A 284,653-nucleotide genomic window follows, 5' to 3' on the forward strand; every position below is an offset into this window, starting at 1 on the left:
GGTAAATTTAGCCTGACTAAACCAGCACAATGCTGATTGACGGCTCACGTAAATTTTGTGAAAGTCGTGCTTTCTTACCAGTGTTGTGTGTAGTATATGCTTCATACCAAAACCAAGGAATAAACCAAACAAAAAGTTGGTGCTTAGCTCAAAAATTAAAGGTGCTCGCCTTCGGAGCGTGAGGAACTATATAGGTACGAATTCCATTTTTTTTTGTCGGGAAGACGCATACACATAGCTTGTATGCATTCGAAAAAACAAGCATTTGGCTTAGCTAAATGAAAACTGATTGCGCGTGCGTATCTGATATAAAATGTAAGCCTAAATGCCTTTAAATTGTATTTTCGGCTTCTGAAAGAGTTGTTCTTATTGTGACACAAAAACTTATCGTGAGTGTGTTTCTGATGTAAAATGGTAAGCCTGTAGCCTTTGGAAATCTTGCATTTGCCACTTTCTCGAAGATTTCTCCAACTTTGTGAAAAAGTGATCGGTGCTGCATTTTCTTTATCAAAAAGGTAAGCCTATAGTACGTAGGATGTCTTCGGTAGGACGAATTCACATGGTTCGTATACATTATGGTAAACGAAGAATTGGTGCTATTTGAATGGTCAAGGGGCTCACTTTCAGAGAATAAGGGCATACGTTCGAATCCCAGAGCTGTGCCGAGGCTTTTTTTTTCGTTGGTTGGATTCATTAACATTGATCGTGTGAATTCAAGCCAACAACTGGTTAGCTGTTAGCTCAGTGGATAAGGCACAAGCTTCGGGAGCGTTAGGACCTACGTTCGAATCCCTACTGCGGTGCGATGAAAGCCTTTTTTTTTTGTAGGACGCATTCACACGATTCCAATGCATTCAGACCAACAAAGCGTTTGTGCTCAATTTAGTGGTTATGACCGTCGCTTTCGGAGCGTGAGGGACCAGCATCGAGTCCAAGGGCTGCATTTATTTTTTTTCTTCGATTAATTATTCTTACCTGGAGTAATTAAGGCCTCAATATTTTTTACTAATCTTGACCATTCATTATGGTGAAGCCGACGCACAAGGAGACCCTTCAGCTCGGACAAGACGCATAGTACACCCTCCACGGCAAGGTGGGACGTCAGACAAAAGTTGAGCCATCAGGCGTGATAAAGGCCGCTTTTTCCGAACTAAAGTGTCCCCTAAGAACTTGGCTTCCCCGCCGTGCATGGTCGAAACCAGCGAAACACTTTGAGGCTCTTATGACCCCTCATAAGGCTCAATTCTGTCTGACGTCACGCCTTGTCACGTATACGGGCTGTACGTTTGTACCGAGCTAAAGGTTCCGCTGAGCAGTTGACTTCCCCACGATGCATGGTCGAAACCAGTGAAAAAAGTTGAGGCCCTTATTACACCTGATAACGCTCAACTTTTGTCTGACGTCACAACTTCTCGCGTGGGTGTACTGTACCTTTGTTCCGAGCTAAAGGTTCTGCTCAGAGGTTGGCCTCCCCGCATTGCATGGTAAAAACCAGCGAAAAACGTTTAGGCCCTCATTACCACTGATAAAGCTATACTTTTCTCGGACGTCAAAACTTCTCACGTGGGCATACTGTGCGTCTGTTCCCAGCTTAATTGTCTTCTTGAGAAGTTGGCTTTTCCGCAACGCATGGTCAAAACCAGCAAAACAGTTGAGTCAACCCTTATAAGGCTAAACTTTCTCGGACGTTAAACCTTCTCACGTGCCCCGCCGCGGTGGTCTAGTGGCTAAAGTACTCGGCTGCTGACCCGCAGGGCGCGGGTTTGAATCCCGGCTGCGGCGGCTGCATTTTCGATAGAGGCGGAAATGTTGTAGGCCCGTGTGCTCAGATTTGGGTGCACGTTAAAGAACCCCAGGTGGTCGAAATTTCCGGAGCCCTCCACTACGGCGTCTCTCATAATCATTAAGTGGTTTTGGGACGTTAAACCCCACATATCAATCAAATGTGAGCTACAGGTTTCCCTGAAAAGTTGGCTTTTTCAAAGTGCATTGTCAAAACTAGCGGAAAATTTTGAGCCGCTTATCACCACTGATAAGGCTCAACGTTTGTCTGACGTCACATCTTGACACGTAGGTGCTCTTCAAGGCAAGGTGTGATGCCAGAGAAAAGTTGGGCTTTATCAAGGGTGATAAGAGCCTAAACTTTTTTCGCTAGTTTAATTATGCGTTGCGGGGACGCCAACTTCTCGGGGAATCATTAGCTCGGAACAGACGTACGGTACGCTCACGTGAGAAGTTGTGACGTCAGACAAAAGTTAAGCGTTATCATGAGTGGTAAGGGCCTCACAGTTTATCGCTAATTTTTCGGCTATGCATTGCAAGGAAGCCAACTTCTCAGGGGATCCTATAGCTCGAAACAAACGTGCAGTACGCCACCGTGACAAGGCGTGACGTCAGACAAAAGTTGACTCTTAAGAAAGGTGATAAGGGCCTTGAAATTTAACTCGAAAAAAACTTTCAGTACGCCCACGTGGCAAGGCTCGACGTCAGGCAAAAGTTGACCTTTATCAGGCGTGATAAAAGCCTCAAAATGTTTCGCTGGTTTTGATCACGCATTGCAGGGAAGCCAATTTCTCAGGGGAACCTTTAGTTCGGAGCAAACGTGCAGTACGCCCCCCTTCCCCCTTTGAGAAGTTGTGACTTCAGACAAAAGTTGAGCCTTATCAGGGGTGCTAAGAGCCTCAACTTTTTTCGCTCGTTTCAACCATGCATAGTGGTTTAGCCACCTTTTTAGGGGAACTTTTAGCTCAGAACAAACCTATAGTACGCCCACGTGAGAAGTTGTGACGTCAGTCAAAAGTTGAGTCTTATCGGGGGTGATAAGGGCCTCAAAATTTTTCTGGTTATGACCACGCATTGCGGGGAAGCCAAATTTTTTGGGAAACATTTAGCTCGAAACAAATGTACAATGCGTCCACGTGACAAGGCGTGACGTCAGAGAAAAGTTGAGTCTTATCAAGGCTGATAAAGGCCCAAATTTTTTTGCTGGTTTTGTCCAATTACTGCGGAGAAGCCAACTTCTCAGGGAATCATTAGCTCGGAACAGACGTATGGTACGCTCACGTGAGAATTTGTGACATCAGACAAAAGTTAAGCGTTATCATGAGTGGTAAGGGCCTCACAGTTCGTCGCTAATTTTTTGGCCATGCATTGCAAGGAAGCCAACTTCTCAGGGGATCCTATAGCTCGAAACAAACGTGTAGTACGCCAACGTGACAAGGCGTGACGTCAGACAAAAGTTGACTCTTAAGAAAGGTGATAAAGGCCTTGAAATTTTTCGCTGGTTTCAACCATGCATTGTGGAGAAGCCAACTTTTCAGGGAGCATTTAGCTCGAAACAAACGTTCAGTGCGCCAACGTAACAAAGAGTGGCGTCCGACAAAAGTTGAGCCTTATGAAAGGTGATAGAGCCCCAACTTTTTTAAAGGATTTGGACCATCTATTGCGGGGAAGCCAGCACACTAGGGAGCCCTTGCCTTATGTTTCTCCAATTGTAAACATCATTGCCCCGATGACCCTAAACATAGGGTGTGGTTGGACATTTGCTTGATCAAACGAACTGAGCGAATTGTCACGTTCTTTCGCTACGCTGAAAACCTTGTGGATTGTCTTTCGTTCCACAGAATTGATATGTATAGCGTCAGCACCCAACGCAATGAACGATGAAAATTGTTTCTGTACGTGTTTGTGTCTCTTAGGATGGATACATACAATAAAAATTATGAAACTTACTGTTTAACATCTAATGTTTAACCTACCCCAGGTGGTCATAATATCCAGAGCCCCCCCCCCCACGGCGTATCTCATAACCAAATAGTGGTTTTTGGAGGTTAAACCCTACATATCAATCAATAAAAAATGAACTCTCATACAGTGTTCGTAGTCGAACCGAGTCCATACACTCAAAAGACAAGCGTCTTAAGCGTTAAGCTATGCACCGGCGTCTGCAGAGCGCGAATGCCAGTAAGCCAGGTAACTGCACCACACCGGTGATAATAATATAATACATCCTGCGGTGTCTTTGTGCGTCTTGTGTTACAGTACGGGCGATGTCAGTGGGCCAGCCGGGATGCATCGTGGTTTCTGCATATGTTTTTAGTTGCAGTAGACATTTTATAGCTTAACCGTGCTGCACCTTTGCTCATGACTTGAGAGAGATGCAGAGGGACAAAGTCTATGTGTGGCCCATTCACAGAGTGGAAGTGGCCGTACGCCGAAGCTGTCTATGCGTGATGATCCCCTTGTGGCATTTCTCGCAGCGACCCTTGGTGCCCTCAGTAGTACAATGAACCCTTTCTTACCATGTTGCCTCGGCTTCGTGAACTTGCACTTCGCAGCCTCCGCTGGCACTCGGTCTCCGCTTCACGCAACACTGCGTCTTTGCCACGGTGACGTCTATACGGTGTCTAGCCAGCTCGTGTGATGTCCTGAATGCGCCTCTATAGATTTAAATGAAGAGAATGGAATGGAATGAAAAAAACTTTATTTCAGTCCTGCAGGATGTGCTTAGCGCGTAGCGGGCGTCCCCCACGAAGATAGTGACAGGGAGTACTTGGTGGCCGTTTCGTGGGCTTGCATGCTGGACGGACCATTGCTGGTCGGCGAGAAGTGAGCTTGAAAAACTTTATTAATGAGCTCTCCGGCGAATGCGCCGGAAGGAAGTGGTCTCCTCATCACGAGAATCGAAATGCGTTTCTCGCCGCCTGGCCTCTCGTAACCAGCAGCAGCTGGTCTTTTAGGGCGGAGCTGCAAAGCAAGATCTCCCACTGCTCTGTAAGGGACGAAACAGGGTGGGGCAGCATGTTACTGGTGGGGTAAGAGAGGAGTGTTGGGTGATTGTGGTTGAAGTTACATACTCCTATTGTGTTTTCTAGTGTTCCTCGTTCTCAGCATACGGGCCAGTCCTGGCTGTTCTGGTTCGGCTGCATTCTTTATAGTATTCGGGAGTGCAAGATGTATTTGTTTCTATCTCGCTATTGCTTCCATGTTTCAATTTCTCTATTGCTGTCTTTATTGGTCACGCTTAAGCCCGTGCAGGGCGCGCTGCCCACTTTCCATGTGCACCCTGTTCCTTCACATAAGAACGCGACGCCGAATGTACACGCCACAAACGCTGACGGGTTGTACCGCGTACGTGTGGTTAGGGATTAAGACCACTAGGCTATTAAAAAGATTCGCCTGTTCCTCCCGTACAATGGAAGAGTGATTAGCTGCAATTGTGCTAGACTGTACCTTACTGACAGCGATACTTGAATGTAGCATAAATGAAGTTTATTGCAAATATTTACTATTAACAAGTTAGTGAGGTGACAGAGTACCACACACATGTACGACAATGTAAACCACCATTTCATTTTTTTATGTTTACACTCAACTACATGCAGACGGATCTTCGACTTCCAGTTTCCTCGAGGGCGGTCTAACCGACTTTATTCAAGGTAGTGTGGGGCTACAGCTCCACTAAGTATCATTTGCTCAGGACTCCAATAAAATTGACATGTTACGCGAAGAAACAATTACGGTAATTACTACAAGGGCGACACGAGGATATATTTTTATTGGGCGGGTGGTGAATCCACTTCACGGGAGTTCATTCGGGGTGGTGAGGGGGGAAGGGGCAGGTAGTTGGGGAACTTATTCTGCGTTTTGACCTTGTTCTTTTCTTGGGGTGGGGGAAGGCAAGTGGAGGCATGCAGTAATACCAGGGGGGCAGCTACCCCTCCGAAGCAGTGCCCCCGATTGGTAACATCCAGTAAGTATGAGAAGCGACACTCACCTTTTCTGGTGCCTCCGACAATGATTTTGAAGGATTCGGGGGCATTTCAGCCCATGAAACATTACTTACAGCACCTTAAATGCTTCTCAACTACTGTAAACACCATTAACGTTGTATCCTTACAAACATTAGAGCATTACGAATATATGCACAACATCAACTTTGCTCTGAAACGCAAGGTGCTCAGTTCGATAATTTCAGCAGGTATAAAAGAGCTGCGTGACATCAAACATAGCCCGCCAAATCTGAATAGTCAGGTACGCCCAGTCAAAAAAAACATGTTTTACTGCTTTGCAAGTGACTATTGTTGCATACCAAACCTCATCAAGGTAGAGAGGCCAATTAAAATGGCGATATTACCTTTGCATGTTAAGTCGCAAACTTGTCCACCAAACATGTAAAATTAGTACAGTGAACAATAGGGGGAGAAAGGGACATTTCCACACAATGGGTAAATGACTAAAAATATTGTGCTTACCTTGATAGCTCATTTAGGGAGTAGATCGATAATATTGAACCCTTGGCATTTTGGCAAGCAGTGTTGTCTAAAGTCTCCCCCCCCTGCCATCTCAATGAAGGTAAGATTATTTGTCAAAACTCCGGCAACATGCAGTGTTTAATATTCATCTCTGTAAGAACTTATCTTCTGCTTTGTTTGGAATGACAAATGCAACATGCTCACAAGATAAAAATCCAATGCCTAGCAAACTAACTATTTCATGAATAAATCGGAGAGCAACGCTGTGCGCGCCATTAGGCTTAACGTATCAGTCAAGGGAGCAGAAAAACACTCGATTGACCAAGCACCAGTGAGCGCTAAGTAAGAAAACGTAACACACAATGCACGTTTTATTTTTATGTATTGCAGCAACCGCAAAATTTAGAACAAGTAATGTAAACGAACACAGCAACACAAGCCCTTTGACAAAGAATCTGTTCAGAAACCTATACGTGAAGCCAGGTCAGATATGGAAGCTAGATGGGAACTCGCTTTGCTAGGCAAAGAAGGCATGTGGTAGTACTATGGATTAGAATGAACGTATTGCACACTGTTACATGCTCTCAATTGAACAAGCCGTATGTAAGCAACCACATGTCTTAGCCAAAGAAAAGAAAAGGTACTGAAATGGTAGATGCCTAGGAGTTCTTTGTAAATGTGGAGCAATAGAAGAAAGACATTGTACAACTGCAAATGTGCAGAGCAGCTTATAATAATAAATTAAACACTGTCCTCAATGCTTCTGAAAATCGGGATGTCTCACCAATAAGGGCATTGAATAAAACTTCGCCCTCTACTAGACTGACTGAAGTCAGTGGCATTTTTTCCTCAAAGGCGATCGCACACAAGTCAGTACCTATGCCATGGTTATGCCCCGCCCCCACATACCCTTCAGTTGCATTGTGCTCTCTTTGGCATATTGATGCTCTTGGATGTTTACCGGCATGGCGAAGCAAGATCAAAACATGCAAAGTGCACTGCCAAGCTGGAAAATCAACACCATTAGAAACAGACTGAAAAACGTAACAGGTAGTTGGGTGAAGCTCGTGGATAATAACCAGGTGGCCAAGAAGTGTTAGCAGCGGAACATGTACGAATTTTGCGAACGATCTCCAGCCAGGATACCAGAAGAAACCAGAGTCCAAAGAAATGAAGCCTTATCCACACGTAACGTTGCTTCGGCTGAATCGGTTCATTGGACAAACGAGAATCGTCTGAGCTCGTCCGCCCAACGACCCCAAGAGCGAAGCAAAGGAGCATCGAGTTCAGTATTGAAAGGGCAAAATAGAAAAAAACGTAAGATGCGCAACGAACACGCGCAAATACATGCACGCACGATAAGAACCTCCCGGTAACACCGATTGATTAGATGGATTTAGCAAAGTTTTCATGCATGTTAAAGCAAAATAGCATCAATGAACCACTACATGGCACAATGTGAATTGATGCCACTATTACAACCAAAAAAAGCATGCACATAGGTTGACCAATTTAACAGCAGTCGTATATGGTGGTGAAATACAAGCACGGCAAAACAATGCACCAAACGTTACGCTTGTGCAACTTTAAAAATATGTGTCCAACATAATAGCAGCTAAAAACGCTGTTCAGCCGCCATGCAGAGAATGTAGTGTAACATTTAGAGGTGCGACATGATTTGCAGGGCCCGAGATTATCCTTGGAACAGCACTGTACGATAACGCTGACTACACTGACGTGAAGATGTTTCACAGCATTACACGGACACCAGGGTGGATCGGGAGATTGCTGGCATGACTCGTGGGAGCAAGGTGAGATACAGTCCGTCGCCCCCTCTTCATTCGCCATCGCTGACAGAGCAGTGACAAGCAGCTACACAGAACAAAGTCTCTTAAAGAAGTGAAGGCAGAAAGGCCTGCCACATTGGTGGGCTTTGCTGCATGACACATTCCCCAGAAGGCAAGCAAGAGGCAGGAACCCGAACACGACTCGTTGTGAACGAATTGATGACATAGCCAGAGGTTTCCACAGGTTTCCACAGATCATCCTTCGGGAATACGGAAGGTCGAGAAGCTGTAAGGACACCAAGAATTCTTGTTTGTGTGTTTTGCATGCACACAAGATGCGCATACTAACGCAAGGACATGAGTAACAATATTTGAGACAAAGCCAAATTTCTTCTTGCCTAGATGCCCAGAAATGAATGATGAAAGGTGGGCCTTTTATGTTTTTATACCTGCTAAAGCATCGGACGTGATATGCGGAACTTGGGGGTTCGAATACCACATACAGAAAGGGAGACTTTGCGTACTCCGATCCACATCAACTAATGTCAATTACTACGCAATAGTTAAAGACAACAATGTCTTCTGTGCTTTCCCTGTACTCATTGTTTAATTTGTTTGGTTGCCTCTAACAGAGAAATGAGCTTATGAAAACAATTCCCCTTTTGTTTATTCGAAGCGGAAAGCTCGCCATATAGTAGAGTTGACAGCCTAGGATATAACACACAAGGTTTTATTAGCCATCAGCTGTCTCAAGCAAAAGGCACGTGCCATCCTCTGGCGAAAATGTTCCACACTCGTCGCCTTGCCCACAAGTGGCGCTGGCTAACACTTCTAGGCATTACATGAACAGACACTCAAGTCCACGGGGACACTCATCCACGTTCAATTGGTACAACGTTAGACGTGTATATTGAAGGTTCTGGGATCAGATCCAAAAGATGGAATGGGTGCTTTTTCGTCTGCTTTTTTTTCATTAATTATAAATTATTACCATGTGATAGAGGAAATCACTTCTATGCTATCCCAGGCTTAGTTGTCTGTTCATTCATTTGGCAAGGTACACATAAGACAAGTTCACAGCGGATACTACAGAAAGGGAAATGCCTCTAGCCTAGCAAAAGTAACTATTTTCTTGCAGCAAGTGAACAGTATGAGTTCATTTCCGCGTCGGAGTCCATGTCCCATAAGCATGTCTCAAGGTGTGCCAGTGCACTCAAGTTCGACGACAGAGCTCAGCGGTTAAATTGCCAATTAAACTTATTTCGCATAAAAAATTGCACCCATGAAACACGAAGCACTATGATAGTGGCGAGCAAATGCATTCTTTGGAATCTAATCTACAAGCAAAAATCATGCATTTGCTCACAGCAGTAGAATAGCTGGAGCAGCGCTCGGTACTAAAACAGAATGTTCAGGTGTAGAAAAAAATGTTCGTAAAATGAGGAGACTATGTCATGTAATGAACTGATTTGAACTAATTTGATGAACTGATGATTAAAATTCTTCAAATTAGTCTCCTGGCCATAGATCAGCCACTGTCAATGCGATTACCGCGTTACAAGGGCTCCCCGATAGTGAGGTGCCGTGAATGTCATGAGGTGTCACACACCGACATCTTAAAAAGCGTTAGCGTCGTTGAATCTGGCCTATCCGTCAGAGATTCATAAGTTATTATGCGATCCCGGCAGGCTTCGTCCTGAAGCTCGAGTATGAAAGGTCAGTTTCAAAGTTTTTCCCAACATTTCGTGGACCGTCACTCTGCAATAAGTTACAGCACCTGAACTCCAGGACTCTTTTCTGCTAAGGCATCATATTGGCACCAGTGTACCCTTGACCAATGAAACCATCTGAAAGTTTTCGAACGTGCTGATGTGATGAAGGAATTTTTCACCAGACTCACTCGCATTATCTCAAGGACATACCGGGTAGCTATAGATGGGACAGCGGGCACAGGTATGCAAGCACATAAACATTTTTCGGCTAACACACACACATGCTTCATAAATTTATTATCAGCGTGAGAGAACAACTGGGCTTCTCCACCCTTCCCCTCTGAAGCGGAACCCTGCGCACGCCATGGTAGGTTGTTCAGACTTCACGGTGCGAAAGCGGCACCGAGAATGGTTCAAAATATATAGTAGGTGCAATTAAGACTACAGACTAAAATAGAAACACGAATAGGGAGGCGCCCTGTGTGCGTCTTTTCATCCGTCGTTCTTTATGATCCTATCATTGACAATTACCATTCTAGAACTTCTCCGGGAAGAAGTTTATTCAGAAAAATTCCTAAATGATCTCGTTGGGCAAAGGCACACTGGAGCCAATGCAATTTTCTTGCAAAAAATTGCACCGAGAATGGTTTTACACAGTAGGCGCAAGGACGACGGACAAAAAGAGAGACGCACACAAGGCGCCTCCCTCTCTGCGTGCGTCTCCCATTTAGGTTGTCTCTTTAGCGCCTACTATTTCGAAACATTCTCGACGCTGCTTTAACACCGTAAAACCTATAGGCGTGCGCAGCGTTCCCCTTTCAGGGGGGGGGGGGTGTCGAAGGTTTGTTGTGGCACCCCCCTCACCCACTAGGTCAATCTATCGAGTTAGACTGCGCCCCCACCCTCTTTTAGTTGACAAGGGAAGAAGCCACCCATTTGCCACCCTTACCCACCCACCTCTGTGCACCCGCCTATGAACCCACCCATACCACAATGATGCGAGTGTCTGGCTTGCGCAGACTACAAAATTCCCCCTACTCTCCTTGAACATGATGCGCAAAGGCGGGACTCCAAGAGATGACCAGCCCAAACTCTGCAGAGTATTTCATTGCATACCGCCGAGCATTGGTGATCCTTCATGTAAGCAAAGCCTACGAAAGCAGTCACCAGAAAAAGTAAAAGTACTTGCCCATGTCACTGCATACTACATAGCAGAGAGATCCAATACTCTTATGAAGAATGTCCGAGGAGGTTCGGGAAGCAAATGCTCGATGAAGTACGCCGAGGACCGGTGAGGTTGTCCGTTGGATGCACCAGACGCAAATATTGGCCAGCTAGAAGGGAAAGGAGACACCCGTTAATGGTGGGGCACCTGTTTTACAGATGGGCACTGGTATCTAATTTTGACACGAAGTTTTACTACACCACCACGTGAAAGTGAGATCAATAGCAGATGCTGTTACACATTCCATGGGAGGATGTTTGCAGTTATATTGAGTATATAACAGACTGGAGATACGATTCAAAGGCACATGCAATTGCAACATTAGTAATAGATTTATTATAAAAAAACGCCAGGCCTGCGCGGAACGCGCAGCACAGTCGCCGCGAAAGCATGAAGAGCAGCCTTTATGAGCCTTTTCTAAACACTTTTTGGGTAAATGCTAGAAGCGCAATTGCTGGGTACCCACTACGCCATAAATAATTTATGTGTAGTAGGCCACCATGCACTATGATAAACTTCGTCATTCTTCGGAGAAGCGTGGTATCCGCTTAACACTTGCAATAGATTTCGTGCGAATTTCGCGTTGCAATTAGTGGCTAACGACAATGAAGAATTACGCCTGGAGTGGGTATGTGCCACAGGTAATAGGTAATGAAGAACAAGCTTTTATGATAGGTTGGAGCTTTTGACGACGCACTCGTTAAGCGATTCGCATTGTGCGACGCCTGGTCCATTTGCTGTTCTAAAACGCCTATAACTCATTATCGCGACTACTTTCCCGACATCAAGCCTGCCTACATCCAGTTTGCAAAGGAGTACAAAGCACCAGCGTATATCAGTGGTAGTGGACCCGGGTTCGAATCCCACTATGTCACCACATGTCTTTGGCGTTTTTATTTGAGATTTTATTTCGTGCGATAGTACTTGCGGACACCGGCGGCAGTTGCGGCGGATAAATACGGGGCCGCACGTGACCCATGTTGTGATCTTTTAAAAGCTTTTGCTGTAAAATTGTAAGCAATGTGTTTGGTAGTAAAGTAGGATAGTAAAACTCAGCCAAAAGGATGAAGTAATCGTTTACTATAATATAGGTGCTTTGACAACTTCAATCTATCGTTCGCTTAATTGAAAAGAACAGGGTCAATAGTAATGTTTTGAGCGTAGCAGTTAACCGTCTGTCAACGACAAATGCAGTGTATTGTAATTAACAGCGTTTCCAAACGTTTCCTTCGTTTCAATGGAAACAAAGCGTGCAGTTGCGGCATTTGCAATTGCTAGAGATAATCTCGTCATATGTCGCTTCAAATACAGCTGCTAAATGTCGTGGTGACTAACGCAAGTGGTCACGCCAAAATTACGCGAACTGAATACTGCGAAAACACAAGTGTGCATTATCTAGCCCCGAATTTCGGCTTAGATTTCGGGAGAACTTTACCCTTATTACTCGTGGATTCAAACGTCATATGAAGCTTTTTTTAGCATAGCGACTGGTATGCCAGATTGCTCGAAATAACCACGTCATGTCAAGATGAATCTGATCCCTAAAGACAAAATTGACTCCGACCTACGTGTTCGAGTCGAAATGACACGACCCGAACTACTGACTGGAAACAAATGTGTGCGGTACTTCGCCTTAAAATGTCCCGTTTGAAACAGCGAGTAGTCCACATAGGCTTGCGCAGTCATCGCAGATCTTCGAGCAAATAATCACGATAACGCAGAGGGCACTTTCATGTAGATTGCATGTAGAGGGCGCTTGCATGCGTCCTGGTGACTGTCTTCAATGACTAGCAAGGGCTGCGTGGCGTACAAGTCCCTGTGGGATCGTCCCTGGCATTTTAGAAGTGTGGCAGCTTGGGCTAGTTGGTATGGCATGACGATAGTTATTGCGCGAGAACAAAACGACGACACAGAGACAAGACGGACACGAAAGACACGAGCGCAAACTTCCAACTGAGTTTATTGCGCAGAGCACGAAAATATATAGAGGAGACAGTGACCATGGCACAAGAGCAGAACATGAGTAAGAAAACCAAAAACAAACAACACAAATACAAAGGCACTGAAAAACAGCAAAGAAAAATCTAGAAGAAACCGAACCAGAAAGGTAAAGCTACCTGCCCGCACCGTCCTTCTTATCTCTGTGTCGTCGCTTTGTTCTCGCGCAATAACTATCGTCCCTGGCGTGCGCCAGGTGCGAAGACTGGCCAACTGGAAGAAACTAGATATCGGTTACAACGAAGTAAAGGAATAGTCTAGCAATAGTGTTATAAGTATACACCTTTATAACAACTCTTTAGTTAAAACAAACTTATTTTGGTGCAAGGTGCTACTTTGTTTAATGAAGTTCGAGCGTACAATCCTCCTGGGTTTAAGGCACACCGATATTTCTTGTTGCATTACGACTGCCTTGTTCAACTGCTAGATAACTGCACAATTCCATTAGCAATCTTGACACTACAAGAAAGGCTCAGCGATGAAAGTGCTCACATCAAAAGCTCACCATTGTGGCACACACTGAGCACTGAAAACGAATGCGTGCATTGCTTGGCCCTACATCGCCGCATTTAAATTCTTGGGCACTACTTTTGTAAAAGTATAAATAACAGAGTTGGTTAAGAATTGTGGAAAGTCAGAACGCACACGGAGAACAAAGGTTTAGGGGAAGAAGACAAACGCTGACTGAACTCTGGTTATTGGTTGGTGGTCTTCGACAAACGCATATACAATGTTTGTGACAGAAACAAGCACTAGAAATAACCGAAGCTTATTTCATGAAGAGATGTGGAAACAACTAAGTGAGCCACTGAAAAAAATTATCAAAAAATTCATTTTTGGGTGCTAGTTGATTGTCTTGCACTTTCTGCAACATAAAGTAGGTATTGTTTCGCGCTCGTTTTTAGTCATACTGTTTGAGAATTTTAGTAATATCTCGCATGTACGCTCTGTTAACCTGGGTGTGTATGTTCACCAATAAAGAAACTTTAGCGTCTGCTTTGTTTGTCTTCCCTTGCATATATATTTACTCGATGTGGATTTACTTACGCAAGCTGCCGTAGAGGGCAGAGGCAGTGGTTGACTGATGTTAATGCCCCGCCAGGCACAAACGCCGTCTGCCGGGGGATGGTCTACTGGGAACGTCATCTTCAATGGAGCAATGCCTGGATGAAATAGACGGAGTACTAGGATCGTCCATTGAATGCACTATAGATGCATAGCTGCAAGGTCAAGCGAGTCACCTGCCAATCACGGCAAGACGTCACGGACCTGTTTTACCAGTATACACAACGTACTCAAGGCGGTTATAGTCTGCCCATAACCCTTTTCGGCTCATTATTCTCATTTGTAGACTACTTTTCCACGCACAATTAGCAAGGAAAGGAACAAAAACTTTTAGCTAGACGTGAAATAAGCAATTCTGGTGCCTAAAGTTCCTTTACATCAGTTATGTTTAGAAGATTTCACTGCATATGAACGATTAATAAGGCAAGACATTCTTTAATAAAACGTTTGATACGAGTGTTTTGGTAGGAATTTTTTTACCTTTTTGGAAAGGCTCACTGCCACCAAACTATCCTATGTAACTTGGCCCGTTGTTTATTTCAATCCACAAAATATAGTTACTGAATGTACAATAATTATATTATTTAAATTGTAATGAGAATTATATTGCTGTAAACTACTGTAATTTCAACTCCTTTCATTTGCTTAAATTTGGTCTCCAAACACTTATTATACAATAAATTTCATGCATTCATAGATAGCCAATCATGTGTATTGCAGAAGGGTTATAGAATAGTGCGCTTCGTATACGAGTAACCCGAACATAAATAAAGAGACTTTACCGAAGGAAGACTACAAGCCCGGAATAACAAGTTAAATTACTATGCAAAGTCAAGTTTGGCAGTACTAGAAAACTATGGCGAATGGCAATAAAACGAAAGTGCACCGCTCTTTACACCTAACCCTGGGCTCATCTGAAAAGTCTGCGCCGCTAACGAAGCTCGCAGCAGTGGCGGCTGCTTCAGTGAACCGTCATGGATCACTGGCGGTGCGCCTCTTTGTCAGTGGTTCCCAGCTTTACAGTCTTCGTGTCGTCACCCCTTTGCAAAGCTGCATCGGCATGTCTCGTCATTACTAAGTAGACAAAATTAACGCTAATAAGGTTCTATTTTCCAAAAGCAAGGCAAGATGACGCGCATGTTGGACTGAGCTTTTCATTCGATGAAGTCGAGTTAATTGTGCACCTTAGTTTACGTCTGTACCTAGAAGTGCGCACTTAGCTTCCAGCAAAATACAGCTGCTGTGGTTTTAGTCCTATAGCTCTGATCGGCACAACACCATAGTTGCCAAGTCATCGCCTGCAAATGCAGTGAAAGCCACCACGTTTCCGCACAGCTAATGTAAGACTGTACTAAGCTTTAAAACCCATTTTCTGTTGTCTGAAGGAGCTTTGGTGACAGCGCCATATATGACACTGTCACCAAATTCGTTGTTTTCAGTAAAATATAGAAGTAGAGGATCTAGTGTACCTGTACGTATATAAATATCGGATTGTAAAAGGATGTATCTGGGCAAAAGGAACCCTGGAGTCACCACCACTAACCTCTACGAGCACCAGCAACCACCACTTTACCATGGCGTGGGTGAAGACATGGGCTGCTTGAAGCGATGCTGTCGTCTTTTAGAAAAATTGCAGCAGCTGTGAATTGTTTACTTTTCACTGCTGAGAGTTTAAAATGCTCGCTAGGATGTGCAGCTGCTTGCAAAACAAAAACCGCCAGACTTGCGTGGAACGCGCACTGCACAGTCTCAGCGAAATCGGGAGGAGCGGCATTTCAGAAGCTTTTCAAAACACTCTAACTGCTACAAACACACTTCCTAGGTACCCACTACTCCATAAATAGTCACAAATTTTGTGTGGTAGGCCGGCATTTATCATGCTACCAGTCATTCATCAGAAAAGCGCGGTGCCCGCTAGAGACTTGCAAGTATTTTTGTGCAGTTTTTATGCATGCAGTGACTGACGCCGATGAAGAATTATGCCTGAATTGGTACTCGTCACAGTTAATAGGTGATCAGGAACTAGCCTTTGTAACGGGTTAGAGCATTGGACGAGCCACTTGTTACGCGATTCGCATTGCATGACGCCTGGTTGTTCCTTTGCTGTTCTAAACCTCTTTATTACTCGCAACAACGCAATTCCTTTTCCACACATCAAGCCTGCCTGAGGCAAATTCGCAACTCAGTTTCAAGCACTGGTGTGGCTCTGCGGTAAAATACTAGGCTGGCACGCATCGTACCAGGGTTCGAAGCTCCTTTGTGTCAATAGTGTTTTTATATGTTTTGCTTATTTCATGCGATAATGGTTACGGACACCGGCTGCGAACAACTACGGCGCTGCACGTGACTCTTGTGATCTCGTAACCGCTTTCGCTGTAAAACAGTTTGCCGTAACTGACTAGAATGCAGACGCTCACACAGTCGTCACAGCTCATAAGTACATCGGTGTTACCCAATTATCGGAACACTTGCGTTTAAAAAACAGCAGTTATCAAGTAAGCGCTCGACAAAATACAAATTTTGCCGGCTTGTTTACAAACCTACAAAAATGAGCCCGCATAACATGGATTGTGAAGAAAAATTAGGTGCCATGGCCAGTGGAAAGTTCATAGGCTTGTGCAAATAGTAAATTTGAGGGTTGAAGCTAATTCGAATAGTATGCATCGCATCTTATAAAAAAGAATAAACCTATTCATCATGACTGAACTAACCTGTAAAATATTTTAAATTGAAACAAGGCTTACCCAAATGTCATTATTTTTTGTTTGAAAAAAGAAGCAACCTTAAATGGCAACAAAATTTGATTTTCGGGAGAATGCAAGTGATAACCTACACAGTATGCCACATTTTTATATTTACTAAACCTTGAACACATAAGCTAGCATATCAAGGTTAAAAACTTAAAGGAAGGTGGATGTGAGGGTAATATGTTCAGTGTCATTTTTTATGAATGGAAACACAGGAACACGTGGCCTGCTCGCTCCGGCGGCTGCTGGCAGCGCATTCAAGTGGGAGCGAGAGCAACCACAGTCTCTTTTCGCGTCATCTCGTGGCGAGCAAAACAACCCGTTGTTGCTGATATAGAACGGCAAGACTGCGACCCCCTCCCCCTTCGAGGCGATTATTGGCCCTCGCGTAATCGCCCTCAAGGGGGAGGGGGTCGCAGTCTTGCCGCTGGTTCCATATCAGCAACGAATGGTTGTTTTCCTCGCCGCGAGATGACGCGAAAAGAGACTGTGGTTGCTCTCGCTCCCACTTGAATGCGCTGCCAGCAGCCGCCGGAGCGAGCAGGCCACGTGTTACCGTGTTTCCTTTCATAAAAAATGACACTGTTCATTTAACCGCAAAGTCAGGCTTGACGGCATGCGGACTTTTTTTTGTAAATGTGTAATCACGGTATAACCCCCCCCCCCTTTCCTCCACTGCAGTGCGACAATCTTTACAGAGAGATTACATGCGGACTGATATACACAGGATACTTAGTTCATCTCGAACGCATCGAAATTTTCAACAAGCTAAATTCAAATATAAGTGAATTTGAATACGCCGACATTCGTACAAATATTCCAAGCTCTCGCATATTTGAGCAAGCCTAAAGGTTTGTGGAGCAAACTGAGGAGGAACGAGAAAGAATTTGATAGGATTGCTATCATACTGTTCTCTATTCTTATTCCTCGTTCTCAACTTGTGCCACAAATTCTGGCACCTGTGCATTCTACATGATACTCGGCTACAGCATGCTCCAATTGTCATTCACCGCATTGTCCGAGCTACGTCAGATCCTCACACGAAGCAGTGTTGGGAGGACGTCAACCAGGAAGACCCGTTCAGTGCCAGAAGGAATGCACAAGGGGGTGGTCAGGTGTCTGCTCTCCTGGTGCGAGCGAAAATGATATAAGTGCGCACGTTGAGGACCCTGTAATGACAAAAGCCAGTTGGCAGTTTCAAGCATTCGCAAGGTATTATTGCGAACACTACGACATGGAAAACAATAGCATGTGGTGGACACACTCGAAACCGACATATGGTACAGCACAGTCAAAAATAGTGCAAATGGCGATGCTTTCTCGCGAATCGTCACTCCAACCACACGTCTATTTTGTAGCGTTAGCTACTCTGGCCTCGCTGAGCCAATTTCGCGTGGCACTGGTCTGCGCATGCGCAATGATATTCCGCCGCCGCCGCGCGCGGCTCGCCGCCGGTGTGCACGCAATTCGATGCGCTGCGCAGACGATCAGTGGTGTCACGCACCGGAGCCGGCACCTCCCTCGCACTCGGCCGCGGCCGCGCGCGACTCGCCGCCGCCGGTGTGCGCTTTCCAGAGGAGTGCCGTCATAGCCTTGGTAGACATATGGACGCCGACGCGCGCACCTTCCCTGTGCAGTCGCCATCTGACACTGCGCTGGAGCCGCTTGATAGCGCCTCTGACTGGCGTTTGCCACTGTGGTATAGCCATGGAGCAGGAGAGTGCAAATGCTGCTCAAAATTGCAGTAGAGCGGAGAAGCTTAACCCATCGGATCCCGAAGTAGTTGCCCGGCAAAATAAATATACATGTGCCACATAATACGTATACCGTGTATGTGTCATTGGAACCGCTGTAAGCATGATATCTTGAAAGCTAAGAATAATCAGCTGAACCTTTGCTAACGCTACGTACATCCTGGCATAGCTGAGCTAAGCCACTGCCATTTTTTAGGGTGTGTGAAGTAAGACGAGAACTTGATAGTGCAATGCCTACTGATGCACAGCAAAGTGCCAGTTTGTCAAGTTTACTTAGCTGTAACCCGACTTTTATTTTTGTCTCGTATGCGCATGCACGCCCATGCACGCGCGCGACACAACCTGATTGATATGTGGGGTTTAACGTCCCAAAGCCACCATATGATTATGAGAGACGCCATAGTGGAGGGTTCCGGAGATTTTGACCAACTGGGGTTCCTTAAACGCGCACCCAAATCTGAGCTCGCTTTGGTGTTGTAGTCCACCCCTCTTCTCACGAATTAGGTCAAATGAGAGAAACCACTGTGAGTGCACATTACAGATATTTACGCTACGAAGGGTATGAAGATATTTACGCTATGAAGGGTCCAAAGTTACTTCCGGCTAAAAGTTGACTTGGCTTAACGCCGAATCAACTTTCGCCAGGAGTGAAAGTTGACAAACTGAAACGACACAGGAATATCTCGTTACTTCCGACAGTTCGGGTGGCAATAGATTTGCTTTGCAACTTACGCGAGCTGGTGTAGAGTGGCATCGGGGAAGGAGTCGCGTACAATGGCACGGATGTCCTGTGACATTGTGCATGGCCGCTGTGCAAGACGCAGTGTTCTTCATACGCCTCAGTCACCCAAGGAAATTAAATGATTAACACCTAATTGTGCGACCTGAAACAGATGGAGTGCTCATTAAAAGACCAAAGCGCAGACAGAAGGATTGATATGAATGATGCCTTAGTGCTTGAAGAACAAAACGTTATAGAAGGCAGGACCAGTATGTCCCGTCTTTCCAGTTTCATAGCATCCTTTAGATCAAAGGTTCAGGTAGCCCGAAAATTCCCGTAATAGAGACTTACATTTAACAGTGCTGCAGAGATCTTGATCAGGTCTGACAATCTGACCAAGGTACACAGAGACCACGTGCGCCTACCCGAGAAAAGCAAGTTGACACTGCGTTGGCACACAGACTGCAAAGACACAGACTGTAATAAAACCTTCTGTAAGCAACTGAGACATTGACCATAGTTATTCGCCATTATACAAGGGTCAGTTGAAGGCACCAAACAGAGCGAGGAATGCTCGATGAAGGCATCACGCCTTTTGCGACTTAGCAGCACCAGGAATGCTACTTTTCTTATCGTAGTGGTAAGAGAAAGAGGGGAAGACAACTATACCACTACTCACACTTAGATCGAGCCATGTGCCTGAGTGAGTCCGGGTGTGTAATATTTTGTTGAGCGAGTTCGAGCGAGTCCGGCTGTAGAAAGTTTTCGCGAGTGCGAGTCCGAGTGAGTCCGAAGAGCAAGATTTATTTCTTAAATCTGAGCGAGTTCCACCTTCATTCACCCCCACCCCCCCTGCCCATCCTATGTATGGCAGTAAACTATTCACACGAATAATAAGCGATAGAGAACGAATTTCAAGCTATATAGTGAGCTTGTAGCTAACAAAGCTTGCCACAACCGCAAGTTGCAGTTGGCACTTCATTCTATAATGTTGCTAACCATACTGCTTTGTTAGTACAGGTTTACCATTAGCAAACTAATTACCCAAAAATACTTGAATGACAATTGGTTCGTACACGCCGTTTCCACTGCCGCGTCAAGTCTGCAATGTTCTAGCAAAACTGCCAATTGGACATGTTCGTAGGGATTCATGTTCATGTTGTTGTAGGATTCAAACACGCAAGAATAGACGAGGCCAAAAGGAGAGAAATGAACAGCGCCATGCTGAAAGCGCAGTGTTGATTTATTTCTTTTTGTCCTCGCCTAGTGTTGCGCTGTAAGCAATTTAAAAGTCGAGTATGTTCTATGACAAAAACATCGAGCAAAATTTATTAGTGAAAGAGTAGTTTATATAAGTCAGACTAAGTGTGAACTGAATATGGGACATTCGCTGCAATCTTTGCTACCTCGTTGTGGCACATAATGAGTGAACTGCAATTTGCTGAAGACCTGCCAGCCCCTATTGGCAATATTCAGAGTTGCAGCAAGATGGATAAAAGGATTGAAAACAGCCCTGGAAAAATTTTACCAACTGCAGGGTATATGCTGTTGCACATGCATGATGTTTTCAATACTTAATATTCGAAAGGTAAATTCACAACCTGTTGCTTTAATCTGTAACATCCTGAAGTTGTAGGTTAATTTGGATTAACTTCCAATTCATGCCCTCATTTCAGGCCCAACTCCCCCCCCCCCTCAACTTTTTTTTTTTGTGTGTGTGTGAAGAGGAAAAATACACGGAAATATGCGAAACCTTAAACAGACATGCGCTTGGGCACTATATACACGAGCACTTCCTCGCGAAAGCCAGCAGAGTGTTCATCGCCATGCTATACATTCTTTCGCTGTATACGATGCTTGCAGAATAAAAACTGCTGCTTTCTCAGTGATAAGCGTGCTGCAGCCAGTTGAGAGCCGAAAGAAGTGTTGAGCTTTGTAAGGTGGAGTCCGTTGCAAGGCAGAATTACACATTTTTATTTATGCATACCTAGATTTGTTAGCAGGAACATGTCTATCTAATGTTAAAGCCATGCTAAGTGCCGGGTGACACAGTCAGCAGTTGCTGACTTATCCTCTGCGCTGGCCATGTTATGAAGACCATCCAACCATCCAGAATCGTAAAACTGTATAACGCGGCGATAAACGTATGTCATCATGGATCCGTAATTTGCCCTGAAGCGCTTGAGTCGGGACATGCAAGCATGCGCATAGAATAATTCATGGCCTTTGTTTGTTTTTTGGGGAGGGGGACAAAAAGTTGTGAACATATGCAGAAATTAAATGCTACTTCCAAGGTCATGGGCTGGCTTACTATTGGCGTGTTAATGATTCAAGCAAGTATAAAAAGGATGAATCGGAACCGTACGAAGTGAAAAAGTACTGGTTGCCAGCACACAACTACCACTATTTTGCCAATATATAGCGATCTTTCCAAAATACTGCCAAAGCAAGGAGGAAACACCGGTACGGTAATGCCGAATGTATCTCTACCAAAGTGAGAAAATCAAAAAAGCGTTACGACATTGTTATGTGGAGATAAATATGCTGACTATATTAGTTGGCATACATTGCACAGCTCAATCATGTGTTTGGGTACCAAGGTACACTCGAGCCCAATAAGATTTGCAAGCCAATGTTCATGACTAAGTGACACCAGTGGAGCATTGCAAGCTCAACACTTTGGATTATTGGTGTTTTATAAACCAATGTAAGTTGTCTGCCAGTTTCAATAAAGCTGTGGGAGCTTTGAAGGAAGACCACTGTGTAGCAAGTCGTTGCGCGCGGCTACACAGAATCATAAATGAACCACGCATTAATAGAACACCGATAATTAAAATTCCAAGGCTCCCACGCTTCCAACATGCCTTCATTTTTAAAGACTTGGACGGCCTATTGCATAACTACCCAGCTACTCCAGAAAAGCAACCAAATCGCAAACGAGAAAAGGGACCGACGAGAAGAGTCAGTCGCCTGTTCAATGCAATTCTCTTATACTAAAGGTATTTTGGAAAAAAATTGAAAGATGGTAATCGCAAATATCGAAGCAATTTACAATGTGCAGGTAATGCTGTATACTTCAGCATTGATGGCAGCTAAGTGCAAGAGATGACTGAAGACAAAGCAAGAAGGCGCCAAAGTAGAGACGAAGATCATCATGCATAAGGCAAAAATGCTAGGCGGTATCGAGGAAAAAAATTGAAGAGCCGCACCCCAGAAATAGTTGATTATGTGCCTACTCGTGCAGAAGGTCACAGAGGATGGGCTGCTGAGAACGTGGAATGCTTTGTCAAGTCATCCCCGGCATATTACCACTGCCACTAAATCCGGAAGTGCAAAACCTTTGCAATCTGTTAGTTCTAACATAAGGGTCAAAAAGAAAGAGAATAACGAGGAACTCATTCTGTTGTATGCCACTGAGAATGCGGTACAACAGAAAGACATATACATCTAAGCAAGAATGCGTGTGAATTGCAACAGTGGTAATAGAAATCGTAGCAAACACTAATGGTCGTATTTAAAAATCATCATTTTACTTATCGAATGTTTTTTCTACGTTTCTGCATAAGGCACTAAAATGATAGAAGGGTAAAAGATCACTACAAGATTGATTAGTAAATACCGGACTACTTTGTTCATCAAATGCACTAATACCAAAATCGATAAGGAAATCCCGTGATAATGATAAGGTTGACTTGTGAATACCAGCCTAAATAAAAGAGAGAGACCTGCACCTGTGATACCATCAGGAGGACGTAACCAGTGCAGCGGACACCAAGAGGTGGAAGGCATGGCCAAGAGCAGCCATCTGATGTGGAGCGATAACTAAATTTTTAAAGCAAGACACTATTTGCTAGCACAGGAAACGGTGAACATAAAATCGCTCATCGAGTCCTCAGTCCTGCATTGGTCATATCATAAGCTGAATCAACATTCAACATGAAGCTTGCCGCGGTAATTCACGAAGTTCGAAAACCTTCTACTGTTGTCTGTAGGAAGAAAAAAATGACTGCAAGCTGCTGTAATTAAAAACAATCTACACAGCACCTAACAACATGTAAGTAGTTTAGGAGTCGTCTGGATGTAAAAATTATCAACAATACTGCCGAATGTGATATTTTGACGAAGCTTTACACCCGTTTTGATTTCACGAGTCTCTTCAACAAGGGGCAATGAACATTTGCTTTTACAGAATGAACGACTTTGATGGCCAAAGTGAAAATTCTATCGCTCATTGTAGTCTTGCGCAGCACTTGCTATTCTCACCGTTTAATCATACTACGCCCGTCCTATTTTGCATTCCCCGTGTTCATTTTGTTGATCCCGACAGACTAACAACAGCGACACTCGACGCAGGAACTTTGAGTGTTTGCCATGCAATCATGCCATACCGTACCAGTTTTGCAACATGCCATGTGAACGAAACCACCACAAGAGTTGGTGGACCATGAAATGTAAATCATGACATTCATTACATACATGTCATAATTTTCATGTTATGACTAGTCAAATTAGTTCCTCATGCAGTCATGTTACGCCATACCAAGTTTGGCATCGATACCATTATCGAAACGGCCAGGAAAGCTAAAAGTCGTAAGCGGCTAGATAGATAGCTTTCATAGAACGTGGAACGGAGACAAACAACGAGGAGACACAGAGAACGCCAAGGTTACAACCGGCTTTTATTCCCATGTCACAGCAATATTTATGCGCACTTCACACGAGAAAAAAAAACAGCAGACGAAATAGTCAAAATTTCAATCAAGGAAACAACATGATTATCCATCATGGATATCACGTGTTTTGCGATAAAATTTTGCTTTCCTCACTGGAAAGAGCAAGCAAAGCTACACCGATGTGTTTTTTATCACTTTTTAAGATTTCTTGTGCAATGCTTTCCCACGCTGTCCTTTTTTCTTTCTTGCAAACACACGTGTGTGGTTGAAAAGAGGCTGGCACCCACAACCTGGATAATTCCCTAAATACCCACCAATAGCCTTACGCACATTGTAAACGTATTCCTTAAGACGTTGTTTAAGGAACCGAGTCCTAATAATATTCCCAATAGATTTCTTGGTATATTGTGAGTTCTCGATAGTATTGTCTAAGAAAAAAAAACGGGCCCCTAAATATAACCTTCTTTCCTTTATTCATAGCAGGAGTCTCGTTCTGGCAGACTTATTGCTTTCAGTTGATATGCGAGGGATTTGTCAGCTGCCAGCCCGTAATAGCATCACGTGCTACGTGACGCCAACAGGGCAATGAGTGTCACATTCACCTCAATAATTACAGGCGGCACTGACAAGCTCCCACGTTCAATTGCACATACATACCCCCTAAAATGGGCGGGGCAGGGGGGGGGGGGGTCATAGCCACTGTGGTAGCTCAGTTGTTAGAGCATCGGACGAGTTATTCAAAGGTCGAAGGTTCGGTCTCTGCCCACGGTAAGTTATCTTTTCGTCGACTTTTCTTTTTTCACAACTAGAATACAATTACTTTTAAGAAAATCACCCCGTACACTTTCCTTAGCCTAATTGTATGTCAGTTCTCAATATTACTGTGTCTAACTAAGAATTGTTAACGAATAATTAAGGAAGAGGATTTTTACCGCCAAACATGCGATATCGATGACGGGTTGCTGTTTGTTCTCTTGACTGCAATTTTGTGTTGCTCGTCTGATCTTTTTCCTGTAATACACGCATATATATTGCTATGGCACGAAAATAAGAACCATTTGCAATTTCAGAGGTCTGTATGTCTACTCTATGTTTGTTCTCGTTCTTTGTGCAGTGAAACGTTGAAAACATGCTACACCAACTAGCTCAACGCTCAGCCTTAGTTTACTTTAATACTGTGGAAGCCTTCCTGGTTAGTAACTGCATTGTTTGTGTACTTGCCTCTAACCAGAAAAGAGCACTAACACGAAACTTGGGCGTGATGAAGTCAATCAAATGCATTTACTAAGAACAGGAGCAAGTAGCGCTAGACACAAGACTGCCAAGAGTATACAGTCGGGTCCTGTCTGACGACCTATCAATGTCACATGAACACTGTCTGTACCTGTATGAATGATTTATCAACAGTCCAGTTAAATGCACTCACGTATTTACTGAGTACCTAATGTTTTCAAAGAGCTAAGTTTTCCTAGAGTGCCCACTATATCGGAACACACGAGTTCACATATAACAAGATATGTGCGTCTGCCAATGCTGGCGATTATAGCACCCACGACTTAGCTCGTATCAGCGCAAAGCTATAGCCGCCAAGTCACAATGGTGAGTGTTGGATATACGGTCACATTCCGGCACGCCATGGTGACCTTTCCAGAAAACGATGACAGAGGTTAAACCGTCTAGAATCAGGGTTTTTTGTTGTTCAATCTACTCGTGGTGATATAAGAAAGTGGTTACTCAAGGAATCTCCACTGGAATCCTCACCAGGCAATATTCTGCTGAAGTGGCACATGGTGTGTTGTGAAGACAGCGCTCCCTGCAGTGGATAAGTGAATGAACTTAATAAATTGAGTCTCAACGTACACACTCGGACCCAAGTGGTGTTTTGCCAGTTCACGGGTCTAGTGGCCAAAAAAGAGCAAGATAGCGTAACACCGAGTGGAGCTCTAGTTGGCATGTATTAATGAGAAAAAGACTGCGCACACAAACACTGACACAACAGGAGTCCGAACACCAATGCTGATTGCAATACTGCCCAACGAAAAACTTTGCTACATGTCCGTCTCTACTTATTCCTTATTTGCTGCTTAACACTGCAGCCAATCACGTCAGTGAAGGCACGACTTTATTTTTTAATACTCCGGAAGCGAGCCACATTCTTACAACAATGTCCAAAGTATGGCCAATTACTTGCTCTAAATGCATACAATCGAAAACAAATCGCACCTGAATCTTTCATTTTGTTTATAGAAAAAGGAAGGATGACTGCCTGCCCAGTAATTGATTATTCAGTATTAATCACTATACTTCTGCAAACAAAGCCAACGTATTTCCTGGAATGTAATATTGAATGCCTTAGAAATTGTTGGACAACTTTGTTATTTCAAGGTAGTTGGTCGCAACTCATGCGGCAATAGTGTTGAAAAACTTATCAAGAATAAAAACCCAGAGAGGCTCCTTAAAGGCTTCTTTTCGTCAGGTACTAACTGACAATACAAATGGGAAGCATATGGAGATGTTATTTAGATTAACTATGATGTGAATCTCGTGAAAGTGGACGAAAAGAACTTGACGCCGGCAGGGATCAAACGTGCGGCCTTATAATGTGTCCTGTATTCTACCAAATGAGCTACGGAAGAAACCATCCTCGTGTCCGCTTCATTGAATAGATATACGCATGTAAACCTGAGAGCGCTAATCAGCGTCGCATGCTAGCTATACTACACAACTGTGGAAAACTTTCTGCCTGCCTGCATCACGAAGCACGCGTGATGTTTACAAAATGAAAGTCGTCCAATAGGCACCCGGCAATGCAGTTTTCTATAGGGAGCCTACATACGCCGCGTCACGCCTTATGTAGGCTCCCTAGTTTGCTTAGCTAGTACACGTCGCGCCGCCTAGCAGCGGTGATTAAAACCCATGGGGCGGCCTTTCGAGGCATTTCACTGTTGTGCGCATAGCTAACAGGCGGAACAACATAGCAGTGCGTCGTTTTCTAATGGATTTATCGCAGCCTGTTGACAACTCTCTTGTCAGAGGTGAAAAAAAAAGGAAAAATAAATGGCAGATCCCACGTACAGTGGGAATCGATGATATGCGAAGCACGAATAAGAAAGGTTGATATGACACTTTCAAATTAGCACAACATTACGAGGGGGAGGTAAGTGATGCCATAAATGACTTGCGTGTCATGTTTAGATGTGTCGTTTACCTTCGTCATCTACTGACGTCACGTTATACCAAATTTAGTGCATGTGGAGCTAGCGAAACGGCCGCGAGCACGCAGTAAGCGTGGTATGTTGCTATGTTCTTACAAGATACGCGTGACAGAATTATCATGTTTGCACCAGTCATATATTTTGTCATCCATTGACGTCACGTACCACCAAACTCGGTATATGTGAAAATAGCGAAACGGCGGCGAGCGCATCATGACAAGCTCAATATACCTCAATATACTCCAACGTAACGTTGACGGGCGCGCACACTGGGCGCAGCGACGCTACGCTAGCAAAACGCGAGCACTATAATATACGTCAGGCCTGACCGACGTGACCAGCGTCTGTAGGCGCGGCCCGGCGGCAACCGGCGATAAATGCGACATGCTGTTTCGCGCCGATGCGTTACCCAGACAACACTGCGTCTCCCTCTTTCGTGACAAAGGGACGCCATAGAGAAATAAAAAAAGGTTCTTCTTTCTCTATGGGGACGCCGGTTGCGCTGAAACGCGCATGCGTCAAAGCGATGCAGCGCAGTGCGCGCCTGCGAATATGTGGCAGGACCGGCACCTGGCGTGGCAACGCCGGCGTGACGGGACGAAATAAACGCTCGCGAGCACGCGCACCGCATCACGTCTAAATGTGTTGACGCCTTGACATGTTCTCACATGACATGTTCTCACATGAACATGACATGTAGTCATGTTCTCACATGATACGCATCTCATGATTATCATGTTTTACCCTATAGTCACCCATTGACATCACGTAATACAAAATTTGGCATATGTGAAGCTAGCGAAACGACCGCGAGCGCATCATGAGCGTGGCATGTAGTCATGTTATTACATGACACGCTTTTTATGTTTATCATGTTTGCACCAGTATCATACCTTCGTCATCCATTCACGTACAGTTATACCAAATTTGGTATACGTGACGCAAGCGAAACGGCCGTGAACTCATCATGAGCGTGGCATGCTGTCACGTTGTTACATGACACGCATGTCATGATTTTCATGTTGGGGTTTGTCGCTTGTGTTTGCCATGCAATCATGCCATACCGTACCAGTTTTGCAACATGCCATGTGAACGAAACCACCACAAGAGTTGGTGGACCATGAAATGTAAATCATGACATTCATTACATACATGTCATAATTTTCATGTTATGACTAGTCAAATTAGTTCCTCATGCAGTCATGTTACGCCATACCAAGTTTGGCATCGATACCATTATCGAAACGGCCAGGAAAGCTAAAAGTCGTAAGCGGCTAGATAGATAGATAGATAGATAGATAGATAGATAGATAGATAGATAGATAGATAGATAGATAGATAGATAGATAGATACGCTCAAAATCGCCGAAGTTCACTAAGAAATGTTTCGCATTTAAAACAATGCCATAACACTTTTCTGATTTTGTTACTTTGGTAGAGATACATTTGGCATTGCCGTACCGGTGTTTACACCTTGCTTTGGCAGTATTTTTTTAGAGATCGCTATAGTATTGGCATATTAGCGGTAGTTGTGTGCTTGCAACCAGTACTTTTTCACTTCGTACGGTTCCGATTCGTATACGGTTCCGATTCAGATCAGGCGACGGGATCGTCGTGCACAGCTCCATAAGTCCAGGTAAAGTCCGTAGGTAAAGTCCGCACACAAATAAAAAAAAAGGTTGAAACGCGACTCGTACGTACTACGGCTATTGCACACCCCGTGCCCGAAGCAAGCCATTCTACATGGCGCCGACGAACTATACCATCTACAGAATGCGCAGCGCGACTGGCAGTGAATGAAAAATGAAGGCGGGCAGCCCACGTGTGTAATTTTTTTTTAACGGCAATTCTCCGATATTCATGCATGCGCTGTTGCAACCACATCTTGTGGCGCCATTCCGTCATGAGATCGTTTGCCGTCCTATCAGCGAGATCTGTGCGCGGCACACTGCGGAATAAAGAAATGGAAGCAAAGATGCGCAAAACTAAATCGCAGGATATGGCCCACACGGCGCCTAATCTACGGACTCAGAAAGTGGCGAAAGCGCTTAAACGGTAGATCTGAAGCAGTTGGATAGCTTCCATGCGACGGCCTTTTCGCGATCACCCTGCGCTTTTGAAATTCAACCCAATAACTGGCATGGCTTACAAGTATGTCAAGAACATCAGCAAATAACGAAGCTAGATGTATTTGTAGTCATTGCTTTAACTTTTGTCGTGCCGCCATTTGTTTTTTTTTCTTTATTTGTCGCAATAAGAAACCAACTATACGTTTCGTTTCTTTAACGCGTACCTCGAGTGCGCCGTTGTGGTGCATGGCTACCGACTCTGGTGATGTCCCGAAAGTCGCAGGTTCAATACCAGCCATGACGGCTGCATTTAGATACGAGAGCGTGGTAAAAACCGAATTTCCGGAGCCAAAAAGTACGGCGCGCTTCACGATCATATCTGGGTTTCGACTCATGAAACGATAATACACACACACACACACACGTATATATATATATATATATATATATATATATATATATATATATATATATATATATATATATATATATATATATATATATATATATATATATATATATATATATATATATAATGTCCTAAGGGGACACTTTTCAACCCCCAATTATTACTCGTGGACTGCATAGACTGACGCCGCGCGGACTAATTAGTGCAGCAAGAACGGTAGCGATAATGCAAGCAGTACGAAGTTATTCAATTTAAAAAAATGAAAAATACAAGAAAAAAATGCCTACCCTCAACTCGAATTAAGCGGGGTTATGGTGGCTAGAATTGGGAGGTGACGCCAACGGGAGCTCGGAGCCGCTCCTTCGTTTCGAGCAGCGCGGCGGTGGCGCTGTCGGCGGAATGGTGATGCTAGTTACGCGCGCGCGCCTTGAGCGCGCGGACCTTTCAAAGATGCTGTTGCTGAAGCATGATTCAGATAAATTGGCGATTCAGATAACTCACTGTGACGATGGCTGATAGAACGCCATTTCAAGCATTAAAAGAAATTGGCTGCCGCTGCAAGACTTCTGTGACGTTGAATCTGCGCAAATTAAAGCTTTCGTTCGCATATCCCTGCAGTGTTTTGGAGTGCAAGGCGACGGCGTTTTTTTTAAAAAAAATATTACCAAAGTTCTGGGCGAGGAAAATAAAACAAATATTTATTGCACATCATATTATTAGGAAGATCTATTGCACATCATGGAATACAGGGTAAAATAAAATAAAATGAAAAAATACGCACATTTACATACGCTCGGGAGTAGTTAAAAACATTGAAACATTGCACACAGACAGCGCATCGCTTGGCACTAAGTAATAAGAGGCATACAATCACTTTCCACTCGGCAAAAAAAAAATCAATAGAGCTTAAAGTTACAATATCAAACTCAGAGCACGCGTCTAAGCTTCAGCAATTTCATTCTTTCCTGCTTAGCGTTTCGTTTGCTGTTCTGGGCTTTGACATGAAAGTGGAGCCTAGTAAGAACATAAAACTTGATAATTTTGTTTGTGAGGGACATACTGTGGTCAGGGCAGCCAACAAGTGTAAGCTTTCTTAACTGCAAGAAGGAAACCAAGTCCATGATGCTGTCAGGTTTGATTTCTGTAACACTGAAGCAGTGGGTAAAAGTGTTCTTGAGAGTGGTCACGAGTTCATTGAGCTTGACTGATGGGTACAGCAGGCCTCCTCGGTCAACAGCAGCCGTGAGGGATGCTGCAGCTGGAGATGGATCGTTCTCGCCTTGTAGGAGCTGCTGGCTGCACTCTGCACATTTGGTGCTTGCAACGCTTTTTCTTGCCACATATCCAGCCATGTAGAATATGAGTCTGGCATCGCTGCTTTGCACGACCATGTCTGCATGCTCGGTGCCGTGGCCGTATTCATTGAGCACTTCATGTGCTTCGGCAAGGTTTCCTACGTCAAGAAGCTCGTCTAATTTCCTCCGAGGAGTGAGGTCCTTTCCGTTGTCAGCTCCCAGCAGACTTCTCAGCAGTCCTGAGGACACATTGCTTCCTTTCGGTGGTTTTGCCAAATTCTGGAAGCTCAAAGTGTTGACCGAGATTAGGAACTGGGAGGCAGTCGGATGATCATTGCATCCAGACATTTGTCGGACGATTCCAAACAGCCTCTCCAGGGGGTCCTGACTCAAGCGGCATGTCATCATATAGCTGAAGTTCAACTTCATCGTCAGGTAGCGGAGAAGGTGTAGCGTGCTTGATAAGGTAACACGAAGCCCCTCGGCTGTACTGCGGCTTAGGAAACCTCCGGAGCCAGCAGCTGTTTCCCAATCGTCCAGGTAAGTCAAGAAGTTTTGAATGCACTTCTCGTGCATCCCTCCAGGCTTAAGTGCACCCGAACTGCACCTTGAAGTCATGGCCTCAATGAGCCTTCTCATTCTTTCCACAAAGCTGACTGTCGCCGCTGTGCTCCCATGCTTTTCTTCGATGGTTGCATTGTACAAGAAAAGGCCTCTGAGGACTTCATCACTGTAAAGCCGCACTGCATAATTTACCCTCATTTTCTCAAAGCCATTGGGATGCACAACCGATTTGCTAATATGAGGCATGGCTTTGAGAGTCGTGTCATGCTGTTCATCAAGCTTCCGGGCACAGTCAATAGGGTCAACACTGGCATGGCCTTCTGGCAGTTTCACGCCCGTACGAACAAAGGTGTTGCTCACACATTTAAGAAGGTGTGGGAAGTCCGAGATGAAGTGCAGAAAACGTTCTGGGTCTGTAGGGTGCTGCCTTCTACATACTGTGTTTTCTTTCCTGCCGTGTATGCCGAATGAGTGCCACATGCTTCTGTTCCACGCAGCTCCATCAGTGGTGATAAAGTCTACGTGCAGACCGGCGTTTTCGCTCATGACTACTGCTTCGAGGATTATTTTGCCTAACGTCTCGGACTTCACATTGCTGCGTGATGCGAACACACCAATAATCTGGTGCCACGTGCCTGTAAAAGGCACGAACAATACTACAAGGCCATGGTCACATGCTACGGAGCGCTCACTCTCTGGTGTGAACTTCCCAAGGTCCACAAAACCTTCGATGGTGCCATCGGTTCCCAAGCTCAAGTGTTCAGATAGCTTAATCTCATCAATTAACAGCCCACCATGGCGCTAGAACAAGTCCATAGATTTTGTTTTTTCCGCCACAGCAGCAAACACTTTTTCGCTCAGGCCGAATCCACTCCTGTAACCCTTGAGATATCGACGTAGTGATGTTCGAGAAGGCAACGCCATGATGTTGTTTTTGCGTATATGCTCATAGAGGCGTGGGCTTTTCATGGACATAATAAGGCACTCTAGAGCCCATTCACTTTCATACTTCATCCCTTTCGTGGATTTTCTTTTAGCCGCAGCAAAGCACGCCTTGACTTGTTGCTGCTGCTTAATGGATAGGGCCTTCACCGCTTCTTCAAATGCTGTAGAATCATTCCGTGCATTCTTTTCTTTCATTTGTTTGATGAGTGATTTAGCCTGCAGGACACTCAGGCGACTCCTTTTCGCTTGCGCTGTTCGCAGCTTAAGCCTGTATGAAAGCTTTTGGGACTGGGCCACATTTTTGCCTTTTCTTCGCCTGTAGGACTCACGATTCATGAGTAGTCTTCTGAGGTGCTTGCATTGTGGGCAGGCTTTTTCTGGCGTTGGAGCAACCCCACGGCAAGATGGGCTGAAGGTTCTGCCATCAAAAGTCTTCTCCTTGTACTTTAAATTCACTCCAAATTCACCAGTTTTACCAAACCCTCTGCATGGTATCATGGAGTCGACGTCGCGAAGCAACTCTTCTGCCATTTCGATGTCGGTAATGTCAAGGGTCTTTATTTTTGTGGCTTGCACAAAAGCTGTCGCTTGAAGTTTGTTTTCATCTGATGTCATTAGCACATACTTGTCAATAGTCAACTTGTCACCATCTAGTGCGCAAACTGTAAACACCGTGGCGTTGTCGGCTCCAGCAATTAGATGTCGAGCCCAGTAAGCGCTGGGAAGACCACACTTGCGGACGTAGGGAATTGCGGGCACATTCGGAACAGGTATTTGGTTACTGTCGCTTTCTGTGCTGTACGAGCCAGCTGTCTCCTCGCAAGCAGACGTGCTTGGTTCCTGACGCCGAATTTTCGATGGTAGGCCGCAAGTGGATGTTCTTGACGTCCTTTTCTTCGGCACTTTCTTTGAAAGATACGCAGGAACATTTGGGAATATGGTTGGCACCGCGTCAGATTTCAGCACCGGTTTCCCTCGGGGAATCTGAACAGTTTCGCCGTTTATCACATGCGTGTAAAAACGCTCAATAAACTGCTTGTCGAAATGAAGCTCACATAGCGCCGACTTCACGTCCAACGACTTGTCGGCACGGGGTACGGCTCGTTGCCAGGCTTCGAAGAGGGCAGGGTCTTTGGGAACAGAGAAAAGAGAAGCACGCTGACCTTGCTCCCTCGATGACACATAGCCGCTCGTGCAGCCAGTAGCAAAGCAGTGGCGTTGCCTCGCTTTCGTAGTGCTGGAGTTCATCCTAAGGTCGGCACTCACACTGTCATGTCAGCAACTAAATACATTTTGCCATAAGCGAGACGTCAACGCGGAAAACTGCACACACCCAGACACGCTTCCAGAGGCGAACCAGCGAACCCAGCGGCGAGTCGACGAGAGAGCGCGGAGTGCGCGCTTCGCCCGCATCACTATGCCGACAGGAGCGCCGTGGTGGCCGTCGCGGCGGCGCTTGAAAACGAGGATCGCGCGCGCTCGGCGAATATGCGGGCGCTGGCGTCACCTCCCAATTCTAGCCACCATAGCGGGGTAACATGACCACTTCCACTCTCTGCTGTGACGTTGCAGGGGGCCTCCAATGACATGGGCTGAAAGCTCTTACGTAGAGGAAGCTTGTACACCATTGTTGCCTGTTCAGTCAAATGTGTTTCCGATGCTGTTATAGCAACAGGCAACGTGGTGCCTGACCATGCCGTTTTGTTAACGCGGTCAAGGTGGCTAGGTGGGTGAGGCTGGTAGAAATGAGCCTCCCCAACTTGTCAGAACTCGAGCAGGCCCCTTTGCTTCGGAGCGACGCTTTACGCGTCCTGTGATAGGCTGCGCTCATCCTCGTCATTTCCGCCCGCGTAGCTCTCGCGAGCGCCACTGTGCGCCGACGCAGTCAGCAGCTATGAGGTGACTTTATTGCACAATTAAAATACTAATTGATTTGATATCGGTGCTTGGATCTATGCTAAAATTATCCCCTGCCATCGGTCTACGCAAAACACAAACAAAAATATGTGCTTTAAAAGTGTTGGAGGGCTCCTTTAAATCTTGCCTCGAGAATCCAAAAAAGATACTACACGCGGCGTAGACAAAAAGCAAAAGTTCCCAGCATATCCACGCAGTGAATGATGACTGGGGCGAAGCGTTCGTCCATCCGTCCGTCCGTACACACATGCAGTCATCCTTGCGTCCGTCCCTGCGTTCCTCCGGGCGTCCATCCGTCCATGCGTCTGTCCGTGCGTCAAACAGACAGACAGACGACCGACGGATGCTCCCTGTCTTCCTTTTTTCTCGTTTCTCTTTTGGTGTTTCCCTGTAGTTGCCCCGCACTATCGATGCTAAAAAAAGGTGACATTCATACATAAAATTGTGATGTAAGGCTGCATAAATAAGTGTCCCACCGCGGTGCTTTCAAGGTACTCAGCGGCTGACCCGCAGGTCGTGGGATTGAACCCCGGCTGCGGCAGCTGCATTTTCGATGGAGGCGAAAATGCCGTAGGCCCCTGTGCTCAGATTTTCCAGGTGGTTGAAATATCCGGATCCCTCCATTGCGGCGTCTCTCATAATCATAAGGTGGTTTTGTTACGTTAATCACCACTTATCAATCATGAAATCAGGGCTAAGTGTACAGTAAAAACGTGTACAGAACAATGTCATGCTAAGCTTGTTATGATGAGCTTGGTTGCTCATCTTGAAGTCCCCAGAAACTTTCCGGCTGCTGATTAACCGGCTTCTGTGAACTCTGGGTGCTTCAGCGATTAGGAAGGACAGCTGGTTTTATATGCCACTGTTCTGTAACTTGCTTTCTTACATATCGTTTGTTTGTTTTTTTTTGCAGTAGGTTTTCTTTTTTCTAAGAGCTTCATGATGTCTGGATTTCTGTCGACTTGTAAGTTTACCTTTCCCTGCTAAGTTACATGTGATGAGCCTTTATTAACGTTTTCGCAATATCTGCTTGTAAATAAGCTTTCAGTTTACTTCGTTTACCGTGGAAATTTTTTTTTTGAAACGGCAATAAACTTCTTTCATATTCTACATAAGCAAATTATCACTGTGAATGGCAAAAACAAAAATATATTACGCGATACAACTATTTCACTCATGCCGCAAAAAAAAGAAAAAAAAAAGCAAGGACACCATTTAAGCTTTCAGGCTGCCAAATACTAAGCATCCTACTTTGCTTATTTAAAAACGAGGTTTTAAAAAAGTACTCTTATAAGCGCAAAAACTTTTTCACAGAAACAACTGATTTGGGCTATTTTAGGGCCACTTAAAATTTATTCATTTGACTACGTTTGAGCTGCCGCGAGGTCCGATTTGACCGTTCGAGGTTTGCACCGTCTGGGAACCCTGGTCGGCATTCGCTTAGCATCCGAACGCACGCTAGACAAGCAAAAACGTTGATACAAGCGGCGTGCGTCCGTGCGTGTTGATAGGGAGCACGCGGAAAGATCATGAGAGCAACGATCCGTAAGATGCGCAGCTTATACTAAGTATTCACTTCTATCAATGACATGGACTCCAGGCTGAAAACGATAGCGCTATGGGCCGGCTTAGGGGCTACCGTGACGATGTCGTCGGTCGTGCTTTACCTGCTGCTGAAACCGGAGGATGAGTACGAGGTGAAGCGGCGACAAGTGGAAACGACGAAACATGCCGTGGTAAAGGTTACCGTCCCCAAGAAAATTGTCGGCGGTGTGATCGGACGACAGGGCGCCAACATCAAGCGAATCCAGGAGAAGACGAACACCAAGATCAGCTTCGACAACCAAGGTGAGAGGAAACAACGCGCTCGACGTGTCAGCGACGCTGGCTAGTTGAAGCGTTGGTTAAAGATAGCACTGCATGACAGCTGCCTCGTTTCTTTGCATCCATCATGCTGTGTATCGTCCAGCGTTTGGTTCAGTAGCAGAGGGTGACGATTGGACACGTGTAGCAGTCGTAAACGCTAGAGAAGTCCGCGTCGCAATTTCTTGCTCAGAGCGGCTACTCCAAACTGTATCGTCCGTTTCCTGGTTGGAGGTGGCGTTAACCCATGGGAAATGACACTTACGTCAATGGCGAAGCAGTGAATTATTGCGTAACAACTGAATTATTGTACGAATGGTGCACACTGCAAATCTGCACTCGAGGTAAGTGATTGGATGACACGTGTAATACATCACAGGTCGTTTTGAGTCGTGAAGGAGTCGAAGTTTTCTACGCTGATGAAGCGTTTCGTTTTTGTTGCTCCCTCTTCGCTAAAGTTACAGGAGGTCCACCTCAGTGGAAGTGTGGCTGCAGAGCTCGGTTGCTGTCCCGAAGGTCGCGGGTTCGATGCCGGCGGTCGCATTTCGATGGAATCGAAATAGTAGAGGCCCGTGTACTGTGCGATATCCGTGCGCGTTAAAGAACCCCTGACGGTCAATATTTTTGGAGCCCTCCACAACGGCGTCTCTCATAATCATATTGTAATTTTGGGGCTTAATACCCCGGGTGCACGTTAAAGAACCCCAGGTGGTCTAAATTTCCGGAGCCCTCCACTACGGCGTCTCTCATAATCATATAGTGGTTTTGGGACGTTAAACCCCACATATCAATGGGGCTTAATACCCCAGATATTATTATCATTGAAGTTGCAGAAGCTTGTATACTCTCGCGAACTATTTATGATGCACTCCCACAGAGTTTCTCGGAGGGCTCAGAAACTGTTGCACGTTCCATAAAGGTATATATATTCCGTGAACTTGCTTTCGAAAGGAATGTTATGTTGGCAAATTATTTTTTCAGCTGCAATTTTTTCCTTGTATGATGAGCTGAAATACCCTTTTTAAGGCGTCTCCTTAATGCTTTAGTGTGCAATCAGTATTAAGTTAGCGTGATTTCCTTTTTCTTTCTAGGCCCTGGTGAGGAGTGCGACAGAGTGGCTCTGATTCGTGGTGCCCCAAGTGATGTCGAGCAGGCCGAACAGCAACTCAAGGCATGCATAGAAGAGCAGTCGAGTGTAGTCACCGAGACTGTGTTCGTTCCTGCAAAGTCGTGTGGCCGCATTATTGGAAAAAACGGGGAAACTGTTCGGTGAGTTAAGGCACCTGCACGCTAGTGTCCGCTCATAGCGCTCATGTCATGCCTTCTGTAGGCGTGTTTCATTGCATTGCAAACCATATCATATGTTACAGGAAAATCTCACATTTCTTGGCCTTAGGACATTTTTTTTTACATAATCTGACTCCCAGTGCCGTTGGACTGGGAGCCAGAATATCGCTTTAGCAGACCTCTGACCTTGCTGCAACTAAAGCTTTCTTTTAGTTATTGGCAGTGTTCCTTTTTTTTTTTTGTGAACCATGCATAAACAGTGAACATAAACTGCAGTCAAAATATCTTCGAGTCAGATTGCCCGTAGCTAGACTACATGCCACCTCTTCAAGATTGAAGGTTGGTGTCAATAAAACTACACCTAGTCAGAAGTTGGACTGGAAGGTGTCCGGTCTGGATAAGTATAGGCATGCACAATGTCAGCCCTGTACATTGACAAATAATAGAAAAAGAGAGTTTTGTGGAAAACCATCATCACTCCCCCACCCCCACCCATATGTAGTGGAATCCTGCACATGCCTATGTGGATAAGGCGTGAAAAAAACAATTGAATATGGCCACCGAGCGTGCAAGTTCCCAAAATGAAAGACGTTTTGGATTCTGCACGAAAGCCTTGTTCACAATGAAGATGCGAGTAATGGTAGCTGTTTAATAGGATCCTGAACGAAATTTTTGGCACCAATATCTTCAGCCAAATTGATAGATTGAATCCTGAAATCGATGGACACAACCTTCACTCCATGCGGAAACTACAGGAGAATAATGAATTTAATGTATTTCTCACAAAATGTCGCTTCAACTAGAGAAGGTGGTGTTTGGCGACGTCGAAATCACTTGAAACTGGCAAACCAACAATGCCAGCCATTGCCCGGATCCCTCAACTCGCTCATCTTGCCCTTCAGTTCCTAGAACCGGTATGAACAGCAACAGCAAAGAACGATGCTTCTGGCTGGGCCAAGCACCGGCGCTTTTGTGGAAGGGAAAGAGCGGAGTGAAAGAAGTGGAGAAAAAAAAGAGGAGAACCAAAAGACGCGCATTCTGCATGCGCCTCGGTGAGTTTGACGTCACGACTTCCGCTAGCGAGCAGCCATCACACGTAGAGAATTCATCGAAAATGCAACCAACTGTTCGAAAATATGGGAAATAAACTCCTTTTGTTAAAACAGTGGCATCTTCCGAGTCGAATTTCGAAGTATCATCAGGTTTTCCTATTTTCACTCGGTATTTCTTTTAAAACTTTGTCGAAGAAAATTTGTTTGTCGAAACAATTGTGTCTACCGAAAGGGATTCCGATGCTTTCCTCCTTTTTTCCTGTGTTTGTTCCGCATTTTTTTTAACGAGTTTGTGCTTGTCTACTCGCAGTCATATGTGCCGTGTCAGCTCAGCCAAGATTCTCGTGGACAGAGGAGGTGGTGACGAGCGTGAACGAAACGGCAACCTCAAGACTGTCAGTATCACGGGCACTCGCGAGCAGATCCACATGGCCATCACCATGATTGACGAGAAGTTGGCTGAAGATGAGGCCTACCAGCAGAGTGTGGTGTTCGCATCTGTGGGCCAGAAGGCACTCTACCGCAGCCGTCCCATGGCCATCAAGGCTAGCGCATCACCATTGTCTAAGGTAAGGACTAGGATGGTGGATACCTGGGCATCGGGTATGTGTTAGCGGCCTAAAGTAAGCACCAATGTATTACATTTGGACGAAACAACACCTATAACAGGTCGAAACTACTGTTTCCAAATTGCGGCAGCCAATGTTTGTGGTTGCAGTGGGCCATAGCACTCGAAAAGGACAGTTTGATGGGTTAGTTGATCTACCAGCGTCCCAACTAAATTTATCACAGAAAAATGGTACACTAGCACAAAACACTAAGTACAGGGACCTCATCTGTTCGTGTTTTCTTCTTGCAGGTGTGTTAATTTTTCTGCTAAGTTATAGCAATTAATGTAGTGTCAACTAGAGGCACTGACTGGCAGAAGATGCTTATTTTCTGCATGGTACTTTGCTGGTTTCTTAGGGGTACACTGTTCAGTAAGATCCGCGAAGGGCAGTCCGCACAAAAGTAGCCCTCACTCCTGGAATTGTAGCAGGTTTGGTACTGTTGTAGAGTATAAATGCGTAGTAGTGTGTGGCCTGAAGTGGCACAATGCGTAGCCAAACTCTCCTTGCTTGAAAGAGATTGCACCCTGGACCCCTAAAAATCTTGTATACCAGAAGGCCATTATTGCAATGCCATGGGGTGTCTCAGGCTGAGCCCTTTGTTAAAAAAAAATTGAAAAAATACAGTGCACATTCTGCATATTGTCTATACAATTGTAGTAGCTACTTTCAACGGTACTGGTGTCAACAGTACACAGTTTTAGCTCACTGCTTCTCACCTCCCCCTCCATTGTTACGGCGTGCGCAAGTACAGCTGCACATAGTCAGCCACTCCACTCTGAGCAAGTGATCGAACCACTCCGAAGTTAGCCGATCGGAGTGCTGAGCAAATTTGTAGATAGAAAACAGCACCGACGGATTCAGCCTCCACAAACCTGGAGTAATTTCTGGCTCAAAGCAACCTACTGGCATGGCCTCTGAATGATGAATTCATTCAATGCAACCATTGTTCTGCATCTCCGCGATCTGTCCAGCTGTGACGAGCATGGGGGGACTAATAGTCGAACATATGACCGAAACAAAACCAGTAGACATTGCAGTGCTGCCTATATTCCGTTTCATGTACATAGCGATCAACGCTGTGGAAGGAGGCTAGTGAGACTTCGTGCAGCAGATGTGTTCATGCCAGGAAATACTCAACCCATCCTTAGCACCTGCCGTACGAACTTCTTTAGTTTTACGCTTAGTAAGAAATTGGAACACTGTTCTACAGCTGTGAATTTGTTGTTCTACATCTTTTGGTGCTTTGTTGCATTCAGTTCATCGTTTTTCGTTGAGAGCGTCGCAATGAATGACACGATTGCTCTTGCTCTGCTTGCTCGAGCACTTACAGTGACAAAACACAACTATGAGACACGTGGAGTTATACATTTTGCTGACCGACTGTCTTGCGTAGCCTCTGCAGTATTGACCACTATGTATAGTGCAGCGTAAGCGAGTGTTGGCGGGCTTGAATCCATACAGTGACATGCTGTGCAACTTTTAAGTTTGTCTCCAACACTTACATCTGCTTCAGTTTACTTGCCTAGACACTTCCACAGTCAGCACTTTGGATGACATTGCACTATTTGTGAACGCCACTCTTAATTAATTTTTCTGTTCTTTAGGCGTATCTTGAGCTCCTGATGCATGCTGCAGCTGTGGAGCGTGCAGCTAAATACAGCAATTTCTTCGCTTACTGCTCACGACTGAGTGGGAAACCGTAAGCATAGCATAAAGCAGGGAACAATACACCAAGGCAGTCTTAATACAGTAGACGCTCATTAAAGGGAACCTGAAGGTCCTGGGAAAATAAGGTTCCATTTAACAAAAGTTCCACTTACTGAGAGATGGAACAGGGGTGAAGTATACAGGTATGAAACCAGTAATCTCGGAGGCAGTTGTTTCACTCAAGCAGCAGTTCTATTTCACAGATTTCCATTTAGTGAGAGGCTACTGTATATCAAATGTATGTATAGTAATGAACAGCTACAGTGAACGTTCCTGGGTCATTTGAGATGAAATTAACTACTTACTACAATGTTCCAATGCCAGACTACCAGTAGCAACTGTTGGATCAGGCTGCTGGGTGTCTGTGCAGTAGCGCGAAATACTTGAATAACGAAGACAATTTGAGTCCACATGAGACTCGGCATGCTGTTAAAAAAATGGAGCCAGTTTTGTGGCCTTCTTCATATCGCATGCCTCAAGCAGTTGTCTTCTACATCTTTTCCACTCTTTCAAAGATAAGAATGCGCCAGCAAGCGAACACTTGCGAGTGAGATGCCTTCCGCACGCACAGCAACGCTGCTGGAGAGAGGAGAGGAAGGGTCGGTTGTGCATCTCCTGATTTACCCAATACAGCAGAGTACAAGGTGGCCCCCCTAGTTCTTTCTTGCAGATAATCCTTCATGGGCGACAAAGATTGGTGGCTTCCAGCTTTCAAAAAGCCAGCTCCCACCAATTGTTACACGCAATCGCATCATGAAGAATGGCGACTACTGTAAATAATGCATTGGGAGAAAACTGTGCACCTGTCTCGCGTTAAACAAGGGCCACTTATTGAGTGAAGAGAGCCGACGCAATCAGCAGCTGAAAAGAGATTAAGAGGGCCGTACCCTTTGCCTTTCCTTTATTTTTATACGACTGGGCTTATGACAATTATCAATTTATTGCGACATTGCAAATAGAGTGGCTCCCAATGGTTGCCTAAAATGCGTATGTTAAGGATTGTGCGAATAGTAGTATATTTTAGGTTTGAAGCGAATAGTGATTTGACTGAATTATTTAGAATTGTATAGGTATACTGCATATTAAGAAGAAAAGTGAGCATATTTGTCATCACCCAACTATGGTGTACGATCAAAACCGAAAACTGAAACAAGGCTTGTTTATGTCATCCTCTTCAGTAGAATCGGAACATTGAATAGTGGCAGGATTTGATTTTCGGTAGAATGAAGTGTCAGCCTGTCAAATATGTCACGCTTTAAAATTTACTATGCTTAGAGCATAGCAGCCAGTATAACTAGCCTCTAAACTTTAAAAACGATGTTTTAATGTGAGAATAAGATGTTCAATTAACCTTCAAGTGGGGAACAAACTACACCTATAAACAAGACAAAAGAAAAAAAGAAATGGACTTGTTTCTTCATATGTCTTATTCCTAGCCATAGTATGTTTTACCAACTGGCCCCCAACACACGCTGTTTAAGTAGGGTTTCACAGCAGTGCGGGTCTTCAATTGATAGGTCTATTCTTGGTATAGCACTTCTGTACTGCGGTAAAACCACCTTTACAGTAGGGTACCTGCAGATTGGGGTACACTTGTTCATTCACTTCGAATATTTCAAAACTTCCAATAAATTGAATTCAAATCAAAGCTAATTGAAATGCTCTAATGCTTGTTCAAATATTTAAAAATTCAAAGTGCTTGAATAGCGCTTTGAATTTGATGGTGGTTGTCCCAAAAGTAGTCTCGACTATGTTTGCATGGCTGTTGTAGCTATCACATGACTGTCATTAGGGCAAAATAATTTGTAGAACTGCTTATATTTTATTTTTCTTACATTTTCTTTCTAACATATGTAAGGACGAAAAGGAGCCAGACTACGTACAAGAGGAGTTGGTCGCCACATCCGCCGATGGCTACATTGAGGTCTACATTTCATCACTGGAGAACCCCGGCTGCTTTTGGGTGCAGCTGGTTGGCACGCAGTCCATCGACCTGGACAAGCTCGTCGAAGACATGACCAATTACTACTCCCACGAGCCGAACCAGGAGAGCCTTGCCCTCACCTCGGTTGCCATTGGCGAAATCGTGGCGTCCCCCTTCATGCAGGACAAGTGCTGGTACCGGGCGCGCGTCGTCGCTGTGGAGGAGAGCGACTACTCACCGGACGAAACCATGATCAAGGTCCACTATGTCGACTTCGGCGAGAAGGGCCAGTACAAGACCAAAGAACTCTGCACGCTGCGGGACGAGTATCGATACCTTCCCCTGCAAGCCATAGAATGCTCTCTGGCTGGAGTCCAGCCGCGCGATGGAACCCAGTGGACGGAAGAGGCGTCCGACCTGTTCGAGACTCTGTCGCACGCTGCACAGTGGAAAGTGATAATGGCAAAGGTTGTGAGCAAGACCAAGAAAGAGGACGGCCTTCCTGGATTTAAATACTCAGTTGAGCTGGTTGACACCAACACCAAGGAAGACTTGAATGTAGCTGCAGAACTGATTTCTCAGGGACACGCTGTGGAGGCGATCTGAAGGCACAAGCCCGACACCTGTCTCTTCCCGTTTTGGTGCGCTCAATTTGGTGTTTCGGGTGACTGCATCATTCCCTCTGTGGTTAAAGTCCTGTTTGTAGATAGCGACATGAAATAACATGGCATGATTCGAATAGTAATTTGTGATCTAGCTATGCTGTACGAGTATGCTGATCATCAAGCTTACGCCAGATTGTTAGGAACATGCTTTTCCGCCTGTTCCCAAGTGCACACAGCTGTTTGCGTAATTGAAATGCCATCCTATTCCATGCTAGCCAAGGCAGTGGTGCTAAAATTGCTATTTTTTTAATGTGCACATGATTGTCAATGTGAGCCGGTTCTAGTACGTTCTAAATGGAGAGAAAATATTGTGGGTTCTGAACAGCTCTGTGCTTTGTTTGTTTTTCTCATCTTTGATGATCTCCATATTGTATTAACTTACGTGACTTTTCTCGCGGTCTGTTGTTGGGCTTGATTTGTTCTTTGCTGTTATGAAACGGGACTGCAGCAAGTGAGACGATCACAGCGTTGTTTCTTGTTGGTTGCTTTAGGGTGTAAGAAATGTACGAACACTGTTGTAGAGCCAGTTGCAACCTGCAAGTTCGTTAACGTTATATACGAACCTTCGTAGCAAGATTAGCTTGATGTTCAATAAACACGCACAATGAATAAGCAATATGTAGTTCAGCCGCTAATACGAAAACATGTCGCTGTTGGCTAGTGTGCACACAACATAAGGAGTTTATTTTTTTTTAACTGGTGTCCACATGTCATACAAATTCAGCTCGCTCTTTTCCAGTTATTGGTCCATACGCTATGCAGAAGTGTTGCACGCATCATCGATTTTCCTACTGCCATTTCTTTTTCTTTAATTCGAACATGTGCTATGGAACTTTTGAAACTGGCTGTCTCACCATATTTTGGAGTTCGTTACTCATCAGTTTAAACTCTGAATGCATAGTGAGGTAGTGATGCTCAATGGAGAATACTGGTAACATGTTTCGCGCTACATATTTTTCAAAGCATAATTGTGATGCAAAGTGGGATGCGGTTTCAGGTTATTTGAGTGACGTGTCATTCAAGACACAGAAAACACACATATTTCATCTGTTTCGAAACTAGGTTTTGCAAACCAGCCGTATATTCTTGTGCTCCGATGCTCATTTTCAGCAATTTATTACCACCTCAATGACACCTTATAAAAAACAGTTTCTTTTAAACCATTTGAAATTTAGTAGCGGTTTTTGCGAAGATTCTGTAAGCACATAACTAGCATAAATATCTGCAATAAATTAAGATTCAACCGCTTTATTGTTGTGTAGTTTTATTCTGCAGTTGCTTGTGTACGATTTGCAGTACAGCTGCTCAATTTTTATATGTCACTTTTGTGTAACATTCTTTTATTCTGCAGTGGTGTTACTAAAGGGCACTTGCTTTTCCGTGCCATGTTTCATGCGCTGCACACACTTGCACGTTGAATTTCGGGAGCTAGTATTACAGCGAGATCTGTTATGGGATCACAACTAAGGTCTCGCGTAGCGCCGTAGTTGTCTGCCGGTGTGCGTAACCACATCACACAAAATTAGAAAAAAACTTAGTACCAATGACACAGCGGGGCTCGAAACCCGGGGATGCTGGGTGCCAGCCCAGTAGTATCCTACCACTGAGCCACGCTGGTGCTTGGGACTTCTTGGCAAACTTGCCTTAGGCAGGCTTGATGTGGGGAAAGCTATCGCGATAATGCGACTTAATAGTGTTTTAAAACAGCACTAGAACAACCAGTCATTGCAAAATGCGCATAGCGTAACGAGTAGGTCGTCCAATGCTCCAACCAATTACAAAAGCTTGTTCTTGTTCCCCTATCAACTGTGGTGCATACCCACTTCAGCCATAATTCCTCATCGTCGTCAGCCACTGCATGGACAGCAACTAAGGCACTAAATTCCTTGCAAGTGTTTAGCGGACAGAAGAATGACGAAAAATAGTATAGCGAATGCAGGCCTACTGCCCAAAAGTTTATTATCGATGCCCTAGTGGGTATCAAGCAAGTGTGCTTGCAGTGGTTACCCAAAGAGTATTCATGAAAGGCTCTGAAAGGCTTCATTTGCTTTGCTTCATTTGTTTACTTGCAAAGCCTTTTTTCTTGAAGGCCTCATGTGCTTATTTTTCATTTTTAGACTGGTAGGATTATATAAGCACACAAATTTTTAAAAGGTAGTGGGAAGGCAACTGAATTTCTGGTATGGATCTGCAAAAATTATGAATAAGTCATGAAGTTTAAATTAAGAGGCTTTTGAATACATTAAAAGAATGGAGGGCCAACCAAAAAATTGAATTTTGTTTGAATCAACCAAAAGTTCGAATTATCAGAGTTCGATTTATCACTAGTCTATTGTACTTGTTATTTTTTAAACCAATCTTGACTTATTACCTAAAGTAGGTCAATTATATGCATGAAATAGTGCATCGAAGCAGTATTGTACCAAGTAAACTAAACAAGCTATTGCAGATTCATATTACTCTATTTGAAAGGCATATTTTATTTGTGCCTTAAGCAACTAAGGTTACATTTTGGCATTTCAAAGAGCATCGTGAAACACCTTTAATCCATCCTCGGCGTAGTCATTTGTGTTTGCACCTTTTCAAAAGGAGAAATCTTTTTTCGATTCTCTGTGGAAGACTAAAACATCCATGTCATTTTTTTTTCTGGTGCGCCGTTTTGTTTCATCTCATATTTTCATGCTTTAGCTGCAAAAGACGTGCAGATTAAGGGCTTTCACGCTAACTCTCCGCACTTCCAACAAAATGGTGAACTCTACTTGTTATCCGTGTGGTGATTTCTATTTAAATGGCATTAAAGGTATCTCACTCAACGCTGCATGACTGTTGCTTCGTCTTGCTGCAGTGCTTACAGCCTACTGCAGTCTAACATGAAGTCCTGTATTTGACTGTCGGCTGCTGTGGCCACACTTCTGCGAGGGCGAGATGAAATTGCCCAGTGTAAAGAGCCCCTCATCGGGTAGGGCTTTTCCAACAAGCAGGGCACGCAGATTGCACGAAAGCAATCTTGTCTGCCAATTCACATGCATGGTGTGAAAATGGTCGAAATTTAATTGTGAAGGCTGTGTGCCCTTTTCTTCACATGCCACTCTACCAAAAGAAAAGAGAAAAAGTTAGGGGACCCTAAAGCTTTGCCTTTAGGGTCCCTAATACCACAGAGCCATTATAATAAATGCACGTTCTGACGCCCGTTGGCAAGGACGCCTGACCACGCATCATTAAGACAATACTTCATGTTGGATTGTGAAGCATGTATACAAGAAGCATAAAAGCTACTTTTACTGCATTTCTTAGCAAAGGGAGCATTTTTTGTTTTTTTTTTTTTCACTGTTTTCACAAGAAGAGGCATGGTAGTGTGGTAGGACATCTGCTTGCTACACAAATGACCCGGGTTCGATGCCCACTCGGACCCCTAACAACCCTCGTTTGGTCCCCTTTCTGCTCTAGGATTTTTTTTTAACATTTTATTTCGTTTGAATCATTCTCGATTTTTCAGTCATGCATAAGATAACTTTTCGCTCACAACCAAAGACGTTGACATGAGAATTTCTGCTAAACGAGCTCTTTAACGCTATCTCGTTGAAATGGTATAAACATACACCTATGTAACAGGCGTATGTTTGAGAGAAAAGACAAAAATGATTGCTTGATATGTGGGCGTTTAGCGTCCCAAAACCACTATATGGTTAAGAGAGACTCTGTAGTGGAGGGCTCCGGAAATTTTGATCACGAGGGGCTCTTTAGCACCCATCCAAATCTGAGCACATGGGCCTACAACATTTTAGCGTCAATCAGAAAAGGACGAAAATTGTGGAGAAAAATAAGGACTTTTTGCCATAGGGGCAGGGAACTGGGCTGCGAGTTTGTACTTATTTCTTTTTTATAATAGATAAACTTGAAGTAGACAAGGCATCAGGCCAACAAAAATTAAAAAGGAAGAAAAGGCTTTTTATTTTTTGGCTTGCCTCTTCGCACAAGTCGCTGCCTTGTCGTACATCCCCCCTCCATATGTTGTCCGTGACCCAGCTTGTAGTTGTGAAACATTCCACAATTTTATTTGAACTGTCAGTACCTTCATTGCTGGAGTTTAGCATAGAAACACAATTGAAGAATAGGACACCATGGTCAAATGCATTAAAACACACAGGCTGGTAATAATGTGCCCTCAAACACCATTAGTATGACAAAGTTGCATCTTGCAGCAAAATAAGTTTGTCATATGCGAAAATTTGTTATATTCGGGTAGGTTATATGAAGGTATTAGTGTTGTATACATTCTAGCATTCTTCATCAATACTTTCCTATAGAGCAAACGTCTTCGTACAGTTTATCCCACTATTTTTGCCAGACAAAATTAGCTGCACAGTGCAGAAATTAGGACATGCAATAACACAAATTTACACTGTAAAGCGCATGCTACCATCATGGTGGCTAGTATTTAATCTTCGCACAAGAACCGATTCTTTACAAGCTCTCGACTCTCCTGAACTCCGCCTTGCGAGAGCCTCCCGGGCAGGTGTCATTCATACTTGTAAAATTATTCGTATGTCATTCATTTTTATAAAAATAATGGATCGTCTTCCGAAGGGAAATGTGATGAGATGCGAAGCAGCAGCAGTGAGCACGGCGTTGACCCGGCTGAAACGGATGTTGACGCCGGTGCTCGAAAAGAGGTTTGAAGCAAAACTCTGTGTAGCTTTTACTCGAGTAAACATTTCTTTTAAACACAAAGACACGGGAGGTGGGTTGGGTTTTGTGCAAGTTTCATCGCAGATAAACGAGCCGAAAGATTGTTGCTACTTTACGAGCTGTCGAGGAGTGCGGGCCGTGAAGAGGGTGAAGCGAGAGAGAAGTGTGTTGCGAGCGGGCGGAGGAGTGACACCACCTAAATGCGTTGGGCTTCTGCGAGTGAGGGAGAGAGTGACGTCAACACGCAGCTGCGACTTGACCTACTTGGCATTGCTCAAACAAGAGCGGCGGCGAGAACGCGGTGCGACATGTTGGCACGGAGACTCCGATCGACAGCATTACACAGGCATTACAGCCGACAGCGTTACAAAGAGCTGCTTCGCATCTGAAAATCTACGTCTGCACGCGAGTTTCCATGCTCAAGCTACAGTTTCAGATGCAAAAAACTTCCACATTTGCCGCAAGTGCCAAGGCTCGCTCGGCAGGTGCGCCCTATCCAAGCTCAACTCTGTTGCACTGTTGCTGATGTCATCCCCAGATACCATTTATGCAACTTTGGCAGCGTCTCTGCGACAGAGACTACTAAAGTATTCAAATGCTAGCAGAGATTGTGCCCGGGAAACTGGTACAATGCCGCGCGCATCCTTTCAAAACATTGAGGACATCAAAGTCATCTTGGCTTTGATGACACACAAATGCAATGCACGAGGGTGTATTACCTGTACGCATGCACGTTCCCCGCATTCACAGAGTGAAAGCTATCCAATTTTTTCAACAACACATGACAGCCGAATGAAAGCCCACAACACCTTGCCAGTAGCAAGAGGCAGTTCTGCTTGACACGAGAGCGAAGCCACTTTCAACATGGGACAGCACATTCTGGCACCCGCTATATGAATGTGGTCCCAGTGATCCTCGATAAATCTGACAAGTTTTCCAACATGCAAATATTTTTTTTTTGTCTTGGCAGCATTTGTATAGCTTCACATCTCCAGTTGCGGCACAAGTTGCAAAACTTGATTTGAAACTTGTGTTTGAAGCAGTTGAACGACATCTATTCTCGGAAAGCTCGTGCGCGAAAGAAGATGTTTGTAAACGCGCGGCAGAGCGAGTTTGTGCAGTGGTTTTTGCAAATCAATGCACTCCAAGGCTTGAAGAATGCATAGTTGTAGCTCCAGAGAAAAATGATTTCGCATAGATGCCAAGTAAGGCTGTGCAAATGTCCAGAGTTTTCAACGAGGCGAATGAAATATCACCTTACGAAAGTCTATTTTGAAATGAACAGACACACTTTATTAATACATTTTTAATGTGATAGCCATGAAAGAGCTCATTTTCTACAAATTCAGTCGACAATCTCTGCGTCCTTTTCTGTGGGCAAAAAATCGTCTTAAGCGTGACCTAAAAAATCTAGAAAGACTCAAATGAAATAATTGATAAAAGATTGCAGGTTTGAATGAAGATCGAACTTGGGTCGTTTGTGTGACAAGCAGCTGTCCTACCACACAGCCAAGAGTCCGCTTGGAAACGCAGTGAAAATAACTTCCTCTGCTTAGAAATGCAGTGAAAGTAACTTGTGCTTTATACATGTGTCCTGTATATGTGATTCACAATAGAACATGTGATATCACCACTATAATGAATGGTATAAGCGTACATTGCCAGCAGGTGCCAGAACATAGGACTATCATAATGACTTCAAGGTTTAAGGCAGGCCACTTATTACAGAAGGCACACACACTGCTGCGCTTATTTCATTTAGGACCACGTAGTGGGTGCATAGCAAGTTTGAGAACATTTTATGTGAATAATTACTTCTGGTTAAAAGCATGTTACCCATTACACAGAATATTCTGTGGCTTATTCTCATATGGCTGCATATGCAGCCATATGTGGAAAATATACTTTCAACTTAATCTATTGAATTATAGTAATCCACAATGTAAACATTTTGATTAACATCCTACTATAAAAAGTATGCACTAAGTGGTTGAAGTATGCATTAGGTACAGGATAACTATCGCATTGAACTGTTGAGGGGGAAGCTTTCTTATTGCCCAAGAAAGCAGTTTATAGCATGTAGGAAAGTTATTTTTGTCTTTGTGTAAAAGGGTGCCTTAGCATGCAACAATAAGATTTCCTAGAGGTTCAACAGATGTTGAGAGAGTTGTGTGGAACGATGGTAAACAAAATTAACCAGCCACTTGATAAAATGCTGTGCTTGTTGTATCCCAGTAGCGTTAGTCTATAAATTTTGTTGCATTGTATTAATCAAATCTTCAATGTGCACAACAAAGAGGACGGCAAGTGCACTTTGATAGCGATGTAGGTTTTTGTTTTGCTTGCTTGTAGGAGTGAATGCAGCGCTACTCTAGAAGCAGATGGGGCAACGAAAGGCATCACGCTGGTACTTCACTCCAGCGATGACATTCTGATGAAGGCTAGTTCAGAATCTTAAAAGCGCTGAATAGTACGAATGGATAAACCAAGACTTCAGATGTTCCGATTCATGGAGTTGGTTACAGTAACCGATACCGACCACTCTCTGCTGAAGCGTATGCCCGCAGTCCTTCAAAGAAAGCCACAAAAAGCTCTCAAGCACTTGTTGCCACGACTAATGAAGCATGTGATGTGGATGTTTCTAAAGCAGCGAGGCATCAAAAAAAAGTAAAACAAGAGTGTTGGAGAAGAAAGCTATCGCAAATATACAAGCTTCTGAAAAAAATGCATGCGGCTCTGCAAGGGGCGCTTTCCCCACACACTTACACCCCCGTTCATAATTCACACACACACCCCCGTTCATAATTCGATGATGAGCATAGTCACGCGAGCTGCACAAGAGCATGCTTAAAAAGAGAAAAGCCCTGTTTTGAGCAGTTTTCACCAAAATTGGCCCCGGATCAACAGTGTCAGGTGACCAAATTCCTGCTCCCTATCTTGACAGACTTAAAATAGTGTTGATGCCTCACATTTTGCTTATTCGTCACTGTTTGAGAAACCTGGCTTGATGCGCATTTGGATGAGTAAAAAGTGGCTGAGAATTTAAAAAAAACGAGTCATTGATTATAATCTTCCCAGTTGAAGGGTGAACGTGCACTGAGAGTGCACAGTACGTGGGCGCCTAACGTTTTGTTTCCATGGAAATGCGAGCACCGTGGCCAGAATTCAATCCTGCAAACTTCGAGTCAGCGCAGGCACACGAACACCACGGCCAGTCGTTGCAGTTGTAAATATGCAAGGATGACAGGTTAATTTTATATAAGCAGTGAAAACTGCTACTCGCTGTTCAGAAACTACTACATGAAAGGTATCGATTTCAATCGCTATTTTTTCTTTTGGCACCATTTAGGTGGGTCTCTAGACTTGCTATTTCCACAGTGCCATGCTTAAAAAAGAAGGCCAGTGGGGGTTCACTTTTTTTTTTCTTTAACAATAATGCGAAAGTCAGTAAAGCAAAAAATTAAACAGGCTTTATTATCATGCGAATCATTTTGTTCATTCGAAACAACGCAATAAATATGCAGCAGCAATTAGAAACCCTTGCCTGTCATATTCTGGAAGTGTATAAAAGGTATCAGAAACGGGCAGAGGGGAAATGCCTGTCGATGGCACCCACGTAAAACGAAAAAGCTAAAACACTTCCGCCTGAAATTCTGCGGTTGACAACATAAAAAACCTTTAAAACGATGTCGCTCGGGACGTCACAGAACAAGATTAGGCGTCACTCGACGGAAGGAAGGAATGTGCACGTCAACATCCTTATTGAACATGCAGAAACTGCAAAGAGGCACACCTTTACATAACGGTTCTCGGAAATGTGGCACGCACTACACAAAAAAACAACCAAAAACAGATCTTCAACAAGCAGGAATAACATGGCGGTTACGTATAAAAATCTTGTTCCGCTGCACTTCGTTAAAGTAGCTAGGAGCCCGGGGCACAACGAACACGAAATATAATCTGCATGGTGCGGTGTGTAATTCTTGCATATTTATAAAATAAAGACAGAAACAAACAAAATGTCTCGAAAAACAATACTGGCACTAGCACTTCGATCACGGACGCACGCACCTCACATTGCATTGAGGGCAGCATGGAACAAAAAAATCACATCGCGAACCTCCCATGTCCTTCATTCCGACAGTCTGATGCCAGACGCCAGCTCCACCTGTCAAACCCTGAATGGGTGACGCTTGAACGCGAGCAGCGTTCCTTTACCAGTTTGATGCACTAATGCGAAGATAATACACTGCATTAAAAAATGAAAAACAAACAGGAGGATGTACACAATATGTCTATCTGGCTTTAAAAAGTTTCCACATAAAATACTAAATAATATGCTACAACCCAGAAACGGGAGGTGCATGCGAACTCGATGAAACGCGGAGCAAGGACAGTTTTTTTCACTAACACGTGGCACAGGGGCACACACCACAGGACCACTAACACGTGGCACAGGGGCACACACCACAGGTCTCGACGCACGGAGCAGGAGCAGTGGGACGATAACTGCCGCTCTGTGTGAGACAGGTGAAGTCGAATCATACGAAAGGAAGCGAACGCGTGGGACATTGCAGAAACGATGGATCGGCAGGCGCGGAGAATTCGAACGTACAACAATTGTAATAAAACTCCATGCGCTTGTCTAAGAATCACTAAAAATGAAAACGTGCATGACTCGAATGTGCGCACTGCATCACCTGAACGCTGCACAGGAGTTTTTTCCTCTCGCAGATTGACATGGCTCACAGAAACAACGAAACAAATGATAGAATGTTGCATGGATGGAGACTGTAGCGTGGATTGTGAAAAAACAGTCCTATGTGTGTGTTTGCATATGGGCCACAAGAGTCTCGTACACAGCACTCGTATGTGACACTGAAGAAGGCAAGGGGAAAAAAAGGAAGCACGAGTCACGCTTGCAACACCGTTGGTGCGCGTCCATGTTTTGCGCACAAAAACTCAACGTGTAGCGCTCTCACTGGCACCGCTTAGCGCACGTGCTCCTGCATTTTTGGGCGCTGGTCGGGAAACTGGCAATGGAGTTTCACGTGGGCGGCGCACGAGATCTGCGACTGCGGTGGACTCACAAGGCGCACGACTTGAAAAGCAGTGGCGATCTCCACGTAGGAAACGTGGAAGGATGTGTGTGGGTACACTTTGCTGAAACAAAAGGACTGAGCACTGGAGAGGTCATTTGCCTTTCAAGTCTGCTAGAATCCATGTGTAGAGTTTCTTGAACACAATGTCCACACGCTCGTAATTTACACTGTTGATGCCGTCCTTCCTGTAGCGTAGCTTCCCTTTGTATAGAAGCTTGTACCTGAAAGACAGACGAGGCGATTGATATCAAAGCACACTCACACGTGATTAGCCACAAGGCAATTTTTTTTCCTGAACACATAGTATCGCTACAAGGATCCACTGGTATGAAGATACGAGGGCGATTTGGTGAAATGAAGTTACAATAGCCATCACGACGGCACAACTAAACACATATGAAAAGATCTATAACCTCGAGCTCATGTGAAGGAAGCATGATAACAGCTCACGTATATGCAGACTGAACATTCTGTATACTACTACAGTGTAATCTAGATAATCAAGAGTATTTTGATTCAAACTGACATAATTCCAACTGTGCAGATGGTCCTAGCAAAACTGTATCTACAACACTTGCAAATTGAAGCACGAGAATTTAGGGCGATGTAATGCATCTATTTTAGTTTCCAGAGTCATATTAAAGTGATTTGAGATAAAAAATTACATTACAGGCAACATTACCATTAAAGACCAAATCTGCAGAGACATGACACGGTTAACATGAGCGATCACTCATGGCAACTATCACCAAAAATAAATGATACAGTGTTTTATTCACGAGTACTGTACTTGTGGAAGAAAAAAAAAACGACAGCTGCCATGCTGCTTCAAGTGCACGAAAAGATCTCCGAGTATGACCACGTGCATTTCGAAACAACGCATGGATGAAAACTTAAGTAAAGCAATACACATTTGTCACAGTCTTGAACAAAGTAGTTGGTAAACTGCAATTCCCTTAAATTTCGTATTGCTGGGTTTGACTGTGCAACCAGATGGGCACCAAATGCAACCCTACAAGGATACTCGTACGTAACCACACTTGATTCTGGATGTATCTAAGTCTAAAGAGATCGCGAAATAGTTCGATGCATCGAGAATTCAAAATACAAAATATGCGCACCTATGTCCTAAATTGAAGCATTTCACGCCTCTGAAACTGTTATGAGAGATAACATAACGATTTGCTCACAGTATAATGAAAAACAAGGTGCGAACTGCAAGTTACCACACTTTGTTTTGCATGAAAATAGTCAGTAAACTTGTCTTGCTTCTTGCACGCCGTCAAGTTCCAGTCGTCCTCATTATCACTTAAGCTTTTCAAATAAGCGAATTTAGCTCCTTCGGCTACAACGTTGATTGACACAGAATGCCGATGCAAGCTTTCAAGCGCAGCAAAAGGTTGGTTAGCTGCGGCAGCGAAGGCGTTGGCACATTCATAACCACACGGCTACACTTCCACGACACTGGCAAGGGCAGCCAAAATTTCAGCATTGATGCAGTCAGAAACTGCTATGTCGTCATCTGTACCAATGAAGTTGCTCACTATCCGAGATGGTGTCCGGAAAGGCTGACAAGTCGCAGAATTCTCCGAGGCACCGTACGCCGTTGTCAACGGTCATGACGTGCCCGATATCACGTGGCCCGCAAGGAACATTCATGACTGTTTTACTTGACATCGCTCCAAGCGCGAGTAAATTTTTATCGCTACGTGCGGATCAACATTCAGTTCAACTCCCGACTGAGAATTTATCAAGTACAAGTTAAGAAGCACACAAGACCATAAGGCTCAAAAGGCAACGTCAAGTTCGTTTGAGTTCCCACTTTTGAGATGTTGTGGCGATATCGATGTCATTTGTGGCTTTGTAGCTGGGCAGCTGGAAAGCGCTGCTTTCAGCGGCTTTGATGCAAAAAGATGAAAAAGGGTATATATACTCTGAGACATGCGTTTCAAAGTCGTCACTTGGTTGCACATCTCGAAGGCCATGCTTTTTGGGCTCGAAGGCCATTGTGCGCCAACAAAGAAGGAAGGGAATGCGAAAACTGCAATGAGATCGCCAAGCCACTTCACATTCTCATTTCGGTGCCCTCGGCAATTAGTCTTTTGGAAAACACTATGCCCGCGCACTACGACCTGCAGATCGCTCATCTAACGTACAGGTGTACTCGAAAGTGCGGCGTAATGAACCAGATCAACACGATAGAATAACACCGTATTTTCGTTGCATGCGCGCGAAAACGGACTGGAACTTCTTAAAGGCGGCCGAAAATTGATCAATATTAGCGAGAAAAATGTGCACTTTCTGGGCTTCAACGTGACGTACCGTTAGATATAGCGGATGTCCCACTGTGCGGGAGTTCTATATACGGGTGCACCGGTCCCGTATTTTTGCATGGGGAATTCAAGGCGATTTTTCAACTGTTCAATATAGTCAGTAATACGATATATCTGAGTTTGATATATCCAGGATCAACTGTGGGGCTCTTTGATTTTCCACTTCTGGCTACCCGCAGGCTGCCAGAGCGCGCTCATTTTTCTCGGGTTGCTGCGTCCCCCCCCTCGGTGCACTTACAGTTGGCTTTCATTTTTCTCGGGTTGGACAGTTCTGGCGACCCGCAGGGAGCCCGAGGGTAGTCAGACGCTCCCAGGAAAATTTAGTCGTGGAAGCTTTCTGGAAGGTTTTGGGCAGGTTTCGGGCTAGCAGACGCCGAAAAGGTACGATGCGCGCTCGGCGCCATCTTTGTGAGGACTTGAATTGCAGTGTGTGTACTTGAGGACTGCGTTTTCGCTTGTCCTTAGCCGTGGCGTTATCTTCTAAAGCCTGTCCCCCCTTGCGAGGTGAGGCGATTACGAGTGGCGGCGAGTGTTTGAAGCTACTGTTAATCGCTTTTGCTATGTTCCCTGTGAATTTTACTCCTGTGGACAACCCGGTGAACTGTTGCCTGCTGACTACGTCGTGCACATACCTCAATTGTTATGTAGACACGTGCGTACGCACACATGGAGACAACATTGGAGTTAATTTTTTTTTTTCGCAGTAGTCGTTCGTGGAGCCGTGCCTGCTTTCTGTGCATTTAGTGAAGACGATTGTGATCGAACTAGCTCGCTCCGTCGTATGTTTGTGTACGTGAAGCTCCTAGAACCTCTGTCCTGACTACTCGATCTTCGATGGTGATAGAAGGCACTAGATCGCGACTGTCGGTGATGCTCACTGGTCGCGAATGGCGTGCGAACCCACTTCGATCTATAGGCCAGCATATGTGGTATGATATATGATACGACCCGAGAAAAAAAAAAAAAAAAAGAAAGGAAGAATGGTTTCATAAATGTATACATCCTTTCGTTGCCCATTTCATTGTTGGCTTTGTCTTTTTCACCTCTTAGTAATAATGCCGCACTATCTGTACTAAAACTTAGTAGGTCCAATCAAAGCTGATATACATGACATTTGTTAAGTGCCACTTAATGATTGATATGTGGCGTTTAATGTCCCAAAACCACCATATGATTATGAGAGAAGTCGTAGTGGAGGACTCCGGAAATTTCGACCACCTGGAGTTCCTTAACGTGCACCCAAATCTGAGCACATGGGCCTACAACATTTCCGCCTCCATCGGAAATGCAACCGCTGCAGCCGGGATTCCATCCCGCGACCTGCGGGTGAGCAGCCGAGTACCTTAGCCACTAGACCACCGCGGTGGGGCATTAAGTGCCACTTAGGACTAGAAAACAGGCCAAGGCAAGTTCTAAAATGGGTTGAAAAAGGGTCATGCAACTGTTTATTTTATATGCGACGCACACTCGTGGTACCGATACCTGCGCATTTCCAAACTTTAGACAAAAACTTAAGTTGGTCAACGTGTGTTTGCGACGTATAATACACGATAGCTGAGCAGGTATATACGTATCCTCAAGCTCTTTTGGTGACACGATCACATGTGTCGTATTGTGCAGTGACTGTTACATGTACCAAAGAGATGTGTGCTTGTTAAGCCGTCACGTGACCACGATGCTGTTTCCTGTCCAGACTGGAACTGGCTGGCTGACCCTGTGGCTAGCTCTGGCTGCCAGAGGCCTGAAAATCGAAGAGCCCTTGTATTTAGCTGCATTTTTCATCCACGCCTATTTTATGCCACTCATTTTCTGATGTACGATTCGCCAGCCATCTGAAGCCAGAATACTTCTCTTCCCTTGAAATGCACTGGGATAAATTCAACCACACCAAGACATGCCGACGCCAGGGGAATACTGTTAGGCTTTCCTTGATTATGCCAATCTACGTGTGCTGTGGGTACAGTAAATGAGCAAAAAAAAAGATGAATAAGACCTCTTTGGGCATGGCTTTAGCGTTTGTGTTGATACAGATAGAGAGCTTTCTAAGGTCACCTTGGCATCCACAAAAACAAGGGTGCTTTCAATAGTTTTTGTAGACCTCCATTCAGTGAAGATAAAAATGTTTACTTACCGTAGAAACCGAAATATAGGTCGGATATTCAAAAAAAAAAAAAAACTTTGTAAGAAGACGACTTTCCTCTTATATACCTGTCACTGGCAAAAAAAAATCCGGAAGTCAAAAGACTCCATTGCCATCGTAAGCATCACCAGTAGTGCCATTGGGAAAGGCTAGGCAAGACCTACAGTGTTCTATTAACGCCATTTGGCAAGGTTTGACAGCACTTTCTTGTCTTCTGGCATTTAACTACATATTAGAATCCAAATAAAAGAAATATCGCCACAGTGCAGCTGGTTGTGTCCCGTATTTACCAAGGTAAGAGTGCGCTGCAATACTCTGCTATATTTCTAATTTTAATTTTTTTTTCGCGGATTCAATGTTTGGTGAGTCGACCTATGCGGTATGACCTATATTCCGGTTTTAACGGTAAACATCCCACCAAGTTATTACCGCGACAACAGCTTCTTGGTCAACAAAATGCAATGTACTGGTAAAAACATTTCATGGCATCGAAGGGGCTTTTCATGCATGAAACACCAATTTTCGAACACAGCTATGTAAAAAAAATTATCACCTTTCTGGACTTGGCGTGTCCTTAGCATGCTTCAGCATTGTGTACCTCGCAATGTTGGCAGGATACCTAGAAATCTTTAAGTGATAGTGCTGCAGCCTGCGAGAATGATTACCACATAAAAATGTCCATGAATAAAGGCTACCAACACAATACATGCAGAGATACTAGACAACAAATTTTTACGCAGAAATACACCGGACACCAGAAAGCTAACAGTGTGCAAATAGGTGAAATTTTATGTTGAATCAAGTTTGAACCGAATAGCGCCAAACGGTGGCCAAAAATATCTCGCATCCAATTGAATACGAAGTATTGTATTGCGAATTGAACAGAAGAACAAGGAATTACATAAAGGATTCTCGTGTCATTAGGCACATAATGGTGCGACTGCTACAAAAGGACTACGAACTGTCGTCAAGAAACTTGAGCAGTTCTACCTAGCCTGGCTTCAGATTCTGTCACTACAATATTGGAGTTTCCTGCAGTTAAAATTATGCACACACTGGGATACTCAGTATCAGTGATTGGAGAGCATCGCAAAAAAATTTCGCCGATATCTGGATAAAGTTCAGCTCCACGTATTTTCCAGTATTTAAAAGGATTGTCTTTTCTGGGCATCAGTGGATCACTGAAGTATGTTTGAACCTCTTGATTACAAAGTACGTGCTCAATGTCCTGGTTATTTTTCGACGCTAGCAGTTTGGCAATCTAACAGTCTCTTCCTTTGTCTTCTTTGGTGAAGCAAACACAAGCTGAAATGACACAATCGCCTTTGAAAACCACGGTGTCTGGTGAAAGTTATTATGAAAGGCCTTCTGTAACAAAGCTAGTGTTTCACTACAAACCTACTAGAATACAGCAGGGAAGAGCCCGGCAACACTTTTTGAGCATGGTCACAAAACGCTGCGAACAGGTAGTGGAGGCTTCGGAGAATACGCAATCCAAATATTTGAGCGCAGGACAAGGCCAGGAATTCCCAATAAATTCTCAGTTAGCTAAAAATTGTGTGTTTTCTCAACAAATGACACTACAAGCTCGAAAATTGCTCTTCACAGCCTTTTTTAACAGCCGTTGGGCGATTTGAGAATGACTCGCTCGGTTGTTACTGGAGCTGTTCCAGCTTGTCCACACTTGCAAGCTCGATAGCACTGAGAATACACATACAGTCGAAACCCGCAATAACGAAATCGCCGAGGAAACCAAAAAATTTCGCTTTCGCAAGAATTTCGTTGCCGCGAGTAAGACATAAAAACAGTGGTACGGCCAGCAGAACGAAAGTTTATTGCCAGAAGTCGTTCAACTTACTTTGCCGACCCTTGCCACGCAACGACTTCAAAGCTCTCCCTTCGCACAGGAAAAAAGTGGTCCATTGCTACGGTCGTCGTCATGTGCGCCGAAGAAGGAGTGGAGGGTGTCCAGCGCATCCAAAAGAACCCGCGGGTTGGGTTTCTCTCCATGCGTCTCTTCTTGGTCCTCGGCGTCGTCAGCTTCGCGCACGCTTTTGATAATGGCCTCGTCGGTCACATCCTCGCACATGACTACGTCGTCATCGGCGCGAACGAACGCATCAATGGCGAGTTCATCTGGGATGTCGATGTCGATGGCTCGAAGTCCCCCCCAGGCGTTGGTCAGGGATAGAGGCACTGCGTTGCCACCACTCTCGCCGTCAAGTGCGCCTTCGTCCAAATCTTCGTCTGGTGAGGCCGAAGCGCAATCTGTGCGTGATGCTTGCACGGTGGTGATGAAGCCCGCATGCTTGAAGCAGTTCTCAATCAGGGACAAGGATGTTGCAACCCATGCGGGGGCCACCATCTCGAAAGCCATGCACAATGTGATGTCTGCGAGACGCTTGTGGCGGAGGTTGGGTAGCAGACGCTGGATTAACCTCTCCCTGTAGGCGCACTTGACGCTCCGAATTACGCCTTGGTCGAGCGGCTGCAGAACGAAAGTGCAGTTCGGTGAAAAAAAAACCAAGCGCACGTTCGTGAGCTCCGTCTCGTCGATGTGGTGGGTGCTTCAGTTGTCTAAAAAAAGGGCCACCGACCTGCCTGCCTTGCGAGTGTCGGCATCGAACGACTTGACCCAGCTGAAAGAAAGAGCTCGAGATATCCCACGCCTTCTTGTTTGCGGTGTACTGAACGGGCTGCGAGCGGCGGTTTTCTTTGAAGCAGCGGGGCTTCTCGCTCTGGCTGATGACTAGGAGTGGCCGTTTGTCTGTGCCGTCCATAATGCAGCACAACAAAATGGTAACGCCTTGCTTGCTGTGCTTGCCCTCGTGGCACTTCTGGCCTTCCGAGTCGCAGGGTCTTCAACGGGAGCATCTGAAAGAACAGCCCCGTCTTGTCTGCGTTGTATATGTCGCAGGGCTCGTACTGGTCCAGTACTTCTTTGTTGGTCAGCAGCCACGACGAAGTTGTTACCGGGTCAATGCTTGTGGCTTCTTTGGAAATCCCCTTGGCCACGATGTCATGCCGGGCTTTAAAGCGGCCCAACCAGCCAACGCTCGCTCAGAACTGGTCGTGTCCGAGGATGCTGGCAAAGTCCAGTGCCTTATGCTGTAGAACTTTTCCCGACAGTGGCACTCTGTTCGCACGCTGTTCACAAAACCACGCGAAGACCGCTTGATCGACGTCCGGAAAGGCCCCAATGGCCATTGTCTTATTCTGCGCACATGCACCATTATCAAGCGCAGCGAGAATGGCATCTTTGCCCTTCAATATGGACAAAAGCGAGCTGCACGCAATTCCATACTCTTCGGCAATATGCCCTTTTCAACTTCGGCAATGATGGCAGCCTTATCGTGAAGCGACAGAAACTTCCGCTTTTTGACTGGCGGGGCATCTTAGCAAGAGCCAATGTGCCAGTAGCCACCCACACCACTTTCACGCAAACAGGCACACACAACACAACTCGCGGCGCTCACGTGTGTGAGGCTACGGAAGTGACGAAATGACAGAAGCAATGCAGGATGGGATTGTATCGCGCCCTAATGGTGTCGCTGCCAGGCTGCTTAACATGATGATGATGATATTGTTGTCTTTCTTTTCTTTTTCCGCGATCAACGAAGAATCCGCGCTTCTGGCGTCAAGCTTTTTTCAGGCACCATTGTAACTTCATCACGATTTCGCCACCAGTTCCAGCCTTCTTTTGGTGGTTTTGATTGATTCCAACTGTTGGTGTTGCTTTGGCCTGTTGAGCTCATCCAACGGCGTCATCTGCACTCTAGCATGATCATTTGCCATCGCCTGCTGCAGTGTGGCCAGGCATGTTGCCGGACACAGACCCCATCGCCGATTTAATTAAACAAAAATGACGGTACCCACGATAGCGCGGCAAAAGCAGACGTTTACAAATTTTTAGTGGGCATAACACGATAACACGCATATGAGCATATTTGTGACAGTTAACCTTTGGCGGGAGAGTAAAATAAGGCCCGCATCGTGGTAGAAAATTCGTTAATGTGGGATCGCTGTCCAAAAACATTTCATTGACATGAGATACGTAATACATGGGCTTCGCCGGGGATCCGGAAATTTTTCGTTGCCCTAAGGATTTCGTACTCGCGGGGTTTCGACTGTATTCGAAAAAAGAAAAAGAGAGAAGTGCTCATGGTCACGAGGCACGCGTAACATATTTTCTTCCCTGTTCCATCCCTCCCTGCTTTTGCATTGAGCGCTTTCGTCGGGATGAAAGAAAAGAGAATGCAATTGCGACGTGCGACAAATCTAATTCCACTCATACTGCACGGATTTTAAAAACTTTTTGCAGGGTTGCACTTGTGAGGCAATAAGCTCCTTTGGTGAATTCATTTCATGGCTACTTGTACAGGTGTTGCAGGGCTCTGTTTTTAGCAGAGTCACATGGTCACATGGTTGAATTGGCTTTCGACGCCCCTCTCATTATGAAAGCGTTCAGTTGAGTGGGAGAACTTTCACACTGTTCATTCCTCAGTTTTTAGCTCACTAATAAGGGTTAACGACCCACTCACCTATACGACATGTCGTCATCTTCACCTCCCCAGCCCCAGTACTCGTTCGAGAAGCCATTGACGAGCTGCATGTGCTCCTTCTTGAGGGCACTGACGCCACCGAATATCAGGGCATAAGGAAGCCTGCAAGAGCGACAACGAAGAAGGAAAAATTTGCTGTTACACGACAAGAAAAACAGCTGTGCAGAAAATTCTCCAGCAAAAATAAATAAATAAATATATAAATAAAAATAAAATAAAAATAAATAAAAAACACAGGAGTTTATACCATATGACTTCAATCTGCTTGTTCAGCACGCCTTTGATGTTGTTAAAGAAGTAAATTGGAGAAATACTGCGATTCGGAGAAATGAAAATTATTATATTAATTGGTGTTTTAAGTTCCAAAGCCATCATATGGTTATTAGAGACACTGTTAGGAAGGGCTCCGAAAATTCTGTTAGCCCGGGGTTCTTTAACGTGCATCTTAATCGAAGTACATGAGCCTAAAGCATTTTAGCCTCCACTGAAAATGGTGTTTTACTGCCGACCCACAGGCCGCGGAATCGAATCATGGCTGCGACGGCTGCATTTTCAGTGGACGCAACCATGATTCGATACCGCGGCCTGTGGGCGAGCAGTAAAAAAACCATAAGTCGACTTTCCATGGGCCACCATGGCAAGTCGACTTGGAACAACAATGATATATACACACTGCCACAATCGTTGTTTCTTGACTTTCGCTGCGATTTCTGTATGAGTCTTTCTCAATCATGAATTCTGGCACAAGGAAGAATTTCATATCATATACAAGTTGCTAGCGGAGTTTTGATGCTGGTTTGTTTCTCACCTACGATGTTTTTTTGTATAAAAGACTTAGGCTTGTGCGAATATTCAAATGTTTTGAATGTTCGAACGAATAGTTGAGTATTCAAATTTACTTCGATTTGAATTTAAATTATCTAATAATTTCAAAGTATTCATAATGAACAAATAAATGTTAATTATTCTGCATGTCACTGCCTGTAAAGGTGGTTTCACTGCCATGTAGGAGGGCTAAACCGTGAAAGCACTTATGGAAGACATAATTTGCTTTGCCGCAAAGACCACCTTCAAATTTAAAGGGGCCCTGCAACACTTACTGAACATATAAAACGCTGCCGATCGGTAGTCAAGGCTACCGGGAACACGCGAGACAAATATAAAGCAGCACATGGCCTGTTATTCACAATAAATTTTCAAGGCTAAAAATTGCTTTCTTTCCTCGGCAAATGACACTACAAGCTCGGAGATCACTTGTCACAGCCAAGAAGGAATATACGGCTCTGGTCACAGCCATTAGCAGATTTGAGCATGGCGCGCTCGTCGTTACCAGAACCGCTGCGGGAGGTCGCCGCTAGTCTGCAAAGTACGTGCGAGATTGCACTGAAAAGCCGCGTATTCAAATAAAAAAATTAAGAGGTGCCCAAGGTCACAAGGTGCGTGTGACATTTTTTCTTTTCGCCGTGCCATTCCTCCCCGCTTACTTCCAGCTATTTCCTTCGGATGAGAAGAGAAAATGCAATTGCAGCGTGCGACAAATTTTTGGAACCCCGCTCGTACTGGGCCGATTCTAGAAACTTTGCGGCGGTAAACTTGTGAGGCAACAAGCACATTTACTGGCTCCATGGCTACTTGAAAAAGTGTTGCAGTGCCCCTTTAAAAGAACATGTTACCCTCAAATCAATTTATTTTATTAAGCTTGTTATCACGGCATATACGATCCAACTATAACAAATTTTAAAACGTTAAGCATGTTATCACTCGCACCCTATTGAAACTACCACTCAAGGTTGTTTCGACTTCTTTCGAATAAAAAAAAAAAAGGCATTTGCATAGAGCCCCTATTTCAATTCAAAAGGAATATTGTGCAGTTTAGTTAGGTCACAATAAATATTTCTTTTTTTTTATGAAGCATACATATCATTCCAATTTCTCGAAATCACTATCACTTCAAATTTGCTTCGAACCTAAAATTCACTATTCGCACAAGCCTAATAAAAGTATTATGGCATATGGCAGTGTACACCAGGTTAAACAACAAACACGCACAAAAAGGGACTTCACAATCGCTGTGGCATGCCTTCGCACGAGTGTTCATTGTTTAACTCTGTTATGCCAACAAACATGCTATGCCTTCAGAAAATTTGCGGGGAAAACGCTGACTGTTTTTGCTCTTCTCGTACAGTTCCATTTAACAAAAATATGTATGAAATTGTTTGAGGCATAACTTAATAATAATTGCAAATAATTACTATTCTATACATAAGTCCTGATACATTCTTTATAACATGTAAATCCGCATTAACTGCTTATGACAACTGTAGTAGCTTTACTGAGGTATTAAATTCAATGTACCAAATATGATACAGTGGGCATTACAGGTAAAAAGATGAGCTGCGCTTGACCTTGTGCTTTTATCTCATAGCAGGTTGCCCTTTCCCTTCACATGTTTGACAAAGGAGAGGGTTGCCCTTCCTTTTGACACAAGGACTGATGTAACGTGATCTTGCTCTGGGCTATGCAGCCTTAATTAAGGGCCTCTTAATTGCCCAGTCCCATCGTCTAGGCAATTAAGAGGCCCTGGAACACTTTTCCGAGTGAACAATGAATGGCTGCACTAGAAACATTTACTGCCTCGTGAATCAAGGGGGCAGACTGGTCTTAGACATTTTTTTGGTTATTTCTTCAGTGATCTTGATCAAACTGCACAGAATTATGCAGTTTTTTCTGCTGATGATAGCTGTAGCGGGAGAACAGAACAAACACACAGAGACAAGAAGGACACGAGCGCTCGTGTCCTTGTCTCGGCGTGTTTGTTCTGTTCTCGCGCTATAACTATCATGTCATACCAACTAGCCCAAGCTGCCAGACTTCTAAGTAACATTTTTCTCCTGATGTCGAATATTCAATTAGTTTTCCTATAACTCATCTTCTTGAAATAACTTAAGTTCACCCCGTATTACTTAGGGCCACAATAGAAAAAAGTATTTAATTAAAAGCAACATTTAAGATATGCAACATAGACTATAGATTGAAAGTATGCAAGAGTTTTTTTTTGTTTTTAGGCATTTCTTGGTTATTTTACAGCAAAATTAACTATCCATTTTCAAATCAGTTAAATTGTGTTACAATTCTGACCAGCAATTCATTAAAAAGGCTCATGTTCTAAATTCTGCTCCTATACTTGCATTCTACACACATACAGGTTTGTATCGCAAAAAGTTGTGCCTGCCCTAGCTGCAGAGATATTGAGGCTTCAAAATTGAACAGTCGTGAATTTACTTTTTCTGAGAAAAAATGCAAAAACTGAAAACACAGCTTTTTCAAAAAGCAAAAATCGTGGTGCGCATGTTTTTCAATCCTCATAAAGGTGCTCATAAATTCGTAGCAGAGCTAACACAGGTGCCGGCAAATTATAAAGAAGCCTCAAAGCCGGTTTCCCGTTTTTTTTTTGCATGTTCTGTATGTTAACAGCACCAAGAATCTGGACAGTTATAATGACATTACAAAAAAGTTACTACTTCCTGGTGTGTGAAAGTTTGCAGAAATAGAAAAGTATTCGCAGAAACCAAATATGTCAATTTTTAAAAATGAACTTTTTTATCCCGTTTTGGTCCCAAAAACCAGTCTGCCCCCTTGACTGACGCTAAATTTTAGAATTCATAAAGTACAAGCAGAGTTACTTCTCTGCTTTTCGTGGGTATAAGTTTAAAAAAAATTAAACGCTTGTTTGTTTGAAGTGCTAAGCATGGTCAGGGGCTCTATAAGTTGGTCCTTCGTATCCACAGTGAACAAAACGCTTAATTGCACAAGTTATGCAGAGTTATGCAGGCAAAAAAAGAAACACTTGATTTCGGTATTCAGATGCGAGTGGCAATACAACTTTTCACCTGACCTGTACTTCATGGTGTCTATGGCCACTGACATGTGGCGAGGCTGCTCGGGGCAGGTGTACAGATTCCTGTCATCCTCGGGTATGAGGTCCACGTCGTGGAAGATGAAGCACTGGTAGTCGTACAAAGCCAGTGCCTCCAGATAGCCCACGTTGAATAGCTTGGCGCGGTTGAACTTCCCCTGGCCAGCCTGAAACGAGAGACAAACACATCGATATTTTTTTACAAATTATTAATAATTGGAGGGTTTTCAGGATTGGAAGTTTTCTGTCTCACAAGCTAGGTTTCTGTCTTAAGGGTACATTTTTGACTACTAATGAAATTTTGCACCGTGATGGCTATGTATGCTCACTGGAAGGTGCCGCCATCTCCTAGGTCTTAGAGGCATTTGCAACGATTACGCAGCCTTTTTGAGGAAATAAATGTAACTTATTTCTAGCTTGAGCGCATGGCACGGTATGTGGCAAAGCCAATAGGCAATGCCTTTCGTAGTTTTGGTTTCGCCACGCAATCGCTATGGAGGCCGAAACTTCATTTTTACCTTTATCATCACTCCCTCACAGCAGCGGTGGAAATTAATTTTCTTATTTATCGGCACTACTATTTGCATATTGATCACAGACATCTGCAATGCTTTCTCATTCTTCTTGATTACCGAGCTTACTCTGCTCAATCTAGCCACAAGCAGAGAAGATGCCGTGTGTGTGCCAATTACGGTGTACAAATAAGTTGGGTGCTGACACTGGTTGGTTTGCTTAAAGAGGGAGTGCGGGCAGATCATGCCCACGATGACCTTGAGCCATGAGTAGTTTTCGACACATGAGTTGAGATTGCACTACGGTATGTGGGGGGTCAAGGTCCGCAGTGCTCATTCTGAAATTAGTGAGCAAAGGAAGATCTTCGGGAAAGCTTTATCATTCTGTGATTTAAAAACATGTAACCCCCTGCCCCTGGGCCCCGACACTGCATTCGTTTCGCTGATTCGTACTTTGTGATTCAGTGCACTTGTGTTACACGTGCACAGGGCGGGCCCGTGAGATGGCGCCAGCGTCAAAAGGCAGCACATCCATTTTGGTGGTCTCCACAAAGGCACTCAACCACATTTTATCTGTACCCTCTGCAGCGTCATACACACTACCACGCACACAGCTTCTCTTCGCCGCTCACCGATTCGACAGAAACAGCAAAGTGCCACACAAGAGAACATCTGCGCTGCCACTGAACATCTGTGCCATCACGAACCACCGAGATGGGGGCAGAGGCCACTGGCGCACCAAGCGGATGACGTCACTTTGAACCCTCCTGTACCTGGATGCTGCATATGATGCTGAGTATGCATCAGCAGCCTTGTTGCTGGCCACGCTTCGAAAAGAGCAAAAGATGTTTTGTCCTAAAATAGGTCTTTTACACATGCTGTGTCGCTTTCCAAGGCTCCGCGTGAACCAGAGCGACGGGAGATTCCAAGAGCAGACAAACTTTTGGAGCCTACTGACCATGTGTGTGTGAAGCATTTCCTAGAAGAAGCGATCTCTGCAATATATCCTGCAGAATACAAGAAAAACGTCCTGTTGCATACCCGAAAAAAGCCTACGCCCTCTATGGATGCTGTGCCTAGGATTTTCCGGGCTGCCTAACATACCAGACTGGGCTGCCTAAAAACCAGGAAACCTGTTCAAGAAACGGCAAGCTGCTTTTTATCGTGCATTATAGTGTATACTAGTACCACATGATATAGTTTGCATCGTGTCACATAGCTTTGTACCAGAAAGAAGCAGACGTTCAGCCCTTGTTTCAGCAAATAGCATGCCCTACTAGACCTGCCTATCGTGGAGGATTCTTTTCTCTATAATTCCTTTTGTTACCTAGAAATGACGGAAGCGGATAAAAAATATATGTATTCGTGGACAAGAGCTGTACAAAATATACTTCTTTGGGTAGTGCACTTGCTTCTGATAAGCACTTAATCAAGTAGAAGTCCACGTGGCTCATTAAAAAGGCAAAGTATGGCCAATGGGATCGGCTGCACGGTCTCGACATGGGGGCGATCTGTGTCAACCCAAGGTTGTTACAGGACCTAATGAAGTTCTTCACACAAATACCATGTAGCTGCCAATGCAAGAGACCGAAATGAAGCCATTTGTGAGATGCTACCAGCAAGACATAAGGATCAAGACTAATAAGGGTCACGTGTCGATTGAATTTTTATTAACAGATAGCGTGCGAGTTTTGCTATACATTGGTTAAAAGTTTTGCGACAAACTTTTTTTTTATCATTGAATTTGCTAAGCAACCAAAACGCGACAGCAATATGCTGTGCACACACAAACACACTGTCACGTTCTTAATCGCTAGCGTGCCTTAAAGGGACCAACGACTGGCCTGAATGGGTGATTAGATTCCGGTGGAAAAGAAAAGTGCATGAATTATGGTTACAGGTGACAGCATACTTTTTGCGATCCGAGTAGGACTTATATTTTTAAATCGCGTTCAAAAGTAACCAAAACTGGCATGTCGCGCACCTAGTGCTAAAGCCATGAAACACAATTATGAAGTCCTAATAACTTTGCTGTGATTATTTAAAGTGCACCAGAATAAAAGCTTAAATTTTGAATATGTATGTTATTGATCATTTTTGTTTGTTTCTATGTGGATTGATTGATTGATTGATTGATTTGTGGGGTTTAACGTCCCAAAACCACTATATGATTATGAGAGACGCCGTAGTGGAGGGCTCCGGAAATTTCGACCACCTGGGGTTCTTTAACGTGCACCCAAATCTGAGTACACGGGCATACAACATTTCCGCCTCCATCGGAAATGCAGCCGCCACAGCCGGGATTTGATCCCGCGACCTGCGGGTCAGCAGCCGAGTACCTTAGCCACTAGACCACCGTGGCGGGGCTGTTTCTAGGTGGCTTACAAGGTAAAAAATGTACATCATGAAAAGTGGCACTGCTTTCATGACCTCTGCAGGGAAACGGGTGTAGTTGCGCATGCACGTGGCCTTGCGGCCGTTTACACAGTAGCTCGATTTCCATAGCGTCTGGCGCGTTCAAGAATTTGAATGAGATCGCTGCAGCGTGCAAAATGCCATCGGCCTACTGCTCTGTGGAGAACTGCTTCATGCACGCTGCTGGTGGTAGTGATGATGGCGATCCGTCGTATTCATCACTACCGTTGTCGTCTGTTGAAACATGTCGCTCTGGCGCTACTTGATAGGGGTGCAAGTTTTACGCTCGCATGCGAGCCAGAACTCGTTCCTCTAAATCGCTCAAGTTGTCCAGCGATGACATATCGAAGCCGTCCAGCTACGGCCACATGCGAAATACTATGCATGAATTGCCGATCACTTGTAAAGCCGTGGGTTTTGTTTTCAAAGACATGGCTTAGCTCGACTTGGCTAAAGTCGAAAGAACGACCCGTGCACAACCAAAAGTACTTGCATAAGAAGCCCCTGGAAAATGCTGTAGCTCTTGTAAAATAACTTAGCACGCTATAAAACAGTGGTGGCAACACTGCAGGCTTGACAAACGCAACATTACGCGTTTGTACTTAGGTCTTCACTTTTCATCACTGGTGGCGTTACGCTCGGGTATAATCGCTATCGCGATCACATGCACTGTTTGCAGCATGTCTCCTTAAAGGAACACTAAAGTCAAATGACAATTTACGTCAGAGTGAAAGCTCAATGTATGACAACACCTAAAACGACAATATTATCAACAACAGTGCCCTACTTACCGAGAAATTAAGGTAAATGCACAAGAACACAAGCGCCGCAGTAGGACAATTTCAAAATGATCCCGAAGACATCAGACGGACCGCCTACAATTAATCACTAGCAATCGATCTGCCTGCACTAAATAAAAAAACTTTCCGTGCATCAAGAGACTAAATAAAATGCTACTTGTTCTGTTCTGTTTGATTCATGGAAGAAAGAACCGCGAGATGTTGCTATGGAGAGTTGCATGAGCGGTTCAAAAATTCAACTTTCGCGTGGTTACACGGGACAAGTGGTGCCATCTAGCAGGGTGCAGTTAAAACAAAAGTGTCTGCAATCTCGGAGCTAATGAAGGGAAATTGATTAATGGCCATTTTTGCTGCTGTCTCCCCCCTGCTTTCGGTCTGCTGCTACTAGGGCAATAAAGCCGGGTAACGTTGTGCACGGCAACAGTGACGCGAGACGTACCGGTCGGTCCGCTTTTTGAGCCGGGTAATTTGAAGAGCGCTAACCTGGTGCGGACTACTAAAATGTGATTTTATTTCAAAATAAGCCCTTCCTTGGCACAAAAGTAACACTACAAGGTTTATGGACCACCAATTCTGCAATCAACGTCGACTTAATAGTTGACTTTAGTGTCCCTTTAAGACTGCATAATCGCCACAAGTCAGAATATCCGATTATAAATATTCCACGGTATTTTCCGCTTTACCATTCCGTGATTACAAGGTCTGACCGGTAAGCTTTACGCTGCACTCAAGAAAACGTGTCCCTTAAATATCGGCTCTGGGTCCCTTTAATTCTCTTTTTGGTGGAGACTAGATCACAAGATAAGCTAAGCAGCAAACAGCCTTGAACTGCTATCTTTATTGCAACTACCTCAATTTTCACTCACGACTAACGCTGCTTTCTCACTCGGAACCAAACACGCCGACACTGCCAACAACTCTAACGTTGTTGCGTCAAAATGAGACCACTCTCCAGACCAATGTTTGCTGCTGTCTCAGCATTTATACCACCAAAATAGTGTTGAGAAATAAGCTGCATATACAATTAGAAAATCAAATTTCATCAGTGCAAAATTACTGTGTATTAATTAGGTACTAAGTACTATTACTGTGTACTAAGTGTATTATTGTGTACTATGTATACTGAGAATAATAAACAGGCGAGGCTCTGCAGCAATAACCTACTACGCGCAAATCCGCACCTTTGCACAGTGAGAAGCCCACAATCTGCTAGCGCCATCTGCCGCAGTCAAAAGGAAACAGCCTTGGTGGCAAACAATCTGAACGTAGCACCGGCGGCACAGTCATCACCTGAAATATTTTTACACCATGCTGCAAACGCAACTAGCGCCTTCAAGAGGATAAAGGACCCATGTTTGATGTGTGCAGACAGCGATAAGGCACTGTGTGTAGACCCGCATTTCAAGGAATGTCACGCTTTGCATTGCTGTTGAACATTTGACAGAGCTGAGCGATGCTGACAGCAAAATACTACACCCCACCTTTTTAAAACTTTTGTTTTCCTGACTTTATAGAGATTTTGTACATTCCAAATCAGCTATAAAGTAGTCCACCAGTTAAAATTTTAAAAATTTAAAATTTAAAAAATTTTAAAAAGTGAAAAATTAAAAATTCTGGGCACTTATATGCAGAAACTGCAATATTATCACAAGTTAAGCAGTTGTGAAAGACAAGTAGCTTTGTAGTGATCTCAGGTTTTTTAAATGTCAAACATATCTTCTGCAAGCACTTTTGGCATCTATCTGCACGTATGTCGTCAAACACTTTCCGCCAAACAGTGGCACACCGCAGGCGGGTATGTGGTACTGGTATGCGGGCACGTGCCAAGGTGATTGACACTTCATATGTGCCCAGTAGTGGCGAGAACATGCATCAGTAATTTTAACACGAGCATTAAGAAAAAACTGGCATCAGCTGCGTTCACCCGACGGATGTAAATGAAAAATGTCAGGGTCCCAGCATGAACTGAACCCCAGCATTCTGCGTGGCAACCAAGTGTACTATTACAGAGCCACATCAACCAGGTCTTGCAACTGCTTTTCAAATACACCGCAATGTTCGTGAAGCATAAACTGGTCATGCAGTGATGGCTAACCAACTTTATAAACATTACATGTAAATCCAATCCTACGATACAGCCATGAAGTCAAGTTAAGATAAAGTGTTAAGTGCAATCAACTCAAAGCAATTGATGGTTATATCAACTAAGGAACAGCATGAACAGATGTTGGCTTTTTAATTCAAGACCGTTAAAAAAAAACCTGTGCTTCTCCATTAAGTGAATGATGAGTGGGTGAAGCTATAGGTCCTCAGGTCTATAACGTCCACGTTGAAGTCGCCGACTAGTATTAAGGACGAACAAATAAACAAATAAATGAACAGACAGGTGCACATATGTGCAAATGGTACGCATGGATGCACGGACGCGCGTTTAGACGAATGCATTGACAGACGGACAGTGCGAGTGATCACGTATTGCGTTGTCCTAAACCGTATTTACTCGCATAATTCTCGCAGTTTTCTTGGCGGAAAATCAATGAAAAGTTGGGGGGTGCGAGAATTACATGGGGAAAACTTTCCACGAAAACGTACAGAGGAAAAAAGAAAACGAAGTGGCCGCAAATCGGGATTCTCACTCCAGCAACTAATAGCAAGCTTTGATAAGAACTAATTAACTCTTTCTTTACCACGCCACTAGGCATCGTTCACCGGCGAACGATGATTTCACGCCCCTATTTTTTAAAAAACACCGTGCCTATGGACTTGTAGCGTCATCTAGGCGATGGTACACACACTAGAATTGCTTTTTCTGTACAGTTCGCATTTTTACCGCGTGGCGGTGATTTTTAACGGTCACGCCCGTTCAAAGGTTGAAGCGCATGTGATTCACGCGATGGCGTCAACATCAGAAACCACGTGCGCTCGGAAAAAAGCGATTTCGCTCGATGCCGACGCCTCGACGAGCGATCTTTTGAATTCCTCGAGTAGTGAGAAATCAGACATTGATGTGGCGACATCTGATTTCAGCTTCGATGAAGAAATTTCATCAGATCAGCAGGGAACGTCGGCTGTTAGTCGCGGGTATGTTTGGTTTTCACCTTCTGTTTTGTTTGTCGTGTTCTGGAGCTGGCTGACTTGCTCTGTATGTGTCCCGCATATTGTTATTATTATTTCTAGCATGTCTACTTCATATGGGGGCGATGTGCTGCCTCCAGTACAAATACGCGTGGACTTCCGACCCCAGAGGGACCCGGGCATCGACCTCGGCATGGCGCTCCGCAGACGCGCTCATCGGCTGACGAGAGCACTGGATTTTTTTCGCCTCTTCTTCACGGCGGAGGGGACCCGCGCAATCTGTCTCAACACCAACAAGTATGCGTGGATCCACATACTTGAAAAGCCGACATACAGTGAGAAAGACGGATCGTGGAAGGAAGTGACGCCGGAGGAGATGATGATGTTCATTGGACTCCTGATGTATATGGGGATATTAGAACTTCCGCGTCTAAATTTGTACTGGAGTACGACTAAAATGCTTTCTGGACTTCTTCCGCCAAAAGTCATGTCAAGGTGGTGTTTCACCGCACATTTAGCCATGCTGCATGTTTCGGATCCCGAAACGAACGGCGCTACCGCACAAAAACTAGACAAGGTGTCTTGGCTTCTTCAACACATCAATGACTGCTCTGCAACGTTTTTCCAGCCGTATCGCGAAATTTCAGTTGATGAAAGAATGGTTAAATACGCTGTTTTAAATATTTTGCATCTCATAATTTTCCATAATTTTATACTCGGAAGATATAAGTAAATCATTACGACATTTGTTGTGAACGTACCTAATTATTTGTGTTTGTCAATTTTCGTTACCTATTTAGATCTGCCAGTTCTTCCGTAAAATGTACCTTTCAAACCCTACATTTAGTACTTGCATTTTGGTATGTAATATTTTGCTGTAAAGTTTTTTTTCTTAAAAAAAAAAATCTAGCGTATGACCAACTCAAAACTTCGCTATTTCGCTATGCATCAGGCAATTTTTTTGTAACTCAAAAACAGCTTTGTCAATTTTAACGATTCTTCTAAATAATGTTGCCCTGTGATTACTAAACATTTTGTATATCTCGAAATTTCTCAGAAAAATTTTTTGTCCGAGATATCGCTTCGTTTTCAAATAAAATTTTTTAAAATTATTTTTTTGTATGCAAATTTTTTTTTCCAAATAAATTTTCTTTATTGTTTTAAAATAAGAAGCATTCAAAAGCACATTCATTCTTCTTTATTTTGATGTATTGCATGGCACTGTAAATCTAGTAGCGAAGGCACAGAAAAGTCCTAGCTGCAACATACAAAAATAGGCCAATTTTCCCGTGGTAAGGAAAGAGTTAAGACTTATCTCAACAACAATTTAAAACTTATCTCGACAATAAAAGCACAGGTTCAACACAAGTCAAGATTTCTTTGAGACACAAGAAGTGCAAGCAAATAGTCTAGAATTAGAATACCATACGCAAAGCTTGCGGGCGTTGCAGGCATAGCGGTAACGTTTGATGCTCAACAGGAGTCCATGAAAGGTAAAACGTCAGTATTGCGCTGATGTATATTTAACAGAATTGTCTTCAGTTTCCTTCTGAAAGAATAAAGTTTACCATCAATCCCAGTTCTAGGCACACGGCAGGCCCGACGCGTCCTGGTGGCTTTCAGCTGCCGTCAACAGAAGCGAACACAAAACTTGTAGACTCCAACGGGCTTACGGGTGGCTCCGTTGCCATTTTTCAATGCATGATCTATCACTTCCAACTTGAAAGCAGCCGTGTAGCTTCAGTATCGCCCCATAACGTGACCAGATTACCGACCCAACATACAAAACACGCCGCAACGCACACTTGCTACTTTGGCTTGGCTTGGATTGAATCTTTGTGCAATATACCCTTGATGCTTAAGAGATGGCGCCAGATGGTGTGTGCTATCACCATCAGTGGCTGGAACGAGCAAACGACATTATTGGGGCAGTTTTCGAGGGTGCGATAATTACTCGAGAAAAAAAAGAAATCGTATTTTTGCTGGTCGATGTGGGGGGTGCATAATTATGCGAGTGCGAAGATTACACGAGTAAGTACGGTAATTGATTACACAAAGTCGATTGTTTACACATTTGTTTTTTGTTGTACAGGTGTTTAGTTTCGGTTCGAGTTTTGCGGCGCTAGCTCCGCCCAAAAGAGCTTTGTCTCTAAAAGCTGGCATTGGCAGTGTTGACCCAATGAACGCATAGAATACCTAAAAATCATGGTCCCAGCAGGAATAAAACCCCAGCATTCTACGTGGCAATCATGTATTCGAAGACAGTCATGCCAGGTCTTGGAACTGCTTTTCACAGAGATCGTAATGTTCATAAAATATCAATTGTAGTTGCAGTGCTGGCTATCCATCTTATAAACAGTACATATGTACCTATTAGAGCCATCAGGTTGGATTAATGACAATTGTAATGAAGTGCCATCCACTCAAGCTCATTTATCTAGCAGTGTCCAGGGTCCCCGCCATCCTCACTATCAGCTCACCGCTTCTGGTGTTGATAATACGCATGTTGCTGTTGGCATCATTACACAAAAGTAAACATGCCAATGTTTAACATAGGTCTGTGTGTATATTTGTACATATGTTTAGCGTCATTTCGTAACATTTCGCTAAAAAAATTGCAACACAGTCACCTTCCCCCCACATTCTTTGCATAACGTCGATTCCCAGGGTAGGTGGGAAATGCCAAATTTTCTTCAGTGAGCACCCAACTATGCGCACAGAACATATTATTAGTATTTTCACCTGGCATTGACATGTATTTACCGAGTTATTTTGTGTCCAAATTCATTATGAAGCGTTAAAAGTTCTTTGATGGACAAGAAAAAGTCATCCTTTCTGGTTTCAGAATGGAAACTACATGCAAGACAACAGTGACAATTTTGCAGTCATATAGTACTGGAGGGACACTAAAGAGCAAAACTATTTTTTGCGTATTAGTAAAGTACAATTTCATGATTCTGATAACACCACTTTTACCGTGACATGACGGTTGGTAATCGAGAAAACACACAAAAAAAGTTTGGCAGGTCCCATGTAGCTGGAAATCAACGTTATGCGAAGCATGCGGAGGGAAGGTGACCGTTTTGCAATTTTTTACAGTGCAACACGTCATGAAATGACGCTAAATATATGTACAGACGTTGCACGCACAGACATGTGAACAGTTGCAGATGTTTATATAGCCAGCTATTTGCACTTGCACAACGATACCAACTGGAACATACGTATTAATAATGCAACACCAGCAGCCTATATGAAGCGCTGATGCTCGGCACATAAACACTGAACACTGCCACATAAATCAACTTCAGCGCATGGCAAATAACCACAATTGGCGTTAACCCAACGTGACGGATGTACAAAATGAGAACATGTGTAATGTTTATAGAATTGGGTAGGCAGAATCGCAACCACTATTGACGTTTCACAAAGCTTAACGTCTACTTGAAAAGTAGTTCCGAGACCTGGCGTAGCTCTGTGGTAAAACCCTTAATTGCCACACAGAGTGCTTGGGTTCGATTCCAGCTGGGACCCTGACACTTATTCTTTGCATTCGTCGGGTTGACGCTACCAATTTCGGTTATTTTTCTTACCGCTTGCATGTTAAAATTGCCCATGTGTTCTCGTCGTTCCTGGGTAGATACTAAGTGTCAATCACCTGTGGCACATACCCACCCGTGGGTATGTGCCACTGTCTGGCGAGACGTGTTTGACGACATACGTGATGGAATCGTGACATTATTGAAGTCTTGAGCAGCACGTCATATTCGTCAAACCATCTTACCCTCCCATGCTAATTTTGGTTCACGCCAAGTTAACGGGGTGACCATGACAGCACCCAAGCGTAAGCGGCTGGCTAGATAGATAGATAGATACGCTCTAAGTCACTGAAGTTCGCTAAGAAATGCTTCATATTTAAAGATGCAAGTCGAGATGCCACCTTGAGAGTCCCCCACCAAACACCGTGCCGTCATAATATTTAAGGCATCTACTGGGTCCTACATAGCTTCTAATCAATGAAGTTGAAGTAAATTGTCACCCGTGGGTGCCTTAGACCTAGCACACGAAGGTTAGGAAAATTTGATCGAGCCGATGTCGCGAAAATAAAAACATTTTGAATTTTATGTCACACATGAAGATTTCGGTGTGAAATTTGAAAATGGAATTTCAAGGTTGTTTTTTTCCGCTAATAATGAACTTATTACAGTAAAACTTATGACAGAGTTCTCAGAGTGCAATATATCAATCTAAACCAAGTCACTGTTTCTCTTCAGTGTCCCTTCCTTTATGACATTCTATAAACCATACAAATAAGATGGAAAAAGGAAATGAAATATCAGCAAAGGCTGAGGCTTCTTTCGTACTTACATCATCTGTCTGAAAAGGAAAGAGCAGTAGAGCGAATTTATAGAAGAACCACTTGATTAAAAACCTGCTGGATAATATACATTCTCAGAAATAAAGTTCTGGTGTAACTGAATAAACCTCTAGAATCTCTTAGATTTAAAGTTCTGGTGTAACTGAATAAACCTCTAGAATCTCTTAGATATATTGTGGGAGGTAATTTTCAGTTTTTATGTACCAAAACAAAGATACGATTGTAAGGCACACTGAAGTGACTACGTGATACAAATCAATTTCCGGTACAGTCAGCATCAAAACTTTAAAGAGTTTAAATATTCTCACTGCTTTGTCAGGCAGCCTTGTATTTGAATTTTCAACTCGTTCAAAAACACCTAAGCAGCACATACTGTGGAGTTCGACTGCAGAATAGTCACAAAGTTATGAGAAATTTCAAGTTTTCTTTATCATGGTGGCCTCAATTTTCTATGCTGTCTTTAAATGGGCATGCTCAACTTTATCTTCAACCTCATATGGCCACTGTGGCTGGGCGTCAAACCCATAACTACCAGTACGGAAGCGAAATACCTCACCTGCTAGGCTGCCTATCTGCAAGCATTGTAATTAATGAAATGGGTGCACAGAAGAACCAGCGTAGATCAGTGTACAGTATGCATAAGTTACAGTATCGAAGCTTTCACAAGCGTGCTTGCACGAGGGTTTACCTGCTCAATTACGAAGATGGTATAATCTATTTGCTGCCGGGGCAGCATTTGGTGCATGTTGTAGAGGAAGACCCTGAGGTGATCCTCACGGTCACGGTAAGGAACCAAGATGGCCACTCTATGCCTAGCCGTGCAGTCTGTGGGCTTGTAACGTCCGCCAGGCAGTATGTGCGGGAACTCCTTCTCCATCGTCTCAAACGAGGGAGCATCCTTGAGCACTTTTAATCGACCAACTGCATACATGGAAAGAAAACAAAAAGGATCCTTGTGAGTTAGTGTGTTTAGTATTGAAACAGCATATATGCACATAACAAAAGCAGCCCAGAAACAACTATTTTCTTAAAGCTAAAGTAGATGCCTTTGAGCAAGCACCACAGTCGCACAAATACCTATGAGAAGGATATCGGAATACACATTTCTATTGTTCAGCTTGTTGAAGAGTCATGACTGCCAAAACAACGTGACCGTGCAGTGCCCTTGTCGTGGGTGCGATGTCATGGTTACATGCTGGGCGTTTTCACCATCAAATTTCAATGTTTTATTCCAGCTTTTTAAAATCACTTAAATAATTTTCCCCCTCACCTTTGTGGTGCAGACAGCCGCATTTTGCAAATTACATTTTTCTTGTTTGACTTTCGCATTTTTTCGCTCCCATTTCACTTTCAGCATAATTTTATTTGCCAAATAAGCAACGGGATAACTTAAGGTTTGCAGTAAATTTAGCGCGACTGCCTGAGCCCTGTTCAACATTAGGCATGGTGGATGGAATTGCCTACTGCCTTAAGTAGTAGGATTCAGTGATATTGTGACTAAATGATCTTTACGAATAGTGATGGGCGTCAGTTCGGTTATGACAAACACGGCAAGCAACTTCTCATGCCAGATCATTACTTCGTTGGCATTGACCAAAGTCTGATCTACTAGACCAATATGTGCAGGAGACCATCAAATTTGCTCACATTATTAAACAGCTATTTCTGAAAAAAGTCATACTTTTTCTGCCTCTTGTTCGTTGTCCTATGATGTGAGACTAGCAATACTGAACACTGCTCTCAACTTAGGCTGAAGAATGTGACTGTCGCAAACAGCTCACAATATTAAAAAGTGTGCATCTATGTATATACCAGTATGCTGCATCATTGCAGTCGTGGCAACACTAGCCGATTACCTAACCCACCCTGAACATTGCTAAGGTGCTCCCCTCCAGCTGCGACAGCAGTTGAGACAAGGAGCTCTGAATTGGCATACTCTCACCAGGCTCTTCAACATGTGCCTGAATTGCAATGACACAAGGTTCTTCATATTTGCCCCTACTTAAATAGTGCTGCCACGGTCTTGCAAGGAGCGAGCAGTTTTCTCCTAGGATGGCAGACTGTCGCAGGTGGTTGGCAAATTACAGTAGGTAGTGTTGTACATGTAAAAGATTTAGTGCTCCAAGTAGCTACCTGAAGCAGCTATGGAGATTAATTGTAAAAGGAGAAGGACAGGCATTGTATCTGTGTGGTTCCTAAACACCTTACGAAAACCTTATAAGCTGCATGAACACTCACCTAAGTGAGGTGGCACAAGTGGACAGAGCTCCAAGGCAGGCATAGTGCTGGTGTTATCAAGACGTGGGGAAGTGGGAAAGATCTTATCAAAGTGGGATTTGTTCACGGAATATGGACTGGCAGACTCTGGGAGCTGTGCACCACCAGGAACTGGTCGGAAAATCCAAGAAAGTCCCGGTGAGACTACCTGCACGAGTTGTGTTGGAGAAAGGTCGTAAGGAGGGGCAAGAGGGCCATAAAGCACCGGTATCAGAAATGGATGCTGGTTAAAATTGCAGAGAAACACTCCAATTGTGAGAATACATCAGACCGCAGGATGTATGTGGCAGGATTCCAAGTTAGGGCTTCATAAAGGCACACGTAAATGGAAGCAGCAGCCTTTCGCACATTTCCTTAGTTCTTATTTATATGCCAGCAGCTGAGCCACTACGCTTGGCTAGCACTGATTTTTTTATTCATTTCCTATGCTGCTGCTGTCATCTGACAGCATTGCAGGAAGGCAATATAAAAATTACAAGTTATAAAAAATTCAAGAACAATAAAATATTTAACAAATGTAGGGAAAGAGGTTAGAGTAAATAGAACACAGCAAATAGTGGTTACAGAAATACAATGAACTTTCATACATTTATCGAACTATTCAAGTGAAACTGCATAATGATGAACATCCTTTATAGAATAAAACATTATTGTCATATTCGATGGAAAATATTTATACTAAAGAAATCAACAATAACAACAAATTAGCCTGTAGGTGTTTTCTTTCCATGTTGAATGGAGTCAACCAACAAGCATATGTGGGAGATGAGAGTAGCCTTGTGGCATTTAATTGGCTGAATATATGGCTGAATGTATGCTGAATGCACGGGACGATGTTACCTATTTGAAATTTATACGGCACATCCTGGCAACAGTGAAATTCACCCAGTTCTACCTGCCACCTATACCTGTTCATTACGTCACATTTTAGCATAAAAAAGGGACATAATGCTCTTGCCTGCTTAGTATAAATAAGGAACGTGTATGGGTCCCGAACATAGGTCGGCGAACTCGCTCATCAGTTGACTCACTCGGACCCACTTAAACTCTGATCAAGTCATGCCTCCAAGTCTGAATGAGTCCAGGTGAGTATTATAGTGGAGAGTTTGAGCTCGAGTGAGCCAGGTTGAAGAAAATTTTTGCGAGTGGGAGTCTGAGCAAGTTCAATTCGTGAAAAATTTGGCGAGCCTGAATTTGAGCAAGTGTAAAGCACAAGATATATTTCTTAAGCGAGTCTGAGCGAGTTTCACTTCTTTTTGCCAACTTATGGTCCTATCTGCTCACCTTCACCATTACTATCAACCTTAACTAGATTCACAATTATACTCACGTCTACTCGCGTGTAATCTAAAGCAGTGTTGCTCATACACCATTTCAATATTTATTGAACAGAGGCGTGAATTACGTAGGGAATCTACCTTGGCCTCCATCCCTGCAAACACCTACAGGAAAGTTCTAAATAAGTATATCTTATGTTCTCATCTTAAAATTACCTTGCTGGTTTGGGAGCGCTCATAACTCGAATTCGAAGGCACTGTGTCAAAATGTGCCAAAAAAAGCACAAATTAGGTGAGATATTGGTGTTAAAGGGCATTGACACCACACTTGAAAAAGCTATTTCTAAGCTAACATACTCATGAGTCGACTCACTCGAGCTCAGATTTGGTTGGAGCTGTAACTCAGAGAGTCCGGCTACGAAAAACTTTAGTGGATAGTCCGAGTTCGAGCGAGTCCTATGTGCAAAAGAATTTTTATGAGTGAGTTCGAGTGAGCTCTACCAAGTGTTGCCAACCTATGCCAACTGGTCATAGCAATTCCCAGCAATTAGACCCAAATGAACTGGAAAGCAACTGCTATTTTGGACTTCTATAAAAAAGACCAACTGGACCTCACAGTCCCAATCAGTCATTCCAATTGTCCTCCATCTTCTATTGGGTCTCCCAATCGGAATGCTTGTTAGTCGAACTGGTTGCACACATTCCAATTGAAAAAACATTCAAACTACCGTGTATTCCATCCAATAGGCCTCCCAATCGGAATGCTTGTTGGTCCGATTGAATGAGCACATTTGGGATAGAGCAATTATTTGAAGCTTACATTGACACTAACATGGCAGCCCTCAAATTGGATTCAAGATGGTTCACCAAGTGGATGTCATTGGTACATTGGTATTATTGACATCAGTACAGTGGATGTTATTGGCTTCTTTTTCTAATGTGCCCGCCCACCCATGTAATACTTTTGTAAGATGGCCCTTGATGGTACTGTGAACAAATAAAAAAACTGGTGACAAAATTTTAGTCAGTTGAAAACCAGTTGGCGTCAATTGGTGCTTTTCTTATTTACTTTATTACTTAACTTAAGTACTTGCTCCCCAAATGTCATCACCTACATTTATAATGAATATTGGATGTTACAAAGCTATTTTCGAGCTAGGAGAGACTTTATAACAAGGTTCGACCGATATGCCACTTTTTACAACGCACGGTTTGCGGCACGGTACAAAAAGCACTTTTGGCACGAAGTGGTGCTAGACCATCAATATAATTCACTCTAAACATCACTTTGATTTAAATTTAATATGCATTCCAAGAAGAATTGTGTGGATAAAATGCCCTCCATCATGGCACTTCACTCAATACAGTATACACGCGTGTAAGGGCCGCACCCGTGTAAGAGCCGCATCCCGTTTTTAAGAAGCACATATTCAAAAAAAAAAAAAATTGTGTGTAAGGGCCGCATCCGCACTTTCCTTGACCCATGCGTATTCAAAATGCGCGCACGTGTGTGAGCTACTAGGCGTTGTCAGTAGATGGCGTTAGAGAACGCAATTTTCATCATCACCATATAGTACATCATTAGAATAATTTGTTGGTTTTTTTCATGCTAATATGTTCATGAAGTTGGCTAAAATTTTTAGTTTTTTTAGTAGTGTTCATACACCCGCCAACTAAAGGTTAAAGCAGGATTTTATCTTTAATTTCTGAAACTTCTATACAAACGCGCTATCCATATCAGCATTAGCATCACCAACTTTGGTGTTTGTGCGTTGTTCGGTCATTGTGCTGTTCAGCCTGGCATGTGCTCGAGTTTTGCGCACCGTTGAATGACTCTGGGACTCCACCTAGTTTTCTACGGGACGTTTACGTTTTCGAACGATGGGCAAGCAGCTGAATAGCTATACAGCTGGCTATAAGTTGAAGGTGATCGAGTTTGCCCTCGAGCATGGGAAACGGGCCGCCGGCAGAAAATTCGATGTTGACGAGAAGTGTGTTCGACGTTGGTGCGCCCAGAAAAAAGCCTTGCAGAACACCAATATCAGAAAGCGCGCTTTCCGAGGAAAACAGTGCAAGTATCCCGATTTGGAAGAGGAGTTGCTCCGCTATGTGACTGAGGTGCGGAACGATGGTTTTGCGCTCACTACAGACATGCTGCGCATGAAGGCACTAGCCTTGGCACGTGCAGAAAATATACCGGCCGGGAATTTCAAGGCTAGTGCTGGCTGGGTGAGAAGGTTTATGAAAAGAAAGGGACTCTCTTTTCGGCGAAGGACGACGCTGTGCCAGCGGCTGCCAGAAGACTATACCGACAAGGTGCTTAGTTTTCACAAGCATGTCATCGGCCTGCGGCATCAGCACAGTTATTTGTTGTCGCAAATAGCGAACGCTGATCAAACCCCTGTGTGGTTTGACTCTCCCGAGAACTACACAGTCGAAGTAAAAGGCAAGAAGAGTGTCGCCGTGCGGACCACCGGCGCTGAGCGCCAACGCTGCACTGTGATGCTTTGTGTGACCGCGGACGGGCAGAAGCTTCCCCCGTACGTTGTTTTGAAAAGGAAAAGAATTCCGAACGAAGTTTTCCCCAAGGGCATCATAGTTAGAGCCCAAGAGAAGGGATGGATGAACGATGATTTGGTGCTAGACTGGGTGAAAAGTGTTTGGCAGAACAGACCGGGAGCTTTGTTGGCCAAACATTCACTTTTAGTATTGGATAGTTTCCGTGGCCACCTTACCGATAAGGTGAAGGAGCAGCTGCGCCGTGTCGGCACAGACATGGCCGTGATTCCAGGCGGCCTCACAGGAATGTTGCAACCATTGGATGTGAGCGTGAATAGACCATTTAAAGTTGAATTCCGAAGACATTACACGGAATGGATGGCAACCGGCAACCATGAGCACACGCCGACCGGACGGCTGAAGAGGGCACCGCTTGCTACTGTTCTCGGTTGGATATTGTCGGCGTGGAGCTCGGTGTCGACGGACATTGTGTCCCGAAGTTTTAAGGTCACTGGGATATCCAACAGCCTGGATGGCACCGAAGATGACTGTTTGTGGAATGATGGTGCTCCGCAACACACTATCTCGGACTTCGAGTTACAGGACTCGTCGAGTGACGACGATTAAGCGCACGCGCGGCATACTGCAATAAACGCTCTTCGTTCACTAACTGGTACGTTGTTTTTAGTTCACCAAAAAAAAGTTCCGTGTATGGGCCGCAACCTGAAAATTAGCCCTCACTTCCTGAAAAAAAATGCGGCCCTTACACGCGTTTATACGGTAAGTTAAGCGATTATGGGTTTCGCAACTATGAACTCCCCATTTTTCGTAGTTATCCTGATAATAGAAAACAAATCGTACATATGAATGGCATACCTTCATCCCCTCAGCATCTTAGTACAGGAGTACCGCAGGGTTCAGTACTCGGTCTCTTGTTTTTCACAGTATATATAAAAGTCTTGCCTCAAACATTAAAATTCGCTGATATATCAATGTGTGCTGATGACACCGCTATGATAATTACAGGTGACAACAACGAGGAAAAAAAGTCCGAATTGAGCTTGTTCAACTTTCAGAATCATTCGTTGCCAATAAACTAAGCATCAGTACTACAAAAACTAAATATATCATTTGCCACTCATGTTCAAAAATGGTCTCCGATGGTTCTCTTTTTCACTGTATTTTTAAATCAATGCCCACTCCAATGCATCCACGCATACACCTATCTTGGCGTTATTATCGATCAGCATCTACATTGGCAGCATCACATCGAAGCTCTGCTTTACGCTAGCATCAGGTTATTTTGCATTGTTTCAGGCACAGGAACATTTTCCAACAAACATTCTACACATCCTGTATTTTTCATTTTTTCAGCCTCACCTGCCGTACTGTATTGGTTCTTGGACCTGGACATTCAATACTTACCTAGATGCTGTTCGATGTCTACAGAAACGGGCTGTCCGAACTATTAATTTCTCACGGCGAAATGAAGGAAGCAAACCAATATTTTCTAAACTGCACATCATACCAGTTGATTTCTTACGTGAAATAAGTATGCCAAAGTGCATTATCAGTGTAATAAAAGACAACTATCTAATTAACATATCAATATTGCGAATGCCAAATCGTCCAACAAGAAGCAAAGCAATTGGGAACTTTTAATATACAGTTGGCAAGAAACCTCAGAGATTAGTATATTGGTGCAAAAATGTGCAATGACATACCAATTGAGGGAAAGCAGAGCAATAACATTTCACACTGGTTAAAAAAGAATTAACAGCAAATGTCATCTGTACAGACACCTATGTCACATATGCAACCTGTAGATACACTCATATGGATTCTATTGTTTTCTTTCTCTTCTCCCTCAATTTTGATATGCTTACCACATCTGAGTTATACAGGACATGTTTCCTTGTTCTATACCATATATTCTTGTCTGTTAAATACGTGTGTATATATGTATCTATGTGTATATATGTATGTATGTGTACATATGTATGTGTAAATAGATGTGTTTCTATATATAGATGTGTGTGTATATGCATTCTATCTATTTGTCATTTTATTAATGTGTATTTCTGTATATATATGTCTGTAAATGACCCCAATACTAGCCTTTGGCTGAGGGGTCATACAGTGTTTGCAAAAAAAAATGTACTCATTTCATGTGAATAAAACTTCAGACTTCAAAAATTCCGCACGTGGTGCCATCTCTCAGAGGTAGCAAAGGCATCCTGCTAAAACTAAATAGGAAATAGCCAAAATAAATCATACGTCTTGAATAAAGCTAGTTATCAAAAATGATTCTCGTATCTATACAACAGAGACCTACTATATCCCAGAACATTTCGGTAAAAGTGCAGTGTTTCACTACAAAGCAGGTGGCTTCCCAGAACAATTGAGCACTGCCATTCACAAACGCATGGGGCTCTACTGTAAAATACGTTCGTTCAATTCACCTGCACTAATTGAAACTGGTTCATGGCTGTGCCCGCGAAGTTCAGACATTGTGCAGTGTGCGTTCAGTGGTGCAGGTACAGCGCGACCCCCGAAACAAATGACGATGTGCCAACAAGGTGCAGACCTTATTTCTGTTGGCTTAATTTACACCGTTCAGCTAAGACTGAACGATGGCAAACCGCACATACAGACAATTTGTGAGGCGCAAACATCTCGGCAGAAGACACAGCGTTAGTAGAGGCAGATACGGTGCATACGCCTAAGTGCTGCGTCGTCTGCTCAGTTGCATGCAAGGCTGCACCAAGCCGGCACCATCAGCGTAGGAGGTGCATGAAAATCGTGAACCAGTGCTGCACCTCTTCCGCACCTTTCGAAACGAATGACAGGATTCAGAGGTCGTCAATGCTGCACCACTGAAACGAATGGCAAAGTGCAGCACCCCGTGAACTGGTTCACGTGGTGCAGGCAAATCGGATGGACCTAATGTTGAACACTCCGAGAAGCCACGCATTTTGTGTGGTGAAACACGAATTTTAACAGAATATTCAGTTATGTCTCTGCTGTACAAAATTGGGAGTCATTTTTGATAACTAGCTTTTCTGTGAGATATGATTTTTTGTAACTTTTTCCCAATCATTTATGGCAGGCCACCGTCACCGACAAGAAATGATGCTATGTCCAAACGTTTCGAAACCGTGGTAACTAATGAAAAGTGTTTGCTATACAGAGTTTCGTTGTAACAGCGCCAAAGTGTTGTCAGGCGCGTAGGAGGAGGAGGAGGAATAAACGTTTATTTTTCAGGGGCTTAGGAAGAAACTTTTTTTAGAATGCGGGAGGGGGGGAGGGGCTCGCTTCTGATTTGAGGACGGGGGAGAGAGGCACTTTTGAAATTCTCATTTTGGGCTCTTTATACCATGGGGGGGGGGGCACAGTCCCAGTTTGTTACTCCCTGGCTACGCCGCTGGAGAGTGTGTATATATATATATACATATATATATACCTTAAACGGCTTCTGATTGGTCGAGAGCATGTTGAAGCTGTACTCGAGCAGCAGGAAGCCAGCCACGGTGGCCGCGACAAGCTTGTAGAAGTGACCGCGACAGAGACCCCGCCGAGGCGCGCACGCCGCGCTGCCAGCTGACGCCGTCGGCCGCGGCCGCCGCGGGCGACGCCATTGCGGCGGACGTGCTGGTGGCGAGACCAGGGACGATGCGTCGAGCCTTGCTGCTGCTGCTGCACTGGAGCCGCTAGTGGCGCTCATCACTCGGCGCGCGCGTCATCAGCATGAGCCCGCCACCTTCGACCTCGTCGCCTGCGCCACATCGGCACCTGCAAGAGAGCAGCGCGGGGAGTGGTGGGTCAGTGTCTCACGGGTCCTGGACGTTGATTGATATGTGCGGTTTAACATCCCAAAACCAGTATACGATTATGAAAGACGCCGTAGTGGAGGACTGCAGAAATTTCGACCACCTGGGGTTCTTTAACGTGCACCCAAATCTGAGTACACGGGCCTACAACATATCCGCCTCCATCGGAAATGCAGCCGCCGCAGCCGGGATTCGATCCCACGACATGCGGGTCAGCAGCAGAGTACCTTAGCCACTAGACCACCGTGGCGGGGCACCTCCAAGAGAGCAGCGCGGGGAGTGGTGGGTCAGTGTCTCGCGGCTCCTGGACGTGGTCTCACTCATTCAGCTCGGCACGCTAAAATCGAAGCAGCCACTTGGGGGAAATGTAAACGGGAATGCGCGTCGTAGAATTTACCTTATTTCCTAATTGTAGGCAGTCTGGGGCAGTAACTAGTTACTAGTAACGCGTTACCAGTAACTAGTTGCTTTTAGTAACTGTAACTAGTTACTTTTATTTGAGTAACTTGTAACTAACGCTGTTACTTTTTTCATAGAGTAACTAACAAAAAATACAGTTACTACTGTTTTTGTAAAAAAAATGATCCAACAGCCAGACTCGTTAAAGGCCGACTTAACTGCTTTCCATTTTTTTAAACTTTCTTCTTTATGATATCCTCTCCACCTTTCGACTTTCTACTGCTCCCATCGCAGCACAGGACGCTAAGAGGAATATCTTCCCTGCAGAAGACGGAGTTCGGAGTTTACTTGTATATTACATGTCTAAAGGTAAACATATTTGACAAAGACCTGTCTGGCTGGTTTGTAGCGAAGTGTGTCTGAAGGGTATGTTTATTTGTAAAACTACACGTCGTAACTCAATAATGTTGCCACTGAACACCTTGCCAAGTTCACGTGCCCGCCCCTTCCCCCCTCGGCTTTTCCTTTGGGGGATGGGGCGTGGAAGGGCAATATATATATCTTTTGTCACTTGAGCTTCTATCCCTTTTCTCGGTATGGCGGTGGAGCATTCGTCCGTTTGAGGCTTCCAGCAAGTCACGTTTGACAGGTGGCTAGAAAATAACAGCATGAAACTCCTGAAAGCCTGAAGCATTTAAAACGGGTTTGACACTGATTGTGAAAGCTCTACTTTGAGTTAACACAACAATTATTAACAAAGTGATTGACGTTTCGCCTCATATGCAGGTGGTATCCTCAGTAGACACTGGCAAAAAATAAAAATAAGCGGAGGTCGATCAGTTCATCAGTCACACATGTCCTTGCAAACATTCGGTAGGGGGCCGCTGGTTGCTGTTGCAAGTCGGCGCGTCGTAGCGAATCAACCACGTTTTCAGTAAAATACAATCTCACAATCACGAATACACCCCTTTTGCCGCTACACGACGCCTATAGTCAGCGAGAAAACGCGCGAAAAGAAAATTTGAGTGGGAGACGCCACCTTGAGATTCCCGCGCCAAAAACACCGTGACGTCATTAGCCGGGACTCAAAACGGGGCTCCTACAGGCGTTCTTGACACCCTTTGCGGTCACAGAACTTTTCAATGAATGATCAACTAAATAAAACAAAAACAAGCGCCTTCAAAGAAAGGCCAATAACATGACATCTACAGTGGGTGTGGGGAGATTTCGATTAACTGAAGCCTACGGCGCCACATCGGCCATGATTACACACTACATTTAGAGCCACTCCTATACATCACATCCACAAGATATGCAGGAAGGGCAAGATGTGGGAACTTGCGATCGAAAATTCGACGAAAAATACCTCCTCTGTTTACGAATCCTTCACCGCATCTATAAGTGTTTCACAGGCTATCGCCACAAAGCGAGATATGTCACAATCAAAAACAGTTGCTATATGTCAACGGAGCCTCCGAGCAGTGTAGCTATGTCGCCACTGTACCGATCGCTCTTCCACATCCAAGTAGGTCCCTACAAAAGAAGATGCTCGTAATCTTCCACTTCCAGAAAAGATGGAGTAAAAATGGACTCTTTTTTATCACCAACAATATTAATCGTTTGACTTGCTTGCATTTCCTTAATATTTTTTTTTATTTCGGCGCTCGGTAGCCACCTTTTTATCAAGAATGTCATGGCACGCTGATTACGCGCACGTCGTTCATGGCGGGTAGTTCCGGGATTGCGGTGATAAGACATGCAAGGTACGCGAGGCAAATGACTGTTGCGTGGCACAAATGCTCCCAACACACGGTGTCTTCAGAGTTTATTGTGGAGAAAAAAAGAAAAGACACTCTTGCTACTCGTAACAGAAAACTGAGCAGCACATCCGGGACCCACCACGCTTGTGCGACTAACTGCATGCTGCCTGCTAGATTGCACGATCACGAAACTGTCAGGCAGATTGTTAAAAAAAATTACGCCGGTTACGACGACAATTTGTCGTGATAGGGCCCCCGTGAGAGAGTTATTGCCCAAATAACACCACAACAGATGCGGACCTTTCAGGAGTTCCCGGTCATATAACAACCCAACTACAACGGCGCGTCGACACAAATCAGGCTACGGGACAACATATACCCACGTCTAAACATGTGAAGCACAAAGAAAACGCAACGCATGATGCGGAGAGGTCACTGGCTGCAGCTAATCGAGACCACAAAAAGAATTCACCCGATGCAGATAGCTATATACAGAAGCCAGACCACAAACTATCTGAGGAATACGAAGGTTGAGTCACCGCCACGTCGCTTTTGCATCAGGTCAGACGCACCATGCTGCAAGCGCGACATCGAGCAACGTGTACGTAAGTATATGATCAAGCAACCCGCGGCGGTCGACTGCGAAACACCCGAACCGGAACAACGGCTTCCGTGAGATAAGCCTAACGGCGGGGCCTCGCACCAGAAGGCTTTTTTTTCTTTCCTCCTCATACTTGAACGGCGCCACTAATCCTCCCACTTCGGCGGGCAGCAGGATGCGAGGCGGCTCCGAAATAATTGGTCTTATCACTGCAGAGGCGTAGCCAGATTTTTTTTGGGGGGAGGGGGGAGGGTTAACCATAGCTTTCGTATGTTCGTGCGTTTATTTGCATGTGTGCGTTATTATGCAAGCAAAACAGACATATTTAGGCGGGTTGAACCTCCCACCTTTGGCTACGCCCCTGTATCACAGGTCATCGAAGACAGCAGGCTGTTTTTAGAAAACGCTGTGCTCGACCGCAAAAGCCGTCGGTGGCATAGAACGCGAACACTAAAAGGCGCGACTCTCCACTTAGTGGTATTTGAAGATGCGAGCAGGGCTGTTTCGTGTGAATTGACAACACGCATAATTGATTAGCACAAAAGTACAACGGACAAGACAACAGGCCGGATGCGGCACTAAACTTCGAGTGAGTTCGCATAAAAACATAATTAACAACACAGACGGACAGACAGACAGATTGCCCTGAAAACTGCTATAATACCTCCATTCTTCTAAACTCTTCGGCCTACACATGCCACATCATTCTGAACATTTAAAATGAGCATATTTTCCGTGTTACGCGGTTCCCTGCGAATCTTCTCAATTACGTTCTTCTGCGAATAAATCCCCAGTTGAAGTTTATAGAGTCAGTTCTGCCTGTTCTAACATCGTACATTTTAACGCCTGAAGTCACTTCCCACGGGAACGACGATATGGATACCTGTTCAATGGAACCCGTGGCGCCTCAATTCCTTCTCTACATAGCACGGCCTCGTACACGTTCTTGTTGCCACTGTTGTGATCCCGGGGTTCTGTGGTAGCGTGGTGTAGCTTCGGGTTGAGGAAACGAACGCTTACGAGATAGGGATACGAAAAACAAACAGGTTTATGGCACTATTTACAAATATTTACAGCATGAGGTTAAGAGTTCGCAAACCACGAACGTGGTGGTTGAACCGCTACACAGTTCAGAGCCACGTCCTGCACTCTGCGGCGCCGTTATAAGCCCTGTCGGGCTCCTCCTTCTTCAGTGGAACACCAATCACACACACACACACACACAAGAGGTGAGGGGTACGGCGCACGTGAACATCCAATTTTGAGTCAAGATCACTGCACTGAAAGGTGGCGCCAGAGAGGCTCTTGCTCGTCGTGTATGTCGCTGGTCGAGGGGTCCCAAGCTTCGGACAGCAGACATCAAACGGTCCACCAATCTGTCCGCTCAATTAGCAGGGCACTTTGTGGCGGCGGTCGCCGTTTCTTCAAAGGCAGACGCTGTCTTTGTTGTCCCCTCTGGAACAGCTTACAGCTTCGTGGCGACACGACGTCTCATCCGCTGGCTAGCAGGGACAATACCTGGCGGGCATAGGCATCCGGCGAGTCGTCTACTTGTTTGAGGATTAAAAGAGCGCCGCTCCCCCGTCAGCTCTCGACGCTGGTTCCAAGAAAACCTGGGTTCCAGGCGTGGGAACGCGGCCCGGCTACGCTTCTCAGCGACAGCATGGCGCCTGCTGACGACGGTCATAACAGCTTCCCCCTCGCCAGATGAGTCACGGAGGGCAGCAGTCAACACTGCTGCTCGCAGGGACGACGAAAGGGTCAGTAGTTGAATGGCAGAAACTGGCCTTCGCTTGTGGCATGGTCCAGGTGATTGCCGAATCTTCGACAGGATCTCTGATACTCGACCACATGTACAAGCAAGCACTCGGCCCCCCTCGAACAAACCAAGCCAAAAGAGGGATAGCAAACCAATTTTAATTACTAGCTTTAACAAAAGCTCACACTCAGAACTCTCAGGACTCACTTGCGCTGAGAAACCAGACGTGCTACCTTACAAATTTACATACGATGCACGAAAAAACTAAAATATCAATTTTGATACACCAAGAGCACTCCAGAATGGTTTAGAAAGACCGGCTGAGCGCGTCCGCGTTTCCATTCATTTTGCCTTTTTTATACTTAATATCAAAATGATATTGCTGAAGAATCAAGCTCCACCTCAAAAGGCGACTGTTCTTCGATGTCGCAGTTTTCAGCCAGGTAAGGGGACAATGGTCTGTTTCTACTGTAAATTTAGCACCTCCGAGGTAACACTGCAACTTATGAATGGCCCACACAATGCAAGCACACTCCTTTTCTGAAGCGCAGTACGCCATCTCACGAGAACTCAATTTCCGGCTCAAATAGAGCACGGGATGTTCTTTACCATCGTCATCCTTCTGACATAGAACGGCTCCTAGACCTCGATCGCTAGCATCACATTGGACCGTGAATTCGCGGTCGTAATCAGGATCTTTCAAGACCGGACGGCTGATCAATGCTGCCTTCAGTTTTAAGAAGGCAGTTTCTTCCTTTTCATCCCAGGCCACCTTCGTAGGCTCTGTCCCGCGGAGAGCATCGGTCAAAGGGCTTGCCAACGTGGAATAATCTCGGATGTAATGATTGTAGTAGCCTGTGAGTCCTAGAAACGCCCTGACGTCGGTCTTTGTTATTGGCCGGGGATAGTCAGCTACTGCTGAGATCTTTAGCTCGCAGGGTTTCCTGAAACCTTGTCCTTCGTTGTGACCTAAGTAGTCGACGGTTGCTCTCGCAAGACAACACTTCTCAGCCTTTACGGTAAGCCCTGCTTGACGCAACCGGCCGAGCACCTCCCTCAAATGCATCAAATGATCCACCCAGGCATCGGAGAATACAGCGATGTCATCCAAGTAAGGTACAGCAAAAGCCTCGCAGCCCTTTAAAACCTTGTCCATAAGGCGGGAAAAACAAAACGGAGCATTTTTGAGACCGAAGCTCATCATAGTGGGTTGATAGCTGCCCGCGGGAGTAACGAAAGCCGCGTATCGGCTGGCTCGCTCAGTGAGCGGCACTTGCCATTAACCTCGAGTAAGGTCCAACGTAGTCACGTAAGCTGCTCGACTAACCTGTTCCACTCTCTCTTCAATGTTCGGAATCGGATACACCTGATCCTTTGTGAGAGCATTTAACTTTCGATAGTCAACTACAGGTCTCGGGTCTTTGCCCGGAGCTTCTACCAAGATCATTGGAGAAGCATATTCGCTCTCTGAGGGTTTAATTACCCCTAATTCCAGCATGCGCTTTACTTCTTTATCGAGAATATCTTTCTGTCGTGGAGATAAACGATAACAATTGGACTTCACGGGTTCCTCGGAAGTCAACTCAATGTCGTGCTCAGTCAAATCAGTCCGACCCGGCTTGTCAACAAAGCAGTCGTCAAACTCTCCTATCAGCTCGCAAAGATCCGAAAGCTGGGATTCTTTTAGTTCATTTCTTTGCTTAGTTTTACTAAGGAGTTCTTTAGCGCTGCCTTTCCCTCCATTTAGACAAACAAAGTTGTCCTCCATCTCTTCAGGAAGATTCAGGGTCATATTCACCACAGCCTCTCTTTGCACATAAGGCTTCATTAGGTTGCAATGATAAATGCGTACCTCTTTACGTCTACCTGGAATTTTCACTGCGTAGTTGGTCATAGATAGCTTTGCAACTACTTCCGCAGGCCCTTCCCACTGTACTTCGAGCCTGTTCTGCCTTGACGCTTTTAACAACATGACCCGGTCCCCTATGTTGAAAGTTCGTTGACGAGCTGTTCTATCATAGTAAACTTTTGATCGGGCCTGAGCTGACTTCATGCTGACCTCCACAAGTTCTTTGGCCTTATATAGCCGCTCCAGTAGATTGAGAATGAACTCTACCACGGTCGGATCTTCTCCGTGTCCTTCCCACGCTTCGCGCACCATTCTCAAAGGTGAGCGCGATGACCTATACCGTACACCAACTCGGCGGGGCTAAAACCAGTGGATTCGTGGGGTACCGTCCGCAAAGCAAAAAGTGCCGCTGGGAGGCATGCATCCCAGTCTCGTTTGTGCTCGTAACACAATCCTCGAAGGACGCGCTTCAGGACGGAATGCCATCTTTCTACGCTATTGCTCTGAGGGTGATGAATAGAGCTGTGCACTATTTTTATGCCACATCGTTCGAAAAAAGAGGTCGTGAGGACACTAGTGAATACGCTGCTCTGGTCACTCTGTATCTCTGTAGGAAACCCTACTCGCGAAAAGACGGACAACAGGGAATCCACAACACTCTGTGACGTAACCTCACGCAGTGCCACTGCCTCAGGAAATTTAGTGGCTGGGCATAACATAGTTAGAATGTAACGACATCCTGTCTTTGTCACAGGGAGTGGTCCCACTATATCGATCACTAACCGTTGAAACGGCTCGGTAATGATCGGCACTAACACCATAGGTGCTTTACACTTATCCTGTGCCTTTCCAACTCGCTGGCATGTGTCGCACGACCGCACAAAATTTTCCACGTCTTTGAAACAGCCAGGCCAGTAATACTCTTGTAATAGCCTCAGCTTAGTTTTTCTGTGTCCAAGGTGACACGACCACGAACTGCCATGTGAAAGTTTCAGCAGATCTGCGCGATATTTCTGGGGAACGACTAGTTGGTCTCGTTCAACTCCGCGCTTATCCCTGTATGAGCGATACAACACGCCATTCTTCAGATGGAAAGAAATATTTTTCCTGGCCTGTTTACTCGTTCTTTGGCGCTCTCTAATTTCCTGAATGGTGGCATCTTCTAACTGCTCAGTGGCCAAGTTATCCCTGTTCGCACTCGAAAGTAAAGTAAAGCTATTTGATGCTGGTGGCAGTAACGCACACTCAAGTTCATTATCACGAGATTCCTTCTCCGGCTGACCGATCTCTGGTGCCTCGCTGCCACGGTTGCCTGAAATGTCTTCCTCTGCTTGCACCACTGTTACGTCATGCGCTTCCTCAGTGTTATTTGGCTCCGAGGATAGCTGAGTTGCTAATTTTTGCACCTTCGAACGGGTTAACGCTTGAACTACCCTGTCACCGAAGAGAATGCCCTTTTCTCGCAATAACATATCCGACTTGTTTGATAACAAGTACGGATAAAATTTAGGGAGTTTTTCTGAAACTGCTGCCTCAGTTGTTAGTTTACCAAAGGGGCCCTCAATTACAACGGTTGCGACAGGCAAGCATACGCTCTGCTCTTCCACCACCTGGCGGATCCACGAGCACTGTCCTGTGTAGTCGGATGGTGACACATACGACGGGTGGACAACATCCATTGTTGCTGCCGAGTCACGCAGCACTTTGCATGGCTTTCCATTCACCACCAGGTCATGCATGTAAGGCTCCAGTAACCTCATGTTTTCTTCGCAGTCACTGACAAATGAAAATGCTATCTTTTCCTTTCGGCAGTTCGCGGCTATGTGACCAGTCTCATTACACTTGAAGCAAGCGAACGGTTTCTTAATCTCAAAAGCATTTTTCGCTTTTCCCGCATTTTGCCCTTTTTCACCAGCTTCACCATCGTCCTTCTTTTGAAGTTTGTTAGAAGAAACACTTCTTTCCCCTTTTTCATGTCGAGAGCTCGAAAAATGTTTTACGTAACCTTTACTTGAATTTGGCTTGGAATTGTGGGCTCCATCTGCACGCAGGTTATTGCTAAAATATCGTCGCGACGCATACTCCTCCACGAGTTCAGCAGCTTTCGTCGCAGAACTTATGTCACCCCGGTCCAGTAACCAGTTTTTTTCCTGCTCTGGGAGACAATTCAAAAACTGTTCTAATAGAATTCTCTCTACTACAGCGTTCTTGTCACTGTATGACTCTGTGCTCTTAAGCCATTCTGTCAAATTCGCTCTCATTTTGTACAAAAAGTCCGGATAGCTCTCACTTTTAGACTTTCTAGCGTCCCTAAATCTTTGTCTAAAGGCCTCTGCGCAAAGTCTATACTTTCTTAGAAGGCAAGCCTTGACCTTCTCATAGTTGTCTGCGTCCTCCTTGCTGAGTCGCGCAACAACCTCTGCTGCCTCGCAGGGCAGAACAGTGAGTAGCCTTTGGGACCAGGTGTCCTGCTCAAACGACATTTTCTCGCACATCCGTTCGAAATTTGCCAGGTACAGACCAATATCCCCTGACACCACGTATGGCTGGATGTACTTAGACATCTTGAACTCTGCCTCCCTGTTGGGAAGAGCTATCATTTCCTGGGGACTGCTACCCGACCTCTTTCCCAACTCGAGTTCTAGTTTACGCATCTCGATTTCATGCGCACGCTCTCGTTCTATGCGACGTTCCTCTCTCTCAGATTCCCGTCTTGTTGTTTCACGCTCTCTTTCGCGCTCACGCCTCTCTTCCTCCTCCTTCTGCTGTCTCTTTCTCTGACTGATGAGGTCCCATGCTTCACTGAGCTCCTCATCCTCAGCCCCCAAATCATTAATGACTTGTATGATTATGGGTTTTCGGGCCAACCCCTTTGTGTTGATCCCCAATTCCTCACACAACAGCAACAAGTCCGGCTTCTGCAGCTCCCGTAAGTCCATGATCGTACCGAGTGCTCGCTACTTCCAAAATAACTTTCCGAAACGGCGAAACTGAGTCTTTCGGCAAAGTTAACTACCAGTTCTAAAATTTACCCTCTTTTAGAACCTGGTTCACTCAAAGGAAAAGCCAAGCACTCACCCATACGTGATCCATGTCTCGAGCCAGCTGCTTCTCTTGGGCCGACTGTTGTTGTCTCTTGTGGCTTCGAATCCCACCGCTGATCACCAGTTGTTGTGATCCCGGGGTGCTGTGGTAGCGTGGTGTAGCTTCGGGTTGAGGAAACGAACGCTTACGAGATGGGGATACGAAAAACAAACAGGTTTATGGCACTATTTACAAATATTTACAGCATAAGGTTAAGAGTTCGCAAACCACGAACGTGGTGGTTGAACCGCTACACAGTTCAGAGCCACGTCCTGCACTCTGCGGCGCCGTTATAAGCCCTGTCGGGCTCCTCCTTCTTCAGTGGAACACCAATCACACACACACACAACAGGTGAGGGGTACGGGGCACGTGAACATCCATTTTTGAGTCAAGATCACTGCACTGAAAGGTGGCGCCAGAGAGGCTCTTGCTCGTCGTGTATGTCGCTGGTCGAGGGGTCCCAAGCTTCGGACAGCAGGCATCAAACGGTCCGCCAATCTGTCCGCTCAATTAGCAGGGCACTTTGTGGCGGCGGTCGCCGTTTCTTCAAAGGCAGACGCTGTCTTTGTTGTCCCCTCTGGAACGGCTTACAGCTTCGTGGCGACACGACGTCTCATCCGCCGGCTAGCAGGGACAATACCTGGCGGGCATAGGCATCCGGCGAGTCGGCTACTTGTTTGAGGATTAAAAGAGCGCCGCTCCCCCGTCAGCTCTCGACGCTGGTTCCAAGAAAACCTGGGTTCCAGGCGTGAGAACGCGGCCCGGCTACGCTTCTCAGCGACAGCATGGCGCCTGCTGACGACGGTCATAACACCACATATTACGATGCCGATGAAATCCCTAACGCCATTATTACTTCGAGGAAGCAACAGAGGCCCGGCGAGGGGGAGAGGCGGCTAAACGGGATTAAGTCATTCACTTGCGCTATGGGTTAGCTCATTCAAACTCAATTTTATTTGGCAGTAATTACAGCAACCAACATGAACACGGGGTCAATTACAACAATCTTCTATTATTATTATTATTATTATTATAATTATTATTATTACCACATGCGGTTATTCAAAGCGTGTGTAAACCAAAATGCACTGTTATTTTTGCATTTAACCCTGACCGAAATGCGGACGCTGGGGTTGGGAATCAAACCCGCTGCTCTCTGAGCTTAGTAGCGCTGTTGACTCAAAAGCTACAGCTTCAAGTCGAAAGACAGTTACAGTCATACAGACTGTATCACACTTGCTTAAAGCGGCCTGCGGGCCGTTTCAATCGTATTATGCATAGAAAGAGCGACGCTGTAATGAGACCTAGCATAGAAGTCCTACTGCATATCTTAGGTCCTTAGGTCCTTCAAGTACGAACAGTAGCTTGCGTTATTAAACTCCTCAGCACAAAAAGATACATCACGCACAGAACTGACAAGCAGACAAGCAGAGAGTTACTACAATAACGCACAAATATACAGCAAACAGAAAAGATGAGACCACATGCATATGCATGAACAAAAAAAAAGGGGGGGGGGATCACGAAAAGTTCACATTTCCTTAATATTGGATAACATTCCGTTAGTTTATAAAATAGGAAATTTAAAAATTCATAGAATATTATTTATGTTTAATAACCGGATCACCAACTAGCCCGATCCCGCGCTTCAGTTTAGTATAGCTAACGTGCGGCGTAGCGACTGCTGAAAACGGCGCGCAGAGCCACACGCTCCACCGCTCTTGACAAGTGTGATCTCGACTGTATACCGAGATTTCGGAGCGGCGCGCGACAGCTATTTATTCTACAGGCTTCCTGCAGCGCTCTTTTCTACTCTGTCCCGTCTATTCCTGTGCTCTCGCAAGGTGAAATTCGCCACCGTGAACACAGACCAACTAGTCCACGCTTCTTCTGCACTTATGAACACACTTTTCATAATCAACAAGTGCGCTCCTCTGTGATGCGTTCACCCCCAACTCATAACGGCGGCACCTGCCGTGCTTCAAGTGGAGAGATTTGCGCGTGCTGTGGCTTGTACATTATGAATGTTCACGCCAATAGAGGGGAATCTACACTTTCCGCGTCATAGTGCAAACAGACTGCGCTTTAACACGCTGGTTATAAGTCACTATAGTCGCCAATAGTTGGGCCAACTGCACATAGCAAGAAAGCTAACTTTACCATATATGAAACGGGGTGATAGAAGAAGAATCGAGACGGTGCCTGTGCGGCAAAGAGATACTGCCCTGTCAGAAGTGACCAATCACCCGAACGTATCTAGTAACCGCACAGAGTGGTTATTACTAGGATTGCGCTCTTCGACAGGAACACGTAGGCACTAACTCAGTCTGTCATACACCAGGGCCGTTGCCAAAGGGTGGCACATCAGGCCCTTGCCCCCCCCCCCCTTTTTTTTTGTCACCGTAAAATAGAGAAAAACGACCAACTTAAAGGGGTACCCCTCCCGAAATCAAGAGCCTGCCACCCTTCCCCCCGACATCAAAAAGGCTACCCCCCCCCCCCAAAAAAAAAAATGTATGGCTACGCCCGTCATGCGCCATGCACACAAGAATTAAAAGCAAACCTTATTTTACAACTTCAATACATCCCACCGCTAAAAGAAACTGCGATCCCGGAACCAGGGCCGTAACAAGGGGGTAGTTCAGGGGGTTCTGACACCACATCTTTTTCATATATAACTTTTCCGGTGATGCTAATGTATTTACACTCCTTCACAGATTCGACGACTAGTTGGCAAAGGCAGCCGTTCTCTCAACCCCCCCCCCCTCAAAAAAAGAAAAATGATTGATATGTGGGGTTTCACGTCCCAAAACCACCATATGATTATGAGAGACGCCGTAGTGGAGGGCTCCGGAAATTTAGACCACCAGGGGTTCTTTAACGTGCACCCAAATCTGAGCACACGGGCCTACAACATTTCCGCTTCCATCGGAAATGCAGCCGCCGCAGCCAGGATTCGAACTCAATACATTGATACAATTATCATAAAACGTGAGTTATTCAGCATGCATACATACTTCTATAATGTATATAAAATTATTTATTTGCACATGGGATTCCCCTATTCAGATAATGCGGCAACAATAACTTCACCGGAGTTATCAGACCGCCTTGTTAAAGGTACAACAAGTTACAGGTCTTTGGCGCGCAAGAATATGCATATACACAATTTCCTGATTCATTCCAGCTTACTTTCAAAATATGTTATTCACTTAAGGCGATCAGTAATACTCATTAAATATAAGCTTCTCATGTTTTCTCTTTTCTCGCCATTCAAGATTTGACGAACGCAGGCGGAAGCACCTGTCAATATCGTTACACTGCTACTAAACAGCGCAGTAACGTAATCGACATTACATTAACAAACCACTGAAAAACAACAAACTGCGAGACAGGCGCCCGTACACGTACAATAACAGCACAACTAATATGCTACGAAAGCATGTGCATGAGAAACGGTATGTGACATCACATAACATTTGGCACTGTGACGAAAATACGAAAGACATTGTAAGGAAAGACAGGAACGGCAGCGGCACACAGTGAGGTCGTGGGTGTGTGTACTTCTTCGGTCACTATCTTCAATGAAAAGTACAAGCTGTACACACAATGGAAACACTGGTGACGTCAGTGAACGCCGACGCAAGTGCACACATCAAAGCCACGAGTAACAAATCATTGTGCACATCAAACTATTCTAAGACCACGTTGAATGCAATCTCGATACATAAAAATTTTTCTTGTATCGATATACATTTTGGTTAGACCTGCACACAGATACGTAGCCGAAAGTGCGGGGGGAGGGGAATGCCTAGGAGCTCGACCACGACAGGAAATGATGAACCCTACATATGTTTTGTTGAACACTCCCTTGTCCTCCCAGGAAACTAAATTATAATGGGTGCAAACAACAGTGTAGGTGCACCCCGCTTATAACTCGCGTGTGCGCGTATACTGCAACATCGATTGACTAAACTAGAAAGCGCGACCACGCCGGCGGGAATACGGTTCGAACCGGGCACTCTCCGTTCGCGACCTGTGATGCATATAAGATGAATACGGTGCTGGAGAGCAAAGGCAGAGGACCTTGGAGAGACCGTTGCAGAGACTGCGCGCGTCCTCTTCCGCGGCCTTGCTCGCTCGCACCCGGAGGATTTAATGCACGAGCAAGAAGGGCCGTTGGCGGAACAGATAGGGCGCTCCATAGACAACTTCGTACCGTTCTTCAAGTAGTAGCAGCGGCCACTCAATCGCGGCTTGACTGGCTTAATATTTTGAAGAAAAAAGCCGCTCAATAGCTATAAATGCTACGACAATGAACTGGCTGAAAAGACCACTTGCCCCTGCGTCGAAGATCGCCGGTTCGCTTCTTGCCAGCAATCAGTCTTTTAAATGCGAAGCATTTCTTAGCGGACTTTAAGCGCATGCATCCATCCATCCACATCCACACATCCATCCACCCACAGCCACACATCCATCCACCCACCCACCCATCCATCTTCAGCGCGGCCGGCGTCCCTCCGTCGCGAAAAGAGGGAGGCGCAGTGTTGTCTAGTTAACGCATCGGCGCGAAATGCAGCATGCCGAATTTCGCACCGGTTGCCGTCGGGCCACGCCGACGAACGCTGGTCGCACCTGGCGTCAGACTATAGAGTGCTCACGTTTTGCTAACGTATAGCGTCACTGTCCCCAGCATGCGCGCACGTGAGAGCCACATTGGAGTTTATTGGGCCCTTCATGATGCGCTCGCGGCCGTTTTGCTAGCTTCACATATAACAAATTTGGTGCTACGTGACGTCAATGGACGACGAAATATATGACTGGTGCAAACATGATAATCCTGATACGCGTGTCATATAAGAGCATGACAGCATACCACGCTCATAGCGTGCTCGCGGCCGTTCCGCTAGCTCCACATACACTAAATTTGGTATCAGGTGACGTGTATAGATGAAGGTAAACTACGCATCCAAACATGATAATCATGACACGGAAGTCATGTACAGCATCATTTACCTCCACCTCGTAACGTTGTGCTGATTTTAAAGTGACATAACATTTCCTATTCGTGCTTCACGCATCATCGATTCCCACTGTCTGCCAATATTGGTACACTTTTTACTTTCTTCGCTTTTGTACCGCAATCATTACGACACACTTGGAACAGTACAATTACGTTCAACGTTCTTCTGTACAATTCTTCGGTTCATTATCTACTGAATTTCATTAGGACTACTTTAAACAAAGAGGCCCTCGAAATTCCCTTCCTCAGTGATGAGAATTATTGGTAAAGTACATGGATTTGCATGTTTTTAATGGCAGCTTAACAAAACGTTGTGGCGGCTTTGTTGGCGAAGAGGTATTTTGAAAGCAATCTCACCTTTATTTTCAGTGCAAAAGTGTTAAAGAATGAGTACATACGCAACAGCGAATTTCAGTGTTTGCAAAGTAATATCTCATAAAAAAACAAAGTTGTCAAGCCGAAAAGCCGTTCTAGTTATGATGATTACAAGCGAATTCCCGCATTAAACTATCATAGCATGCCGACTGCATGAACTGCCATGACTGCTAGCACTTCTGGACACTGCAGCAGCGGAGTTCCTTCCAATGTTCCTTCAGGAACATGTGTGTATAGGTACCAATCCTCGTAAAAGCCACACAAGCATTAAGTGGACCCGGCTGACTGCACGCGTTCGGAAAACAGCGGGACGTATGGCGGGAAAGAGTAATGAATACCCGTAACGGTTCTAGACGGGGCCAAACGAAACGAACAGCGCGCCAAACAAAACGCCGACACTTCCGACACGGTAGCGACATTCCGGTTCACCGGCGCCACGATCACAGCAAACGAAACCAAATTCTGCAGATGGCCCGTGCGCGACGAAACAAAAAAAGACAAAAACAAAGACGCAAAGCACGTCGTGCGCGTTGAGTTCGTTACGCGAAAGCATGCGGGACGTTAGCCAATCAACGCTCACGCGCCGACGCTCAGCAAGTGTCCACATTCTGAGTGGGTCGCGCGAGCAAGGTCGTGCTGTTTGCTATATACACCTGCATACACGTATCGTACCTTGTTAGGAGAGTATAGCGGCATGACAAGGTGCTTACGTAGTACATGCACACAACAAGGCGCATCGAGTTCTAGCGGAACACGCAATCAGCCATTTACTAACCGGAGCCATTATAGATGTCCGTACTGAGGGGATCGTCTACGGTGTGTGCAACTGTATGCCAATACACCGAGAAAGGAGAACCGAACAAAGGCTCACTTTCTTTGTTATGCACAGATTAATGAATGCAACAGACACAGTGGCTAACGAAAATAAACGTGTGTTCTTGGGTGTGTTATGCACACAAAAGAACAAACGTACATGCACCTTAATAATTAGTTTCGAGGGTATGATGAGCCAGAACCATAATACAATTGTAAGGCGCACCATAACAGGGGTCTACGGATTATTTCCGACCCCCTGGGGTTCGTTAGCGAGCCCCTGTGTCTAAATACACGTGTGTTGTCCCCAATCGATACGCAGTCACCGAGGCCGGCAATCGAACCCGCATTCTGGAGCTTAGCAGCGTGACACCACGCCTGCCAACCTGCACCGCGGGTGATTGCATGTACCCTTTAGTAAAAACAGCAAAAGTTAAAGATTACGAACATACGCAGGCCACACACGAGAAGAATCCTCTCATCGAACAAACTTGTGAACCGAAGTTTCACTATGCTTTTTTCACTACGTAAAAAAATTATGAACCATTTTGTCGAAGGTTAACTTTCATAGAATGCGAAGCAGCAGCGGTGCGCACAGCGTTGACCCGGTTGAAATGGGCGTCGACGTGTGTGCTGGAATAACGGTTTGAAGCGAAACTCTGTGTAGCGTTTACTGGAGTGAACGTTTGTTTGAAATGCAAAGATACGGGAGGCGGGTTGGGTTTCCTGTAGTTTCATCGCAGAAAGTGTTCGCTCGAACGTGGCGAGCGGTGGAGAAGGTGAAGCGGGAGAGATAACACGCGGCGAGCAGCGACAGGCTAGGGAGAGAATGACGTCAACGCGCGCGCACTGCGAGGGAAGGCGTGACCTACTTGGCACCGCCCAACACTTGCGGCCAGAGGAGCGCGGTGCGGACGGAAGGACAGCGTTACACAGGGTAATCAAAAAGCTGCTTCGCATCTAAAAAAAAGCAGAAGAGGTTCTTCAGGTGTGGAACTGTGGTGAGTACACAGTCTTACTTGCGTCCCCTTTACGCGTGTCCGTGACAAGTTGCCCATGGCGGCAGTTCCACGTTATCTTATCCAAGGCACTATAAAAGTCTGTGCAGCGCGGACTTACAAGGGTACAATAATGATACTCGTTTGAAGCAAGAAAAGCAGGCAGATTTCAACAACACATAAAGCACAGTATAACGTCAGTAGCAGCAGCACTCCATGCAAACATCCGGTAGGACAGAGTGCATTTTGGAGGTTCTCGCAAAAAGTGCGACCCAATACTTGTGCTAGGCCTGACCACAAATGTTCAGTGTACCCTGTTTCATTGCCGTACATATATGGCGGATAATCCTTACGTATCCGGTTTAATCACCACGCACGCATAGTTGTAAGCAATTGCTAAAGCAAGTGTTCGGGAGAAGTTGAATTATTTCAATGCGCAATACGGTAATTATATCTTCTCAGCACAACCGCATCTGCCTCGTACGAAGGGCCGCCACACCACAGCCGCATCTGCCTCGTACGAAAGGCCGACACACCATCGAACCACGTAAGCACGAACGGAGTGCTCCGCGCGCCACGCCACAAGCCATTATACGCTATCGCTGTACCGGAAAGAGAGTGCGCAGATGCGACTCCACGATAGAACGTGCTTAGCGAAAGGTGTTTCGATGCGCATGCGCAGAAGCACGCTCCGTGTCGCAAGAACAGGCACGAAAGAAGGGAGCGCCTCCTCGGTCGACCGGGGACAAACAACGCCGAAGCCGCGGCCGAATCGCGAATCGAGCGCGGCGGCGCCTTGGCCAAAATCTGGGCCACTCGTGGCCGCGCTGTTTGTGCCGCGGTGTGTATACAGCCGCAAGCGTCGCTATCACTCCCCCGGACAACATCCCGACCCCTTCCCGCCTTGCACACGCGGCGTGAACGCGTCACGCTAAGCGTCACACAAAGCGCGAGATCCCGCGGCAAGCCGACGGGATGCGCTGAGCCGATTCTTCGCCGCGTTCCATGAATGGGCTCGGAAACGAGACGCCCCCGCCGCGAGCGAGAGAGGCCGACGCGCACTCAGTGAGCCAAGTCGCCTGCAGCTCGGGCATGCACGCGCGCAGAATGCCGCTGAGGTGGTAAACGAAAGAAAAAAAGAAGCTGCGACAAAACAAAAGAAGAACCAGGTCGCGTCGTCGCCTGGGCCGAAGAGCTCACGACTGCGACAGTGGCGCGAGGCGTATTGCCTAACCTATGACTGATATGGCCCGGAACGATAGAGAATTGCATGCGCGCGATGACAACGCGCGAAGGTGTGCCTCATTCTCACATGCGAATCATTATGGTGGCGGCTAAATGACAGTAAGTTGGAAACTGCCCCTGCGCCGGCCTAACTGCATGCGAGAAAATGCACCATCTCTTCACAAATAGTGCACGCATCATAGATTAATAGATCATTCTCGTTTCGCAAGCCTGAAGCGATATGAATGGGTAGGTTAGGGAGCCTTCAGGTGTGCGCACCTCAGCCGGCACGCCCATCAAGGTTCCCTAGGCGCGATACGAAACGAAACCATTTGAGACGTCTGCGCATAAGGTGCCGGCGGAATTTGAAGTGGTTAAACATTGCTATTCCGATTCATCGAGATAACACAATCGGTAATAAACGAAATTGTCAACAGTTGGCACCGTCACAACATCGTATGCCTCTTTTACTTGAGAACAAAAATAAACGGTCAACACGAAAAACAAAACAAAAACAAAACGCCCGCATCTTCCCACGGGGGGAACTCGAGTGAATGCGTCGCGGAGTGGTAGGGGTAGGGTTCAACGAGTGGTGGGACGCCGATGTTGGGTTGTGCCAACACCACCTAGACTTTATTTTTTCAAAAAAAGTCTAGGTGGTGTTGCTTGTGCCCACTACTGGTTGAAGGTCAGCATCGTCGATACCTACCTCCTGCAAAAAGGCTGAGGAAGGCCAATGAACGCATCTTGTTGCGACTCTTCACTAACTTTATTGTGCCCGTCAATCAAGCAACATTTCGATTCCTCCTTCACTGGAAAGTGCCAATACTGTGGGCAGGTGGCTGGCAACTACCACATCGTTTGGGCCTGCCAGCTCAACTCAGCTCTTCTCCCCAAACTTAACCAACACGAGACGAGTGGGAGGCGACCCTGCTGGGTTGCTCGGACCTTCAGGCCATAAGGGCCCTGGTCCAGAGGGCTAGGCTAGCGATGTCACCAATGGGTTCCCGGAATAAAGACTCCACTCACTATGGAGTATATGTAGGCTGCACCTCTTGTTTTTTTTTTTTAATGTTTTCGCTCTCAGCCTTGCGAGGCGAGAGAGGAGGAGGGGAGCGACAGTTAGCACGAGACGCGAGCATGGGCAGTGGTGGTGTGGACGGCGCTACCGACGCCGGATCCGGACAAGAAATGCTCCGCATTTAAAACAGGAATACAACACTAGACTGTGTCACTTGTCACGACCGGTAAGGCTAACGTGTAGGCAGAATTGTATGAGAACTTAGGGAGACTTATTAGGATCAAACATTTATAGACAGTAAACTGTTGGGTGAATTCATCCACAGAATCAATCTAGATAAAGTCGCCCCGTAGTCTAACGCTTTAGAGAGAGTATAAGCTTTTGCACACGGATGTCAATCACTCGTCCCTCAACACATGAGACACCCAAGTGAATACAACAAAGAGTCACGTCAAGGAAAGCATACCATTGCCTTTAACTGTAGTGTGGAATCAATGGCGACAAGAAATGCCCTTCGTTAAACTTACTACGAGGCCACTTGTACGTCAATTCAAACGCATGACGCTCAGACTCAGCAGCCAAGGAGGCAAATTTATTCCGCATGCATGATTCAGCCTGGTGGGAATGATCGACGGGTCATAACATCACCGTTACCAACGTTCAAAAGACGCCGCTGATCGTTTCGCGTACCTTTTCGAGCACGAACGGCTAAGCTTTACGCGCGTTTTCGCACAAGCTGAAATGCCTTACGAAGTAGAAAGGACGACGGCTGCGGACCATGTATCGGCCTTGCATGTACATTTTTCGTAGAAAACAATCTCGCTGCGAAGCGTTGCACTCGTAAGAGAAGGGCTAAACGCGCGCTTCACTGTGTGAACATGTAGACGAGCGCTCATAGGCCCGTGCATATGGACAGTCCACGCCACCACTCCAGAGACCAGTGTGTCTGGGAAAAGTTCCCGAGCGATTCGTTATTGTATTCGGTATAACTAACTGCACAGTAAACGCTGTTTGCGCGTTTTAGAGCAGGGTACATTAGTTGAAGCAGCTGAAATATTTAGCTTTTTCTTTTGTCCCGTGGTCCAACATTTGACGTTTACTGCATTTGCTCATCAAAAAAAAAAAGTTGGGGACCTTTCGGGGGGGGGGGGGGAGAGAGCAAGAACTACTGGAAATGCAATTTGTCAATTTTTAAGGCACACAGCACTACGTACATGTGCTTTCACGAAGTGGCGAGTTCTTATGCGCTGCAGAGAGCATTTGAAAATGGCCCCAAACGCGCCTGATCCCTTGAGTGCACCACGGCAGTTCGACCTTTAAATGGCGTTTTCTCCGCGTAAACTACTCGTCAAAAAAGACGCATTTTCTCTGTAACGACTGAAGCTGTCAAATGCAGATTATTGTAACTTCTTTCTGAATACCAGGCACGCTTTCTGAAGCGAAATTATGTTGTTGCCACCAGAACTGTATCTTTTACGAGAGATTTTCGTTAAGAAAAAGCCCTAAAATTCTAATGATCGATAAGACATTTATTATTTCAACTGAAAAACTAACGCCAACCATTACTATTTTGGTTCAGAAGGATACCCTATAGGCACATGTATAACCAGAAGAAATTTCATCATTTTACGTGCAAAATCTTTCACAGAAATGTTCCTTCCGAAATAAAAAAAGGCGAATGATTTATTTTAATACTTTTTAGAGGCTTTGTATTTTCTCGCCAAATTCCCAAAACAAAGTAAAATCTCCACTGTAAAATTTTGTAAAGTTTGCGTTAAAAATAACAGAGCGTTATGATGTACGACGCCATCAATTTGTACATTATACGGAACACGCCGGCGACGGCGAAGTTGCTAGTCGAAAGTCCATGAAAATAATAAGCCACCAACACGACTGATAGCGTAACAAGAGTCCCTGAACTAGACCGCCGAGCGTCGGATATCCCAATTACACGAGCAATCGGAAATTGCGATAGGCAGACATGATACAGACAGTACTCATAATGAGACAAAGAACCTGTCGAATATTGTTGAATGTATCTGTAAAGGAAGATGAGAACGCAATGTGGGCACGAGAGGGAAAGCTCGCACACAGTGTGCAGAAAGGAATGTTAGCCTAGCGTGGACGCGTTTTGATTTCTGAGTTATCGAAAATTTGTTCTGTCCCATTCTACCGGCGAAGACACCTTTATTCGACAACACCCAACCAATTTTACTAATGAAGCTTTCCGTTAATTATATTACAGCAGACAGTGCTACTCACAAGAAGTAGAGTCTGCAAATATGCAAGGCATACCGACGTGGAACCGATTCCGAGGATAATATACCGGCTTCGCGATACACGTCACCAGAACTACTGGAGCAAGAATGGACTGTTCCGCTATTGCTTACGCCAGCTACTGATAGCTAGCCGATTTGTCGTAGAGGTAATTAAAACTTTCCTAATATGAAGTAAAATATCCGCAAATGAGACTTGAAGAACGGATGAAACATTCGACAGAGCATCTCCGCATGCCCAGGGCGCGGTAAAAAAGCTAGCCCTAAAAAACAAGCAGATCATATAGTCCACAGGTGACTATAAATATCACCACGTAAAGTGTCACTTCCGAAAGTCATGTTGGAAAACAAGTGGATGAAACGTCATCGCGCTTCGACGTATATAACGCGATCTTCACGCGTCTGAAAAATTAGCACCGCTGCATCCCCGGGACAAGTGAAAAAGCCGCGCGGTGCCCAAGAGCGTGATTTCGTGACGCGTCGCATCAATGCGTGGCACTTGGCGGACTTTCAACAAGCCGACAAACGCGCCGAGAGTACGGAAGACCGAATTAAGTATGCCGCATTTTCCGGCACGTAACAGGCGCCACGTTTAGGCAGAACGATCGGGCGGAACGCTTGTTCCGAGTTTTCTTTTGGCCTTCAAGTTATATACGGACATTCTTCGCCTCGTGACTGTGCAGTACTCTGCATACACAACGCCCCTATTGAGATAAGCTCGACCGGTCATCGATGCGTCATCTCTATAAAACAAACTTAGAGCGAGAAACAGCTTAATGAAATGGAAGGATCTTTAACGAAGGCAACGTTACCATTACAGCAGCTGACAGCCAATACAAGGTGATACGAGAAAACACTAGCCGACACTTAGCTAACACTGCTGGTAGTAAGCCAGTAAAAAAAATGCGGTAGTTCAATTAGGTCATGTATTCATTTTCGGTACACGGCATGGGCATAACCAGTTACAGAAATTAGTTATTTATAGCGAGCAGCCCTACGCTGGATGGTGGTCCTACGACTGAGACATACAAAGTGTAAACAGGAGATTGTGAGCTTCTATAACTAATCCTTATGTTCATGGAAGCTATAAATTAATTGACGTCGGCTCATTGGCTTACGCTCTCTTTTTGCTAAACTTACTATGCCTCACTCAACAGAGGCGAAGTCACGACAGCGTGAACTTTCAAACCTGTTAAACTGCTTTAAAACTCGCGCGGTAACCCTCTACAGGACGGCAAGGGACGACATACGAACACAATAGACGCAGAGTTACGGCGCCGTGACAAGCCAATTAAACTGCACTGAAACATCCGCGGAAGGAAAACAGAAAGTTTCTTAGAAACAACTAGACAGCCTCGTTTCGTCGCATGAGAGCAACACGAGCAGGTGCTATACGAGCTTGGTGCATACGGGATAAGTCATTAACGTCCGCCTGTTTTTTTTCCTTACTTCCTCCCCCCCCAACTCTCTCCCTATAGCACGTGACGCGCACGCTCGTGAACACACACACACACACACACACACACACACACACACACACACACACACACACACACACACACACCGTGAAATTAGTGACGGGGTGAGTGCCAAGTTCGCTACGCCGCCCTGTACACAGTCGTACACTGTAAACCAAATTACACCCATATAGGTGTTTTATAGTGTCTATAACTCACACCCCAACACCCCACGAAATGGGTGTATCAAGCAGGGCTACACCTATATCGTGGGGCGGATTTCCGAATTTACACCCTATGGCACAAACATTTTTTCGGGTGGAAAGACAAATGTACACCCAAGTGGCCTTAAGGGAGTGAGGGTGTAAAAGCGAATGCACCCAAGTAATCTTAAGGGCGTAAGGGTGTAATATTGCTATGACACCCTAACACCCTTAAAAAACAAAAGTAGTGTAGGGGTGTAATTGCTCAAACAGCAAAAAGGGTGTGGGGGTGTTCATGCTGAATAATGCCCCAACACCCATGCAAAAAATACCATAATTCGAAAGTTACCCCTTTCCAGTAAGCCCCTGTGGAAGCACGTGAAAGCTTACCCTTTAGCTGGACCTTTCATGTGCAGATGTCCTATGGTAGTGGCTCCTGCCACAGTGTGGTAATTCTGGCGTTAGCACAGCTTTTATGGTGCATATACGAAGCACGGCATATAACACGTAATCCTAGCTTTATGCAAAGGCATCACTCAAAATGAGCTGCCACACATAACACAACGTTCACAAAGTCATGCCATTGTGCAAAACCAAATCAAGCTTTATTTTATTAGGCACAGAGAACATACAGGATTCAGAGACAAATTGTACCTTAATCAAAAGCCTTTTTCAATTGTGCAAAGCAGAATGCCATTTGCTACAAAAGAAGACCGGAAATCAGACGTCAATGGTACGGCATGGAGCTCTAATGACCAATGCATGCATATCAAAGTACTACAAAAGAGCCTTTATTTGCACTTAAAAATGAAGAACTAATTTTAACATGCTTCAATGCAGCACAAAAGCAGAGTGCAGTGAAGCATACAAACAGCAGGAAGAGTAGTGCAATGCAGCATGCCTTGTTTCTCCAATATACTGAAATAATATATCAATGCACACTACAATTACCACAATGATACGCCACAGTTTGCATGTGTTGAGGCATGCCTTATGCATATTATGCAAGGCTAGTGGTATTCTAATGAATGTAATGACAAAACAGTCTTAAAATGGCATTTTCATTTCACAATAACCCTTGTGTGTTCAGACATTCAAAATACTGGGGAAACAATAATACAGGAGTGAAAACAATAGGCAAAATTACAATAGCTTAACAGGGTCACTAGATACTAACAACGCAGAATAATTGATTTAAAGATGTAAAATATCAAGTGCATCACATAATATGTCCCCCTGAAACAATGCAAAATCAAAGAACATAAAATGGGCACACAAAAGCAGGGTGAAAGAGTAACCACTTACAGCTAGCAGAGGTGGAGCAGCCAAGCTATCATCTGGAGCAATATTTTGGAGCATCATATTTTGCTTTTCTAGGGAGAAAATCTAAATTTGGAGCAGGTTTCAGGAAAAACAAACACAGCATTTTTGAGCTTGAAATTTCAAATTTACAGCATTGATTGATATGTGCAGTTTAACGTCCCTAAACCATTATATGGTTATGAGAAACGTCGTAGTGGAGGGCTCCGGAAATTTTCAACACCTGGGGTTCTTTAACGTGCACCCAAATCTTAGCACACGGGCCTAATGCGTTTCTGCCTCCATCGGAAGTGCAGACACCGCAGCCATGATTCGATCCCACGACCTGGGGGTCAGCAGCCGAGTACCATAGCCCCTAGACCACCGCGGTGGGGCTTCAAATTTACAGTAGTACAACAAATTATACTGAATCACACACACAAAAACGTATATGTAGAAATTATTTGACATACGCTAATTCATTCAAAATACACGAGGGTGCAGCTATTTCAACAAAAGCACTCTTGAACTGTCCCACAGTGCAAACAATGCTATCCTCCCTATATACGAATGCTCCTCGACTCGAATCTCATCCTTCACTTGTACTAGCTGAGCACAGCGCCACCGCTTGTCTAAAAATTACGCTGCGTTTCTTGAGAATCGCAGCAGATTATCCCTGATATTGAGTGACTTGCTCTGCCTAGAGACTGCGCTGGAATCAATTTTCTCAAGTCAAGGTGAAGCATTTAGTGAAGGGACATTCTAAAATAAGGGTGTAAAACTCGCAGTAGCATTTGGTGAGCTTGTCCAACTGTTTGACAGGCGACCCAGAAATTCCAGATATTCGTAAAGGAGGAGCTCAAGGGGGTGGCAAAAAGAAAAAAGTGGCATACGATTTTCTTTATCGTCGCTTAAGGCTGCAAAAACCTCATAAATCACTCTGAAAGACGGCGAGCACTTATACTAGTACTCGTTATTGAATGGCATCTGCATGGCAGAGTAATATAGGGACAAAAATATTTTGTGTCCTGTAAATCAAAAAGCACTTTTCCGCAGAGCGAAAGCGTATTCTGGCAAAAGCGACTAAAAAAGCGTTATGGACGTCATAGAAAGGGGGGGGGGGTAGAACTTTCTTTTAAACCGTTCTACTCTTTTCTTTTGCTGTGAGGTTAGAATATAGTCAATTAAAAGTTATAATTACGGTTGGCACATCTGTATTAGATTGGATGATGATGACCCCGCCTCGATGGTTTAGTCGCCAAAGTACTCAGCTGCATTTTTCATGCAGGCGGAAATGCTGTAGGCCCATTTCCTTAGATTTGAGTGCACAAGAACCCCAGGCGGCCAAAATTTCTGGAGCCCTGCCCTAAAGCGTCTCATAATCAAATGGTGGCTTTAGGACATTAAACTGCACACATCAATCAATTGGATGGTGATGCGCAAACTTAAGTTGAATAATGGATCTTATGTTTCTTGATAAAATTAACAATACTGAGAAATAATTGAGGCTGGTTGGGCATTTCATAATGGTTTTGTGCAAAATTAGGAAATTGTATCCAATTGACACAATTGGCACGGCTGCTGTTCCTTTGAACATGCAAATGTGAGTACGAAAATATCATGTAATATTTTGCTACAGACATTAAACATGTGCTGTGAATAGACATGAATGCCTGAATTGAATAGTCAATTTCACGTCAAAACCACGACCGCACAAAGAAAACACATGAACAGGACAGGTGCTCACTAGCAGCTGTTTGTACCTTATAGTCATAATATACTATATATTCATACGTACAACCTTAAAAAGGTGGCGAGCCGGCATGAAGTACTGATTGTGTTCGTGCCCCTAACAAACTAGCAAAATTGCGCCGGTGCATCGCTGAAAATCATGCTGAGCAGCTGAAAGGCTGTAAAAAGAAGAATGCGTGGCCATTCACGGTCTGCCACTGAAGTGGTTTACAAAATACCCCTATCGTGCAGAAAGACACATGTTAGCCAGACGACGAGGCGCTGCGTCAATGATCGAGCGAGGGAACACGCCCTTGCGGCAAAGAATAACGACGGTGCCCGTTCAAGAGCACATGTCACTTCATGTGGATTCACACCAAGAGCCATTTTGATGGGCTTTCACAAAAGAAAAGGGGTATCACTTACGTTAGCAAAACTTCACTCATCATGTATGAGCTGGAAGCACGGTATCTAGCGATCATGTGTCCTATAGCGTGATTAGGTAAGGGACGGCCCGAGTAGGTCGCACAAGCGTTGACAAAAAGTGGGTTTATATCAGCCTATTTCCTCAAGAAATCAACAATTGCAAATGAGTGCCCAATTCGTTTATTTGTTTTCTTCGTTTGTGTGGTCGTCATTTTGGCGCAAAATTGACTATTACTTAATGGAAACATGCACCAACTATCCCAACAGCAAGTTCTACTACATATTGATGCTACTGCTGCACATGTAAAAAACAATAGCACGTGCACTTAGTTCCCTTAGAACTGTGATAAAAGGGGCACTATACAGTGCCTCAGAGGAGGCACTTTCAGTATATTTTTTGGTAAATAAAGGGCTTAATAAGCATAGGACCTTTTTCTGTGTTCATGACACACTGTTAGGGTGATTTCATGCTAAACGTTCAGCCGTTTTGGCGACCATCTCAAATGCATTCGAAAAATATTGTGCTGATTAACTGTATTGAAAGCAGTGAAACGGTAAGATATTTCGGAGAGAAAAAATGTTTGGTCGCAAGGTTGCCGTCGGGACTTTCCGGGATGTCGTTTGGGTGTGTGAAAAAATTTACTTTAAAAGTACGTTCTATACCAAACTTGGTCTACATGTTGAGTAAAGGTTCTTGAGTAAGGTGTTTGAAGCTCAGTAATATTATTGCAACTATACTGGCACATAAGCTTCTAAGAATTTATCCAAAATGTGCTATGTTTGCAATTTCTTTATTGCAATACTGCAGTTTGTATGAATATCTGTGTAGTGAATACCTACTCCCCGCAAGGTATATTTTGAGAAAAAAAATATTTGAGACTTATCAAGCTGGTAAACTTTATGAGAAAAAATCATAAATTCTACAAAATCGTAATTTTTCATCATATTCAGATGCGATTTACACCATGTGGTGGCTTAACTAAAAATTACCTTTATACATAAATTGAAAGCAATTGAACACTTCTTTTCATATACTATCATTGAATTTTTTGTTTTAAGGAAGAAAATATTTTTTTAGCATTCCCATTGGTGCCTATCTTCCCATTTCGTCATACGACAGCTGCCACCTTGAAATTTCCTATTTTCATCAATGGGAAAGTTCAGAACTTATTTTTTTCCTTAAAACAAAAAAATGTAATGATAACAATTGGCACATGAAAATACCTTTTTTTTCCTTTCGATTCAGGTTTAAAGGTCATATTTATTTGGACCACTCCACAGTGCAAATCGGGTCTCAATATAAACGAAAATGACGATTCTGCGAAACTCGTAATTTTTTCTCGTAATGTTTAGCAGCTTAAGAAGTCTCATAATATTATTTCCTCAAAATATACCTTTTGTGTAGTTAGTATTCATTAGTCAGACATTCATAACACATGTTGGCTAAGTTCTTGTAGGCGTAGTAGACGAAGAAAGTGCTTAACAGTGCAAATGACAAGAAAGAAAAGATGAGGCGAGAACAGAGCCCTGAACAAACAACCAAAGCTTATTGCAAACCAACTGCAATATACAGAAAACAGAATCTGCACATAACCACGCAATATAAGCAGAATTGCACTTACATGCACCATACGGCCTACCTTATCGACAACTGGTCATATAAGGGGACCCCAGATAACTAACTTCACAGCAGTTGAAAAAATTGAGGGTGCGCTAAGACAGGAAGCGCCAAGTTCTTGAATATAGAAAGCTTCACTAATCTCGTGCTCGCGCCGATTTTTATATCCCCCGTAATCAAACACTTGTCAAGAATTGGCTGTCAACAAGACTTATTACAATGGTCTACCAAGTGGCTGGGAAGGAAACCTTTTAGAGAGTTAGGGTGCTCTCTCAACCGATCATTCATGCATCGCCCTGTTTGGCCGATGTCCACAGGTAAATAATATCTTGTAGAGAATAGCTAAAACACATTCAACATGGTGCATAGCGTGTTTCTTAGTGCATGCTTCTTTCTCAGGTCCTTCGCTGTTGACCCTGCTACATAGGCCAGCGAGCTTGTCGCGTGCGCACAACGCAACTCTTACACCTATTTTTCCAGCGACCTTCTTTAGCCTATGGGAAACTTCGTGTACGTAGCGAATAACAGCCTCGCTAGAATGAGGCTTGTTGAGTTAGCTCTTGCTTTGTGTCTCATCAGGCAATCTTAGTGACGTTAAGAGAGTCTCGGCAATAGAAGTTAGCAGGGGATTAGAAAAGCCTGCTTGTTGAAGGCAGTGAACTTAGAACGAGAAACTGCACTCTATTTGGCGGTGACAAGAGTCAGTTAGAATTGCCTTTAGGCAGGAAAAAGCGATGCTTCGCTTGACTAGCTTAGAATTAGTGGACGTAAAAAGAACGCTTTTCCTTGAGAAAGGTTCGTACCACCAATATACATGGTCAACCAAAAAACCATTTCCAAGTCAAGGCATCGTAACTTGTCGTCATGAATCGAACTCCGACTTTAATTCCAGTTGCATCATTTCACGCCGAAAAATGTCAAATATCTCACCGGTGCAGATGTGTGCAATAGCTCAAGCTTAGCACCGGTTCTTTGTGACTTTTTACTCGCACGGTATGAAAGAAGTCTCATGGCTAACTTTGATCACACGAGTACAGTTAAAGTGTTCGACTACGTTGACAACTTTTTAGAGCTTTACCGCATCGATCAATCTGACCCTCAGCGAACCACCGATGAGATATTTGACGTTTTCGGGTGTGAAATGAAGAAACTAGAAATAACGTCGGAGTTTATTTCTGACGACAAGCTACGATGTCTAGAATTGGAAATGCTTTTTTTTTGTTCATCATGTATGTTGGCGGTAAGAGTCATTCTCAAGAAAGAACCTCCTTTTTACGTCCGCCCATTCTAAGCTGGTCAAGTGAAGCATCGCTTTTTCCTGCCTAAAGGCAATTTTAACTGGCTCTTGTCACCGCCAGATAGAGTGCAGTTTCTCGCTCCAAGTTCACTGCCTTCAACAAGGAGGCTTTTCTAATCCCGAGCTAACTTCCATTGCCGAGACTCTCCTAATGTCACTAAGAGTGGTTGATAAGAGACAAAGCAACAGCTAACTCAACAAGCCTCATTCTAGCAAGGCTGTTATTCCCTACATACACGAAGTTTCCCAAATGCTAAAGAAGGTCACTGGCAAAATAGGTGTAAGAGTTGTGTTCTGCGCACGCGATAAACTCGCTGGGCTATGTCACAGGGTCAAGAGCGAAGGACCTAAGAAAGAAGAATGCACTAAGAAACACGCTACGTGCCATCTTGAATGTGTTTTAGCGATTCTCTACAAGATATTTTTTTACTTTTGGGCATGGTTACATTGGCCAAACAGGGCGAAGCATGAATGATCGGTTGAGGGGGTACGCTAACTCTCTAAAAGGTTTCCTTCCCAGCCACTTGGCAGACCATTGTAATAAGTCTTTTTGTCAGCCAATTCTCGACAAGTGTTTGATCACGGGGGATATAAAAATCGGCGCGAGCACGAGATTAGTGAAGCTTTCTATATTCAACAACTTGGTGCTTCCTGTGTTAGCGTACCCTCAATTTTTCTTAACTGCTGTGAAGTTAGTTATCTTGGGTCTATTTACATGACCGGTTGTTGATAAGGTAGGCTGTATGGTGCATGTATGTGCGATTCTGCTTATGGTGCGTGGTTATGCGCAGATTTTGTTTTCTATATATTGCAGTTGGTTTGCAATAAACTTTGATTGTTTGTTCAGGGCCCTGTCTTGTTTCTTCTTTCCCTTCTTGTCCTTTGCGCTGTTAAGCACTTTCTTTGTCTACCATACAGCACCACCCAGTCGTATCAAGCACATTGTTAGTCTTGGAGGCGTATGTGCCAGTGAAATTGCACTAATATTACTGCGCTTCAAACACTTTACACATGAACTTGTACTTAACATGTGGACAAATTTTGGTATCGAAGCAATGAGCGGTACTTTTAAACTACCTTCCCACAAACCACACTGAAACGATATTCCAGTAAGTTCAGAAGGCAACTACGTGACCGAAAATTTTTTTCTTTTGAAATCATTTTACTGTTTCACTGTTTTCAATGCAGTAAATCATCACAATTTTTTAATACATTCGAGATGGTCGCTAAAATAGCTGGGATGTTTGGCATCGTTTGACCCATTAGTGTATCAACCTTTTAAGCTGGCGACATGTAGGCCATCTCCAGTTTTTCATACAACTGTAACATTATGCATTGTACACAGTTTTCTACACGCACTGCTGTTGATCTGATGGCAAACTGATACTTATATTGAAAATATAAATAGGTATATAGGACACATAGCTTGAGATGAAGCCTTTCCCATCAGAGGAATGTTCCTAAAATGTACAAGATATTTGGTGCACCCTATGAGTAGCGTCCACCACTGCTGCGACCCTTTGAGTGAGGTTGTGAGCCCGGAACAGCTGCTTTCAGGTTGTGATGAAGAGTGCACTGCATTGTCAGCACCCAGTCCATCGTAGGAGACGTAGTGTGCTTTCCTTTCAACATTCTGCGTGTAAGAGATGCACAACATTCAACTAAGCATTTAAAAAATACTGGGAACAATCAGAACATCATTATGATGTGTCATATAATAAAAAGCTCCAGCTGCTCCACTTTCAGCTTTACCACTATTCACTTTTACGTTTACAAGCATCTGTGCATATTAGTGTACGAATGCAAGTGCCATGTTTGAGTATAGTTTTTTCACCACCGTGGTGGTGGTGAAAAAGTGCTTCTCTCTTGAATCATGCACCTACCAAGAAGCTTGAAGTATACTGGAAAGCTCAAATTTCAGCGTTTATACCAAGTTTTCTTGCTAAGCTAGAATACCCTAACCAATAGGCCACTACAATGGTTGATACAAAAAATTATATAAACCCATTCAGACAGAAAAGTAGCAATATTTATCATTTACTTTGAAGGATCGTTGTGTAGACATGTACACATCACAGATGTACAATCTACTGTGTGAAAATAGTGTAAAACATCGAGCAAGCCCCAATATGGAAGGATCAACAGCACTGTGTATTTGTAGAAGCTCACCTCTAAATTTCTTCTCCAGTTACATAAATTTGGTGTACTCGATAATTTTATGTCTTTCACAGGTTGCTTATTGGTCAACAAAATGATTACTTTAGGTTACGAGTAAAACTGACTACTCTCAAGAATAAATAAGACGTGCTAACCCTATTCTTCGAGTGCATGCATAAGCAGCTCATTCGCAGTTGAAATTTTTTAATTCATAAAAACAGCCATGCAACAGATAATGTATCACAAGTAAGTTAAATATATGCTCAATAAGCTCTGAACTGTTGGACCATAAATATGTGTAATTTAAGAAGTGCACGACATATTGGAGAAGTAGCTAACAGGAATATATGCATTGAGGGCTTATTAGTTGGATCAGTGTCCTTACATTCGTAAGGATGAAACCTGCACAGACAAAATGCATGAAACAGACAAGAGCTGTTAGGTCTGCCTGCTTTTATTTACAGCCACCTGTGTCGCCATCCTCATTTTGTTTTTCGTGAGCGTGTTCTTTAGTGGCTAACTATGCCTACACCATTATCATCTGTGCTGTATCAGTCTAACTGAAAGTTTTGTGTGCGTGCTTGTTGGTACACTTTGGCTAAGCTTTCATACGTAACCACATCGCAAAACCCTACACTAAAATATACAGAAATATTCTATTCTACAATATTCTATGTGCCGCAGTACAATGGTGCAAAAATGCAAAAAGATGTGTGCAATTGAGTGTGGCTGTTCAATCCTTTATTAAAGCAGATCAATATTTCTATATCCTGATTATTTACGATATACTAGTATAAATATAAACAAACCTAGCAAGGCATAAAAAGCGCAAATCACTGATTAAACAAGGTACATATAAATTCTTTGGTTAGCTGCACGATTTTTAACACGTCACGCCGCTGCAAAGCGCAGGCATCAAAGGGGTACTGATACAAAGTTTAAGTATTTTTCAATTATTGCTTTAAATAGCGTATTTACTCGCATCAAAAACGCACCCCTATCTTCAGTCATTGAAATCTGGATTTTTTTTTCTCCCACGTAATAAACGCGCCCCATTTGTCCACTGCAGTCCCACTAACTGACAACTGGCGCCTCTTTTACCGTTGATCTGCTTCGTTTTTATTATTATTATTATTATGCCATTTCTTTCGCCCACCTCGGCTCGCTCAGCCCCCCCCCCCCCCCCCCCTTGTTTTCTCACCCGCTGCCGAATGCCGTAAGGTTTATCTGCGCGGGGCACATCCCCCCCGTTTTCTTTAACCATGCCCCAAAGCGAGGTTCACGAACACTGCGACTGTTGAGACATCGCAGCTGATAAGCACACAGCGAGCGAAGGTCACGAAGCTACCGACGCCATGAGACGGTCGCTTCCTGCAATTACGAGTATCGCGGGCAAATCGGGAGTTGGCAGGCAGGCACGCACTTCTGCACTTCGTTGTTCGCATACACGAAAGCTTACCTTTTCAGCAATAGCACGAAATCCAAAAGCGTTCTCCATGTAGCTCCCAGCGTACAGTCCGTTGATTGCTTGATCGGAAACTCTCTGCTTGCGGCGGGCACAAGCTTCAACGAAAGCCGTTGACAGAGGACACACACTCCGCCGCACCGAAGTTGTTCTGTACTAGCCGACACGCCACAGATTGCAGTGACACGTACTGTATCTACTGTAAGCACAAGTTAAACTGTGCAAGCCGTATAAGTACGCGTCCCTGACAAAGCAAGTGAATAGTAAAATAATAAACCACCGTCAGCCTGCAGCAAACACGCACACGACATGTTACCACCCAATTCAAAGTCTGCCTGTTGACGATGGCGATGCGCAGTTGCCCCCGAGACCTCAAAACCGAAACCGAAACCGAAAGACATAGCAGTACCGTTTTATGATATAATTTCCAAGCTATGTCTAGCCTCCAAGATATAGTGTAATATTTCATGCTTGACAACATATTCATTTGCTAGCAGAGCTTCAAAGTCTTTTTTTTTTTTGCCACTGACGTGTGCAGGTGGCAAATGCGTAGCCTTCGTAATGTACATTTTTTTTTCCCGGGTGAGGCGTTATTGCGGCGTTGTTTCGACATTTCGGAGTCAAAATTTGTTACTTGCGGAACATAGATATAAATAAAAAGTTAGGGAAGGGTGGCAAGGAGGTTGTTCCATATTTGACACATCTCCCACTCTTTTTTATGTTCGTTTGAGGAGATATTTTTTAATTAAAAATGGGGCAACTCTAGAACCGAAACAAGCTCAACTAACGCTGCCTTGACATATACATACTATCAACGTTCTTCTAGAACAGTAATATTTATAAATAATGTTTTAATATTACTGTTTTAGAGGAAACGTTAACGTATGTATGAGCCAATTGAGTGTCATTTGAGCTACTTTCGGGTCAGGATTTGGCCCATTTCGCGAAAAAAAAAGAAAGCTGGCCATTCGGATCCGCACGTATGCAACTACAGGCAAAAATTTACATTCAAATTGCGTCAGGCCCCCTTTTTTCCTCTTTCTTTTCCCTTGCACGCATAAATCCTAGCAACACCCCTGCTGTGCTATTAGCTTCTTTTAAATAACACTCTGCCAATCAGCAAGATCCGGGGGCTTTGCTTTTTTAACCGACAAAGTATGAAGGGCGCTTGCTTTTATTTCAAGTCTTAAATTTTGTGTGAGCATACCAATGTGCGATTATCAGTGCATTGTAACGTGACAGTAACAACTGTCAATTACAATGCTGCAATTAGTCAACTACTCTCCATCTTTGTGGCACGGGTACATTGCGCTAGTGTTGTCTACGATCGTTCACGTGTATATTATACGACGCGCAAGCGTGCATTTCAAGTAAATATAAAAAGAGCACTAAGTGCCCACAGAGTGGTGCGACCCATTGGAAGAGTTCACCCGTGCTTAGCGTATGTGCGTCAAGCTTGTCCTGCGGCGCAGCATGCGTGCACAGCAGCTGCATCAGAATAAGCTTAGCCTGTTAATTGCAAACATGCCTAGTTCCGTGGCAATGCGAATACTACAAACATTCAATTTGAACTGACCCATGTTCATAGATCTAAATATAACTCACTGAATAAATCAGGGACTCGTGTATTGATGCGAAATACTTCAGTGTGAGGAAATATATGGACCCCCATTGTAAAAAATTGTCCCCGTATCTCCATGTTTCTGCAAATGTCGTCAAAAGAAGATAGTCTTGCGTGTGGAGAGAGTGAACAGGACATTTATTTGGGGTTCTGCGCAAGAAAGTCGGTGAGTGGTATTCTGTAGGCACTGCGTTTGAGTGCCTCGAGCGTACAGCTAAGGCGAAAAAGAACATCAAATCATGTCGCACGTGAGACATGAGCGCCATCTGGCAGTCTGCCTAGAAAATAAAGCGTGTGGCTTTGATAGGGGTGTGCCCGCCCATCTCAGTGGTGATAAGGTGTAGAACGCAAGGCGATGGGTAGATTCCACCACCTTTGCAAAGCATTGGAAACACTCCCTGTTCCGTGCAAACATTTCATGGTCAGCGCAGCGTGATAAGCGCTACGGCCCTTAATATTACTAATGTATGCTTTTTCTAGTAAAAGACGCACATGCAGAATATATACGTGTTGTTATGGTGCCACAGACATGCGCAATCATGGCTTTTTAATTGACGATTGCACAAGCATGAACGCTCAATCTTGAGCAACACTGGTGGGCGCTGCAGATGAGGTCGGCCATTTCAAGCACCAGATGCCGTATAGAGTGGACAAACCGACAAATGTACAGACAGACAGACAGACAGACAGACAGACCAAAATTTTTGCGTTGAAGGTCCCCAAAAAAGACTATCGTCTTTAATAAATCAGGACCTCTGGTACAAAAAACTTAGTGTGATTTCAAATGAGAAAGCGCGCACGATAGCCTGTCGAAAACCGTGTGTAATTGTTTCATGTTATGTTTAAGTGCAACATAATCTCTTTTACTGATGTCTCTGTGAGAATTAGGGAAGAATGGACATAAGCGGCAGCAAAATATTTTTAGTAGGAATCCCAAAAAGTTAACCCATGAATTAAGTCATTGAACATGTGAGGAATCTTCTGAATATAATAAATAGGGGTGGTTTAATAAATATAATACATAGCACGATATATTTTGGCGAATGAATTATGGGAAATGAAAACGAATGCCGCAACATCGATCTTTTCACCAGACTTTTGGCATGCGGTTTGATTGCATCCGTTGAGATGTGATATATATTGATGCTCTAAACTATACTCATATATGATAGGTGTAACGTTCAAGGAAGCACCCTTGGGTGTAATTTGCGAACATATACCTATAATACACCTAAAAATGAGAAATGGGCGTACAAAAGGTGGAATTGCAGAACTTACACCCATGCGGATAAGTTTGGCAGAAATAATAGGTGTAAGATGGGTGATTTATTCAAAAATCCACCCTTAAGGGTGTGAAATGATTTGCAGTGTACGGACGTCGCGAACGGAAAGTCACGTATTCGTCGGGGCTCGCACGACGACCCGCAGCGCGAAAGGAAAAGCTCGTAACAATGAAATATAAATGAATAAAAACATTCCACGTAGCTAAATATGAAATGGAAGCGCACAACGTAGATGCAGACGGAAAGACAGGGACAAGCGCTAACAACGTAGATGCCCAATCAACCATTTTGACAAATTCCACGTAGCGTGCAGCGCCATCCTTTCCGCTGGTACGCGAATCCACACAGGAGATTCTATAAGCTCAAACAAAAATAAAATAAAATAAACTTGTATAGGCTTCTCTTCGGTTCTCGCCGCCACAGGAAGATGCCGCTCGGGAAATGGGTCGGCCGAAAGTGGACAGCATCACGGAAGAACATTCCGCGGAGAGCGAGCGAGAGATGGGCATGAAGAGAGAGCGTAAAGGGCGCGAAGGGCAAGCGCGTCGGCTGTGCACTGCACTTCCGTTAAACTATCGGCCTAAAATGAAACTCGAACCGCGGTGCACATTCGCAGTGTTGTAGTGCGCGCCGTCCGGTTAGCATGGGACGGCGCGCACTACAACACATATACAGACTGCAGCCTAAGCGATGCGCGCACCTGTCAGTGAGTGGCACTCGCACGAAACCATAGTGAATGCTTGCCGCTACTCGGGTTTCAATTCACGCCGACCGTACTTTGAAAGGCCTTGAAAGGATGTACTTTCTTGAAGCCTATAATTGCCATCTGGCTCATTGAGCCGAAATAGGCCAACGTAAGTCATTAGGGCTTACGTTTACAACCATGCAACAGCGTCGCATAGTTGATCGTGATTGATGCAACTGCTTCTTGATCATGGCTGCATGATCAGCGTTACCAGGCTGCTTGATCGAACTGCTTGATCAACTATAATCACACAACGTTACATAGCTTAAACAGAGTTGCGCGTCCCGTGGTGGCCTTTCATGGTTGTAAATCATGAAGGAAAGAAACAAACGAGGGAACATTACGTCTGGCAGCCAGCCGTGGAAAGTCAAGTAGTTTTTAAGGCAGTAGTGTCGGCCCAACACGTGACCTTTTGCGTCAAGATCACGCAAGCAACGATATTTGCCGAGACTTCGGGTTGTAGCATCCGGCAGCTTTTATTAATCGAAGCGCGCTTGTTCGGCGCAGACCGGCCGGCTCACGGAGGAAGTTAAAAAAAGTTGCATCATCATCAGCTAAAGGGAGACCATGCGTAGATGCGAAGTAGCAGGCGTTAACGCTGATTTGATTGATATGTGGGGTTTAACGTCCCAAACCCACCATTTGATTATGAGAGACGCCGTAGTGGAGGGCTCCGGAAATTTTGACCACATGGGGTTCTTTAACGTGCACCCAAATCTGAGTACACGGGCCTACAACATTTCCGCCTCCATCGGAAATGCAGCCGCCACAGCCGGGATTCGAACCCGCGACCTGCGGGTCAGCAGCCGAGTACCTTAGCCACTAGACAACCGTGGCGGGGCAGGCGTTAACGCTTACACTGGAGACAGTGTTGACGCTGGCGCTCATCGCGGCGTTGCGCAAGAGAGATACCAGGGGAGGCGCAAAACAAGCAGTGATGGACCAGTTTTCCTACTGGAACACGACAATTACTACTAATGGGCAATGAGAGAGAAGACTCCGATTGGCCGCAGGGACCCACAGTCCGCTTTTAGTTAACGCGCACGCTGCGAATTTTCGTTGTTGAACAACGCACATGTAAAATCTCCCACCAGATCTACCTTGTAGGTAAAGAAGAGTTGGCCAGTCAACGATTGTGCAGCGCGAGCAGTCGGTTTTGTCAAACAAAAAACTCGCCATTCTCTAGCACACGCTGCCTGTGTCGGCGTTGCGATGCGAGAGAGGGTAAGCGTACGAGAGGAGAGAAAGAGAGACGCGCATGCGCGGTGGAGCGCAGACGCCACCGGATCAAGCTCGTTCATAAAACGCTTCGCATCGAGGAACCCTATATTCGCCTCTAAAACATGACGTCACCGGTAGCGCAGAAACTTACAGCGCGCTGTAACGTTTTGATCACGTGTAGGGCCGACGCGGTGGGTCTCAATCATGAGACGTAATGCTCTTCCTTTCCTTTCCCTGTCTTCATGTTACATATGCTCGCACGGGCCGAGCCTCCGTGTGAGGCGTCACGACCGGCTGCAAATAAAATACCACAAACCGAAAAGTACGACACGCTAGGCGATTCGGAACAGGATAATCATAGCCGTAGAACGGAGTAAGTTCTTTAAGGCACTAAAGGGTTCATTACTCAGACTAAAAATAAGGCAAAGGAATAACACCACAGGCCACAAAACCTAGAACTATTTCTTGGCTGCGAACGCGTTCAGTGCAAGAAGTCCTCCCAGCCTCTTCAGCGTTGCACCTGATGTGTGAAAGCAAGCATGGGCGAAAGGAAAATTGCCACGCGTGGTGCGTTGTCTGGCGCACAGAAATACCCAGTGTTGTGAACGCGTGAGAGCAACCGCCGCAGTGGCTCAATTGTTGGAGCATCGAACACGTATGCCGTGTAGCTTGGTCCGTATCGGCGGCAAGGTAGTTTTTTTTTTTTTTCACCTACGTCAATTCCCTTCCGTTTACGCCATAACTACTACAGCACAGTTAAAGACTACACATGATGCGCGCGATATACATTCCTCGCTTTCACTGCTTGTTCGTTTAAGTAGTTTGTCTCTAAGAAAGACAAGGATACCTTAGTCCATTCCCACTCTGTTCATCCCACAAAAGTTGCAACTTTGCTAAAGAACGAAGCACTGAACATGGTAAGCCACGACAACGACTGCGGTCACGCAAAGGCGGGTACGTGTAAAGCACAACGGAGACACGACAAGTCAATCAACACTGCTGCCATTCAAAGCTGACCCCACCTCAACATTTATCCAAACCGATCCGAACTTACTGACCTCACGTACCTTGCGACGAAAACCTCAGACGTCCGAAGGGTAATCCCGAGACGTAACCACCGCCTAAACCACAGTCTCTTGATCGTGCACCCGGGATGTAATAGAGTGGCCGCTTCACTGCGTGTGCACCTTATCTACGATCCGTAACTTCACGCACACCACCCACCGTTGTTATCGATTACAAACTCGACGTATTGAATAACGAGCGTGCACTTTTCGATATGCGAAAGAAGATGCCCGAGCACTCGAGGGCGGCAACGCGCACAGTCGTCCGAAGGTGACTGACTCGATCGCGCGGCGGAGGTAAAGATAAGAGCGTTTCAGAAAGAGGTGCTATCAGTACGCTTACCCTCCAAAAACGTCCTTCCCTGCAGCCGTGTAACGCCCCTTATCAAGGCAATACAGAGAGCTGCCCCTGCGACACCCCGCTTATCTATTTTTCTTTTACGTCAAGCCGCGATAGATAACCATGTCCCGCTGTTGGTCGCGTACAAGCACGTTACGATAGCAGACAAATTACAAGAATTCGATACTTGCGTGGGCAGTAAACGCCCGGTTGATTCATATACCGTACGTGCTGCATTACCAACAGGGCACTCGACATGTTTTCATCATGTTAAGGAAAGCTTAGATTTCCGCCAGAACACAATCAAAAACACTTTACGCGATAAGATTCCACCGCGATTAGAAAGACACGCAAGTATATAGACACGACTCCTAAAGCAAGCTGCTTTTGAACTGGGGTTTTTCGAGCACTGGCGAACAGATGATACCAAGCCGAAGCGCAACGCATTATAAGTTGCGTTATCCTTCGGATAGTTGAGAGAGGACTTTTGAAATGTGAATATTAAAGCTGAAACAATTAGCAAGCACTCTCTATCCTAAGTGATTATGTATCGCTGCGACTTTTAAGGAGTGTTCCTTTCAATGACACGTTAGAACAGGCCAAGGTAAGCAAGCTTTTACATATGCGATTGCAAATAAGAAGAAAAGAAAAAATGGCGGCAGTCTGCGACTTGAGGGGCCGAGATTATACGTCTCAGGTAATGCAAAGTTGAAGTAAACCGCCATTGGTCGGTGTGTTCGCGAACAGTAAGGTATGCAGTGGAACCAACGGACGTTGCATTCTTCCTTTGAACAAGTGGGAGTCGCCATTTAAATCAACACCGTTTATAAAAGGCTACAAAGAGCGCGTGGCCAGCGGAGAGGGGTAGGACGCTCCTGCAGCACTCTTGTGTGTGCACAAGTCTGTCACGGATTCGCTCGCAGGATTTCAAGCTGGACGGTTGTGCCCTCGCGATCTCCGACTTCAGCGTAGCTCCCGCCGACGGTTCGCCCTCCGCGGTCTCCTGAAGCCGTGCAGCTCTCGCATTGTGGTGCCCCGCCCTTGGACTGCTTCGACCGGATCCCCACTTTCCTATCTCCTTTTTTCTCTCGTTGGCTGTCTTCTTCTCCTTCTATTTTCCTTCTATTCTTTTTATCCCTCCTCCCCCCACCCCTATAAGGCACTGCGCCGTGTCGCCTGAAGGCAGACAGAAATTAGGTGCCTTTTTCCTCTTTCTCATGAACCACTAACAACAACACTGTCACGAAATTTGCACAGCGAGATGCAAAGGGAACTATTGCTTCACGTTGCACGACGTTCGCAGCACCAGCGTCTACAAAACGCTGTCAGTCTTTTCAGGAAACAGGTATGCCCGAAGATGCTTAAAAATATTGAATGAGTGCCCAGAACGAAAATTCCCTTATGATGTTTTTGCGCAGCTGAAAGCTATCGGAGACATACGTAGGCACATATGAGAGAGCTGTCGTTCACAGGCATCTTAAAGTCTGCGCTTAACAACCACTTCCGCACTCGGCCTTAACTAAGTTCGCAACCGATTGCCCGTCTGCGGTGCTGAAAACTTCAGGCGTTGGAATGTCGTCAACGCGTTCGTCAGATGGCCAACTTCCAATTCATGTGATCACGTAAAAAAACAGGAACAAAAGATTTGCATATGTTTAGAAATGACTCTTCATAGCCATGCACAAGGAGGAGGGGCAGCGAAAAACCTGCCCCCCCCCCCACTGACCTAATAGGGACGGGGTGCTGCGAATCGGTGGGTGGGGGGGGGGTCGCAAAAGTTAGCTTCATGCACTGGCATATAGGAAAGGGGGACTGCAACGAATCTTCGCCCCCCCCCGCACGCCTATCACTAAAACAAACACCATGTCTTTTGATGACATTTTTTTTTTTACAAACCGGTGCATCGCGCGCAAACAGATTGCGTGTTAATCAAGATCAGATGTGACCTTACGACAACGAACTGCAATACTTGCATGTAGCGGGCAATGAAGACCCGGACAAGTTATCAAGTGAGAGAAAAAGCACCACGAACAGCTGTTTTCCTAGAGCTAGCAGCCTATAGCAAGTCCCTTTGCAGCTTGCTAAGGAAGTTATGCCGAAAGATAGATTGGTGAGGATGCGGTGTCGTCCTTACCCCCGTCGTGACGTGCTCTATGCTCGGTACCTGATCGCCGAGCTTCGCAGCGGACGCTACATCAAACTTCCCATAATGTATTCGGAAAATAACCAGCCTCTGTACCAAAATATTACACGGCAAGATAATGACGAGAGGCTATCTGAAAATTTTTGTTGAAGCGCACTGAAGACAGACGGACAGAGAAGGCTGACAAGGACAGCGCTTGCGTTGTCCTTGTCAGCCTTTTTTGTCCGTCTGTCTTCAGCGCGCTTCAACAAAAATTTTCAATCATGAACGTTATCCAACTAGACCAACTTGCCACCTTAGAGGCTATCTGTTCAGGGGCGGATCCAGCCACCCACATTAGAGGGGGGGTGGGGCGGTCACTTGAGTTAACGGAAAGTGGGGCGTGGTCATTACTTTTATGTTTTTTTACTAGCACAAAAACCAAATAATGGCATAAATACTGTTCATCTGCGCCCAGAGTGGTCACTCATTTGTCCCAACGGTTACAGAGGTGGACGGCAAGCACTGAAAGGAGAAGGTGCCGACAGGCTTTGGGGGGGGGGGGGGGGATGGTGCGATTGCCTCTACCAACCCCCCCCCCCCCCACCTCTTAATCCGCCACTGTATCAGTTCAAGTAATATACTGTTCCCTTTCGTTTGATGAAACTTTTGTGCAACAATAAAGTAGAGTTATCATTGTATTATAATTTTACATTGTATGTTCTCTTTCTTTGAATTACAATTTTCAGTGTTCTTTACTAGTTCATAGACTCGCTTTGCGCACATCCTCTTTGTACATTGTTCTTGATACTCCACACTTTATATATACTTCTTTTCCCGTCCTGCCTGGACCCATTCTGATTGATTTGTGGGGTTTAACGTCCCAAAACCACCATTTGATTATGAGAGACGCCGTAGTGAAGGGCTCCGGAAATTTTTGACCACCTGGGGTTCTTTAACGTGCACCCAAATCTGAGTACACGGGCCTACAACATTTCCGCCTCCATCGGAAATGCAGCCGCCGCAGCCGGGAATCGAACCCGCGACCTGCGGGTCAGCAGCCGAGTACCTTGGCCACTAGAACACCGCGGCGGGGCCCCCTGGACCCATTCTGGCCTGCAGTATTGTTACATGAATAAATAAATAAGCAAATAAATAAATAAATATCCGGCACAAGACAGCAGCCCCCAACAGCTTGAAATCGCCGTCGCCTCCATTTTTTTTTTTAACCGATTCCCTCCAACAGAGGAACTCTTTCGTAGCGCTATATACGTGTAACAGCGGCACGCAGCTACACGTACAAACCTCAATATCAGCCCTGCGCGACTTGCCGCCCTTCTATACATACCGTTCGACCACAACAGCCGATACTACATTTCTGCGTGGCATCGCGCAGACAAAAGGAGATAATTTCAGCGAGCGCAGTGCAACGCCACAGTAGATTACTTCGAGCACCGACTATACTTGAGACCTCTGAAAGGGACTTGAAAAAGATAAGCCTTTTCGACTCACGAAGTGCTTGCGCCACGGTCGCCCCCGACAAACAGATTTGCTCGTAAAAGCTGTGGATATTTCTTGCAGATTGTAAATTGATCAAGTGCATACAAAAAGAAGTCAGTACGCCAACGCTAAGCCGATCCACGAGCCCATCACCCATCCACCAGGCCCATAGCCAGGAATTTTTCTCCGAGGAGAGGGGGGGGGGGCACTTATTAAAGCCTTTGAAGAACATTTATTTTCGTAATTTGTTCTCTGTAAAATACCCCTTCCATCCGAATTTCGGGGAGGGGGAGGGACTGGGGCACCTTTCTAAGCTATAGGGACCTGCTGTCCAGAATTGTACATGTTCTTATAGCTCGCATCAAAGGTTGCCGAAGTAAGAAGCGCTCAGGCAGTCTTTCATCGTAGACCTTTCCCGTTGCTTTCCCAGAATCAGGACGTTCATTCCATCTCCCACCTCTTTTTACCCCACTCCGTTGAGGCCTTTCCTTTTCCTAAACATTTAAATGCTTCTTTGTTGTTAAGGTTGACGTTGAGACCGTTCCCTGCGTTTTTGTATTTTCCAAAAAGGGCAACACCATTTGCCCGGCAAGTGACGTTGGGACAGGGCGCTCACTGAACAGACACCCTTCGTTATGCAATGAAAATACGAGGACGAAGCAGATACAAATAATTACTAAAAAAACGTATACCTATACAAGTAGAAACTATGTAGTGGTACACGTGCTTCTATAGGCGCCACCTGCGTTGCGGCAGTGACAACACATCCACGCGTTGACGCTTCACCTCAGATGCAGCGTTGTTTCGAACAAGGGGAAAAAAAAGCGAGAAAATTGCTATGCAGCCCCCCCCCCCTCACTTGTTTGTCTTTCTTTACCTGGACAATGGGACACACAAAGACTGTGCACCATGGGTGCGGCTATCTTCATAATCCCGTGAACACTGAAAAAAAAGCATCAGAAAACAAACAAACAAGAAACTCATAGGCTCCTTTTATTCGCCCAAGACGGCAAAGGCGATCCCATCTGCTGCGTTAGTAGTAATTATCATCAAACAATCATCATTACCATAAAACTACCATCGTTATAATATTTGATTATGATAGCGACAAATTATGGTACTGTGGATGATTGAAAAGATCATTGTCATCTTCATCGAAGATGACCATAACGACGAGTTTGGAAGCGTGTACGAATGGGATTCATAAAAAAGATATTCGATGATTTCTTGGAGACGGCGGTCACTTTTGTCGTTTGATGAGGTATACAATGCATTCGTTTTAATAACTATCTTGAAGGCCACCCTGAGGCCTGAAGACTTGTTAGTGTAGCGAGTTTGATTTAAAACACTTGCAGTACAGCCTTGCACTGCATTGTGGCGTCTTTTTTTTTACTATTAACTGTAATAGTAATGCTACTTTGTTCTGAGTGGCATAAGACTCAGTGGTGGTTGTCTTTCCTAACACTAAGTACTAGGCTTTCGTGGCTCATATTACAGTATTTAAAACCCACTCCACACTTTCGTTTCGTCGTTGTCTGTGGCATTTTAATCGTATCCATCAAGTCAACGCCCCCATTGAAGAAAGCTAGAAATGTAAAAAAAACAACTGCATACTTTTAACACGCATCGCATATACTCGTGTAAGGCGATTGGCTGCCATTTTTACAGATAGTATGAAATGAAGCTGACGTTCACGTATTTCTCGAGAGGTTCACGCGACACACACACACACACACACACACACACACACACACACACACACACACACACACACACACGCACACACACACACGCGCACGCACACACACGCACGCACACACGCGCACACACTCACTCACTCACTCACTCACCAGGTGAGAAGCGCCAAGACGATCGCGGTTGCCGAGGGTCCGCTAGTATCAAGCAGCCTAGGCAGTATCCACGTAACCTGGGCACACGCATGGCTGCTTCAGCGACGTGCCGCTGAGGTTCAGCACAGAGCCGGAGGCCCGATGACGCCTGCGAAGAAGAGGACACGATGTTTACACTCCAGGGCGATGAAGAAAGAGAAGAGATAACAAAAGCGCCGAAGCAGCAACGAAAACAGAGGAGCGCGCATAGTGTTTACACGCAACGCACACAAACAACACGAACTGCAGCCAAGATGCCACAAGTATACACAACAGTTGGCTGACACCACAGAGGCACTGCAGGTGACAACGTGTATGTATGCATACGAACGAGCCATTAGGGCAGTCATGATTTAGGAGTGCCCTCAAGCAGCGCGGATATACTGGCTGTCCAACCCGAATGCTCTGAACACATTCGGCTGATCCTAGCTCCGATAATCATGCACCCTCGGACCACTCGGAGGCGCTTTATGCTAAGCTTTTAAAATCACTGAAAAAAAAAAATATGTATCTTCACTCTATTCATCCTGCAAGTTTCCGTGAAACGCCAATACATTTATGCAAGAGGAAAATAGCAGCAAGAAAACTTTTTTTACTTTTATAGCTGGAATCAGAGTGAAATGAAAGTCATCTAGAAAGGGCAACGTAAAGACATACGGAAAAAAAATGCGGTAGAGACGAAGAGCAGTCTACTGATTTTTTTAAATTGCTTGTGTCTTCCCGCTGCCTTTTCTAAATGAGGACTATACAGTAACTAGCCCAAACCGAAGTACTTCTCAAAATGGAACTTCCGCGCCACTAACGTACTCTGCACACGATCATTTACACGCAGTCAAACCCACAACTTTCTGCTCATCATTACGATACTCGGCCATTGGGCAAGCGATGGGTGTCAAAAACGAAAGACCGCTGGAACACAAACGTCACAGCGATCACTGGCAGCCCCTTCTTTACCTGCTTGAAGATAAGCAAGGTCTCCGCGATCATTCGCCATTCGTTGATCTCTGATGCTCGTGGCACAAATAGCCTTCAAGAAAGTGGGGGCGAATGATGGAGAGAACGCGAGTTTTGGAAGAGGAGGAGAGAGGGGCAATTCAGGAAACGCGTTCGGGCATTTCCTGTCGTCGTTTGGTCATCCATAATGCATCCGTCGACCACCGACGAACCTGAGCTACGCTGCGTGGCAGGAGAAAAAAAAATAGCGTGACGTCCATCACAGTGCATGCATACATCAACTGCGCCCCAAGCACACCAACCCCTTTTGGCTTAGTTTTACCGACTTTGTATATTCGTTTTTCTCATCTCGTTCGATATCCATTCGGTGAGCGCGAACACAAAACGCGCCCGACGTGGCTCCACCATGGAATCGCTTGCCCCCGTCAAATGTGCTCTCGCAGGAACCCCATCGACTGACAGCTGGATATGCGATCGAATGAGATTCGGGCCAGATTGTGCTGCACGGACCGTGTAGGTGTTCCTACTATATTCATCCGCTACGGCAATGTTCTCTACTCCCTCTCTTTTTCTGAACACACACAAAACACAGACACCCTACCCGGTCGGTTTCGAGATTACTTCCGAAAACCGAACGAATGTCGTGAATTCAATGGCTGCTTTTACAGATCCAAATTATCGCTTTAAATTTATAGGTTATGTTGACAGCCGAAATGTTCCAAATTTATTTTACAACCTCTTTTCAAATTACGCGTGAGCATCGCTTATCACTTCGAGCATACTGTGGTCCAAAATTGCGTTATTGTGCGCAGCTTAATATTCGCCCATATCTAATACTATAGCTTTGCGACTACGGCTGATATTCGCTAATACTAGCCTTAAGCTAATAATGGGTTTTTGGACGTCAAACCTTAACGATTATTACGAATACTAGCTATTAAACACTACAGTCATTGCGACTAGACGCAACAGTTAAATATTCGGTTAGAAATCGTGATACACCATTGTGGAAATTGCGCGGAAGAGAAGGTAAAGTTTTCTTTTTTTAAAAATTGCACGTCATGCACTTTGCTGCATACATGCGTTTGACCAGGCTCATTTTCGCTGACGCCATTTCCATGACGAAATTGACGTTAGTGAACGCTTCGCCGAAATTAAACTGAAACCTACCAATAAAGCTTCGCTTACAAGCCTAATTCAACGAATTCGTTGTGTCCACCATTAGTTCTTTTATCTTTTATTTAGTTTACTTTTCAGATAATCACGGAGTTGAAAATATCAGAGCTAATCTCACCTAACGAGGTTTGCCGTCTTTCACTCTAGGCCCAGGTTTTTCGCCTTCCGCGATGAGCAAGCTATGTATAGGGAAAGTTTTGCTGTTACACTGAAGCGGGCAAGAGGTATAGCCCCTGGAACCAGTGGAAAACACATAATGGTACATAAAGACACATTCAATGTACGGTATAACGTGGTAAACACAGCATCCAGCGCATGAAACACTCTTGTCACTAAGATTAGACTGCCTTGTAACATACATGTGAGTGTTAGTCGCATGGGAACCGGAATGGCGTGTTGCGCGCATAAGACAACGTTCTCGGGTTTCAAGAGGCTAAGAGAGCGCATTATCCAGCTGCTATACTCGTAGCACCCCCCCGTGTAAGGTGCTGGCGGAGGGCGAAATATATATATCCTGTATAGCCTTTTGTGCATTAGGCAAAGAACGCTCCAAGTCCCGTAATTAATTTCAATACTTCCAGGTGTATCCCGCGCTATTTTTATGGAACTATATGGGATTATATAAGCAATCAAACACTTTTTTAAAGAGCTATATGTAGGACTACGGAATCGCTTTATTGCCAAGCCGAGCGTTTATTAAGGACAGAAGACGCTGTGGAGACACTGTGCCAATGTTTAGAGTTATAATGTTAGCGCAAACTAGAAAGTGATCACACGGCGAAGTGCAACAGAGCACCACTCGAACGTCAATCAAGACACTGCAGAAATCTGCGTTTCAGGGTCACCATTGGGCGTGCAAGGGACTCCAAAAAGAATCAATTTAACACCCTTGATACCGAGACTTCTAGCTTAACTTCATATCATTCGTGCTAAGTAATAAACAACTCGATATTTTTCTACAAAGTCATTTCCAACGAAGGCCACAAACGAATTAATCGAACCTCGCAGATAGGAAAAATACACCACCGAAAGAAACAGGTAGGCGAGACCGACACATATTCATATTGATATGCAGAGCAGGAGTCCTGAAAACCTTACACAATATGAAATCGTTTCTCCATGCCTCGCTAGGTCTAAAGAACATGCAAGCGCCGGGCTGCACAACGATGTCATCGCATTAAACGTAACGCTCCAAGTCCCGTAATTGATTTCAATACTTCCAGGTGTATTCGGCGCTATTTTTATGGAACTATGTGGGACTATATAAGCAATCAAATACTTTTTTAAAGAGCTATATGTAAGACTACGGAATCACTTTATTGCCAAGCCGAGCGTTTATTAAGGAAAGAAGACGCTGTGGAGACGCTGTGCCACGCTTTAGAGTTATAATGTTAACGCAAACTAGAAAGTGATCACATGGCGAAGTGCAACAGAGCACCACTCGAGCGTCAATCAAGACACTGCAGAAATCTGCGTTTCGGGGTCACCGTTGCGCGTGCAAGGAACCTCAAAAAGAATCAATTGAACACCCTTAATACCGACACTTATAGCTTAACTTCATATCATTCGTGCTAAGTAATAAACAACTCGATATTTTTCTACAAAGTCATTTCCAACGAAGGCCACAAACGAATTAATCGAACCTCGCAGATAGGAAAAATACACCACCGAAAGAAACAAATAGGCGAGACCGGCACATATTCATATTGATATGCAGAGCAGGAGTCTTGAAAACCTTACACAATATGAAATCGTTTCTCCATGCCTCGCTAGGTCTAAAGAACATGCAAGCGCCGGGCTGCACAACGATGTCATCGCATTAAACGTAATGGATGAACGAATACGAGAGCGCCCGAGTTAGAAAAATAAAGAAAAGAAGCAGGACAAAATGAATCAGTGCCTCGCGTGCAGGCTAACGGATCTGGCGAGCTGTGGAGCATTCCAAATAAAACAGAAAAGACTGGGAGTACGCTCTGCACTTTATACACGCAAGAGTGTCCTTCCCCGTTCGCGACAGACGAAAACCCATGCGTGCATGCTCTCCCGCTTTTCAATGCAGACATTTTCATTAAAAAAAGAAAAAAAACAGGCACAGCACCGGGTAAAAGCTAACGGAATCGCGTGATGACTCCGCATTTATTATTGCACGCGCGTCTACAGTTTAGAAATGCTGACGCCAGTCCCAGTCGCGAATACGTAGAAAGGGCTATAATGTACCATATTATCGGTTATATACGCGGCGTGCTGTACGACAGTTGAGGATATATTCCTAGAACAACGCCATAATCCTCCAAAGCTTGATGGGCGTCGCCAATTACATGCGGGTAGAAATAAATGCGATGACTCTCTAGAAAGTGGGCGCGATTGCGTAAAACTTGCACCGAGAATTTCTTTGGGAAAACTGCACTTATAGTGTGCAGTATATAGTGCATATATCGGGTTAGAGCAACACACGGCGGTGCAGATGCATTCCTTTATTACGCTGTTATGAACACAACTACAGATATAGCCGGAAGTATCCGAGATAGGCGAATTGTAGCCAGTGCTGCTATTATGCGAGCGCATACGGTAGGCTTCTCAAAATGCAATCCTTTGTTATAAATTGCTACTGTGCTCCAAGTTTAATGCGATGTTTGTTCTATTCCTTGCAGGACTATGCAGTAGTTTATGTTGTAAAGAAATAATTTCTGGAGCGAGCCTACTTCGCAAGGAGCGTAATGGTACGCAAGTGTGATCAGTACTCGACCGTGAATCACTGAACACAGGAGCTGGGCGACATATCGGTTAATTAACGCGAGCTCAAGATAATAAACCTAGTGACGTCAGTGCTTTTCTAATTAGCGAACAACGCGGCTGTAGTACTTTAATCTCGGCTACAAGGAAGAAAAAAGCTGCACGGCGTTTCATTTTCAGGTAAAGCAAAAACAGCAATATAGCGTTTTCCGATCCACATGGAACGCACTAAGGCTTTATTAATACGGAGAAAGCAAAACAAGCCAGCGACGGAGTGGAAGGGTGACAGCGTGGCCTGTATGTTCGCTCGCATATACCGTATCTAGTGGAATGTAACCGTTTTTTTCGTCGTTTTTTTTTTCCGAGAATTTCGCTACTTAAAAGTCCGCACTCGCGTTACAATCAAATACCGATATAACTATTTTTTTTCTTTCCTCGAAACAATGTAAAGTCGGACCCCGAGTTACAATCCTGTATGCGTTACAATCGAGTAAATACGGTACATCTGAACCGCACAAATTAAGCTATAGATATAGGTAACAAAGACAACGTATCTGTCTTTTTTTTTTCGGCACAGAAATCACAGTACCCTGGTAAGTAAAATCAGTCACGGCAGACTGTCCGTCTATGACCACAATTCCATTAAGGAATTTTCTGCGGCTGACTGAATTTATGAGCCCAATACTTTGTCTCTTTTCTAGATTTCCCGTTGTTTTGTTGTCGCTTCACAAAAACATCGCTGTTAATTCCGAAACACAATCCACGGTGTACGAATCCAAAGTTTCTCGCCCTTGAAAAACCAACGAACACGCGAGTACATACACGTATACGTACACACACGCACGCACAACTGCACCGAACAACGGCGAACAGTGCTCGGAGAACTGCGGTGCTGCATGTTGCACTATACAGTCGGCTGCAGCAAAGCTAACGAGACAATTGAACGCAAATTGCAGCTTTCTTAACATAACCCACGACACTGATTATACCCAACTGATGGTTAAATGTAGCAGGAGTTGGATTATAGATGTTAAAACGGTACGAGTCTAGAAGCTATATATATACGTGAACGAAGGTCTCGCGTGGTCACATGATTTTTCGTAAATCTAGCATCGCGTGAGTTGTCGATGCGTACGAGCAGTATGCTGAGACAGCGCAAGCGCCAATGCAACCATTCGGGACTGCGTGCATCTCGTAATAAATCCGACGAGTGCCCCAGGCGTGACGACCGAGAGGAGAGGTTATATTCCAAGGGCAGGACAGCGAGAAATCGCAATGGTCGGAAAATAAAAAGTAAATATCGTACTCAGACAGCCATGCGTATAGACGGTTTGCGCACTTCATGCAATTCTAGATGCGAGCAAGTTTGCCAGGGCGCAATAAGGCGTGTATAGGAAAAGAAAAAAAAAAGAAACAAAAACGTATCTAAGTAAGAAGATATATGCGGGAAAAGGGTACGAACAGGCCCGTCAGTCACGGATATATGCAGAACAGCAGCACCCCGGTCGACTTCCTCGAAAACTGTCCCGAATCACGGGCTGCCTGCCTGTCATGCGTGGCGCGCGCATCGGTGCGTGACAGTTTTTGATGTCTTTATAGCTACGTTCGCAAAAAGAAAAAAAAAAGAAACGTTCATTTGGGTATACGTAACTACACATTTTTCGTACGTACATGTTTCGTTTCCGCCCTTTATTTTTTTTTCTGCCACGCGCAAACAAGTAAAAAGGAACGGCATGCAAATGCTAAACGCACCGGAACGGAATGCCGCCAACACAAGGGTGTACGCATGAGGAAGGATATAGGACGCGTGCTCAGAAAATAAAACTAGGTACTGCGGCAATGAATCGGGCCAAAAAGACTGCTTGTTTAGCGAATGCATATGGTATACGTTGTCAGCCCATTTCACAACGTGCAGGTTCTTTTTGTATAGTGCGTGTCTGAGACGTCACCTCAGACAATTTAGACAGCGCGAAGGCGTTTGCAAACAACATCTACAGCATGCACTGAAAACGCGTACTAAACACTGACAGAAACCGAAAATAACGATGCACTATTGTACAAGTGTTTGGAGCTCGTTTTCGGCGTGTGCAGTAAATGTTTGCAAACGCCTCCGCGCTGTCTAAATTGTCCGAGGCGACGTCTCAGTCACGCCCTATACAAAAAACAAAACAAAAACCGCACGTTGCGAAAAGGGCCGAAAACAGCCTGTGCATTCGCATATGTGTAAACAAGCAGTCTTTTCTGTACGATTCCAAACGCTGAAAATAATCATGCTGTAGAGTGCATGGTTATTTTCGAGTATACTCTACCAGCTATAAATAAATAAATAAATAAATAAATAAATAAATAAATAAATAAATAAATAAACAGGGCTATGTTTGCACTAAGCCACACAAGATTTGAAACAGCGACACTGCACATATTCACAAAAAAATATCGAGTAAAAAGAGTGTCTTTTTGTCCCCCAACAATAATCGTCTTCGACTTGCGTGCGCTTCCTTTCTTGAAAACTCGGCGCTGGCCACTTTCCTATCGAGAATGCAATGTAGCCCTGATAATGGGCATGTCGATCGTGACAGGAATGTTCCGGGCGGGGGGCGATAGCGCAAGGATGGAACGCAATATAGATGGCGATTAGTATCTAAGATTTTTTCACAGTCTCTGGAAACTTCTGCAATACCACAGGATTGGAAGGTCGGAAAGGTGGTTCCTTTGCCCAAAACAGGTAACACTCACAATCCCATCAATTACAGACCCATATCGCTCATCAGTGCACCATGTAAAATTGTTGAGCACATTATCCACAGCCATTTAGTCCGCTTTCTCGAAAACAATTCCTTTTTTAGCAAATTCCAACATGGTTTCAGAAAAAATTACTCCTGTGAAACTCAGTTACTTAGCCTCACTAACGACCTATTTTGCGCCGCTGACCGTTCTTCAGTTATCGACTGCGTATTTATCGACTTCGCGAAGGCATTCGATACCGTTTGTCATAAACTACTGCTTTCTAAATTAAACGCAATCAATCTAGATGTAAATATTCTCAAATGGTTGGAGTGTTTTCTTAGTAACCGCACACAATACGTTGTTGCTAATGGCTTTATCTCCACGCACTGCTCTGTTACGTCTGGTGTGCCGCAAGGTTCTGTCTTAGGTCCCCTGTTATTCTTAATTTATATTAATGACTTGCCGAATACACTATCATCAACTATTAGACTCTTCGCGGACGACTGCGTAATATACAGAGAAATTTCGGATCCCGCCGACCAAAGCGCGCTACAATCTGACCTTAATAAAATTTCTACCTGGTGCGATACATGGTTAATGAAACTGAACACAAATAAGTGCAAAGTAATGCGAGTAACACGTCAGAAACATAATACTACAGCGTGCACTTACATACTCAACCACGTCCCCCTAACCAAAGTGTCATGTTACAAATATCTTGGCGTGTACATCTCGGATAACCTTTCTTGGCAAACACACATCGATCATATCACAAGCGACGCTAACCGCATGCTCGGTTTTTTACGACGAAATTTTGCTCTTGCTTCAGCAGATATAAAACTCGTTTTATACAAAACTTTAGTTCGGCCAAAGCTGGAGTATGCGTCGTCGATCTGGGACCCGCATATCAACTCGTTACTTCATGATATCGAAGCTATCCAGAATCGTTCCGCACGCTTCATATTATCAAACTATTTTCGTACGGCTAGCGTCTCGTCCTTGAAATCTTCCCTTAACCTACTTGATCTGTCTGTTCGCAGGAAAATATCACGACTTTGTCTTTTTCATAAAATTTATCACGCCAATTCAACGCTCAAAGATTCGATGCTTTTTCCTCCCACTTATCATTCGATAAGAAACGACCATCAGTTCAAGGTTGGCGTACCCAGCAGCCGGACAAACTATTATTTCAACTCATTTATTCCTAAAACCAGCTCGGACTGGAACCACCTCCCCACCTGCATTGCTTCAATAATTAATCCAGCCAATTTCAAGGTGGCTATTAGTGGCCATATTACCTGACTTTTGTTTCCGCGAATTCCGCGGTTTTGTGTAAATTCTGCTCGGTTGTTGTACGGCAAATGTTTTTTCGCGCCTTTTGATTTTTCCTTTCTGTTATTGTTTGTTTATTTGTGTGTATTTTATATGTGTAATCACATTCCTGCTGCATTGTATACCTGTAGAGTGTTTTTCTCCCCACTCCTCTCTGTAATGCCTTTGGCCCTGAGAGTAAATAAATAAATAAATAAATAAATAAATAAATAAATAGTGTTGTGGGACAAAAACACACCCTTTTTACTCGCTCTTTTTTTTTAGAGTGTAGTCACTTTCTAAGCTGCTTCCAGGTGGTTAATTTAGTTTTAGCTAGGATGCTTGTATAGGTTGCTTCTTGCTCGGAGAGGGTCGAGTTAAACCACACAATATCAGACCCGACACTATAGTCCGAACTCCAGAGAAAGAAACTTCCGCTGAAACTGAGCGTTCGCACCTCTCATAGGTATGATGGGCCCGTCGTCGTAGAAGTATACCTTCCATCACACATGGGGTCTTTTCGCCACCGCCGTTGGCTTTCCCATTCGATAGCATCATCTCGTTTTATGTACAGTATATCGGTTGTTTGCCTCGCCGCCATAGTTTCGTTTGCCGGGCTACCTGTTGCCTTCATTTCAAGTGGACCAGTGGTGGGGTATACCAAATTCCTGTGGCACCTATATATACCCGTTCATGACGACGAAAGTTTTCTGATAGGCCGAACAATTGTAATATTAACCGTTATAACCAGTCCTAGTAGAAAGCGGAAAAACACGGTATAGCCAATGCCCAACCACTGGCCTTTTCCAGAGAGGGGCTGTTGGTAAATAGGGGGAGGGGTTTAAACACAGCGCGGCATATAAGAAAAGCCTAGAAGATATTTATATGAGCTGATATACATACAACTGCAATATCGACTTCGCTATATTAAGCCTGCATGGGTAGATCAATTTTCCGTAATTATGATTATATTAGCTACACGACGAAATCCCTGGTCTCGGACACACTTGCTGAGTGAGGTAAGTTCGCGCATGTACAAACACGCAATGCGGTTATAGGTTAGTCCGAGATGTAACAAAGAAAGAAAGAAAAAGCAAAGGGACCATACTCGCGTCAGTGAACATGCAACGCAATTAGGTTAGTACTACAGATGCTACAAAGAAAACGGAAAGGAAATAAAAGCCGGCCGCGAAACTGCAAGCGTCGCACGGCTTTGAAATATATGACAGCGCCACCGCCGACTTACCCGCACTCAGCCACTCACGACTTTGTGTGTAAGGCAACCCTCTCAGATGACGATCCTCCTCTTACGAATATGGTTAAGAGTCAGCAATGCTGCGCGCGGCGAGAGAGCTGGGAGTACCATCCGAACTCTTTATCACTGCCGCCGGCACGTACCGAGCGAGTGCGTCGAAACCGAGTGACGTCAGCGCGTTTCAGGGGAACAGTTGGCGAATCATTTCCGCTTCGTACCACCGGTTCCCGTCATCAGAGAAAGTTCAACGAATTTCACAGGCAAGGCCACATGTACAATGTTGAATTTTATTCAAAGCAGCACGTGCAAGACCGACTGATTATTTTTCAACTCAAGCCAACTTGAGCGACGCAGGATAAAAACTCTACAAAATATATTTGTATAAAGCCTATAACACTAAATGAAGCGCCTATAAGCTTGATGCTAGATTTCTATGTGCTTGATAAGAGGAATCTACAACGCTGCAAGGGTTACAATGCGAGTATAGCTGCTTATGTTGCGCAATTTTGATTTGCACTTGTGCCACCAGTCGTGCGCTATAGTTCAGCTACATATTTATAAAACGTAATTGCACGTACTATTCCCTATAACACCAGGTTCCTATGGAATCATTTGTTGAGCAAATAGCCCCATTGTCAAAGCATTCAGTGCAGGGGAGTGCGATTATTTTATAGCATGTGCTTTCTTCTCATTCCGAAATATATATTCAATTCTGATTGCGAAATAACCATAAATATATACACATTCAAAGCCAGAACCACAAGCGATGGAATCCCAAGCCATCATTCCACCCAAAGTAATTCGAAAAACCGTGCAAGCACAGTGTCCAAGGTACCTGGACCACGAATATTAATCAAATACAGTTTCCAGAGCACCATTCTGAAATTAGAGCGGGAAAGGTTTTCAAACAAACGACATATATTTGTTGCTAAAACGGGTTCCGTACAAAAGGTAATGATGAGTAAAAAATCTTACATTTATAATGTTGTCATCTCAAATGGTATGCGCTTAATCAGAAAAAAAACCAACAGTACACCCATCGCCGAAGAAAACATGACGTGATTGAAGTTTTCGTTCCTCCAACTAAATGTGCGCAATGAAGCCTTTATTCAATACATTTCACTTCCCTCGGCACGGTGAGTGTACATTTGAAGGCGTAATCGCCCAATTTCGAAGCACTCCAAAAGGAACATTTTTCGTTTCCATGGTGTGCACTATATCCCCAATCCCTAAGCACCGGAGATAGAGTATACACAAATAAAATATTTTACTTTGGTATAAAAGAAGGTTTCGTCACCTAGAATCTGCAAGCCAACCCCACGGCCCCGCCGCAATGAAGGCTATTGCCACAGGTCAACACAGCTGACTGGGCTTGGCGGAATTGTGTCCGGCATTCAGCATAAATCTCGGACGTCGCTGTCTCTGCATGGTCGACAACTCACTCGTCACTGTTTGTGTGAAGCACGTGTCAATGACTGCAAACTGACAGCTGTAGCTAGTATGACGCGAGTTGCGGTCTTCTCGTGCACGTGACGTCAGGATTAGTGTTGATACGTCACTGTGAAACCACCCAGTCTACACCTACACTGAAACTGCGGTTTAAAGGTAGCGGCATTAATATATTCAATGCATTCCCAAGCAGTGCAACACCCTTTTTTGGTATTCTTGACACCAGTGTTTCTACATAGAGCAAGCAAACGAGAATATTTAGAGTTCATGTTAGCACTCCTTTACAGTGGGTCACTATCAACCTTCGAGAAAGAGAGGGATATATATATACAATTATTTCGAATCTGTCTTCCAAGCGATGTCTGCTACATCACCTTATAAGGTGGGAGTCCAGCAACCCTCTGGCTTCGACTACCCTCTTAGGTAAGTTTGAGGTTTGGTATGATGAGGCTGTTAAAATGTCAAGAATAAAATCCATAAAAATCGGAATGTGCCAAAACATGCACGTTGCGCCAGCAGTCATAAATACAAAATTTTGGGTGCGATTCAAATGCGAGTTGGCGTAGTGACGTAGTGAGGACGCTACCCCGTGCATTTGACTTCTACAATGACACAAAGCTAGGGCGTGCTATCGTAAATATACAAAAGGTGACATTTGACAGGTTTGTTTTGCATACAATTAACCATAGTACAAAACCTTACCACTCGTCTTCAGTGTTACTGCTTGAATGAACACTTCTTTCTATAACAAAATATTACACAGAATATTATCAGAAAATATTCCTTAGAAAGAAAGTTAATGCTGTCCGCGTAAATGTAGGATGCAAGAAATCATTTTTTTTTTTAGAAAACTGGGTACGAAGACGAATCAAATGTTCATATAATAAAGAAAAATTCGATACGTTTGGCCAATTCAACAGTATCACAGCTTGAGACATATTTTGAAGCGGAACAACTTCCTTTTGAGCGAGCTGAAACAATCTTCACCTAGCGCGTTTTGAGTCTCCAGCTGACTCATTCGCGTGCTACAGAGTACGTCTACATACGCTTGATACATTGATTCTGTACCTTGCGATGACACTTATTTTTCATCCTACTGTTTGCCATAAACTACAACTGTTGATAAACTACTATAAGGTTCTCCTTTAAAGGTGAAAACTAAGTGCAAGAGCTTGAAGTAGTGTACGAACGCACACAGATGGCCGAGCGAAAACGCGCGCATCTTTAACAACAGAGTCCCAAAAATTTTCATTGAAAATTTCAAAATAAATTGATACCAGTATGTCCCACAAGCTTGAAAATGTGCTTACGTACAAGTTAGAATTACGTAATATGTAGGAAAAATATTTACGACGACAGAGCAGGCGAAGTGGAATGAGAGATCTTTAGTTTCGGTTTCCAATGCATCTATAGCATAAGGGTTGGAAAAATGGCCATAACTTTCGAACGACTCAAAATAGCTACACCATTCGTCTTCCTAAATATTCTTGAATGGACAAGGATCTTGAAAACGTCAAATTAAAAAAAAAACATCCTTTGTTCATCGAAAAAAATGCGTTCTTTCAGGGAGTGACCTACCTTAACCACATTTTAGGAACCCGCGAAATAACATACTTCTACAGATCCCTTTACCAAACAACTCTCATGCGTTCGTACGTGTCAGCATCAAGTTATTATAAAGTGCACACAAACAACGAGAAATTCATGCGGCTTGTTTCCAGTATATACGTTAAGTGACAGCAGTTCCAGCAGCATTTCAAATTTAATAGTAGCGACTCTGCTTTTTTATTGGGGAGGGGGAGGGGGGTGATGAGGCCACTACAACACTCACACATGTGCAGTACGGTCCACTGTTAGAGGGAACACAAGAGCTCGTGGCTAGCGGTCCACGCAGCGCTAACTGGCGGCGAGATTTGTAAGTGCAGCGCATGCACATAGAGTTGTATATAAGGACAGCGCGCGCCCAGTTTGGTCTGCTACTTCTCCACCTTTGCACGTGAAAGCGTGGCAAAGCGCTTCTGTATTCTCGTGATGCGATTCATCTAGTTTCCAGTCTGCCTGTAACTCGTCGAACTTTCAAGCAGCACAAAAAGTATATAATTTCATTTATCGTGGCATTGTTTTGCTAGCTCTGAACGTTAAACCCGTCATATCTTTCACATGCTGCTCCCCGAAACAAGCCGCCTTTGATAACAGAACATTCTATGTTCGCCTTCGAGACTATAAAATATGGCCTTAAAAAGTAGCACAAAGGTTAGTATCAGTTGATTTACAATGCGGAGGAAGAAAATTTAAGCGGAAAGACAGGGAGGTTAGCCAGTTCTTAGACCAGCTGGCTACCCTGTGCTGGGGAAAGAGGTGAGGGGAATGAAAGATGTTAAAAAGAATTGTTGCGAAGAGAGAGAGAAATTATAAAAAAAAATTGCGACAGAGGAAAGGCAACATCAAAGAGTATAAGACACTAAAGTCTGTCTCTGAGGCCAGATGTCCGCAAATAGCGCAGCAAAGCTTTCAAAGCCTTCTGGGCTGAGGATGGGCTCGGCCAATGACCCAGAATCCTTTGTTCCGACAAAGGCCGATCGTCCAGTCTATCCAGAGCTGCAGTGAGTTCTTGTCTTTGCGCGTTGAAATGGGTGCACGCACTCACAGAGAAGGTGCGCGATGGTTTCTTCGCAGCTGTGTATTGGGTACCATCGTGTGCAGATCTAGCGGCCTCATCTGCGCGGTCATTGCCATATATGCCGCAATGACCTGGTATCCATTGATACATTATGCTGCGCTGTTTCTCGATTGCTTGGTGATGAAGAAGCCTTATTTCAGCTACTAACTGTTCATTAGGTCCATGGCGAAAGGATGACATAAGACATTGAAGAGCTGCCTTCGAGTCCGAGAAGATAGACCAAATTCCCGAAGGTTCTTCCACTATAATCTCCAGAGCTGCTCGTATGGCGGCGAGTTCTGCAGCTGTCGACGACGCCAAATGCGATGTCATGAATTTAATTGTGATGTGCCTCGCGGGAATAACCATCGCCCCTGCAGAGCTTACTTAAGACACCGAGCCATCCGTGTAAATGTGAAGGCGTCCGTTGTGCTTCTCTTGCAGGAAGAGTAATGTGGCCTGTTTCAGGGCTAGATGCGACGACTTTCTTATTTTGGATGGCAGGAATTGTCAGAAGGGCTTTGAGTGGGTGTAGGCACCATAATGGTATCGGCGGCTGTGCTGCATGCGTGAAGTGCAATGGAAGCACTGCGCAATGCTGAGCTACAGTTGCGCTGAACGCTGAGTGGGGCCTGGAAGTTCGAAGTGAGGCGAGGTGATGAGATGGAAGCCGAGCGAAATGTCTTATGTGCATTCTCAAAGCGTCTACGCGGATGTATGCGTTGACTGGAAACGTTTATCTGCGGCGTTGTTCTTGGACGTGAAAGGTGCATACGATAACGTATCACATGAAGCCATTCTGGATGTCATGGAAAATGTTGGATTAGGGGGTCGGGTTTACCAATGAATCCACAGCTATCTGAAAGGCGGAACTTTCCTTGTACAGACGGAGAATGGCACAACAACGCATCATTGCAACCGTCATGGTGTGCCTCAAGGAGGTGTTCTTAGCCCCACACTTTTCAATCTAGCGCTACTCGGCCTGGTTGACGCACTTCCAGAATCTGTCCATCTATCAATATATGCAGATGACATCTGCATCTGGGCGTCAGGCGTAACACGCCTTCATTTGCGTGTCCGGATTCAGAGAGCGGCTACAATAGCGACAAAGTACCTGGAAGAACGGGGACTAGAGCTGTCATCAGAGAAATGCTCACTTATAGCATACACGCATAAGGCGATGAGCCCATATGTTATTAAAATCAACGGACACACGATCAACTACGTGAAGACCCACAGATTTCTCGGAGTCATAGTTGATCGCGACCTCTCCTGGAGCCCTCACATCGCCCACATGAAAACTAAACTCACCATGATCACCCACGTACTGAGGTTTCTTGCTCGAAGAACGTGGGGTGCATCGGTACGAGCAATGCTTCAACTCTACACTGTTTTGTTCCTCGATTATATGCGATACAGCTTACCCGTGCTTTGCGGGATCCGAAGAACAAACTTGCGCGTCCTCCAGTCGATCCAAGCCCAAGCACTGAGAATATGCCTTGGTCTCCCGAGATGCGCGTCTAAGCAGCGACAGTCATCATTGCGCGTGATTTACAATGCGAAAACGAAAAGCGCGAAGGGCCATGGCTCGCTAGCGCATGCCGAGTGCATGAGCGGAGGAATAGCAGACGAAGCGGGGCACGCACCACCTTGATGAACCAATGCGCATGCGCCACATTTCGAACTCTCGCCAGCAGTTAGCGCTCGGCCGACCGCTGGCCACTGTTAGGACCGGCGCCAGGTCTGACAATGGATCGGCGTTCCTTTTGATGTTCCTTTTGAGTCGCCAAACGGGTGGGCGGCCGGTGTCCGCCATGTATTGTTCCCACCTGGCCGGAGGGTGCGGCGTCCTGCCGCCGCGGCGCCGTGAGCAGTTCGGGAGACCACCGGTGCAGCTTCTTCTTTGGAAGATGACGGCGGCGGCGGCGGCCGGGAATCGTCCCGCTAATTGAACGAGTTGTTCGGCACCCTTTGAAGCTTGTTTACGGCGGCCCTTTCGATGGATGCAGTCATCAACTCCAGACCCCTCGCCCAGCGACACACCTTGACGGGGGGGGAGCCGCGTTCGTGCCACATGGCCGTGCGGTGACCACGCTTCAGTTTTGAACGTTCGCGTGGACCGTGCGTGCTCGTCACCCTCGCGGGTAATGTGTGGTCCGTGATTGGACGGTGCCATCTGTACGCGGTCCCCGATCTAGGGATCTGGGGAGGACAGACCCTTTATAATGAGCCCCCACGGCTCATTCGGTGCTTTTTCGAGTGGAGAGCTCGCCATGTACGAAGAACGCCACTATATATCTAAACTTTCTTATTGACCTCTCTCTAATGTAAATAAACGTCTGTTCTCTGTTTTCCCATATAAGCATTGCTTCTCGCTATAAGGGACGAGTCCGATGGGAGCCAGCTACCAACGACGAGACCCACAGGACCCAGACCACAACAACTGGATGGCAGCGGTGGGATCGAGCTCATCGACCAGGAGGCAATGCTGAGACCTGCTGTCTGGAGGACCTAGAGTCGGACAAAACTGCTTCGTGGCATCTCTGACAACACGGGAAGGAACGCGTCCGAATTCATGACTGCATAGGGTGAGTGCACTGCTTTTCTTTGCTGAGATATCACCAGGCTTTGCGTAGGATTGTAAACAAAGCAGTGATTTGGTAACGGTTGACGGAAGTATTGATAGTACGTCAAAGTTGTTTAGTTAAAAGAGTTAGCAGCACCAAGGACCGCCATGAATTTGAAGGGACTAAAAAAGCCAGAGTTGTTAGAGTTGGCCCGAGAGCTGGGCCAGGTAATTGCCGAGACGAAAAGAAAGCAGGAGATCATTGACGCCATCGAGAAGATCGGGGCAGATGACGATGAGCTGAGCGAATGCTTGGAGGCTATTACGCAAAGGAAAGAGGAGCAGAGGCTCCGTGAGGAAAAAGAGGAGCAGAGGCTCCGGGAGGAAAAAGAGGAACAGAGACGTCGTGAGGAGAAAGAGGAAAGAGAACGTATCGATCGTATGGAAATGAAACGCCTAGAAATTGAACTAGCAAAGGCTCAATCAATGAACGGAGCTAGCGCAGTGGCACGAGAAAGAGAGCGCCGAATGACAGATTTGATGCCATCCTACGCGGTAGGAGGGGACATGGGTCTTTTTCTGGTGCACTTTGAGCGCACGTGCGAGAGGGAAAATTTTGCTAAAAACACGTGGCCCCAGCGCTTGCTTACGCTGCTGCCGTGTGAAGTAGCTGACATTATAGCCCGTATGGGTAAAGAAGACGCAGACGACTATGACAGAGTCAAAGCGAGTCTGCTCAAAAAGTACAGACTGTCAGCGGAGGCGTTCAGGCGAAAATTTCGTGAGATCGAGAAAGCCAAAGACGAGTCATACCCAGAGTTTGCGTACACCTTAAAGGTAAATCTGGAGGAATGGCTTAGAGAGGAGGGTGCGCTTGGCGACGCGGAAAAGACTCTGCAGTGTTTTGCGTTGGAACAATTCTTTCGGCGTCTACCTGAAAACATTAGGTACTGGGTTCAGGATAGACAAGGAGTAGATACTATCACGAGAGCGGCAGAGCTCGCAGAGGAGTACGTAAATCGCCGTGCCCTCGAAGGCAAGGATGTCCCTAGGAGGGAGATTAGTAAATATCGGGCCGACAAGCCTCCGCGATGGACAAAGTCGGGTCGGTATATGCCAAAGGAGGGTTTAGACTCCAAAGGAAGCGGTGATGAGAAAAACAAGAGAAAGGAAGAAGCACCCGAGAAAAGGGCGGAAGGGCAACAGAAAAAGGCGTTCGAGGCCAAGAAGCCGATAGTTTGCTATAACTGCCAACAGACGGGGCATATTTCTTTGGGTTGTAAGAACCCGAAAGTTGTGTTAATGTCACTCTGTAGTAATGACGAAAACATGAAATTGCTAGAACCATACATCCGAGACCTCGTCGTGAACGGCCAACCGTGCCGCGTGCTCCGCGATTCGGCCGCCACTATGGATGTAGTGCACCCGTCCTATGTCGAGGAGAGTCAGTTTACAGGAGAATGCGCGTGGATAAGACAAGCAGTAGAGACAAACAGTGCATGTCTCCCAGTAGCAAGAGTCCGCATCGAAGGCCCTTTCGGTGTTCTAGACACTGAAGCTGCCGTTTCGGCACATCTCCCAGTGCAATACCCGTATTTGTTCTCAAATAAATCAGAGTACTTGCTGCGACAAAAAGGAATTGGGTTCAGTGAGGGTATCGTACAGGCCTTAACTCGATCCAAAGCAAGGGAGCTCGCCGCTCAGACAGTTTGTAAAGATCCGGTGGCAGACGAAACAGCTTCAGCGGCAGAGCCTTCTTTACCTGGCACGAAACTGGACCGCCCTATAATGGAGCCTCAAAACACAATATCTAAAGAAAGATGTAAGAAACCGGATGAATCCGAGGCATCTCGAGAAGTAGAATGCACTATAAAGCTGTTAAAGGTAAGTCCTACAGAACTGATAGTGGAACAGGAAAATGACTCCACTCTCCGTAACTTAACGCCAGACGCGAAGGAAGGGGTGGCTAAGCAAAACATTCAGTTCACCAAGAAGGGGGGCGTCTTGTACAGAAAGTACACGAGTCGAAAAGGAGTTCGGTTTAATCAGCTAGTCGTACCGTATCCTTTCCGCAAGGAGCTGCTGCACCTGGTCCACGGAGGTTTGTGGTCAGGGCATCTCGGCATCAAAAAAACAAAAGAATGTTTGTTACGGGAGTTTTACTGGCCCGGCTGCTTTCGGGAGGTGGAGGCATTTGTAAGAAGCTGCGACACGTGCCAACGCGTTGGCAAGCCAGGGGATAAGGCTAAAGCACCTATGAAGCTGGTCCCCATTATCACAGAACCGTTTCGCGGGCTAGTTATAGACACAGTGGGTCCACTTCCTGTAACGCAGTCCGGGTACCGGCACATACTCACAGTGCTCTGCCCGGCCACGAAATTCCCGGAAGCAGTACCGTTAAAGGAGCTCAGCTCGGAGGAGGTAGTTAAAGCGCTTTTATCTATCTTTGCACGTGTAGGCTTCCCCGCAGAAATTCAGTCCGACCAGGGATCTGTTTTTACAAGTGCACTAACCTCGACATTTCTAGAAAAGTGTGGCGTTAAAATCATCCACAGTTCAGTGTACCACCCTCAGTCAAATGCTGTAGAAAAGGTACATTCAGTCATGAAACGGCTGCTACGCGCCCTTTGTTATGAGCAAAAAGAGGATTGGGAGGCTTGCTTGCCCGCAGCTATGTTCGCGCTTCGGATCGCTCCTCACGAATCAACAGGGTTTTCGCCTGCGGAGCTTGTTTACGGACGTGCTCTTCGCTCCCCACTTCGCATTGTTCGAGAATCTTGGGAGGGCCGGGCGGACGACCCTTCGGTAGTGGCATACGTGCTTGAGCTGTTAGACCGACTTCACGCAGCTCAAGAACTAGCGGAGCAGGAAATGCGCAGAGCTCAAAACAACGCTAAGCGCTATTATGACAAGACAGCCCGGACGCGAAGCTTTCGAGTAGGGGAAAAAGTGATGATACTGAAACCCTCACTGAAGAATAAACTTCAGGTCCAGTGGGAGGGACCTGTTGAGGTAGTTCAGAAATTGTCAGACACAAATTACTTGGTTACTGGACTGGGAAGGCGTAAAACGCAACAGGTGTACCACACTAATCTGCTCAAACCGTACCAGCAGAGGCATGCCGTTGTAAACATGTCGCTCAATCAACCGGAAGAAATGCCTATTGATTTCCCGGAGTTAACAACAGAAAACAAAGACATTGGCGAGACTATTAGTAACCTGGTAGAGCAGGCGGAGTTGGAGCCAGATCAGAAAGCGGAACTGAAGGAACTATTGTTTGACTTTAAAGAAACATTTTCAGACACACCTGGCAGAACCAAAGCCCTAGTTCATGATATTGAGCTGACATCTTCGGAACCAATTCGTTCTAAAGCTTACCGCGTTTCCCCGAGGCAACGGGAAATAATGGCCGCGGAGATAAACCGAATGCTCGAGCTAGGAGTGATCGAGCCAGGAGAGAGTGATTACACCTCGCCTCTGATCTTGGTTGAGGTCCCAGGGAAAGAGCCGCGACCGTGTATTGACTATCGGAGGCTCAACTCGATTACAAAGGACCAAACTTATCCAATTCCGCATATTGAGGAAAGGCTTGAGCAAGTCAGCAGTGCCAATTTCATCTCGACTTTGGATTTAGTCAGGGGATACTGGCAGGTGCCTCTAACTGAAAGGGCTAGTAGGCTTGCGGCGTTTATTTCCCCGATGGGAACATTTCGGCCGAAGGTCCTTAGTTTTGGATTAAAGAATGCCCCTTATTGCTTTTCTGGCCTAATGGACAAAGTGTTACAGGGTATGGAGGACTTTGCCCTCCCGTACCTAGATGATATTGCTATTTTTTCTTCTTCCTGGATAGACCACATGAAACACTTGCGAGCTGTGCTATGTCGTCTGCGTGAGGCCGGCTTAACAGTGAAGGTTGCGAAATGCCAATTGGGGCGCGCTGAGGTAGCTTATCTAGGGCATGTAATAGGCCAAGGCTACCGCCGGCCGTCAGAAGTAAAGCTGGCCGCAATAGACAACTTTCCCCAACCACGAACCAAGAAAGACATTCGGTCGTTTCTTGGATTGGCCGGTTATTATCAAAGGTATATCCCGCGTTACTCTGACATTGCAAGTTCCTTGACAGACGCTCTTAGAAAGACTGAACCCCAGACCGTAAAATGGGATGGGGCCAAGGAACATGCATTTTCTACGCTAAAGAAGGCACTAAAAAGTCAGCCAGTGTTGAGCGCGCCTGACTACTCTAAGCCGTTCATTCTTCAGTGTGACGCCAGCGACCGGGGTATGGGTGTCGTGCTTTGTCAGAGGGGAGAGAACGACCAGGAACACCCTGTACTGTATGCCAGTAGAAAGCTTTCTGTTCGTGAGGAAGCATACAGTGCCTCAGAAAAGGAATGTGCCTGCGTTGTTTGGGCTGTGCAGAAGCTAGCTTGCTACATCGCCGGTTCTAGGTTCACAATAGAGACTGACCACTGTCCCCTCACATGGCTACAGTCCATGTCATCGAAAAACGGCCGTCTTTTGCGCTGGAGCTTAGCTCTTCAACAATACACCTTTGATATCCATTACAAGAAGGGTAAACTCAACAGCAACGCAGATGGTCTGAGTCGTTGTCCCTAGTACCCCGAGGGCTTCAAAACGATTTTCTGCTTTCTATCCTCGATTTGAGGCCCACTAGTTTTCTGTATTTATCCAAACATGTGTCAAGTGTTTTGTTTAATGTCTTCAAAAGTGGCTGATGTGGTGTTGCGACTCGGCGGGGGCCACAGGAATAAAGTTGAGGTAGAAGGAAATGACTTCCACAGGTGAATCTAAGTCTGGTGATTCTGAGTAGGGAATTGCCGTGTGCTTGCTCGTGTGTGGGTGTGCTTTCGGCGCAGTTTCCGCAGTTCCTCATTGGTGGTGGGCGGAAAATATGGTGGAGAGGGGTCACCTCATCCCTGCGAGCAACGCCCTCTTGGTCAATGATCATCGGATCCAGTGTTCGGGACAAAAATAATAGAGGAAGAGCCGACAAGCTGCAATACAGATCCCGCTGCACAGTACCTGCTGGCCACTGCACCTCGGGATCTTCTTTCCCCGGCGGAGAGGCTGTTAGGACCGGCGCCAGGTCTGACAATGGATCGGCGTTCCTTTTGATGTTCCTTTTGAGTCGCCAAACGGGTGGGCGGCCGGTGTCCGCCATGTATTGTTCCCACCTGGCCGGAGGGTGCGGCGTCCTGCCGCCGCGGCGCCGTGAGCAGTTCGGGAGACCACCGGTGCAGCTTCTTCTTTGGAAGATGACGGCGGCGGCGGCGGCCGGGAATCGTCCCGCTAATTGAACGAGTTGTTCGGCACCCTTTGAAGCTTGTTTACGGCGGCCCTTTCGATGGATGCAGTCATCAACTCCAGACCCCTCGCCCAGCGACACACCTTGACGGGGGGGGAGCCGCGTTCGTGCCACATGGCCGTGCGGTGACCACGCTTCAGTTTTGAACGTTCGCGTGGACCGTGCGTGCTCGTCACCCTCGCGGGTAATGTGTGGTCCGTGATTGGACGGTGCCATCTGTACGCGGTCCCCGATCTAGGGATCTGGGGAGGACAGACCCTTTATAATGAGCCCCCACGGCTCATTCGGTGCTTTTTCGAGTGGAGAGCTCGCCATGTACGAAGAACGCCACTATATATCTAAACTTTCTTATTGACCTCTCTCTAATGTAAATAAACGTCTGTTCTCTGTTTTCCCATATAAGCATTGCTTCTCGCTATAAGGGACGAGTCCGATGGGAGCCAGCTACCAACGACGAGACCCACAGGACCCAGACCACAACACCACGCATTCGCGTGTTCCCTCTAACAGTGGACCGTAGTAGTTTTCGTTAAACAGAACACACGCAAACCACTGTGCACATCCGTGAGCGCATATATAACACACAGCTGCTAACGGATGCACGCGCGCAACGTTCAGCAAGCTTTTCCTCTTACTGACGCAATTCTGTATACCACACGCGCGCGTAGCGAGTGATATCGCGGTTAATTCTTTGTTTCATCGCCGCATCCGAGTAAGACTAACGAATTGCACCATGAGAGCGGTGGAAGTGAATAAAAAAAAATGTTGGCGTAAAGGATAACCGCAGTCTGAGACAGCTCGCGAATCAAATTTCTCATATATAGAAGGAAAGCACACTCCGCTTCCATATGCATATACGGAAGTTAACAAGATCAGCATATTGCGGTGCAGATTGGCAAAATGTTTCAGACAGGGCAAACATGTGCCGTTTTTGGTAGCAGCAATGATACATGATCAGATACATAAAGCGAGCAGTTGGAAATTCAGGAACAGCGACCAGGAACGGGAGACCGACAAGAGGACCAGGAGGACAATGCATCGCCCGATTTCCGTACAAGGTACACAACTGCTCCTGTACACGCAACACCGAAAACACTGCGATAATGACGCCCTAAATAAACGTAATCTTCTGTCAACTGTGCAGTGTTTTGAAATAGCTTGAGCTTTTTCACATGCCGTACGTCTGACATGAAAAGCCGCATAAATAAAATGAGGTAAGCGCTTGAGTCGTGTGTTCCGTGTATAATTTGCTGCGCTTTTTACCAAGATAGATTCATACCAACTGGCCCGATATAAATATTTATAGAGCTAACGAGCGCTGAAAACACCTTTTTGCTGTTCCCGTTTAAAAAAGTATTCCGTTTCATAAATTGATTGATGCATGGGGTATAACGTCCCGAAACCACCATATGATTATGAGAGACGCCGTAGTGGAGGGCTCCAGAAATTTCGACCACCCGGGTTTTTTAACGTGCACTCAAATCTGGGCACACGGGCCTACAACATTTTTCCATTTCATAGATGTGCACCACCGAGTCAAGACAAAGACTACCGGTAACCTGAAACTTAGTAGTGTTCAAATGTCGGCACGGTATTGATAAATGAAAGCGTGCAGGATGACGGGTCTGAGTCAGATGGCCACACGTGACGTCCTAAAATAATTCCCTCTTTCGAGCGTCCGTGGTTTTGCAAGTTCACATTTGGCACGTGTAAGTAACGACGATAGGCTGCAAAAGTGCGCACCGACTCGCAACTCTGTCCTTTTGTATATTTCACAGTACAAAAATTCCCCGAGTCCTGGCTTTGGCGCACGCTGCATGCGGTTAAACATCTGCAATCGGTTCGAGGACGTGTGCTAACTATAGTTAACGGAAGTTGAAAGATCGCAGCGATAGAGTTCCCGCTAGAAGCGACCGGAGGAAACTCATTCCGGTACACATTTTCTGCAGCTGCAATCCCTCCCAGTGCAGACACGGAATATCGTCGAAAACGCGATACATGTGGCTGCCACTTGGAGTAACGATCAGCGGCCATATATCGCAGACCACGCATGAAGTTTTTCACTAACAACCGCTGCCGGTTTCGCCAGGCGGAACTGTACTAGAAATAGCAGCAGCAACACGGAGATCGCATTACGCTGACCATTGTGCAAGTGCGCTCAAAAGGCAAGTCGAGCGCAGGCACGACCCGGGCGCTCTCTCAAGGGGACGCCGCCACGCTGTCTATAGGGATGCAGCTGTTGGTTAACGCTGACGCGAACGCTGGCAACCGACCGCCCTCAGAATGAGAAGAACAAGAAGTACAAGCACGAGAACAAGATGGAGGAGAAGAAGCGGGGGAAGACAAGTCGGTGATAAGCTCGAGGGCTCTGTAGAGAAGAGCAGACACTCGACTCCACGGGGGAGCAGTAAGGGGCAAAGACAACAACTGACTATGCACACGGAAATCGGCAGTTGCACGAGTACGAATCACAGGCAGACTTAGGAAAAAAAATAAATAAAGAGGAAGAAAGAAGAGACGAGCACGAATGCGAACCGTCACCCGTGCAGAGATCCAGACAAGAAGCGGCGACGTGCCGTCCCACTGCAAGTGAAACCCCAGCCTCACTAACCGTCCCCCACGACGAAGCGAGGGGGGCTGCCTGCCTAAGAAAAAAAAAAAACACGCTCCCTTTCAAAACAAGGAAACGTGCGCTGTATGACCGCCTCGCTACTCAGCGTGCGAGAAAAAAAAAACGATGTCACATGCAAGTGGGCCGGGTTACACTAACGGCTCGACAACGCGTCTGACGGGCGAGTGAGAGACTGGTTTCAGTTGACCCGCGCTCGCGCGAAACTACACGAGACACTTTTGTTCGATCCGCTTTTTTGTTTTCTCAGGTGTACAAATAACTAATCAATCAACGAGAAGTTAACGTCATAGTGACGTAGGTGTCAGTTCCGCTAACTTCTTGAACCGCACAGCCCGTCTTTAGTCGATAACGTGACGTCAGTTACGTCAAGCCCTGGCACTAAGGTAACCTTCAGAATAGGAGTCAATCTGAAACCCAAGCAACACAGTGCAAACTTTATTATTGCGATATTATTTATATGGAGACTCTCGGTTGGATTTTACCATCGGCGTCGCTGTCACTCACCGGATATGTGTACGTATCTATCTATCTAGTTATCTGAATATATATATATATATATATATATATATATATATATATATATATATATATATATATATATATATATTGTAAGACAGTAGCAGAATTGGTGTCTCGACGGCGTTTATTAGGCCGAATCGCCTGATCAACCCTTCGAACGAAGACGACGTTTTTTCGTGATGATTATATACAGATGAAGAAGATGGTCAAACGTTGTAAATATTGTGTCAATCCCCCAGCGTGGGTATGCGCCACATCGTCAAAAATCTTGACTTTAATTGTGCTTACAATATATATATATATATATATATATATATATATATATATATATATATATATATATATATATATATGCAAGAAAGAAAAAAAATTAGAAAAAGACTCAGGCGCCCGGAATCGAACTTGGGTCCTCGGCATCGTGAAAGCGGGGCGTTAACACTGAGCCCCCGAGGAGCACCTCCTTATGCGTTCAAACAGCAAGCTATATCTACTACTCACCGCTGCTGACTGGCATCTCGGGAGAAATTATCGTGTTTCCAACATTACCAGCAAGATGGCGCAATGAGCGCGCGTCGCCACATCGCACCGCGGCGCGCCCTCTCATCCTCCACACGTACTTTGGCACGCTTAGAGGAGGAACTTTGCCCCGCTTGGAGGAGAGGAAACACTCCCTCGCGCACCCTTATCTCGCGCTGGGGAGAATCGTACGTCTTGGCTGACCTTCGGTTCCACCTGGAACGATTCTGTTGTACTTACCGGGCGCACAAAGGTCACTGCATTCATTGCAGTCTCCATTTGCGAAAAGCGCGCGCTTTTCAGACACAGCGAAGTAACAATTGAGACGCTTACTCGCGTGCATCTGTACCTGTGAGTACGTTTGTTGCGGCATTTGTGCGTGAGAAACGCGAGGCACGTTTCAATCTGCTTTCCATTCTGCGCGTGTCCTTCCAATTTGTTGCTATCGCGTTCATTGCTTCGCCTTTGCGGGAAAGCTGTGACTATTTTTCGCATAGACACCTGTTAAAATTTAAATTTGTTCAAAAAACAAGTTTTAACCACCTTAACGATTGACTCGAACGGAATTGACAGTTCTAGCCCCCTGGAGTACGAGACTTCAAATTTTTATGACATACACGCGCAAACAAAAATATTCCAATAATTCACGTGGTGAGACGAAAACGGCACGAGGAGAGCTCATGATAACAGGGGAAATAAAACAACTCAAATATATTCACAGGTACGATACCTCGCAGCGGAATTTCTAGCAGAAAGAAGTGAGCAGCGAAGAAAAGCTTTAATACAGTTTCAAGACGCAACCGACTGCATGGATATGACGAATCAAAGATGGATGTCCAGATTAAGATGTAAGGTTGACGCGATGGAAAAATACAGCAGATACATGAAATATTGCTTAAGCCATCGTCCAACTATCGTCCCAAATGTTTATCGCCAGTGAGTATCACGAGAATACTAGGTATAACTATATAGTCTGGTATTCGCCATAGCAAATGCGGCCGACTTTTTTTTTTCTCGCATCGAGTCATCACTTTTGCCCACGCAGATTCGATGAGAACGAAGTATTCCCAAGCTTTTCTTGAACGAATACGCCATACAGAAACACCGGAGAGAACAGGTTACGTTTTGTCAACATGCATGATAATAATGTCACGGGCCGAACACAATGTGTACAGATGGTTAACAAGCGAAACTTAAACGGGCGGCTCCTGTGTTATCACTGAGCTAACGCCGACGGTTCATTAGAGTGTTTATCGATGATTGGTTACGTCTGTTGAGAAATCGTAACTAGAGTTTGCCGCCCGTGTTGCTTATGTTGAGTGGACAGCAGGGCAATCCCAATTTATTCGGCAAATACGTGCTAGACATTTTGGCTTTCATCGGCATACACAGCTGCACCCAAAAAAACAATATACATAATTTCAAGCTGTCTACAAGCATAACCCCAAATTTAACAAGATTGCAAGAATACTCCGCGATGCAGCGCGACAGTGCTAAGTCCACTCACGAAGACCCGGTACCACATATATCAGTCAGTGAAAGTAGGTCTTATGCTTCTTCAATCACACGAATGAAGTTTTACGCCGTGGAAAAATATCGTGTGAACGAAATGCAGACTGAACTTGAAAATTAATATCACGTTTCGAAAGCCCTCCACCTAAATAAAGTTATCAAGATATGCGGAGGGCACATACGAATGTTGTATTGCATGCTGATCAAGCCGCGAAACTTGAGATACTTCGCTCGGCAAATAACCTCTCAAAGGTGAATTATATAAGAAGAATGATGGTCCTCCACGTTTGACTACGGCGCGTCCACGTATGTAAGAGCACGCATGCAAGAACAGTTTCAAAACGACACATTTCTCAATACTACCCATCATCCTTTTACTTTTTTTTTCCTTGTTTGTATTCGAACGCGAGCAAGACAAGATTTCGAAAGGAAACAAAATAGACGTGCGTCAGAACAAACGCCCTTGGAGGCGCAATCGAGCAAACAAGAGTATACTTCAAAACACGAGCAAGCAACTATAAGAAGCGAGAGAATGTCAACAGCATACCAACCTCAAAAACAATATATTTCCGCTTCCCCTACAGCAATTTCCTATTTTTCATCATTTCCAACGGCAACGGTGATAGATCTCCAAACAAATACCACACGAAAAGGAGTCCTTTTCGAGCTTCGGCTGCGAATAAACAGTAAATAACGAAACCAGTAAACGATGTCAGCAGCAACTGATATAACCTCAAAAGAGTATAGACTTGAAGTATACAAAGCACTTTTTTTTGGAGGGGAGGGGGGGGGGATAGATGAAGCTTTATCGCGCAACCTTCACGCTGGCAAGCGTCGCGGTTTATAAAACCGCACAACGGCACCGCAGTATACGGTGTGGGACCATAAACAAACACTTGCCGATGTTTTGCTTGGACCATTCGTTTCGATACTTTGTTTTTCGCTACGCGAAATCAATGTGTACACGAAGAAGCACGCTTCCAATATATCTCCGCTCTTGTATAGCGGGAGCGTCACAAGCGTTAGCGGCTCTTTGGGGAGGAAAGCGCAATAAAAGTGGGACGGTCTGATACGGGTGAAATTACGGCGTCGGCGCTGGCTGATACAGTTACGTTTTTCTATTGCGTAGACGCGCGGGAACCAGTGAGATAGGTGTTGAAAGAAAGCTAGAAAATGAATGAATGAATGAATGAATGAATGAATGAATGAATGAATGAATGAATGAATGAATGACCCAAGCATGTCCCTTTGGGTCTAATAAGATAGATAAGAGTATTGAGAATTTGCACTGTGTTCCTGCATGCTAGTATTGCAGGTCCATGCCTTGCACAAAAATGAATGAATAAATGAATGAACAAGAAAGGCGCATTGCTTAACAGAAACGAACAAATGCAGGAGATGTAGGCGTTACTGACGTACAGAGCTCAACAGGCCCCTAACGCCGGAGTGGCCAGAAGGCGTAGGCAGTGGCTTATATGTGTCATTGGACATGTGTCAAGGTAGATGCGCGCGCTCCAACATGATCTGTGCCTCTAAAGCACAGCGTCGTCAGTATATATGCTTCTACGTCGCCATTCGCAATTTGGAACGAGAAGCTGTAGCGTTCCCAACAAGCGTATTAGATTTTACAGGCATGTTCTGTTTAAAGCAACTGTTCTCGATAATCTAAATACGTTGGTTTAGAGCCATGAGCCCGACTCATACTTGTACGAGCCCGCGCAGGTACAGGAAGCGTGAAGTTCTAAAATTAGACCTGACGTGCATGCCATACTAGACAATGTCAAATTACGCCATAATGTCAAATATCATATTGGCGGCACTTTAGGCCAATCAGGCAGACTGCAGCAAGGCGCTGGGCCAATAATACTTGACAAGATTGCGAATCTTAGAACACGCCAGCATTGTATACAGTGATCAATATATAGCACCCACGGACATCTGACTTTCCCCCTCACCAAACTCCTTGGGGGACGACAAGACTGCGGCGAACGCGGCGAGAAAGTCAGTTTTGCCAAAAGGGCGAAGCAATGAATGCGATAGCAAAATATTCGAACGTTTTAGGACGCATTGATTGATATGTGGGGTTTACCGTCCCAAAACCACCATATGATTATGAGAGACGCCGTAGTGGAGGGCTCCGGAAATGTTTTAGGAAGCAAGGCTAACATCCGATCTCACGTTAACTCTACAAAACGGCCACTCCAGGTACACTTTTGGCAGCGCTTTTTCATGTTGAGAAGCAGCCCGTAGAAGCCCCCGCCTGCCTGGGGGCACTATGCGTGCGCACGGCGATGTTCGCTCCGCAGATAGAGAAGGCTAGCGCATTCTTCCCCGTATATATACACACACCTGTATATACGTGAATGACAGCGGCGGCGGCAGCGACGGCCAAAACCAGCCGAGACTGTCCATATAATTGATATCGCAGTAACAAATAAAGGACGGTCGCGACAGACTGCGGATATGACGTCCTTCAGAAACTATGTACCCACTAGACGTAGCAAGCACGCACACCACTGCTCCCCCTAGTAGAGATCAGTGACGCAAACCGACAAAACCAACGAGGCGCGCCTGCAGCGTGCCGCGAGCATCCGTGATCCTCCATTCGCCGAAACGTGCATTTACGTCACGACTCGACAAGAATGACGTCAGTAGGTGCACGATCACACGCCATTAGGCCGCGGACTCCGTATATCACGCGCCGCCGCTGCCTGTTCTCACGCAGCGAAAAAAAAAAAACAGAAGGAAAAGATGGACGTTTGACAGCGCTCGATGCAACCGGGCCACAATGCTGTCAACCGCAGTACGTCCGTTACTCGCAGAAAGAAAGAAAGAAAGAAGGAAAGAGAGAGAGAGATAAAGAAATATAGAAAGAAAGAGAGACGAGACAGAAAGAAAAAAGACAAAAATAAATAAAAAAGAAAGAGAAGAATAAAAGAAAGAAAAGAAAAAAAGAGTTAACATAGCAGCCAGGATAGGAAACGCGTCGAGAAGACGCCGCAAGGACACAATGGGTTGAGAGAAATGGAAAGGCCACACGCACTCACATAAGCCGCACGCACGTCGCCGATATAAAGAGTTCACGCACAGCACGTGCCGGCAACAGACGCTGGCAACATTGAGCAGAGGTAGCACATCCCCAGATCACTCGCCCCCGGCGATATTTCCAACGAACGAACAACAGATGCAGGCGACGCCACTCAGGCGAACGGTCCAGTCACCATCGCAGGCCCGACGCGCACGTATATCGTCGCACAAGTCGGAGAATGGTCAGCCAGCTTCGGTTCCTGCCAACTGCGGCGTACTGTAGCACACACCTCCTGCTCCGTGTTTCTGCAGCAGTCTTGTACTGCTTCTACGGGTTGCGCATCCAGCGGCAGGCCGGTCAATCACGTAATGACCACGCTCGATCCACCACTGCGAAAAGACACGGACGGAATGCGAACGGCCGGAATCGCGAGTCTGTCCGTGTGTGGCTCTCGTGTTTGTACCCCATTGCTGTACGATCATCTAATCAGGGTCCGCTTCTCTCGCTTTTTCGCGCGCACGAAAAGGAGTGATGCGTGGACCAAGAAGAAGGGAAAGCAAACTCAAAAGAGAAACGAGAGACGACGAAGGAAGAGAGAGAGAGAACAAGCAGTGCCGACGACGAAGCGTGTCGCGTCCAGCGCCAGAAAAATACGCAGGCCCTCTCTCGCTCTCGCAACTCGCACGCGCACTCACAACAAGCGGCGTTGTTGCGTGACGCAAGGTCGTTCAATCGGACAGTCCCGCGCCAGTCGCACTCGGACACAAGAGTGTAGACGCTGTCTCATTGATAGGAGAGAAAGAAAAGCGAAAGGAAAACGGCTTTCGAAATACGATGGGCGGAGGAGGGACTTCACGCATCGAATGTTCCGTGAAGAGTGTGCATGGGTACGCGGCACACCGCACACTTGTTTGCCGTTGCGAGATGAACGAAAACAGAAAGTGGACCGTGCTGGTCGCATCGGGTTTTCGTGTGGCTGACACTGCAGCGTGTGGTATCGGCAAATATAAATTAAAGTGATGGAATAAAAAGCACACGGCGCGGGGGGAAAGAAAACTCAGGAGAGAACAAGAAATGTACTTCAGTGATGGCCCGCGTTAGCGCAGGTTCGTATAGGCGCACATCCCATTAGACAAATGGACCACAAGAGAGGCGCCAGCGCGAATCGATGACACGGTTTCAGCAGCAAAATAATGTCCTCTTGACAACTAGTCAGTCTGACTTTTTTTTTTTCCTTTGAAGAGTAAACTTAGTCAAGTCAGCACTTGTATTGACGACCGCATGTTTCCTTGGAGTTTCGCGCGATGAAGCGACCCTTACCGAAATTTTATATATGGACCTTTATAAAAATCGCCATATATGGCTACATCAGGAATCGGGTATAGTGGGCTCTATATGAATTCCCAATATATGGGCCCTATTACCCTGATACGCCAAATTCCCGATGTAGCCATATATGGAATTTATACAGCCTGAAGTGCCGAATCCTTGATAAACCCATATATGTATTTGCTATGTTCAGGGTGTACCATGTAACTTTAGCCAGAGTTTAAAATTATGTCAGCACACGTAATTACGACGCAATCAAATGCATGTTGCTCACCGCTGCCATGAGTTGGACTATTTTTTGTGTTCTCAAATATGATTTATTACATCTGTTTAACTTTTCAAGGAACGAAAATGGATAAAAATTCCCATGAGAAAGTTGTAGATAGGTTTGCAAAACGTCCAAATGGATAGTTTTGAACTTTAATCCGTTAAGTATTAGTGTTTTTCTGCTAATTACAAATGCCCACGAAATACAAGAAAATGGTCCAGTATCTGCATGTTACACCGCATATGTCGTCGAAAGACGATAGTCTTGCGTCTGGAGAGAGTGAACAAAACGTTTATTTGATGTTCTGCACAAGAAAATCGGTGAATGGTATTCTGGAGGCGCTGCGTTAAAGTGCCTCTCACGTCACATGCTAGTTACACGTGAGACATGAGCGCTATCTGGAAGTTACCCTGGAAAACGGGGCGCGCTCCGTGCGTGCCTGTCTCTGAGGTGATAAGGTGTAGAACGCAAGGCGACGGGTAGGTGCCAGCACCATCTTAGCAAAGCGTTGGAAACACTTGTTTCGTGCAAGCGTTGCATGACCAGCGAAGCGTTATAAAGGTTACGATCCTTAATGTTACCTAGGCATGCCTTTTCTAGTAAAAAAAAATACATAATATTGACGCGTTGTTATGGTGCCTTCTGATATGTGCAATAATTGCTTTTCAATTGACAATCGCACAAGCATGAACGCTGAACCTTGAACAATATTGGTGGCCGCTACGGATGGGGTAGGCCGTTTGAAATATCGTTTGGATCACTTTGGTGCCATTTAAGGTACCGTTAAGGACGGACAGACAGACAGAGGCTGTCTGTCCGGATTAAAATTTTTGCGTCGAAGGTCCCCAAAAAAAGACTATCGTCTTTAATACCCCGCTCGCGCTTTAGTACACACGATGATTCTAGTGCTCCATAACGTTCCACGTAACAACGACACGCTTCCCTCGCACCGGTTCATGACAGCGATAAGCAGTCACAGCGGTTATCGTTTTTGTGGCCGATAGCAAAACGTGTTCATCGTAAAGCCACAACCATCGATGCGGCCCTGTCGAGACAGCACAATGGGGCGAATACTATGGTCGTTCAGACGCGGAACGTCAGGGGGCACTAGAATCATTGTGCGCACTGGCGCACGAGCGGGTCTGTCACGTGGTATTTTTGTATTTCGTGGGCATTTGTAATTAGCAGAAAACAGTAATATCTAACAGATATAAAGCTCTAATATGACTAATCGGACGTTTTGCAAACCAATCTACAACTTTCTCACAGATTTTTTTTTATTTATCTTCGTTTCTTGAAAAGTTAGTTAAACATATCTAATTAACAATATTTGAAAACAAAAAAATAGTCTTACTAACTCCAGGCAACGATGAGCAACATGCATTCGGTCGCGTCGTTATTGCGCGTGCCGGCATATTTTTAAACTCGGGCTGACGTTACCAGGGACACCCTGTATAGCCACATGGCACCCATCTATATTGATTGATTTGTGGGGTTCAACGTCCAAAAACGACTATTTGATTATGAGAGACGCCGTAGTGGAGGGTTCCGGAAATTTTGACCACCTGGGGTTCTTTAACGTGCAACCAAATCTGAGTACACGGGCCTACAACATTTCCGCCTCCATCGGAAATGCAGCCGCCAAAGATCCCGCGACCTGCGGGTCAGCAGCCGAGTACCTTAGCCACTAGATCGCCGTGGCGGGGCGCCCATCTATATATGGCTAAATATAGAAGCATCCATACTACGTTAAAGTTGGCATCACATGGTTACCTTTATATATAGCCATTCAGATGACTGAGCTATATGAATTCAGCTTGTGTCGCCGATATAAATTATATCCCCACGAATCACTCTACGGTTATAAATATTGCTGTTTGTCAAAAAAGCGTGCAGCCGTCATCGTCTGCAAAAAAAAAGTTTGTATAAGACAACAGACAGACACCAAAAAGCAGCGCTACGTCGTTTCTATGCATTAAACGTCCAGATACCCGCCAACTAGCCAAGCAGTTGTTTTTTTTTTTCACAAGTATACGCATGAGCAAGAAGAAACTGCTGCTTTTTCGACTTGCATACACTTCATCTGACTGCGCAGAAAACTGCTTCTACAAAAAAAAAATACGGCATTGAAGAACGCGCGTCTTGATTGATTGATTTGTGGGGTTTAACGTCCCAAAACCACCATTTGATTATGAGAGACGCAAGAACGCGCGTCTTCCATTGCAGTTTAAAAGCAGAGACCATGCGACCACAGATGGCTTATCTGGACGTGACGTCATGGACGCCACTTTTGAAAGGAACAGGGACTCCGGGTTTGATGAAAACCAAGTTCCATCTGTGTGAAAACAGCGGGGAAGTAACGTCTCGGTGAGTGAATTATGAAATAATGTGCATGTGATGTTCTGATGACATTAATGTGAAATCGAAAGCGTCGCGTTGCATATGCTCCAGTACGGCGCTTTAAAAGTAGTCAGTGCAAGCCATCTATACGCCGGCTATTTGCCGATTCACACGAACAAGAGCTTTCCGCATGCAAATGCGTCGGGCGGTCGCCGTTGCGTCGCTTCCATTGTGTCCCAAGTTCAAGGACTGCCCACTTAACGCGAAAAGCAATCGGCTCTAAAACATGAGCCTTGCTTGCAGCTCGCGAGTTCCGTTTGTATTCAATCGCAAAACGACCCGTTTTTATCGCGAGTACGAGGCGCTCTACTAGACACCTATTCGTCCCCAAAGAAACTTCAGTAAAGGCGTGAAAGGCGGTCGTAGATTGCGGTCAATCAGTACGCCATGCACACCAGAGATGACGTACAAATTCAAGACAAAGTGGCATTTATGACGAGAGTTGCCACTTCCTCTTATAAGGGATTTGGGCTATTTTTTGCCGGATCGTCAGTAGAAATTTCGAGTCACTTTTGGCGTCCTTTGGGCTTATCGCTTTTTTCTTACAGCAACTATAGTTATCTCAGTGATCAACGTACGCGTTCAGCCATAGCGCGTTTGCTGAGAGATTTTGTCTTTCCACTGCCGTTCTAACGTGTGTGACTTCCTACTGTAATCAAAAACATTTTTAAGAATGAGAAAATTAAATTTCAACTTCTTTCCGACTTCAGCGCGAAAACCGCCTTTTTTGCAGGTTTGGTTAGGTTTTTTTTAATTATTTGCTTTTTAGCTCACAGCATCACTCAACTACCGCACCCCTGCAAAGAACCAGGTTTTTTTGACGGAACATGGGGAAGCCTTTGCCCTGCAATGGGCGTAGTTAGGCTGATAATGATGATGATCTGTTAACTGTTTCTGACATTCCTGCACGTTCTCTCCATGAAGTCATTTTGCTTATGACAGTACGCATAGCATTGATTGATTGATTTGTGGGGTCTAACGTCCCAAAACCACCATATGATTATGAGACGCCGTAGTGGAGGGCTCCGGAAATTTCGAACACCTGTGGTTCCTCAACGTGCACCCAAATCTGAGCACACGGGTCTACAACGTTTCCGCCTCCATCGAAATGCAGTCGCCGCAGCCAGCGCGCGTAGCATGTTCCGGCACGACTGGGGTCATTATCGGTAAACTAGGGGTATCAGGACATTCTAAACGCACTAACAGACCAATTTACGACAAGTTTGGAAAACAAATTCGCGTTGCCAACCAGCGAAACCCCGCGAAGTCACGTCAAAGTGACGTTGCCGCGAGTGGCACAATATGACACGAATCAAGAGTTTTGTCATCAGATGGTTCATATACTTGAAATATACAGTTAGGATTAACATCCTTATAATGTTAACAAGATTATTATTATTATTATTATTATTATTATTATTATTATTATTATTATTATCTTGGGCTTTAACGTCCCGAAATCACGACACTATGAGGGACTCCGTATAGTGAATAGCTCCGAAAGTTTCGACCATTTGATGTTTTTGCGTGCACCTCAAGAATGCGACTTAAGCAACAAGGAGCTCACAACGCATAATGCTTAATAACGAAGATAACACGCGAGTCATACATACGAAAGTGGGCAGCCACAGATGGCGACTGCCTTTAAAACCCTCGTACCCCGAGAAACAAAATTAGGCCTCTACATGCAACCCGAAAGCCGTCCTTCACTCGCCCGAGTACAGACAGCGGCGCTGCTCGGCTGAGCATATCCCACCACTTTTCTTCAGAATTCCTGATGAAAAGAGGAAATGGAATGATTGCCCCGGCATCGCCACGCTAATTGCCTTCCGGAAAAGAACAAGACGCCGCAACGTGGGAAGGCAACTGCTGCTGTTTCTCGTTCGTTTCCTCTGAGGCTTATTTCCTTTGTTGCCTATCGTGTATACAGAAACTGTCTATAACTATATAACTATATATTTCACCGTTACCTATTATAAAGCACACACAAAAAAGATAGCAACTCAATATGCGCCCACTTTCTGATAATATATTATCTGGGGTTTCACGCACCAAAGCCACTATATGATTATGAGAGACGCCGCATAGTGGAGGACTCCGGAAATTTCGGCCATCTGTCATCACACAGTTTACACGGGCCTAGGGCTACGATTTCGCCAGCATCAAAATGCAACCACAGGGATCGAACCCACGACCTTCGGGTCAGCAGCCGAGCACCCTTGATCCACCGAGGCGGACAAAGAAAGAGAACATGCGAACGAGAGGGAACAACTAGGCGCGCGGGACACCCCTGCGCGCACCCATACGGAAGCGTTTATATTATAGTTGCCTTGTGTTACTGCATCTCGCGCGAAGTTCACTATGTAGACGTTACGTGCACTCAGTATGCTGCTAAAGTGTCCAGAAACTGAACTCACGAAATCATTAATAACAGCAAAGTCGATTCATTGGCGCGCGCGCGCGCGTGTGTGTGCGTGTGCGCGCGTGTCTAGAACGTGTTCCTTTCCACACACACACACACACACACACACACACACACACACACACACACACACACACACACACACACACACACACACACACACACACACACACACACAAAGAGAGAACAAAAGAGTATGTGCAACGTCCAATGGAGAAAATACACGATTAGCCTTGCACTGGCTAGCAGATTATTCATTACCCATACAGTAACTTTCAGCAACATGCACGGGCGTGCAAAATGACTGAAAAAGGAAGTACCTATTAACGCAATGTAGAGTCACCAAAAACCTACGTGTTACACAATATCTGTCAACCGACCACAAAATTCCTTGTCTACCTGCAAGCTGTAAATCAGAAACTCCCCAGGTGAAATAGCGGTGTGCATCGGCGGTCGTTCAAAGTACGCGGCACACGCGCGCTCCCTATAAACCGACGAACGCACGACTCCGGAAGCATGCATATGCATCATGCCCGCGCACGCGTCGAACACACGCACGCACACCCCGACACTTTCGGCATGCAGCCCGGCGTTTACCGCTGCACACGCAGCGTTTCAGGGGAGAGAAGACACAGCAGAGGCGCGCGCAGTCGTGATCGGCGTGCACATGTCCGGTCGAACAGAGCGGATAAATACGAAAGAACAAGAGAGAAAGCACAAATGCAGGCAACAATGAGTACACGGAAGAGAAGCACCCGGTATTGTGCGCGGCGGCACGCGAACGCAATTGAGGCGCGCGTGCAGGCGCATTCGGAAGTCGGAACAAAAGGTTGGGGGAAGGGGGGTGGGGGGGGATACTTTCACTTTCACCGCAACATCGTCTGAACAGATGCGGCACACGACTGAATGCGAGGGCGTATACATTGTGCGCCCGTTCAAATAAATCACCAGCTGGACCGCGCTCTATAAGTGTGAGACAGTCTTAATTATGGTCTGAGGACAGCTAGTGTTGTCCGAAAAAACACACGGTGTAACATTATGTACCGTACGTCTATCAGAGCCCGTATCCACAGTATGTTTTACGGTATAGGAATGTTTCATCGTATAGAAAACTTGGGCCAATCACGTAGATCATATCATTTAGCGCTGCTACCGAGCCATTCAATGTGATTAACATCTCATCGAGCAAACATTTAACATGCCTTAGGTGAGCACTGATGCTAAACCATCCGCGATATGGTGCAGAACCTTATACCTAGAATTTAGAGAAGGTTTTTCAGGAAGATGGGAGGGGCGACTATGCATTTTATATTGCCATTTATGCCCTTCATGTATGTTCTTAGGTGCGTTTGTTCGCATCATAACTGCTCGAAATTTGAGAACGCGCATATCATGAGCGCTCCAAAGTAAACTTTCAAGGCTTTCCCCTCACAACATCAGATGTGATCACAGAGCATCCGTCAAGTCTGTCAAAATTCACTTGATCAAGGCTTTCCCCTCACAACATCAGATGTGATCACAGAGCATCCGTCAAGTCTGTCAAAATTCACTTGATCACTATTTATGTTATTTTACTCAACTGAATGACTGTTGACTAATTGAATGAGTAAGCACTGTTTTTTTGTTTGTTTTTGAAATTTGCTTAAGGAATATTTAAAAACTACATGCTTCGGCAATACAGGGTCCACACTACTATATATATATGCGATTGGCACCAAACTAGCCCAGTGATATCGTGGGACGAAGGTATTCCTTCACAGCCCTAAGCGTCCGACTGGGATTCCGGAACAATGAAGAGAAGGTGCGAAAAGACGAACCATTCATGAAAAGTAAAGCGAACAAACAAGATTCCTTTAATAAACAAAAACAAGATCAAGAAAACCTGGCCGCAATCGCCGGGCGACGTTCTATGCAAATGACCGGAACTGCGCGAGAAAGTGGGTGATAAAACAATAAGCGCCGCCGCAGTGAATCGACCGCGCTCGCGGTTAACAAACCGGCGCGCATACAAGGGTTAAGGGCCTCGGCGAATAAGCGAGTCTGCGCTCGCTGAAAGCTATAGAGACGATATATAAGTGGAGCACGCACGCAGGGCTGCGGCTCGTAGAGGGCAAAACTATAGAACACCGACGGGCGGGCCGGCCGGCCATTCAATTAGGGTTCAAGAACCGGTCGTTTAGCAGGCAGGCTATAGCGTGATACACGATCTCAGCCTGTGCGTGTATGCACGCATGCCCGTGGATGACTGCTACAGCGTGGCTGGCCATAGTACCTCCGTGCAGCCGTAAAAAGGCGAGCTAATATAAGAAACGCGGCAAATCGGTCGCGGGAAACGCCGCGTTATATACGCTGGCTCGTCCTAAATGCCAACCAAGCGCATTTACTGCATGCGCCTGTGTTTGCACAGAGGCGTTGGAGAGAAGTGGCGAGCGCGCACAATGGGTCCTATATTGGGCCGCTTTGGAGAGTTCACGAAGACTGCACGGCTGAGGTACGTAAGTAGTACGCATTAGTGCGGCGTCATTGTGTTTGGCGTTGGCTGCAGGTCCTTAAAACTCTCCGGCGCACGCGATTGCGACGAGATGGGCATGCTTTTAAAATGGCTCGCTGGCACGCACGGAATTAATGACGGCCGACTGGACAAAACGCTCTACTTTTTCCCCGTCACTCGCAAAGAAGCAGGAAAACTCAGTTCCGGTTGTTTTCTTTCCTATTAGTGCAGCGAGATATACGGCTGGGCCAACAATCTGCTTGCGACAGCAGCCTCGAGGTTAATTTAAAAACCTTTCGTCGTCCTTCGTTGCGCTCATGCACCTCGGTTAAGCTCATCGCATGCACAAGTTATAGAGAACCTCAGAGAGTGTCACAATAAAGAACGCGCATTGTTGCCAGGCTACACGCAAGAATTCAAAATACCAATTGCGACAGCTTTACTTTTCAAAGTCAGGGTAAACAAGTATGAGGCACGCCGCACTGTAAAACTCCGGATCAAATTAGACCTCCTGATGTTTTACAGCGAAAGCTGTTATGAGATCACAACTCGGGTCACGCGCAGTTATCCGCCACCGCCAGTGTCCGTAACTACATCGCACGAAATTAGAAAAAAAAAGCTAGCACCAATGACACAGTGGGGTTCACACCCGGGTTCGCTGGGTGCCAGCCCAGTACTCTACCACTGAGTCATACCAGTGCTTAGGACTTGTTGCAAACTTGCCTTAGATAGGCTTGATGTGGGGAAAACAATCGCGTTAATGCGACTTATACAGCGTCTTAAAACAGCGAAAGAACAACCGGTCGTCGCACAATGCGAGTAGCGTAACCAGTGGGTCTTCAAATGCTCCAACCCATTACAAAAGCTTGTTCTTGTTCAGCTATTAACTGTGGCGCATACCCACGTCAGACGTAATTCCTCATCGTCGTCAACCACTGCACGAACAATTGGCACAAAATTCATTGCAAGTGTTTAGCGGGTACCACGCTTCTCAGAAAAAATGACGAAAAATAGCATATAGCGAATGCCGGCTTACTACCCTTAAACTTTTATTATTATTAATCCTCCAGTAAGTATCAAGCAAGAGTGCTTGCAGCAGTTACGCAATGCGTGTTTAGAAAAGGCTCTGAAAGGCCGCTCTTCTATAGCTGTGCTGCACCTTCCACGCAGGCCTGACGTTTTTTATCCCCCTTCCGATTCCTCAGCGTAGGGTAGCAAAGCGGGCATGTGCACTCTTAAGCTCCCTGCCTTCTCTTGTTCTTGTCCTCCTCCACCTACATCGAACAAGTACACGGGCGCATTTGGCATTTTAGAGGCGAAGCATTTCATGGTCGAGCCTTGTCCCTCCCATGTCTGTTGTCCTAGCTTGTCTGTTGCTCTACATATGCGTTAAAGAGCTATTTTTCGGTCTGGATGAACCTGCAGGTTGTGACGCCAAGCACACACAACCTGCAGGTTCATCCACACCGAGAAATAGCTCTTCAACGCATATGTAGAGCAACGCGCCTGCTTAGTCTACATGTGTTGATTTCGCGGGCGCCGCTTACGCTCGCCCCGAGAAAAGTCGTGGCTGGTCAATTGACAAAACACAACGCGCATTGTTTCCCACATGTCGGACCGTGGCCTTCACTAGCTCCAACATGCCACGAGTAGGCCGTCTTAGTCCAAGATCGAGCGTTGACATAATTGTACATACTGTTATTATAAACGCGCCGAATGAGACGCACACTTAGAAACTACGTGTTGAAGGAAGCAACCATGACGGATGCCACGCGGTCGTGATGCATTACTGCCCTTTATCAAGAACGCTTAAAGGACTATAGGGTAGATATGAAAAGCACAGTTTTTTTTTTACAACGACGCAGTGGACTGCATGCCCGGAATCTGTTGCCGCGCACCCAGAAGTGAAGGGTTCGACTCTTTTTGACAGAATCTTTCTTTGTCTTCTGATCGTGCACAATTTTTCCACGTCACTTCCGTGACAGTAATGCGTCATTCAAGTATTCGTGGGCTCCAGAAGTAAACACTCGTGTTAAAATTTATAGAATCGACCGACGTAAAAAACTAATTATGCACTACCTATCTATATAAGTGAAACAAACGCAAACAAACAAACTACGATATATTTGAGGGAGGCCGTAGCGGAGGGCTCCGGAAATTTCGACCACCTGGGGTTCTTTAACGTGCACCCAAATCTGAGCACACGTACCTACAGCATTTTCGCCTCCGTCGAAAACCGACAATCGAACCTGCGACCTCATGCTGAGCAGTGGTATACCTCTTAGCCAATGAGGTATACCACGCTGCAAGTGAAAACTTTTACGCTTCGGCTACTGTTATGAAACGATATCGAACAATGCAGCCATCCGTGTAGACACACAAAGCAGACCATTGTCAATCGAATGCGGACACACTTCAGACGAGGTAACACGGAAAACCATGGCGATTGTGTTACGGGAAAGTAGCATCGATCTAGACACCGAATGTTTTATTAGGGTGCGTTCTCTGATGTCACCTAGGCAGTCATTCTTGTTGTACAGCCAGAACCGTGAAAAGCTCCGCCCAACCTTTAACTATTCATCTCGAAGCAAAACGAAACTCAGTATGCTGAAGTGAGGAGAATGCCAAATGTTTCCCCATAAGGCGATCAGCTTTTTATTATAACCGAGAGTAATCATTTAAGACAACATCTAGGGGAAAAAAAGACTGCCCTAGCAATTGTTGGGCTCTAACGTTTCAAGACGAAGGTATGATAATGGTTAGCAGAGAGGCTGAATAGGAGGCCTTCGAAAATATCTACCACGATAGTTTCTTTAACGTGCGCCTAAACCCAAATAAACAGGCCCCCAGCGTTTCGCCTCCATCGTAATGAGGCCACCGCAACCATGATTCGATCCTACGCTGAAACAAGGACCATGCTACAGAAAAAGGCAAACACGCCACAGGCGCTATACTATTTTTTGTTTATATTTCATTGAACATTTTTATTTCGCTGCACGCGCTTAGAACCACCTGTTTACAATCTGTGCGGCCTGTTTCCTCCCATAACAGCTAGATGAAGTCACGCAAGCACTCGCCTGCGACTTTTTTTTTCGTGTCTTATATGTGGACGACTCCTTTTTTACGCTTGTCATAACTGCACCATTCGGGTGGTCGTTTCAGATTGCTCGGGCCGTGCTTAAAAGAACGGCAAGTTAAAACCGCTCCACAACGAGGACACCCAGAAATGCAAGCCGTGTTCTCGCTTCTTTCTGTATTGTCCTCGCTTATTTTACAAGTAACGCTCAGTTGTTATTCCACGAAAATCGTGCGACGAGTACACAACGGCTCGCTCATTAGCACGTCCTTCTCTAATAACTACAGTCCTGCACCGTTGTTTCCATCCTGTGCGTACCTAGGTATTTCAAAACCAAGTTACATCGGTTACTACGTGCTCCACGCTGGTGGAAAAAAAAAAAACCAGAAACACGCGGAATTCATAAAGCTAACAAATCATGACTCGAACAGGAAAGCAGGAGGAAGCGAGGATCCGGCCGGGAGAGCACTTGGCGCGCGGCGGTTCACAGACTGCACGGAATGCCGTCTCGCTTTTATTATGCGCGCAGGCGGACGACACGCAAAACGCAGCTAGAGCTTTCACACGTCGATGACCTCTCCCTCGCCAACCTCTACCCGGAGAGCAGCGGCGGGAGAAGAGGTGGAGGGTGCGACCCCCTGCAGAGTGCTCGGCGGCGGATGCAGATCGAGAGGCGCTTTCCCGCGCCTCCGCCCAGCCTCCGGAACTGCTCCGCGTGCCACGAAGACCGTCATCCGGCCGACTGACTGCCAGCCGACTCGGCTGAAATACAAGGCGGCCGCCGTACTAATAAACTGCAGAGACAGAAAAGAGCGCCGCTGACGCGTCGCTATTAAGGTCCATTACGAGAGACCACCCCAATTAGCGAAAGCTGCCTCGCTTCCCAAGAAAATGAATTAGTGGGGCACGGGCAGGCGGAGGAGGGGGTGGGAGTGGGGTGGCAGAGCTGTCGTCATGCTTCCGTGCGAATGTACGGGACGCGAAATGTCGAAGAAAAAGTCTGGGACTGCGCACGCGAAAGAGCCCGGGTCACTCGCATGCATTTAACGTGCGTGAGCGATTTGGCGGTAGTTATTAGGGCAGGTTATAGGATTTTTTTCTCCCCCCCCCCCCGCCTCCCGAAAAGTGACGGAAAGATGTACAATGTTGCCCCCCGCTAATGTAAGCGATGCACGGTGCCAAGAGTTGTTTGGGAGCACTAAAGAGCCTGCGGCTTCTACGAAACATGAGTTCTAGAGGTGCATGCCACGAATTCATATGCATGACCAATTCATATGCCGCAAAATATAGAAAAAAAACATCGCAAACAAACTTGAGTAGAAACGGGGTTGTGTACTGGGAAGCCGCGTATCCAGCGCATCTAATAATAATAATAATAATAATAATAATAATAATAATAATAATAATAATAATAATAATAATAATAATAATAATTTTTAGGGCTTGCACTTCAAAACTTATTATGAGAGACACCCTACAAGTGGAGTCATCTAGTGTTCTGTACGCGGGCCTCTGGCGTTTGGCCTCCATCGCAATGCGAACGCCGCGACCGGCATCGAACCTGCGACCTTTGCGTCAGCAGAGACCGTAACCACTCTTCCACTAAGGCGGAGTCCGGCGCATGAGCAACGAAAATACGGTATAAGATACATACGGATGTCGCATACTTTCAAGCTGAAGGCATGGACTTGATGCACTGTCGTCTATAATTGCTACTCGTGCGAGCATCATGGCAGTCGTGAAATCGTGAAGCCCTCCTGAATGTCCGCAAAAAAAGGTCATTCTAGAAACTGAACACTCGTGAAAGAACTCTGCACTGCCAACCGAATCCCAGAACATGATACTCACGAGTTTACGCAGTAAATGTGAATTTAGCGTGCGCTATACTTCGAATAAAAAGAACCCGGGCGGCGGTTCCACTATGCTGCATAATTTCGCCTTAGCCAGCGTTGCTATTCAATCGATAGCCTACCCACGGCCTGCGCAGGTAACACATGACCGAGTCGTATGTGGAAGGCGGCTATATATAAGGAGGCTGCGGTGCAAGTATCACGGACGATGCGGTACGAAATTTCTTCAACTTCCAGGCCTCTTCATTATGGGAACCCACTGCAGACGGAGAAACAAACAGCGCTCGGAGAAAACGTTGACGAACATAACAAGGGTAGCTCGTTGGCCTTGTGGGTGCAACACGTTTATAAAGTTAAGTGCGGCACTAAACTGACAAGCAGGGGACAGGGAGGCCACAACCAAGCACTTGTAATCGAAGACACGGACGAGGAGACTCAACCAACAAAGCTATAAGTTTACTTACAAAACAGAGCGAACTATCAATATCTAGCAGGAAACTATACCATACGCACCACGATATTATTCGATAAGGTAACGTGACAATAGTTGATGTGGTTACACGCCATATCAGACCATATAAATTATTCAAGAAAAAAAGAAGGCGCCCTGGTTCCGATTCGTTCTAGCACAGGCTGTACAAAATACGATTCGGAAAGCGCTCTAAACCAATTTAAATTTAGTCCAAGTACACAAAATGTGCATTGATTCTCTTGCTGCGGTGCTTTGGGTCTTTACTCCGTGCGCTATAGGACACTCTTGGCCAGCACTGGACATAAAGCATTGATGCCGCTCAGGAACCAGACGGCATCGACCACAAACTGCGGCACATGGGGAACGAAGCCTTTCTATGTCGACAAAGTCAAGGCGGAAAAAAAAAGAAACTTCCCGGCCCTCAAATATTCAACGTTCCTGGTGTCGAAACAGGACAGAAACAGCAGCGACATTTTCCATTCTCGGAATCTGTCGCGGTCCGACCACTTCGTTCAATTATGCATGCGAAATCAGTGCGAGTGAAAAATTGCCTTCGATTGTATACGCATCGCTAATGAGTCCTAAACTGCTATCGACAGCTTTGGGAAGTACTGTATACGTGTACGGTGACCGCAAAAAAAAAAGAATAGCACAAGCGCCCATTCGCCGGAACAGTCGCGCACGTGCGCATGTGCGTGCATGTGCGTGCGCATGTGCGCGTGTGTATGTGTGCGCGTGCGTGTTTTATTGTCGGTGTAGTGCGTATACACTGGTCCTCAGCAACAGACCCAAAGGTTGCGGGTTCGATTCAGCCGTGAAGATTGTATTTCGATGGAGGCTAAATAAAGAGGCCTGCACTGCACGATGTGAGGGCGCGTCAAGAAAGGCCAGATAGTAGAAATACACAGAGCCGAACAACGCAGCGTGCCTCGCTGTTTTGAAACGCGAAAATACAGATACGTCCTTTTCTAGCAGTCCCCGAATCTGGAAACATCTGTAGGTGGCACCATCTTTCCGCAGCAGCAACGGCGTCCTGCCCTAAAAGAATGGCAAATAGGCGGGAAAAAAATGCATCTCTCGAAACATGTTTCTCAAAAGAAAAAAATAATAACTCCGGGATCTATACAGCCGAGATCACCTCTAGCATTTAGTGAAATTTTAAGTATCGCACTATAAAGCATGCGGCTTCATAGGACAACTGAAACCTGCTCACTGCGGCTGTATGGACCCCCATTGCAAGTACATGGGGCCCCCTTTGTAAATTCACGGGGTCCCATTCGGAAATATTACGGACCCCCTTAGGGGCGCCCATCGTAAAATATTCAACACTGGCAAGCCACGCCTTATGTAGTGCGACATTAATTTTAACAAAATGTTTAAGATTCCTGCTTTACAGAACCGGGAGTGGTTTTTTTGATAACTAGCTAGTTTGTCAGATATGTTTTTTTCTTATTCTTCATTTTATTAAGGCCGGCCGCCGCTGTCACCGCCGAGTTAGCGCTGCGTGCAAATGTTCCCAAATCCTAGCCATGGGTGGCGATGGACTTGCTGTTTTGGCCAGCCCCCGACAGCGACACCCAATCAATGCAACATCTAATATCAGCAAATGTATTCGCCCAAATCTATATATTCACATTCCATTGACGTGAGGACAAGCGATCACAGGAGCAAAACTTCCGAGTTAACGAATTGATCCAACCAGAAAATGGTCTTCGTTGTAAGCGGTACAACGGAATAAGCGACAACATGATTAATTATCCATCTTGGTAGGAAGTGCAGCCACTATTACACAGAACACAAAACACAAGCGCTTAACTTCAACTACACGTTTATTGCAAACGTCAGAGTTTATAAAGGGGGTGAAAGAGAAAAAATAATAACAAAAGGCAGACCAACAAAAAGCACATAAACTCCGACGTTTGCAATAAACGCGTAGTTGAAGTTAAGCGCTTGTGTTGTGTATTCTGTGTAATAGTGGCTGCGCTTCCTACCAAGATGGATTCATACCAACTGGCCCGACACAATTGTTTAATGGTTAATCACTTTTGGTCATACAGTACACGCCCTTCAGAGCACTCTGAGTGCCCGTAATACGTACATTGAAACAACGCAGTACAGGAGAGTCACGACTTTCACTGCCCACGGTGGCCAACAGTAGTTATGGTACTAGACTGCCGACGTCAATGTCACGGAATAGAATCCGTACTTCGGCGGCCGAACTTTCGATGCAAGCTAGAATGCCTGAAGCCCGTGCAGTTGAATTTTAGTGCACGTTAAAGAACTCCAGGTGGTCTCAATTTACAGAGCCCTCCACTACGGCGTCCCTGCTGATCGCATCATGGTTCTGGGAAAGTTAAAACCAAGCAATTATTATTATCCATATAGTTACGACTGTAGAGGGGCGTAATTATACTTTGCTAAGCGGTTACAACCGAAGTTGTAGTAAAATGCGGACTAGATTGGGCTACGGTTAGCGTGAAACATCGCACTTAATAGTCGTTAAAGCACGAAAGAGGCAACAGCAAGCACAGGACCGAGCTGACTGGCGGAACGTGGAAGAGACCTTTATCCTACAGAGGGCGTAGTCAGGCTGATGATGATGAAAGCACAATAACAGCATGCCTCGGGAAAACCGCCGGCAGACAGGCAGGCGATAGATGCATCGGACGGCTCAATGTCACACAGGCTTCGAACGGGGCCTCACGTTGTACGAAGCAGCGCGGCAGGACAATCTGTGGCTATATACGAACCCCGAGTGGTGACCTTCAGAGCAGCGGGGAATCAATCTATTGGTCCAGACACCAACGCTGCTACGGTGGCACGCACAAGGCTACACGCAGAATCGATAGTCAACACACGCGAGCTGCCGCAGACAAAGCAAAAAAAAAAAAAAAGCTACGATGAAAAAGCACCGCCGGGGTTCTTCCTTTCATCCATTCTCCGCTCAGAGCGCGTTGTTTTCCACCCCAACAAGAGTGCACGTTGTTTTCTCTCATTCGCACGCTTAGAAGAACACAAAAGCGGCAGACGGGCCATACAGCCGCGGGCGCACTCTAGCGTCTCTTGGTCACGCGACGCGACGGAGCGGTGCAGGCGTGTCAACAATGCGGCACGAAACGAGCATGCCCGTGGGCCTCGGGAGTCCCCCCGAAATGCCACGGTCGCGTAAAGGCGCGCGAGAGCTAAAGACGACCGCACGTAGAAAAAAACAATAAAAAAACACGCGCATGTCTGTCTTTCGCAGGCGTAACAATGGACGCGCGCTTGCGGAACGCGCGAAAACCGCTACAAGAGATAACAGGATCGCAAGCGAGCGTTTCGGTCAGTCGCAGTTTTGAGTCTATACACGTACAGTGAACGGCCTTGGTTGAAAACAGATTATGTATAGTATGCGTTAGGATGATTGTTCAGTACTGGCACCACACCTCGCCTCACCCGAAGAACTCGCGGTGTAAAGTCGAAAGACGGGGAGAGAACGAGAGTTCAAATCCCGCATAGATTCCTACGGGGCAGATCGAATACCACGGCACGTGAAGGATTCTTTCAATGTTTAAGCGAGCAACAGCTGTGTTTCCACAAGGGATATCTGTATTTACCGCTATAGTTACGGGTACGTGCTCACGTGTGTGTTGCTCGCTAAAACGTGTGTAATATACGATCAAATCCTAGTAGGCATTCTCAGCACATGCATTTTTGTCCGTATATCTGCAGTCTATCATAATTTTCACGTGTATTTGCGCACTCCGCGAACGTAACGACCGTCGTTAGACCTGATCGCCGTCACGTCAAATTCACCTCTGTTGAATCATCATTTAAATGTACACCTCTTGCTTTGCCCCCTCTTAGGCCATACTCGGCTCTCACGACCGAAAAAGTGAAATTCACTACTCTACGTGAGCTCACTGTCGTTTTACGACCCCCCGTAGGTCCAGTTATAGACTCAATCACTACAATTCAGTTCCTGCGGAAAACCGCAAAGTGGGGCGAAAAGATTACGAAAGAAAAAATTGACAACTAAATGGTTTGCGGCACAAAGCCACAAGAAAGAAAGCTTAGTTGAAAAACAATTCGTCCTTGCCGGAAGATCAAAACATGAACCAACGCTTGGTAAATCCCGCGGGACAAAGCTTTCGTTTACTAAGAAGCTTTCCGAGAAACCCCCGTGGGTTTTTGTCGACGAAATATCAATATTCCCTATCACATTAAACCACTGCTCCGAGCAGGCCAGCAGCTAACGGCAAACGCAGACGCTGCAGAGATCAATAAGAACCGCACAGAGAGACGGCCTCTCGGTCGGCGCGTCCACGAACGTTGCCTTAGGGCCAAGAAAGCCGATTTGCACGTCAGGCAACAATGACCGGGCCTTCACTCAGCCCCCCCCCCCCCCACACACACACACACTGAGACGATACAGCAGTGCAGGTCATAGGATAGGTGGCTGTATATCATGAAGCACGTCGAGCTGGCACGTCGCCGCAGCGATCCAACGTCGACAAATGTTCGATGCCGCCAGGGAACGCTGCCGAGGTGGTCGGCTTTAGGTCGGCCGCGGGAAACTGGTCTTCACGCGAGCTCGCCGCACAAACACTCTTCACTCTAGGCCAGTTACGCCATGCGACACCGCTATTTAGAGTCACCGACACTCGCCTTTCTTTTTTATTTTTCTTCGCTATTGTGAGCCACAAGGACACTCGACGCAGACACAAGCCCGTCTGCGAGGAAGAGAGAATGCGAACGAAGACCATACGCAAGCTCCAGGAAAGGGCAAGCGCCGCATTGAGGTCAGCGCGCCCAGAGACCGACTGGGTCGACTTCAGTCTAGGCGCTGCGCCGTGCTTCCTACCGGGCTGCGGAAATTGGGCGCCTTCTTTTAACCACTACCACCACATCAGTCGTGGAACCAGCGAAGCGCGGAAGAGCGGCGACCGCGACGTGCGCAAAAAGAGAAAAAAAAAAAAAAGCTTACGAAGGACATCCAAAATCAAGGATAGCGATCTCTGGCTGATGAATCGATAACAATTCAAGGCCCACAATCGACAGGATGGAGCTTGTAGCAGAGTTTGCCTGCCCATAGTTCAACAGTTTTAGTAATTGGGTGGGGAAAGTCACGCAGGCCAAGAAAGTTTACATAATACCGCATGCCACTTTGTTGCTGCAGCAAAAAATAACAGCAATTTTTTCTTACTTTGCGTATACTATATAGCATGTCACTATATATCGTCCAGAACGACCGTGCTGCACCTAATCACTTTCATATCTTTTTTTTTCTCCCTAGTCAAACGCTTTTAATGTTGACTGTGTCTTACCTGAAGGGCCAATAAACGCCTCTCTAACTACGGGTCACCATCACGATTTTTCAAGTATAAAACACTGCACGTGAAGCTCGAATGTGCGCAAATTGCAAATTATTAAATGAACTGAGACAAAAGAAGATAGGCAGTACTCGCATATCTTTCACTTCTGACAAGAGAGCAATCTTGCTTAAAGAATAGCGCCTTCGTTTCGTAAACAATTAATAAAGTACTCATAGCTGCGTAATTTATTTATAAATCAAGAACATGACAAAACTATGCTTAGCACTGGAACTTGCTCAGACGTAATAGACAGTAATAGAAACGTGTGTTTGTTTCTTTCGAGTTTCGAAACTATACGTGCAAACAAGAAACACTTTCACACAACCTGCGCATCACAGCGTTACAGCCGACTGTTTCCTGGTCGCGAAACCATAGAACAGGGAGAAAAAAAAAGTGCGCAGAGGAAGGCAGAACGACCTCAATCTTTCTACAAGCTTCTCGTCAGCACAACACCCGCAAAAAGAAAAAAAAAATGCTGAACTGGGCTGGACCGCCTAAACAACAGTCACCGTTGCATATACTCATGTATACACGAGGGTCACGTGCGTGGGTCAAGTACGTGCGATCATAGTATTTATTAGAATCCGCTTGAAAACGGTGTGGATACCGGTATTCAACCTAGCCTATGCAAAGCAATCGGGCATTGCACCATCTAGTAAGTACTGTATGGCCCACTGGCTATCTTTTTCTTTCTTTTTTTTTTGCACAGGCTTCTGTTCTAATAATGTAGCATTATCAACGCTCGCATAAGCCTCCTATTCTTCCAATCTCTGCCCCGAATTCTAGTCGACAATCCAAGCGTATCTTCCTTAAGTAATCAATTGAGCAAGCACCAAGCCAGCGAGCGCCGCCTTCCTTATAAGCTTTGTCCGCCATGCGTACTCTAGGTAGAACGAGAATATTCGCCCGCAAGGCGGCCTGGATTCCGCGTCATTTCTGCTTGCTCTGTTTCTTCGTGTGTTTTTCCTTTCGCCCCTCCTTCCAGGTCGCCGAGCGCTAGGGATCAAGGAAAACGGGCGGAGGAACCAGGTGCTTCGTTCGAGGTGGCCACTTGACGCTCGCCTCCTGCCACACGCCACACGTATACGGCCGCAAGAGCGGCTCTAGAAAAGACCATAAAGTAAACAAATAAAAAAGCACGGCGGCACGCTTCGAAGTTGGGCTGGCCTCCTCCACTTTTGCTGCCGGCCACTGCGTTGCCGCTCCCCGCGCCGTACCGGTCAGTTATGACGGCGATGAGCTCGGACGGCGCGATGCACCTGACGGAAGAGGCGATGCAACGACGTGTACCGCGTAGCCATGGGCAGTCGAGGGAAGGGCAGAATCTAGCAGCAGGTCACGCCGGCCCCATTCCGCCGAGATGCTTGCGCTGCCTCAGCGGCACGCTACGCGAAAAAGCGGTGACCTGGCGAAAGTATAAAAGAGTACACGTAAAAAGCCACCAGGCCTGCGCGGAAGGCGCAGCACAGTCCCAGCGAAAGCTAGAAGAGCGGCCTTTCAGAGCTTTTTCAAAACACTCATTTGGTGACTACTGTAACCCCTTGGGCATTAATGCCCCATAGGGCATTAAAATCACAGCACATCCACGGAGTGAATGATGATGAGTGGGGCGAAGCGTCCATCAGCCCGTCCATGCTTCCATCCGTCCGTTCATTCTTGCTTCCGTCCGTCCACGCGACTATCCGTGCGTCAATCCACGCGTCAATCCATGCGTCCATCCCTTTGTCCATGCATCCGTCCGTGAGTTCGTGATTTGGTGGAAGGAGGTTGTATCACCGAAAATAACGAAAACAGGTGTTCTCGAATGCACAAGACCTAGAGCAATTATGGCTGAGCATTTCGCAGTGGTTGGGAAGCATTACACTCCTCACTCGTTGCGCAGTTGGCATAGTGTAATGGCTGGTCGTTATCGTACTCTTTTGCCGCACTATATCAATAGATTAAAGCTACACCTTCCTAGACAAAACGTCTGTACGCATAGGATCTTTTCGCTAATGAGTCTCAAGCACGAACGAGGCTGCGTGGTAGAAAACTCGACTGTTACGCAGGGGGCCTTGGTTGAAATCCCATTTTATCCTGGGTATTTGTTTTTCTTTTTTATGTCTGTCGGTTCCACCATCAAAGGCGACGCCACTCAACAAATGAACCGTCCAAGATCTTCGCTCTATAATTTGGGGGGGGGGGAGGGGAAACGGGAGTCAAACCACTCACTCCCAGGCTACGCTAATAAGCATTCTCTTCCTCCCTCTCTATAATGTAAGCAGTTAAATGATGAAGTTTTTAGGTATTTTGCTTCAGGGCTCACTGCACTTCCTGAATTCTAGTCGCTGAAACAGCCAGAAGTCTGCACTTGAATGGAATATTCAAGCCTTGGGGTCAGTTTCGAAACACCTGTTACTACATCACGCTATGTCTTACGCGGGCATTCCAATTCCTTATTTTGTTTCTATTAGAGACAACACAAAGGTTCGTTGAAGAATAAGTGAACGACAAGGCATTTCTTTTGACAGAAACTCGATCGTGCAATGTTACGTAACAAAACACTATGCCATCAGAATTCGTTCCGAATGAACATGCCTTGCAAGCTGACCAATACAATTCTCGACTTGGAAAATGTAAAAATGTTCAAATGTATAATTATCAGTTTAAGAGATGAGGTCTATCGGTTGCTATGCACATAATTATGTAACACTCTAAAAGTTCCATCAGAAGAGCACGAAACCGCGTTCGGTAGCAGCGGGTGTAATATTTTGCGAGTGCTTCAGGATAATGAGATCTGAGAGAGTATTACGCCAGAGAAGGTATAGGGGAAGTTATTAAACGAATTGCGGAGTAAATGTGAAGGCAGAAAAGTGGGTGAAAAGATAACTTGCCGGGGGCAGGAACCGAACCTGCGACCTTCGAATAACGCGTTCCATGCTCTACCCCTGAGCTACCACGACAGCCATCCCCCCAGCCACTTTATTGGGTATATATGTGAATTCAAACGCGGGAGTGTTATTTTCAAATTTTGCTGCGCATTTCAGCTCTCTGGCTCGCGACAAAGGTGCCTGAAGAACATAGAAGCCTAATTAATTACCCTGACATGGTGGAAATATCGCCGGAGTTGACCTTTGAGGCGCGCGCAGCGATCGGCGTCACGTTTCCGCCATCTCGCAACAGACACGCATTTTCAAGGCGACTCGTTTCGCTCGATTACGGAGCTCGCCTTTCCAGTTTCGCGTGCCCTGCGTGTCGAAGAAAGCAAGACTGCCGCCATCGCGTCCAAATAAAACGCGACGTGAAACACGAGCAGCGGGAAAATGTAAATGGATTGCAGTATACCGGTAGCGACGGCGGTTCTTTCATCTTCGAAAAAAAAAAAAAGTGCAAGTCAGCGCGAAGTGCGCGAAGGAAAAGGGAAAGAAGTCTGCTCCGCGATAGTCGCCACGCAACAAATGTCTCCCGTAGTATTAAATTCGAAAGCGAAAATGCGCGCGAGCAGGCTAAGAAACTGAGCCGACTTACTACGGTGAGATCAAAGACGGGGGCGGTAGGTACACAATCCACGCGCTCCTTCAAGCGATGTCAGAAAGGTTAGATAGGGGTGAGATGGCATAAGGAAGATTGCAAAAAAAAAGGGGGGGGGACTAAAGCGAAATATAACAAAAAACACAAGACAGATGTGCCGAGGCGCGCAGTTTTTTTTTTATTTTCAAAGAGGTGCGTGCAAGTATACGGATATTGTTTTGCTGCCATCGGGCAGACTCATATTTCAAAGCAAGTCTGAAATAGAGAGGTGACGGATCAAGGAATTTTTCTGCTTCAGCCAACACATGGAAAAGTCTAATCCTCGAATTCCCAGTCCTCTCATCTTTCATTTCGCACGATTTATATACGACCCGGCGCGTTGGAATTTTATCATACGAGCCAGCGGCCCTCCCTCCGATTCTCTTGCTACCATACTCCATGCATCCCTCTGGCACAACACCGTGACGCAATAGTATCGCCAATGCGGAAGGCACATCGTTCGAATCTCATGATGAACAAGGTGTAACGTCCCAAAACCACGATGCGTTGAGAGAGGCCTCCAGATATTTCGACTGCTTGGTGTCCTCCGACGTGCACTGACATGGCACAGTACATGGGCCTATACCATTTTGAATCCATCAAAATGCGACCACCGCGAACGGGGTCGAACCCGCCACCTCCAGGTTGGCGGCCATATATATATATATATATATATATATATATATATATATATATATATATATATATATATATATATATATATATATATATATATATATATATATATATATACACACACACACACACAAGTCACACTTCGGCGGCACGCTTGCAGCAGAATATTCCGTCCGAGAGCGATTTTCTCGCTTCTTTCTAGTTATTACATTCTTTCGTCTGACGGAATGGTTAACGTACGTATATGGATCACAATTTCGTAAATCACCCAAGCAGTGGTGGCATGCTTTGCTGAATTCCTGTATGAACTCGTTGCACGTATGAAATGAAAGGCTGAATCAGATTTCCTTTCCTGCTTTAGGCCAAGATCAGTTGAATTCTTGCCCCGTTATTAAAATGTCGTGATGTGTTAGATAGTAGCCCGCCAACATTGCGCAATGACCATATAACAGACACAGAATAACTGCGTGAATACAAATGTGCATGAAATATTTAAAACAAAAGTACTCACGGCATGGCATTCGAAAAAAAAACAATTAAGACATTGCAATCAAATTCATCCCCGCAGGAGCCTACAAAGTTATCCACTGTAAAGCAGGAAGGCATTAGCAAATCAAAGATTCGCATGCGCCATGGTACCATTGTCCGGCACGGAGACTTGACCACCATAGCTAACAGACACGCACACAATCATGTACTGCATTGCGTTTGTATACGCATGTCTATGCGATGTACGTGTGTGCGAAACGGGCAAACACATGCACGTGTTAGATCATATACATGTGAATTATTGCATGGACCACGCCGCAAAACAGATTGATTGATGGATATGTGTGGTTTAACGTCCCAAAAACCACCATATGATTATGAGAGACGCCGTAGTGGAGGGCTCCGGAAATTCCGACCACCTGGGGACCTCGAAACAGAGGCACACATACGCCGGAAACAGGTGCCAACAGATGCACCCATGCCGGTTCTTCAATCGCACACGCACGCACGTCATGATGACGGAACAAAAAAGAAAGAAGACAGCAGGATATTCTTCCCACGTATATATCTGCGTGAGGGACACGATTCGACATTAATTCTAACTTCTGATTAACCGCCCCCCTGCTGCGACCACTAGTGCAGAAAACTGTCTGCGGTATTGAACTTTCCAGTAGATAAATGGTCGCCGGAACTCATGCATGCGTGTATGCGCGCCTTTCGGTCAACGTAAACGAAAATCACGAGCCTTTCTCGTCCCTCTCTTGAATGAAGATGATGCACAGGCCAACGCTATGAGGATGCAGTCCAAAAAGGAAGTTAACGTTCGGAAGAAGGGTAATCACACCTGATTTATTGATTGATTGATTGGTATGCGCGGTTTGACGTTCCAAAATCACCATATGATTATGAGAGACGCCGTAGTGGAGGGCTCCGGAAATTTTGACTACCTGAGGTTCTTTAACGTGTACCCAAATCTGAGCACACGGGCCTGTAGCATTCTCGCCTCCATCAAAAATGTAACGGCCACAGCCAGGATTCAATCCCGCTACCTGCGGGTCAGCAGCCGAGTACCTTAGCCACTAGACCACCGCGACGGGGCTTGTAATCACACCCAAATTTTCTTTTTAAGCGCGAGAAACAAGAGAAAAAAGAAAAGACAGGTAAAACGAACAAAAAAAGGTAATTTAGCAGCGGTATATGACAGTGCTTCTTCGTGTTTGTGCGTAAGTGTGCGCATATAAAAAAAAACACTGTCGTTCGGATCAATATGCGGGACTAAATTGCCACTATTCTGAAAACACGAAAGCCCGGTCCTGTTTTCACAATATATTCTTTCCCCTCAGGGCCGCACATCGTGAGGATCGACGGCTACCGTCGATGTTGAAATAATCGGAATCTGATTATACGATTTCCATGATTATGGTTCGTTTTCCACCGCGCCATTTAGCTTGAAACCATACGAGACCACACGCCAAGCTCAACACCCCCAATGCATACATACTTCGGCTGGCGTTAGCATCGCTGAAGGCCTCAAAAACAGACGCAGCGATAAGATTGAACTCCATACACGACCAAAATGTGTGGCCGCCCGTGCGCCTAAGTTGCGCATAAAAAAATAAGGCTGCAATTATATAATATGCAGCATCCGCCAATTCTATGCCAGCTATAGAGGAGGATATTTTCACAATTTGCCTTGTATTAATGTGCTGAATTTCAAGCTGCAGGATATAGAAAGACAATGCAATGTTGTATAATTTTCTTGCGGCAATTGTATGATTTTCTTGCGGCAATGCTCAACTGCATACTTGACAGACTATAATGCCAAGAATAGGTGACAAGAATTAAATGGGGTGCCAGGCCTGCCTTTCTCGGCAGTTTGCCGTGCTATAAGCCGTCATAATAGATTTCTGGCGTGTTACACGTCGAAACGACGACATCGTGATGACGAGTTCCGCCACAGTGGATGGCTCCGAATATTTCGACCACCTGGGGATTTACATTACTACACGGACCTCCAGCATATGCCGCCTTCATCAAAATGCTACCACCGCGACCGGGATCGTACCTGTACCTTTCTGGTAAGCGGCAACGCTATTGCTTTTGAGTATAATGGAGCAGTAACTATATAACCCCTTTTCCGCAATCCGCGCGCCCCAACTAACAAAACTTATACGTCTTACATATGCCACACACACATGCTAGTTCATGAAATTTGAAATCACAACATGCTGCTATGAACAGCCAATAAAGGGCAGCTACGTGAATGATGATGACGGTGACTCGGAGACTTTCGTGCCACTGCCTTAGGGTGAAGTATACCGAAGTATATATACTCACCTGGAAATACATTTGGCTACAGCCTCTCAAATGCGTCTCTTCACGTAACAATAAAAACAGCAGCCGCAAAGCTTCATTATACATGTATATAGGATTAAGCATATTAAACAAGCCGCAAACAGCAATCCGCGACGTTGATAAGGGTCTATGAAACCTGCAGTACATGCGTGCGGCCTAATATTCATCGACGCTTCTTTAATGCCACCTAACGCGTAATCCCTGCGGTTGATTAAGTCTTTAAACGGATGAAACTATCAAAACTGCGATCGAATCAAAAACGTGACCTGTCACGCGGACGATGTCGTTGACCTCGCTTTACGGCGTAACCTCAAACACACGTACTCACCCGACTTGCAGAGTCAATCTTGAAACGACAGTCACACTAATAGCCTCCGAGATCAGACAGCGCGAGCGAGGCGGCGTGTAGTTGATCACGGAAGCCGCGGTTGCCATTCACGATCATACGGAAACTACCACGCAGTTGCACAGAGTCTATTGATTATACAAACTGGACAGTTTTAAGGCGCTGCCTTCAGTCATATAGATCACGGCGCATGTAACGTCTCGGAGAGCCATCGCCACGACAAATGGCGCAGAAACCCAACGCGTGAATGGCATTCCTTAAGAGCTAACTGTTGGCGCGTTAGTACGCGCTCGGGCGAGGGGAAGCGAAAACAGCGATTAGGCAAACGGCGTCTCGCGTGTGCCGCATCAGTGTGGTCATCGATAGCTTCCAAGATACATAAATCCGAGACCGGACGCACGCCTGGCGATCCATGAATATATCTCCAGTCGACCCTTACCGGGTTAAGGACGACAAACGAGCCTGACTTTGAAGGTGGCAGTGTACAAGCCGGTTTCCTAAAGATACGTTAAAATCTAAAGTACGATTTGCGAACGAGGGTTTAGAGACGCGCACTGGACACGGTGGTAGTGAAATAAATAAAGATATAAAAATACACTGCAGAGGGCATATTTACAATATTGAATGTCTGCAAGCTACAGACAGCGCCATGAAGGCCATAAATTGGAAGAATGAAGTGATTACATGCACGAGCGCCCTTCGCCAGACGGATGACGCAATCGCTCGACATCACGTGCACGGCGAGGCGATTACGGCCTCCCGGCGAGGGACACCTACCGTCGCATCGAAATGCAGCTAACGCACGCACGCTGGCCCCTTTCAGAAGAAGAAACCCTTTCACAAAGGACGTTGCAGCCGTCTCTTCAAGGTCGTAAAGCTGCTCCACGCAGAAGAGGCACGCAGGTCTGCACAAGGAAATCTGCAGCGGCACCATAGCTGCTCTGACCGGACTTATAATCGACGCTTTTGTATTTTAATCACTTCGACCATGCACCGCTCGTGATCGTTGCTTCGGAGAATTCCGTTTCGCGTAACGTCATTCTCGGCATCATAGTTGCCAACATTAAATTACACTCGCCTCTTACTTGCCATTTAATGAAAATCGTACGTTGAGAATTAAACTGGTATTTAGGAAAAGCTTCTCTGCCCATAATATTGCTACAGAAATATCAACTAATAAGTTTATTAAATAATAATTCATAATAACGAGACCCAAGTTCACCAGAACGAGGTTTCGCGGACTTGGTACCTTCAAGTATTATACGTCTGCTGCCAGCTCGTAATAAGTTCACGTGATACGCGACGCCAAACAGACTGATAAAGGGTGTTCCACCCTGGAATACTCTTTCGTCAGTCAGCGCCGCCAATAGATATGGCTACTGGCGGCACTGACTGAAGCTTCCACGTTTAATGCACATAGATATACTCCTTAAAGTGAACGGGGTGGGGGGGATATCGCGCCGGAGTAGCTGAGTTCGTAGAGCATCGGACGCGTTATTCGAAGGTCGCAGGTTCGGTCCCTGCCCACGGCAAGTTATTTTTTCGTCCACTTTTTTTTCTTCTCGTGAACATTACAAATACTACTAATAACATGTGCTATACTCTCCTTGGAATGGCTGTCTGTCAGATCTCATTAATGAAACTTCAGTGATTTTTCTTGCAGTATTTGCCGGGAGGTTTTCTTGTTTCAAACTTTAAACAAAATCGATAAGTGACAAATAAATAAAAAGGTCGAACAAGGGCGAAAGTTTTGACTTCGCGTGAAAACCAACTATCACACACGTTCCTGTACGCCTATGCTTTAAGGCCTTTTGTAAGATCATTTCCGTCTCATTAAAATTTGTTTGCCCGAATGCACGTAGTATAGCTGCACGAGATTTCCTCCGAGTGCCCGCATACCAACCCTGAATTACCGCTAAAACTTGGCTATCAAAGCGAGTAGGCAACCAGCCGGCCCCGTTAACCTTGCGACGGGTGGTGACGTCGTTGCCTTTTGGCCGTAGACTGCTACCATTTTTAGGAGCTTGGACAAACGAATGCACCCGACCGAAACGAAACACCTTCCATGAATAGTTCGCTCCCAGCGGAGCATTTCTAAGCTTTCTTTAGGGTGACCTCTGTTCCTCTTTCTAAGCTTTCTTTAAGCTGACCTCCGTTCCTCTTTCTAAGCTTTCTTTAAGCTGACCTCCGTTCCTCTAACAGCACCAGGCACAAATGCAAAAAAATAGAAATACCACTCACCCACCCTCCCTCAAAAAAATTCGCCAGAAGAGCCGGAGTTTCTGGATTTTTTTCTTTTTTCGTGGAAAAACTTTCGAGCTACTAGGCCTGCCGTCCCTCCCTCTCTCCGAACAAAAAATTCTGGCTTCTACAAAATTCTACTTGCCACGCACAACTACCTGTCCTAACAAAAAGAGCCGCTATAGTCACGTAACATGCAAACGTGCGTTAGTCAACCTGCTGACGCACTGCAACGCGAACTTGTGGTCAGGCCTTTAGTTTAACCCAAGAACTGCCTTTGAAAGAACACTTTATAACCTTCTTCGTTTCTTGCGTTCTTTATATTATTGGCTGAATTTTTTTATGGTGTAATGCACCAACTAACTTAACAACGAGTGATAATATTATAACTTTATGCAGAATGCTCATTAAAATAACTGCGGCGCATCCGTGCATATCACGGCAGCCAATCGAGTCGAAAGAGAAGCAATTCAAAGGACAAGGTCGATCGCAACACCAAGCGCCGTCTCGGTATTGTACGTACGCTGCCATAAACAGCTGCACCACCAGCTTCATAGAGCACAGTACAACGAGGGGCACCCACGTCTAGGCAGATGCATTTCGCACACGCGTTGTACGTCACGCAGGAACAATAAACGTCACGGGGGGAGCGCACCTGTTGTGCGGGCAAGCAATTATACACAGCCCCGGCTTTCCGTCCATACACGTGTATTGTTGCCCTTTCCTACCGTTCTATATAACACGAGAAAGACAGGCTAAGTGCGGAAAAAAGAAAATCAAAGCACGGGGGACGTAGACAACGCTAATTGCGAGCGCGCTAAGCACTGCGACGTGAAAGTACGCGCAAGAGAAGAAAAAATTCCGCCATATCCACGAAGTGAATTATGATGAGTGGGCGAAGCTCCGGAGGTAAACCTGGTAAACCATGAATCCTCTGTACATTTTGCCCACTCGATTTTATTACATCGCTCCCCCTAGCGTACGTAGCCGCACTAAATCGAACGATTGCCTTCAACCAATGACACGCGCCATATGTGACATCATTCCTATTTTATAAGATCTCGCGTCTTTCATCAACTACAAGTACCGCTTTCTAGTTTATAACATCTTGCATCTTTTCATCATCAGCTACAAGTACCACCATCTAGTAAACACTACAAGAACTAAACGAGAGGTGGCTACATACAGGAGACGGTACCGCCATCTAGCGAACACTGCAAGAACTAAACTAGAGGTGGCTACATACAGGATACAGGGGACGCACAGCCCACGCCCTAAGGAGCTTCGCCCCTAAAAAACGAATGAAAGCACGCGGAACGTAGACAATGCTAATTACGAGTGCGCTAAGCACTGGGGCGTGAAAGTGCGCGCAAGCGAAGAAAAACTGAATAAATCACGTCGCTGCGAGATCAGCCAGATGCACAGACACGCCGTGCATACCTGGGGACGGTGAACCATCGATCATACCATTCCTCACAGAACACCACAATAGTTGATCCCGAACGCCGTGCGAGTGATATGCCAAAAGATAAATTGTGTGCATACAGGAGGACCTTAGTGAGTTGGCTTTGAAGTATAGCTCGCCAGCGCGGTTCTGGAGAAGCCTCTCAACAACAGGACAGAATATTAAGTCTTCTTAGACAATTCTTTCAGCATAACAAAGTGGTCATTCTCTCTCAAACAACCGTATACTATATCAGGTATAAGATTGAAAATGGGGTAAATATAAGTGCCAGAGCGCAAAATTCAAAAACAAGGAAATCATTTAACATATACCTGCGGGGCATGCTTCCAGGACAAGTTAAGTATACTCTCCACGTCGCCCCTCCTGGCCTCGAGTTGGAAAATCTTAAATGTCGCTGCAATTGTCAACCAAGAGTCACATAACTCCGGCCGAAGTGATAAATAATCGCATATATACCGACATAGTACTAACCTTGTCGCCATTCCTATAGTTCTTTATTCTCCCTTCCGCGCTCCCCAACGTCCCTTTAGACCAATTCGGTTGCGCCATCAACTTCCCGAGTTTACATGACTTCCTAAACGTAAACGCATACAAATTACAATATTTCATTCCAGGCCTTGCACAAGATCGCAGCCTCTGATAGGTATATAGAGTCGAACCCACTACAAAGCGCTCAGTATGAAAACCTAGCTACTCAGACATCACGTGGGCAGGCAGCTGGCAACCAAAGAAAAGTGCGGAGAACTATAAAAAAAAAACAGCAACGTTTTATTGATCATTAAAAAAACAAAACAAAATGGAACAACAGCGTTTATGTCAGCGAGCGATCTCGTGTACGCCGATGCAATCCATCACTGTCGGGCGGCGGTGCTTCACACTGCATAACAGAAGCAACATCCAGCGCGGTGGAGTGCACTGCGGAGAAGCCGAGCACATAATGACGTCAGGGCATCCCCCGCACTGCCTACAAATGTTACCAGATGAAACTTCGCAGCCCTATAGGCTCTATAGATATACAGCAGGTGCAATCGCAGCTATTCAGACAGCAAGGTACCAGTATAGTTCGAACAAAGGGCAGCAAACGGAGGTGGTTGAAGTAAGCCTATCCGCAGCTTCGAACGATAGGCAACTTCGAAAAAAAAAACGCGTTTCACCACACACACACACAACACACAACACACACACACACACACGTATGTGTGTGTGTGTGTGTGAGTGTGTATGTGTGCGCGCGTGTGTGTGTGCGCGCGTGTGTGTGTATGTGTCCATATGTGTGTGTGCGCGTGTATGTGTGTGTGTGCGCGTGTATGTGTGTGTGTGCGCGTGTGTATGTGTGTGTGCGCGTGTATGTGTGTGTGCGCGTGTGTATGTGTGTGTGCGCGTGTGTATGTGTGTGTGTATGTGCGTGTGCGCATGTGCGTGTGTGTGTATGTGTGTGCGTATGTGTGTGTGTATGTGCGTGTGTGCATGTGTGCATGTGCGTGTGCGTGTATGCGTGTATGCGCGAGTCCATGGCTCAAGCATATTGACGGCAGCGCCTTCTAGAAAGAGAAGTTACACAGATCCTGGACATTGTTCTGCTCACCGGACGCAAAGGAAGCGATGCTGGGAGCCGCAGATCACAAATCATCCAGCTTTGAACACCGCCGGTGGCATTACACAACTAACGATGCCCATTGATTACGTATGTTACGATAGTCCAATTTTTCTACATAGTCGCACTTTGAAAACTGCGACCGCTCAGAGATTTTAAGATATGGTCTAATGAAAAACTCCCCAAAATCATGTCAGAGGGAAGAAGAGAGAGACAATAAATGTAAAAAAAGGCAGTGATGTTACCCAGGGCTAAGTCAGATATGATTGATCTGACTTTCCAATACTATGTCCGATATACCGGTTTTAGCGCAGATATGCCTATAAACTCGGCACTGCAGAAACAAAAATGGGGCACAAAAGCAAGAACAGGAGAGAAAAAGCGACTTTTTCAGCCGACGCAAGAGTTCTGTGTTTGATAACCCAAACGGCGAATCAGTCCGGTATTCTCGAGAAAACGCGACAGCGCTTTCGTGGTCTCTCGAAACTGTGGTGGGCAGTCCTATATAGACAGCGAAAGCGCTTCCCCGTCGGCGATTTGAAGCAGTACGAGGTCACAACGCACAAGAATATTATGCAATACGCTATAACCGTTACTTCTATATGATGGCTGAATTAACACGGTGGCAGAACGCTTTTCGCAATCAGCAACTATCACGCCCAGAGTTGAATCGTGCACGCGTACGGCCTTTGCACGGTATTCGCAACACTCCCAACATATGATTGATTGATTGATTTGTGGGGTTTAACGTCCCGAAACCAGCATATGATTATGAGAGACGCCATAGTGGAGGGCTCCGGAAATTTCGACCACCTAGGGTTTTTCAACGTGCACCCAAATCTGAGCACACGGGCCTACAACATTTCCGCCTCCATCGGAAATGCAGCCGCCGCAGCCGCGATTCGATCCCACAACCTGCGGATCAGCAGCCGAGTACCTTAGCCACTAGACCACCGTGGTGGGTCAACACTCCCAACACAGACCATAAACCAGCTGTCGTGGTCGAAGTCGAGGAGGTAGTTTCTGGCCAATCGCGATGGGCTCAAAGTAATCGTTCGAAAGCGTGACAAATAACCGAACCTGCGTACTGGATTTCACGCCATGTGAAAGTTGTGTACACGTTGGCCGCTGAGATGTTCACCACCCGATTGATTATTCGCCGTTTATATCTCTGGCTTATCCAATCGGTGCGGGCCGCAGAGTGATCGATCCACAAAGTGATCGATCGGCATCGCAGCGGCCAAAATGACAGGATAGTGTCACAACGGGCGATCGCCGGACAATGCAAGTGATGTGCGCCGCAGGTTATATATATATATATATATATATATATATATATATATATATATATATATATATGCGCCATTGCGCATGCGCTCGCAAAGCAATCGACCCGGTATGCACTGTGCTCACGCGCAGTGACCGTGCTCGCGCCACGTCTGTTATACGAGGCGCACAATAACCGGCAGACAGCTAAAGTAATTACAACCACGCTGACAAAACAAATGCACGCAACTATATTCTTTTCAATTATAGCTGTATGTCAGCAGTACTGACACATACAACGCGTCAGAAATATGGATCGTACAGATTGCGTGCAATGCGTTTTTTGTTTGTTTTTTTTTGAGCACTTCTAGAACGACAGCCTGCGTCCGATGCAAGAGCTGGAATGTTTGTCACTTGACTGCAACTTACAATCAATCGTACACAAGTTTTTCTTGGAAACAGTTCCACGCACTTATTTACACAACGAAGGATATCTGCCTTCAGAGATCATACACGTATCCGAATCCCTCGAATTTATAAGGTTTCCCCAAACGTTCAACAGTACAACGCCCTCGGAACGAGATGGCATGCGGCGTTGCAAGGCACATGCTCCCTGCACACATATTCGCTCACATGAAATTCTCATGACGTCTGCGAAGGCGCCTATACTATAGTGTTGCAATGCGAGTTAGTTCGTACGGAGTGCGAATACACAGTGCAGCAACAGAGTACAACGAGCTGTACCCGAAAACGCCATGTCTGTGTTCACGTATGTTCTGTTGTGTTCTCCCGCGTACTCTAGGCTATAGTGATTCTAACCCACCGAAGCATCACGAAATGAAACAAAACATGAATTCAACGGCGGAAAAGTAAATGGCACACAGATCTTGTCACCTTCACTTCCACACCTGCCTATACTGCGCATGCACACGGGACCAGATGCGACAACTACAGGTATACGACTGTCATGTACCACTATAACAAAGAATGAAAACAGAGAGCGTAGCAAAGAAAGAACGATCAAACGGTCGTGACCGACTTCCGCCGTGCATTTCGCAAGTGCGGCGCTCGACAGACGGCCATTATTACACAAGGGCGGATCCCCCGTTCGATTCGACCTCGTCGCGATCGAGACAACCTCGATCCTTTAGCCACTGCGTGCGTGTAACGCAGCTGCCGGTACAATCGCACAGCCGATGACGAACTGTCACGCACCACTCGCGTCCGCAACAATGGCCCGCCGTGTGGAGATGCCCGTACATCCTCGCAAGAGACGGCAGCCATTCAGCGGAGTTCAAAAACAGATGTGAAATTCGGTAAGCGAGCTCCTAATCATCGACGGTCCGCGCGTGGAAGTACAAAAGAATAGCCAGACTTCCTAAGTCTGCTCCGACAAAAAGTATATAAGGCTGCTACCCGAATGAACCAAAACAACCGTGGATTTAAGGAAAGCACAAGCCCTGTATTTTTTTACAAGGCAAAACACTATCGTGTCGAAGTTGGCAGGCCCGGATCGAGAGTGCAATAACAGGAATAATGTGCAAGTATCACTTTGGGAATACACAGCACAGAATACAATTAACTGTCAGGCACGCGTAACGTCACTGCATGCTTAAACCTAAACCGAGTACACGGGGTGCGCGCGCACACACACGCACACGCACACGCGCACACGCGCACGCGCGCACACTCGCACGCACGCGCACACACACACTCGCACGCGCGCACACTCGCACTCGCACACGCACACACACACACACACACACACACACACACACACACACACACACACACCACGCACGTGGTTTCAGCTGCTGTAAAAACGCTCATGGTTATACATATGACAATTCAAGGAGAACAAATATAGATTCCTAAATATTTTATAAAACAGAAGACTCCTCATACCTTTACAATCACACTAATGTGCAAACAATTAATAATGGAGGCTGATTCCACTAGCTGAAATGCCGTAAGAAAGCAGCGATCCACCCGTCAACTTCATTAGAACATATATACACGCGCAAAATAAACGCAGAACCACACACTCCCACATGGAGTCGTGCTATCGAGTGGACGAGCCGCTGCATCCGTCGTTCAAAAAGCAACGTCAACACGGGTTTATTGAGCGAACACACCGCACTGCAGAGTGAAGTAGGACGGCAGCTGGGCAGGAAGCAGCCACCGCACACAGGTGACCTCAACATACGACGACGGGCAATAATGGGACGAGACAGAGGTCGCGCCCGTCGACATTTCGATTTCGCCAACGCGCACACACCGACGTCAAGGACGTCGATGTGCCCGACGGAGCCAACGCTAACAGCGCGACGACATAACCTGGCACGACGGCGGCGAGAAAATGGAATGGGCGCGACAGCCGTATACCGCGGCAGCCATCCAGGGCGTCGCTGTATGTAATATGCATGCCGCGGTCCACGCATGGCACGAGCATAGACGTTCACAAGTACGCGAGTATAGGAACAGCGAGATTAGCTATCAGCGATACTCATTAACAGTGACGCGAGAACAGAAAAATTAACTCTTAACAAACGGAAGCTGTTGCACCTTGTACGTATATACTGTTATAGGCGTGTAACCATTGATGGATCTCTTTCATTATGGAGAATGCATGATATAGGAGACACAGCTAATCAAAACCGCTTCGCACGTATAGACGCAGGATGTACTGAAACACAGCGTCATAATGTCGTAAGTTGGAGAATCACCTAAGCAAAAAAGAACGAATTGATCGGGAGAACCTGAAATGTATACTGTTCAGAAAGACTGCAGATTTGGACAGCGGTTGAAAAATGTAATTGCTGTCACACGCGTAACAAGCTAAAAATGATTAAAGGGCACTGACACACTGACATCCAACATGGATCGCATGAGCACGAGAATTACGTAAACACGTAAAATCTCACACTTCACTCGCACTTGTTTCTGAAAGCTTGAAGTGTAAGTTGGGCCAAACCGAGACGAAGTAAAATATTTGAAGGCCCGAAACTTCCAACAGCATACCTTCTCTAAAAACGTTCGCATTCATTACGCACAAGTCGTAAAGGTTGGCGAGTTCAATCAAAGTATAACCTCCCCGACACAGCCAATTGCAGATGACCCGTACAAAATGGCACACACGTTCGACACAAAAATGACTGATCAACAAGCAGAAAACAAGAGGGGAAAGAAAACGTACACATTGTTAAGTGCACATCTTTACTGAGACTCTACGCGAGACTTGCCGCCGCGACTTTTAAACGGGACACGCGGCACAAAACAGAGGTTGCCCTCGGCTGCGGCGTTACACTGCTACGAACTATATGTGCTGTTGCGAACTCCGCCTGGGTTGGCGAGAGAGCGGCGTTCGTTTGATCCTCAAGCAAGTAGCCCAACGGCTGCGGTCAATGATCGCCATGTATTGTCCGTCCTAGCCGGAGGTGGGGCATCGTGTCAGCCGACGCCGTTACTCTGGACGACCACATGGTTTCCGTTCCGCGGATGCAACATCTTCCTCAGAAGAGACGGCGGCGGCAGCCGCAAATCGCCCCGCTAATTGAGCGAGCAGCTCGGCGGACCCTTTTGAACTACTGCGGCGGTCCTTTTGATGTATGTTGTCGTGAGCTTGGCACCCCTTGCCCAGCGGCACACACACGACGGCACACACACGACACACGAAATCTAACCTGCCGGTGCATACCCTTGCTTAGTTGAACCGATCGCATTAATAAAGATTTTCCGAATAGGGGCCGAAATCGTTCTGGGGCTACTAAGATACGGCATAAAAGCCACTGCGCATACATGCAGCGTTTGCGTTATGCGTTGGGAACGCTATAAAATTTATTGGAAGCTCCGAAACCTGCCCCAAAATCTTTTAGTCTAACAGGACGGCACCCACAGAAGCGATGGACATAACAGCCAGGAGAGTGATCCAGAATTTAAAGATTTTTCAAAGCGTCGTTTACCCTTTAAAATTTTGTTTTCTTAGCCCCCGTTTGACCTAAAGCAAGCACAAGTATAGAGTTTTGGACCTCATACATTTGGGACCTTTATTTAAAAAAACCTCCCAATTATTCTTTTGAAGTTCAGCTATACAGCCACGCAGCTTCTTGGTAATAGTATCGGTGGGCCAGTACCACTGATGTTAGAATTGCTTGCCGTGACTTCCGGAAAGCCGTGTACCTGACACAGGTCATTGTTGGAAAGCAGGTCATCGCTTCAAGTTCATTTTTGTCTCCACTGCGGCATTTGTTGTCTTTCAAATTCGATCAACGGGGGGATCAGGCGAGATTTCGACTACCTGGGGTTCATCAAAGTGCGCCCAAATGTAAATGCACGGGCTTTTATGGTATTTCGCCCTCATCCAAATGTCTAACTGTCGATTCAATGAGCTACAATGCGCAGTAAAGCCTATAGCACTTACCAGCATGGAATTTGGTGTAATGAATGGAGGAGCATGCGGGAATGAGTCAAACGCTCCCGTTTTCAGCGTGACGAAGTCCTGAACGTCTTATTGGAGAAAGAAACAAACAAAGAAAAAATTGCGCGTACTTGTGGTGCTTCTGGCACGTACGTAACCCGCGACCATGTGTGAACAACTATACACAACCATATACCCCCCAAGCCACTACGGTGCCCGCGGAATCTGGATGCATGTGCACAGAATTCGAAGGTTGCAGGTTCAGTGTACACCAGCGGAGAGTCGTTTTCGTATACTTCATATTAAACTTCATTTGTGTTACAATTAGTATTGTTCAGTTGACCAACAACTACTAACCATTATGCGCCCCTACGATTCATTCTCTCTAGGCTTTATTCGGTCGCACCCAACAAATAAACGAGTCTCTTGATACATTTCTCTTCTTTCCAATGAACGCCAGCCTCACGATGATAAAACATGCTAGCATGCAGCGAAGAGAGGAGACCAAGATAACAGCGTCGTTATGATCTCTTGTAACCATGCCTGCACGCCAACCTCCTTTTATCATGCATTCCTACCACCAAGCTTAACATTATAACATCCCAATTCTACTATGCATGGCCGATAAGCAAAACACAAAAAAAATTCGTCCTTCTCATGCCTGGATCAACACAGGCTGGTTGTATACCCTCCTAACTACACGGTACTTAACGGTGCCACCAGACCTGTAGTTACTCCGCTCTCATTGTTATCCTCCTGAGCAGGAGAAACCAAGTGAGGATCCCGGTTCCACTCATACGAAAGAAAAAAAAAAACCTTAACTACGAGACAGCGCTCGAGCAAGTCGTATCACTCCGTTTCCGTATAACAAAAGGTGAGGATAAGAAGCAGCAGCTCGGAGTAGTATACAGTGCGCCAACTATGTAGGGCAGGCAGCAATAAGACAAACGAGGGAGAGGGGGCGTGTAGCAAGACGAGCCTGGCCGCCAGTGATATCCACGGCACGCTCGTTAAAAGGACGTCCGCCAGAAAACGACTCGGTCCTAACGTGTGAAGAATGAAAGAAGTGTATATATACCGGCGCCCTCCGTATACAGCCGCCGGCTGGGAACGGCGTGCAAGATGGGGCGCCGGAGTGGCGAGCTCAGTCACACACACAATACTCTAGAGACCGTGAGCGGCAAAAACCAGTGGGAAGCATCGTTTCTCGGCTGAAAGCGTGGTCCATGTTAGCGCTGTGTTTTCGTACCGCACTCTGCTGCTCACGAGAGAAAGCAAGGCCATGCTAGGTCAGAGTGTGATGCGGTATACGGGGCCACCTCCCAAGTGAAGCAGCCGTACACACCAGCACCTCCCAAGGTATATAATGGCACGTCGAAGCGTCTGTGCCCCCTTCGTCTACAACACAGATAGTCATGCTCGAAGGATAAGTGCAGGTGTAAATGAGTCGGCATTCCTCAAACTTCGTTCGTCAGTTGCTACACTTTCAAATTAATAAACGGACGTGAAGTAGTAAAGACGGCAACACGAATTCCCTTGAAAAACGTTATCAACATCCTCCTCAAGCTGACCTGAACTCTTATTCGGTTAATGTCAAATACATTATAGTGGATGTGCGAGAGACGTGTGATGTATTAGGGAGCAGCGACGAAATATTGATATTAAAGCACCGAGGGAAACTTAATTGTACAATGTCAATGAGCAGTGCGCAAAATGTCACAGCTCACACAATTTACAACACCGAAGGAACATATAAAACGTAGCGACAAGCACGACAGGGTAAAGGGTAATGTTGATTGCAGAAATGACTTCATAAAGTTAAACACGCGCTGTTACATTTTCTATCTAAATGACATCATTATGACGATAACTAACGTCAACTACACGTAAATAAAAAAAACGTAAATAACCTATTCATGAATCGATTGATTGATATGTGGGGTTTAACGTCCCAAAACCACTATATGATTATGAGAGACGCCGTAGTGGAGGGCTCCGGAAATTTAGACCACCTGGGGTTCTTTAACGTGCACCCAAATCTGAGTACACGGGCCTACAACATTTCCGCCTCCATGCCTATTCATGAACGGACACAGAAAAGTGCTAGGATAAAAAAAATTATGAAATTTACAAAAAAAATGAAAAACAATCGTCATTTTTTTACACCACTGAACTTCTGTAGACTGATACACGACATTACTTCACGAGCGACAGTTCCTATACGGCAAACACGAGCAACAGATCAGTCTGAGGCAAAATGCTGCAAGCTGCGGCCGAATAACCACGGGATACAAAAGCCGCGGCGCGGCGTTGTTTCGAGGCAACTTCACACGACCATACTGGACGATGCCAAAGCCACTCAAAATAGCCGGCCGCCGCTGCATCGGCCGTTGCTTTCTATAGTGCACACCGCCGCAGTGTATAACCCACGCCAACGTAGCCTGGCCAAAGGTCCAGGCCACGAAATGGGAGTGAAAAGGATGCACAAAAGGCGCGGTGTTCAAAAGCGAGCACGGTGCAACTTTGTCAAGAAACGCCGCGCCTACGAAGCTCGACTTGAAAACAGTATACGCGACGCGTTCAATGCCTACACCGCATCGTGTATACGCTATTCTGAGTATCCCTGAAGTTTTTGTCTGGTGAGGAGAAAGTTGGTGTGAAACGCAGTATTATACTGTTTATAGCAAAGAGCCATATTATGTCAGTTGTAAGGGGGGGCTAGCCCCCCCCCCCCCCAAATTTAGGTGAAGAGAATGTTTTACCGAGAATAATGAAAATACGGTGTGCTTAAGGGCTTCATCAGGTGCCCCAGTCCCCCCCCCTTCCCACGTAAAAAAAATTCTGGCTAAGGGCCTGCGCTAAGTTCTATTATAATAAACTATACAAGGTTTTGATTGATTGATCTGTGGGGTTTAACGTCCCAAAACCACCATATGATTATGAGAGACACCGTACACACTAAACAAAAATGACCTGAAATAACCTCAAAAACTGGGTAAACCATTTGTCCTCTAGCGCACTACCTTTCCTGGGTTTTTTTTACCACCTACTACCGAGGTAAAAATTTACTCTCGTGCTAACTGGGTTTTTGAACGTAGGGAGAGTAGTAAATATTTACCCCAGTGAGGTTTTCAGCGAGTATAGAGGGAATAAATTTTTACTACCTTCATAAGGTTTTTGAGGTGATTACTGGGAGTTATTTTTGGTGGTAAAAAAATAAAAGTTGACGGGTGCATTCGGCCAGAGACGACAAATTCATTGAATAGCAGAACTGATTGAATTTATTGAACGGCAGAATTGGTGGCACATAGATTCACATACAGACAAACACGCACACACAACAAATGCAGAATAATACACCACTAGAACAGACTGCACGCGTTGCTCTACTACACTTCGACAATCCGGTATATATATAGGCACGACTTTTTGACCGGCCAAGTAGTACCGGTAGGAGAGCTCTTTTTTTCCATCGATTAACGACAACGCTTGAAGGTGCAAGCGTAAGCTTCAAGTGGGCTGCAGGGCACTAAATGTCACACCGACCTTTTATTATAAATCTACACGATCTCACCTTTTGGTTATCCAATAATTGCTTGGCACACCGGGCTCTTGCCCCACGCGTGTTAGCACTGCTGATGCACAAGTCCATAGAATATACCTAAGTACGCACAAACCATGGTAGCTCAATGATTTTCATTGAGCGACGGTGCACAAACACAGTAGCAGCACGTATTTATTCATCCCAACGGGCGTAGAGGAGCGGTGCACGCCTGCACACAAGCTTCTTACCGACGGCGTACTAGGCCTTTTCTAGGAGCACGGCTATCCGATGAAACACAGCTGGCGATCACAGAACACATATCCTGTGCGAATTTCGTCGTCATTTCAGACACAGATGAACACGTGACCGCTATCTTGCGGAGACGGGGCGGTGTATGCATACTTTCAACGAAAGACCACCATCCGGGCAGGTCCGGGTTTTCTTCGTGCTCACCGGCCGCCGCTTGTTGGTTCCGTCTGCCTCTTATCGGCTTCGTGCTACATGTTTGAGAACAGTTGGTGCATGAGGTGCGCAATTCGGGCAGCACTTTACTCGTGCAGACATCGCCTACTGTGGAACAAAATATATGCGATGCTTCTTTCACCTGCCCCGGCGACACACTCCCACTGGTCACTGGTGGCCACGGCTCGGTGCCGACGACAGAGTGAAGCATTTTGCTTATTGCTTCTCCAGCAGGCAAGCACGGACGATGACACCAGATTGATTTTGTTACCACTGGCAGATCTGGAGATATCCGCGACGTGCAGGTTCGGAGGCGCTCGATGATGTAGGAAACACGTGAGATCCATCAACCCAATCAGACACACAGATACCGAGCTTCTTGCACTGTCTGTCTCCAAAGCCACCGCCGAGCAAAAGCAACAATTTGCGAAAATATGCAGGACAACTTTCCACAGCAAGTTTTCTTTCTTTTTTTTTTCTCTTTTGAGAGGCCCCCCTCCGTCTTTTTCTTTTTTTTTTCGTTCAAAGAATGCTGTTCTCGCTTGTTGTGCATAATGCTGCCCCTAGTTCCAGTAAAAGTGCGCTGACTCGAAGTCGGTCCAGAGGCACGGCGATGCAAAAAAAAAAAAACAAAAAAAAACATCTGTGGGCTTCGCGTACCTTCAGTATTCACTGAGAGCGTCACAAGGGGGGTATGGGGCAAAAGCCGCCGAAGCAGCTGCACCTTGCAGTCACGTGGTAATAAACTCTGAAACGCAGGTTAAAAATCACGTGATAGAAAACTCCCTAAGTGGTAAAACTGGATTTTGACATCCTTTTACTACTTGCCTGAGAGGTGGTGGTAAAACTATGTCATGTACCATCTTTTACTCCTACGCGAGGTAGTAATTTTAAACGCGAGAGAGTTTTCAGAGGTCATGAGCCGGAAAAACCCCAAACTCGGATAGTTTTTGCTTACAGTGTAGTGGAGGGCTCCGGAAATTTTGACCATTTGGGGTTCTTTAACGTGGTGCCAATAGGCCTGGACAGCGGAGTTGTTACAACGCTCGTGTAGTGATCATGGATAGTCGGGTCCGAATCTCACCTCGCCAAGTGCCCAGCAGCAAGATAGGGGGCCATAACATTCCTGCGAAGCCCCCGTCACCAGTTCGAGACATGCGACCTCAGTCGCGTAGCCTATGTGCCTATGTGTCTGCCGGACGTATGCAGGAAGAGCAATAGGTTATCTCTACTTTTCATAGGAACGCACCCATCAGTCACACGTTAATGCCATTAGCACACATCCGCAAGACGAACGCCAAATATGCGCCCAATCTACAGAGTGTGCTCCCTCCCAGCAAGAACGCTTGCGGAACGCGAAATTTTAGACAAGCATAAGTTATCACCTAATTTCGGGAAAGAGCATTATTTGCATGTTCCATCATGCAGCAAATATTTCCGAGTACTAATGTACTTGCCCAACGAATTAGAAGCGTCAAGCCCAAACGAAGGAAAAATCTCAATTTGCAATCAAGCACTACTCCCGAACTTTGTTATACCTGAGTGCGCGGTATACAAAGCCAAACTTGTGGCCCGCTAAGCGGCTCATCAAGTTGTCATATCTGTAGGTGCGAAACTGTACACGAAATTCCCCTCCGTATTTAATTCTTCCTTTATCCCCCCCCCCGTCAAAAAAAAGAAAGAAATCGGTTTAAATATCTTGTTTGTCAGTCACTTGCTGCATAAAGGTGCGTAAAGGTGGAACCCTTGAATCTAAAGCTCTCTCAGCAGTTACGCACGATGCTGCAACAAGAGCTGCTTGTTTAACGCAGAAAAAAAGTTGCCACAGTAACCTATAGTATTGCTTCGTTATGCTATGTAAAGCGGGGTGTCATTCTATCCAGCGTAAATGCCGGCAAAGGAGGAAAGATAGAATCAACGAAGGCAAGTGCTAGACGAAGTCATTGAGCGAAACCTCTTGCGTGTTGCAATGATAAAAATCAGAAAAATGAGTTACGCACATTATAGGATATATCCAGGGTATACAAGCGCGTAATGTAACAATTTTCATCCGGAGCGTTACACGTCTAGCGGTCCTTCTCGCCACATAACAAGGACGCCTAATTTGGCCTGCCAATCAGAAGCGCTTATACGTCTACCACACGTCCTTTCCACAGCTTCCACTGCTCCGCAATTAGTAGGCCATTCATGTTAAATGACAGACTACTAGTGGCTTCCAGGAGCGTGTCAAAAATTTAAACGCCGGAAAGAAGCCATTCTGAAAATGTTTAGAGTGGCCCTGCTGCTTTGGCTGCCTTCAACGGCCCCGAGATCCTTGTAGCGTCTCCACGTATCCAAAGATCAGCGCTAGTTTAAGCGACTTGTAAGATGCACAACACAACGTGTGCTGCCGTTGAAAATTAACAGCCTGCGCCAACAAGTGACCCTGATTGCTTGATATGTGGTGTTTATTGCCCCGAAACCACGATATGATTATGAGAGACGTCGTAGTGGAGGGCTCCGGAAATTTCGACCACCTGGGGTTCTTCAACGTGCACCTAAATGTGAGCACAAGGGCCTACAGCGTTTCCGCCTCCATCGGAAATGCAGCCGCCGCAGCCGGGATTCGATCCCGTGACCTGCGGGTCAGCAGCCAAAACAAGTGACCCTGACCTCGTATGTGTCGCGCAGTTGATCTCCGTATTTCTCCCCACGCTCACATCGCTAAGTGTAATGTGATACCAGTAGATTGTGCTGCGATTCCGGTGAAGGCAAATGAGTTAAAGGTTCTCTTAATAAGTGTGCATGCATGCTAGCTTACTGAGCTATTCCCTAGAAGGAAGCTGTATCCTTGAGCAAAAAGGGCAAGTGCTTGCACTTTTGTACTGCTTTCAGTCGTATACGACTGAAAGCAGTACAAAAAAAAAGTTCATAGCAGAAAGCAGGCGTAATATGCCAAGAGCAACGACAATCCAAGCAAACAAGTTGCGGCGTTCCCCGTATACGAGCCCTGCCTCTTGCGCTTTGTGTATGGTCCGGGCAAATAGCGAAGGTGAGAGAGGGGCGGACGGCGAGAGAGATACAATAACGTACATCGCGGCATATTTTACCGATGTAGCATCCACAGCATCCGACAAAGATACAGCAACAAGCGAGTCAGCAAGAAGAGGTCGGGAATCGATGTACCGTGTTCGTGGGTCCCTAGCTACGCTTCCCATTCTCCGTTCCCGTACCCCGAGCAATCTTTCGGGACGAGGCGTCAGCCCGCGCCGCGGTATACGTGTGTCCTTACATTTTTAAGCGTTCAGACAGCGAACCCGTTCTCTACGGGAAGACGCGCCGAGCGCGAAGAAGAAGAAGGGAAAAAAACAATATTCATCCAACCAGGCTGACGTGCTTCGGATCTCAGGCACGCCAGACGAAAAAGAAAAGCGCTCACGAGCAGTGTTGCAACAGTTCGCTTCGGCTGAGAAGCAACGACGCGGCCAAGGGGGGAAACACACAAGAGACAACGAAGCACAACGATCCACGCCGTGCACCACTTCGCTCCGTGACGAGAGCGGGCGCGAAATTATACACACATGCATCATGCATGCACGCACGCCACGTTGGGAAGAAGTTGAAGAGGCAACGTAGCGAGCGGAGGTAACACGAAAAACCCCTTTAGTGGCGAGACGCGCGTGTTGTGCCATGCATATATGTATGATCGTACGAGAAGCGCAGAGAAGAGTTCGGGGTGAGAGGTCTACCCCCTCCCCCCTCGTTGACGCAGAGGCTAACGGATATGCATGAAACCAGGCGCACGAGGCTTTTCGAGCTCCAAATGACATGGAACACGATAGCATCACGGTGGTGTACTACAGGTGCCAAGCGAAGCATCAGCTAGCTATACGGCACAAATGCTCGTTTCACTTTCGTAAAAGAACTGAATAAAAGAAAAGGGGTGCGAGTGACAGAGCCAGGTATCACGACACGGAAAGGCTTTCAGCACCAATGCAGCGCTCAGGGTATACCTTCCTATTAGAAGCAAGAATATCGTGAAAAAAAAAACACTCCTCAACCTTCGCGCTTTTGTTTGTGCGCTAGGTTACTTGTTTTCACTACAAGTGATACCTTGATAATGCAGCTCTCCACGGTATACTTATGCGCGGAAAAACGCAGTCCGCTACTATGATACAGCAGTTGCGCATAAAAGTATCAGCTGTTGCGCAGTATAGTATCAGCAGTTGCGCAGTATAGTATCAGCAGTTGCGCAGTATAGTATCAGCAGTTGCGCAGTATAGTATCAGCAGTTGCGCAGTATAGTATCAGCAGTTGCGCAGTATAGTATCAGCAGTTGCGCAGTATAGTATCAGCAGTTGCGCAGTATAGTATCAGCAGTTGCGCAGTATAGTATCAGCAGTTGCGCAGTATAGTATCAGCAGTTGCGCAGTATAGTATCAGCAGTTGCGCAGTATAGTATCAGCAGTTGCGCAGTATAGTATCAGCAGTTGCGCAGTATAGTATCAGCAGTTGCGCAGTATAGTATCAGCAGTTGCGCAGTATAGTATCAGCAGTTGCGCAGTATAGTATCAGCAGTTGCGTAGTATAGTATCAGCAGTTGCGTAGTATAGTATCAGCAGTTGCGCAGTATAGTATCAGCAGTTGCGCAGTATAGTAGCAGTTGCGCAGTATAGTATCAGCAGTTGCGCATAAGAGAAAAAAAAAATGCCCCAGCCAGAGACGTCATTCATTGCATCGAAGCCATTAATTCATTTACTTCTACCTGCGTTCAAACATATCTCACCCCATGCGTGAACTAAGGCACTGACTAACGGAGACCGCAAGAGACAGGCGCTAAATATACAACAGTTTATTTTTAATCAGCAAAGCCACAATTAACTTAGTCACTGGGCCAACGCTATAGCCCCTTCTACAATCACTCCCAATTTATGTGCAGTTTCTCTCTCTCTCTCACGACGAATTTCTAATACACCACGCTTACTTATGATGTCAGACTTCGTCCGCCTTCAGCAACTCCTGGCCATTGGAGAACCATCTCTCTCGAGACAGCTCATAAGGAGGTATTAAGCACATTGAGTTTACTGCATCCAATTATTTTCGGACCTCCACGACGACCCTGCTCTTATCAACACCGTTTTCCTTCGGTGGAATAAGCGGGCGGCAAAGAAATCATCTCTGCGACGACGAATAGAGACAGAACATCAATCACAGGAAAAAGTCAATCACTGAAGTCGATCACTGTAAAATGGCTCTGAACATCATACCGTACTATGAGGGCAATAATGAAGCACAGCGGAATGAATGAGCAGCCGAGAACAAAAGAATAGCGAGTACCGGCCGCGTCAACGCTGCACGCAGTTCATACTAGCTTAACGCCAAAACCTGTCACTTTTACGAACGATAACAATGAACTTTCGAAGAAAAATGCTCCCACGCCTGGAGCGACATTTACGTGAAAAAGTTTATTTCAGAGACTCCGCTAATTACTTCGCGCCCGTTGAATACAAAGCGCGCCGCACCAGCGGAATTCTACACTTCGCTCCGCACGTAAATCACCGACACAATAACGCGCAAGCACCTTGCAGAGGACTCCATTTTATATCGCACACGAGATTCCGTGAAATTGGCGCGGCGCAAGAGACGAACACGACTGTAGATATAACTTCACGCCTTTAAAAGTATAACAGCGAAACTGTGTCACGTAAAAGAATGCTTAACGTAAGGAGCGGTTTACTCGCGCGTAAATCGCGTTTCTATTAAAAAAAAATACTCTGAGGGCGTTCCCCTATGGGAAACGGAGCAGGTGAAGCTTTGCGTGTGCGCACATGAAGGACTAATTTCTTTATCTTTCTTTAATTTTCTCGTAAACACTTTCTCCTGCTATCTTTTTTTCTAATTCTCTCTTTTTCTTTGTATATTTCTTTCTGATTACGCAACGTTTCACCCTATATGTTTTCTTTAAGATTTGATTGATCGATATGTGGGGTTTCACGTCCCAAAACCACCATACAATTATGAGAGACGCCGTAGTGGAGGGCTCCCCGAATTTCGACCACCTGGGGTTCTTTAACGTGCACCCAAATCTGGGCACACGGGCTTACGGTATTTTTTCCTCCATCGAGAATGCAGCCGTAGCAGCCGTGATTAGATCACGAGACCTGCATGCGGGTTAGCAGCCGAGTACCTTAGCCACTCGACCATCGCGGTGGGGCTGTTTTTTTTTTCAATGCCGTGAATTAGAGCTCCATGCACGTGCTCAGCAGAGCAGCAACGTTTCAGTTATTAAGAGGCAACAAACATGGTTGTGCGCTAATGTCAAAACACAATGAAGCGTGAGAACGTTAAATTACTTCACCTAAAGAAAATATCACATTTCTATATCATAAACGGCTGGTCGTCGACAAGCCCACAACCGAGAGTTGACCGGTTATTAGGAGCGCAGCTCCTTAGGCTCGCACTCCGCCGTCGAAGCTCCCTGCACCGGGCAAGCGCGCCGAGCAAAACAACGGCTGAGCGCTCCCGGCAGGTGGCTCACGCTGCGCCGCGTGCTCATTCGCTCAGTCATTCCCGACAGCCAGCGCAGCAGACGCTCTCCCCACCCGCTCCCTATCCTACGGCCGTCATGAAAGCCACCAGCGAGATCAGGCGCACGGTCGTTCGCTTCCCGTTTCCAGGGAGCTTCACTCGATTGCACACTGCACCAAGCTGTACGTTTGCACGTTGGCAATACAACTTGCTTTGTCTCGAAACTCGACGGGCACGTTGCGGCTTGAAGAGATTATTACAAATTTGTCGTGAATTCGTCAAGCCTCAGATAGCCTTGCAGCACAGATGCCGTAGGCTAATTCGAAATGCTCAGCCTTCAGAGAGACGTGTACCTCGGGAATTTTTCGTCGTTGATTTTCTTGGCACGATTTGTAGTAATGCTATGTAGAAAAATAAAGCTCTCCCAGCCTTATACTAGAAACGCTACAATGATACAAAGCTTTTTGAACACCTCTTTAGTCCCTATACAGCTGTAACAACGGCAAAAACATGGGAGGCCTTCCCGAGTATCAGCCTTCGCTACTTTGTCGCGGCTGCAGCTGCGCACACCGGAAACAAGCCGGTTCCAAGTTGCGCTAAACAAATATAAGTGCAATTCTAGAGGGCCGCGTACTCAGCGATATCAGTGCACGCGAAAGCACGAGAAGGTCGAAATTTCCGCAGCTCTCCGGCGCCCCCCCCCCCCTTTTTTTTATTGCGACATAGGCTTGCCCTTCAGACACGTGCGTATATGTGTACAAAATGTGAGCCGTTATGCCGATGTTGTGTGTGTAGATGTGCGTCGTTAGGCCGATGTTGTGTGGTGAAGTAGCATCTTGTGGAATGTATCATGTATCCAGCAGTAGTAACTGATTGTGTCGTTGTAGCGAAGGCCGGCTTGCAGTAGGTGACGGGAGCGTTCCGAGTAACCCTTGGCATGTCCATCTAAGGTGGTTTGCACCTGCTTGCATCACTACAGCACGCGTGTGCTGCCAGAAAACATTTTTACGGGCACGGAGCGAGCTTGGGGGCCGAGGTCGAAGGCGAAAACCAGAAAGGTCTATAATTGAGGGTAGTGTGCCTGCAGCGGTCAGCAGCAATATTGTGTAGGTTCGCAGCAGGACCGCATATCCAGTGCACCTTCACGCAAATAGCTGTATTTGCGGTCCTTCATAATCATACCGTGAATTTCGGGCGTAAAACCCATATTATCGCTAGAAAAAACTCTCGAAACATTTGGAAACTTCTGATATTAACGAAAAAAAAACAACCAATTTGACGTGCACGGCACTTGGCGATCGACGGAGCCTTGCACAGCTGCATTTCCTGCGGCTGTATGTCGCAGAAGCACACCACGATAACGACTCACGCTATCGTATAGGGTACATCTGTTCAATCCTTACCACCTGTAATTGCTTTAAGCACACCTAAATACGTAAATGGTTACCGTTGGATTGAGACACCATCAAAATGCGGCCGGAAATCGAAGTACGCGGCCCCGACTTATGCTGTGTAATATACCTTATAGTTCCCAAGTTGTCACGGCGGGTAACCGCCGTGACAACTTGGTATACGGCGGGTAACCGCTAAATAGTTATCGAATATACCTGCCTACCAGACAAGAACTCCAAATCTTCAAAAAAGACAATTATTTGAATAAGCGATTTCGTTTCAACACAGCGTTTTTTTTATCTGTTCGAACTGAGCTTTTCTTCGCAAGCTCTCTGCCGTATTGGCCAATAGCTATCGCATATCGGATGAATCGTGATTTACTGACGCCCACTATTATACGAACAGCTATAACATATTGGCTCTAGTCAATGTGATTGACCTTAAAGACGAACTCAGGAGATTTTTCTTTGTTTTCGCGGTCAATGGGTTTCAATGAAATTCACTGGATATGTTCTTTGGCACAGTTTCGTCATTTATGCCAAACTACATGCTTCAGAAATGTGCTCATTGTTTGCAAATGAATTTGAAAGATTGCCTCAAAATAACCTTAATGAAAAGCAGCAGCTAATAAGTCAAGAAAAGAATCGAATACGTTAATTGTTTTTTGATTGTATTGTGGTATAGTTGTGATAGAAATGTGAAACTGGACGAAAAGACAACTTGCCACCACCTTAGGTGACTAATATAGAGCATTCCCGAGTATAACAGACTTCTCTCTTGTCTCACGAGTCTTTCGTTCGTGTCACGATGACTTTCCTCAATTAACGAAGTTTATATGGACAACCCTGACAGCTCATCAGGAAAAGAGAAGGGCGTACTTGCGAAAGCAGTTAGCCTCTCCAGAGCGGGTGATATACGAACACGAGAATTTAATTACCCATTCAGTCACGAGAGAAGGCGCGTGTGTTTCAACTGCTACCGAAGGGCGCTGCCTTCGTGGAAGAAAATTACGACCCGGCCAACAGGTGGAACCCGTCAAGAGCGGTTGTATACGAGGCTCGTGTGGAGTACAAGTGACTTTCACTCCCACTCTTTCTCAAAACGAAATGGAGTTAAGACATCCGCCACCAGTTGTACAGCCAACTGCGCTGGGACAAACGATATATGCAACTATAAAGAACAATGAGCTCAAGCGTAGCGCAATATTCTCGCACAGCTCTCGAACCATATCGATTATATATCGACTCACGCATGCCCTCTGGGATGCGCCGCTTCTTAACGTACGGCAGGTACTAGAAATCGGCGGCTGCGATGGCGTCAAAGTATCAGTTTGCGCAAGTAACCTGCCACAATGCCATAAACACGCGACTGCACGTCGTTTCGGCATGACGTGCCAGAATAATGAGATTGCGCGCGCGCGACATACCAACAACTGACGAACGCTTCGTTTACCGCGCTCGTGCTATACAACACGACTCCGTTTCAGTGATGTACTACGTCACTGCAGCCACTCGTATTGTTGATTGATTTGTGGGGTCTAACGTCCCAAAACCACCACATGATTATGAGAGACGCCGTAGTGGAGGGCTCCGGAAATTTCGACCAGCTGGGGTTCTTTAACGTGCACCCAAATCTGAGCACACGGGCCTACAACATTTCCGCCTCCATCGAAGCTGCAGCCGCCACAGCCGGGATTCAATCCCGCGACCTGCGAGTCAGCAGCCGAGTACCTTAGCCACTAGACCACCGCGGCGGGGCGGCAGTCACATTCCGATGGTGGCGAAGTGGTAGAGGTTGGTGTATACTGTTCGACGTCAGCGCAGGTTAAAAAAAAAAACACCAGATGGTCAAAATTTCTTGGGCCCCCACACAACGGCATCTACCATGACGATATCGTGGTTTTGGGACGTGAAACCCCCACACATTTTATTATTATTGTCATATTCTTGCAACATCAACAATAAGGAGTCAAAAAGAAAACATGCACGAAGCCAGCAATAAAACAAGCGAAAAGATTAACTTGGGCTACTTGGACTTAGCGCTCCAGAAGTAATAGTACACGCAAAAGAACTGCGCGAACGAAGAAAGGGTCCAACGTGGCGCTAAGTGTTACGTTAAGAATCATTGCTTTTTTGCCTCCCCATAATTAGGTGCCGTCTTTCGAACGAGAACAAGCGAGCAATCAAAAATAATTACAGAGCTGGTGACAGGTCAAGCTTGACTTATAAGGCATCATGATAAAGCTATCGGCCCTCGACGTCCATCCACGTCTTGGCGCATTTCCCTAAGACCCTACTGTCACTTTTACACTCGCTTTTGCCCCGTTCAGACGCTAATGTATTATGCAATGCCAGTAAATGTTTCAATTTGGCACAACATTATTTTAAGGCACTCGTGATTACAGTCCAGGAAAGAAAAATTAAGAAATAAGTTATATTTAAAAAGTTTCACTAAGTAATATTCATTACAGCATATTTAAACATTTAATTATACCACAGCTGGTCAACTTCGATTTTTCGCACAAAAAGAAGAAACTCTGAGGCTCAAAATGCACACGCAGTTAATTTTTGGACGTATTTCTATTGAGCAAACAAAAATATTTATTAGGATGGTCCTGGCCCGCAACGGGGTTTCTTCTGTACTATGGGATTTCAATTTGAGACCACCGGTGGCCGCTGATGATGATATAATAATGCTCAAGCGCTAGCGGGACGCCCAGGCTTTAGTGAACCTTTACTCGTTCAACACAATCAATCAATATATATATATATATATATATATATATATATATATATATATATATATATATATATATATATATATATATTGTTGTGACCGGCGCCGGAGCGGAAGAGGGAGCGGCGCTCCTTTAATCTTCAAACCAAACCGAACGACCGGCTGCCTACTGTTAGGACCGGCGCCAGGTCTGACAATGGATCGGCGTTCCTTTTGATGTTCTTTTTTAGTCGCCAAACGGGTTGGCGGCCTGTGTCCGCCATGTATTGTTCCCCCCTGGCCGGAGGGTGCGGCGTCTTGCCGCCACGACACCGTGAGCAGTTCGGGAGACCACAAGTGCAGCTTCTTCTTTGGAAGATGACGGCGGCGGCGGCGGCCGGAAATCGTCCCGCTAATTGAACGAGTCGTTCGGCGACCATTTGAAGCTTGTTTACGGCGGCCCTTTCGATGGATGCAGTCATCAACTTCAGACCCCTCGCCCAGCGACACCCCTTGACGAGGAGGAGCCACGTTCGTGCCACATGGCCGTGCAGTGACCACGCTTCAATTTTGAACGTTCACGTGGACCGTGCGTGCTCGTCACCCTCGCGGGTAATGTGTGATCCGTGGTTGGACGGTGCCCTCTGTACGCGGTCCCCGATCTAGGGATCTGGGGAGGACAGACCCTTTATAATGAGCCCCCACGGCTCATTCGGTGTGCTTTTTTTCGAGAAGAGACCCAGGCAGAACAGAGCAGAACCGAGCAGAACCATGTAGAACCAAGCACCATGGAGCGCTATGTTAGGAGTCATGTAGAGGCCTGCCACGTTTGAGGGCTCACCGTGTAGGGAGTTCGCAATGTATATATTGTAAATAAACCCTCTTCAAGTCTCTCTTCCTCCTGCCTCGACAACTTCATCCCGGACCTCCGGTGTCTGGAAACCCCGGTCGCAACAATATATATATATATATATATATATATATATATATATATATATATATATATGTTACAGTAATGTTCTTTACACTAGAACCACCGTAGTACCAGGTTCACTATCATCACCACACTTTTAGGAGGGCTCAATCAACTTTATTTTCTTCTTATTTTACACTAAACAGAAACAGGTGGACTAAAGGAAATTGCTCATCACAGCACGGCCGCTCCACTTCAAATGAACGAGCTTGCGCTGAAATTTTTCCACACTTGTTTCCCACTCTGAAACTATAAATGTGCTTTTTTTTCTCCCCTCTCTTCTTGTCTCCTCTGGCACAACGCAGAAGTTACTCATCCAGTAAGAATTGAAACAAAACAAAAAAAGGGGGAAAAAGTTTAGAGGAAGCACCGGCGATGTTCTCGCAAGTTTTTTTCCTCGCTCAGTAATTCAGCTGAATATATCTATACTAGAATTCGAAACACACGGCTTACTGATGAACATAACGATATCGTCTTTTTAGTTACAGCTACATTAACACGCGTATTTCAAGCAAGCATTTCATCAGACACATCTACGCCACGTGAACAGCGAAAACAATGACTACAATAGGTTCCAGATAATTGCCATCGAATTCGAGGATTAGATACAGTGATGTACAGGTTTCTTTTAACAAAATCGATCGATGATTGATATTTAAGTGGAGTTTAACGTCCCAAAACCACCATATTGATTATGAGAGACGTCGTAGCGGAGGGCTCCGGAGATTTTGACCACTAGGGGTTCTTTAACGTGCACCCAAATCTAAGCACACGGGCCTACAACATTTTCGCCTGCATCGAAAATGGAGCCGCCGCAGCCGGGATTCGATCACGCGACCGGCGGGTCAGCAGCCTAGTACCTTAGCCACCAGACCACCCCGTGGGGCTCTTAAAATCATTTGTTTTTAAGTTTTCAATATCAATAACCTGGCACACAAACACACTTCATCGCAAACTTTGGAAACAACGTTCACACGCTGCGGTAAGGATTTTTTTTTCCACGCTCACTTTCAGGCTTCTTACGGATACATAGAAGGATTGCGACACTTTAGACTAGGCCTCGTCAGCAATACTTAATCTAAATTAATAATCAACTATAAGCCACATCCTCGCAAGCTTCTAAATATTTCCCTGAATATAAGCAGACGGCTTGGCGAACGTTTCAGCGAGCGATCACAACTAGTCGCCAACGTCCTGATAAATTTTCCGTTTTGACGAGGCGCCCCACATATGATAAAAGATCACTGAAACGCAACTACACGTCTTCGCAGTTTTCGGGAACGCAAGCCGCAAGAATACGCCTAAGTCATTGTTCACACTCCTGATTGGTGGCATGTAGCCCAATCACTTCTCGTCACCTCTCGGCGTCTGAACCCCACTTTAGAGCAGAACTTGCCAACATTAACCTTATCTGACAGGGAAATGTATTCCAAGCTCCGACAAGCCCCGAGGTATTTGACTCAACCTGAACTAAAAGCTTCGCTAAAGTCTGCGTACGCGACAGAGGAAGGCATGTGACCGACATGCATAGGACGTGCCAACAGCTTTTAGTTTTGACAGAGCCTAGATCACGTTGGTTCATTCATCATATCTTTAAGAAGACAGCCAGACACCGCGCGTGATTGATGATCGTCATAAAAGCAATTCCACAAAGGCGAAATCATAGCACGACGCCATAAAGACTGGTTATTGTTACCTTTATGCTTCCTTTGTTATCCGACTTATTTGCTGTTACAGACAGTGCTAGCACGATCAGCGAACTGAAAAGCTCCGCATTTTTAATTTTTTTTTAAATCTCGACACCCTCCAACGCGCTTTGCTTTTTTATATATATAAAAAAGCAGGGCCTATACTTATCCTCTCAATAAAATACGACACTTTCAGGTCTGAAAAAACAAATATCAGTTTATTGTCGAAGTTTACAGTTGAACTTTCGTATACTGCGAACTATTAAACTGAATGAACAAACTTCGGCATATTGCACGCTAAGTAGAAATTAGACAATTACTCTTTTTAAATAAAGATAACAAACGGATAAATCAATTTCCCTTTGGAGTCGCGATTAGCCTCTTTGCCCCCAAGAGTCTATTACAGCTGGAATCTATTAGTACTGACATATAATACACGCAACTCAAGGCTTCCGAGGATGTGGTTGAAAAGGTCGGCTGTCAAGTCGGTTGGCATGCTCACTACTGAACGAAACGTAATTTTCCTTTACTGCTAACGACAATCATCAACCGCCTTAACAATAACAAAAGGCCACGAAAGTAAAATGTGGTGTAACTACCGGCATTCCAGCATTCGTGACGAATATTGTATGCACTCGCGGAATACAAACTCGTGCAAAATTTAACAATCCCGGCTTTCACAGAGATGCCGATCTTGCATCAGCATCCAAGGTCACTAGTTCAATGTATTCAAATCTGAAAGTTTAGAAGCAGGGCCGTAACTGTGGGGGGGGGGACGTCATGGGGGTTTTGACGTAATCTGAATTTTTATCATGATTTAACTTTCGGGTGAAACAAGTATCTACATGCATTTATACCGGCCACCAGTTGCCAAGGTTCACAGTTCCACACGTTCAACACGCTCCGAAAAAAAAAAAAATCAGTTTCTGGATACGGCCGTTTAGAAATGTTCTTTGCATCAGAGGACGATTATTTGGCGTCATCTGAGAGCACAGAACAGGGAAAATTGCGAAACACACGCACGGTAATACGAAAATAAACACGGAATAATCCTTTGGGCATGCTCGAAGAAGCCCAGCGAAAGCCGAATTCGCCGGCAACTGGCGCTTTTGTGACGCGCTCTTCACGCTTACGATTATTCGTAGGAAGAAAAGATGCGAGCGGTAATAATCGCTGCTCGGGCTATTCACGCAGAACGGGGGCAAGTGAAAGTCAAAGCCGTAGCACGGTCAAAAGTCATTGCGACAACACGAAAAGAGAGAAAAAAAAAGAAAAGTGGGCACGCGAGCAAAGACTAGCCTGTCTCGAACGTGCTATGCCTTCACGCAAAAGCCACAGAAACCAGCCCCTTTTCTAGGCCAACACGATCAATGGAGACAGAAAAGCCCGAAAGCAGAAGAACCAGTTCCGCAGACAGACCTAACACGTAAAGAAGCAAAAGCGCCTACACGGCACAAAAAAATTAGGCACGCAGCAACCGAAAGTAGCCGAGTTGCCAAAGCGTGACGGCGGTGATGCTTCTGAAACTGTCGCAATAAACTTTTCTCGGCAGCTGCTGTCGCCTTAGCGTATAGTACCTGTTGAAAATCCGTCGCGAATAAAATATTCAGTGCATGCGCGATTGCGTCACCTCATTTCTTTCAAACGCGAAGTACGAGAATTTGCGGAAGCCAACACGCAAACTTCATGCTGCCTTAGAAGTGTGGCAGCTTGGGCTAGTTGGTATGGCATGACGATAGTTATAGCGCGAGAACAAAACGACGACACAGAGACAAGAAGGGCATGACGATAGTTATAGCGCGAGAACAAAACGACGAAACAGAGACAAGAATCGTCTTTCGTATCCTTCTTGTCTCTGTGTCATCGTTTTGTTCTCGCGCTATAACTATCTTCATGCTGCCGGCACATTCTCAGGTCGAAGGGGGCTCTCCTAGTTTCGCGTTGCGTTTGCACTGGGGAAAAACAACACTACCACGCTGCCTCGCTCGCTCGAGCCGACAGCCTTGAAACCACGTGTTCCATCACTGTCGCGACAAACTCAAGGAAATGGAACGTCCCATTCAACCTGCCGTTTGACGCGTCGGGGCGGTTAGGCAACGGGTTTTCGAGTGAACATATGCGCGATAAAGTTATGTACTCCAAATACAAAGCGAGAAAGACGGCACATACGTTTTTTTTTGTGTTTTTTAGAGGAGCGCAGCTAGAGATCGTCAGTAAACCATCAGGGTGACGGTGCACTCCAGCTCGGAACTACATAGTGATATTTAAGAGTGGTATCACATTCCGAACTTAGTTACCGGCCAAGAAAACTTGTTTACTTTCCACCCGGTCGTAGAAGAGCAACGTCCGAAGAGCTTCAGTTTCGTAATAACGCCCCCCTCATCTCAAGCTTAGACGTTGATACGCACGCTTGCAAACAACACTCGAGAGGTGAAGTCGAGGCGTTAGATAAGTTTACAAACACGGAAAACGAAGATATTTCGCTGGCTTACCGAAAGCAGCCCGGCTACTTTCAAGACGGGTGCTAGGGGCCTGTAGGCTTAGGGGCAATCTTCGATAAACGTTCAAGAATGCCGCCGACGGGTTTCAACTCCGCGCCCTACGCAGCATTGTGTGCAGCCCAACGCAGGCAGCAGTGCACTCACACGTGAAAGCGCACGGTTGGGTCTCGCAAATGGAGGTCAGCCGCGAGTCGCTTCCTTCTCAACGCCGGCACGTCCCGATGATCATATGTCAAAACAGCAAACCACGAGTGTGTTCCTCTTACCCGAGCGACGGAGGCAGTGGAGCAAAAAATCCGCTTCTCTGTCGGCCTGTTCCTCACTGGGACGCCAGCGCTGTTCGCATACCGTCCCGGCGCGTACTCCACAGCGTCTCGCTCGTGACGTTCCCGCACGACCACACGCACAAATGCCAAGCCAACTGCGGCGACCAAGGAGGCCCGAACGCAGCGAACTTCTCTGATTTTTCCCGTCACCATGCGCATTCATCGACGGAGCACGGCGGAGAAGCCAGCAGTGTTGCCATCTGGTGCGAAGAACGCGGAAGTGGTATGCGGTGCCGCCATCTAGCCGACAACAGTGAAACCGGTTTCTCGTTGCTACTTGTGCTCCTTGAGATTAAGCAATGAACGTCTCGGAGGCCTGCTCAATGCGCTATTTTTGAAGTTATGACAGCGAGAGCCACTGTAGTGGCACATTTGTTCAACCCGAGGCCTGCGCAGGCCCACCTTATGAAACCCGGGCCCAATCATGGCCCATGTTACTAAGCCTGGGCTCGGATATTCAATACTAAACTTATCTAAAGTCCGCATGGGCACAGGGTGGAAGCCGGGTGCCTTAAAAGTAATTTTTTTTTATTATTGTTATCGGCTGTTTGCGATTTGAAGCTGCCAACCAGGCGTAAAATTCAGTGCGTGCGTCTGTTGAAATGTTATTTTACCCGCAGCAGCATCCCGTTGCTTAAAAGTACTACGACACATATTTCCCCAGAAACGGTGGCCACATTCCTGTATTACGAGGTGGGAAAGCACTGCGCAGATAATGATACTCCAGGTACAAATTAGTCAAGTTCCCACTATGGGATGCCTCGTCATCATATAGTTTTTTTGTCCTGGATTTTCCTAGCAGTTAATAATAACTGCTGCTTATCTGTGGCGCGAAACTTTATTATGCAACAAAAATATCGAGACAAAAGATAATAAAAATTATGTTAAAATAAATTGCTCAAATAAGATGACAAATTAAAGCGAAGGGAACCCAGTGGATTCTATCAATTGCTTATTTCTAGAACTGTAAATAGAAGCATTTATGCCGTCATAATTGTTTCCCAGGTAAAATAATTTATTTTGTAAAAGTTAATCATTCCATAAGTTTATATTAAAGACTATATTTCTTTCCGGAGAGTTGGAGCTTAAGGTTACATATGGTGAGCAGCAGACAAAATCACGTAGCTTGTTGATCGTCCATATCGTAGCTGCAGCATGGACGGGAGCTAGTCACGAGCGCACAAAATAAACAATGCAATAAATACTGTCACACGCGTTTCGTGAGCATAGAGAAAATAAAATTTTCCAGATATTTTTACAAAGTAAACACAAAAAATATGTTTATTCTTTTGAGCGTATGCATTGGTTTCTCTTCCGTTTGTCAGTACATCAACACATATTATGCACATATAGTATGAGATTGTTAAATACGTTTGCTTGAAGTCTCACGCCCTGTCATATATTATATACTGTGTTGTTACGATTATATATTGTATGTGTAGTGGAATTCTTACGCTTGGAGACTAGAAGCTCTCTCTCTCTCTCTATATATATATATATATATATATATAGTGTGTGTGTGAAGTGTGTGTGAAGTGTGTGTGTGTGTGTGTGTGTGTGTGTGTGTGTGTGTGTGTGTGTGTGTGTGTGTGTGTGTGTGTGTGTGTGTGTGTGTGTGTGTGTGTGTGTGTGTGTGTGTGAAAGAGAGAGTTAGATACCTGTAAAGGATAAGGAATAGCTGGTGCTTGGTTTGTGCGCAACCTCCTTACATCATGTTTATCACAATAAAAAATGGCAGTTGAGTGACACAATGAATACTCCCAAGAATGATATATGTCATGAGGTCTTTACAACACCCAGCAAAGGGAAAAAAAAAGCTGCACGTTTTTGTGCAAAAATAGAATGCTGTCTAGGATATCCGGTTTTAAGATATTCCTCTCATTTTGGACTATCTTTAGCTAGATACTAGGAAAATGCATTCGCTACACAGGTTGTTTAAACAAATGTTTCCGTTCAAACTCATCGAACTGAGATATTCGCACGCTGCCTTCATTATTACTCTCTCTGTGGTGGCAAGAATTGTAAAGGGACACCAAAGCGAAACAGTGAATCGGTTTAGATTGAATACTCTGTCAAAGCTAATGCTGTAAATTTTAACATTGTATGGCTGCTAACAAAGGGAAAAAGTTAATGGCAAAGTTTTGTATAATTTTTTTTAATTCGCAACTAGATCTGCGCATGTGACGTCAGGGATTTCAAAGGCTGTTATTGCGTATAGTGACATAGGCGGAACAAAATTTCCTGGAACTTCGTCTGTTACGTCCTTGGCCCCCTAAGAGAACAATGTGCTTAATTTTTAAATATGAAAAACTGCGTCAGCCAAATAGCGGGGCTGTGAGGCTCGAGTTCCGTGTCCCAGCTACCATACTGACATGCCTGGCAATTCCCGTACGTCTCACCGCACGTCGCCTTCGACGGTCGCCGTTCAGTGTCACCTCTACGGCCCGCCTCCCATTCCACGAACGCCCAAGCGGGAAACTCTCCGATGCAATTTTAGGAGGGGAAACTGCATTCACCGGACAGCTAACAATTCCTCCAGAGCGGCCATCGAACTTGATAGTATAGCGTTTGCAGAAGGTGTACGCGTTGAGGCTCTCGTAGACATTAAGGAGATTTGGAATAGCGCACGCGAGCCCTTGCGGTGCGGTCGCTGCTACTGCGCATGCGTCGTAACGCGAGTAGGCGCTCGCGTTCGCGGACCGCACGCAGAAAATCCGAAATTGCGTGCGGTGATGGCGGCCCGCATGTGGCCCGCAAGCGCTGGTTTCAAGGGTATACAGAGTCGCTGCGATCGTTCGTTGCGGTTCGCAGCAGGACAAATGCTATTCTAAAACTCTTATCGCGCCCGCTTCGCCCGCAACACCCGCAGCGCTTGCAAACGGTATTCTATGAGTCCCTACTGGCGCTGCCGTTTCGATTATTCGGGCTGATTTTTATTCCCGTCTTCGAAAATGACCACGCCTTATGGCGGCCCACCTCTCCGTGTGGCGACTAACGCTCTCATTCGTCCACTTGCACAATGTAGCGTTTGTGGCTGCATAGAAGGCATTCGTCATCATCGTTTTCGTGGTATTTCGTGAGTGCACCCACGCTATTATTCTGGGGAGGTATTTTTCGGCTTCTGCGTCCGCTTCCATATCTTGTCATCAGGGTCTCCTTCATCTAAATGCCACTGACTCTTCACCGCTTGAACATGACAAACGCATCCGGCTTGTCACAAAACAACTATACAGCGATGTCCTAAAGTCACCGTCACTGCAATTCAATGCCTCTTCCGCACCTGTGTCGGCAACCATAAGGACTGAATGAACACCTGCTCAAACTGAACATTTGCTCGCCCTGTTGAATGGACACCGTCTTCTATTTGACGTGAATTCGCCCGTCCTCAGCATGACACCGCTACTCACAGCATACAGACTGACAGCTCTCGTATTGTACATATGCGTCCATATCGCGTGTCTCAGGCAGAACGCAAGATCTTCGAAGAAAACGTCTCAAACATGTTACGACGCAACATCATACATCCTTCCTCGAGTCCCTGGTCATCCCTAGTTGTTCTCGTTCAAAAGAAAGATGGGGCAGTTCGTTTCTGCGTCGATTACCGTGCGCTAAAGAAAAGAACGCGCAAGGATTTTTATCCTCTCCCTCGGATCGACGATGCACTGGATTCATTACAGGGCGCCGAGTATTTTTCTAGCCTCGACCTTAGGTCAGGCTTCTGGCAGATACCAATGTCGGAGCCTGATAAAGAGAAGACCACCTTTTCAACCCCAGATGGGTTGTACGAGTTTAATGTGATGCCTTTGGGACTCTGTAATGCGCCCGCCACCTTCGAACGGAATATAGGCGGCATATTGCGTCGCTTGAAATGGAAGACGTGTCTGTTCTATCTCAATGACAGTAGTGTTTTCATCCACGTTCTCGCAGCATTTACAACGTCTTGACGAAATGCTCACATGCCTTGCAAAAGCCGGTCTACAGCTTAACATAAAAAAATGTACCTTTGCTAGCAATACAATCAAGGTTCTCGGCCAATTAGTCATCGAATAAAAAGTCGGCCGGACCCCGAGAAGTTTGCCGCCGTTTTCGACTTCCCTCGTCCACTACGTCAAAAAGACCTGCGCAGATTTCTTGAGTTAGCTTCTTACTTCCGGTGCTCCATACGCGGCTTCGCGGAGCTTGCGTCTCCGCTCTACCAACTCCTTGCAAGTAACGTCACCTTCCTTTGGTCCAAAGACTGCGAAAGCGCCTTCACAGCATTAAAGCAAGCCCTCACGTTGGATCCAGTACTGTGCCACTTAGATCCAAGCGCACCCACCATCCTTCACACCGACGCTAGTAGTCATGGTCTAGGTACGGTACTATTGCAGCGCGTCGACAACTCACGTGAACGCGTCACTGCTTACGGAAGTCGTGTTCTTACCGCTGCAGAAAAGAACTACACCATCACCGAGCAACAGTGCCTTGCTGTTGTTTGGGCAGTGCAAAGATTTCTACCATATCTTCCCGGCCGTCACTTTACCATCGTTACCGACCATAGCACCCTATGCTGACTTTCATCGCTGAAAAACTTATCGGGTCACCTTAGTCGCTGGGTGCTTAGCTTGCAGGAGCACGATTTTGATGTGGCCTATACAAATCTGGGAAGAAGCATCAAGATGCTGATGCTCTGTCGCGCTGTCCTTTGCCCAGCCGAGGCCACTCACCATCGCTATACTCCAAAACGGCACCATCTTTCCAATCGCCGTGCTAAGTTCATCACTCAGCCCCAATCCGTCCTTGTTTCACAACAACGTGTCGATCCATACTTCCGCACCATTGTTGACCGCATGACCAGCTCTACTACTCCAAACGCCTGACTCTGTCGACAACCTAAACAAGCTAGGCTTGTCGATGGCACTTTATATCGCTACATTTACCACATTGCTGGCAACAAGTGGGCACCCGTCATCCCACGTACTCTGCAACGTGAATTTCTGGAAGCTTGTCATGATGATTCAACCACCGGTCATGTAGGCTATCACAAGAGTTACGACAAAATACAGAGTCGTCGTTTTTGGCCTGGTCTCTCTTCAGCCGTCGCTAAGTACGTCGCCTCCTGTGTCCATTGCCAAAGGCAAAAACGACCTACAACTGCTCCGGCTGGCTTAATGCAACCTCTTTCTTGTCCCATCGTTACTTTTGAAGTACTCGGAATCGACTTGTAAGGCCTCTTATATCATCAAATGGAAATCGTTGGATTGTCAGGCCGTCGACCACCTTACTCGCTACGCACAAACAGCTTCTATACAATCTGGAACTGCCACTGCGGTCGCCGATTTCTTCCTTCGTTACTTCTTTTTGCGCCATGGAGCCCCACGCGTTCTCCAGAGCGATCGTGGCACAGTCTTTCTCTACTCTATTGTCGACCAAGTTTTGCGTGCCTCCCACACTGTTCACAAGACAATTTGTAGTTACGACCCACAGGCCAACGGATTGACGCAACGCTTTCATCATACCCTCTCGGACATGATCGCGATGTACATTCACCCCAACCACGTGTACTGGGATGCAATCCTATCCTTCGTGACATTCACTTACAATAAGGCTGCACAACGCACTACCAGCTTTTCTCCATTTTTTATCGTCCATGGTCGCTCGCCGAGTTTCGCTCTGGACATCTCTTTTCTTTCGGCCCCTGCATCCTCGACAGCTCCTTTCTCTGAAGTATTTTAGGAGCGAAGATCCTTATGGCGTGGCTTGGGCATCCCTCGTATGTAACCACCAGTGGCACATACCCGAAATAGGTATAACACTTGACCTCGAAGGTGGTGCCTGTGAGAGATTTCTTCTGTGCGTTGTTTAACAATAAAAAATAGTGCTCAATGTACATGCCAATGGCTGCTAATGGGGAATGAGAGACATGAACATTTGGCTTTTAGTCAACGCGCACGCTGTGATCTCCATTAGCAGCCATTGGCATGTACATTGAGCACTATCGGACAAGAAAGGGATGCTACATTATACTCGCTGGGTGTAACCTCCTTAGCTTTAGAAAGGTTTAGCGAGCGTTGAGCCGCAGTGCCATGAATAAAATGAACTTGTATATACCATGAATGAAGTCAAGGTGGTTAAAAATGAGAAGTAGATACGAAGCGCAAGCCGTAAGAAAGTAAAAGCCGAATTCTCCTGTCTCTCATTTCTCATTAGCAGCTATTGGCATGTAAATTGAGCCCTATCTGACAGGGAAAGGTTGCTACGTTATACTCGCTGGGCGTAACCTCCTTGGTTTTCGAAAGGTTTAGCGAGCGTTTGGTCGCAGTGCCATGAATACAGTGAACTAGAATATACCATGAACTCGAGGTGGTTAAAGGTGGGAAGTGGACCCAAAGCGCAGGCCGTAAGAAAGTGTGCGTGTGCCACCTCTCGTTTAGTCCTTGGAATGTCCGCTGGATGGCGGTGCTTCTATATGGGGAATATATGATAAAAAGATGCGAGATGGTGGGACTTGGAGTGTTGAATAGATGAACGAACGGGCACACAAACAGATGCATGGATGGACGCATGAACGAACGCAGGGGCGGATGCACGAAACAACGCAGGGACGGGCGCACAAACAGACGCATGGATGGTCACACAGACGGACGCATGGACGGACGAATGCTTCGCCCCACTCTCTTTCATTCACTCCGTGGATATGCTGCCATTTTTTATCTCGTCTCGCACACTACCGTCACCGGGCCCACGTTAACACCGGCCTCTCTCAAGACACTCGAAAGTCTCGCTACGAATCGTCTCTCTCGTTGTGACTTTTTCCCCTGGTGACGAAGTTCTTCTATGGAATCCACTGTGCGTCCCCGGTGTATGCGGCAAATTCATCAGTCACTTCATTGGGCCGTACATGGTGGTCGAACAGACATATCCTGTTATTACCGCGTTTCTCCTCTTGGCACTAATAGAGCAAGGACATACACACAGCGCCATCTAGTGAACAATTCATAAACTAGAAATGGCTACTTACATTACATACATATGGAGGAGAAAATGACCCACACCCTAAGGAGCTTCGTCCCTAGAAGAACACTTCAGACCTGCCCGAAACACGCAATAGAGTCGCCGTGCAAGCAGTGGGAGTTTCTCCATAATCTGTCTTATCTGTCGTAAACTTCTTTAGGGCACCCATTCCAGGTACAGATCATATAGTATAGTGGTTCAATGGCACACATATAATAATATAATAAAATACTGTAAGATGTATTTTGTCATCCTAAATATGCGTATCTTAGTACATGGTCTACACGTTTGTGAAGCAATATCTACACTTACACATCTGCACACTTCGTTGACACTCTTACCGATGATGAAATATTGCTGAGCCCTTTGTGTCAGCAGGTGCAAACCACCCATTTGTTATGCACTGGATGTGGTTTGAAATCTCGTGTGATTCAGCGTTTCTGTATGTCTTTTTTTATCTAATCATCCTCTTCCCAGAGTATGCTGCCATATGCGATTGTATCGTTATCATATTCATAATCGCAGTCAGCAGCCTGGCAGCGCCCACTGTAGGGCAAAGGCATCTCCCACGTTTGGGCAATAAACCTGGTCCTCTGCTTGCCATGCATACCTTATCCCGGCAAGCTTCCAACGCCCGCAATTCAGCAGTATATGCTTCGAAGTTTTAATTATGGTAAGCTGAAACTCGCTGTAGCTGCCTCGCCGTGGTGGTCTAGTGGCTAAGGTACTTGGCTGCTGACCCGCAGGTCGCGGGTTGACATCCCGGCTGCAGCGGCTGCATTTCCGATGGAGGCGGAAATGTTGTAGGCCCTTGTGCTCAGATTTGGGTGCACGTTAAAGAACCCCAGGTGGTCGAAATTTCCGGAGCCCTCCAATACGGCGTCTTTCACAATCATATGGTGGTTTTGGGACGTTAAAACCCACATATCAATCAACTTGCTGTTGCTGATTCCACGCCGTCTATGAATAATTGTACATGCTGCTTTGAAGCTATAGAGAAATATTACTCATAAACCGTTGTTAACACGGCCACTGGTGTTGATTGGCACAACAGTTGTGGACTCTGTGCTTTGTCACTTTCCGTAGGAATGCGCGGTCGAATAAAGAATGTTTGTCATTTAGAATTATTTTGTTTCTTGAGCCTGCTCTGCAACTGTCAATCACGGCGTCGATCATCTTGGGATATGGTTCAATCCCTATATAAATGGTGGGTGGTGCCTTATGTGCCACTTTACGCCATATAACTACACTAAGTTATTGGCTGTTACTAGAATATAGTTTCGTTTTTCTGTGTTACAAAAATAAGCGAATGCGCATTATAAAAGGCCTAGAAAACTGCGCACCGGGTGTTTCCCTCTAATAATCTTGTTAATATCCTTTTATAACACCGCACCACGATCCAATGGTAGCTTATCTCAGTAAACACGTAAAACAAAGAGGAATTACACTGACTATAAGCTCTCTAGCAAGCTATTTCGAGGTTAACCTCGATAAAACAATGGTGTGACTACTGGGACGTCTTTACCATCGCCATTCATCATTATCATTATTTCTTAGCCACCCTGCCGCGCTAAGGTTCATAAATACATGGGGAACTTATGCCGAGCTTCTCGCGCAGCTGATGTCGAGCTCGAGGCTCGAGCGACAGAATGAGATGACGCGTCTGGCCAATCGGACGCTGGCAGCCACCGCCACTCTGCTTCAGCGGCAAGACTGGCGACGTCGTCTGCACGACGTCGTCACACGTCTCGACTCTCGCTACACTACGCTCAACCCTTCACCGCTTGACTTTCTGTTTATGATCACGCTTTTGTTATCTTGGTCACAAAAAGAAAAAAAAAACGAGAAACTGGCAATAAAAGATGTATGAAAACATCATATAACGTTCATGAGCACCTGTTGCAGCAGGTGCTCATGATGGAGGTGCTCATGATGGATGTGCTTACCCATGGATGTGCTTATGCGAGCCTGCGGTCTCAGAATGCATGATCTTTTTAAATTAGGAAATGAAAGAAGGGGAATATAAAGTATTCATTTTTCTTATCTAGGCGCACCAAATACTTAGAAACTAACAGGCAAGAAAGCCAAGGATGGTTTAGAGCATAATAATTATATATGTTCTAGTAATTATGCTGCAAATGTGAAGAAACAAAAGTTCACTGAAAGATAACTTGTCGCTGGCAGGGAGTTAACCAGCGACCTTCGAATAACGCGTCCCTTCTTCAACTGCGCTAGAGCGGCGGTCATCAACGCGCACATTTTACGATGTATATATTCATATACCCTACCAGCGGCGAGTTATTTTTTGCACATTAGTCTCTTCACATTTCTATCATGATTAATATATTTAATAGGACATTTAAAGTATATTGCGTCCTCGCATGCAACACCAGAAACGTGTTTGCTTCCTAAGTAAGCTGAGCAGAGCCTTGATAAAAAAATATAAGCATTGGATTTGGCACCTTCTTGGAAAATGTGTTAGGACAGGAAACAAAAATGACAAAGAAGACGTACCCCCTTATTCATAAACGCCCCTTGGACTTGAACTTGACTGGAAACCGGCTTGAAACGCGTCTGTGCGTTTGTGCTGCTTTGGACCCACCTACGGTGTGTGGCCCCACCTAACAACAACGCGTTCTAAATGCGTTTGTGCTGTATTGAAGACGCTGACAAGTCAAGTTCAAGTTAAGCTGCGTTTCTGAATACGGGAGCTAGTTTCCATATCGTCGCGGTTGTTTATCCGAGAGGAGAATCGACCAAGCACCCCAGCTTATGAAAGAACTCGTGATGTGGTCTTGCAGGTGCTTTTAAAACGAGGCACACTCGGGTACTGAGTGCGCGCACAGCTTCGTTTGACTCCTATGGCCTGCTTCATTTTCTTATTTCAATATTCTCAAAGAAAATGCAAATGAAGTTATCTGTCATTCGCTTCCCTCTGTTTATCAGAATAACTAGCACGTAATTCTCGACACATGGACAGCCCTTCTTGTTTGCTTGCTCGAGCAAGACGCTGTCATCTCCATCGAAAATAAAAACAAAAGCAACTCTTCCACCTTTTTCGATTCATCTTTAGTTGCGGGCAGTGAATGGCGTTTCTGGTGCGCCCAAAATGCACGCCCGCAGTACACTTTAAGAGATTTTTAAATGTTTTCCGGAATGCTCGGAAGTGCAACAAATCCACCCGATGCACGTGAAATTGCGAAAACTCGCGCGAAACACTTTGCCTCGTGATAGACCGCGTTGATGTGCACTCCGCAAACCTCCGTGCACCCTCTAAAGGTAACAGACGTTCCGCACCACGTTGTCATCTCGTCCAGCCAATGCGCCCAATTTCGCATGATGCGGAGCTACGGGTGACGTAATGCACTGGGGCTTTCCCTATGCAGCGAGAGAGCATCCCTCAGGATCCGGTTGTTCCGCCTTGCTCACTGGGCAGTGCTGTCGGCGAGGACAAGATAGTTCATCAGTAGGGGTGATCTGCACAAAAGGTCTTTGACCAGGCAGTGAACGGCGAAAACAGGATTTCTCGAACGTGGAGGGGTTCCTATACGTGCCTTATCGATACGTCCCTCTTCTCTCCGCCCCCACTCGGCTGTTGTGTCGTTGTTGACGATGCCTTTAAAAAGGACCTAGACAAGGGTCAGCCGTGGTCAGTCTCGTTCCGCCTGGTGACCTGTCCAGTTCCCTGACCGTCGTCATGGGATCCAAAGGAGTTGTGCTCATTTTGGCGCTCGTACTGTTCTTGGGTGAGTCTTGCGATTCCCGCAGGCTGGAACACTTCGAAGCTTTCCATAGTCAACTCTAGTGGAAAAGAAATACGAGCAGGTATCATTTCCTCCGCGTCAAATGTTGTACACATAGACATCCTTTTAAACGATTGGCCGCCTGATAATCGAACACTTCACCGAAAAGTACATTTAAGGTGCAAGACCTTTTTTGCAAGGCTTTCACGCTTGCAAGAGTTTGATAAAGCCTAAAAAGTATGTTGTTTTGGTTCTCAAGCAGCCTTTTCTATTTCTGTTCTAGATCAAAAGAGAATAGCATTGATGTACGAAGAAGGCTGATGCTTGTCAATACGAGTGAGCTGTTTTGTATCGGCAGTATACGTTGTCGCCAGTGTATGACAGGTTGGTGAAATTTAGCACAGGTCGTCGATACTGACAGAGAGAGCCACCAAGCCGTGGCTGGACCACTCACCATGCATTTCACTCGTTGTCGGGCCAGCTCTTAATTCTGGGTCCGAGGTTCAGAGTTCAACACCAGGCCACTTCTAAGCGAGAGAGGAATGAAAATATAGAGTAGATAGTACAGCGAATTTTCGCCAAGTCAGAATACACCTAAGTTTGTTTTTTTTAGTATCCACATTAGGCTTTACTTGATATAAGTGAATATAACCTCGGCGCACATGTGCAGCCTCTGTACTTATGAAGTGACGCCAAAGGGGTGGGCCGTAGCTCAGCCAAGTGTTCACGTTCATTTGCGAGCTCGATTTTCCTTCCTTCTTCCCCTTTCCCCAGTGCAGAGTAGCCTACAGGGCTCAGCCCTGGTTAACCTCCCTGTTTTTCTTTTATCATTATCCTCTTTCTCTCTCATGGTACTCGTTACTGAAAGTGCTTGATGCCTAGTTTGTCGAATTGGTTCAAACCTACACGTCACGTTGTTTGCAATATGAGACCTAGAATTACTCTACGATAAACAAGATAGGCGTTCCAGTTAGCAATGTCAACGATTGCAAATACCGATGAGTAAAGATAACTTTCAGTAGTTGGTGGTCAAGCATTGGTTCCTCCTGCCAAGTAAAACAAGGAAATGGTTGTAATTGCATGTCCTGGACTAAGTCGTGTAGCCACGTGACAGTTCATAAATTATGATGCATTTTATTGCCATCAACAAAAGACATGATAGAGACCGCTGAGATACCATATCTCATTCTACAACAGCCGTTCCTGAGAAATAAATTAAGGTGTCTTCACTTTCTTTATATGCCTATCGGCAGATTTTTAATGAATCACTTGTGTCCAGGTAGCCACTAAAATATACAATACCATACCACTTTATGTCCACGTAATGGCAGCTTACTCGACTATCTGAGAAATAATGCTTTTGGGCTGCGAAGCGGAATTTTTGTCAATAATAGTAAATAGCCCATAGATGATGTAAATAGGGAGGGAATCCATTGAAAATTCTATACTTTGATGGAATCATGAAGAGTAAAGTGATGCGAGTTCTCGTAAATTCAAGAAGAACAAAAAACAGAGGGACACCGTTACTGAATAAGTCCAAGTCAGGTCAGCAACCAGAGATCGAAGCTTAGCTCTCGGGAACGCAGGCTCGTTTTGAACCAGACCTGAACGTCCCTAGGACTATGGTAGTAGGTGTCAAGGTGCATGTGTTGAGCGATCACTCTTTTATAGTGCGAGACTACTATTTGCTTCACAGAAGTGGGAAACTGTGATTTTGAGTCCAAAGCCTGTTTTGTAGCACTACAAAGTCTTCACGAGGTGCGTGTCTGGATTTCTTACAGTGTGCTTGGCGTACTGCACACGACATGGAGGCGGTGGGGGACGTTACCCAATTCGTGGAGGCGCAGGTCGCTATCCCCTGCATGGTGGCGGGGGCTATCCAGGTGGAGGTCGCTATCCAGGAGGCGGAGGTCGCTATCCCCTGCAAGGAGGCGGCCGCTACCCAGGCGGACTAGGTGGCTATCCAGGAGGTCGCTATCCAGGTGGTGGGGGCCGCTATCCCGGTGGAGGCCTACGAGGATAATGCAATGTGAGTATATATTTGTTGGCTAGCCCCGCCGCGGTGGTCTAGGGGCTAATGTACTCGGCTGCTGACCTGCAAGTCACGGGATCGAATCCCGGCGGTGGCGGCTGCATTTCCGATGGAGGCGGAAATGTTGTAGGCCCGTGTGCTCAGATTTGGGTGCACGTTAAAGAACCCCAGGTGGTCAAAATTTCCGGAGCCCTCCACTACGGCGTCTCTCATAATCATATGGTGGTTTTGGGGCATTAAAGCCCACATATCAATCAAATCAATATTTGTTGGCTAGCCGTATCAGTTTAAACACTTAGTTCTCCTATTTTCACCAATAACACAGTCACCTGACACTCGGTGCAGCAATGCGCGCATAAAACAAATAAGCAAAATCAAAACTAGCAGAGACTCCTCAAGTTGATCTTCATTGTATCAAGTCTGTCCCACCATACGACTTAAGCACAAACAGCTGATTCGATCCAAGAACAAGAAATCAGTCATGAATAACAACAATTCATTTTTGTCTCTCGGGTCGGAGTCGGGAACTACAGGCACACTTTGATGTAGGTATACACTTACCTTTACACAGCGGTGATTCAACAGCTCACAGCCAAGTCCACAAATGAAGCGAAAAAAAAAAGGCAGATCCCACGTACAGTGCGAATCGATATGTGAAGCACGAATGAGAAATGTCGATATGTCACTTAAATATCAGCACAACGTTATAAGGTGGAGGTAAATGATGCCGTACATGACTTCCGTGTCATGATTATTACGTTTGTATGTGTTGTTTCCGTCGTCATCTATTCACGTCCCGCGATACCAAATTTTGTATATGAGAAGCTAGTGAAACAGCCGCGAGCACGCTATGAGCGTGGTATGTTGTCATGTTCTTATATGACATCTGTGTCAGGATCATCATGTTTGCACCAGTCATATATTTCGTCATTCATTGACGTCACGTAACACAAAATTTAGTGTGTGGAGCTAGCGAAACGGCCGCGAGCGCATCATGAACGGCCCAATATGCTCCAATGTAGCGTTGACGCGCGCACACGCTGTGCACAGCGACGCAACGTTAGCAAAACGCGAGCACTCTCAAGTCTGACGCCAGGCGCTATCAGCGTTCGTCGGCGTGGCCCGGCCGCAACTGGCGCGAAATGCGACATGCTGCATTTCGCGCTGATGCACTTCCTCTTTTCCTGACGGAGGGACGCCGGATGCGCTGAAACGCGCATGCGTCAAAGTAACACAACGCGGCGCGCGCTTGCGAGTATATGGCAGGACCTGTGCCTGGCGTGGCTTCGCCGGCGTGACATGACGAAACGAACGCCGGTGAGCACGCGCACCACGTCACGTCGAAATGTATTGGCGCCTTGACTGTGGCATGTAGTCATGTCCTCACATGACACGCATCTCATGATTATCATGTTTGCACCAGTGACATACCTACGTCATCCATTGGCGTCACGTAATACCAAATTTGCACATGCTAAGCTAGCGAAACGGCCACGAGCGCACCATGAGCGTGGCCTGTAGTCATTTTGTTATATGACACGCATGTTATGATTTTCATGTTAGGGTCTGTCGCTTTTGTCCGTCACGCAATCATATCATACCATACCAGTTTTGCAACATGCTATGTGAACGAAACCACCGCAAGAGCTGCTGGACCATCAATGGTAAATCATTACATTCATGAATTCATGATATATGTCATGATTTTCATGTTATGAGTAGTCAAATATGTTCATGTTATGCCATACCAAGTTAGGTATCGATACCAATATTGAAACGGCCAGGAGAGCTAAATGTCGTAGGCGGCTAGATAGATAGATAGATAGATAGATAGATAGATAGATAGATAGATAGATAGATAGATAGATAGATAGATAGATAAATAGATAGATAGATAGATAGATAGATAGATAGATAGATAGATAGATAGATAGATAGATAGATAGATAGATAGGCTCAAGGTCGCTGAAGTTCGCTAAGAAATGTTTCGCATTTAATATACTTCCCTACATCTTGCTAATGTTCCTGATGTGAACATATGTTAGCATTTACTGCGGAAGAGAGTATCTCGTAAAACTTCAGATGAATCGAAAAGGTAGGAATGAAAGAAAAAAGATATTCGTCAACTACATCGACAAAGCTGAATGGGAAGTCAGTAGGAACATTACCTCATATTTAAGCTCATGAAAGGGTATAATAATGAATGGACCAATGGTATAATAATGAATGAATCATTGTATACTCTAATAAAAAACTTTGACTTTCGGATATTATATTATGATTGCTCTTTAGTGCCACCTTCCAGAACGTCTAAGCACATGGCAAAAAACAACATACCTTCATAATAAGTAGGCAAGCCGTTGAACTTTGCGTCCTTCATTAGGTCGTAGAATTGAACCCTGTCGCGGCGGCCGCATTTTCAGTGGAGACACAACTGCTTGCGGCCCATGTACACGAGTGTATGAGTGTACTACATGTCTCAATAATAAACAATGAATTAATGGTCAAATATAATGTCACTCTTTGTCAGGTCCCGAATAATATGCTCGCTATGGCCAGGAAAACTGGATACAGACACTCGTTTCCTGGTTATATCTGGCATTTCATCTAGGACATGTTTAAGAGCGATTCGAAAGAGCGACATCTGGGAAATTACCCAAGAACCTCCTTGTATAAGCTTTGAGGTCGTAGTGGTGGTCGAATTTCTCGTTACAAGGTAATCTTTGACAAATGCAGTGGCGCCAAGTAAACTTGCCCTAAAGGGGCCCTGCAATACCTTTAAGCATGGCCAAAAAACGCTGCCGATCGGTATAGTAGAGGCTCCCGACAACAGAAGAATGAAATATCAAAGCGCGGCACGAGGCCTGGAATTCACAATGAATTATCAAAGTCAGCAAAAAATAGCTCTCTTTTCTCTCGACAAATCACGGAAAATAAACCCAATAAGCGCATCTATCAGCCATTGGCTGATTTGAACATGGCGCGCTTGGTTGTTACAAAGGTCGCGGTGAGAGGCCGTCGCTTGTCCACGCGTGCGCGCGCGAACGCACTGAGAAGCCGCGTATTCGAAGAAAAAAAGAAAAGAAAGGCTCAAGGTTACTAGGCACGAGTGACGCATTTTGTTTGCCCCTTCCCTACCTCTCTACTCAGCTTCCAGCGCTTTCGTCGGGACAAGGGAATAGAGAACGTGATTGCAGCGTGTGACAAATTTTTGTGACTCCACTCGTACTGGATGAATTCTTAGAATTTTTGCGGCGTTCAATTCGAGAGGTAATACGCTTTTCCAGTGAATTAATTTCATAGTTACTCGTAAAAGTGTTTCAGGGCCCCTTTAAGAAGAGTGAACCTTACAAACAACCTCATTTGGTGTATTACTTTCTCCTGTCAGCATCTAATCTTTGATCGCCTTTATTGTCTCTAGGGTCGCCAGTGTTGACCAGGATACGACTGCCACAACAGCCGCAGATGTAAGTAAACGTATTCATCTTCTGCCCTCTGCACTGCGCTCATGGTTTGCGACAGTTACTTTCTCTGCATGACGACACTCGTACCTCCAATAAGCAACTTTTGAAAATTGCAAATATTCTTACAATACAATTCTTCTCTACTAGACGTATACTTGCATGCGTATGTGTTCCGGTATGCCGATGTGGTGCATATGTGAACTGCGCATTTCCTCAAGACGTTAGCTCGTTATGAGTCATAACACTTTGAAGGAAAAAAAAAGCTTATGCTAATACCCATGGCGGTTGCAGCATAGTATAGTGTAAAGTACTTCTCACATTTGATCTCGACGTTTTATTTTTATTCATCAGACATGCCTTCTAGCTTGAACACACTGAAGAGTGTCTCTAAAAGGAGCAGTGCGGTGAGAATGAACTGTGTTATGCTCTCTCTCCCTAAAGCGACCAATTTAACCAACAAGAAGCGTACGAGATCAATCGTGTTATAACGACGAAGGAAATTTTGTGAATATTACCTGACGGTTTTTTTTTCATACATCGTGGGTGTGGTCATGCATCGAACATGAATAACTATCAGCGCTCAACGACCACATAAAGAAGTATGTGACCGAAAATAAAGGAAAAATCACTTGATATCCGGAATGGCTCGAGTTTTGCTTAGAATAAAAAAAATGTGCGTAATTCAAAGAAACCACTGTTGCAAAAAACGCACGCATTTAATAATTTCTTACGTGCTTTGCCAAACGCCTCACGTTTGGTCGAGGTTTATCTCACATATTCCTCGTCCTTTCTATGTGTGCCTCGTCTATTTTTTTAGCACTGAGCAGTATAATAATGGAATACCATCTAACACAATCTGAAATTATACTTCAGTTTTAAAAAATGCGCACAGTATCGCTCCTAGAGACTTGCGCAACTGTTTTTATCGACATTGCATTTGATGTCTTCTACTGTGCGCCAAGCAGGGTTGGCGTCGGTCGTTATTCTGCGCAAAATTGGCTACTTTTCGACCCGTTTGGCAATGAAAAAATTCAAGTTGGAGCCATAGCTATTTTCTGGCTACCTTTAAACTATTGGTTTCACATATTCAAAATGGTTCTATTTATTGATCAATAGCAATGACTCTCTCCATAATAGCGTTCCTCTTCTACTTGGCTACAAATTGGGCGATAATATTAAATGACGGGGCTACTTCAGCTGCATTTGGCTAGAATTCTGGTGCCTTTTAAAGTCCACTCAAGTGCAACTCTGTCGCACCTTGCCGCTGATATACTCACTCTTACTTTCTGATCGATATGATTTAGAAGGTCACGTCTGCAGAAACTAACACCTTTTTTTCTATTTTCAGGCGTTCCTTACTGCAAGTAAAGTTTCCGTAGACGGGCATCAATGTACTTGCAGTTCATAGCGACACCATGCAAGAGCAATAAAATTCCTCATAAAAATTAGCGACGTCTTTCGTCTTGTTCTCTCTAGCCTAGAGCTTTCCTCTATAGTGTTTCGCACTCACCGTAACGGCAGCTGGTGGCATTGTCTAACGCTTCTACGTTTAAATGCACATGTATACTCTATAATATTTGCAGCGGATCAACTAAATGAAGTGACAGAATACCAATCAAGAAGAGTGTGAGCAAGTGGATACTATCTCGCGAATGCTATTTACCGCGTGCTTACAGAAGGTTTTCAGAAGCCTGCAGGAGGAGAAAAGTTGGGGTTACAAGTTAAGGAAAAATACCTCAGTAACCTGTGCTTCACCGATGACATAGCATTGCTCAGTAACTCAGGGGACGAAATGTAATTCATGATTACTGAGTTAGAGAACAAAAGCAGACATGTAGGTCTTAAAATTAATCTTCAGAACAGCGAAAGTTATGTCTAACAACCTCGGAAGAGGACAGCACTTCGAGATAGGTAGCAGTGCACCTGAAATTCTAAAGGAGTACGTTTACTTAGGACAGGCAGTTACCACGGAGCCAAACCACAAGATTGAATGAACTAGAAGAACGACGTAGCGAGCAATGGAAATGACAATGATAAATATAATCCTAAGGGACAACAAGACATCACAGTGTTTCAGGGAACAAACGGTTGTTAGGGGCATCATAGTCGAAATCGAGAAAAGGAATTGGTCATGGGTAGGGCACGTAGCGTGAAGGCAAGATAACCACTGGTCTTTTAGGATCATATACTAGACTCCAAGGGAAAGCAAGCGGGTGGAGAAGGCTAGCGGGTATAATACCGCTTAAAATGGACGGGGTTGACCGCCCCCATAGCTGTGTGGTAGGGTATCGGTCGCGTCATTCGAAGATCAGGTCGCATGACCGGTCCCTGCCGGTGGCAAATGATCTTTTTGTCTACTTCACATTCTTCTTATTTATATTACATTTACTCCTTATAACATCCCATATGCTTTCCTTGATATTGTTGTGTGTTCTAAACAAGAAACTGCGGGAAGCCATGGGCAGTTATTGTTCTGTTTGCAGGAATGTTTTGTATTTTGTTTCAGCTTCTTAGACAGCAGCGTTTTCTGAGCACACCAGCTTTAGATGTTAAATATAAATAGAAGTGTACTCGCATGGATTCAAAACTATTTGTCTCATCGTCATTAATGTGCTGTTTTGAACGTCAAGAGCTCGCCGTAAGCTGAAGTCACATCTATAGTCCTTGAGCACTGTCTTAGTGCCACCTTTGTTTTTGCTTTATATAATGATATTACTGTGGGCAGTATTCCGTCAATATAGTTGTTTGCCGATTGTTGTGTTGTTTATAGGAAAATAAAGTATTTACAATGTATTAATACGTAGTGTTCCACGTGAAAGATGAACTTGAACGCAAAGAGGTATGACCATATTTTTTACGAAAAATAAAGGCGAAATAATTCCAACTGATTACCTGAGAAACCATACCCTGACAAAACTGCACTTACATATAGGTACTTGGGTGTCACATTATCATATTGATGGTCTGCTCATGTGGAAGACGTCATTGTTAAAGCTGGTAGCACGCTCTGTTTCATTCAAAAGAATTCTAAATGTTCGTAACCAAACCTTAAAACAAGACAGCCTATTTATCATGCATTAGACCGATCTTGCAATAGGCCTGTGCTGTATGGAGCTCTGCTCAAAAGAATTCGATCGATAAACTGGAAAATAAACAAAATCGTGCTGCTAGGTTCTTCCTGAGACTGTAAGGGTGCAAAGGAGGTTTTACGAAACTGAAACGCGAATTAAACTGGGAACCGATTTCTTCTCGAAAGGAAAAGTTGAGGCTAAATTTTTTTAAAATAACATGAGTGGAATTAGAAGCGAGAACTATCTCAAACAACCGCATTACGTTTCTAAGGATACTGACCATCCTTTTAAAATACGTTAATATACGTAAGTACCTTGCGAGGACGAACTTGTTTGCCAACTCTTTCTTTGCCAGAACTGTTCTGTTCTGTTCTGCTTTAACTGTTTTGCTGTGGAGAGGTTGAGGTGCCTATTGCCTCGGCTACTCCATATCACAAAGTTCTGCAGCGAAAAATAAAATAATAATACAGAACGGTACCAAAAAATTAACAATACGGAAAAGAAAGAAAAAAAAATAAACATAATAGTACACTGAAACCAGTTCAAGTATCCTGCCAATACACAGTTTTCTTCACGCAGTTCACACAGTCATAAACTACTTACACGCAAACCTTACTACTCTAATGTCAGTATATACATGACCACACTTTACATAATACCCATCTCTGGCTGTCAGTCATAGGCACTTGTCCAGTCCGGTCTCCACTAAAAAGTCTGTCAGGAAGATTATTGCCTTTTTTTGGAGATGCATCTCAGGCCATGGTCCAAGTAGTTTCTTTATTGTGAGGGGCCGTCTGTCCAAACATGCTAATTTGTTCTTTAATTTTTCTCTTTCAATCGTGTATATAACGCACTCCAAAAGAATATGGCGAACATTTTCTTCTGCATGACCACAATGACATTCCGGTGAGTTGGATCGATGTATCTTGTGCAGGAAGCTGTTTGTGTATGCTACTTCCAATCTAAGTCGGTGGATCAATGTCTCTAGGTGTCGTGGGAGGTCTGTCGCTATGGAAAATTTTCTGTGTGGATCAACTTCATAAAGTACCGTTTCCTTTCATTTAGGGTTCTCAAACCACTTCTCCATCAAACAGTGGTTAGCTCCTTGCGATATAAAATGCCGAATATCCGCCCCAGACATAGGGATTGCGCAATCCCGTCCTTCCTTCAATGCTTTCTTCGCGAGACTATCAGCATCTTCATCTCCCTTTATTCCAATGTGGCTGGGTATCCATTGTATTACGATGTTGTGACCCTGCGATGAGGCATATTCCACAGTTTCTGCGATACATTGTGCTATTTTACCATTTTTGTAAGGTGATCTCACATTTCTGATTAGCTGAAGAGCACGTTTGCTATCAGTGCATATCACCCATTTTCGTGGCTCAGGATTCTCGCAGATAAGCTTAACTGCTTCAAAGATAGCCACCGATTCTGCTGTCGTCGATGAAGATTTGTGCGATAATTTGTACATCTTCTTTTTCTGGATTTCGGGTATAAAGACCGCACAGGCTGACGCTTCTTCTGTGCATGATCCGTCTGTATATATCTTCGTTTTTACATTATGCATTACATGAAGCTGATGAAGTACCAACTGTGCCGCTACTAGAGGTGCCATGTCTGCTTTCTTCTCTATGCCGTCTATTTCACGGATAACGTTGAGAAGTGGCAGCGTCCAAGGTGGTTTTGAAGGAAATGGTCATGGGTAGGGCACGTAGCGCAAAGGCAAGATAACCACTGGTCTTTTAGGATCATATACTAGACTCCAAGGGAATGCAAGCGGATGAAGAAGGCTAGCGCGTGCCAGAACTATTGCTAAATGGAACCGGCTCTGTGAAAAGCAGGTGTGCTGTTATTATGAACAATTTCAATTTCGCGGCTGTAACTCACCTGCTATAGCGCCTTCGAGCAATTCGGGGTAATCATTGAATAAAAAATAAAGAAAAGTTTTGCCAAAAAACAAACTTGGCGGCCATGATGCAGTGGGTCAGTGTGCGGCCGCAAATGCACTCTTCAGTTCCCCAAGAAAATGAAACTCGTAATATGGCACCAAAATGTGCACTCAACTATCTAAATGTCAGCCGCAAGCTGCCGTGCTACTTGCGGGGCAATATTATCGTGCGGAAGCGGCCGCCTTTATAGCCTTCACTCCAAGGTCAAGGTTAGTTGTCGTCGAGGGTGGTCTTCGTGCTCACTCAGACGCACTTGTGGCCTTGTTTATTCATGTGATTGATTGATTGATATGTGGGGTTTAACGTCCCAAAGCCACCATATGATTATGAGAGACGCCGTAGTGGAGGGTTCCGGAAATTTCGACCACCTGGGGTTCATTAACGTGCACCCAAATCTGAGCACACGGGCCTACAGCCTTTCCGCCTCCATCGGAAATGCAGCCGCCACAGCCGGGATTTGAACCCGCGACCTGCGGGTCTGCAGTCGAGTACCTTAGCCACTAACCACCGCGGTGAGGCTTGTTTATTCATGTGTGTTCCACTTTTGTTTCAGATTAAAGAATGGCTCATCATGAACATCTTAGCTTATTAGGGGCGAAGCTCCTTATGGCATGGCTTGTGCGTCCCTCGTAGTATGTAACCAGCAGTGGCACATACCCGAAATAGCGGTCCTTACGATATTGACCTCCAAGGTGGTTCCGATGAGAGATTTCTTCTGCGTGTTGTTGAACAATAAAAGATAGTGCTCAATGCACATGTTAATGGCTGCTAAGGGGGAATGAGAGACAGGAGCGTTCGGCCTTTAAGTAACGCGCACGCTGCGATCCCCATTAGCTGCTATGGGCATGTACATCGAGCACGATCTGACAAGAAAGGGTTGCTACGCTATACTCGCTGGGTGTAACCTCCTTGGTTTTAGAAAGGTTTAGCGAGCGTTGGGCCGCATATCCATTAATACATTGAACTAGTATACACCATGAACTCGAGGTGGTTAAAGGTGGGAAGTAAACCCGAAGCGCAAGCCGTAAGAAAGTGTGCATGTGCCACCTCCTGTTTAGTCCTTGAAATGTCCGCTGGATGGCGGTGCTTCTATATAGAGAATATATGATGAAAAGATGCGAGATGGTGGTACTTGGAGTGCTGAATAGATGGACGAACGGACACACAGACACATGCATGGATGGACGCACAAACGGACGCAGGCGCGGATGCATGGACGAACGCAGGGACGGACGCACGAACAGACGCACGCACGGACGGGTGTATGGACACATGGACGGTTACACAGACGTACGCAGGAACGGACGGAAGCAAGAACGAATGGATGGACGAATGCTTCGTCCCACTCCCCATCATTCACTCCGTGGATATGCTGTCATTTTTTTGAAACGTCGAGCCTAAAAGGCCTGAAAGAATGGCCCATTTTCAACGCCCTAAGCTTGGTTGAAATGTTTCTGAAAGGCCAAGGGGATAAATGGGAATACTGAACTTCATTCTGAATGAATACTGAAATGGGAATACTGAATTTCATTTTGCTGCAAAACGGACGTGCAACTTGAGGCTCCATCATGTACACGCGCCCTAGATAGGTACCTACTTTTGAGCGATGTGAAGTAAGGGAAAGAAAGGAGAAGGAACAGGGTAAATCATGGAATAGTGGTGTAGAGTATAGTCGAGAGAGGGGTGAGAAAAAAAAGTCAGCAGGAGGGAAAGAAGCCATCTGCTTGTGCCACCATGTCCGTTGTTTTCTAAGTATTTGTAGTACTAGTGTGTAAGTAACCCTTTTCTTCGACGACCACAGGAGGCAACGGACATCACAGCTCTAGCATTTGACACTCATTTCGGCGCCGGAAACGAAGTCGTGACTTTGGAAGAAACGCAGTGCCAGCGAGTAAAAACAACTGTGGTGGAATGTGGGAAAATAAATAACTCCTCAGTGCTCTTCATGCCAGTCTCATTTAGGTACAATTTTCGCATCTTGAACGTGGTTTTTGGATGTAAGAGTAAGACCTCAACAAAGGTTATTACGAAGACAAATGGAAAAAAAACCTTATGCTTTTGATAGCGATACGGTTTAAAGCTGGTTGCTCTACGTAAAGAGTGACGCCATCTGAAGTATCTTCTGAAGCGGACCCTAGGAGTGTTGATGAGGTCGTAGTAATAATGCAAAGGGTTGGCTTTCAAAATTTGATAATTTATAACTATGAGGTATTTAGCAAAGACTTCACACACATGAGAAAGAGACAGGTAACGTAAGCTCTACAGAACTAACGTTTAACGCGAGATGTTCAAAGCACAGTGAAACATCACTTTAACGAACTTCAAGGGACCTGAGGGAAAGATTCATGAAGGTGAAGTTCGCCGAACTGAAAACACCAGTTATCAAAGTGAAATTTGACATCATTTCACTTGCAGTGCTGCTTATTTGAATGTACATCTATGCTTGTTTAGCATGTTCTGAAAAATAATAATCTCTTTTCGTTTTGCTGCAATTGTGTACTTTCAAAAGCAGTGGTCATGAATTGAGTTACTTTGTCCAAACTGTAACAAACCTTCTGAAGTCCAACACTGCTGGGCCGCGATAGAACTCTCCTTTTCCAAGTACATCAGGGCATCGTTAGCTGAAGTTCTAGGTGCTTCGTCTACAATGGTCATTTCTTCCTCCTCCTCCGCTTCTTTCTAAAGTATGGCTCTCGCTATAATCTTTTCTAATTATATAATAAGAGCCTGCTCCCTTGAAGTTCGATGATCATAAATAAAACAGGCTCAGTAACTCTACACTCTGTCACTAAACGAGCCCGTGCAGAGTATACACTTCTGCGATTATCAGTTTCGTGATAGCTGACGTCATGTGACCACACAGGACAGTGAATAGGACACAGTGTTGCCAACCAACTTGGGAGAGTACCCTACGCCACTTTCATAACTAAACTACTTCACCCAATACTGGTCGAAATTTCCACAGCCCTCCACTATGGCGTCTTTCATAATCATATGGTGGTTTTGGGACGTTAAACCCCACATATCAATCACTTACTTCCCCCTACATGACTTCATTTATTGCACTTCATTTTACTTTACACCTAAAAATAGCGCAGTTTAACAATATAAAGTACATACTATACTTCATTTTGCGACATGCTGGTGTGCGGCGACGTTGAAGTTGGTAGGAACTTCAACGGCTTAAAAATTACTTTCAAATGCAGAGAACGTGATTTGCAGCCGATGAGAAGTGAAAGTGCTCTTGTAATTGTATGAGAAGAGCGGCGACCAACAGTTGCAAAAATAAATAGGATGCTCAATAGCAACAACACGGCTGGCAGTGTAGGCGACATAGTGAAAAAGAACGTAAAGTGAAACGTCGTAGAAGTGGAAGGGATACTGGAAAGCAGCATGCGGCAAGGAAAGCAGCTTTGAGTGACTACTGAAAGCGTATATTGAATGGGCAAGATTTCCCTTTACAATATTTCAAGGGGACGTGCTTTGCTGTTTGAAGCCATGTCAGGTTGTCGTCGTTATAAATCGAGAATAAAGTAATAAAGACAAATGCATATGCGTGGAGAAGGCATAAGGAAACGACTTAGCATGTTTTGATTCAATATCGAGATATGCAGCTGCACGTATGTTTCGTCACTCTGTGACGTGACTGCGAAGTTACAGTGACGTCACTTCGACTTCGAGATGACGTCACAAATTTACGACATTCGTGACGTCCCGATGAAATCATTAGACCGTGACGTTTTGTATTATTCGCGTTAACGCCGATGGTCATTCTTCGGGTTTGATAAAGCATCGAAGGATTCGCTCTTACAAGCTGGCACCGACTGACATCGCACCACTCAAAAGCTCCTCCACGCAACGAGCTAATGGGAGGTGACAGAGAGTGAAAAAACAGCGATGATAAAAACGACAATGATAGCACAGGGATGTGTGGCATGCTATTTTTCACCTCTGCGCTTTGCTGGTGACATGCGAATGAAGATTCCAGTTTTATTTAAAAAAATAGAAGTAGCTTTCAGATCTCTTTAGGAATGCAACCCTCTGATATGTCGCGTGGATAGTCAGCATTTTTGTGTCAAGACTGTTTGTTGGCGTAGTTGGTGCTTGCTGTGTGACATATTTTAGCCTCAAAATAGCACGAACACAGAGTAAAGAACAGTGAGACAGGACTGGACTGAGCCGACAAAGACAGAGCAGCCTGTCCTTGTCTTTGAGCGTGTCCTTATTCTGTGTTTGTGTTGATGTACGGCTAAAATATCTCTACATTTTTCGACGCTCGATGACAAATACAACGTGAAACTTACTCTACGTTTGACAAAAAAACTCGCGTTACCGCCCTACTACGCTACGTTAGCCGAAAAATACCACAGATACCCTACAAGTATAGTATTTACCCTATGTTGGCGACCTTGATGGGGAGAAGCATCGATTATTGAAAAACGAAGCGTAACCTGAAAGTTTATATTAAGAAGTGTTATGAACCAAAACTATGGCGTGATTATAATTCGCGCTGAAGTGGAGAAGAGTGCGTTATATTTATGACCTCCAGGTGTTCATGCACTAACGTGGATCTAAATCTGATTTCCCAGGCGTTTCTTGAATTTCTCACTCATGTGAATGTGGCCAAAAATCAGGCTCACGCCCTCGTGCTAAGCAAGTAAGCATTCAGGCTCAGTGTATTAGGCGCTAGGAGTTCACCTTCAAGCCACCACTGTGACTGAAATCCACGTTTTCGTAAGGTTTTCTACAGATGTACAGCGTGAACGCTCATACATTCTTTCTAAGCGTTCAGTTTTGAGGCTGTTGGGCTTTTGATTTGTTGTGTTGACAAGGATTTATATAAAAACTAATTTTTCTATTTGAATTTGCTCATAATCACCAATAGAATTTTCACTTTAATGACTAATTAGAATTTCAGCAACGTTTCTACATTCCTTGTACTACGGGAAAACTTCGCTAAGCAACGGAGGTTTATTCTCCGTTGGCAATCAGGCGTGAAATCACTCGTTAGTCATGCTGGTCGTGCCGTACGTATACGCTTTCAAAACGATGAACACGCTCCACGAAGCGGTTGCTGCAATATATCTTTCTACTTGTTAATCTTTTCGAGGCATTACATGACACTCCAGGTAGACGGTTGAGATAAAAGGATTCCGGGTAGTTTATCTTCGTTGCTTTTTCGTAGTGAAATGTAAGCTACTCCGCTTCCTTGTTACGTTCGGTTCGTGAGCGCTTGCCCGGCACGTGGTGTCACATTGCAGAAGCTCGTCGGCAAGCTTCTACGAAATTAGCACTAAAGATTCGCCTGGTGTGCTACGAAAAAAAAGAAGAAAAAAGTTGTCGAGCGCTGTAGTGGGCGCAGAATCGCACGTATATAAGCCCTGCTTTTCTTGTCAGCACGTACGGTACATTCTGCGCAACAGGCCCCGAATAAACGTCGAGATGCGGTACCTGACTTTCGTCCTGGTGTTATTAACCGCTGGTAAGTCCTTCGTGCTGCTTTACCACCTTATAGAATTTAAGCCTCCCCAGTTTATGTGCACTTCATTTCACAGATGAGAGTTGTGTCTGACTGCCTGATAGATTCTCGCTTTGAAGGTCCACTGCTATGGGAAAATGTTTTGTATATAGGATGACCACTTTTCTTCACATTCGTGATGGTTGTATTGTCACACCCCTTCTGAAAACGTGTTATTTGGCCGTGTCACGTATTTGGCTGTATTTATTTAAGAAGAAAAATCAGTGAGCTTGATTTTCAAACCAGGCTGTAGTCTACCGAAGAGTATAGTTCGCTATGTACTATCGGTCCATCTTGGAGAATAACCTGTTACGCAAAATCAAATTTTGTTGTTCGTACGAGGTCACAACAAAAAACTACTACAAAGCCTTTTCGGCGGGAGTTTTAGTCGTCTAACAGGCCATTTTTTTTCTTCGACCTAGATTCATACTAACAAGCTTGCATTGGAACTATTTTCACTTTGATAAAATGGTTAATGTAGTCAGAAATGCAATGCAGAGTTATCTGTCACAGCATTGAGCATCGATGAGCCTTTAGCTTTGCTGGCACTCGCACACAAAGGGGGATTGGCCAAAAACCAGGTGGCAGAATCATCAAGTCAGTTAGTTATGAGTCAGGCATTCAGGTAGTCTCGTAGCCGGAAATGATAAAAACAATAGACTAACAAGGTAATACTTTTGTTGCCAATCTGTACGCACACACAGCAGAGCGTACCTTCCTGTGGCTATAACCTAATGTAATCCCCCCGAAGGATAAAATTACTGCCATGTTTATTTTTAAACCTCGCTTTTTAACTGGTTCGACCAGGTAGGTTCAACATAAAAACCCTTAAAAAGTTTAAGGTACGACCGCTGTAAAAATATGACAATCTACGGCAGCTCTCCCCTGGCGAATGTGCTGTGTAAGATAATCGGTGGCAACGAGAGAGACACACAATCGACTACTGCAAAGCACATAGTAAATGACCAAATGAGCAAGAACACTGCATGATGCTGCGCGGTGTTTTGTCGCAGATACTGGAATCGCATAGGCAGGCCTATACGTCCAGCCATATATATAGCACAGTTATGAAGGAAGTGAAGATGCTTCAGGTCAACCACAACATTGTTCACCAAATGCATGCACTTTCTATGAAATAAAATAAATTTGTGACTGAAAATGAGTTGTTAATAAGGGTGTGCTGACAGGGTATTGCTTAAAATGGTAGAAATTAAACCACCGCTCTGTTAGTCATTATTTTAACCCCATAGAAAGCTACATTCCTAAGCTTGTTGAATATTTTCATTGCCTCTTTACAGCGATCTATGTTTGTGCTGCGGAGAAGGCTTCGATAATTCCGTGTGAGACGGTAAGCATAATGCCGACAATATTGCGTAATTTTTGAACTTGGCTTTACAATTGTCATGGACTTGTTCAAGATAACTTTAGTGGTTTCTCCGAGTAACAATGCAACCTTGCAGACACGCTGCCCACCTGGCTACAAATGCCTGCGCATTCGCTGCTTCACGTATCCTTGCCCTCCGAGCCGCTGTAAGTTGGTCCAGGTCATGTCTATCAGAACCATGCTGCGGAGCTTTGTTATATATATATATATGGCGCGCGTGGTAGCTTTTGAATGGTGTCTGCTACATTATTTGCACATTTTTTTTCGGACAGTTAGCATTGTTAGGGGCAATTCTACCAACTTGTCATGTAGAAGTAGGTGCCTGCTGCATTGTACGTGAGGGAACATCTTTTGTTCTACTTTTTTTCAATGCCATGATCAAAGGACGCTATTCTTAATTAAGAACGTTTTTTTGTTAAAAAAGAATTTTCCGAGCGATTTAATTCAGCCATGCGTGTATCTTTGCATTTCCAGGTGTAAAAGAGAATTCAACTGGCATTTTGAGAAGCAAGAGAGCCAACTGAATTGATGAATCAATAAAGATACACTGTTTGAAAAATATTCAGGGTTGTCTGACTTTCTCGTTATAGCGTGGTCATATAGATCAATATGAAGCGAGTTGTATCTGAGAGAGTATGTACCCAAACACTTGGGTGTAGCTTGCACAGCTGACCCAATGGCGCAGACCCAGCGGAGGAGATCGCCACTTAGCTTGTCATGGCTTTTCAATGTTTTGCTAAGGTTTTGTTAAGTACTGCAAGGTCATACTAAGTTCTGTTAGGCAAAGCTGAATAGTTTTCCTAGACACTCTTAGGTTGACTAGGCATTGCAAGTCTTGCTAAGTGCAGCGAGGTGACGCCTAGACTCGCCATGTCCCCCTCAATGACTCTCAGCCAGCCTCCAGTCTCGGTAGCTGTCCCCAAATCACTGATGAGTGCAGCGTTGCCGGGTGCGTAGTCAGCGGTGCTCAGCTTCAAGCCTGCAAGATCAGGTAGGTGGTAATAAACCCCGAAGGGCCTCTGGCGTCGTGCCTCTAGTGTGAGCTATTCGCGACAAGATCGGGCCATAGGTGGCAGCACCATCCTGCGGAAGTGTGGATCAACGTTTCAAGTAACGTTGGTGTGGATGCGTGGTCGGCGTCGCGTGTACAAATACACGCAGCGGCACTTCACCGCGTCTTGTTTCAGCCGACTGTCTACGAATAAAATGCGTTGACTGCAGTTTACTGGCAATGTTTCCGTTCATCTCTGCCGAGTTGATGCACGAAGCCCTCGCAACGTCAGTATTATACTAGCGGGTCAAGCTTGCCCGGGCAGGCTAACTGCATGCAGGCTTTCGACCTAAATCGCGCTTGTGCTGTGTTTTTTGTTTGAATTTCGCTTATCTTCCGCCTACTACGCACTCCTCTAGCATGACTGAGCTACTTATCAACATCTTGCTCATCTGAGTACGATAAAAGAAAAAAACAAATCCCTCATATCGGCGCGACCAGTTGTTCGCACCATATAAGCATGCGCATTTTTTTTTACCTCATTCTGTTCCCCGTGAAATTGGGACAGTCGATAAGTTTAGCGAGAAAAGCTTCGCGGCGGACAGTGCTTTGCACTACATTGACGTTTACCACGTACGCGCATATTGTCGCACCAGCAAAAGTATCAAAAGCTCGTAAGAGCTCCGCATAAAGCTTTCATCGTAGGATTACCTGCATGACAATGATACAACAAAGGTCTGCTTATTTCATGGGCAGATCAGCTTCTCTTTTTCTTTTTCAAACGAAAAATGTAAAGAAAGACGAAAAGTGTAAAGAAAGATGAAATTTTTCGTGAAATTGTGCAAACTTAATGTAAGGCACACCGTCTGAATTGTTTTTCAACGTCGGGGTTCCCGAAAAGATTTGTAAATCTATGCACATGGGTGTTTTTGCGTAAATTTCAGCCCAACTTAACGAATCATACATGGCAATTCCGTTTGAAGAAGAGGGGTTAAGTACAGAAGTGTCACGCTTTACTTGATAGAATTACTCCTCCGCAGTTCGACCATGGCCACATAAACATAACAAAAGCTGATCGCGTAGTCCATAAACTATATACAGTGCCGTAGTTATGCACCTAACAACAAGGTGCAAGTAAGTGGCCTAGAGCCTTGTTTTTGTTTACAGCAGAGTCGATAAAACTTTGCATTCACAAACTACTTAATAGTCCTTGTGTGCGGGACGATGTCAAGCGAATTTTACGATGTGCGTGAAGCTGAAAGCGGGTCCGAGACTGAGATGATTCTGGTGAATGGAAAGTACGACGACAATACCCAGCACTCTGGAAAGTTGCACTCGCTTATCGAATTGCAGTGCATGCATTACCAGACGAGCAAGACCAAGTGCTTTGATACGTTGTTTCAGGCATACGTACCAACAGTTAATCTAGTACTAACATTTCCGAACAAACCGCCCTTTGAGAACGTGCAAACACGACATGGCTAGCAGACGACGCAGGCAGCAATCCACACTTCACCCCTTCGGCCAGTTGCCGCCAGGTAGCGACTACACTCGACCCGCTGAAAATCAGGAGATTACGCTGAAATTCCGTTGATACAATAAAAATAAATTCAATGACAAAATCAAATAGTTACTGATTGATTGATATGTGGGGTTTAGGCCCCAAAACCACCATACGATTATGAGACACGCCGTATTAAAGAGCTCCAGAAATTTAGACCGCCTGGGGTTCTTCTTTAACGTGCACTCAAATCTCAGCACACGGGCCTACAGCATTTTCACCTCCATCAAAAATGCAGCCGCTGCAGCTGAGATTCGATCATGCGACCTGCGGGTCAGCCGCCGAGTACCTTAGCCACAAGACTACGGCGGCGGGGCCATATTTGTATCTCCTGAGTGCTTCGTAGTTTCAGCCATCAGCTAATCAACCCTTCAGCTAATAAACATGTATGTTTCTTAACAAGACTGCAAACAACATCCTCACAAAACTGCCGACACCACTGAAAAGCGTCGCAGATGGCATAGATGGTGCACATCTACCCCTTTCCTCTTTCTAAACTGCCCATGATGTCTTTCAAGATACCAAGCACACGAACTGCGTCACACTATACATAAAATAAAGCAGCCGATGTTTGAGCCGTAGGGAGTGCCACAGTGGCCACAGATGGTGCGTATCGTCGCAACACTTATTCATGCAAAAGCGACGCGACATCTACAGGCAGAAGCGGGTCAGTGCAGCGGAGAATGAAGAGGTGCTCGATGCTTCCAAATTGTGCGGAAATGGTTTCTTGGTCTTCTCCACCATGTTGATGGTCGTTGTACAAACGTATTTCCCCTTGACTTTGTCCTAATTGTAACCTATATTTCAACTTGAAACGCTATACCGCGCAATAAAAGCATGCAACCTGGTGTCATTACCTTTGTGAAAAAACCGCAGCATATCCACAGAGTGCATGATAATGAGTGGGGTGAAGCATTCGTAAGTCCGTCCGCGTTGCCGTCTGTTCGTTCGCGCTTGCTTCCGTCCGTCCGCACGCATGTCTCTGCGACCATCCGTGCGTCTGTCCATATGTTTGTCCACCTGTCAATCTCTGCGTCCGTTCGTCCAAGCGTCAACCCATCCGTCAATGCGTCTATCCGTGTTTCCGTCCACCCGCCCACCCGCCTGTTCGTCCATGCGTCCGTTCACCCGTGCGTACGTACAGTGTCAATTTTTATTAAAGAGAACGCGGGAGCGCATGGCCTGCACGTTCCGGCAGCTGCTGGCAGCGTGCTGAAGTGGGAGTGGGAGCAACCACTGCCTCTTTTCGCATCATCTCTCAGCGAGAAAAACAAGCATATTGAACCAGCAGTAAGATTGCTACCCCCATAGAGTTTTATACAATAATACCTACAGAGGAATCTGGCGCGGCGATCGTGTACCCCCATGAAAAAATGGGAAGTACAGGCTTCAGACTGGATAGGGTTTGCTAGCGAACTGTCTACAAACCTAGTGGCTAAGGTACTCGGCTACTGACCCGCAGGTCGTGGGATTGAATCTCGGTTGTGGCGGCTGCATTTCCGATGGAGGCGTGAATGTTGTGAGCCCGTGTGCTCAGATTTGGGTGCACGTTAAAGGACCCCAGGTCGTCGAAATTTCCGAAGCCCTCCACTATGGTGTCTCTCATAGCTATACGGTGGATTTGGGACGTTAAACATCACATATCAATCAACAGTCCTTCTTACGTTGGGAGAACCTTGTATAGGTCGCATTTGTTCGGTATCACACGATTACTTCCCTGTGAAGATTGGTGAAGCAAACCACTTTTAAAAATGAATGCAGGATTCAAAACAAACCTTGAAACACTCGGGAACAGCTTAAGTTAGCCGTCTCCTCATAGTGGACGACGTTGTACGCACTGTAGCATTGAATGGAGTACATGGTAATTAACTAGGACGAGCTTATCTCGAAGAAACAGGTTAAACAGGGAATAATTTCAGCCTAACTCTGATTATAATAGTCTCAAGGCTTGCAATGTCGTAGCACTTTCCGAACCTCAAAGTTCATGTCTTGTTGCTGTTCAATATAGATTTATTCAATCTGTCTTCACGTCCCACTTCATTGTGCCTAATGCTCGACAAGACGAATGATCACGAAGGAATAGATTTAAAAAAAAACTATACGTCTCTTTCGAAAATAGGTTGTCGTTCTGGAATGTTGAAGCCCAAGAACGCTTTACGATAGAGTTATATGAAGGCTTGTATGCATAGAGCGTTTCTGTGAACTTTTCTCATTGATAGGCGTAGCGGTAGCTGGGGATAGGGGTGGGTAGCTGGGGAAATGATCAGCGTAAGAACGTGATCAGGTCACTGGCATACTTATGCCGACAGTTTTTATGTTTGTTCAATAATATATGTACCAAGACGCACCGAGAATAAGTAATTGACGATGGCTGCACATCGTGCGCGATATGACTCTGGAGGGACCCCAAACTATCTGATTTTGCACGCATATACTTAGTAGTTTTAGTCTTGCCATCAGTAAAATGTTAGGCTCGTCGTCCACGTTATATGTCACATTAAGAGAAAGTGTAAAGCGTCTCGCGTTGCCACTGTAGCCGGTCATTCAGGGCACGTTCCTTGATCGCCCCTTGTGCACCCGCAAGTTCAGGTGGCTAATAGTTGCACTGCAGACAGAAGTGTCCTAAGTGACATTATCCGCTTCGTAATATAACATTACGGAGAATGAAGCAGACACATGGAAACATTAAGACACGTGCGCGTCCTGAAGGCTCGATGTTTGAGGGTTTCGTGGTGATATTGTGGAGGCTACGCTCAATAGGTGCCCATGTCTCAGATTAGCTTCTATCACTTGCATTAATCTATAACCCTGAAACGACCCCAAACATGTTGCTGAATCCATCACACCTGAAACAATGCTGAAACAAACAAGCACAGTCTGTGGATCCCTGAGCACACTTCCAGCCTTTCTTCAACTTGCCTAGGATGCCTTAGTGGGTAAATCAGAAGTGTAGTAAGGCGGGGTACGCCAACAATTGTATTGGTTCCAACGCATGCGGCTTGTCATTCAAGATTGAAGGGCCAGGTGCATCTCTATCGTTCATAACGAAATGTTGAGTTGCGCAGTGAGATGAGACGGTCAAATGACTTTGCCCTTTCCGTATAAAGAAGCCGTCTTGTTTGTCGTAAAAATATATTGACTGTGACTTAAGACTACGAGAGATAACACAGTTCATAGTCTTGTCAATGAGAAGATCGTAGTTTCGTTGGTGGCGATCATTGTATAGTAAGCACAGGAAATTGCCCCCATCGCGGTGGTTGCTGTTAGAAATTTTATTTATTTGCCACTATCGCAGCAATGCGGTGGCTATTCAAATACCTTGCCGTGCCCACGCTACTTAACCCGTTACGAAGTAGTGTTAATCTGGAAGTGCTCTAGAAGAATAATAACTGTTGCGAGACCTGCTGTATTCACTCTTATATCTTGCACGCTCAAAAATGCTCCCAAGTCGATCATCTTCGAGAGGGCAAAGAGTGCCGCAGGGATTGTTGGTGGTTGTGTCCCCCATTCAAGACCCATGCACAGTAAAGGTCAATGTTCCATTGTGAGCCCATGGCTGGAGACAATATGAGGCTGGAATACGCAACACACGAAATCATGACTTGGCTCGCAGTGCGTACTGAAAAAAAAAAAAAAACTTCAGCGTGTTATTTCCCACCAAGTGCCCTATTTTTAGGCCTAGAGGTGGTGTGGCCAGGGTTTCAAATGCACTGAAGCCCCTTTCTCCCTCAAAACGTGATGTTTTTCTTTTTTGCTTTCCATTGTACACGATAGGGCCACTTTGAACGTAGCGGCTAATATTGAAATCCAGTTTCAGCCTTGTTAGTATAACGTGCATGTAGCAACGCTTTCGCACTCATAGTTCAAGGCATGGAGCCTTCCTGAACGTATTAAAAGCACCTCGTCATTCGAGCATAAGTGCTCGCATTCCGTAGCCACACCTGTATGCCTCCACTGGAAATGAACCCATGTGCCATATAGTTAATCACATCGGACCCAGGCTGCCGGTGGATAGCGTTTGTAGTGCCAATTATGGCTTGGGAAGCCTTAAGATGACAACTAGGTAACTTATTAGTCGCTGAGTAGAGCCACTATGGTATTAAAGTATTTCAATAGGTCTTTACATATATATATATATAACCTATTATATATAAATGTATAAAAGCATTCATGCTCTTCTTTTAAGGCCTTTTAAACCAAAGACTCGGGCCCACAGCTCCGACAAAATCTGATGTACGATGCGCTCGAAACGGTTATATCCTGCCTGATCGCAATGAAACTGATCTGCGCCGTCCCACAATTAGGCCGAAAGGAAGCAGGAACGAGAACAGCAGTGATTTTCGGAGCCTGTTTCACAGATGTTGTTTCTTTAAGCAAACATAAAACAACGACAAAGTATTTCAATGGTGACTTCGCCTGAAAAGCGGCGTTTTAGCAAGCCAACCGAGGAGGTTAATGTATTACGCGTAACTAAATTTAATGTATGTTTCTTTGTTGTCAAATAATACACTTTATTATTTTTTCAGGCGTGCTGATTCCCAGAATACGGCTTTAAGCATTTGTAGATGTTATGACATATTTAGACATTTATTAAAATTTCGCTTCCTTGATGTTCTGGATTTAACTGATATTCAATATCCACAACATGACATACACATGGTAATTTGACACATACATGAGGACGCAGCAAAAGGAAACAGCAGGGATAAATTATTCCGAGAAAAAAACTCGCTTTGTAAATATTATTTTTTCGGCAACACGTGAGTTAATGTACGTGTGTTTGTGTTCGTGCGTGCGTACGTGCGTGCGTGTGTGTGTGTGTGCGTGTGTGTGTGTGTGTGTGTGTGTGTGTGTGTGTGTGTGTGTGTGTGTGTGTGTGTTTATATTTAGTCTCGGTTAATGGTTTCTGTGCAGAGACCGAACATAAGGTAGTACACGAAAGCAGAACCAATGAAGGATGAAAAAAAGTCATCCAAAGAAGAGGCCATTATCGAAGGTGCATTATTTGCTTAGAGCTGACAGCGTAGGCATATACGTGACTGCACCGTATTCTTTCCGCAGTCCTTTTTTTTTCCTGCATAGTGTTTACTATGGAGCTGCTAGCCCTGAAATTCAAGTTTTGGCACTTTTAAGCCTAACAAAAGCTTCGCTGAACACGAGAAAAATCTTGCAAACACGAGGTTATATTTGCGACCTCTAGTCATGCATAATGTCTTCCAGCTTGAGTGAGCAGTCAAGCGCAACGACAGTACGATAGATCCAATTCTGTCACACGTCGTTATTCTCCTTTCTTTGGCATTGACCATAATGAGCTGGTGCAACCATAAAAAGGACATTTGGAAGGTCGCCTGGATGTAACAGTGATTGAGTATGCTAGAAACGAAGTGATTTTGGTTGTGGAAGGAGCGGAGGTCGGAACTAGTGGACGGCCGCTGCTGAAGTGGAGCTCCTGCTTAAAGGCTGCTGTGATGTCTAGACTAGTTGTGTTTACTGTTGCAACTCTGCTCTTTGCGGGTAAGTGACATCGATTTTATACGTGGGGTAGTTAATGCACCTGGACAGCTATAGAATTTTCCAGCTTTTGTTCCGACACACTCTGGAGACAAAAAAGCTATTTAGCAAGCGCAGCTTCAAGTAGTCCCGATGGTAGACTTAATCAGCTTTATATACGTAATTCAGAGCTCGCACGAAATGACGAAGTTCTTAAACCTCTCATTGCTTTTATTTTTAGCGCACACCATTTTCCGCGTGGAAAGAAAAATTGTAGGGGCCACAATAAGAAGTACAAAGGCAGCTGAGTGCATCAGAAAAAAAATAACCCTGAATAGATGATATATCAGTTGATTATTAGAGAAATGTGTGAGCCCTGGGAAGATCACGTAACACGAACGACCAGTAAGCGGTGGTGAAAAACAGGTATGGAATGGATACCAAGAGGTGGGAACCACTGCCGACGACTTATGAAAGTTTGGTAGCATAATATAACTAATTATTTGGAGGCCCCAAATGATATCAGCTCGAGCAGTAAAGACAGTTCGTAGATGACTAGGAGTGGCCTTCATCATACAGTGAACATTAATAGGTGGCGTCGTCGAAAGGAATGATTACCTTAAAAAAAGTGCAGCGAGAAAAGATATCCCAACTTGAGTAGTTATTATTATCATTCATGTTTTAAAGCGCTGGTTTTTCACAATAAACAATCTCTTTCGAATCGTATGCATAGGCATTTTTAGATGAGCATAGATGCTCTCTAGAGACTGAAATGGTGATCGTGATGTTCTTTCAAATTGACACAACTCAGAACACTTGTTTTCAAACAGGTAGCGTGCCAGCTTATTCTGTTGAATTTGTTGACCGTAAGCAGCGTGTGAAACACTTCGTGTTTCAGGCACTACCAAAGTGGGCTCAGAAACCTCTTGGATAGGATCGGGTCGTCATGTCTCCAGCCCTTGCAAAATGCACCCCAGTGACACTCAGAAAGTATTATGTGTTTCAAAAGCTGCCAAAGTGGGCTTAGAGACCACTTGGAAAGGATCGGCTCGTCATGTCTTTAGCGCTGCCAAAATGAACCTCAGAGAACACTTAGAAAACATCATGTCATTGTGTCTCACGTGCTGCCCAAATAGGGCCAAAGGACCACTTCAAAGGGTCATGTCATTGAGATCTGTTCTATAATGTGTGACAACGATCTGAGCTGCTTACAGTCTTTCAATAAAATCAAGTAATTTTTATTAGGTTCTTGAAGGTTAACAGGTACTTAAATTGAAGGTAAGGACTGAAATGGTTTTTGAAATTTTGTCAATGTTAAAGCTAACTCAGCACCAAGTGAATCGCACCACGAAATAAGTGACGCACCGTGCATTGAGAATGCTACGGGAAATTAAAGATATATCTTGCTTCTTGCCACTGGTTTGCCGCCTTAACACAAAAAGCCGACCACCGCTGGTGACTCGAGAACACTCGAAGGACGAGCTCTGCCGACTGTTCAGGCGAGTGTTCAAACAGCGCGCTGTTGGGCAAGAAAGACGAAGCGCGTGTTGTGATAAGATCCACTAGGTGCCGCCACACTACCAGGCGTTCTTATTTTCCTGTTCGGCTAATAAAGTTTCATTCCTCCTTTCCTGTTCGGCGACAATTTGCTAAGGCAAACGGAAGTATTTGAGAGCGATCACCGATAGGCGTAAACTCGGGCCATGTGGTGTGGCATGAACACTCTCTTTATGATCAAATATATCGATAGCCCGACGCTCACGGCAGTGACAAACTGAAGGACTCCGTTCGCCAGGTGCCTTAAAAGCTTTGCAAAAAGTCGCAGCATAACGAGTCATCGATCGCTAGACTTGCAGCCCGTAACACAGCAAAGAGAGTTCATGGCGCAACAACAAGAACAAAAAAAAATCGTATAAACGTTACGCTGTCGCCCAGTTCACCTGTGAACGAACATGCAGCACGTTGTCACACACGCAGACGACGCTCGCTGGGCAACGGGGGTTCAGTGACGTAGACCGCACATATACATTGAGATCGGCCACCGGTGCCATGTTGCTTGGAATAATGTTAGTAAGGACACGGTAAACATGAAACTCATTCGGCTGAGCTGCTGCAATTTTTAGCGATTCGCATGTTTGCAATAAATTCGTGGTGTTGCAATAAATGACTGAGTTGACGCAGATATCTTTAATCAGTTTGCAAATGATTGTTATGACTTGTTCTACCGGCTCAAGGCGTTTATACACAATCGCCAAAACTGTTTCAGGGCCCGTTTAAGCAAATTTATACTCCGGTATTACATGCATAAATTAAAATTGGTGTCTTGAACCTGAAACACTAATTTCATAGTTTAGATAATTTATTATGAGTTTTATGATGTGATATGTTTAAAGATAATTTGACTTGAACTTGAACCATTGATTTCTGTACTTTAGACAACTGCTACGAATATTCTGAAGACCAAAAGCTCTCTATAGAAAGCACCGGGAGGACAAAAATAAGTGCCACTTGGCAGTTGTATCCCAGAAAAAAAAAACAGAAGCAAGGGAAGATGAATGCTAGCGATGAAAAAAAAATATGCAAACAGCAATTGTGTCAAGCCAACACTTATTTACGCATATTTTCACTCGACAATCGAACCCTTCAATTCGGCAGAAACTTAAGCCCACCATTCATTACTTTGGCGGACTGGGACAGGAGACTACGACATCCCACGAAAACCAGCTCGCTTAAGCGTTAACAGATGGCGCGTTAAGCATGAGAGATAGGAAACTATTAGCTGGAATCCAAAAACTATAGTGAGTAAATGCATGTTTGCATTGAATGTTCATTATTTGACACATACGGTATAGTGAGACGGGAGTCTTCCGTTGTAAGGTATATTACGACATTTAATGGCGATTGCCTGACGCAGTTCAAGTGAACAAATCGATTTGCAAATGATACGCAAGAGTAATAATCAAACACGCTGTGTTTTATTGCAGCCCTCATCTGGAATGTCCAAGCACAGTTTTTTGGAGGCTTTTTTTCTTGGTGGTGGTCGAGATGGTGCAACGTAAGTAATTCTGGGGTATACATGGAACCAAATATTAGATTACTGATATGTAGGGTCTAACGTCTCAAAACCATCATATGATTATGAGAGACGCTGTAGTGGAGGGGTCCTGAAATTCGCATTATCTGGGGTTTTTAAAGTGCGCCCAGATCTGAGCACACAGGGATACAGCATTTCCGGCTCCATCGGAAATGTAGCCGCCGCAGCCGTGATTCGATCCCGCGACCTGTAGGTCAGCAGCCGAGTACCTTTGCCACTAGACCTCCGCGGCGGGGTGAACTGAATATTAGAGATCTGGGGTTTACTGTAACTATAATTACGTTGGAACACTTATGATTACTTTGAGGCCTAGTTCACACTGAAACATCCGCTTTCTACAGCGACCGAAATTCCCCCGCCGCCGAAACGCAGCGTCGTTCGCACTGGACGCGCCCCGTGCCGCCAAATATGCCATCTACCACAGGGCGAACGCGGGATGGATGCGTTGTCACCCGGTGGTTGTCGCGGTTCGCAAACGCCACTACGCTATCCGGTGGTGTACACTTCGATGAATCTCGTACGCAGGAAGCAAGAAAAGACAGTACTGCTTACTACGCTGGCAAGTGGCTGTATTGTAATGCACGAAGAGCAGAAAAAACCACCGACGCCAGCAGCGTTGTTGGATTCGTTTCGCTTTGCAAGACCGCAACAAGCTCGGTCACGCCAACAACAAGCTCGGTCACCTCTTCCACGAAATACGGACCCGAAGTAGGCACAGAGTAGGTTAAACGCCCGTTGGTTTCAACATTAAGTTACGTGCACTGCGACACAACAAGTGAGTAAGGCTTTGCCGCCATTTTCCAAAATTTCTTGACTAGCACTCCTATTGGTCCGCGGTGACCGATTCGGCGGCAGACGCCGCAAAAATTGGTCCGAGAGCGATCGGCGCAGAGAGGGCCCTTTCGGCGGATCTCGCCGCCGCCGAACCGGATTCGGAGCACTTTCGGCAGCCGAAGGCTCAGTGTGAACGCAGCCTGAAAGCAAACACACAGACGGCATTTTTAGAACTTAGCCGAGCTCCGTCATTGTGCCCTACATATGACTGCATAATCTCGTTTGCTGTTGTATGTGGATAAGCATTGGTAAAGTTCCAAAATTTGTTGCTTTTATTTTCTTAGAAAGGAAGGCACTTTTTCTAGTTCTCCATGGTTTGTTTGTTTTGCATAGTTTTTTCGCAAATACATCACCTTAAAGTGCAAGCACTTCAAATAAATTAAACTGCCCATAATTTCGTGAGGAGGCCTTCTGTATCAGTTCAGACATCAGATAAAGCTTTGCGTTCTGTAAGTATTTAAGAAAAACATCTGCAAAGAGATATAGAACCGTATATAATGCATGCTTGCTTGATCTGTGAAGGCGAATGCCACCTGGGCGCCACCAAGTCAACACTAATAACACGCAAATATCTACTACAGGCACGACCAGTGTGACCACTGCACACACAATGTGCGTAGGAGCCAACACAAACTCGTGACGTCGAACTCGTGACGTCGAGCGAAGACCAAGGAGACACGCGGAACACAGACGAGCACTGACTAACACTGACGAGTGCTGACTTACAAGTTGTAAGTCAGCGCTGGTCTCTGTTCTGTATGTCTTTTTGGCCTTCGTTTAAATTGCAATGACGCCTATCTGAGTATGTACCAAATCGCCCAAGTCGAAGTGCTATTGTAGGATTGTTGTAACTGATTTATAGTCGAGCCGAGTTGATGTCAATGTCACGAGGTGTTGAGTTTTTCTAGAGTACGCGGCAAGCACTTTAACGATTGCTTTATTTATCTTGTACGATGTGCCAACAATATTTCGAAGAAATGCGTATGCGTTGGCTTAAATCCCCTCATTAACTAACTCGCCTTCAAAGTTTTCTGTCGTGGCTTCAAGATATAAGCGAGCGTGGCATAAACAACAACAACAAAAGTTAGACGTAGGAAAAGATATTTCGTTGATGCTACAGGAGGATCTAGAAACTAAAAACTTTAGCACATCCGAACTGGCTTCCTCACGTTTGAGAGAGCCTCTAGTCTGACTGATAGATAATTCCAGTAAGGTTGTTTGTCTGCGCTTGTTTGTCTCTTCTCTTGTGTCCCATTGGTTTGCGCTTCCAATTATTCCATTATGGATAGATAATTCATTGATGCGACAGGAGGAACTACAAACTAAAAGCGTTAGCACATGCGAGCTGCCTTCCTCATGTATGAGATAGCTTCTGGTCTGACTGATTAAAAACAATTTTCTTTTCTGCAACAGGGAATATGGTGCCCCTTCGGAACTCGCTGTGTGTTTCAGCCATGTGTGACGTTTCCTTGTGTTCCTGCTAGTTTCTGTGAGTATTTTCAGCCTTTCAATCTTGACGCCTAATGGGCGACACATTGTGATAGTCACGTGCGAATGACCGTGTGTTAAACCTAAATGTGACAATTATGACAGAAAACAAGAGACGCACGTGTAGCGGCAGGCATTCATCTTCTGGCGCAACATTGTTGATATATGTTCAGTCATTGCATTGCAGTAGGAATGTTCATTGCATTGCAGAATATGTTTGGTCATTGCACTGCAGCATTCTTCCTTTGTAGTATAAAGCTAGACAATAGCCTGTACTTATCACTGACAAAGTTTTTATTCTTTGCCAACCACGCGTAAAGAGAGAATCCATAAAATTGCAGCCAATACTGAGACTCCTATGAACAGTCACTGAGCATGTCGCTATTCGATGTCAAGGTATTTTAAACAATCTAACAGCAAAATGTACGTTTTCTCTTTGTATTGCAGGTGCTCCGTTTTTCTGGGGACTTGGATAGTCAAGAGAATACCAAACAGTCGAGCTATACGCTATACCACTGTTATTAGCTCGAGAAACCATCAGAAAAGTTGTAATGATTGCGATGTAGAAAGCGGTTTTCGGGTACAGTGGTGTCTATTGCGATTTTGCACAAAGCAGGCAACTTACGCTGATGCCCCAGGAAAGGGCCACTCCCTGTAATAGGGAACTTAATAGCCTAAAGAAATTAAGCTAAAACAGGTAGCGTCTTACGTCGCCCTAAGAATCTCGAATACGAATTCGACGTGCCGTCACACGCAACGTCGCGCCTATATAGTCCAATGCAACTAAAAGGCTGCATGCAAGACTTTTTGAGCATGGTCAGAAAACGACGCCGATCGGTAGTAGAGGCTCTTGAGAACACGCGGGCCAAATAATATAGAGCAGCCGCAGCCTAGATATCACAGTAAATTCTCGAGTTTCGTTGAAAATCACTCTCGACAAATGACGCTACAAGCTCAAAAATTACTTCTCACAGCCACTGTATCAGCCATTGGCTGATTTGAGCATTGTACGCTCAGTCGTTACAGTGGCCGTCATGGGAGGCCGCAACTTGTCCACGTGTGCGCACGCGATTGCAAGGAAAAGCTTTATGTTCCTTAAAAAATAGAAGAAAGAGTGCCCAAAGTCACGAGGTGCACGTGATGTATTTTATTTCCCCACGCCATTCCTTCCTGCCTAGCATTCAGCGCTTTCGTCTGGACGGGAGAGATACATAAAAAGGTTTATTGTGGCAGAAAAACTGAGAGGTCGGCTTGAAACCATTTTCTAGCCTGCTACTCAGCGTATAGGAAAGAGGGTGGGGGTGGAAAAGACAGGAGAGAATTGTTGTTGAGAGAAGAGAGAATGAAATTGCAGCGTGTCACAAATCTTTGCAACTGAGCTTCTACTGGACGAATTCTAAATTTTTTGTGGCTGCCAGTTCGTGTGGCAAAAAGGCTCCCTTAGTGAGTCCATTCCATAGCTACTTAAAATGTGTTGCAGCGCCCCTTTAAGAAGCCCACAGAGGCCCCACTGAGACGAACAATGCGCAGCAGCCGATTTCCTTCCCGACTAAAGAAACAGTGCCACTAATGCACTCGGCATGTACTCCGAAGGCCGGATCACTGGCTGTCCAGCTCATGACGTCAGCCTCGATTGCACGCCCATTGGTGCAGGCTTGTGTGCATCAACCTTTGACGAGAAAATGCCACGGACTTCCGAAGTTGTGTCTGACTATACTATTGGAAAGATTAATTTGCGTTAAAAGAACATGCAATTGGCAACTAAGAATGGTTTCATGGTCTCTTTAACTGACAAAACAGGGCACACGAGTAACAAGAAAAAAATGCATTGAAAATTATTTAGTCACGTTGAAAAACGTTCAGTTAACTTTTCTTATCGCCTGATTAGAAAATTTAAATGTGGTCTCGATTTTTATCGATCAACGTTATTGCACAAACCATAGGCAGCACAATGATGAAACAAGTCGCCGAATTAAATCCTCCAGTGTTTATTCTTGAAGTCGCCTTATCTTGGAGCTTCCGGGCAAATGAACCACGTCCGAAAAATTGTGACTAAGAGATCCGCTATGGGCGTAAACAGAGGCTACAATAGGGTTTATACAGTTACTTTCTCCAAACAAAATACGAGACGTGCTCTGCTCAAAATGCGGCCCTTGTACTCTCTGAGAAGTTGATCTTGTTCCTTGCTGATTTTGAAATGTGCAGATCTGACTTAGAGGAAACATGTCCAGAAAAATATTGCATGGAGAAATCAAGGAAATAAAAGAAATCTCTATCATTATTTTCTTGCTGGAGTTACACCTTTACGCCTCCACAGACATCATGTCGCTTGTATTTGATCAGTCAGTGTATGTTTTTATATGTTTCACCTATTCCTTACATTTTAGAATTATACCTAATTGTTTATTGTTCTGCTGTCCACGTGCTTCGTCTTCAATGATCTCAGCGCACTTCAAATAAACACATATATAAAAGCAAACAACAAATGAATAAATCGTTGTATATAACAATGCGTTACGTGTTAGCGATGAAATTTCACCATTTTCTACAGTAAATGCGTAGACCAATTAATTTATTACACAGTACAGAAAGAAAAAGAAGTTATCCGGCGTCGAAGCATCATCATCATAGCATTTTCGTGTCGCGTGTGTAGAAGAAGAAGAAGCCTTGCTGAGTTGCCAAAACTATGCATTAATTAGGAAACGACTTTTAGATATTCCATTTGCGAAGCTAGGTTTAAATTTAACCACAGAAAATGTTCCAAGTTTTGGTGCCTCTGTTTTGGGAAATTGCCACAGAGATGCATTCGATGCGGTGTGTAATTTTATTCAAGACTCTAAACGTTTTTCAACATAAAGCCCTCGTTAACAAATACTAAAAAAAAAAAACGGGTCGGAAAGTAATTTTCTATTCTGGATAAATCCGTGACATACCAAATTAATCGGGTTTGGCAAAACCAGCTGTCTGGTCGGCTCCCAAAATCAAGTTGTAGCTATTAGTATCTACTTTGTTATTGATTTTTTCTCACTATCTAAATCTTTGGTTTATTTCTTTTTTTCCAACATACTGTCTTAACTATACAACTCCCTCCCCCCCTTTTTTTTTTCGTTGTAAGCAATAATGCAGTTATCGTTCATATGAGACTATTTGTTCTCTTGGCCAATCCCCCAGAGTGGGTACGAGCCATGGATTGAAGGATACAAACAAACAAACAAATTGCCTAAAGGTTTGCCTCGGTTCTGCGCTAAGTATTAAGTAGGACTCATGGGGGACACCACCGTGACCTACCGCCAGGGCCGCTTCGAAGGACTGATGCCACTTTTCATGCCGAGAGAAGAACCATCCCGCAATACGCTGAGCGACGCCTTCCGTTCCCGCAGCTTTTGCCTGGTGGTTTTCTTTGTGGTCGCCATCATCACCGCGGCGTGCGCCTGCGCCGCCGCAGTGGCGGCCGCGGCGGCATACCTTCAGTCGTCATCCACAGACACGGCCCAAGGCAGCGAGGAAGAAGTTGTGGCCATTCCCGAAAGGTCAGCTAGCATCGCCTACCAGCGGCTGTCCGACAGCATGCCTCGCAAGGTAGTCTTCTGCTTTGTCAACGTCAGCATGCCGTCCGGATCACCGCGAGCGTTTGACGTCGGCAACGTGTCGGTATCGTTCTGCGACGCGCTCGTCTACGTCGCTGTCGGCTTGGACCCCGAAGAATATACCATTCGCTTCAAGAACCCAGCCGAGGACGAAGAGGTCATCCAGAAGATGTCTAAGATGAAGGCAATGGAGCCGACGTCTACGCTTGATACTTACGCGTGCGTCGGAGGCGAAGAAAGCGACAGCGCCGACTTCAAGGCCGTAATACGCACTAAAAAGTCGCGCTTGACTTTCATCCGCAAAGCGGTACATTGGGTCCAACAGCGAGGGTTGAGCGGTCTCGTTCTCTACTGGAAATACCCGACCGAGACGTCGAGGACCAACTTTAGCACGCTTCTGAACACGATGCGCATATACTTCGACAAGGACAAGATCCGGATGACCGTCGTGGTGCCCTGGAACGTGGTGATCCGTCGGCATGGCTACTTCGTTCACTCGCTGTTCGACCGGTTAGACGTGGTCATCGTAGACTCGCACCGCACCGTGGACTCTAGTTCTTTCCCGGTGACGACTTGCCAGACTCCCGTGAGAGCTGTGTTCAGGGCCAGGTACCATGGTCAGGTGGGGCTGTCAAGCGTGGTGGACGCGATAGCTTCGGCCACCACCGAGCACGACGTCCTCTTCAAGCTAGTCTTCAGCGTCTCCTTGGCAGGAGTGTCGTTCACGCTGAAGCACCCGCATCTGAAGAACGGCCGCATCGGCATCAAGGCCGCCGGACCTGGCAAGCCTTTTGGTCACACCAACCTGACCGGCATGGCCAGCTATTACGACGTCGTGGAGACCCTGCTGCTTAACCGTAGCTGGACACGCTTCCTTCACGGCTACTCACGGTGCGTGGTGGCCCACACAAACGATCAATGGGTCGGGTTCGAAGACAGGGTTAGTCTGCGCGCCAAGAGGCCCATACTGCGTAGAACCCGAGGCATGGCCGTCTGGGACTTGAGCATGGACGATTTCGCTGGTTACTACGGGTCTACGTGGCCACTGCTGCGCGAGGTACACGACTTGGTGCAGAGTCAGAATCCATACACGGTAGTGACAGATACCGTGAAATTATGGCCGTGATGATTGTGAAGGTGTACGGGTACCCTTTAGGGACCGTAGTGACTCAAGTGGTCGCAACATACGCCGATTTTCACGTATACGAAATGAAAACAGTGCAGTCGAACTTGAGCGTTTCGGCATAATAAAATGAATGCTATTGCGAAAATAGGGTGACCTCTGTACTTTTTGACATCATCTACGTCATTTCAGATAGCTTGGCCATTGCGTATTAGAATTGATTTTGTGCACAAGGTGATGACTGATTACCAACCACAGCTGCATTGTTTCTATAGGAAATAAACGCAATATTTTCATGATTGTATAGGTACGGTTCAGGGTTTGCTACTAAATGTCCAAAAGTATAATGAGGTACCCGCTAGTACCTCCTTGTCTTTTCTCAATTCCTTGCAGATTTACTCAAATCCCTATGCGGTTTCTAGAAAGTATGATAGTATTCAAGACATGAGCCATGCCATGTTACTGATGTTGGTTTGCTAGGGCGCATCTATCTATCTATCTATCTATCTATCTATCTATCTATCTATCTATCTATCTATCTATCTATCTATCTATCTATCTATCTATCTATCTATCTATCTATCTATCTATCTATCTATCTATCTATCTATCTATCTATCTATCTATCTATCTATCTATCTATCTATCTATCTATCTATCTATCTATCTATCTATCTATCTATCTATCTGTCTGTCTACCTATCTATCTATCTATCTATCTATCTATCTATCTATCTATCTATCTATCTATCTATCTATCTATCTATCTATCTATCTATCTATCTATCTATCTATCTATCTATCTATCTATCTATCTATCTGTCTGTCTATCTATCTATCTATCTATCTATCTATCTATCTATCTATCTATCTATCTATCTATCTATCTATCTATCTATCTATCTATCTATCTATCTATCTATCTATCTATCTATCTATCTGAATTCGGCTGAAGGGCACATTTGCGCCGAACTTACAGGAAGTGTGCAAGAGACGCGAGGACCCTAAAATACGTCCTTGCTAAACGTGTTTACGTGGCGTTCATTCATTGCCAGGCTAAACAAAATTCATCTACAACTACCGCGAAGGTGAAGCTCCAACCAAAGCGACAGAGAGGGCGGCGAACACCTAGTGGATAAAGGAGGCGTGTTTGTCGTTCCGGTCGGCCACACCTTCGCAATTGTTTCGCACCACGCCCGGTAGCCTCGAGGCGGATAGCGGCGAGAGGCATTCCGGGAAACCACGCACGCGCTGTTCCACCGAGGCAACCGCAAAGCACGGTGGGCTCGCTTTTCCGCTAACGTGTTTTCCATAGATTGCGCACGTGCCGCGGCGTAATCACAGAGTGCGAGCCCCTGCCGTCACTACTGTTGCTTTCCGCTATGTGCGCCCAATGTTCACCGGTCGAGTAACTCCAGCACGTAAGGTTTCCGTATTAGGCAACAAACAAAGTTCACCTCACGTTGTGTCGGCTGTCCACGTCATCGCAAATGCATAAGAGAGGAAGAAAGCCATGTTTTCTAAAGGGTCAAACAGAGGCCGTTTTCTAAATTTTGCCGGCAAGCAACAGCGCAGAACATATTCACGGGAACGCTGCCACGCAGTCAATGGTGAATGTGACTTATATTGAAGCGTAGCTTTGTTTGGAAAGCCTCCAAGGCTTTGCTAAGCGTGACTGCTTCTGTTTTCTAGAAATGTAGCACGGAAAACGCATAATGAATCAGCATATATACAGCCGTATGTGCTTCCCGTACAAATGGTTTATTGAGCATCTTGGATTGGATAGTGAAACAACAAGGCGTAGCTACAAAACCTCTCGGCGCCACGTGAATTCCTTCAGATTGGGGAAAAAAATGCAGCACAGCCAAGGGCGTGCGCATAAGAGAGAGGAGTCCCTCCCTGGATCCGTGGAATAATGTTTGCCTCTAGCAGTGACTTATTAAGGGAAGGGGTGCACTGCAACGAATCTTCACCCCCTCCCCGGAACGGGACCGTGCGTACGCCTATTTAGCAGCGTTATCTCTCTATTCGATTTGTGTTATTCAGGACAAAACCATATGCGTCTTATGAGTCGAAGAACCTGACGTCGTCGGTATCAGCAGTAATGGTGGAAAAGGTGATGCGATACTGAAGGCAAGGAATAAAGTGATTAACACTATATGAAAAGCTAGTTCAGAGCGTAGCAAACCACATCAAATTTAACTGAATTCAACCACGGGTACTCAGGATGTGGGGCCGTATGCAGTAAGTATACGTTAAAGTGTAGATCTAGATGCGTATTTAGGCATAATAAGGTTTTGAGCAGCATGCAGAAGGTGGTTAAGACAGAGTAGTGTGCATTAAAGTTTCCCTTTAACGCATCTTGTAGCCTTATTTGTGGAATTCAGAAAATATTTTTTTTGTTTTCCCAATGAACGCTTATCCCACTGTGCTGGATTGGCTGGTGCACGTCTGCAGTACAAACATATTGTAAAATCTAGCTGCTGTTTATAATGCCTTAACAAGTGCATGTGCTGTTCAGTTGGCTTCGTGTTCTTTTCTCGCATATAGATGCTAAAAGTACGGGAAACCAGAGCCTGGTCAAGCTGCACATGTGCAGTTTTTTGTCTGATCTCCTATTTTCGCATGAACATTGCTTTGTATTGGTATTTGGGCAATGCGAAAATTAAATTCGGATTTGGATTTTGGGGAAGAAGGTACGTGGAATTCCGAAATTTCCTAATGATTAACTCATACTTACCAGGCAACATTTTGTGAGACCCTTGACTTCAACTGATTAGAATACAGTATAATGCATGTACTATGTCAAGATACCCAATAAGTCAGGTGGTAATGTGGTATTATAAAAAAAAAACAGGAGCAGGCAAGTGGAACAAGAAAAATAAAGATATATGTGCCCGATTAGAATCGTTTATTTGGCGTGGTGCCTTGCTTGTGCTGTTCCGTATTTTGTAGTGACGTTTGTCAAAATCGTCCTGTTGACAGATATGCCTTAGGCAAACACAAGGCAACAACCATTACGATAACATCATTCTGTCCTCGCGTTGGTGACACATTTGTGTTCCCTTTCTCGATATTTTCATAAGATGATGGCCTTCTGATCAAGGATCTGCAAAACACACACACACACACACGCACACACACACACGCACACGCACACGCGCACACACACACACACACACACACACACACACACACACACACACACACACACACACACACACACACACACACGTGTAACAACCAGCCCTCCTTTCACCACTTCTTCAGGTACGTATAAACAGAGAAAAAGGGAAAGGGGGAAGAGAGGCAGAAACATATGTATATACTGTCGCAATACTGAAGCAGCACACAGGGCTATAAAACAAACTTGTTTATTAGGCGAACTTGTTCCCACAAGTTAAGGTAACTATGCGAAAACTGCGAGTCCGCCGAACTCTTCTTCTTCTTCTTCTTCTCCCCATCTCATGACTTTTACGCAATTCTGGGGATCGGCCGAGTGTTAGGTGAATTTGTTTTTTTTTTCTTTGGAATACTACTCGTATATGCCAGTGCTAGGTTTCGCAGCAAATAAATACTGAATAATAATATTTAAACGTTTAAAGGAATCAAGAATTTCGCTCTATATTCTTTTAGTCTGACTGATAAATACCTCTGTTGAATAGTAAACATCCCTGTGACTGTAGCCCAGAGTAGAGACGCCGAACGGTAGAGAATGATTCAGATATTTCCAGACCCAAGTTTTGAAGAGGTGGTGCTATGAATTTTCTTCTCTATGACGTGTAGCTGCGACAGGATAGAAAGTAATGACTGATTGTTTCCTTCTCCTTACAGAAGATACACAGAGGGGACAACGCTTGACATGCTCTATGCAGGTAAAAAATAAGGGAGGTAACCCGGCAGCAAAGTTTGGTTATGCCCACTTCCATTATTCTCGACCGCGATAACTCACTTTTCCAGAGAAGTAATAGGTGCTTAAATTCTGGAGAAACTGTCAAGACGGGGTCTGATTAGCATTTATTGAAAGTTAACGTGCGGAATCGTGCAATTGTATTTTTTGTTGTCTGTGGGTCTGATGATTGGCATCAAAAGTGCCTCCTTTGCTAAAGAATCAACGCTTTTGTTTAAAAGCAAACCAACTATGTGAGAAATGAAATGAATGTATAAGCGCTGATACAGAATCTGATACAGCTGATTCTAATTAACAGGGCTGTAGTTAACAGGGTGGATTCTTCGAACTGTCAAAAAATAGCAAGACTGTGCAGTATGTCCACCTATATAAGAAATAGTATGCGATAATGAAAATTGAAATTAAAATGTGCAATTGTATGGAGGAGTCATAAACAACCTGACTTCATTGTTATATAATTTCGAAAAAGAGCCGACAATTGACTTTATTCTATATATAAAAAAAGGAGAGAACATGAGAATCAGGCATTTGAACATTGGCTAACCTCCCTTTCCTTCTTCATTTATTCCTCCTCCTAGTGTGTTGGTACCCAAATTAAGTGGAGATATTTTAGGTACGCAGGAACTAGTATTCTGAAAAGCTTTAGAAGAGGCGTTTCACCATATGCAGAGAGAGAAGAACACACAGATAATGAGTCAGTGATGACGGCTACTACTGTATTTAAATTGGGTAATTTTTGCAGAGCTAGCTTGCTTGCTTGCTTGTTCCTTTCTTTTGTGGCTCTCACCCACTAAGGGGGATTGGCCAAGAAGCCGGTGGTTAATGCAAGTGAATACCTATAGATTTTCTAGATTAGGGGAATATGATTACTGTGTTTTGACTGTGAAATTAATTTGGCGCAATGTAAAAAATAAAAAAAAGGGGGGGGGGAGAAATAATAGAATTTGTTGAATATCTGTGGTGGAATCGTTGTATGGAATTCTCCTGAAAGTTGAATCATTGCAGTGTATCAGCTAAATAATAAGTGGTAGTGTGACTAGTAAAAATCGAGAGCTGATGGCTGACTCAGCAAGGTAATCTTCTTGTGTTATATATGAATTCGCAGAGAGCCCTGCAGATGTTCCTGTCGCTATGTCCCAATGAAATGGCCCCAAAAGACAAAATATTGGGAGTATTAAGTGATATTCCTAATTTTCTGAATAAAATTTCGAAGCAGTTATTTCTTTGATTTTTGAATCGGTGACATGTGATAAGAAAATGGTCGATATGTTCAGGTTCGTTACAGCTTGAGCACAAGGGGATGGCACCAGACCAGACCTGTTTAAGTAGAAATTAAGAGGTGGTACACGGCAACGTAATTTTGTTACCAAGACTTCCAATTTACGCGTGGGACACCATTTATTATTCCATGTGAATTGCAGGTGCGAGAAATCTGGATTCGGTATAATGGTTTTTGATGAGTCTTCAAGAAGGGAAAGTTTTCTAAACTTCGCTGCTGTTACATAAGCTGTAGGAGGCATGATTCGCACAATCGGAAGATCAAGAGATGTTCGCGCAAGTTTGTCAGCCATCTCGTTTATAAATATACTACGATGGCCTGGCACCCATATCATTCGCACTAGACGAATGTTTGCTGGGATTAATGATTTAAAAGTCTTTAGTACTGCTGATGTCGACGACGATGATAAGAATGAACACACGGAATACGAGTCAGTCACTATCACAGCTGTCGAATGAGTCGCAGGAAGTTTACGAATAGCTATAGTATAACGGCCGTTAATTCCGCTTCAAATATTGGTGTATAATCTGGGAGGCGTAATGAAAATGACCAGAATAATGAGAGAGAAAAAATACCCACACCTGCCTTCTCGCCACTCATAGATGCATCCGTTGCAATTACTGTATTAGTACCTAATTGAGACAGGTGTTGTTCTAATAAACCAATCAAATATTTAGAGGGCAAGTGTTTAGCGTTCACGGGGAAGATTTCGTCAAATTCTATTTGGACTTGGTCGATTGGTTTGACAGATGGTGTGATCTCGAATATATTAACATTTAAAGCATCTAGAAGTGTTTGAACAAATAGCACTTGGGGTTTATATACACGGGACCAATGCTCATTGAAGAAGACACCAGGCTCGGCAAAGAATACAAATTGTCGCCTTCCTAAAGTGGATTCAGAAATTTTTAAATAGGTGTTTACTGTTAAAATACGAAATCTGCAAGCAAGGGTGGGTATCCGAGCTTCTTGATACAAAACATTGTTAGCTGTGAATTTTGGCACACCTAAACAACTACGTAGGGCTTCCCGCTCTAAAAGAATGAGGGGGTTTATTTTGTATGCTGGTCCACCAGAGAATAGTACACATCCGAATTCAAGAATCGGACGAACGTACATGCGATAAATCATGATCATCGTATCTCTGCGAAGACCGGAACGGAGGCGGCTAAGCCTACTTATCATTCCAACAGCGCGTGTAGCCTTAATTTTAATATATTCAATGTGGTCACGCCAGCTCAGTTTTTGATCGTACAGTACACCCAGATATTTAATACAATTAACCTGGGGTATTATTTCCTGATGGTACTGAAGAGAAATAGTAACTGGTGCGTCCAACGGAAAAACTATTAGAGCACTTTTAGTTACGTTCAGGTTCATATGAATTTTCTGAAACCAGGTTTCCAATGTTGCCAAATAACACTGTAAAGTCAAATGTAGTGAATAAATATCCTTGTCAGATGCAAAGAACGCGATATCATCTGCATATACATATACGTGTACCTTATCACTCTGTGGTATTGAACTTAACAAAATGTTAAATAGCACAGGCGATAGAACAGAGCCTTGAGGAACACCTCTCGTTTGGCTATACTTCGGCGTGGAAATACCTCGTTGGAAGCAATAAAATTTTCTGTCTTTTAAAAATTCGTATATCCAATTTGTTATGTACTGCGGGAACGTAAGCTCTTTTAGGTCATTGATAAGAATAGCATGTTCAACACTGTCATATGCCTTGGCTAAATCAAGGGTTACTAGGGCCGCATATTGTCGTCTGTGCCGAGCAAGCTTTATACGAGCCTCTAAATCAACATGCGCCCACCATATAGAGTAACCTGGTCTAAATCCAATCTGGCACGCACTGAGTATCGCATTATCTGTTATGAACTTCTTAACTCTACTGTAAAGTATTCTTTCTATTAACTTAACTACGTGTGATGTTAAAGCGATTGGCCTAATGTTATCTATCTGCATTCCTAGTCCCTGTTTTTTAAGAAGCGGTATTATTTTTGCAAGTCTCCAGTCAGGAGGTATCCAACTATTTTCAAGTGAATAGTTGACAACGTTAAGGAGGTCTTCAGGAGAGATGTCGAATAATATTTTTAACATTTCCGAAGTGACGCCATCTGGTCCAGGACCTGTGTTTGGCAGAATACGAACGACGTGCGCAAGTTCATCCCTACTTACTTCAATAAAATCATTTCCGAATGACGGTTTCGTACACTTTATTTTGATTTGTGATGTAAATCTCTTCTCCAATTCTATTGCAATTTCCGTTAATGTATTTTCCAAATCAGTTGGAGAAAAAATAACTGAGTCAATATTTACGTGTGCTGTAATAGCTTTACGATTACGGAGAAATCTGAATAGAGCTTTCTTGTTGCCACTCTTGGATAAGTAGGTGCACCGTTTTTCATCATAATCGTCTTTCGCTAATGAAACTGTTCTCCTAAAGGTAGCTTTAGCAAATAAATAATTTCTCCAATTAGTCGGACATTGGTTGGTAAGGAGTTTTTTCCATGCAGCGTTGCGGCGTCTATAATCTCTGGCGCAATCCGCATTCCACCAGGCAGATATGAATTTTCCCTTTGTTGAAGATATAGTGAACTGTGATTTTTTAATTGTACACTTTAGGGTGGAACAAAGGCTCATAGCTTTCATATTTGTTTCCATATTGGGCAAGGAAGACAGCGTTGACTGTAAGTTCTTTTTAAATTTAGAGTAGTTTACAAAACTTTGCACCTGGCGATCTACCGTCACTAAAGGAATGCTGACTTCAAATACCAGGGGGCAGTGATCACTACTTGTAGCAGTATCAAGAACAGTCCAAGACGATATTGTCACACTTGAGCTAGCAAATGTCAAGTCTAAGACGGACCTCGAATTACATCGAACGAATGTCGGAACTCTGGAGTTCCAACAAATAAGGTTATTCTGGTTAGTCCAGTCCCACAACCGTTTTCCTGATGAATCAGTGCGGAATCCCCATGAAACGTGATGGGAATTGAAGTCTCCCGCAAATAGCATACTGTTTCTGCAAAAACTCGCAGTCACGTCAAGGGCTCTTTCATCTTGTATCCCAACTGGAAAGTAGTTGTTGACTATAGATAGTGGCGCATCCGGGAAAGTGAATTTCCAGAACCATTACTTCGTAATCGGCTGATATTTGTTGGTAAACTAAGTGTGCTTTATGGCAAATTTTGGATGAAATGAAAAACATTAATCCTCCACCACGTGAGTCTCGGTCCAGTCGAAAGCACTGATAGTCTTTTAGATAGAAGTTTTGATCAGCAGACAGCCAAGTTTCTTGTAAAATTATGGCGTCTGGAGATTGTTGAGAAATTAGGTATAATAAGTCTGTAGTTGCAGAGAGAATTGAACGGCAGTTCCACTGAAGTACTCTAAGGTACCCTATGATGATAAGCAAGCAGTAGCAACTGCTTGATCTAAGATACTATCTTTTAAGAAGTCCGCTTTAGTCATTGGTTCCTTCACACTCTTTTTTGTTTTCGGATGAGAAGAATTATTAAGTTTGCTAGTGGGTGATCTGGTGCGTTTCAAAAGGCGAGCATCCATATCTACATCTTGATTAATTATTGATTCTGAATGAGATATACCTTCCTGCTCAGTTGTGTTAGGACTGGAAAGCATTGCCTCGTTATCGATAGAGACATCTGACTGATGTTCGGCAGGTTTACTAGTTGAGGCACTAGGAGGTTGGATACGCTTAGTTATTCGATCAGATGCACCCGACATCTGTGAATCCATAATACTATTGAGTGAGTCGGACAGACTGAGTAAAAATTTTTCTAATACTTTTTCTACGGCCTTTTCTACCATAGCAGAAATGGACTGAGAAAGTGATGCATCCATAGAAAGAGGTGGACGAGCTGCTATACCGGCATAACCCTGACTCCTGCTTTGAATTTCTGCAATTGCTTCTCTACGAGAGCATCGTCTCCTTTCAATGATTTCAATCACCTGAAGTTCTTTTGATCTTGCAGGGCAGTTAGGATCGCCTGCAGCGTGATTTGCCTTGCACAAACAGCATGTCTTATTGTCTGATTGACACTCAGCAGTACTATGACCAGCCCCGTATATGGCTCCGCATATGCGGCATCGAGTCTCCGATCGACAACCTTTAGTACTGTGTCCAAAGCGCCAACATTTAGCACATTTCAGCGGACGGGGAGCCAAAGCTTCGACCTTATAGATAAGCGGCCATGCCTTGATCTCCGAAGGGCGATCTGTACCAGCGAATGTGGCAATTAGAGTTTCAGTGGGAACTTTCTGTTGGTTTTCCTGTTTGGTACAGCGGTAAACAGAAATAACACCTGCTGGGGAAAAGATGTCCAAGACTTCTGCTGGGCTTAGACTTGCGTCTACCCCCCGAACCAATCCTTTGCAGCAAGCTAGATGAGGTGGGATAAAAGAGCTCACCGGATGTGATGCAAAAGTAGTGCACTTCAGAAGGTCTTGGATGCAGGCCTTGTCTGGTGAGCAGCAAAGTATACCCCCGCGTCCAAACTGACGAACCTCTGTTATCAGTAGAGAGTGGGGAGTGATCGCACGAAGTTCCGTTTGGATTGTCTTGGGGTTTTTCATGCGGATGAACCCACCGGTGGTCGGCACCAAAGCGACAGGAACGCTACGGGTTCCATTGCGGAGAAACAACTCCAGAGGAAGATCTTGAGGGGGAACAGAGGCTGACCAGAGGGCAGGCCTCTGGCCCGGAGAAGAAACAGACATGAAATAAGAAGAAGTTACACTTATCAATGCACTAAAACAGTTGCGGAACAAGAGGTAGATCTAATAAAATAAAATAAAAGTAACCGCCGGCTACTTGACCGCAACCCTGAGGATGGAACAAGGAACGCAGCCGCAGGCACCCGATCGTAGGCTCGAGCCTCTTCCGACGCAGCCTTGCTTGCTTGCTTGCTTGCTTGTAGAGCTAACTCCAAAGAAATACCAGAGCGCCTCTTCCTTTTCTTCACCAGAAGCCCGAGCGCGTGACGCATTCCAGCTGCGTCTGGCCAGGGTCTCTTGCTACCACGGTTACTGCGTGGCCCGGTGAAGGGCGTTCTATTTGAATGCTGCCAATATATTGCGACAATACATAATTCACGCTGCAATTTGGAAACACGGATTCAACCGAAGGAAAATCCTTCCGAACTTTATGAACCTTGTGTCCGTATGCAAACGTGTGCCACTTCAGTGACAGGCAACTGTTTCAGAGTAAATTGATATGAATTTGCTTATAATGTCTTCATTATGGCCCAAAAGATTCGATAAAACATACAAACGTGAAAAAAATTTTTGATGCTGTGCAATAAAGGTTGGATAAACCGCGGGTAAAGTGCGCCACAATATCTGGCTATGTTTGCTCTGTTCAAGCAACTCTTAATGCCCACCATGGTGTAAGAACAAGTTGCGCCTACTACGGTGTGAGAATAAGTCATTTTTACAACGTGGTGCCTACGAAGTTTCCGTCTGTTGGCTCCAATCTTCAAGCCAAATTTATATTACTTTGATATTCCAGTAGCAGTGCTGCATATATTTCTTCGATTTTGATTTCACTACTGCATAAGCTTGGTAACGAAGCGAGAACAGTGCCAAAACGAGCCCCGATATGACCCCATACTTCATCTCATACCGAAAAAGAAAATGCTTGCTTACGAAGAATTGTCGTTTTTCTTCTGTAAGAAGTTTCCCGTCGAATATTGTGCTACTAGAGCCCAATGTGTCATACGGATAGCGAGAAAAAACCGGGCATAACGGCTGAATGAGTCATACACAAAGGACGCAACCTGCAGTCTACAAGAAAGCATACAGTTACTACAGCGCTAGTTCCGTGAGGATTCGAAGGACACCGAACGTTTCGCTTCGGAACGTTCGTATTGCGTAGGCATATTAAAAGAAATTCTTTGGTTCAACACGAGGAAAGCGGTAGCATCACGCGACATCCTGTCACGCAATGGTTCAATAAAAGCGTTCGAGGACTCGAGGCTAAAATTGATCGGTGGCGCTGCGTATCCACAGTAAGCAGGTTCCGCGAGTGCCTGTCCCCTTCGGTGTCACGTCAAAAAAATCGACATGTGCTTCCTCGCCCTGACTTTGCTGTTCATGCTGACATCAGCAGGTAAGGTATGGCATTTAGAGGCGCTGCTATTTTTATTTTGCGAAATAACGACATATATTCAAGAAACGTGCTATGACAACGAGGGTTTCTGGCAGCTGTTCCTTTTCCATATTATGCAACTTCAGTAAGCGATAACCTATAGCCAGCCGAGCAAACCTACCTCGCCTTCTGGTTCGTACAGTAATTAGGGCGTTTGTGCAGGTGACACATCAGGCAAAATCTTTCGTTTAAATTCTGAGATGGGTGTCGCCGGCATTTTTTTTAATGTATTCCTGCCAGGAAGTATGAGCGTCGTCGCTTGTTCGCGGTGTTTGCTGTTGTGTTGAAATTGGAGACAATTCTTCGAACTATCAAAATATATCAGGACTGTGTCGTATGTCAACCTATATAGGAAATAGTATGCGATAATAAAATTAAAATGCGCAATCGTATGTAAGAGTCATGAAGAACTTGGCTTCATTGTTATATAATTTCAAAATCAAGCCGACAATTGACTTTATTCTATATGAAAACGGAGGGAACATAAGAATCAGGTATTTAAACATTGTTTTGCCTTCGTCAGATACATTAAACGTAATCAGTCTAATCTGCCTTGCTCTGTAGCTTGCACAATAAACCGAAATAATTTTTTGTGTACATTTTTTGATATAATATTCAATATTTTGAAGTGGTGAAGGACAGGTTGCGTGGTCTGGAATAAAGAAGAATGGGTAATTATCAATGTTATTGCTTTAGCACCGCGCAATATTCAAGTTGACATCAAAGTCACATGGGGAGATTTGGGAAGAGGTTAAAATGCGTAAAAAACTTAAGCCAGGAAAAGCACCAGAGACCCGTTCAACGGTACTATGGGCTTTAAAATTTCTGCTCACCATAAAATTTATGCAGGCTGTTCGGGTTTCTCACTTGATAAATTTTGCTTCAGCCACTTGAAGCACCTGACACATCATTGTGAATCAGTTAAATAGTACAAATTTGAATGCAACTTGCGTAGCTTAGCGTTTTGTGAGCTCAAGTTCATAACATTTTTCGATCTTCCGCATGTTCTCGCCTGCAGACGAATGGTCCATGCCGTCATATGGCACATATTGCAACGCAACATCGATGTTTTTATTAAGCGCAATGACCTGTGAAAATGGTTGCAGTGGTGCGGACGGACGCTCAGGTGATTACCGCAAGGCGATATGAGCCAGCTCGTTCATTGAACGCCTACCCTCCAACGAGACAGAATCCCGTGGCATTTGTGGAACTAGAAGCCGCGAGAGGAACCCGCTGTGGGGTAAGCAGTCTCGTGTTCTTTGCTTCATGCAGCAGCATTACGATATCCACTAGAAATGCAAACGCAGCTAAGAGAGAAAGTAAGCAGTCACTTATTTTCGAAGTGAATTCGTATAAATCACCCAAACCGCATGAATCACCATTTTGTACGACGCGTAGATGAACGGAGTAAATTACGGAGAGATGTATTTATTGAGAGCGTTCGATAAGTCACAGCGTACGGCAGCATAGGACAGCCTGGCCTGCTGTGGGCTCCACACTTAAAACCTGCCTGGCCATGTTCTCATTTTTACTTACTCGACGCACCCACTGACGATCGAGAGAATAACCACTTCCTACACACTTCCCTCTCTCTTTCTTAGGGGACGCTAAAGAGCAAAACGTATTTTCGCGTATTAGCAAAGTACCATTTAACAATTCTGAAAATACTACTTTTACCGGGACATGGCACCCAGTAAGCGAGAAAACACACAAAAAGAAACTGCGGTTGGAGACCGCGATTGAGTTTCCCCGACCAGGCTCTGTGACATCATCAATTTTCGAAAGCCTCTACTTAGACCAACGCAGCTTCTAAAATGACAAAATTTAAGTATATTGCAATCTGTGGAGGCCATAGACTTCACATACAAAGTCTCAGAAAATTTCATTGAGGGAATGTCGTGCAAACAACAAAAATACACTGTTGAAATGATTACGTCACTCGTTGCGATTATGGCACGAAATTTATAATTTAAACCTTGATTTTCTCCGCAAACGATGAACTTATGACGGTAAAACTTGTGACATTGGAGTTCTCAGAGTGCAATTTATTGATCTAAAACAACTCATTGTTTTTATTGTCCCTTTAAGAACGCCTATGTTCAATGTGCCAATCAATTAGTCCGATGATATGCTTTCAGACCAGATCACAAATTTTTCGCATATCCGTAAACGTGACAGTACTTTACCTCCGGCGCAGTGTAAGTGGACGTGGCCTCTTGAGGGACATCACAACTTTGGGGGGAAGTGTCACTTGAAATACTTTGTCTCTTTCTTGCAGAATATGGTCTGCCCAGTTAACAGGCGGTGCGTTCAGCCTCAAATCGGATGTGTTCGCGAAGTCTGCATCACCAACGTGTGAGTGGTGTGACTAAAAAATGCGTCTCGCAAAGCGCCGACAGAAACTATCTAAAATGCTTGACTGGCGTTATTTGAGAATTCTCCCAGCAGGAACGAAACTCGGCAAATTTAATCTTGAGCCACACGAGCTCTTACAGCTCGTTCCACTTTTCAAGGTTTGGTGACGATTAGAAGGTCGAGAATTACTAATAAAATATGCAAGTGTAAGAAGAACCCATATTCACGGAGAAATATTCATGTTAATATATAAATTCACACGTCCGAACAACCTAATAGGGCTTTTAAAGGCCTAACTGTTGCACACTGACAAAAATTACTTCGCACAAGAAAAGCGCAGCACGAAGAAATAACGTATATTGTGTATCTTGTGTGATGCATGTCCTTGCACTATATAATTAGTTTTTGTCAGTCATGCGTTATCTGTACGCTTATTCTTGAAATATATTGTAGTCTGCGCCTGTTGACAGATCGCATGCATGAAGAAATACAAACTGCTGCAGTATAGTACAACTGAACACGCCCAGGATGCAGACAGACGCTAGGTGGCAATTGTAGAGCTATTCTGTGTAACCTTGTACAGTTTTCTCATCAAGGCCTCAAGTTTTTTTTTTTCTGCCATTGGCATTAGTCCGCTAATCTTACCACAATTGAAGCTTACCTCATAATATATTGACATTATTATTATTTCAATGCGTTGCACGGTAATTTTGCTGATCAAAAGGACCGTCACCAACAAATTTATTAATGTAGTTTTCTCCCGCAGGTGTTTAGAGACTTTCCGGCACATTGAAGAAACTCCTGTTACTCGTCTAAAAAGAAGAATCTACGCTGCGATTGTAAGAATAAAATATTATGAAATATTAGTGACTAGAGTTGTGGTAATTTATCCTCAAAAGATGTTATGAAGTCCCTCTGTGTGTGCTTAAGTTAGTTTACAAAATGCCTGCTCTAATTAAATAAGGCGGCAACTCGCGATGGAATGAAATGAAAAAAATTTATTTCAATCCTGCAGGACGCGCTTAGCGCTAGCGGGCGTCTCCCACGTAGGGACCGACAGGGAGTACCTGGTGGCCGCTTCGTGGGCCTGCTGGAAGGCCCATTGCTGGTCGGCGAGAAGTGACACCACAGTAGAATGCCCTTTTCGTGACACAATGACGAAGACGCTCGAAATACCTTGTTATATTAGTAGTATACGTCGTACACTCTCACCATCACAGCACAGCGCACACATATGGACTCCTATAATTATAGAGGTAATTTCATTCTGCGGTTGCTCAAACATATTGTAAACTAATAACTTTGACACTAATAAAACCGGGATATATAGTTAAAGATATACCCTTCAAAAATGACATGATGATTTGAAGTGTCCGCGTGAATTCTATGTAAGTCGAACGTCTCGAGTGAATTATCAAATATGAATAACCAGTGCGGGCGTCAGCGTCCAGCGGCGTCAGGCACGAATGATAAAAAAAACAAACAAAAACGATGAAGCTTGCACAAAGCTATTCAAGGCTTGAAATAATGAACGTGGATGATTATGAAGACTATGCTGATCGTTCCTTGTTTATTGGCCTTACCTATAGATGATGCTAGGCTGTTTCTACGTTGATTCTCAGCGCAGAGAGGTTCGAGTTAAACCACAGTGAAGGACACCACACGGATGTCTAAACTGCGTAGGCAGAACCTCGTGCTGAAACCAAGGGTTCGCACCTCTGGCAGATCCAGGGGCACGTTGTTGTTGGAGCAGGCCTTTCATCGCTTCTTGTGTTTTTTTTTTGCAGCTGGTTGGGGTTGCACGTTTCTTTAGGTTGATTGTAGATCGTTGCTAGGGTTTAGCTACGCCACAAGGCTGTTTCTACATTGATTCCTAGTGCAGAGCGGTTACAGTTAAACCGCAAACAGTTACAGACATGACTCGGGTGTCCGAATGGCAAAGACAGACTCGCACGCTGCAACAAAGCACTCGCACCTCTCATAGATCTACGACCACGTTGTTGCTGGCGTAAGCCTCCGATCGCTGCGTGGTGTTATCGCAGCCGCCATTGCATCCCCATTCGTATTATTTCCTATGCGCTCGGGACTTCGATGGACCGCTGTCACTTAAGAGTGATTTGTTGGGCTAACCATACAGCGTTAGTTACTCATATAGAGCAGGCATTAGATGCGTGGCGGGAATTGGCCAGTTTATCGTGCGCGGTCGACAGTGAGCCTGTTGCGAATGTTACTCTTGCGAACAACAACTACGACGATGTGTTAAAGTCACCATCACTGCCCTTCTCAATGCCTCTTCCACACCTGTGTCGGCCACCATAAGCACTGACTTAACACCTGCTCAAACTGAATATTTGCTCGCCCGTCCTCAGCATGACTACCACCGCTACGCAAAGCATTCAGACTGACGGCTCTCGTTTTGTATATAGGCGTCCATATCGCGTGTCTCAGGCATAACGGAAGATCATCGAGGAAAACTTCTCAGGGATGCTACGACGCAACATCATACGTCCTTCCTCGAGTCCCTGGTCATCTGCATGATAACCATTATCGAAACGGCCAGGAGAGCTAAAGGTGATTGATTGATTGACTGATTGATTCATTGATTGATGTGTGGTGTTTAACGTTCCGAAGCCACCATACGATTATGAGAGACGCCGTCGTGGAGGGCTCCGGAAATTTCGACCACCTGGCGTTCTTTAACGTGCGCCCAAATCTAAGCACACGGGCCTACACCATTTCCGCCTCCATAGGAAATGCAGCCGCCGCCGCCGAGATTCGATGCCGCGACCGGCGGGCCAGCAGCCGAGTAATTTAGCCACTAGACCACCGCGGAGGGGCAAGTTTGCTATAACGACAGTTCACAATTTGCTAAACTGCTAAAGATAATCATCATTTATGACATCACCATGGCGTCACAGATCGCCAAAATTTGTAAAGTCCCTGGGACCTCACGCGAGCGCACGTCACTGATGAAGTCATAAGTGTCACCGTAATTTGGTTAATGGTGGACCCATCACAGAGGCAATGCAAAACAGCTTGGGTACCTTCAATTTTGGAGGCTTCAGGCACCTTCATTAATAGGCTCAGAAACGGAAAAGGTTTATTAAAGGGAACAGAGACAAGCGCTGTCTCTGTACCATCTCTCGTACCTCACCGTCTATTGTTGAAGATGCACTACCAACCAGCCCATATGTCAAGCTTGACTTTAGCGTAGAACCACGTCATTTCAGAAAAGCTCTAGTAGGGTGGCAAAGCGGGGTCTGCATATTCAAGGTTCCTGAATACTTTTTGGAAAGTGCCGTCATTTTTTTGACCGAGCCGCAACTCCGCGCGGCCTCCTCTCCCTCCTCTTGAACCGGCGCCTCTGGAAGCGCTCGTGAGCGATTTCAGGGGCAAAGCCCCTTAGGACCTAGCCTGGTCTTCCATCGTGGTCACGGTATAGAACAGTCGCTACAGTCGAAACATATGTGAGCCACAAAAAAGGTTTTGCAATAGACTAACGTAGACATAGGGTATTTATTATAAGGTAAGAGATCGCTGTTCCCGGTGGTCGTAACCTATGGAAAAGAGCATTGATGAGTTGAATTTTACTAAAATGCACCCAGGTGTTGAGGCTTCTCAAGAAACCAGCAACACAAAGGCACATGTCAATCACTAAATGCCCCAAGAAATTACTCTTACTGAAACGGTATCATGCCACCATAAAATATCCTGTCCTTGGATTCACTTTCGAGGCATATCATGTACTCCATCAATTTTCTAAATCCTCCCTGAATTTCCTAAGTCTACTAGAAGACGAAGTAGATTTGCATGTCTATATAAAGTTTATGTCAGTCAATTGACATTATATACATGGGGAAAGCCCGAGTAACTCGCAGCCTCTCACCGATACTATACCTAGAGCTTCGCTCACTCATGCGAGGATCTTTTCTTGTGTTTTAATTTTTCGCCAGCGCTATCATCTAGCAGAGACGCTCGCGGGTGTCAGATAATGCATAGGCCCCCACCCGCACGGTGGCCGTTTGGGAGAGGATATAGAAGGAAAGCACCAGAATGGAGGACTGTGTCACTACTTTTTACACTAACGTTTTTTTAAATGCGTAGACTGATGAGAATAAGATGTATTTGGCCTTCCTGACATCTTACATAAAGATACCTGTGAACATTTCCGGGCAGGCTGGAAAGAAAAAAAATATATTTTAATGCTAACAAATATTTTGGGTTGGTGTC

At 45.3% G+C, this 284,653-nt stretch overlaps 3 protein-coding genes across 5 annotated transcripts; 2 read left to right on the forward strand and 1 right to left on the reverse strand.

The window, feature by feature from the left end:
- Positions 1–35,803: 35,803 nt before the first annotated feature.
- On the forward strand, positions 35,804–43,665 carry LOC142789989 (tudor and KH domain-containing protein-like). The gene is made up of 4 exons (XM_075885016.1): positions 35,804–36,198; positions 37,305–37,482; positions 38,863–39,121; positions 42,729–43,665. Exons 1-4 carry the CDS (start codon positions 35,940–35,942, stop codon positions 43,398–43,400), a joined length of 1,368 nt encoding a protein of 455 aa, XP_075741131.1. The 5' UTR covers positions 35,804–35,939; the 3' UTR covers positions 43,401–43,665.
- A 7,931-nt stretch (positions 43,666–51,596) lies between these two features.
- LOC119174354 (beta-1,4-N-acetylgalactosaminyltransferase bre-4) lies at positions 51,597–220,539 on the reverse strand. Of its 3 annotated transcripts, none has more exons than XM_037425220.2 (9): positions 220,317–220,539; positions 131,847–131,994; positions 86,898–87,226; positions 79,620–79,806; positions 78,070–78,302; positions 66,181–66,368; positions 62,265–62,387; positions 58,277–58,372; positions 51,597–53,471 (listed from the first exon to the last, which is right to left on the reverse strand). In XM_037425220.2, the coding sequence occupies exons 3-9, from the start codon at positions 87,156–87,158 to the stop codon at positions 53,342–53,344; spliced, it is 1,218 nt and encodes a 405-aa protein (XP_037281117.2). In that variant the 5' UTR covers positions 87,159–87,226; positions 131,847–131,994; positions 220,317–220,539; the 3' UTR covers positions 51,597–53,341. The 3 variants fall into 3 exon arrangements, with proteins under 3 accessions (XP_037281117.2, XP_037281118.2, XP_037281120.2); XM_037425221.2 differs by having other exon boundaries at positions 220,042–220,539; XM_037425223.2 differs by lacking the exons at positions 131,847–131,994; positions 220,317–220,539 and adding an exon at positions 126,038–126,234.
- A 44,716-nt stretch (positions 220,540–265,255) lies between these two features.
- LOC142789996 (endochitinase-like) lies at positions 265,256–266,807 on the forward strand. Its single transcript, XM_075885026.1, has one exon. The coding sequence runs from the start codon at positions 265,256–265,258 to the stop codon at positions 266,702–266,704; it is 1,449 nt and encodes a 482-aa protein (XP_075741141.1). The 3' UTR covers positions 266,705–266,807.
- The last annotated feature ends 17,846 nt before the right edge of the window (positions 266,808–284,653 follow it).

This window comes from Rhipicephalus microplus, unplaced genomic scaffold, assembly GCF_043290135.1.
Source record: "Rhipicephalus microplus isolate Deutch F79 unplaced genomic scaffold, USDA_Rmic scaffold_63, whole genome shotgun sequence".
Taxonomy (NCBI): domain Eukaryota; kingdom Metazoa; phylum Arthropoda; class Arachnida; order Ixodida; family Ixodidae; genus Rhipicephalus; species Rhipicephalus microplus.

Coding starts and splice junctions, on each gene's coding strand:
- LOC142789996 (XM_075885026.1), top strand. CDS start 265,256: ATGGGGGACACCACCGTGACCTACCGCCAGGGCCGCTTCGAAGGACTG.
- LOC119174354 (XM_037425220.2), bottom strand. CDS start 87,158: ATGAGCGCCACTAGCGGCTCCAGTGCAGCAGCAGCAGCAAGGCTCGAC. Junction 66,369..78,069: donor CCATCTTCGTAATTGAGCAG/GTAAACCCTCGT, acceptor CTCTCGTTTCAG/GCTGGCCAGGGGAAGTTCAA. Junction 53,472..58,276: donor GACACGCCAAGTCCAGAAAG/GTGATAATTTTT, acceptor TCTGTCTTTCAG/GTACAAGCTTCTATACAAAG.
- LOC142789989 (XM_075885016.1), top strand. CDS start 35,940: ATGGACTCCAGGCTGAAAACGATAGCGCTATGGGCCGGCTTAGGGGCT. Junction 36,199..37,304: donor GATCAGCTTCGACAACCAAG/GTGAGAGGAAAC, acceptor TTTTCTTTCTAG/GCCCTGGTGAGGAGTGCGAC. Junction 39,122..42,728: donor GCGCATCACCATTGTCTAAG/GTAAGGACTAGG, acceptor AACATATGTAAG/GACGAAAAGGAGCCAGACTA.